The sequence below is a fragment of the Triturus cristatus genome, chromosome 6 (genome assembly GCF_964204655.1).
Source record: "Triturus cristatus chromosome 6, aTriCri1.1, whole genome shotgun sequence".
Lineage (NCBI taxonomy): Eukaryota > Metazoa > Chordata > Amphibia > Caudata > Salamandridae > Triturus > Triturus cristatus.
In genome coordinates, this window is record NC_140589.1 from 1582713913 (window position 1) to 1583002270 (window position 288358).

The following is a 288358-nucleotide window of genomic DNA, read 5'->3' on the forward strand; positions in this document are numbered from 1 at the left end:
CTATTGTACGACACTCCACTTAACAACACTTGACTCAATGACACTGGCATGTATGATTTAAACACATTTTTAATAAAAAAAATATATAACTATTACAATTCAATGAAAAACCTAAAGGTTAGACCTTTTTTTTTAGTTAAGAAAACGTTATTTATTCTTTCAACAGAAACAAAACTTAAACTAAACAGGCATTAGCAATTCTTATACCTTAAATTTATTATCTATGCACCAGCTTTGCATTACTACATTTATTTGTATTATTTCTGTACAAACCCAACTCAAACTACACACACACATTACAAATTGTAAATGTATTTGTATACCATAAATATGTAATTTATGCACCACCTTCAAAATTATTTTAACTCACACTACCATACACAGGGCCTGATTCACAAAAGTAAACTTACACTTTTGTGTAAGTTTGTCATATTTTGCAATTCACAAAGGAATTTTATGAGAATTTTCTTCATGGCTGTGGAGTCTTCGCACTTGTGGTGCAGAGACTGCGTACATAAATAGATAAACAGTTTTAAAGATACTACTCAATTGGGCCCATAGTGTATTAAACTCTGTAGCCACAATACATTACCTATAGCATGAGCCTTCTAGATGCACTGCTTATACCCTTTCATATTGCATCACCTACACCATCTGAAATCATAGCATTCATAACAACATTTATGACATTGGAAATCACTTTATTTGTGAGATCACAGTTTATGGTAAAGTGGTGGGTTATAGTTAATGTAGAGTGGCAACAAAGTTCATTACAGTGTGTATGGAGGTGTATGAATTATAATATTTGATGGTGTTGTGTAAATAAGTACATTTAATGCAAAAGTATAAATCTATATTCTGTAATGTGTGTGTAGTTTAAGTTTGGTTTGTATAGAAAAAATGAATAATGTTTTAGTAATTTAAAGGGGGTGCGTAAATAATACATTTAAGGTATAACTATAACTTAGAATTTCTAATGTTTGTGTAGTTTAAATTGGTTTCTGTAAAAAGAATTAATAAAGTGTGAGAACGATTTTTAAAATGCAATCAATCGGGGCTTGTAAAACGCACTACTCAAACGTTAGGGTCTCAAGGCGCTAGGGTTTGTGTGTGTGTGCGTGTGCAGATCCATTGGCGTCATCTAAAGATCCAGGTCTTGAGGTCTTTCCTGAATTTGAGCAGTGTAGGGCTTTGCCGAAGGTGGAGGGGAAGGTCATTTCAGGTCTTGGCTAGGAGGTAGGAGAAGGATTTTCCACACCCTCTGTTCCTGTAGAAGTGTTGGATGGTTGCCAGGGAGAGGTTGGCTGAACGGAGGTTTCTCTTGGGGGCCTGGAAGGAGACAGAGTTGTTGAGTTACTGTGGGCCGATGTTGTGGAGGGCTTTGTACACATGCGTGAGCAGCTTGAAAGTTATCCTTCTTTTGATGGAGAGCCAGTGGAGATAGCAGAGTTGTTGGCTGATGTAGTTGTGCCTGGGGATGTTGAGGATTAGTCTGGCTGTGACATTCTGTATGGTCTGTAGCTTGCAGAGGACATTTTGTCTGATTCCAGCATAGAGGGCGTTGCTGTAGTCAAGTCTGCTGGTGATGAGGGCTTGTGTGACCATTTATATGGATTCGGAAGGGATCCATTTGAATGTTTTACAGAGTTTGCGGAAGGTGTTTAAGCAGGCTGAGGAACCGGCATTGATCTGCTGGTCCACAGTGAGCGATGAGTCCAGTATGATGCAGAGGTTACGTGAATGGTCTCTCCGGGTGGGTGGGTGTCCGAAGGCGGGAGGCCACCAGGTGTTGTCCCAAGCTGAGGGGGTGGAGCCAAGGATGAGAACTTATGTTTTCCCTGAGTTGAGTTTCAGGCAGCTTTTTTTTATCCAGGTTGCAAGGGCTTTCATCCCCTCTTGGAAGTTGTGCTTGGTGATGTTGAGTTCTTGGTGAGGGAGAGGATGAGCTGGGTGTCATCAGCATAGGAGATGATGTTGAGCCAGTGCTTTATGATGGTTTTAGCAAGGGGGGCCATGTAGTTGTTGAAGAGGGTGGGGCAGAGGGAGGATCCTTGGGGTACCCCGCATCTGGTCTCTGTCAGTTCTGTGAGGTAGGGCAGGAGTCTGACTCTCTGTGTTCTGCCTGTGAGGAATGAGCGTATTCAGTCTAGGGTCTTTACTCGGATGCAGGCATCGTGGAGACTGGTGGCTAGTGTTCAGTGGGAGATGGTGTTGAAGGCTGCTGATAGGTCCAGGAGGATGAGGGCTGCCATTTGGCACTGGTTGAGGAGGGAACGGATGTCGTCAGTGGTGGCGAAGAGGGTGGTCTCATACTGTGGTTGCCTTGGAATCCAGATTGAGAGATGTCTAGGACATTGAGGGCTTCAATGAAGTATGCTAGCTGGGTGCTGACAGCCTTTTCAATTACCTTGACTGCAAAAGGAAGCAGTGAGATGGGCCTGAAATTCTCGAGGTCCATTGGGTCTGCAGAGGATTTCTTCAGGGTGGGGTTGACTTCTGCATGCCTCAAGTTGTCGGGAAATGTGGCAGTCTCAAGGGAACAGTTATCGCTCGCCGTAACCTGGGTGCGATAGATGTGGAGGCCCTGTGGAAGATGTGGGGAGGACAGGGGTCTCAGGGTGCTCCAGAGTAGATGCTCTTCATGGTCTTTAGGGTGTCTTCTGTTGTGAGTGGGGTCCAGGTGAAAAGGGCCTCTTGGGTGGCATTGCTGGGGGAGGGAGTTGAAGTGGTGCAGAGGTCTTTGTCATCAAAGTTGTCATACAGGGTCCTGATCTTGTGGTGAAAGAAGGAGCTGAGTCTGTTGCAGAGGTCTAGAGAGGGTGGGACGTCTATTGTTTCGCTGTTGGATTTGGCAAATTCCTGTATGATGGCTAAGAGTTCCTTGGAGTTGTGGGTATTTGAGAGGATTTTGTTTTGGAGGAAGTTCTCCTTTGTGGCTTTGATGAGTTGGTAGTGTGGTGTGGTAGCTCTTCTCTAGGCGTTGTGTATTTCATGGTTTTTGCTAATTCTCCAAGTCTTTTCAACTCGTTGGTGGGAGCGCTTGAATTCTTGCAGTGCCATTGGGAACCAGCTTGCTTTCTTGTGTCGCCCTGTAGCCTTCTGATGGGGGGCGAGTGTGTCGGCACAGTTGGTGATCTATTGGTGGAGGTTGCTTGACACACTGTTGATGTCTGGTATGGTTCGGGGTGGGGTGCTGGTCAGGGCAGATGTGAGGAGTTCTTCAGTGATTTTATTCCTGCTTCTGTGTGGGAGATGGCACATGTGCTTGTGTGTGGTAGGTTTTCTAAAGGAGAAGTGGATGCAGTGGTCATTAGTCCAGAGCAGTTCTGTAGTGTGGATGAAGGAGATGCTGTTTCCTCCTGTGAAGATGGGGTCGAGTGTGTGTCCTGCTGTGTGAGGGGGCAGAGAAAATTTGCTTCAGTCCTCTATTGGTGAGGTTCTCTAGGAGGACCGTGGTGTTGGGGTCATCGTGGTTGTCCAGGTGGAAGTTTAGGTCTCCGAGTAGTATGTAGTCTGTGGAGGCAAGGGCGTGGGGTGCGATGAAGTCGGCGATGATGTTGGTGAATGGAGCATGGGGGCCAGGTGGTCTGTAGATGAGGGTTCTGTGGAGTGTTGTTTTGGGGTTGGTCTGGATCTGGAAGTGGAGATGTTCCATGGTGGGCGAGGCATTGTCCGGGTCGGTGGTTGTCATGCGGAGGGAGTTTTTGTGGATGATGGCGATGCCTCCGCCTGGGTCGGTGGGGCTGTCTTTTTTTAGGATCTTGTATCTGTCAGAGATGGTGGTTGCAATGTCTGGTGCGGAGCTGGTATTGGTCCACTTCACTGTGAGGAAGGCGATGTTGAGCGTATGAGTGTTGAGGAGGTCCCAGATTTCTATGACATGTCTATGCAGAGAGCACACGTTGAGGAGGATGCAATTCAGTGGTTAGTGTCTGCTGGCGTCCAGTGGGCTGGGGCTACTGCTGGGGTCCGGAGGTGGGTGAAGGTGCAGCAGCAGTGTAGGCAGGAGATTGGGCCTAGGGTGTTGCTTGGCGTCAAGAGCTGGGAGTTGTTGTGGCGTCCAGGATTAAGAGCATGGAGGGTGCTGGGGTCATACCGGCGGTGAGTCAGGCACCAGGGTCCCTGGTGCTGGTCACGGCCGTGTTGCTGACAGACACAGATGAGGTTGCCTTTGGTGGGACTTCGGTGCGCCAGCGGCACGGCCCACAGCGGTTGCTATTAAGTAGTGGTTGGGGGAGGGCAGTCAGCTGGGAGGAGGGAGTGACATGCTGGGGAGAGGGGCCACAGGGGCAAAACAGACAGAGCAAAAAGAAGAAGGGCAAAACAGAAGGAGCAAAAAGAGAAAAAATGGGCACAGAAGACAGAGACCAGAGCGGAGAGCAGAGTAGCAGAAGAGCAGAGTGCTCTTCCACTAGACCACCAGGTGGAGGAGGGCCTTAGACACTTACCTGGCATGGAGCTCGGGCTCAGAGGGCAGTTCTTCAATGGAGGAGCTGTGCGGGGGGAGAGCAGTGACACTGAACAGGAAGGTCAGTGGTCTTGCTCATCTTGCTGCCCACTGATCGCCATTAAGTAGGGACCGGTTGAAAGCAGTAAGCTGGGAGGCTGGAGCGACACGCTGGGGGGCAAGGGCCACTGGGGCAACAGTGGCAGGGAGCACAGGCAAAGGATCACAATAGAAAGAGCTAAACGAGAGAGGGCAAAACAGAAAGAGCAAAAAGAACAAGCATTTGCAATGCAATAAGTCTTGCCTTTGGGACCTTATATGTATTTAGCTATGCAGCACATTAGCCTGGCTGCTGAAACATCTACTGTTCTTTAACATGGAGGGAATGTAAGCACCAAACTGCGTGACACACCAGGTATGGGAACACATGGAGAGATATATTGCCTTTCAGCAGAAAATGGTATAGTCCAAAGCACTGTTTTTAATATAAAATCAGGGCATTCGGTGGCCATATCACTGAAAATACCAGATTTGAAAAAATTCTTATTGTCTACGGGTGCTCATGTAAGACAAATGCTATGGACTGAAATCTAGAGAATCCTAAAGTCATTCTTGTATTATACTGACCTCTGCTGGTCGTTTTCTATCAAGAAAGTTAAATAGAGGCAGTTGCCAGAAAAAAAAGAAAGTCCCTAAGCAGAAACCAATTCTGGTATTTTACTGACCTCTACTGGTCGTTTTCTATGAAGACAGTCAAATAGAGGCAGCTTAACAGAAAAATAGTCCCTAAGCGGAAGCAGACAAGTCCTAGGGATGATCTCCAGAGCCCACAACGTACGTACACATATAAATATATACTAAAGTATATACAAGAGGTCTCGAATGCTCAACCTAAAAAGGGCAAAACAAACAGAGCAAAAAGAGAAAGAGGCAAAACAGAGAGAACAAATAAGGAAAAACAGGCACAGAGTACACAACACAGAGCAGACTAGAAAAAGAGTAGAGTGCTATTCCACTAGACCACAAGGGATGAAGCACAGGCAGGAGCCTGCAGGAGGAGGAGGGCCCTGAACACCTACCTGGCACGAGGCTCGTGCTCAGAGGGCAGTCCCTCAACAGTGGAGCTGTTCAGGGGGAGAACCTTGGCACTGCCCAGGAAGGTCAACAGGAAATAACACTGGTTATAATAAAATGTGCAGCATTAATGTGCAAGCTTTGATGAAAATAATGTGTTTTGATGAAAATAATGTGTTTGGAATTCATACAAATGTACGCTGTCCTATTATACAAGCTTAAATAGAAAATGCTAAATACGAATAAAAAGCTTGATTCTAGACTTTTCCATGAACACGTTTTTCATAATAATTAAAAAGTTACTTATATAGTTTCAAGAATTTCTGCCGAATGTTCCTATTTACACAAAGACCACCGTTTACACATGACAAAATGTTGTTGTTTAATGGGGTAATTAAGAGTTCACACATTGAAATGCAGAGTTTAAAACATGGGCGTGACTTTTTAACCTACTTGTTTTTCCCCCATTAATGGTGATTCTGCTATATGTTTTCTTTTTCATTAATACAAATGTTTCGACTTCTACATAGAGTATTGTGTAGAAAACTAATATTAGAACGTTAAAGATGTAGTGTATATGTGGGAAAGTAAGCCTGTATCAGGCAAACTCTACATGAGCACATAGTTGTTATAACTTAGGACCTGATTTAGATCTTCGCAATAATGGTCACTTCGTCACATTTTGAACGGATTTACTGCCTGCCTACTTGGTGGTGTGCTCGCTCTTTCTAGATGTTTGTTGGTCCATGGATGAAAGATCGCCAGACTCCAGCTGATTACACCAGGAGTTTTCACCCACGTCAGTAACGTCATAAGAAGAAGCAGCTGTTGGCAGGAGGCCAGCAAAGATGACCACCGAGCAAATCACGACTTGTCTTTCTGTCGAGGCAACTGTGGGGGGAATACCTCTTTGAGTTTGCGAAATTGAAGGAAATGCGGTAAAAACTTACCTTTTTTACAGTTTTCCCCTTCCGTTTCCACCTTGAACCCCATTGTCCAGGTTGCTTCTTTGCAGCTCCACCACAACACCAAATGACTCCGTTGTCAACAAGATCCAAGGTAAGCAACTTTTATAATTGTCTTACTATGAATCAGGTATTGACCATTGTAGGCATGGGTGACAAACTCCCATCCACTGGTGGAGTTGTCTGGGTTTGCTCACTCCGTGCTTCTGTTCAGAGCGTGGAGTTCTGCAAAATATCTGCCTCTGCCCCATTGCGGAGTTTACCGGTGCCTATCGCTGCTGCAATGTGTATGCTTGTTGTGTTGCCAGGATTTATGGTGCACTATTCATTATCTGTCGGGTTCTCCCTAGTCCACAGGGGTCTTTCCACTGCGTGCCACTTGACTGAGGTTTCTGTCTCTTTGGCATGAAGAAACTTCTGTATACCTACCTCAAATATAAAACATTAACAATCGGTCTTCCTGGTGCCTAATGTGGTACGCTGAAAACAAAAGCAGACCTTGTCAATTAGTAAGATTCAGACAATTCTTGGTAACCAAACAGGCAAATGGTATTATTTGGTGCAAGGTTTAGTAATCCTCTAGTGACTGCAGCTGAAAGTTTGCTGTGCCAGGCCCCCTAGGAAGGAGACTGTGGCACAGGTCTCCCCCTACTTGCCTCACCCAGTCCTCTTGTGACTCCCATATTCTTGCAGTTGTGTCACTGTGCTTAGGCAGAGAGAGAACAGCACTCTGCCTTCTCCCTCTGAGTCACTGCGGTGAGGTTACATCCTTTGGCTGCCTCTCCTTGCCCTCCTCTACCCACCCGAGCTGAGATCTGTTGCCTCCTGGATCGGCAGGCACACTGGCTGCTCATCGCTTTGCACATGATGTGCCTTATTGCCTTCAGCCCTAGTACTGCAATGAGCCTGCTGTGTGGGAACATGGGGCTCTCCTTGAAGCCCACAACTCATGAATGGGACTGGAGGTGCCAACGAGCACAGTAGCACTGAACGAGGAGGGATGGTTTCTAGTTCACAGCACATGGTCAGATATTTGGAGACTCTGGTCCACATCAATGGACTGCAGGAGGGCTGTGGGGGAGGCAGGGGTTATACAGGTCAAGAACAGAGGTCAAAGTTTGTGCAGTTCTGGAAATAGTGTGTGAGTTTACTGAGGACACACTACGCTTGACTCTGATGGTGTGTGTTGGCATCAATTAACTGCATGGTGGAGCTGGACACCTTTGAATTATAATCCCCCTGCTCACTGAACTCTACAGAATCTCACAGAGTTTTTAGGTATCTCTGTGAAATTTTGCATAGTAAGACTTCACTGGCTCCACCCACCCCTAGAAAATTGTTGTAGCCTCATGTATTTTTAAATTGCTCTTAGATACAATTTTTTCTTATGTGTAATGCAGTTGTGTTCATTTTCAAACTTATCAGGGTAAAGTGAACAAACATATGTTCTAACACTTAAAAGAAAATATTGTTTTTGCGGTGCTTAGGGGTGTTGTACTGGTGGAGACTGTGGGTGTGTATTCAATAGTGTTGGTATGTTGTTTTTGTGACATGCAATCTGTAACATAAAGGAAAATAACTCATTACCTACATATATTTTTGAGGCAAACACAACGGGCCCGATTCACAGAACTAACTTAAGACAACATCCTAAACTTACTACCATTTTGGTGTTCACAGAATGCACTTACTGATTTTGGTATTCACAGAATGCACTTACTACTTTTGGTATTCACAGAATGGATTTACGACTACTAACTTTACGTCCGCACTCGGGCTGGAAATTCCGGCATGGAGGCGGAGCTTCCGGCCCAGAGGCGGAGCTTCCAGCCCGGAGGCGGGGCTTCCGGGCCGGAGGCGGAGCTTCCGGCCCAGAGGTGGAGATTTTGGCCATGGCTAAATCTCCGCCACTGGCCGGAATCCCCACCTCCGGGTGGAAGCTCCGCCTCCGGGCCAGAAGCCCCGCCTGCGGGCCGGAAGCCCCGCCTCGGGCCGGAAGCCCCGCCTCCGGGCCGGAATATGTATGGGCTGGATGTGCTGAATATTTGCGGAGACCTCAAATAAGATAATATCTCACTCCCAAAAGGGAAGGACTCTACTTTGGGCTCCTTCCGTTTAAAAACTGTAAAAAAAATAGTTTGTTGACGAGAAGGCAGAGGTCCAGCAGATAACTGCCAAATTTAAATCAAACTATTCAAACTATTTTTTTGTAAATGCCTTCCAATTTTTGATAAGATAAATTAGCCGCATATTAAAATATTGTTTATTTTCTTTATAAACAATCACAGACATGGTAGCCATCCATGTAAATGAATATGGGCAATCAGAATGAGTTGTAATTTGCAAACCCTGTAATTTATACTTATTAGGTGTTGGATTGCAACTCATTCTGATTCTGGTTTTTATGAACCGAGCTAATGGCACACAGGTCAGTTTGTAAAAACATTTGCTGGTCACAGGAATACTGGTGGGAAAGTGCTACAAGTGTTTTGTGATCAGTAATTAGTACATATGGACCCTTGTTCCTTTCACATCTCTTAAAATCGATAACATAAGTTTTTAATTGTGATGTGTTTTTATAAGAAAGTCTTCCATCAAAGAACCAACACAAGAAGACTCCATAATGGCGTGGTTGTCTGCCCTCCCAACATTTGCAACCAAGACGTGGAGGGTTTGTTGAAAAATCCGTCAATGCTGTGTATGTGATTGCATGTTTAATGTTTTTTGTAACAGTTACTTTGTTTTTAGAGCTGTTGTCATCGTAGTATTCATATTTTGTTTACTTTCACTATTTACAAAGTTTGACCAATCGTTCTGTCACTCACCCTCCACAGGTCTGCCAATCCACACCTCACCGACATGCTTGTCATGTTGAGTATGCCATTGCTGACGCATCACTTATTCCCAGACTCCTCAATGGGATCGAAATCTACAAGGTGGGTGAGTATGGGAGTGAACAGTCAATAATTCATAGGGGACCAAAAACGCTACCCTTGCTCCAAAATACACCTCTCTTCTTGTGCTGGAAAGAAACTCTGTATAGTGTTATGCTTGTCCTTAAATATTCCTTTTTTATCAAACTAGCAGCCAAACATGTGCCAAAACGTTAACACAGCTATATGTTGACTTTAATTGATGTTTCCATTGCTCAAAAAAACTGTACTCTGATTTACACCCCGTGTTTTTATATAATGTTTGACTTTGAATTCAACACTAAGGGCCTTAATATGAATTTGGTGGTCTGTGGACTGCCGTACTGGTGGTGGCAGTCTGCCCACCATAAGCTCGGTATATTACGAGTTGTGCAAATTGGCTTTCTGAAGACCGTTGCTGAACCACTGACTCCACCGTGCGGCGGACGCGGAGTGTGCCTATGAGTTTGTGGCAGGGGGGAGTGGCTAAGGTGCAGATGGGGGAAGACGTGTGAGCACAGAGCTCCACGCTGCCCCGATCAAAAATCCTGATGCGGGAGGCTGAATTGAGCCCCTGAAAAGTTGTACGGGTGTCGCTTAGGGCCGGGACCTGAAATGGCGACAGCAGCAAAACACCCAGATGTTGGAGACCTGGGAAACTCCGAGTTGCGCTGCCCGCAGGACGAAGGGGCATGATGGCGGCCACGGCGTTTCCCGCTAGCGCGTAGCCGCTGTGACGCTCCTCCCCCTATGGTGATGGCGATGGTGATTTCGACTCTGCAGTTAGTTGCTCTGATGCGCTAAGGCTGGCCGCTGCAGCTAGTTCTTTGCTTCGTTCCAACCTTCCTTTTTTCGGCATTTCATGAGCCTTCTGAATGCCGTTTCATTGCTGCGTCTCCCATTGGAATATACTTTGTGGTGAAACCCAGCTGAAAAAAAAACGGAGGCACCTGTTTTACCGGAGGCACCAGAATCCCGCTGGAATGACGGCTCGGAGTCCTGCTGAGTGTTAATCCGCTGACTTGCCCACGTTAATCGGCGGGTCTGTTGTTCCAAGTGCGGAATGAATTGCCCGAACGGTATACACATAGTGCCACGAAAAAAATTAGACTGGTAAATGAAGGCGGAATTGTACTGGCTAAACCGGCAGCTTTTCAACTCAATCAGGAGGTGAGCACTGGGAGTGTTGCGAATGTATAGCTGTTTTGACCGGAATAATCTTTGGGAGAGACTGATTAGATCTGGCCTGCGACTTGCGCTGAAGGTGCTAAACTGTGAAAAATTGTGGAAATTGTGGACATCTTTTTTTGGGAAACATACTTGTGGAGCTGGGAGGCTGGAAAAGGAGCTAATTTAAAACTGTGTTGAGTAGCAGTAGGAGGAGGAGGGCGGGAAAGTGGGATCAGTATCCTCGGTGATAAGAATTTAGAATTTGGACTGCAGAGCTAATCTAATAAATTATACAATGAGGAAACAGCTCAAGCTGGCGGCTGCAGCAGCGAAAGTGGATGTCGCGATTGCTGCAAAAAATAAAGCGCGTTCAGCAAAAGCCAAACTGAACCAGTCCAAGGGAGGAAACAAATTACATCATGCTGAGTTCTCCGTTAGCTCTCAAAGTTCAGAGATTGATGATCCCCCTTTACAAGAGATAAGACCGATGGAGGCTGCAGAAGTTCCTCCCACGGACTAAAACCTGACTATTTTAACTGGGATTACTAATGCTCGGGTAAATCAGGAGCAGAAAAATGCTAGAGACTTCCATCTCTTTGTTAAGAAGGTGCTACTTCCCATTACTTTTACTGATAAACCGAGAAGTGATTCTTTCGAACAGGGTACTTTGGGGGCGACAGGGGATTCTACAACCGGAGCCACACCTATGGAATCAGTACCTTCTTCGGGGTCACTCTCCTTTCCATCTCCAGGGTTGCCTCTTTTAGGAGGACATTCCTTACAGGCACAGGTACCATCTACGGGTCCATCGACTCCGTTTTTACTTAATGCTTCCATCGAGGTGACTCCACTTCCTCAGTCTCCGCCCGCTCTTCTCCATGCCAGTTTAAATGACCTTCAACCGCAATCAAACAGCATCATCCTGCCCAAGCTCAGGGCCAGCCAGATAAGCAAGTTCAGTATGCTCCGTCAGAACAACAAGTGGTCTTAGCTCTTCCAGGTATTAACATCTCGCTGGAAAGTAGCTCTATTTTATTAGATCCTGGGTTTGATTTAGATCAGTGTTTCCCAAACTGTGGTCCGCGGAACCCCAGGGATCCGTGACACATTCCCAGGGAGTCCGCAGGAGGCAGTTTTAAAAGCACTGCAAAGTTCCTTCTACAATTTGCATTTTTCGAGCAACAATAAAAGTGTCAAGATAACACCAGTGATTAATATACCTGCTGGAGAGAGATGAGAGTTTTGTCCAGTGGCAGCTTTGAGTTATCTAATGTAGCACAGAGGGTTAATATGCCTACTGCAAAGAAAATGTACCATTCATTTAAAAAAACTGTATTTTATGTGCATAGGTGAGTGTGTTACTGCTTTTGTCACAGAGTTCTTTTGTTACTCTGCAGCTCATAAGTGACAACCGAAATCTAGCACAGTGACCTATAAACGGTCATCAAAGTGCTGCTTACATACTGCATGGTACAAGTTAGTAACTTATGTTTTTTCCCAGTCTTTCATTATCCTGATGCTGCTAAAAAGGTTTATCTGGGCGGAAATACATTTTTATTGTTAGTCAATGCTAACCACCGGTTGATGTTCTGAATCCCAAGTTTGTGCTTCTCCAGACCAAGCACTCTTTAAAAATGCCTACCAGTATGAAAGACATGTGAACCCTACACCTTGTAGTCCCGTTTGCCTTGTGTAACATTTTCTCTACACTGATTTACAAGTATGATTCATTGTCTCTATATGAGTGTGATGTAAAGTGCTCTGACATCCTACACTGGTATGAGAGGCACTATAAAACAAATTAAATACATGTGACAGATGTGCTGTGGAGAGATAAGAGGCGCTGTTGAAGGGTGACAATAAGGGAATCATTGAAGAACCCCAACAAAGACGGTCGTATCCTGGTGCATAGGAAGGTCTTCATTTACTATTCTTTAAAAGCTGCTACAATTCAATATATAATGATAAATGTGTTTTGGAATGCACCACTGTTTCCTGAATTTCTTGGGTGAAAAGCTTCCCAAAACACCATTTGTAGTGGTCAGGCTCACTCACTGCACTTGGTGTGCACCGTATGGCGACTGATTTGAAAACATTTGCCAGGGCTGCTTTGGGCTGCCAGTCTGGCCCTGGCAGGAGCAGGAGCCTCGTACTGCAAAATAAAACCAACCAATTAAAAGTTAGTCACGGAGTTACAGCAACAACCTTCCCATTAAATTGTTTTGGTTTTTGCAAATTCTTTGAATATAAAATACTAAGGGGGATATTTACAACAGAAGTGGTGGAGTGTGTCGTTAGCCTCCTTGGCTTAACGACACGCTCCACCACTTCAGAAACGCAGCGCTGCACCATATTTAAAAGAATATGGTGCAGCCCTGCTTTTCCCCCAGTGTTGGCGCTACACTTAGCAGTGTAGCGCCAATGCAGGCACCCTTGCACCATAGTGCAAGGGTGAGTGCATGCAGGGGAAGATTCTTTATGTACAGGAAGGTCCCCCTTCCTGCACATAAACCATCTAGAATTGCCGTTTTGACACTTCTATGTGTGCTACTTAATGCAGCACACATGGAAGTTACAAAATGGCATTTTTTTAAAAGATTGTTTATGTGCAGGCAGGCTCACCTTCCTGAACGTAAACAATCCAAGGCATTTTGCTTTTTCCATGTGTGCTGTATAAGGCAAGTCACATGGAAAAAGCAAAAACGAGGAGAAATAAAGGATTTCTCCTTGTTTTGCCAAGTTAAGACCTGGTTTTCCCTGGTCTTAATTTTGGCGCTGCCTCCTGTTTATGCTGCACTTGTAAATAGGGGGCAGTGTCAAAATCACTGGGTGTTGCGGTGAAACGCCCACTGCAACACCCACTGCCACCCCTTTCAAGCTAAGCATTGCATGACAGGTGGGCTTATTTCAAAAGGCAGCATTAAGCCATTTTATGTGGCTTAACGCTGCCTTGTAAATAGGGCGAAGCCTTGATCGCCACGGTAACGTCGCAAAAAGTGTGCACATGTTTGTTTATTTTTTGGGAATTACTGTTTTAATGTTTGAAATTTTAAATCATACACATTTTTTTGGGGTCCCCGGCTTCCAGTGGTGACTCATTGGGGGTCCGCAGGAGTCAAAAGTTTGGGAAACACTGATTTAGATATTAGTGGGTCTCAGCAAGGAACCAAAAAAACATACTTGGTATTCCAGGATGAGAAGGCTGCCTCATGTCAGATGGATATTAAAAAGATGTTAAATATGATTCTCGAGGAAATTCGAGACATGAAGAAAACACAGCAGTTAGAAATTTTATCGATTCAGCAGCGACTGGGAAAAATAGAGGAAGCAGTTGCTAGTCTTCTGGGTCGTGTCCATGAGGCTGAATCTAGGATTTCTTCTTTAGAAGACCAAATGAATAGTGTTCTTCAACAAGCGGATTTAGTTTCCCGTGAAAAAGTAATTATGGAGAACAAGATTGAGGAACTTGAGAATTTTTCACGTCGCTCTAATCTTCGGTTAGTTGGTGTACCGGAACGACTTGAAGGGGGTGACACTCTCAAGTGGGTTGAGACATTTATAAAGAAGGCTGTGATACCTGAATTTTCGGGGGACTTAACTTTAACAAGGGCTCATCGGGTCCCTGCTCATCTTGCTCCTAACGAGAAGTTCCCCCGCACGATACTGGTCAACTTTGCGGATTACCACGTTAAGGAAAAAGTACTGACAAAGGCAATCCAGATGAGACAGTTCGAAACTGAAAATGGAGTGAAATGCAGAATATTCTCTAACATGTCAGCAGCGGCGGCTAGAAGACGCAAAGAATTTGTCAAGTTACTTTATTTGTTTAAAGCTCAAGGGGCACAAGCTTCGATTGCACAACGAAGGGGCAAATTGGTGGCTGGGACTGTGCAGTAGCAGAGTGGGGAGCAGGGAGACAACTGTGTGGCCGACGTGGGGACACCGGAGGACGTCGGGTCCCACATGGTGACGATCGCACTGATACAGATCCCGCTGAGCTGTTGATTGACCGCACGAGGATCGGGGCTGCACACCGTTGGTGTGGAGCTGGGGAACCTCCTGCCGCTGCGTGACTCTGCGACTCCGGAGGTGAGGAGGAGCAGGATGGGGGACCCCCGGAGCAGAAGGCAAAGTGGATAGAAGGTGAGCGGGGGGCACTCTCGGTCACGGAAGCCGCTGGGAGGCTTGCGGTGCTACTTAGCCTCAGCCCGAGAGGCTAGACGAAGGGGAGAGCCGCCATTTTAAGCGCTGGGAGAGACGGAGGCGCAGAAAAGATGGCGGACGGCATCGTTGATGCAGCTGAGGCGGGGTGGCAACCGGAGGCTGCAGTGCAGGCTGGCGGCGAAGTACTGGTGCAGCACTGAGGGGCAGTGGGGCATGCCGAGACGAGACGAGCGGAGCCCAGCCTCTGAGGCACATACCATTGTGAAATGAGACAAGTGGTGGCAGGACAGCCCGGTGAGCAGTGGCTTCACTGTGCTGAGCTCCATTGAGGCTCGAAGCACTAATCTGGCGCAGGGGACAGGGCAGCAGGGTTGGACCTGACTGAGCTGATTAGGACAGGCTGCCAGTGTGCTTCCCAATAACAGCAAAACAGAGGTGAGCTTCAGGGGCGCAAAGAGAGATATTGCGGCTTGGGAGGTGATGCCTGAGAGTGAAACCTTACCAATAAGCACCCAGCTGACTGGAGGTGGAGGTATAGAGCAGGTATAGTATGCCAGGAGATGCAGTGCGGGGGCACTGGATCGCACGAAAGACAGCTGAACTGGGGAAGCGCCGAAGGCGAGGACCAACTAGAAGGAGCGGTGCACTCCCGGTAGTCTAGAGGAAAAGGGATAGCGGCGGGCGCACTCTGTGTGAATCCCTGGAGCAGACTGCCATAGCCGCATGGACATTTGGATAGTTTCCTCAGTCCTGGGGTGCGCGTTCCTGGTGCCCACAGGAGGTGAGGACTCCGGGGGCGGTGCTGCTGATTGGTTGGCCGATGTTGGAGGCTGGAAGGTGCTGTTTGTGGAACATGGCACGGGCCCTGGCTTAGGGTGACTAGGACAGTGGCCCAGCGAGGTACCCACCTGTGAGGTGTGAGGAGTAAATTGAAACAGGGGTACAGTCATTAGGTGGATAGAAGCCCGAAGCTATTGCTGGTGGACCGTGCATATCACCAGGCACTGGAGGGAGGCCGGACTTGGTGATCGAACTTGCACTGCAGGTAATAATGGGGAAGCCAAGAGGAAAACAGGTGGGAGCGCCCCCTGAGCAAGAAGAGGAAATGGGAGGGCCGGACAAGCAGGAAGAACATCAGAATCTGAAGGGATGCTGCAACAACAGGTGGATCAAATCCTCCAAGCCATCACTGACACCAGGGAGGCACTGCAATTGGACATTGCACATGTGGCGCAAGGGTTGGGGTTGCTCTGAGCTGACCACGCTAAATTGGTTGACAGGGTGAAGCAGACAGAGGCAACTTTGGAGACCTTGGAGCCTGCCCGAACGGCAATGAAAGCCCGAATGACGGATGCCCAGCGCAGACTGCAGGTGCTGGAACGGAGCGGAGGATGCTGATGGGAGGAATAGAAGAAAAAAAATTCACATGGTTGGATTGCCGGAAGGAGTGGAGGGAACCAGTATAGTGGAGTATTTGGAAGCTTGGCTGAGAGCGGAGGTGGCGCCTGAAGGCCTCTCATCGTTCTACACTCTGGAACGAGTACATAGAGTCCCGGCACGCCCACTGGCCTCTGGGAGACTGCCTAGGCCAGTGGTGGCAAGACTGCTTCACTATAAGGACAGGGATCTATTGCTCGTACTGCAGGTCTATACAAGGTGGGGAATGGGAAAGTAATGCTGTTTCCGGACTACACACTCGAAGTACAGCGCAAACGAACATCGTTTCTGGAAGTCAAAAAGGCACTTCGAGACGAAGGCCTACAATATTCCCTAATGTTCCCAGCACGGCTAAAAATAATACTGGATGGCAAGACGTACTTCCACGACATCCCCGAGGAGGCCTGGGACTGGCTGGAACTGTACAGGTCAGGAGCCGGAAAAGCTGGGCGTGTCAAGGTACGCCAGAGGAGGGACCACGACCGTGATGATCGCGACGAACCCGATGACACCGCACAGAGACATCGAAACCCACTGGAACACAGACAGAGAAAGAACGCTCGGCTGCATTACAGGCTATTTTGCAAGAGACAGGAACGGTGGCAGAGGAGGCGTCAAACTCTGAAAAGGCCTCGGCGGGGTCGGGTACCGAGGAATCGGACGCAGGAAGTGTCCCTCTGCCGCATGTGACAGCTGGAACGGCAGATGAGATGGTGGATGCATAGTGACAGGACTTGGCTTTGGGGGCTGTTGAGTTGGGGAGGGCTCTGGTTCCAGACTGGGGGCATCTACTGGAGGTTTGAACGACGCCTGAGTGATGGTGGTAAGAGGAGTCAGTATGGCCCGGTGAGTCAATAATGTGGTACTCCCGCCAAAATGTCACCCTGGAAGGGGCTGACTAGTTTTCTCGGGGACACAGCGCAAGCTGCTGAAGGTATAGGAAGTCGACCTTCTGAGGCTTTGCGCCCACCCCCCTAAATTTGTGTCAGTGGGTTCCTTAGGTTTTTAATACAGGAACGGTTTGAGTGATAGTTTGGATGGGTACTAATGTTGTAGCGCCTGTCCTGGGGGAGGGTAGTTGGGGAGAGTTCTGGGGGTTGGTTGGGGTGAGTAAATCCACCGGTGTGTTTCAATGTGTGGGGTGCTGTTTTATGAGGAATCGGTTTCTGCATGGGTTCGCAACATGATTTGAAATGTATTACCTGGAATGTACGGGGGCTCCATTCGATGCTTAGACACCACAAAGTACATGCTTATTTGGTACGACGGGGGACCCACATAGCCTTCCTACAAGAGACGCATATTACTAAATCTGAAGGGCTAGTACTGAAACGTAGATGGAGGGGTCAATTATTTTACATGACTTATTCGGCATTTGCTAGGGGGGTGTTAATATGGGTTAGGGCGGGAGTTCCGTTCCAGCCGACGAACAATTGATAGACCCAGAGGGGAGGTTTGTGGTAGTGACCGGCCGCCTCAATTGTACCGAAGTGACACTGGGTAGTATATATGCCCCTAACGTGGATCAGGCTTATTTTTCTGGACATTTGTCAAGTAAGCTAGCGCCATATTTGACTGGTTCGACACTGATGGGAGGAGAATTTAATTCCATTGTGGATGTGGAGATTGAAAGGTCCCACCCCCCGCTTCCGGATGCCCCGATCCACAGACTCTCTAAGGCTAGACGAGGGTGGCAGAATGATTGGGGATTAGTGGACACCTGGCGGGAGCATCATTTGGAGGAGCGAGATTGTTCTTACTACTCCGGCAACCATGATTTGCACGTGCGGCTGGACTCGGTATTATGCACGCCGGATGTGCATGCCAAAGTCGGTAATAGTACATACCTAGATAGGACAATATCTGACCATAATCCGTTGCTAGTGCAGATTCGATGGGTCCAGGAGAGGGCTGTGATACCGACCTGCCGATTGAGACCAGAGGCCTTAGATGACCCGGCCTTTTGAGCAGATCTTGGAACGGGTATAACCCAATATTTTGCTAAGAATGAGGGCACGGCGATGTCGGTGATGGTTGAGTGGGATGCCTTTAAGACGGTAGTCAGGGGATTATGTATTGCCAAGACGGTGGGAGTGCGGAAAATGCTATTGAACGATATAGAGGCGGCAGAGCATAGGTTGCGCAAATCTGAGAGGGCTCGTCCTGAAGATAAGAGCATACACAGGGAGGTTATGGAAACTAGAGAAGCAGTGGCGGCTCAGGTGGAAAGGCTACACTCCTTTGACTATAAGTTGTATCAGGCAAAGGTGCATGCAGAAGGAGATAAATCAGGCACGCTGTTAGCGTGGCTAGCTAAGCTGCAAGTCCGGGGCACACCTATATTGGGATTAACGGCACCAACAGGGAATTTGGTGTATACGCAGCAAGGGATAAATGGCCTGTTTTTAGATTATTATGCTGCACTTTACCGTAGCCGACTACGACAGGATGGGTACGCCATAGGGGAGTTCCTCTCTGAATTAATATTGCCTAGGTTGGAGCAAGAACAAGAAGATATGTTAGGGCAGGCAATCACGCTCGGTGAAATCAGGAATGCGATTAAGAACATGGCGCGTAACAAAACACCAGGAGTAGATGGTCTGCCCATAGAATTTTATTCTACTTACGCCGATTGCTTAGCGCCACGGTTATAAGCGATGTATCAGGCAGCATGGAAGGAAGGGAGGCTACCGGCGACCACTCGTGAAGCTATTATCATCCTATTACTGAAGCCCAGGAGAGACTCGACTGACTTGTCAGCTTACCGTCCATGTCAATGTTGACCACAGATTACAAAATACTGAGCACAATTCTTGCAACCAGGCTCCTCCCGTACATGACGCAGCTTGTCCACTCAGACCAAGTGGGCTTCATTCCTACGCGAAACACGGCAGTAAATGTGAGGCGACTGCTCCGTATCTTGGAGGGGAATCGCAGCTCGACTACTGTGGCAGCGGTCCTCTCAGTAGATATTGAAAAGGCTTTTGATAGCTTAGAGTGGCCGTTTTTATTTCAGATCATGCGAACGATGGGCCTAGGAGAGGGTATCGTGAAGTGGACTCGGATCCTTTATCCCACGGCGACAGCCCGGGTGTGGACGGGGGCGATGTTATCACTGCCATGTTCTGTGGAGCGGGGAACGAGGCAGGGGTTTTCTTTGTCTATGCTGCTGTTTGGACTAGCAATTGAGCCACTAGCGGTGCGCGCCAGAATGGGGAACTATTATATTGGCCTGGATCTGAGAGGAGACATGCAGTACATCTCGCTCTATGCAGATGATTTACTCATGTATCTGGCTAACACCGCAGAATCCTTGATAGGGGCGACGACGCTGCGGCGCGGGATTGGCGAGGCATCAGGGCTAGAGGTGAATGGGGCAAAAACCTGCCTGTTCCCTGTGAGACAGATGGCGGAGAACCCTCAGCAAGTAGGAGGTATACGATGGGAATCACGCTGTTTACCTTATCTGGGGACACACATTTACCATAAGCAAGAGGATTTGCAGGAGGGTAATGTAAATAGAGCACTTAGAGGTATTAAAGGGAGTATAGCATTTTGGAGCACGTTACCACTCTTAGTGGCGGGCCGAGTGGCATTGTTGAAGATGGTGGCATTGCCTCAGTTGTTATACTACTTCAGGACGCTACCGATATGGATACCAAGCTCGTTATTCAAAAGGCTTAGTGGGGGAGTTTATATGGGGGAATGGCAGGCGTCGAGTGGCCTTGACCACGATGAAGTGACCCAGAGCAGAGGGAGGATGGGCGGTCCCGGATTTTGAGCAATACTACTTGGCAGCTCAGCTGCAGTGGTTTACCCAGGCAGTGGCAAAGGAATTCAGGGGCCCGGATGGACTGGAAGGTCGATGGATACCACGTCATGTCTTATCATTTGCTAGAATTGGTCAGCGATTGCGGATTGACACGTTAACGCATGAAGAGCGGATGTGGAGATTATGCTGGAACCATAGTCAAAAGAGGAGTGGGGTTCTACGGCCGTACGCGCCGGAGATCCCTCTGGGCATGTGCACAACACTTTCGCATGGGGGAGATTGGTCTACATTAGCTGCATGGGAAGACCAGGGAGTGCAAATGGTAGGGGATCTGTATGAAGAGGGCGTTCTTTTGCCTTTCCAGACATTGCAAGACCGATTCGGCCTACCCAGGGGTGCTTTCCTGCTGCATTCCGCCCTCACAGCGGCAATCCAATGTAGGTGGGGTAGGGCTAACCGAGCCACAGACATCTCTAACGTGCCAGTATATAGTGATGGTGGCAGGGACCTTCAAGGCCATAACATGCTTATACAGGAGGATGGGGGAGGAAGAGGGGCAGCCACTGAGTCAATTGCAAGGGAAGTGGGAAGCAGATCTGGGTAAAGAAATCCCTGACATGACGTGGTTGAGAATAGTAGAGTGGGCATGGAAGAGTACGCGCAATGCCAGGTTTCAGCTCATTCATTTCTATATATTGCACAGGGCGTACTTAACCCCGGCGAGAATTAATAAATATTTTAATGTAGAAACAGCCAGATGTCCACGGTGCAACTCGGAGGAAGCAGAATTTATTCACATGGTATGGAGTTGCCCGCAATTAGGAACATATTGGGAGGAAGTGGTTGAGATCTTATGTGGAGTGACGTACAGGCAGATAGATCCAAACATGGGAGCATGCATGCTACAATGGTTTCCTCATACGAACAAGACAAAAGTCACAAATAAGTTCCTGGACCTAGGGCTGATACTAGCTAAAAGGGAATTAACGAACAATTGGAAATCCAGGCAAGGACCTAGCGTTGAGCACTGGAAGGCAGAGTTAACAAGGTGGGCAGCACGAGAGAGCATGGTACGGTTCTAGCTAGCTAGGAGATCTAACTGCGAGAAGGTATTGGAGGCTGCCCAAGCATGGGAAGCTCTGGTGGCACTGTTGCAGATACCTGAGCCAGAATTGGATGGGGAATCATTAGATACGCCGGTGGGGATGCCTTGAATAGGGAGACAGTATTGTGGTACCTCATCATTCCAGGAGACATCGTAGTGGAATTAGGAAAGACATCGACTCGTTGGCCAACCCAGCGAGAGAGGGAGCTATATGCCCGTGACCAACTTACATACTACATGACTTTAGCAGGATGGTAATGTTGAACACACCGGTGGAGAGGGTTGGGAGGGTCAAAGGGGTGGGAATGTTTCGCGATTAGATGGTAACCTTGATCGAACGAGCTGGCGGAATATGGATTCGCAGAGGGAGCATACCTGACTATAGTTGTAAATTGGACTATGCGTATCATAAGGGGATATGTATGTGGGGAAGATGGGGGACAATGGAATTGAGTTTTATCTGTATGCCAAGCCAAAGAAATGCGACATTAAGAAATCAGGAAGTGTACCAATGTACTGTTATGAGACCAATGTAAGTTGTTTGTTGGGTGAAAATCAATAAAACATATTTAAAAAATATATAAAAATGAGTTTGTTCCAGTAAAATGTGCCCAATTGTGACTTGCTTTACAGCTGGCGTGACAGTGGCAGTCCAACCACCACATCTGAGATGGCGGAAAAGGAGGGATATAAGGCAGAAACTCACCTCTACTGACCTCTGCTCCTCATCCAGTATCATGGAGCCCATTACACACATCCTGCCATTGTTCTACTTCCTGGATCACATTTAAAATCCAGTCCACGTGGATGAACTTGGCGGTAAGTCACACAACTATCTGCTGCCATAAACTACCCTGCAAAAAGATGCCACACCTTGGTCCAGGCAAGGGAGTCATGGTCCCTAAGTAATTTACACATATACAGGAACCCTGTGTGGGATTGTTTCTTATCAATCATCAAAAATACCTGTGCGGGATTGTTTCTTATCAATCATCAAAAATACATCTATAGGATGCACTCCTAGACCAAAACATTTGCACTGCACAGGCACACAGAACACATATAGCCATGTCTTTGCAAATTATATACAGTGATAGTGATGTGGGCATTATTTTGTGTTCCATAACAGCATCTCTTCAACGATATCACACCTATTAATCTATGTCACACATCTTATGTCCTTTCCCACTTGTTTCCCATGTTACTACTGATATTCACAAGTCCTCCAGCTTATCATTTCTCAAGAGTTGCTAAAGTGAATTTGAAGTGACTACAACTACCACTAGGCCTTGTCACTCCAACTATAACCAAGATGCTTTACTCCTTTTGCCCCTTCTCACTTGTCTCCCATATCACTAATAAAATTCACTGGTCATGCAGCTTACCATTTTTCAGGGTTTTGTAAAATGACATTGAAGTGACTACAAGTACCAAGAGGCCTTGTCACTCCAACTCTAACCAAGATGCCACACTCCTTTTGCCCGTTCTCACTTGTCTCCCATGTCATTACTGAAGTTCACTTGTCATGCAGCTTACCATTTTTCAAGTGTTGCTAAAGTGACATTGAAGTGAATACACCTACCATGTGGCCTTTTCACTCCAAATATAACCAAGATGCTGTAGTGAGTGTAACACAATCCCATTTTAATACACATCACAGGTCCTGTTGTGATGTCTAAGAAACATGTGTATGGATGTGTAATTAAAAGTCAAACAGACCTTCTTTGCTACTACTCCGTTTTGCACTCTCACAAATCACCCACATGAAAAGGCAATGTCAATCAATGGGATAATATACAATCTGTCTGGGGATCAGTCTAATGGCACCATGGAAACACTCTCTGCAGGATAGCAATGCCTCTACCAGAGAGAACCCTGAAAGACCAGGCCCTGAGGCACGGTATATTTTGCACATGTCTGACAATTCCATGAGCACTGGACCTGGGAACTGAAATATATCAGGCACAACCAATAGCATAACCAAGTGCCATGCATGTGTAGGCACTGGGTCAGTAAATCTTATGAAATCAAACACAGCACTAACAGCATGTGGCACACAACTAGATGAAGTAGCTGTTAAGCCCACACTGCAAAATGGACACGTGTCCATGCAGAACTACACAAAAGCATGGCAAGTTGGCACTCTCCATGTGTTAACATACAAATATCTAATTTCAACACATCAAACCCTTACCCAACATACATCATAGGGAGAAGTATAACCTAAATGATGTGGACAGTGGCCAGGCCAAGCTGAAATACTTATCACATAGAATGTCACCCAATGCAATATCTGCCCCATTTGGATGTCATCTCACATAGACATCCATCCTACATTTCCCCCTGTCCTGTGTAACTCCAGCACTGGCTCCAAAAGCACATCATACTAACCACAACAACTGAATCACCAATGAGGGGTCAATCAAACCCAACATGGGGCAGGATGTGGACTATCGGCTAGAGGAGTCAACCTCAAGGCTGGGGAACTGGGTTTAAGTCCATACAGGGGCACTTAACTTCCTTTCATTCTGGGCAAATCCATTCATTACCCCGTGCCTAATAAAATTATTGTGTCTGTCTGTAACACAACTAGTGCTCATGTAAAGCACACTAATACCTTCGGGTCGAGTTTGAGCTATATAGGACTCAAAAGAAAGAACAAGGAAAAGTTTTAATGATAGCAGAAAAAGTGATAAAGGGAAACAATGGCCAATGGGCAGTCCAGTGTCATATCGCGTGCCACAGCACAAGGTTGTGCCACCAAACCTGCCCTTACTGACACTGCCAGTAAACCTCCTTACAAAGGAGCATCTATTGGGCATAGCAGGCACCTCGAAGATGATACTTAGCAAAGGGAGCGGAGGTTTAGGGAGGGGTGGGTTTGTTTTTGGGAGGGGGCTTTTTGGGTTTGAGTGGTTTTGGGGTGTGCTTAGTTTTAGGATATGTTTTGGTCTTTTTCTTTTTATGAAGGGTTCAGATGAGTGGGGACGCTGTTTTTCAAGGGTAGAGTGGGAAGTGGAAGGAATGAGCTTGGGTGTGGGAGGGATTTTTGGGACTTTGTGGGGGTTTGGTTTCACAGGCGCAAGGGCAAACATGCCAGATTACATGAAAAACGGGTAGGGTGTTTTATATGGCGTTTGGTCTGGGTGGAAGAGTGAGTGGAAGTTTGAGATAGGTCTGCTGTCTGCACTGTTTGTGTTGTGGATGTGGTCATTGTATGTTGCTTTGATGGTATGGGTATGGTTGTGTCTATGGAAGGGGCAGTGTGTGTTGGTGTAGTGTCTGTGGGTGTGGTTGTGTCTGTGAAGGACTTTGTGTGTGTTGCTGTGGTGCCTAGTGGTATGCTGCAGGGTGGGGTTGGTGAGGGAGGTGAGTGTCTGCTGTGTGCATGTATGTTTGAGTCTGTGTGGTGCTTCTGTCTGTTCAAGTGTGTGCATGCTTAGGTGTGTGTTTGGGATAGGATTGGGAAGAGGGAATATAAATGGGGAAGGGATGGGGGTTGAAGGTTGTGATGTGTGGAGGGCTGCCATGAAGGAGAAAGGTACATCATGAAAAGTTCTCTGTAGGCCAGATATGGCAGTGTGAATGCCTTCCAGGTTGGAAACAAACCTGCGACAGCTTGTTGTCTTACTCATGGATGGCATTCAACATTGCGGTCTGACCCAGAGAGATCCTCGTCAGAAGGACAATAGCCTCCTCACTCAGGGCAGCGGGGCAAACAGGGGCAGGGGCTGTGGTGCCTAGAGAGAAGGAGACCACTTCCTTCTTAGGAGGTGGGAATGGCCAACTTGTGGGGGGACAACAGGGAGGGTAGCGGTGGAACTGGGGGTGGTAAACAAGGATAAAGGTCGAACTGATCCTGTTGGGTCCGTCACCACTTGGGAGTGTCTACTGGGGAATTGCTCAGATGATGCGCTTTGGATGTTGTCTTCCGGGGCACTCCCTATACCCTCCTGGTCACTGGGTCCTTTCCGTGTCTGATGTATCATGTCCGGAACTGTCATGACCAGCTGTATCCCCATTGATGTTGACCCCTTCTCCTCCACTTGTCCTGGATATATCTGAAATGTCATAGAACGGGTTTATTGCAACTGAAGTTTCCACACCTGACCATTACAAATCCACAGAAAATACTGAAGAAGTCCATTTATCATACCACCTTCATGGTTCACTCCATAGACTTCTACTTCAGCATGAACACAAGCATACATGCTACATGTGATGAAAACAGTTGTGTCTACTTATGTCATAACCCCAGACAGGCCCAAATGCATTGAAGGAATACTATACACTCCATCCTCATGTCCATACTAGGATTGTTGATCACTTTGCATACTTTGGCACTTTTTCCATTCCATTGTAAAATTAAATAACCACATAGTATGAATCAAAATTTGAGATTTACACAATGCTCATACAAGGCCCAGAATAAAACACATCTAACCATTTCTCATGACATAACAGGATGTTATGAAGTTCAAGTTATACACCAATGTACCATCATCTACTGTTGTGGCAGACATCATGTTCCATGTAAATCCTAATTGCACACAGATGACACGTTGCACTACAATTAAACCATATGTCCACTACCTGAAAAGTCAAATTACAGCTGTACACAGGTACTTTATTTATGTAACACATTTACCAGATAAAGTTCAGTGAAAACATTTAGGTTCAAATATTTGGGCGATAGATACCCTGAATTCACACAGCACATGATACCATATAACCATATGAACATCCCCAATCTTTCTTCGCACAGGGATGGCGCTAGTCATAGATTGCATAGATTGCATATCAACAAGCCAATGCTTGTGGATAGGTTTTGAATGTCCCTAGGACATGAAGATGTGGGATCACAAGAGTCCCAATGGACAGGCACGGATTGTAAGGATCAGTGTAAACACTCACAATGGATCCTCACAGTTCTACATCTCACTCCCTCATGTATGTCACCAGTCAGCAAATGAGTGTTATGAAACACTATTACAGATGAATCATCAACTGCCAAATGCACACTGGCCAACATGCAGGCACTACTGCTGATGGCACCAGCAATGTTTGCACTCATATTTCACTATGTGAACCGCACTTACGAGTGAGAACTGTTGTACAGTCACTGCATGTACTGTGAACTCTATGTCATGTCCCATGCAATAGGGTGTTGTGAGGTACCATGACATACAACACACCATTTTGACCTTCTGAAGGGTAAACTTCCTTTGCATAACTGTCCAGACTAATTTCCTGCCAGGCCCTTTGCAATGATGCATATGGTCCATAAAGGTCCCTAGAGGTCCATAGAAGCTAGTATCATAATATACGGGCCATCCTAAGACTAAGGTCACAAGGTATGTGGTATGTGTGACACAAGGAGTTACCTCTCTGGGGCTTGTGTAGTCATGTTTACTGCTTATTTAAGTATCCAAATAAGTCAACATAAGTTTGTGTTGTTTAAACAGCCATCAAAGGGCACCACTTTTGCCATATGAGGCACTGTAACAGGGATGACAATCAACATACCATTGTATGCATTGTGTATACATTGTGTGATAAGGAATATTGTAGTCAATCAGATGATTCACATTTCTGAACTCTTCAAAAGTAATCCACTATCTACACTGTTCATGTCTCAGATATGCATTAGGCCTGTACAGTGAAAGCAACAACTAAGAAGGGGGACCCCTGAAAAATGATGAAGGCAGGTATGGCAGGGGAAGTAAAGACAACCAATAATCAGAAATACCAGCCAAAATGATTGGAGAAAGGCCCTATAAAGGGTCCTACTATAAATAACAACACACCGTGGCAGATCAAGACAGTAATCAACAAGAATTCAACGAAATTCAAAAAAATATAAATAAATATATAATTCAGCAACAGAGTAATTTAATCACAATAATCAGTCAAATGTATTGTATTTTTAACACCATTTTGTTATATATACATACATTTGTTGCAAAGCAGCATTCCATAATATACATAGATTTAATAATTCTGTCCCACACACCTCATTCAAAAACCACAATCATACTATCACACATTCCCTAATCAAATCATCCTATATACAACAACAAACAAATTCTATTCATAAAAGTCAAAGAGCATTGAGATAATACATCTGCCACATAATGGTTGAGTGGCAAGATGACAATAGACATCCACAGTGTATGGGTAGTGGGATTCCGACTACCCAATAGCCTTAAAAATGCCAACGCGCGTTTCTGTGTCAAGCCCCCGCCGGGGCTACACCTTTATCAGGGCGAGGATGGACAAGTGGTGTGGGACAGGCACACCTGAAGGTCAGACTCTTTAGGAGAAATGGAAAAACAAATTTTCCCCCCAGAGAAGTAGGATAAACTCTAGGAGGGATGAATACCCTTAGATAAATATCTAAGGTAGCAGGAAATCTATCAAGGTCCAAGATAGTCCTGGTCCGAGGTTAGGGATCTGGGGGGTCCAAAATACAGGACAAATAGTAAGTAGGATATCGTGCATGGTAAAAGCGTTCAGCGATATGATCTTGGTATCAATATCCAGAAACGGGCGCAATTAGATACCTAGATTTTTTAGCAAACTTGCGTGCCACGATGCATTTATTCTGCAGTTAGTTACGGGAACGCATCCTCAAAATGCGAGCATTTTGAGGATGGCGTTCCCGTAACTAACTGTTTTGTTGAATTCTTGTTGATTACTGTCTTGATCTGCCACGGTGTGTGGTTATTTATAGTAGGACCCTTTATAGGGCCTTTCTCCAATCATTTTGGCAGGTATTTCTCCTTATTGGTTGTCTGTACAGTGGAAGCAACACTGTTAGAAAAATTTCAACATACCTGTGTAAGAGGACAGTCATTACTGACAGACACACATTGACACTGTGGGTCAATGAAAAGAAGTATCATATCAGGGGGTCACCCAGTCACTGTGCCTCATATAATCCATTTAACAGCTATCAAGCTACTAGTGTAACAGATAACTCTTTATGGGAAAATCCATGGATCAGCAGGTCTACAGGGACATTACTCTGTGCATCAATTCTCCTGCCACAGTAACTCTGGCACATGCTGACCCATGGCCCAGACTGCCCACATATCAATGTCAGGCCTTGTTCTCTGCAGGCTGAGGCTAATTGTGCCACATAAACCTCACATTTCCACCCCTTCAATACTGAAAGGTAAAACGTTTGGCCATTCCATATGCGGACAAACAGTTTTTGCATACTCTGAAAGGGTCTGTGAGGTAAAGCTACCTCCAGACAACTGTTTTACTGAGTCCGATGTGGGCATCATCCTAAAATGCTTCCAACAGTATACAGACATGGCTCATGGTGTGAATCCTATACATAACAAAGCACATATACCATGATGTGATTTGAAAACTAATTCTAGCTTCTATAAACGTGATCCCTGAGTAGAGATATGTATGTACCACAAGTAGAAAATCACCCCCCCACACACATTCCAATGGTGACCTTCTCTCCACAAAGTCCAGAACCCATAATCCATTACATGAGGGCCCTGAGTTGGGGCCACACAATGTATGCAAGCAACATAATATTTATACTCTGACACTCCAGGTGCATTGTAGCCTATAGGAATGGAAAAGAGCCAGTTTAATAGAGTCAAATATGTATTTAAGAAACGTACCTGTTCCTCTGGTGAGCCATAGAGCTAAGAATACAGGGGATGGACCTCATCTACGAGGTTGTGCAGCTCCGCTACAGTGAAGGGACAGGCCCTCTCCCCTGTAGTCCGTGCCATGATTTCTCCCGGATGTGGCAATCATCCTAGCAATTAGTGGAGTGACAAGGCCTCATGGTAGTTGTTGTCACTTCAATCTCACTTTACCAACATTTGAGAAATGGTAGCCTGTGTGACTAGAGTAGATCAGTAGTAACATGGCAAACAATTGAGAAGGAGAAAAGAGAGTCTAGCATCTTGGTTAGAGCTTGAGTGACAAAGTCTCATGATAGTTGTAGTCATATCAATGTCACTTTACCAACATTTGACAAATGCCAAACTGCATATTAAGTTAAAAGCTCAACCTCTCCCTGGCGAAGAACCCCGAAGACACCAGACTCAGTTTCCAGGAAGGAATGAAACACGTCACAGCATGGATGAACAACAGCTACCTTAAGCTCAAATCAGAGAAGACAGAGGTCCTCGTCCTTGGACCCTCCTCCACTGCCTGGGACACACCTGGTGGCCTTCCGCCCTCGGAAACCCACCCACTCCATCAGACCACGCCCAAAACCTCCTTGACTCCTTCCTCACCATGACTCGCCAGATCAACGCCGTCACCTCCACCTGTTTCAACTCCCTCAGCATCCTCTGCAAGACCTTCAAGTGGATCCCCTCCAAATGCAGAAAGACTGTCACCCACGCACTCATAACCAGCAGACTGGAATACGGAAATGCCCTCTAAGCCGGAATCAACAAAAACCTGCTACACAAGCTCCAAACCATTCAGAACACCACAGCAAGACTCTTCCTCGGAACCCCACGACACGAGCACATGACCCAGCACCTACGAGAACTCCACTGGTTTCCCATCGAGAAGAGAGTAACCTTCAAGCTACTCACCCACTCCTAAAAATCCCTCCACAACATCAGACACCTCAACGAAAGAGTCTCCTTCCACATTCCTAAAAGGAACCTCCGCTCCGCCGACCTCGCCCTGGCAGAGACCCAACTCATCTGCAAAACCAAAGCAGGAGGAAGAGCCTTCTCCTACGTCGCAGCAAAGACCTGGAACGAGCTTCCAGACAACATCAGATGCTCCCCCACTCTGCACACCTTCAGGAAGAGCCTCAAGACCTGGCTCTACGACTGATCCGGACCCGCACCCTCCCCCCCAGTGTCTTGAGACCCTCACGCGTGACTAGCGTGCTTTATAAACCCCTGATTGATTGATTGAACATCAGTAGTGACATGGCAGATTAGTGAGAAAGGGCAAAAGGAGTGTAGCATCTTGGTTATAGTTGGAATAACAAGGCATCATGGTAGTTGTAGTCACTTCAATCTCACTTTAGCAACACTTAACAAATGGTAACCTGCATAATAAGTTAACCTAAGTAGTAACATTGCAGACATGTGAGAAGGCGCAAAAGGAGTGCAGCATCTTGGTAAAGTTTGAGTCACAAGGCCACATGTATTTATAGTCACTTAAATGTCACTTTACCAACACTTGAGAAATTGTAACCTACATAATATTTTAACATCAGTAGTAACATGGCAGACAAGTGAGAAGGGGCAAAAGAAGTGTTGCATCTTGGCTAGAGTTAGAATGGCAAGGCCTAAGGGTTGTTGTAGTCACTTCCATCTCACTTTACCAACACTTGAGAAATGGTAACCTGTGTGACTAGTGTATATCAGTAAAACATGGTAGACAAGTTAGAACGGGCAAAGGGGGTCTAGCATCTTGGTTAGAGTTTGAGTGACAAAGTCTCATGATAGTTGTAGTCACATCAATGTCACTTTACCATAACTTGACAAATGGTAACCTGCAGATAATACCTTAACCTAAGTAGTAACATGGCAGACAAGTGAGAAGGTGCAAAAGGAGTGTAGCATCTTGGTTATAGTTCGAGTCACAAGGCCACATGGTAGTTGTAGTCACTTTACCAACACTTGTCAAATTGTAACCTGCATAATACACTAACATCAGTAGTTACATGGCAGAAAAGTAAGAAGGGGCAAAAGGAGTGTAGCATCTTGGGTAGAGTTGGAGTGGCAAGGCCTCATGGTAACTGTAGTCACTTCAATCTTACTTTACCAAGACTTTAGAAATGGTAACCTGCAAGTTTGGTGTCGAACAATTGTAATATGGCAGACAAGTGAGAAGGGGCAAAAGTCGTCTTTCATCTTGGTTAGAGATGGAGTGACAAAGCCTCATGATAGTTGTAGTCAATTCAATGTTACTTTAGCAACACTTAACAAACACTCAGTATACCATAGCTGTTGGTAACATGCATTTGGGATGGACCAAACATTTACACTTTCACACACATCATTGGATTGATATTTTGATGGCAATTCACTTTCAGACAGCATTGGAACATGTGGTGTGTCATGGAGTTGGACACATGTGGTCTTATATGCAACAATACACATTGCCACATACAAACCAACATCTCAGATACTTTGAATATTTTATGTTGGGAAAATAGAGAACACAATAACAAAAGCAGAGTTGAGAGCAAACAGGACATTGTGATATTGTGGCAGTTGCTGAAGTGTAACTTATGAGAGTCCACTCCCTCTTCTATTCCTGACAAGCCCTCAGTATGCAGGATGTCTAAGACCTTCTCCTCCAAAGGTAAGAGTGGTAATTGTGCACTAAGAGGCCCACAGGAAGTCCTCTGAGTATCCAAGTGGCGGCTGCTGTACTTGGTACGTATTCTCAACCTGAGGTCATTCCACCTATTCCTAATGTCGCTCTGTGTGTGCAGGGTGATACCAACAGCACTGTTTCATGTTTCTTACTGAGAGGAGCCAGTTAGATTTGAGACCCAAAAATGTGTGGTTCTACTCTAATGATTTCATCCACCACGACTGTCCACTCTTGCTCAGTGAAGCTAGTTTCTTTTCCCAGGCATGGTGAAAAAGAAATGTGAGCGAGGATATGAATAAAAAAAGTGATAGTGGTAAAAAGGTACAAAAAAAATATTACAGGTTATGGAGAATGCAAAATGAGGAGATGAAAAAAGGGGTACCTTACCTAAAAATGCAGAAAATTGTGGTGCCTGTCTTGCTGTGCTGCAGTTTGGAAGCAAAGGATGCTAGTCAGGGATGGGATGTGTTTTTAGTGTGATTTGCAGGTGAGTCTACTCGCCAAAGCACATCAGGTGATTAGCTTTTAAATCCATCCAAAAGTCACTGTTGTGTTTTTTTTTGGGGCACGTACTGCGACTGTCAACCACTGTTGAGTTGTTTGAGTTGTTGACTACTGCTGTGAGACCGCGTGTGCGACTGTGTAGTCGTAATGCGCTCAGCGGGTGAACCACTGACCTGGCAACATCATTAGATGCACCGCCGACATTGTAGACTGCGGCGGTCCCACCAAGTAGACTGCCGTGGTCGGTGTTTCAGACAGCACAACTTGTAAAACGGCAGGTCGTAGGTCGCCGGCGCAACGGTGGCATTGACGAAGTGGATGCAGTTCTCGGGCATTTGGACCACCAAACTCGTAATCAGGCCTTAAGCATTTATAGAGTTAATCATCAGCGCGCATCTTTGTTCACTCCCGTCAATTGTCACATTCACTGCACCATTTAATGGAGCCCATAGATGTTATACCTATCTAGTGTCTAATTGCACCAGTTTTTAAATAACCTGCACTCTGCCCCCAAGTCTATACAGTTTATTTTGCCTATGAAAGAGAGGATCAAAAGCATCCTCCATGGGAACCAGTGCTTGTTTTGTGAATATTATGTACCCAGGTGCCCAGGAATACTGGGTTGTTCCAAATTGTGTTTGACTTCTGAGCTCTAGGCTAATTCAAGAATACTAGTAAAGCAAGAAATTAAAACCTATTACAACTTTCAAAGATGGTATTCAACTTCGTACCTGTTTGGGCAATCAAGTTCTTGTGCAAGGAAATAGTGAGGTCAGCTATTCTCGTCTCATGAGGCTGGCTGCATTGATAACTCAGCGCATGATAACTAATCCTGGGCGGCCAACTATGCTACGCTCGCGTAGTTTGCGTAGTTTGTGCTACTTCACGCTACTCAAATTGCACGTAGCACAGTGCAAAAACACGCAGCGTAGCGTAGTTTGCATTTTTTGCTCACTCGTGGTCCTCAACATCAAGTTGGCGACCGCGAGCGAGCAAAATGATATCCTGGCGAGACTTTTTCCTCATTCGTGATCAGCAACATCAAGCTGGCGATCGCGAGCGTGGAAAATAAACCTCCTGGTGAGATTCTCAACGTGGGGAGGTCAGCTTTATCATTGCAAGTGGTCGCATATGCTCGCAACCGCTCGCGATGAGAAGCTACTAGTCCGCGTTGAGGAAGCTGCCGCTCGAGTAAAAATCTACTCGAGCGGCAGAAAACGACAGCTCGCACTGTGCAAGATGCCGTTTTCAATGATTGCACAGTACGGACAAGCATCCGGCACTGTGCAATCATCCCAAACAGCGCACTACGCAGTTCGCGTAGCGCTACGCGTATCTCACGTAGTGCGAAGTGCACTTCGCGTAGCTACGCGTAGCGCTGCTACGCAGACTACACCCAGGGTTAATGCTATCTCAGTGCACGAAGCCTAAGTGCCTCACGTTCCAGTAGCTTTCATTAGGACCCAGAGTCGTGACCTATGGCCTGTCCCTATGTCGCCTGATATGAAGACTCCTCTCTGCCCTTTACTGTTTGTGATCAAGTTTTATAACATAATCTCATTGATTTTAAAAATAGTTGATGGAAATAACTAACCGAAATTGGACCAATGCCCTTTCAGTTACTTGTTTTATTTCCAGAGTCTGTGTTCTTTTAATGTCACTACCAGCGAGACCTCTAGTTATTAACCTTCTAGAAACGTGTAGAAATGATAAAAAAGTTAATGTAAAAACCAAGCAGTCAGCCTTTAGATAGAACATTGCAAATATAATAACGTAGACTTGATTAACACACTGCAAAACCAAATGTTTGTCCTATAAATCATGTTTGTTCAGCATTTTTATTTATTGTTTAGCGCATGTAGCTTAAGGAGAGGAATACCTTGCAGAGAAAAGACACAAAATTAATGGCAAAGATTCACAAACAAATACACAATACAGACGCTTCAAAACTATTTACCGAACAGGAAAACCAGTGATAGTGGGAGTGATGTTCTAAAATTCCCCCTAATTGGGAACCTGCAAATAACCAGTGAAAATCTAATCCTACAAACTTTGTCACATCAGTGATGAAGGCCTACTGCCATTGCCAATACATGAATGAATGAATAACTGAATGCTGATTAATTATGGACTCAGTTATCCAGGATCCGGGTGTGAGAATGGAAAGAGTGTGGGAGTTACTTTTAAAGTAAAAAAACAGTTTGCCGTCAGTTTGCAAAAACACAGGAGAGACTCAACTGTCCAATTAATTAAGGGGAGAGCATTCCGAGCTGAAGCAGTAAGGGGGATAAAGGGCCTACCTCTTCTCCTTGTATTTCTGATGGCAGGAATGTTTACAAAACTTGGAAAGGAAGAGTGCAAGATGTGGGCAGAAGCCTACCGGGGAAACAACTTTAGTACCTGGACATACTGAGGTCCTGTTAAGTGAAAGGAACAACAGCAAATATAAAATGTTTTAAAATGTATTGTTGTTTATGGGACGCTAATGAAGAGACTTATGGAGGGAAGAGATCCTAATTTGTTCACATGTGCAGTGGTTTATTGTATTATTTGCATTTGCGAGCCGCTACCAATCACAGGTGGCGGGGGGGGGGGTAGGGAGTAAATAAAAAAATAATTTTAAAAAAATTACAGAGACTTACCTGAATGTCGCCGGTTGCTGTCGCCTCTGCTCCTTCTCCTCAGCACACAACAGGAGGTTTCCAGCCTCCCAGAAGCCCCTGCCTCTGCTAATGTAGCTTTGTGATTGGTCTGAGCGGCATGGATTGACACTCAGACAGGGGCTTGGAGGCTCTGCATGTTCCTCACCAGGCTGTGTAATGCTGCCTGGTTGGGAAGATGCAAAGTGCGCAAGAGGGCAAATCAATCAGTCACGCGCACTTAGGGACTGCGCCTAACACTCCTTCCCCTGCCCCCTGCACTGCCCAGCCCCACCAGCCCCTCACCAAACCAAAGCAGGAAGGAAAACGAAACTGATAACTTTAGTTATTATCATTTTCACATTCCTTTTTACACTGCTCGCAGAGCAGGAGCTGCCACTGACTATTTGTAGCTTCTTTAGGAGTTATCTAGTGACACAAGGTAAAGGGAGTTGGAGTAGTACAAGCATAATTTAATAGGTGATTGGATAATGGTTCTGTGAAAAATGAAGAAGAAAAGGAAGAATTTGCCAAATTTGTGTATGAAATAGAAGAAACGTTTTGTTCATTAGAACAAGCTTTTGAATGTGCAAGTAATGGAACATTGTCAAAACAACAAACTTCTAGACACCATCCAGTTAGGTTTCCGGTCAGCGCACTGCATTGAAATCACTCTAAACAAGGCCACCGAGGAGATCAGAGCAACGCTCAACCAAGGGAACAGTGCTGCCCTGATTTTACTTGATCTCTTGGCAGCCTTTGATACAGTCCATCATTGATTTTTGCTGGACCGCCTGAACACATGCGTTGTATTTGGAACTGCCTGGAAGCTGCTCAAATCTTTTCTTACAGATCGAGAGGGGAAACATCCATTACAAGGCAGTCATTACAATGACCTACCTTTACAAAGCAACTGCCTTTACATCGCATGCCAATACAATGCATGCCATTGCAATGCATGCCATTACAATGCATACCATTACAACGCAAGCCATTACAATGCATTATAAGGTAAGTAATGGAGATTTTTTTAGTATTAGGGTGGGTATGGGTTTTGGGGTACATGGGAATAGTAATTTGTACCCCTAAACTAGCCAACACTATCCCTACTGTTGCACTCACTGGAGTGGGAATAGTAATTTTTACCCCTACACTATCCAACACTTACCCTACTTTCGCCCTAAAAGTATTATGCGTTGTGATGGTATGCACTGTAATGGTATAAGTTGTAATGGAATGTGTTGTAATGGTAGTTTTAAAAAATGCGTTGTAATTTCATGAGTTGTAAAATCATGCAATGTAATGGTAGTTGCGATGTAAACACTGTGTTGTAAAAGCATGTGTTGTAATTGCATGCGTTGTAACGTCACATATTCATCGAGAGCAATCAGTATGTCTCAGAGACTTTACATCTCCCTCTTTTTCTCTTTCATGCTGGGTCCCACAAAGGATCTTCGCTCAGCCCTATGCTATTTAATGTTTATGTCACTCCACTAGCAGATCTGATCCATTCCTTTGGTTTCACCTTAACATCATACACAGATGATGCACAAATTGTCGTCTCACTCTCCCAGGAGCAACAGATGTAGCCTCCAACTTCTGGGATTGCATGCGATCAGTCAGCCTGTGAATGTCATTCAATTGCCTTAAATTGAATTCCACCAAAACTAAGGTGCTACTATTTGGAACTCAACCCTCCTTCTGGCCCCAAGACTGGTGGCCACTTGAGCCAGCTCCTCTTCCATCACCAGTCAAATCAGTTAGAAACCGCTCAGGTAGGATTAATACTGGGGTCTATAGACTACCTCTAAGTATTATTTGAACCTATGCGGTAGTGAACCTAACTGGTGAAAAGAAAATGGATACAATATGTATAAGGGCAGATCCCTTTAAGGACGAAATCCCTCACTCACCAATGGTGACATGCTTCATCATAGGGACTCTCCTCCCACGGGAAAAACCTAGTTCCCTTGGGGGCTACAACCCCCTCGCTGAGAGGGAGGAGCTCAGGGATGTTTTATCTCAAGTATTTAGTATGATGAGCAAGAAGGTGTGAGCAAGGGTGCAGCGCAAAAAATAAAATTAGTGAATATGTGAAAAACGGTGATGAGTTAAAACTGGCTAGGAGGCACCAAAGCCAACTTTAATCAAAAGGTGCCTACTGTCGGAATTTAAAAAGCAGTACACCTGCAGTATGGATTTAAAACTGCTATGGTGTGGGTTTTAGATGGTCAACATGTTTCAGCCCACGAAGACTATGGTGCCGATCACGATCCGGTAAAAAAATTGCCCGTCCGACTCGGATCCGGTCTTTTTACCGTACGAATCGTACAAGTGCCGTACAAACTAGCAATCACGATTCGCATGGTAAAAAGCCCATACGAGTCGCATTGGGAATAATTCCCCACACGTCCTCGGGTCGGAAAATGTGTCCGACACCTCCCCGGACGATTTACCGTACAAACGTGAAAAGTGAAGTCCGACCGCGCAAGTACGATCCATCCCGTGCGTCCGATGTCACAACCGTATGGAAAAAACACCGTCCGCACCGAACTCCCATTGCAACCATGGAGACATGTGCCCGCATACGCGCCGTACCCCCCCCAGCCCCGTGAGTACGCGCCGTACCCCCCCAGCCCCCGTGAGTACGCACCGTACCCCCCATGTATGTACACCCCTGTACGTTCGAGTCGTACCCCCACCCGTGTATGGATGGAGCGTACCCCCCGTGTATGTACGGTGCGTACCCCCCGTGTATGTACGGTGCGTTCCCCCCCGTGTATGGATGGAGCGTACCCCCGTGTACGTACGAGTCGTACATACACGGGGGGTACGCACCGTACATACACGGGGGGTACGCACCGTACATACACGGGGGGTACGCACCGTACATACACGGGGGGTACGCACCGTACATACACCGTACATACACGGGGGGTATGCACCGTACATACACGGGGGGATCGGCGCATACTCACGGGGGCTGGGGGGGTCGGCGAGTACTCACGGGCGCTGGGGGGGGCGGCTCGTACTCACGGGGGCTGGGGGGGGGTACGGCGTGTACCGGGCCCCCAATTCCACTCGCATCGCGGCGTACTTCGCTTTTCCGGCACTTTTTGGGTGCCGTAAAAATATTGCCGTCCGGACCGCTCTCGGTTCGAATCGTACTTCCTGGTTCGTGAAACGCTGTCTGAGAGCGTCCCGACGTCACGTCGGCGCTTTCCCCGGATCACATTTGTATGTATCTTTTCGTCGGTCGGTATTTTGTACGACTCGTACGGAAATGGTGTTTCCGTGCGAATCGTACTTGCATGTTTGTAAAGTTTTACAACCGGGTACGAGTCGGGCGGAAAAAAGCCTCCGTCCGACGGTTCGTACCCGGTTTTTACAGGATCGTAATTGGCACCCAAAGGTGGATCGGGCTTTCGTCAGGACCTGTTAGGAAAACGCTACTGCACATAAATGAAGTGAATAAACTATACAAAAAAGGATATCGGGCCAATGCAATGTCAGCTACCTATATATGAACCTGCATGCACCTAGAATGAAAAGAAGATGCCACATGTCAGGAAAAAGTAATATGTGTCATGGCAGTATGAAAAGTTTATTGAGAAACAGGATCTGCATATACATAAACAAAAAACAGAGATACCTTACCCGCAAAAGCTGGGTACAGGATCTCACCTCTCGCCTGGCAACCGCTCAGGAAGGCAGCACCGCTCTACAGAAAAAAACGGGGTTTCATAAGATTGTGGGGTGCGATAAGAGTCATCAAAATCTCACAGAATGATCGTGTAGTGGTCAGACACTTAATATATTGATCATAAAAGATTACTGTTAGTATGAGGAGCTATAAATCATGAAAAAAGAAGCGGGGTGAGCAATTATGCTGCCTTTTGAGATTTGGATGCTGAGTGTTAGACGCTTCAATTTGTCTTGCACACAGCCTGTGGTGAACTCCACTTCTGTTTAGTAAGATTGTTGGGTAGTAGGCTCAGTGTTTGGTATCCTTTGAGCTCCTACTTATATCCCATAAACATGTGTAGATGGTGTTATTATATGGGCTCACCCCGCTTCTTTTTTCATGATTTATAGCTCCTCATACTAACAGTAATCTTTTCAAGTACTAGTGAGTAGAGAAATGCACGCGGAGACTGGGCTTCTATGGAATTCACAAGCGATAATTTTAACATCGTTTCTTGATAATATGCCCCAGAGTAACTTTCTTACATTAGTGTTTTAACCACCTTTTCACTTCCCCCATAAGAGGGAGAGAGAAGTGTCGTCTCGTCTTCCCCAGATGACTAGTAAACTAAAAAAAAAGAATTGCGACCCCCTAGTATGCCACGTCTTTGGTTCTTCACTCACATCACGAAGCTTGTTGGGTGGATATGCTTTTTTTAAAAGTACTCCCACCCACATGAAATTTGTGTGGTGTGCTTCATCGTTGAATCCTCATCCGGTCTTCTAATATCCCCTCATGGTATTAAGTATTATCCTTTGTGGTGGGTGGAGACGTTTTTAAGAAAAGTGGGGGCATATTATCAAGCACGGCGTTAAAAAGTGGCGATAATAGGTTTGATAATATGCCGCAGAGAATTCCAATAGAAGCCCATGTTGACACCAGAACATGGGCTTCTATGGGAATTCTCCAGGGCATATTATCAAGCAATAATTGTAACGCCGTTTCTTGATAATATGCCCCGAGGTCTATTCAAATTTTGTGTGAAAAGCATGGTTTTCAGAAAGAGCATTTTTTTCTAAATGATTTAAGTGAAAAGACAACTCAAAATTAAACCCAGATCCTAGGTACTACATCGCAGAGCACTCTGGGAGATGTGTTTTCAGCCTTTACTCCCCTGCCAACTTCAGTCATAAACTGATGATAGGTGAGTGGCTTACTGGTCTTGGTTAATGTTCTAATTTACAAGGAGACTGCACATGCCGAAAATGTGTGACTTGTATACAAAGCTTTCTGCATTCCGACTCTGCCCCTGCACAAAACGTGCACTTATGGCACAGTGCACTCTGACATATGCTCATTCATCCTTTGCTTAGCAATGTGCTCAAATGTGCATCTGGTGAAATGCCTGATCCTCTAGAAGAGTCCTGAATAGTGCAACACTGCTGATGGGGAAGTTACAATGCAGAAGAATACAGAAGTATCCTTTAGCTGCACTGCCAGTCATGCACTCCATTGCTCATGTAATTCAAGAGTGGGAGCGTACACAATGGCATCTCTACCTCTAATTTAGGAGTCCAAGTGTCTTTCAATTCATGAAGAGGCACTTAAATGCGCACATGTCCATGCGTTGTCGTAGATGATGTGAGTCCAGAATAGGACCCTGCAGGTACCAGCTTACTAGCATCGCTGAACCCATTTGTCTCATGAAGCCAATACATAACAGTGCAATGAGGGTATGTAAGTGCTCGGTTATGTAAAAAGAGCCGGCTTTAAATGGTCAGTGCAGCACCTGCATCCAAGGCGTTGCCTCCCCCCCCCCGTTGCTGTTTCCGATGGAAATTTAGAACTGCAACCAAAAATAAATGTGCCTGCCCCTTTGCAGGAGTTTTTTTGTGCCTCGTAAATGCTCTGTGATGCAGCATTTCCATAGTGCTATGCGACAAATATCCTCAAACATGTTTCTGAAAAGTAACTGTAAAGAAGCTACACAAACAGAATGAGGAAACTACATAGGAAAACTTTCTATGCTAAACCAAGTAGTTAATAAGCTTACAACGGCAAGGGGTCCATGCACCAGGGAATTCTAATGTCTTCAAATGTAGCCTCTCAGATTGTAATGAGAAACTATATTTTGCATTTTAAATGGTTTATTCCAAGATCAAGGGTACTTAATATTCCAAGCACTCAACAGTGCAGTTGCATGTACTGTATTTGGTTCTGTTAGCATCAACATAGTTAGCTTCTCGCAATATGGTTAGACATACCATAATGCTGAATGACATTCTGGAGCTGACATAGAGGTAATAAAAACAGAGCAAGAATGCCAGGTTACTGATGACGCATAGTTGTGTACAGGTAATATTGCTTCTATAATGGAACTGGAGCTGACATGAGAATATGTATTCAATTCAATATTTCTACATAAATCCAACAAAAACTTGAACTGTCTCTCAAATAAGCAACTGGAAATAAAGTTCAGGTCTTGGAAAATATTTCGCCAAATGTGTGTCTTTGATTGTATGTGTGTGCGTGTGTGCAGCTATGGGACTGTGAGTGTGTGTGTGTGTGTGTGCGTTTGCATGCATGCACAGTTACAACTAAAATGGAGTTAATTCATTTGGGAACCTAGTAACGGCCTGAGTCATTGAACAACTTGAGTTTACAAGATAATAGGGGAAAATCAGACAGCACAAATAGAAGCACTAACAGGGAGTTGCAGCTTCATGTTTCCAATCTACGTTTCTGCAGATCATGCTCTAACTCTTATTGCATGTCATGATGTTGTTTTACACCAATGTACCGAAGGGAGAATGAGCCACTTTTCAATTAAATGAAATGGGTGTGTAGTACATGCTCATTATCAAGTTGCCCAGGTATACTTTGGAATGACCTCTATTAACCATTATTAGCTGTGTTCCCACTCATGCTCCATGCATTTACAGGTTGTATAGATTTTTGGGACTAACATGAAGGATCCAAAGTAAGAGAGCCCATTCCTCCATGCATTGTCTGAATTCTGGTTCTAGTTCCAAACAGAAATTCCTACTACCTTTAGCAGTAGCTCCATGGATATAACATTCAGTTGGAATCAGGATCTGCTTACTAACTTGGGTGCACTACAAGTTGAAAGAAAATGAAATGTGTGGCCCACTGCTACATCCGTACACAGACTCGTACCAGGATTGTGGTACAGCCCACCTATTTAGTTTGCAGTGCTACTTCCACCATTTGCACCCCCCAATATATAGTCACATTTATTGTAGGAAAGTGGATTCTTAGTAGGTGGGGTAAATTCACCATTAGCTTGTAATAATATCACAATCACTTATAAGGTCTAGTCAAGTCTTAATAAATTAATACTTGCCCAACCCTTGGCAGCTTGGGAAATGAGCAGTCAGGATTAACTTAGTAGATAGGTATGTGAAAAGCATTTAATATCACGAAAACAGTAAATAAGTAAAAAGGCAGCACATCATAAAAATCCAACACCAATTTTTAAACATAGAGAAGATTTGTAGCTTTAAAAGGACATCAAAATGATAAACATCCAATGTAGGGAACTAGAGATATGAATGTTTGAAGATTAAATCAGAAATTATACATTCTAATACCAAAAAGCATAAAGTGCCAGGTGCGGCTATTTGGATGCAGTGGACCGGACTAAGGGCCTGTTTACGATATTGACAGACAGGTTACTCTGTTACAACGATGACAGATATGCCATCTGCTGGAATATAAATCCCACTATATGCAATGGGATTTATATTTTGGCGGACAGGATATCTGTCACCACTGTGAATGAGTAACCTGTCTGCCAAGATCGAAATCGGGCCCAAAGTCTAAGTTTTAGGCCAACCACAATGGAGCATGGGTTGGATAGGTCCCGGTCACAAGTTTACCTTCAGACTTAGGGCCTCATGTAGGTAGCTAAATACCGGTCGGTAACGGCCGAAATTCGGTAAATATCCCGTTACCAACCGGTATTTAGCTATTTGAGATGTAGGAGGCATAATTTCAGGATTCGGTAAATTACCGAATCGGTAAAATTCCGTTTCGGTAAATACCGAATCCTGAAATCATATGTAGGGAGCACTCTAAAGAGTGAAAATTAGTATTAAGAATTCGTTATTTACCACCAAATACAGGTTGGTGATAAATAACGAATACCTTGCAAAAAGTAATATTTTGCAGATTTAAGAGTGCCATGTGGCAGACATACATGCCCTTAGGGCATGTATGTGCGCCACATGTGCACACATGCAAGATTCAGGGGTGCAACAGGGTGTCAATGTGACACCCTGCCACCCTTGAATATGCTCCCCCCATTACCGAATCGGTATTTACCGAATCGGTAATGGTAAATGGCTTCCCATTGATACCTATGGGCCTCCAGGCCTATAGGAATCAATGGGAAGATATGCCTCATTACCGAATCGGTAAATACCGATTCATAATTACCGAATTTTTCCGATTCGGTAATATTTACCGAATTATTACCTACCTCACATTTACCGATTCATAAATACCGACTCGGTAAAATTCGGTATTTATGAGTCGGTAAATGTGATGCTACCTACATATGGCCCTTAGAGTCTTATTTAGACCGTGACGGATGGAATACTCCATCACAAATGTGACTGATATCCCTTCTGCTGTATTATGATCACCATAGGACATAATGCAATCATAATACAGCAGCTGGGATAGCCGTCATTTTTGTGATGGAGTATTCCCTCTGTTAAGATGTAAATCAGGCCCTTAGTCTTTTTCCTGGAGCTTTTTTTTCGTCAACAGGCTTGTCGGCGGGTCGGCGGGCTTCTCGGATCTAAAGGTTGAGTCAATGACAGTGGCCTGCTGCAGCTCGGTGAGTCTCTGGAAGTCTTTCTCCTTGACGTTGACGGCAAAGAGCTCCAGGGCTTAAGCTGCACAAACCAGTGTGGTCAGGCTGATTTGTGATGACGGTGGCTTAACTCTCGATGTTGAGCCGGTCTTTTCTTGGAGCTTTTCTTCAAATCTTTGAGTTAACTTTCTTTCTTTGCAGCTCGTGTTACTTGTTGGTTCTTTGGTGAGAGAAGGGTCCAGCATCACCAGCAAAGGGTACTGAGACTCTGGATTGCCTCTTGGGGGCTGGGGCTCAATCTCTACAATGCATCTGTACAGTCCAGGAAACATTCAGTTGCAACTGGTCACATGGAGTGATCTTCTCTTTGGGCTTGCAGGTGACTTCTTCCAGCTCTGTTGTACCTGTTTATGATCAGGAAGTCTACTTCTTTTCATTTAAGACAGACACACTCCTTTCTTTGTGGAGCCTTGATAGTGCAGCAGGTGCTGTCCTTTTGAGTGCAAGCCTTCTGTTGTGCAGTCCAAGGGTCCAGCAAGGCAGTCCTTCTTCTTCTTTTGTTCCAGGTAGTTCTCTGAGGAGCTCTGCAGCTCTCCAATATTTATCCTCCATTCTAGACTGGCAAGAGAGGGTACATCCCAATCAATAGGCATAAAGGAACCTCACTTTGCTATGACCACTCCCTACAAAGTGAGGCATATTTTTGACCCAGAATGCACTGCTCTCCGATGTTAACTTATGGGGCAATCAGCACTACAATAGGGAAAAACGACTTTGGCTGTTTTTCCTTTACCAGGTCATACAAACCATATTTTATATTGACCTTGCTTTTTGTAACTATGCGCCCTACGTTTGGGTACCTAGAGAAGACCTTAGGTGTGACTCATTAAATTAAATTATACAAAGCTATGTAGTTTGGAAGTACTTTAAACTCCAAAGTCAGATTTGGACACAGTTTTAAAACCATCCTGCAAGCATGGGCCGGCTTCAAAATGACACCTGGCACCACATCAGTGCACCCTTACTGCATTAAGTCCACTGGGGTCTCTAAACCTACATGCCCTACCATATACCAGGGACTTACAGGGAGGTTATCTTTGCCAATCAGAAGCATTCCACCAGCATCATTTAACATATGTGGTGATCAGGGCAAAAGTGATTACTTTCCTACAGACCCACCCCCTCAGATGAAAGGTGATGGGCAACTAATCTTCACCCTGGTAGTCCTCATCAGCTAAGTGGAAAAATATAGAAAGCCCATCTACATTAGCATGGACAGGCCCAGATCTGTGTTCCACTGTGAAATCTTTGGTCAGTTTGTACACAAAAGTGAGTTCCAAACAGGCATGGCATCATCGTCTTCAGGGACCAGATCACAGCAAAGGTTTCCCTCTCAATGACACTTCATCTTTGCTCTCTTAGGAATAGCAGCCTGCTAAGGAACGCAAATGGTTGATATTGGCCTGCTTCATTTACTTGTGCCAGTACTGCCTCAGTTAGTTGCTCTGAAACATCTGTCTGTACCACAAACTCCTTTTTGTAGTCAGGGGCCAGTAGGACTGGTGCTGATCAAATAGCCTCCTTCAGAGTGTCAAAAGCCTTCTGACACTCTGGGGTCTAAATTACCTTTGTGGTCTGCTTCTTGGAGGTAAGTTTTGTCAGATGACCCTCAATGGTCCTATAGTTCTCTGGGCACCACATCTCACACACCTTGCTTCTCCATTACCCTTTAGTTTGGAAAGTTTGAATGGAGACCAATATATACTACAATGCACATGGGGGCCTTAAAGCTGAATTAATCTTCTAAACTAAGAGGCCTACCAAATGGAGAGAGAACTTCCAACAACACCTTCACGTAATCAATAACACCAACGTCCCTCATGGAACTGAACTCTCTATCTCCCCATTTCAGAACGTATGGGGAGAATTGTCCATAACCATTTATAAATCGGGAATACACCAGTCCAAGCATCTAAGCCAAATCTTTCCATCTCTGATCGCCAATTTCCTATGCTGTGCAGCTCATTGCCATCTGGTTCCACCTCCTCCCTCTCCCAAAGACTCAATCCCCAACTAATTCATGCACCCTCACCTCTGCTTGTTGGTCCTTCTACTCCCAATCTTCTTTGCACTATCTCCACCTCTTACCCCCATACAGCCCCCTCTATTAGCAGGCACCCCAAAACAATAGTTTCACTATCAAAATCACTTTCCCCGTCCCATTGGCGCTCCTTCACTGCCCAGATAGAGCTACGTATCACACCCTCATTCTCTTAATCTGCCAACATAAGCAGGTTGAATTCTCCCAAAGCCGCCACCTCAGACTCTAAAGAGCTCCAGCATAATCCCCTCCTCTACCCACTGAACTGTCTCACAACTGTTCCCCACAATAGCAGACTCTGACAAGCTACAGCATACCCCCAACACTGACCCAACTGTCCCCCAACTGATCTCTATAATAACATGTTTATAACATAAAATCAACACTCTTTTGAAAGAAATTTCAATACTGCATATGGGTTTCAAAAATTGGCCACTTCCTGCCCCAACACTGCACATCTATGGTAAACACTGATCCTGTGCCTAACACATACTTAGACTCTCCCATCCTTCACTTCTGGACAAATTATCCCTTACAGTTATCTCAACCCTAGATGCACCATGACCGGTATGTCACAGAGACAACCCAAAGGGCAGAGCAACACTTCTGACAATGCCCCCAGCCAGTCCTTTTCCAAGATTTTTATACTTGGCACAAATAAGAGCCTGAACAACACTCGCCCTCTAAGGCCACCCGTCCAAGCAACTACCATCCAACCCAACCAGCCTAATCAACAATCATTAAATGTGCTTTGCTGCATGCTGCTAAACTGTCAATCAGCAGTCAAGCATGACACTGAAATAGCCGAACCCATATTGAAATAGGACATTGACATCTGCTTTCCTACAGAAACCTGGGTAAAAGACCACTCATCCTCTCTCCTTGACCTCCTCACCCTACTGGGCTTCTCAATCATTTGCTGTGACCACAAGGAGAAAAGGGGTGGTGGAGTAGCCATAATAAATAAAAGCAACCTTTGCCTAACTTCCTTCCGCACCAGGAAATCACTTATCTTGGAAATAATTAGGATTTCAGCTCTTCTCTAAGGGCCCCAACCCTAATAAACAACACATCATCTACCACCCACCGGGTAACAACCCACAATTCATTGAAAAATTAATGGACATGAAATTGCAAAGACACCTAAAAGGTAGCACAGATTTTACATTAGGAGACATAAACCTGCACTTGAATAATGCTGAAGATCCTACAGCGCGAGCCCTATCCACCCTTCTGGAAGCTAACAATCTCACCCAACAGTGCAAAAAACAAATGCATATCAAGGGTTCGACCCTTGACACAATCATCTATAAACATAACATCCTATCACTCCACTTTATCCTACCATCTGACTGCACTGATCATCATCTAATCCTCTTTGGTCTGAACACCACCCAACCAAAGGCACACCCTCAAGCCAACAGGCAAAAGCACTGGGTGAGGAACATTCACCACTTCCCCAGGCTGAGTTAGAAGCATTAATCAGTTCCCAAATCATACTTCTACCCAATATCTGCTTAGCCAATGACCTTACCAACCACTACAACACAAAAATAGGAGAACTTGTAGATTCACTCACCCCTTGGAAACTCAAAAAAATCAAGAATCATCCCATCCAGATCCTGCTTTAATAAATAACGTAACAATGAGAGGAGACAACTCCAACTGGCAGAAAGAAATTAGAGGCAGTAGTAATCTTTGACCAATCTCTCAATCCTCAGGGCTGAACGGCTAAAATACAAAAAACACATCCTCAGAGAAAAAGACTAGTTTTTCCAATACCAACTGAACTGGTCTAGGAACAGACCCAATGACCTCTTCAACATCATCAAGGTGTAAACCTCTTCTTTCCCCTAACAATCAGTCAATGACTCTACCAAGCGCTGCGAATAAGTTGCCTATTTTTCTCTGAACTAATAACTGACCTGGAACCCTCTCTTAAACCACCCACCTCCACACCTTGCAACAAGGAGGCCCCTTTGTGTGAAAAGGTTCCTCCCAAAGCCCTTCCCCATAATGATGACTGTCCCTCACTATCAGCAACACAGTACTCCATACTCAACCCTCTGCAAATAAAAAATGCTGCAACTGAAGCCCTCAAATTATTTGCTAGCATGGAGCTGACATCTAACATCTCCAACCCCCTCCCTGTAGTGCTGGAATGAAATCTCAGTCACATCATCTCTCTGGTATGGACCAAAATCATCAACTCCTCCCTATCAAGTGGTTCTATTCTGGCCCCCCTCAAACTCGAACAAGTCACCTCCCTCATCAAAAAGCAGATGCAGACCACAATGACCTTAACAACTTCCGACCAATTACTATCCTTCCTCTCCAGGCAAAAACAATCAGAAAATTTGTGCTTGCACAACTCAATAACCATATTGAACGATACAATTTACACAATACCTTCAAATATGGGTTCAGGAAAGGCTGCAGTACAGAGACTGCATTCCTGAGCATTTTAGACAACTGACACAGATGTCTGGATGATGGCCAGGTCTGCCTCTTAGTCCTCCTGGACCTCTCTGCTGCCTTTGATACTGTCAGCCACAACATCCTCCTAAACACCCTCTCGCAGTATGCAGGCATCTACAGAACTGTCTTTTATTGGTTTGTGTCCTTCCTGAAACAACGCTCACACCTAATCAATCTGAACTACTTGACCTCAAAAGCAACGCCGATCTCACGAGGAGTCTCCTGCCCTTTTCAACCTCTATATAGAACCCCTTGTAATGCTCCTGAAGCAAGCCGGAATTACCTAACACCTCAATGCAGATGACATCCAACTTTATTTGAAAATCTCATCAGTCACAGACATCCAGCACTTAAACAGCACTTACTCCACAGTTCTTTGCTGGCTGTCCAGCAACCATCTTAAGCTCAACCCAAACAAAACTGAACTTCTTTGTATCCAAGCTAAAGGAAACTCCTTCCCTTTAGACATCTGGCTCGACAACCTCATTGCTTTAAACTGCAATCTATCTATCTCCAACTCTGTTATACTTCTGAGGATTACACTCAACATCACCTACACATGAAAGAGCCTCTGCTAAAAGTGCCTTCTACAAGCTGAAACAGCTTAAAGAAGTCAAGCCCTTCATCTCCATCAAGGAACTAAAGGTGGTGGTGCAACCCTCAGTCCTCCCCAAGTGTGACTACGGTAACACAATGAATATGGGTGTCACAAATACACATCTAGCTCCTTTGAAAGTCATACTTCAGACAGTGGCAAGACTACTTTTCAGAAGAGACCCACTTCAAACACATACTCTCAGGAAACTCAACTGGTTACTAATTGAGGCAAGAGCTATATTCGAAACCATTTGCATAACTCACAAAGTTCTCAACACAAGAAAAACATTCTACCTCACAAATAAATTATCAAAAGTCGGTCAAAAGAGACCTCTCTGAAGTTTGTAGCCTTCTCTTGATTCCACCAAAATGTAATAAAGAGACATTTCGCACCAGCTCCTTCTCTGGTAATGCGAGTATAATCTGGAACTCACTGCCTCAGGATCTATGTGACAACCATTCATTCCCTCACTTCAAGAAGAAACTGAAACTTCTCTTCAACAAAATGTAAACTCCCAACCATGCTCCTGAAAACTGTGCCTCCACTCTCCGCACCAGCACAACTTTCTATTTTAGCTACCTCGGAAGGTATTTCATCCATCGATTTCACTGTCTGTTGTGATTTCCTTTATACATTGTTTTATGTTTTTTGTAGAAATACGTAGCTCATTCACCTACTGATGTTCTAACTCTGTAAATCTCTGTATATATTTTGACTGCAACTACCCCAAATGCTGTCTTCTTTATATAAAACCACTTCTACCTCAATTATTATTAGGGCTCCCGGTTTTATGGTATTTTTATTTTTGTAATTTCCGTACGTATTAATCCATATTTATTTTTTGCCAATTTTACCTGAATTTATCCAGATTTATTTTAGTGTTTGTGAAAAAGTGAAGCTGAAATGTGTATATTTCTGCATTTATTTAACTAGTTAATGTGTACTCATGCCTGAACGCCTGACGGGGTTCAATGATTTATACACACTGAGATGGTAAAATCTGCACTTGTAAGAAATAATGTACAATTTAGTATCAAGGTTGTGCAAATCTACTGCTGTTTAAGGCTCTTTACTAAAATCCCTATATTTTTTATATCTCCTTACCTGTCAAACTGCAAAGCGTTTGGCCTGGCAGTCATGACTGACAGCATTTAGAATCACTCAAAAACAACTCAATTCCTGTTTTTATCCACATGTAAAAATAAATACAGACAGGAAAATAAATGTTTTTCTGTCTGTATTTACCTGTAAAAATCAATACAAATTGAATACAGGGAGCCTTAATTATAATCTATATATACTGATGTTTCTTCACAACAATGTCTTTATGCATTGTCATTATATATTATTGTATTTACTCCTCAAGTAATTTGTGCACTTGCTGTTGTGATAACTTGGTCAAATTCTTTATATGTATATACTGTACATACCTCAAAACTGTATCATCAACATATCCAGATGTCTGACATATACTTTATTTACACACAATCACTTTGAATTTGTATTTACTATAATCATAACTCATGTATTTGCTGCTAAGCCAACTCTGTAAAGTGCTTTCGGGTCAAGTGTGGGCTCCACAAAACTTGAAAGACAAAACTCTCTGGGCTAACTTCCACCCCCCCACCTACATTATCAATCCCCAGGGACTGTTACCAAGTGGGGATCACCTTTGTGCGACTGATTCTTGCCTTTTGGGTCTTGACTGAAAGCAATTATATCACAATGCTGCCTATTTAGGGTGAAAGGGCCAGATGTAGGTGGCTAAATACCGGTCGGTAACGCCGAAATTCGGTAAATTTCAGCGTTACCAACCGGTATTTAGCCATTCCTAATGTAGGTAAGGATTCGGTAAATAAGGAATCGGTAAATACCGATTCCTTATTGCTCTTGCAGTTAAGGAATCGGTAATACCGATTCCTTAAATGCAATGTAGGAAGCACATTAGCGAATGCTTTTGAGCCTTAAGAAATCGGTAATTACCACCAACTTCAAGTTGGTGGTAATTACTGATTTCCTTTAAAAAAGAACTATTTTGTTTTTTGTTAAGTGCCATGTGGCACACATTCATGCCCTTAGGGCATGTATGTGCGCCACATGTGCACACATGCACATTTCAGGGGTGCAACAGGGTGTCCTTTTGACACCCTGGCACCCTTGAAATAGTTCCCGCTAGTAGCGATTCGGTAATACCGAATCGCTAATAGTGAATGTCTTCACATTCATCCCTATGGGCCTCCAAGCCCATAGAAATGAATGGGTATGTATTCCTTATTACCGAATCTCAATTACAGATTCGGTAATAAGGAATATTAAGCATTCAGTATTTTTTACGGAATCTTTACCTACATAGGAAATACTGATTTCTTAATAGCGAATCGGTAAAATTCGCTATTAAGAAATCGGTATTTCAGATTTACCTACATCTGGCCCAAAATTCCTTACCTGATACCCCTTCCCCTTGTAAGTAGAATGGCTCTGGATTACCCAGGGTTTTCCCCTGGGAGGGGACCTTTCCTCTTTTCTTCTGATCATCTCCCTGATTCTTCTCAGTCAACCTGGTACAAACCCACTCATCTGCTGTCTCACCCAGTTCCCTGGACTTTGACAATTTAGAGTCAACTAGATACTGGTGTAACTTCCCTGTGAGGAAAACAATCAATATGTGCTCCTGCATGAACTAAATATACTGCTCCTCATAGGCACTTACCTTGTTACCCCATACCCAACCCTCTAGTGCATTGAAAGGAAGGTCTACAAAGTCAGCCCAGGATTGGGTATCGAGTTTCTGGGTGTCCCTATCCTTCATCATGTACTGCTCAGGGGTGAGAACAAACTTTCTGTATAACCTCTGTTTTATGTGGGAATATGACTCAGCCTCTTCTACTTTTAAGCTCAAGAGCCTATTTCTCCACACTACTGGGATCAGTTACCACATGAGTGAACCCTAGAACTCACCCTCCTCATCTTATCATCTTAAGGGAAGTCTCAAATCTTCCAGCCATTTATCAATGTAATTCCCCGTCTGGTACTTTGGGACAATCCCCTTGCGTAGGATAGGGTCTAACCCACCATCCCTGGATACTTCTGTCTCGTCTTCTTTGCCACCATCTTCCTTTCTATCATCCCTTGTGGTTCTTCTCGCCTCACATGCCCACTTCTTCTTGTCTAGGGCTAACTTGTCTGCTTCTAGAGCTATATGTGCCAGATGTGCCTCAAACTTTCTTTCCCTAAGGGACAAACCTGGCACACCTCTGGTGCCACTAGCCCTAGATAAGGCCCTGGTCACAGTGTGTACTGGGAGTTGTTCATCTTCCTCATCACTGAGGTCTACGGGGTCTTTCTACCCCTGTCCTTCTGTGTCTGGAGCCTCCTCTGTGTCAGAGGTCTGGTCCTTTTGCTGGGCCACTGCCTAGGCTGTAAGTTCCTTTTATAGCACTTCCTTCCTGGAAGAGGAGGATGCAGGTAATCCTCTAGACATACACAGGTAATTTATCTTGGTGACTCGGAGTGTGGGTAGGCTAGTTAGATCAAGCTCCATGGTATCCCTTAGTTTTGAGTTAGTTCTAGTTCCCAGGAGTCATGCCCTGCTGCTGGGGACCTTTCGTGCAGTCAGACTACAGCTCTTGCCATTCTCGGCCCAGAGGAGGGGGGAGGGCGTAACATTTCTCCCAGGCGCTGGAGCAACTTAAAATCAACGAGAAGCATCCCGCAGTGCAGGACCCTCATTCTAGTTCCCGGGACTCATGCCCTGTTTCCGTGGACCTTTCCTGCAGGGAGACCAGAGCTCCTGTCATTCTCAACCCAAAGGAGGAGCAACATTTTGCCAAGGCACGGGAGTGCCTTAAAATCAAGGAGAGGCATCATGCAGCACGGGTCGTGTGTGGGTTGTGCCCTGGCATGGCCTGGGCAAAGACTGGGCCAAGAGTAGGCCTGTCTGTGCCCGTCAGAGCCCAAAGGAGGCTGGGCTAGCCACCCCCTTGGTGGCTCTTCCTGAGGTATGCCAAGTTAGACCTTGGTTCTCTGCAAATTTGCCTGGGTTTATTTCCAGTCATTGTCTATTACATTTGTGGTATAACATGGGAAAGAAGAAGGTTGTATGTTCAATGCATCTAGATACCCCCCTCCTACATCAATTGACAGAATGCTACAGAGGGTGGTGAGTGTCATTAGCAATGACATAGACCTCACTGAGAGAGTACTCACCCTCGGTTTATCAAACTTGGCCCTAGCCCTTGCCTGATTTGATGATATAAGGCCATGAGACCCCTCGGCCCAGTCCTCATCTTTGCCCAATAAAAAGCCAGTATGTAGTTCCATGCCAGACATCAAACGCTCAAAATGGCTGATCAAACCTACCCAAAGGGAAGCATCCACATAGACTGAAGATTTAGTTTTCGACTCTGCCCCAAACTGCAGCTCCTATCTGTGAACAGCCCAATTCATAGGCAGAGGAAGGTAGAGTCCCCACTAGAGTCCCTAAGTCATCAAAGGGGGTACAGTTATTGGAACAATGCTTTGTGAAATTCAAAGACATATTGCAGGCAGCAGTATCACCCAATTTTACACATATTGATGCCATGGAACATTTACTCCAGGCGATTACCCACCTGGTGGTCAGAGCATGGCCAAACCCAGTTTTTGCTAATCTATCAATGCTGTCTGCAGTTACGGTTCCACAGCAAGGTTGCAATTGGCATACTACCTCCCGTTGATTTAATCAATAATGGATAATTATCCTACTTTAAATCATATGAGGCACTGCCAGAGGGATCCACTGGAGACTGGCGCAAAACGAACAACAGAGCTATTCGGGGCTTATCTCAATTATTAAACAGCAGTGATTAACTTACTTCCAGCTTCCTGCTCTTATGATCTGGTTCTATCAGGAGTCCCTCTATTACAAAAGGACCAACGAGAGATGCATAATAAACTTTTGAATAAATCTCTGCACTGGTTAAACCGACACAGGAACTTACCCCTCAAGTTGATAAGCAATATTTTTCTGACAAGAAGAATGGGTTGGATTGGCCCTGGGTCTTTGGACCGACATGATGGCTGTGTAATAAATGATCTTAAGCCACCTTACCTGGTTAAGCAACTGGTTTTTGGGCAAGAAGAGAGTCAGCTGGTTGCTATAAATATTTTACCACTCCCCTTGGCTTACTTTTATAAACCAGGCTTGCTTAAACCCAAGCCCTCAAGCGGTTCAGCTGTTCCTTCAACCGTATTTGGCACCTTCATCCTTTGTCATTCTGGTTCATAACCCGATTTGAAGTTTTGGTAGGTGTTGATTGACTTGGTGACCGGGATGTAGAACATCGAGCCTCCCCAGCTGTCACAGCCACTAAAACTGCTGCTGTAGATGTTCGCCCAGCTACCTCCCTCAAATTGGGATTCTGGAACGTTGCAGGACTATTTTCTAAACTTGCAACACTGGAGTGGTATAACTTTATTGATTTGTATGATATATGTTTGTTCCAGGAGACATGGTCTACTACACCTCTTTACCGGCAGGAGTTTGCATCTTATAATGAGGTGGCAATCTCCTCAGGGAGAGGTAGGCTCTCTGAGGGAGAAACAATATGGGTTAAAACTGCATTGTGTGCTGCCAAGAAAGAAGTTAAACTGGCATACCAGATATTCTCAGTATTAGTCTTGCATTGCCAGATTTTATCCCTTGTCAATTCTATAATATAAACTGCAGGCCCAGGGGTGGAAAACCTGAATCAGATGTGATCACACTTCTAATTGCAAACTTAGCTTCACTTCCAAATGAGATAATAAAAATTGTAGCAGGTGACCTCAACTGCCAGTTTGAGCCTCTAGATGCTCATTTTAGACTCTATAGAGAAAGATCAGGCTTGGTCTATGCCTAAATTCTCAATTTTAGCAGCAGTCAAATGGTCTACCTTGGCAGTCCAACTAAATGTGTTTGGGCTACGCCAGGGCCTTAGGGCTTATAATGCCAGGTCTATTTCAGATAGGAAGGGAAATCATACATTTAATCGCCCACAGGGTTGGAGCCTTTTGGATTATATCCAATTGGACGTTAGGCTATGAGCTACTCTAATAGACATGACTGTGATGGCTTGCATTTATAGTGACTACAATCCCTTATCATAAGAGCTGAACATGATAATGCCAACAACATGTACTAATCCTAATGGCCCCCTTGATGGTATATTGGTTTTATCATCAAAGAGGCGTAGGGTGCGTTGGAGTACTATTTTAACATCAGAAGACGCCATTGGTAATATTTACCGATGTGTTGCTGGGGGTATTGATGATCTCTTGGTATTGGTAGACCAGTCCCAGCCAGAGCTGGGAAAATAGGCAAGTCTTACAGATTTATATTTGGAAATGTTTGGTAAATTACCTGAATTTTTCTATGTAGAATCTTACCATTCGTGCAGGAGGCTAAAACACCCAACCTGGTACAACCAGCAGTGCAAACTTGCAAGAATAATGCTGACAGTGGCCATAAAAAAGCAAGACCATTCTATGATAAGAGAGGCTCGATTAATCTATAAAGCCTGCATAAGATAGGCCAAGAGAGAATGGGAACAGATTAAGTGGACCAATCTGTTGTTTGAGGCAAAAAGGAAGGACTCACACTCATTCTAGATCATAATCGCTACTGGATCTCTTGATGATAATCCTTCAATTGAAAATCATATACTCATGGTAACCTGGGTTGCAGATGTTACAGGGCTGTATTCCCTTCAAGATTCTAGCTTACAATCTGCTGCTGATACCCTTCCTGCAATAATGTCTCCATAGCAACTAGCACTGATTTGGCCCCATGTGCTATTATAGGCAATTCCCCTGAATACATAGTTGTCACAGACAAAGAAATCATTGTGGGAATTAACCAAATTGTTCCCCAGAAAGCTCCGGGTTTGGACAGGGTTCCAGGAGATCTTTGTCTTGGTAAACTGGATGTCTGGGGGCCTAATGTTGTCTGGTCTTCAGCACCGTAATGTGAGGAGCTCCCATACCTTCAACATGGATTGGAACTGAGATAGTTCCCATTTTTAAGAAGAGAGCCCGCAATACTCCAGCTAATTATAATAGGCCTATTAGCTTAATTGATTGCACCCAAAAACACTTTGCAAGGGTTCTTTTGAATAGTCTTCTAGAGTGGATGTCTGAGTCCCAGATCCTTACACCCTTGCAGGCCGGGTTGAAAGAACGGATAAGCACGCTGGATCAGGAGCCTTGCTTCCAGTTCGTTTATTAGAAATGTGTTCTATTGGGGCGTGGACGGCTTTAAATAGCACTTGTAGATCTTAGATCTGCTTATGATTTAGATCCCCGCACCAAGATTTGGCAGGTCTTGGATGAACTGGGGATACCGCACTACCTGTTAAATATGATTAAGCGCCTACATGATAATAATTTTGCCCAAGTGAGATGTGATTCAATGGGTGGATTGACTGAGCCTTTCCTGTCCAAAGGGGGGTGAGGCAGGGCTGTGTCCTTGTCCCTACACTCTTTTCCCTGTATATAAATGATCTAGCAACTTTTGTGGACTGTGGAAATTCAGATACCCCGTCCCTTACAAACATCAGAACACCAGCCCTGATGTTTGCAGATCATACGTTGCTTATATCGAAGTCCCCCATGGGCCTACAGAAGATTTTGGACAAATACAATATTTTTTTATACCAATAGAGACTTAGACTTAAATATCACTGAAACTAAATTCATAGTAGTCAATCCCTGCAGCATTACATGGCCTAACACTGTCCTTAGAGGGTCCCATTTGGAGTGTGTTTGCATGTTCAAGTTCTTGGGAATACCTCTTATGAGCACTTTAATTGGCACCCACATATAACTATGAGAAGGCTCAGGCTTGAGCAAACCATGGGGGGTATCATAGAATTGCAAAAGTGTTCTCCCTTTCTACCCATTTCCCCGGCACTACAAGTTTTCAATCTTCAAGAACTCGGCTCAGCTCTTTATGGAGCAGAGCTTTGGGGGCACAGGGATGTGTCTTCCCTTGAGCTTGTTGAAAATTGTTTTTTGAGAGAGCTGATGGGGCTTCCCATTCGTGCCCCGTTACTTCCCTTACAGCTAGATACGGAGCAAAAAACCTGACTGATGTGGTAGGCTCAAGTCCCTAGTATAGTGGAACAGGTTCTGGTCTACCCTGGAGCTTGCTTCCTATGAGTCAGGTTTGCAGGAGATCTTATGTAGTACGGGTGCAAAAGATATTTCATGGCTTAAATATGTGAGGGCTATACTCACAAACATTGTGCTTGGGCAATTTTGGGATGCCCCTGAGGAGTGCAGTGAAATATTGAAGGCCCAAATTAAAAATGCCTATTGCCAATATAAGCTAAATCTGTTGCATGCTCAGTCACAAACAGGAACTTCAACTCAGGCTTTCCTCCAATTGAAAGATTGTTACGGGCTAGTGCGTTTCCTGGATGATATTGAGCCGGTAGGTGCGAGGTACGTGTCTCTATACCTCCTTTCCTTTACACCAGATGGGGGGCTGATTTGAGGCCTTCTCTCCACCTGTGTGCCCTCTGCCTCTCAGCAAGTGAAACAGTAGAGCATGTTTTTTCTTTTGTCCTGCATATCAAGGCCCTAGGAATTTGTATGTCTGACCATCGTGTTGTAGCCTTGGGTACAGGACATGTCGAGAAGCCGTGAGAATCCATAAGTGCGATACCATCCACTATGTAGTATTCTCATTTCCACTGTTTTTACTGGCTATATGGAGAAGGGAAAATGGTATGCAATGAATCATTGCCTAGTTTCTTTGTGGTGTAAACAATCAATCAATTGAAGTGATTATTGCAGTTTTTTTGTTTTATACTTCTAATGATGTATTAATGCTCAAATGTACTTATTAATTTTACCATGATTATAATTATTTTATCTGTATTGATTTGGCACTTTGATTGCATAAAGTAAGGTAAAGTATAATAGGGCAAGAAGTACTGGGAGAAATGAATCAGTATAATCTATTTAGGTTTTATTGTTTCAAAATTGTATTCTCTCAACCACTGTAGTGCACATTTTTATTTAATCTATTCCAACGAGTATGCTTGAGCTGCTTATAGTAGAAAATAATACAGATAATCCAGGTGACATAGCTTACCCTTAATGAGTCCACTCTTGTAGACTTTTCTGAGGTTTTGTTCCTTTGGCTTTTTGCCTTAGTATTGAGGTAGCATTTTGACAATTGATGTAATATGAATGCAATGGTTTTTATATATTTATCCTATTATGAGCTGTGATTTGTATTTATTATGTTTCTATGTATATATAATGCTTTTGCACTCTGCACTTTTATGGTTCATTGAACTGAAATAAAAGTTGATTGATTGATTGAGTCAGAAAAATGTCCACAATTTAGGAAAAATTAAAATTGAATAAATTATTATAAGTAGGGGTGGGCGGAATTTGCGAAATCCACTTTCGCAAATTATCACGAAAATGTTAAAAATTATCGCAAACACGCGGAAATATCGCGAAGATGCAGGAGTTTTTTTCCCGCATGTTCGCGAGATTTTCTGCATGGTTGCGGCTCGCCAACTTACCCATGTGGTTGCTCGCGGGCGCGGCCATCTTGTTTTCAGTTGTCTCGCGGTGCATGATCGCGAGAAGAAAGACGTGATCGCGCGACGCATGACGTCACTGCGGCCGCGAACTGTCGCGAGACAGCGCAAATGGCTAAAAACAATACAACATCTCATGGAGAACGCGACCGGATCAAGAAAACTTGTCGGCGAACGCAGGGATTCAGGTATGGCGATCGCGCGCGTGCGAGAATGTATTATTTTACAGCGCGAGCAAGAACCAAATTATCGCTAAGCTGCGGAATGCGGAAATTTTGACATTTTCGCGCTTTCCGCGGAACGCGAAAATTTCAAATTATCGCAATTTCCGCGAACGGAACAAAATTTTAGCCCAGGCCTAATTATAAGTCCAAATTAAGAATTGAAAAACAATTTTTTCACTAGGCCAATTTAGAGGATTTGTAATTGTCCAACTTAACAATTAAACCCCACCACTGTGCACCGAATGTAGGAAAGCGGATTATTAGTAGGTGAGGGTATTCATTTTTAGTTATTAATAATACCTCAATGACTAATAAGGTCCAGTCAAGTCTCAATAAACTAATCCTTGCTAAGACACCACCCAATAAAAATCCAGCACCGGTTTATAATATTACAGAACATTGTTATCTTTAACTTGACACATAACTGACAAAAATCCAATGTAGGGAACGTGAGATACGATTATTTAAAGATTAAAGAAAAAATTGTGCATTCTAGCACCAAAAAGCTTTAAGAGCCACTCTTGGCTTCTGTCTGCGTTGGACCAGGACAAATTCAAAGATTTAGGCTGACCGCAATGGCGCACGGGTCGGATAGGCTGAGTGCTAGATCCTGGTCAAAAGTTTACTTTCTGACTTATTTCTTTTTGGACCTTTTCTCCCATCTACGGACTCATCAATGGGTCATCATACTTCTCGGATCCGAAGTTCAAGTCAATGCCAGCCGTCTGCTGCAGCGTGATGCCTTGGTGAGTCTCTGGAAGTCTTTGTCCTTGACTTCAACAGCAAGGAGCTCCGGAGCTTTCAGCAGGACAAACCATCACAGTCAGGCTGATTCATGAGTCCACAACAGCAGCTTGACTCTCTATGTTTTGACTGTCTCCTCCTGGAGGTTTTCTGCAAAACCTTGCAGAAACTATCTTTATTTGTAGATCTTGTAGTTTCTTGGTTCCTTTGAGGAAAATAAGTGTCCAATAGCTCAGTCCAAGGCTTCAGAGACTCGGGATTGCCTCTTGGGGGCTAGGACACAGTCTCCTACAATGCACCTGCACAGTGCAGGAAAAATCCAGTTGCAACTGGTCTGCTGAAGTGATCTTCTCGCTTTCAGGTGAGTTCTTTCAGCTCTGTTGTACCTGTTGCTGATCCGGGAGGCCACTCCTCTTCCTTTAAGACAGGCACAGTCCTTTTCTTGTGGAGTCTTCAGAGTGCAGCACGGCCAATGCTTTTGAGTGCAAGTATTCTGTGATTCAGTCCAAGGGTCCAGCAGGGCAGTCCTTCTTCTTCTTTTGTTCCAGCCAGTGTTCTGAGGAACTCCTGCAGCCCTCCCATATTTATCATCCATTCTGGGCTGGCAAAAGCCAATATGGGTAAAGTTACTTCCCTCTGCTATGACCTCTTCCTGAGAAGTGTGGCATATATTTGACCAAGAATGCACTGCTCTACAAAAATCTAAAATTAAAATTCTGAAAATCTCTCCTTGGTATGTGTATCTGTTTAACTCAACGCAAAGGTGTGGCTAACAACCCACTACACTCCCCTTCCAGCCCCTCTCCTAATCTAATTAGGGGGCTGGCATCTGGCTGGGGATCAAGGAAGTGAGGGCTGGCCTGGGTTCTGTGATAACTGTTCTCCTGCTTTTAACGTCCATCTTATCTCCTCAGCCCCCTCCCTCTCCCTGACATCTTCAGAAAGCAAATGTCCTCCCAACAAATGGCTGTATTGTTTTAGCCCCAGGCCTCTTCACTTGTACTCAGGGAGCAGTTTTGCTCAGGGTGTCAAAGGCTGACCAATCAGAAAAGGCTGCTACAGTGCTGTTTTATGTAACTTCAGGATAGTACATTCCAAAACTATTGCCCTGTAACAGTTACATTAAACTGAACCTTGGAAACTTATTGGATTTATTGTAACCATTATTTTGATACTTGAATAATATTGCTAGATAGTTCCAGACGAAAGATAGACTTTGTTCAGTTTAAAAAACTTTCCAATGTTAACCTATAGGGCTAGCGGCACTACAATAGGAACAAACAACTTTGTCTGTTTTTTTCTGCCAGGGCATTTAAAACATGTTCATATTGCCCCTGCTTTTCTATAACAATGCACCCAACTCCTGGGACACCCATGGAAGACCTTAGGGGTGACATATAAGTTATTAAATTGTCATTTTGGACTTTGGATGTACTTTAAATTTCAAAATCGAATTTGAACACAGTTTTATTTTAAAACCAGCCTGTAAGGCAGGCCTGGTTTTAATATTACACCAGACACCAAAGCAGAGTGGCACACTGGTTTCTCTAAACCTACATGCACTACTATATACCAGGAACTTACAGGTAGGTTGTCTTTGTCAATTAGAATTCTACATAACATGTGTATTTGTAAAAACACACGTTCACCCAATGGTATATTGTCACTGAATAACACAAGTTTATTGTTACCCAACTCAATGATACTCATTTGACTGACCTCAGAAGGATGAAAGTCTGAGTGGACTCATCAGGATTTGAACCTGTGACCATGAAGCTTCCTGCAGTGGACACATTAGTCCACTAAGCCAACAGACCCATGACAATTACCAGATATAGAGGACAGAGTACTGGCTCTGGCCCTTATTAGCAGAGACCAGGGCACTTTCAGAGTCAGTAACCACCAGCATCAGTCAAAGAATGAGGGTGATCAGGGCAAATAGGATGACTTTCCTACACTTATGATCTATTTTTATGAGTCTGTAAGCTGCAAGGACTGTAAATGAATCTTTGTAATAGAAACTGACACTGCAGGAGATTTGACAATATGAAAGGAGAAAGTGAGCACAGTAAATCAGCCTCTTAACATTTATGTTCTCCACACCCTCATACCCCTCTCTATGTATTATAAATACTTGACATCAAATTACCTGGAATGCTATTTTCAAGTTTTGCTTTTACAGTTTGTTAAATAAGTTTTGGTCTATGTTGGTAAATAAACATTATCACTTACAAACGCTCTGATGTCCTCTCCATCTTGTTTACTATGATGATGTTGTTATGTGCTTTGGTATGAGGCGGACCCAAAAAAGTATTTCTGTTTCGGAGGGGGGGGCAGATTGGTGATTTTATTCCAATCAGCCTAGCCCATTGGGGCAAAAAATCCAGAATGCACCAGGGTCTAAACTTTGAAAGAAGAGAATGGTGTGGGTCTCGGCCCATTCTGATATTGGGAAGCACACCCCACTCCTAGTGCCCAAGCAGACTTACTGCCCTTTTTGGGGTCAGATTTGGGAATTTAGGCCCAATCTACCCTCCCCAGTGGCGGAGGAGGAAGAAAGCCCACTAGACACCTGGGAAACACTTTTTTTTTTAATGAGGTGAAGGCTGGCCTGTTCTTCCATTAATGCCAAAGCAACAAATGTTCACAAGGAACTCATTTAGCTATTTTTAAAAAATATGCAAAATTCAATTGTTTGCTCGGATTTAATCCTAGTAACACTGGTGATATCAAATGTGACCTCTAGATTGGGTCCAGGTACGTTTTACCTTAAGTGATGTCTAAAAAGAGCCCACGACACCAGTTAGTCAACTTTTACTTACTTCAGCCGAAGTAAGTGACATTTATTAAACTTTTTCAATTTGCACCACATAAGCATTTCATTATATATGAAGTATTAGACAATTATGCATTTAAATACATTGCGAGTGTTTAGTGAGTCCCAGTGGAGTGACCATAACCTAACTTAGTGAATCATAAGTGAAAAAAGTGAAAAATAAAGAATTGGTTATTGGAAAAACAACAGGAGGAGAGCACTATACAATAGAAGATAATTTATTTTATTTTAGGCTCTCTCTTCTATTTATTGTCGACGGCGTTTCGACCCTCTCTTGATACGGGGTCTCTTCACGACAGCGAGTCTGGGGACAGTACAACATAGGGCATCTATTTCATGTAGATTCCTTTTGGTGCAGACAATTTCTTGTAGATGGTAGGAATTAGCGCAATGGCTGAACTATTTCAGGGTTTCATAGAACGAAGAGGCATTTCTGAGTTAAATGATGAACCCTTCCGATGGAGTCTAATGATGCTCTGCTAACTTGTTGCAAAATCGGGACGAATTAAGCGTCGCCGCGTGAACCTCTGACTGAGGTGTTTCTTGGTGCTTGCATTGGGCTGCCGCTCCACTGATAAAACACTAATAGTCTTTCTGCCCCAGGTTGTGGGTGAATTGAGGGATTTACCACAATCTGCCCTTTGAGGGACAGAATGTGAACTAGACATGCAGACCTATATTACAGAAAGTGTCCCAAGGGTGCACCAAGTGTTTGCACCTGCTCCTTGAGCCATCGGGTCACTTTCCCTTTTCACCAATTCCGTATTGCAGGCACAGGCACGGAGACGTAAAAGCTATTGGGAGGAAAACTGACTGTGCACTACATAAAGATGGCTAAAAGTCAGAGCTTCGCTTGAGGGTGCACCTTAGTAAGAGGCCATAGGGGTCCCAGAGTCCTCCACCAGGCATACCACTCTTCAAAAGGTGGCCAGTCCACTTCTAGTAAAAAATAGAGGGGTCAACCCTTGGTCTTATCTTTCACTAATGCACTCTCCTCAGTGCAGGCATGAACTGTCAGAGTTCACGCCTGTACTGAGGAAAAATGTTTTTTTTTTGTTTTTAAATCAGGCACACTGGTCCAGTCAGCATAGGGCACACCTACTTAAGGGTATGCCACAGCACAAGTTGAGACACCATGTCCGATGTGTTTATCTGGCCCTAAAATGCGTTTACTTTTTAAAAAAAAATCAAAATTTGACCCATCCTGCAATTGGGCCACCCTTCTCCCATGTTAGGAACCCAAACAGTCTTCTGTCTCCACCAACCATGGCCCTAAAGCGGAAGTACGTTAACTGTCCTTATGGCAAGTAAGAGGAGCTTTGAATTACTTTGGGCATAGCTCTGACATATGGGCCAGCAGAAATGGAAGGACTTTTCCATTCTACCTCAGCTGGGTGGAGGAGTCACTGTCTTGGTTTAGTACCTGATGCCAAGATGGGCCAATGCCCCAAACCACTCCTATATTTGATACCAATCTCTGGTGTTTGGTTGGCTTTCTGCTCCCTGTAACAGGAAGGTAGGAGGTGAACCCTCTGGGGTCAAACATTTGTTTGGTGCCCATGGTTGGGCTCTTCAATCTAGTGCCAGAATGGACAGGCACTGTACCTCATTCAGCTTCTCACTCTGTTTCTCTTATGGCCTGGTGGGCTCTCTAACACAATAGGGTTGGCAGAAAGAGTGTAACTACCTCAATGTTACCACACAGGGGAGCTGAGAACCTACCAAACTACCAAGGGAAAAAGTGAGAAAAGGAACGGGATGGGATGCTGCCCCATCTTGGATGTGGTCTGCATACTGTGACATCAATTTCTATTTCTGCCCTCAGGGAATAAATTATGTTTTGGCAAGTGCTGATTCCAGGATGGTTTTGCCCAGAAATCCCTTTGAAGTATGGGCCAAAATTACTATTTTGTCATTTATATCTGAAACATATTTTGGCACTTCCAGTCAATGTTGAAAGTGTTATCATCATGTGTTTCCACACATCTCCAAATTGAAATAGTGCTACCATGTGTGGATGGGACTATAGCATGTCATTGAAAAGGACCAAACTGTAACTATGTGAAAACCTCATTAACACCACATTGAGTACACAGGATCCAAGTTTAACTGGTTCCTGTTGCAAGCACTAGGCCTCCCAACACAAGTAGGTAACATTTGTAATGGGAGAAGTGTGGCAATGATTGGTGGTGGGAATTTTGCTCATCCTTGCAGATTCTGGAACTTTCCATTACAGAAACCCAGTGAATTTAATCAAAGATTGAGGTTTATCAGATTTTCTGGACCTACACACGTCTCACCTCAGTGGACACCACTAGGTATCTGGTTTTCAGAAATGTCTGGGGTTGGAAGGTCTTTGGGGGATATTTGGGGCCAGTTGATCCTGGCCCCAAATACTGCAGTAACCTATATTCCTAGAAGGAGTCACTTTCAAAGCAATAATCTTCATGTTTCCACTATTTACATTTTGGATACTTTCCTATCAGAGGTGATAGGCCTGCCCAGATAAGTGGGGTGCCAATATAATCAGGAAAAGCGTGGCATTGCTGGATGGTAGGTCTTTTATTGACCTTGCTAGATTACAGAACTTCCCTTCTCATATTTGTGAGAAAGCTCTGATGTATAGTTTTTTTAAAATGTCTGAGTTTGCTAGGTTTCCCTGATTTTAGCCAATTCTTGGCCAAATACCGCAGCTAACCGCATCTCCAGAAAGACTGAAATTTCAAGGAAAAATCTAAATGTTTCCGCATTGCATCTCCTGGCAAATCCTGTCATGGATGATTGGCCCAGCCACAAAAATGTATTGGGAAAAATGTGGGACTCTGGGGTGGTATGAGATTTGTAGATCCAAGCAGATTCTGTCACATTCCCTCTAAGAAATGTGAGAAAAATCTGTAATTTTAGTCAAAGTTTTATCTTTGCATATTATTCTGGGCAAGAAAAAATGTGGGATCCCCATAAGGACAACCTCTTAGGACTCTCCTTTGGGTCTAGATATAAGAACTGTCTAGGATTTTTTAGGTTTCTCTCGGTGCCAGCCTGCCCAGGGAATAAATAATGCAGCTACTCACATTGCCAGGAAGACTGAAATTCTAAGGAAAAATTGTATTGTCTCCACATTGCATTTGGAGCCCACAGAAATGGGGTACTGTTTTAAATTAGGAAAATTCGGGAATAGTATATTATTCACTATTACATGTGTCTTTTCATCCATTTTTTGTCTTCCAAATATAATTAGTGTAGAAGAAAACATATTTTGCAAACCACCCTCCTTATCATATATCATGAGTAACCCCAAATTTAGAATTGTACAAATGACAACTATTAAAGATTCATTGGCACATTTGAATCATGCATAGTTTTCCTACAGGAGTTTTTTTCATTCATTAGATTTTACCATCTGAATTGATGCATAGTCGATACACAATGATAAAGCATTATTGGCTGGTGTTCAGTTGTTGCCACTGGGTAGCGTGTGTTTTCGGACAACCAACAAACACAGTATATTCCTGTGACCAGAAGGATCTTACCAACATAATGGCATGTAAACCTATGTAAATCGACCATTGGGGCAAAAAAGTTAAGATGAAAACATTTTCACCTACTTTTCATTTCCTACATTCTGTCATTGGTATTTTATTTCAATGATTATTTCTGTGGGAACCTCATGACAGACACTTCCTCCTGTAAGTAGTTATAAACTGCAAAAGTAAGACCTATTGATAAACACTTAAAAAAATCAAAAAACGGCTGAAAAAACTCTTCCTGTCACTGAAAGCTGAGAAGAGGGTGATCTTAGCACAACAGGCCATTTATGGTCCGCATATGTGCAAAGAAAACATAGACTTTCTTGTAGAATGTTTTCCTAATTAAAAAAAAATGTTTGTATGTTTTGGCTGATTGTTTGGTCCTTCAAACCCTGGGTACCTTTAGAATCCCATAATGTGGGACAAGTGGACGCAAATTTGGCCTGGATAACTTTTGTGGAAAAAGGTTATAAAGACTTAATTGTGAACCCCCCAAAATACCAGTAAAAGAGCTCAGAACTGGGAGGAGCGATGGCAACATTTTTGCAAAATAGATTTAGAAGACAATATTAAAATCTGACGATATTCTATCAATGATACTTTTGTACCATAAAACTGCAGCAATTTTGTTTGTGTTAGAACAATCGTGTTAGCACGTTTTTCGCGGCATAAAAATTTTGAGATACAGATTTGAAACAAAAATGTAATTAGATGCGAAGGCAGGGAAGTTAGATATCATCATGTTTCAGATGGGAGCAAGGGTCAGATTCTGGGTGTGTCAAAGAGATAGTTGAAGTTTATCATAGCCGATAAATTCTGACACACCAGGTTTCGCAACCTATCGGGTGTGATATGTTGCTCCTATTTTGACTTTCTGGGAAATAAAATGCATATTTTGATGCCTACCAGTCCAAAATCTTCATGTCCCAGTAAATACAGTTTTTTTCATCCTGTTATGTTCCAGGAGGTTTGAGCTGCTGAAGTTTAACTGCCCTGAGATTGCAGTTTCATAGGCCAGTTGTATGCAGGCCTTATAAGCAATAGCCTCTAAGCCGCATTTTAGAAATCATAAATTCATGTTGTCTTATAACTGTCACAATGCCCCACCATTCGCGCTGAATTGATTAAATCCCTCCAGCGCTATTTTGACGAGAATGTGGGGTCCGTGCCGTCGGCTGTCTCACTGTGGGAGGCATTCAAGACAGTACTACGAGGAGAGGCCCTGTCCCTCATTTCCCACACCCGGAGGCGCGAGCGGGAGGAGGTGACCCGGGTGGAAGCTGAGATAGCCGAGTTGGAGGGTAACCTAGAATGTGGGGTGACGGATGCCGTATTACATGTCCTCCAACTCAAGCAAGCGGCCTATAGGGCCCTCGTCACGGAGGCGGCCAGGGGCCTCAGTAGAGAGCAACAGGGGAGACTGTATGATGTGGGTGATAAGGCTGGTAAATTGATTGCGTGGCTGGACAAAAGGGAGAGAGCGAGTCGTGTAGTCCCGCTGATTGAGAAAACAGATGGTGTGTGTGTTACTGAACCGGAAGAAATTGTCTCCTGCTTCGCGGACTATTTCCGTGGGGTGTATTCCCCGGTGTCTTCCCGCTCTGAAGAGGATTCCCGTGCCCTGCTCAGGGATATCGCGCTGCCTTCCCTTTCGGAGGAGGACAGAGTGTCGTTGGACGCCGCTCCAACCTCCGACGAAGTCGCCCTCGCCATACGTTCGGTCGCTTCCGGCAAGGCCACGGGTCCTAATGGTCTCCCCATCGAGTTGTACAAGTTGCGACCGGATACGCTGGCCCCACATCTCCGTTCAATGTTCCTGGAGGCTCATTCGGTGGGCTCCCTCCCGCTGGACCAGCGTCTGGCTACAATCGTGGTTATCCACAAGGAGGGGAGACCTCGGGACCGGGTTACATCCTATCGGCCCATTTCGCTACTGAACGCGGAGCCCAAAATTCTCGCCAAGGTCCTGGCCAATCGGCTGGTCGGCGTGGTGGGCGAACTGGTTCACCAGGATCAGTCCGGCTTTATTCCCCATCGTAGCACGGCCCTTAACTTGCGGCGTTTGCATGGGGTGCTCGCATGTGTTCAGTACATCCGGGAGCCGGCCATTTTGGCGTCCTTGGACGCCACCATGGCGTTTGACACGCTTGAATGGCCATACATCTGGCCGATGCTTGCGAAGTTTGGCTTTGGCGCTGGGTTCATCAGTTGGGTCAAATTGCTGTATTCGGGCCCATTGGCGCAGGTGGTGGTGAACGGTAGAGTATCGGCTCCGTTCGAGCTGGGCCGGGGCACGCGGCAGGGTTGCCCCTTATCGCCGCTCCTTTTTGCGCTTGCCTTGGAGCCCCTGGCGGAGTGGCTGCGGTGGGAGCCTTCCATCCGTGGACTCCGTTGGACCCCCGAGTATGAGGACCGCGTATCCCTATACGCTGATGACATCCTTCTGTACCTAGCTTCCCCACGTAAATCACTGATAGTACTGGTTGATGTTTTGCATTCATTTGGTCGTAACTCCGGCCTTGTCATCAACTGGGCTAAATCGTGTGTGTATGTTCTCTCTGGGGAGGCTCCTATTCTCCCGCGGGGCTGTCCGATCCAGATCGCTCCGCAGGGATTTCGGTACCTGGGTGTCTTCATTACTCTGGACCCGGAGGCCCGGTATGATCGGAACTTGCTTCCCCCCCTCCTGCGCCTGAAGGAAGATGTCACGCGCTGGCGGCGCTTGCCGCTTTCGCCGCTCGGCCGGGCGGCATTGTTTAAGATGATGTCTCTGCCGCGTTTCCTGTACGCCTTGCAGAACACCATGGACCTCGTCCCAGCGCGCTACTTCCGTGAGGTGGAGAGTTTGCAGCGCCGCCTGTTCTGGGACGGGAGGCCGCGTATCGCGCTGGCGAAGCTGACGCTCCCATGGTATGACGGAGGGGTCGCCCTCCCGGATATCAAACGGTACTATTGGGCCTCCCAGCTGGCTGCGATTAATCACGGCCTGTACGGGCCCGCCTTAAACCCGGCATTCGCAATGGATAAGATGCTACTCCCGGGTGGGGACTATAATCGAGCGCTCTACTCCAGCGCGCCCGACGCTCGGCTGACCGGCCCCACGCGTGTCATGGTGCGAGTGTGGCACGCGGCCAATGTGGCGATGGGGTGGAAGGACCGTTTGACCCGGGCATCGCCACTATACGCGTCCGAGCAGTTGGGCTCCCTGTGGACCTCGAAGGGCTTTGAGAAGTGGGACATGATAGGCATCAGCAAAGTGGGGGATCTCTGGACGAGGGGAGGATTTAAAACGTTCGAGATGCTGCAGACGGAATTCCAGTTGCATGACAGGGAGTACTTTCGGTATTTGCAGATCCGTCATGCACTGGGCTCCGTCTTCCCGGACGTTGCATCCATCCCGGAGTATTCCCCCTGGAGGATAGAGTGCTGGATGGACACGTTCCGGACAGCACGATCTCACTGATCTACAACAAACTGATCAATGACCGCTCGGGATTGCTGACTGCCCTTCGTGAGGCTTGGGTTGCCGATGGACTGGAGCTGGACGACGAGGACTGGACCTCTGCGGTGGCCTCCCCGAAAGAGGTGGCCATACCGGCCCGCCTTTGCTTCGTCCAGCTCAAGATACTCCACAGAGTCTACATGACGGGGCCAAGGCTCCTGCGTATGGGTTATGCTGTGGACGGGTTGTGTAGGCGTGGGTGTGGCGCTTTGGGGACCTTTCGACATATACTGTGGGAATGCCCGGAGGTGGAGCGATTCTGGCGTGGTGTGCATGAGGTCCTGCGTGTGGTTACGCATGTGGTGCTGCTACCCGAAGCGAGGAGATGCCTGTTAAATGTGTGGGAACCTGCCGACTACTCGGCGCCACAGACGTGGTGGGTGACTCTGGGATATATGGTGGCCAAGCGTGATATTGCTCAACTGTGGGGATCCCAGAGGTCCCCGACTGTCTCGGCCTGGAAGGAACATATGGATTGGTGCATGTTTCGGGAAAAGGTGGTGTATGTGGCGAGAGGTAAGCCTGGGACATGGGTGAAAGTATGGGGCCCCTGGAACGCCTACCGAGGGGGAATTTGTGCTCCGCCGTTATTGCCCGATCCGTCGCCTGCCCCATCCCCTTAGCCGACCCATCTTCCTTGTTCCGGACATTGAGTTTACCCAGCCCTAGTCCTGATCTCTTCCCCTTCTTGATACTCCTATGGACTGGTAGGGTCCCCCTCTCAGGGGAGCACATGCTGCTATTTCGTATTGTGGATTGCCTTGTGGGTTTGTTTTTTCTGGTTGTTTTTTCAGTTTAAAATGAAACCGTACAGTGGGGTCCGGATGGGGTGGCTATCAACGCTGCTAACTCCTGTGCATCTTCCTCAGCCGCAATGCACGCTCTACAATGTGTATCATATGCTCCTTTTGTCTACTAGCGGCCGGCCGGAAGGTTGTAGGCCCATCTTTGTATATTTTTTGAGTTTTGTAATAAACGGTTTCAAAAAAAAAAAAAAAAAAAAAAAACATACAGAAAGAGCACCTAAAGTCTACCCACCCTGAGAAGAGAGCATAATATTATATCTTACGGAATACTGAAGAGCCCTGAAGAAGTCCTTTAATAGGACGAAACGCGTTGGCTACTTGTGAAGAAAAAGCATAAAGAATAAAGACGTGTGAATAATCTCATTCGGTGGAACTGATTTTTGTACTTTTAAATGTGTGCGGATCAAAACCAATCTTTGCAAAGCTTTGATGTGAATTTATTTTCACATTCTGAGAAACCATGGGGTCTTGTTTCTCTTGATCTTCGCACCATATGAAAATAATCTCCCGAGATAATAATAAGTGCGGTTATATATCCAAGACCTTGTTTGTAAATCATGTGTTACCAATCATGTCGACCTTTGGACTAAAGATAGAGCCTCTTTGTCTTGTTATGATTGTCCACCTGCTAAATTGTTTTGTTTAACAAAGTTTTATGTAACTATAAAAAAACAATAAAAACTGTCACAATGCATCGAAATTAAAAACAAGCATGAGTGTATCTTCTGCTCGGCTCTTGTCTACAGCAGCATGAATGATGCAATGGTGTGAGAAGTGAGAGAGAGAAGAATCAAGTGGTGGTGGGTCTTGGACTTGGATTAGCAGCATATTTGTGTGCCAATAACATATTCCCTATGTAGATGTAATCTCTTACTTTCAGTCCTCAGCTGCCAATGTCACAGTGAATTAACTACAGATTAAAGTCCCGGAAGCATGGCTGGCATCTTATCATGGAGAGGGTGTGACTGACTTTGGAAATGGGGAACCAAGGCCTGGATTTGTCAATCTTTCATACCATGCAATGCAGCAAAACACATTTCTGAGTTGTGTGAAAGGGAGAGGGCAGGAATACCCCATATTTAACAAATAGTGCATTCCTGTCCTCTCTTTGCACTGGCTCACAATATGCAAGGGTGCTTGCGTTGTAGGTAGAATTGATTTTGTGTATGAAGGGACAACTTACTGAACAAAAACAATCCTCTGCAGCTTTTCTTTCTTTCTACATGTGATGCTCAGAGAAAGGAAAACATGAGGAGAAATAGAGATATTCCTCCTCATTATGCCTCCTGAGACAGCCTTTTGACTCATGGTAAATCTAGGAACCCTCCAAAATCTCTGGGTGGATACTAGGTCTGGGCTAAAAATCCGTTCCACTCACGGAAATTGCGATAATTTGACATTTTCGCGTTCCTTTGGAGAGCGCGAAAATGTCAAAATTTCCGCAATCCGCATTTTACTGGAAATGTTTTGCTTGCTCGCGCTGTAAAATAATACATTCTTGTGTGCACGCGATCGCCTTACCTGAATCCCTACGTTCGCCGACAAGTTTTCCCGATCCGGTCGCGTTCTCCACGAGATGTTGGATTGTTGGTAGCCATTTGCGCTGTCTCGCGACAGTTCGCGCCCGCAGTAACATCATTAGTCGCACGATCACGTCTTTCTTCTCGCGATCATGCACCGCGAGACAAGCGAAAACAAGATGGCCGCGCCCGCGAGCAACCGCATGGGTAAGTTGGCGAGCCGCGACCACGCAGAACATACCGCGAATGGGCGGGAAAAAAACTTCTGCATCTTCGCGATATTTCCGCGTGTTTGCGGAGATTTTTAACATTTTCGTGATAATTTGCGAAAGTGAATTTTGCAAATTCCGCCCACCCCTAGTGGATACATGGGAACACCCCTGCTCCATCAATGGAATGCCTTTCCATGGTAGAGTAATGCAAGGTAGTGACTTGCGCTGCTTTGCTCTACTCCAGATTTTCAAAGCACTGCAGGGCTACACAAGGTGGTCTTGCATTGCTTCGTAAATCTGAATTTAGTGGTGTGTTGCCCTTGTGTTACCTCGCGTGACTCAAGGCCAATGCACTACTATGATAAATCTGCCCCCAAGTTCGAGTTTAGGCGTCGGTTCAACATTGATTTTAGGCAATTCACTTATTTTACTTTTTCCTGAAAATAAATAATGTAGCCTTGTATAATGTAGCTGGTGCTCATGTAAAGCTGTTCAATGCCTTTGGGTCGAGTTCACGATATAAAACTGCAAAAGATAAATAAATACATGAATAAAGAGCATCCATGTTGGAATCGGGCAAAAGTAATGGAAACAATTGCAAGACATCAAAAGAGAGCCTAGGAAAGCCCTGAAAATATGAGCAAAAAAAAAAAGGGATATTGAAAGGACCAGCTAACTGTACATAAATGGAACTTATTATACAATGACAGACCTTAAAGGCAACTCGCAAATTAACCAATAAAGCTAGCAGCAGGTATCCGAAATAGTCCCATGCTGCTTGATGAGAAATTAACAGTGGTTGGTAGATAGATTTTTATTTGATTTGATTTAGACCTCAACTGGGGTCAACAAATAAATAGTAAAAAATTATAAAACCAATTATAATATTTCAACATTAAAACAACTTTAAAAAGCTTTTAAAAAATGTATTCCGATTATACAGATGCATTAATCAGATGGCGATTTACAAAACTCGATTAAACTTTGTGCAGAGCAGATATTGTATCTAAAACAAATGGGCTTTATATACCAGCGCTGAGCCGCTACCAAGGTCGAATTTGGACAAACTAGCAACACATGTAACAAATCTTGCACTCCTCCATTACATAAGTCACAGATCCCTGTAGTACTTTCGCAATTATCCCATTTAGAAGTATAGGCCTTTAAGGGAGGAATCCCCAACCTCAATAACATTTTGGTGCGCCGGACCCTATGTTCTAAGGAAAAGCGTATATAAAGAGCAGAATTTTATATTCTATGCTGTCTACTAGATGTGCAAAGTATTTTAACTGAGAACAGTTTTCTACGTCCAGATCATGACTTATTCTTGGGCTCAAGCTCTTTAAGAAAAGCTACAAACGTGCTGGTGTCCAACATTTTGAAAAGTGAAATCGTGCAACAGGACAGGTTTAGTGCAATACTAAGATTAATATTATAAGTAGGTTACGAGGACTCATTTCTAAGAGTCTCCAATTTAAAATATACCTTAAAGATCCTAGATCAGCATGTCAACGATAATAGGCCCATCTGAGGATATTACAGATGGTCTAGCATAGGTGCTAACTAAGAAAAACTCTAAGCGTATTGCTTGGACAGGGACTGGTTGAATAATTCTGAACAGTTTGTGTATTAAGTGTCCTTCTCTTACTTTTAATGGATGCCAAGTCTTACTCGAGATATATTCTAGGGCATATGATAAAATAGGTGGTATTTTCATATGACAAAGCTCAAGCAAAGCGCAAAAATGCATAAAAAGAGTAAAATCTCTAAAGTGCGCCAACGTGGGCGTCTGCCTAAAGACCAATATGCTGAAAATGGGAGGAATTTTGTAAGGATTTAGTAAAAAATCACCTCTAGTAAGTGTATTCTTTAAGGACCTCAAAGGATTTTCGGTCTAATCACAAATGAAAGTGAAAATATTGCTTTCTCCCTCTAAACGGAACGACTTTTGTTTTAGAGATGTTTGGAACAAGAACATTTTCTTTCGCATAGCGATTTAGGGGCATTTGTATCAACATCTCCATTTGCGATTCTCAAATAGCGATTTTTTGAGAATCGCTATTTGAAAATTGCAAAACGGGATGTATTTAAAAAATCGCACAACTTTTGCGATTTCTTAAAATTCCTTAATTGCGATTAGCAAATTGCGAAATCGCAATTAAGGAATACCTTGCCATTCATTCCTATGGGCCAGGAGGCCCATAGCAATGAATGGGAAGTCCTTCTCAATTTGCGAATCGCTATTTGCTAATCGCAAATTGAGAATATTTTCAAAGGTGCAAGGGTGTCATGATGACACCCTGATGCGCCCCTGAAATCAGCATGTGTGCACATATGGCGCACATACATGCTCTAAGGGCATGTATGTGCACCACATGGCACATTGAAATATGCAAAAAAGTGCATATTTCAAAGAAATCGCAATTTGAAGTTGGTGGTAAATTGCGATTTCTTAAGGAGAAATCGCACAACTTGGGTGCGTGTTACATTGCATTTAAGAAATCGCAATTTGCGATTTCTTATATACTTACGCAAACTTAAGAAATCGCACATTTAGCGATTCCTTAAGATTGCGAGGCTGAAATGCCTCATACATCTCCTTTTGCGATTTTGTATTCGCAAACGCTGTTTTTTTGCGATTCGCAGCGTTTGCGAATACAAAATCGTTTGATACATATGCCCCATTGTGCGTTAAAGTTTCTTTGTAGGCCTATAGGTGTGAGATCTAAAATTATTACATAATCGGCATACATTAAAATATGTATATTACTGGAAGTTATTTTTGATGGAAATTATTAATTTTTAAGAAACATTCTGGGAGATCACTTACTTAGAGAGAAAATTAAATAGGGGCCAAAAGACAGCCTTGCTTTAATCCATTCCTCATAGGTATTAATTGAGTTAATTAGTGAAACATTGGTTAGTAAATATTCTGTTGTTGAAAAAAACTATGGGGCATATTGACAAGGAGGCGATAATAAATTATCGCCGCTTTAGCGGCCGTTTTCGGCCGAAAAGCGGCGATAATTTTATCGCCTAATTAGCAAAGTCACGCTAATGCGTGAAACCTTGCTTTAGCGTGGGGATTCCTAACGCCCAGCTTTGCATCTCTAATGAGATGCAAAGTGTGCGTTCCTGACCTGACAGGAGAAATGTCGCTATCATCAAGCCCCACGCTATGAAGCATAGCGTCAGGAAAAGTAGCGATAACCCCTATTATCGCTATTTTCCTTACGCCTGCTTCAGGACTGACTTAGCCATGATATCCTATGAAAGGTGGATATCATGGCTAAGTTCGTGAGTCCCTATCAACAAGCTAACGTGAGATTATCGCTGGGTTTCCAGCAATAATCTCATGTTAGGCAGTTAGCATGAAGATTTTTATCGCTGAGGAGATAAGTGTTGCTAATAGCACGCTATCTCAGCGATAAAAATCCACGTTACCCGGCGATAATTATCCTCACGCTAAGAGCACTGAGCAATAATTATTTCCAGGTGTTGCTGATATGCCCCATAGTTTTATACACCTATCTAAAAGTAGAAACGTGCTACCTATATACTTGTCTGAAATGCGATGTCAGGCCATATTTATCGCAGTCCATTTAACAGAGAAGACCATCTTCTCTTCTAAAAGTGACAGAATTCCAAAGGGAAAAGACTACCAGTAAAATACACAGAATTCTGAGTCAGACTTCCAAAGATCTGCAGCATTGCGGTGTAATAATCTTTTTTTCTCTGGAGAGGTATTTTCCAACCTCACCTGGCTGAGAGAAGCACCTGCTTTGGTACAGAAAAACATGCATCAGCATGACCTGGAAAACATGCCGAAATGGGAAACATGAAGCAGCGTAAACTGCTTCGCAATTAGTTCACAAAAAGGTAAAATATATTTTGCCCGCTCTGGGAAGAGAAATACGAGGGACAATACAAAGACCTCATATCTGCAGGCACACTTGAAATGAACGCATATTGTAGTGATCAAGTTAGCTTTTCATTGCTCACATTCAGTTTCATCTGTTAGAAGGTCACTTATGTAAATAGCCTTTATTGCCAGGCGTCAGGACCAACTTGTTAGCTTGTCTTAGGGGCATATTATCAACGGCCAACGATAATTATCGCTGGCCGTTCATAGCGATAGAAAAATTATCGCCAGCTATTGCTGAATATTATCGCCATGATAACGCTATATTTACAACGCATAGCGCTATGGCGATAATATTTCAGCGATAGCGGTGTTTTCAATGGAACATCGCTGGTTTTCCAGCGATGTTCCATTGAAAACAGCGATAACATTGCTGATAGGACCCTGTGGTCCTATCAGCATAATCCATATCCCATTAAAAGTATGCCTTAGTCAGGAATTTAACAGGTGTTAAATTCCTGAGTTAAGGCTGAGGTAGCGCGATTTTTTTTATCGCTGCACCTCCTTGTTAATATCTCGAAGCTGCCTTCACGATATTAACATGTGTTGTTTTCACAGCCTCGCCTCTTTTGCATCTCATTAGCGATGCGAGGCTGTGAAAAAACGGGCTCTACATCAAGGAAACACGCGCTAGCGTGTCCTTGATGATATTGCGATATAATTATCGCCGCTTTTCGCCCAAAAAATAAACGCTAAAGCGGCGATAATTATATCGCCAGCCCTTGCTAATATGCCCCTTAGTTCTCTTAGTTTTTTTTTTAGTGTCTCAACAGGAATCCTCGAACAATCAGCCGCCCAGGTTTAGCAAGTCCTCTTTGATGGAACGAACTTTCATTGACAAAGTCTTCCTGAAAGCTTCTACAAAAACATGAGTCAATATCTTCACAAGCATCAGTGTTTGCTATCTGCAGCAATGGTAAATCAGCAGCCTGAGGATGGGAATCCGAGGCAAAGAGACACCCGTGCAGCCATCAAATATATTGCCCATGGCTAGCTTAGTCCCTGCCTTGGCATCAGAGGTCTGAAACGCCCAGAAGCCTCTCCATTTGTGATGCACTGTGGCATCACCTGTAAAGGCAATGCAGTACACTTAATCCTACAGCTCTAAATCAGGGTGTCACCTTATCCTTTCCTATGTCGTCATAGCGTTGGGTATGTTCAGGAGCACCTGACTTTAGTTAGCTGCTGCTCAAGTCTTAATTTCAAAACCGACCCTGATTTGCACTGTGTTAAAATCTCTCATGAAGGTAAGCAGATGATGATATGCGACAAACAGGGCAATACTATCAGTCCTGGCAGGTATTCTGTGGGCTTGATGTCTGTTTTATAGTTTGCAGTCCTTGCAAATGACATCTCCAAAGTCCTAAGTGCAACATAGCTATTTGAGTGTTTTGCTCATCAAGTAATTCCAACGAAGCAGCCTCTTCTGTGACATACAGTATCCGCTTGAGAGATTTATTTTCCAGATACTGCTGTATGTGTACTGAATGATACTCCTCTTAGACTGAATTAAATGTATTTGAGAGGTGTATAGTCAAGCCTTACATTCAAGTCCCCAATTCTGTGTCAGGTGGAACAAAACTACTATTCAAATTTCGCTCCTCCTGATTCTGTGTTTGTAGTTTATTCAGCAAGTTGCATGAGGCTTTGGCTCAGCATCAGTCAATCGCATGCCCCATTGTTGTTTTATGAGTACAAAAAATATGAGAAAGCTAAAACAAATTAGAAATGTATATGGCATTATATTGTAATTAATAACAAAGAAGGCTTTAATCGTGCACAATACAAAAGATTGTGAATTTGTTGAAACTGTCTGTCCGGAAGTATCTTTCCATGACTAACAGATGAGACATTACAAGACAAGTCTGCAGTGTGTTTTTGCAGAAATGTGAATGTTCTTGTATTGTTATATTTTATACGGTGCTTCCTTTCCAGGATGAATTATGTGCAAGAAACTGTTGTGCATAGAAAGGAATTAATGGAATATATTTCAAAGTTGTTATTTTCCTTCTGGTACAATGTTACTTGAATATAATGAATGCCCAAACAAAACATCATAGTATAATATATGTGTATTATAGAAAGACACAGTGTCCAGATGGAATGTGTTAGACTTGGCCCTTTTGGAAGGTTCACCCCGAAACTTTTTGCATTCTCCTAGCCTTTTTCTGTAACCTGGTGTTGGTGATTTTAGACCTCTGAGCACTTTAGCAATGGGGTCCAGTGTAAAGTGTGTGTGCTCTCTGTGTATGTGTGGTAAGATGGGCCTGCCCTCCCATAGGAATGCATGGGGGATATGTGTGTCCCTGGTAGTTCCTGATGTGAGAGGAGTGCAGGTTCGAGTTTAGTATGTGCGGACTAGTGAGAATAAATGCTGCGCAATGGTGTGCGCAGATTTATGGTGACTGGTGGAGAAGTGCCACTTCTAGAAGTTGGCATGTTTGTGTACTGTGTGTCTGCCTGCCTGATGTGGAGTGCATGTCTGGCTTGTGATTGACAGGAGCTGAGAGGGCTGGGGAATTCCAGGAGCCAGGGTGAGTCTGCCCGTGGTGAATGGAGAGATCTGCATGTAGATGGGAGGAAGGAGTTGCACCTGGGACCGGAATAGGGCTGTGCCTTCCCTCCACAATGCTGGCTCCACCCCCTATGGTGCGTCTGATGTCCCTGGCCTGTCCTGTGAATAGAAGAGAGGAGCTGAGCAAAACAAAGTGCTCAAGCGCTCCTGAACCAGTTGTATCTGGTTCTCCCCTTGCCCTACAGTTGTAGACAAAGGGAAATGTGTGTATAAAAGAAGGGGCTGTGACCCCAGAAAAATTTTCTGCTTTGGATCCTTTACTTTACAAAAAATACTGAGAGTCTAATGTTCCGTATACACACAACACTAACAAACTAGGCAAATGAGACCTCAAAACCGACTACAATGAATAACATAACAAAAGTATAATTCCCATCACCCACCAAAGGTGGCTTATCATCATCTGGGAATTCAGGACTGAGCTGAGAGGACCAACCACTCTGATGGTAATGGTGGTCATTCAGTTGTCCCAGTAGTGAAAACAAACGGTGGGGTGATGGTTGCAGTGCAAGAAATAAACAAAAGAGTGCTATTAAAAATGGCTATCCAGATGCTATAAATTTTATTCTGGCGCTATCGTGATGCCATTAATAAAACCTGTGCGTAAACAGCTTAACAGATAACTGTTGGATCGATGGTCTACATGTTTCGGCTACTGGACCTTGAGTCCAAGCTCTCATCAGGACCCAAATACGCTACTGCAAAAAGTGATAAACAATACAAACAAGAAAAATAGAGATTTCCACCAAATAGGTATACCATACAACCTGGTCTGCTCTGTATGTTCCAATGGAACTGTTACAGGTTAGGAACCTAAATGTGAATCAAATGGAAGGAGGTTCAGCTAAGTGTTAGTGGCAATACAGAACATATGTGTAAAAACATTGTGTGTATTATCATTTGTCATAATCATAGTGTTTACATGACTTGAAGTAAAGTTAGTACTTAAACTGTGCACTTACCCAGATGATTATGGGCATGCACCTCACCTCGCCTGGCATCTGCTCAGGATATTGAGGCACCGCTCTACAAAAGGGAATTTCAGGTATACTTATTTAGTATTAATCCCAGTGGACATGATATGTTCAGAACACCAGAACTACCAGAAATAATCTTTTGAGCGTTAAGCTAGACAAGTGTAAAAACAAGGCAGAGTGTTGGTCTTAAAAACAGAGCAAGTGGAACACCTCTCTGTCAGATCTTCCGTGAAAAACAATAACCGCATCTTAATGCCAAGAGCAACAGTGTTTATCCGTGTGTATAGGGTGAAACACTGTTGTACATCTTAAAGAAACAGAACTGTCTTAAGTTATGCAAATCCGAAATAGATTTGCCGTTTGTCAAGGTCCATGAGGCATGGATTTAAAAGAGCCTCCTCCAATCTTATGGCAACTGGGTCGAGATACTAAAGTGAACATTTATCACAAAGAGTTACAGAAACATGCTGATATTGACGCGCAAACGCGCGACGTTCCGATGTTGTAATTTATCGGGTATTTGGAAGTAAAAGATAGCAGCACTCACCTGTCCGTCGGTACCCCGCTCTGTCTTCTGAGCTAAAAGGGGAGGTACTCGACGGACAACGCTCGCGCCGTAATAACGCATGAGGATGCGTCGAGACGTCACGACGTTAAAAGCACTTCCGAGTCAGTATCACAAAACGTATTGAAGGCAAGCCAGCATAATGCTGGAGGTGGCTGGGAAATGTAGTTTCATGTGGCCAAAGTGTAATTTACATAGTTGAACGTAACTCGAACATTGAAAAAACACCAATGGTGAGTTTTTAAAAACCTAAACTAACATTCAGGACGATATTAAAGCACCCAAACATGAAATAGGTGACAAAAAATGTAAAAGATGACCACGGAAGTTATGTGAATAGTAGAAAATAATGCTACTACACTTATGTACATATCAAAATTACGGATGGAATGTAATGCTGAGTGCCTGTTGTGATCTGACATAGATGGATGTGAGACATAGAGACAGATGGAGGGTCAGATGTCTCGTCTCACTAAAGTGACGACCACGGAATTTCGTCGTTCAGGCCAGAAATGTCACTTTTAAGTTTGAAAACCCACTTCTGTTCTTTTTGGAACAGGAATTTGGTGATATCTGTGACATGGGCTGGAATAAACGGTTGTTCTAAGACCAGCCATCTCAAGTCTTCTGGTTTATGTTTAAGTGACAGGAAATGATTGGTAAGTTTTGTGGCCTGTTTATTCCGTCTGATCGTGCTCTTGTGCTCATTTATGCGTGTCTTCACCTTGCGTGTGGTCATGCCCACGTAACGCAAGGAGCAAGGACAAGTAATTAGATATATAACCTTGTCTGTGTTGCAGTTGGTGTGTTTCTTGAGGACCCAGGGGATGCCAGTACCTATATCAATCATCTTAGTGGCCTGTGTCTGTGGACATGCTGCACATTGGCCACATGGGAAATGACCCTGGACCGGGGGCAAATCCCATAAGGTATTGATGTTGGTTGAGACTTTGGTTTTCGGTCTGGTGTGGACAAGACTATCTCTGAGATTGGTACCTCTTTTAAAAGAGAAAAGAGGATAAGGCAAATTCTCACTGCCTATATTTAAGACCCGCCAGTGTTTGCGCACCGTTTTCTGTACTTGGTTAGACCAAGTGCTAAAAGTGTTGACAAACGTCATTCTAGACAGAGGAGGCTTAGGCACGGGAGGTTCAATTAGAGCTCCTCGGTTATTGTTCGAGGCTCTTTTCCAAGCCCTTTTCACTAGGCGCTTCGGATATTGTCTATCTCTCAGTTGACTGGAGAGATCTTCTGCATGCTGATTGAAAGTGCTGGTATCGGAACAATTTCTGCGAATACGCAGAAACTGTCCAACTGGCAGGTTTTCCCGAAGGGATCTGGGATGATGGCTGTTGAAGCTCAAAAGTGAGTTTTTAGAGAGGGGTTTTCTGTAAAGTTCACTGCCAAGTGTGCCCTCATTCAGGAAGATCACTATGTCTAGGAAAGGCAAACGATTTTTATCAGAAGTCACTGTGAACCGCAGGTAGTTATTCCTCGAGTTCAGCCAAGCATGAAAATCAAGGAGTGATGACAGAGAACCTTGCCAGACCACCAGAATATCATCAATATACCTCTTCCAGACTTTGATCTGATCTCGAAATGGATTAGTCTGAATGAGGATATTGTTCTGCTCAAAGAGATGGACATACAGGTTAGCCAGGCTGGGAGCAAAAATGCTCCCCATAGATGTGCCCGAGACTTGAAGGTATATAGTCTCCTCGAATTTGAAAAAGTTTTCCATCATAGCCAGCCTGGCCAAGTCCATGGTGAAATGCACCGGTGTTATTGAGTCCAAATCTCTTGTGTCCAATAGGCTCTCAATTGCTTGTAAAGTTTCTATTTGTGGAATCGAGGTATACAAAGATTCCACATCAAAACTAACTAGGAGATCGGTTGCTACATCATAGCTGATGTCGGGAAGCAAACGTAGGACATCCTTGGTGTCTTGCAAATAAGTTGGCATTTCCTTGACAAGTGGGCGAAGGAAAAAGTCAACAAAAGTTGAGAGAGGTTCCAAAAGGGAACCTATCCCAGAAATGATAGGTCGTCCTGGGGTGGGTTTTTGGTTCTTATGTATTTTTGGTAATACATAGAAGTGTGGCATCACAGGGTGTGTTGGTGTCAAGAAGCGAGCTTCCTGCTCTGTGATCCAACCAGCTGTTTTCGCATCCTCAACCAGGGCGAGAATTTCTCTAGTGAGTCTAGGGGTGGGATCTTCAGTCAAACGTTTATATGACCTAGGGTCATCAAGTTGTTTTAGACATTCCCTACGGTAGTCCTCAATATCTAGAATGACAATAGCACCACCCTTATCGGCCGGTTTAATAATGATGGATTCATCATTGGCCAGCATAGTGAGGGCTTGTTTTTCACTCTTGCACAGATTGTGGTAGATTTTCTCTTTTCTAGACCCTAGACCAGTGATGTCATGAATAACCGCTTGTTCAAACACTTTAACTCGATCAGGTATTAAGTGAGTTGGAGGGTTAAACGTGGATGGTAATTTGAGACCTGTATTCTTATCAGAAGAGTCATCCGGGGATGTAGAGAGTTCCCTGTCTTTGAAGAAGAAGTGTAAACGGATTTTCCGAAAGAATTTGGCCATTTCAACTCTGAGTTGGAACAAATCTCCCTTATTGGTTGGGACATAGCCCAAACCTTTGTTTAGGACCTGTAATTCAAGAGATGTTAGAGTCCTAGTACTCAAATTCACGACTAGATCGTTGTGTCCGTGCTGGTCCCTGGTTGTGGTTGTGGTTGCCCTTTCCTGCTGCGGGTGTTGGGCAGTTGTTGGTCCATCTGCCAATGTACCTGCGGCTGCCCTCTCCTTTTGCCTCTGCTTAGTCCACGGCCTACCCCTAAAAAAGGCATTTGTCCGAGGAATGAAGGGGGTGGTGCTGCAAAAGGGGGAATGTGTTGGGTAAAGGGGGGAATTTGATACCCCCAAGGAACTGGTGGCCACCATGGTCCTCCTGATTGATAAGGATTTAGCATACCTCGTCTTTGGTAAGGACGAGACTGTTGTCCTCCTCCTCTCCTAGGTGGTTGCACATTATTTTCAGTCTCTGAATCAGTGGAGTAAACATCAGATCCTGACGAGGAGTAGTTAGAACCGTATCTTCTCCCTTTCTTGTTAAACTGTGGTGGAACATATTGCTCACTAGTGTAGGGATAGACTTTCTCCAGAGAGAAGCGTGCCAGGTCTTTCTTAAACTTCTCTATTTTCGTCAAAAGGATCGTGTCTTTGTGTTGCTTATTGGATTTATTTGTTTCTTCTTGTGTGGTGTTTGTGACTGAAGATAAAGAATCTAGAATACTAGGGTTAGTGCTAAGTATAATTCCCATCACCCACCAAAGGTGGCTTATCATCATCTGGGAATTCAGCTCAGTCCTGAATTCCCAGATGATGATAAGCCACCTTTGGTGGGTGATGGGAATTATACTTTTGTTATGTTATTCATTGTAGTCGGTTTTGAGGTCTCATTTGCCTAGTTTGTTAGTGTTGTGTGTATACGGAACATTAGACCCTCAGTATTTTTTGTAAAGTATATATGGATTAGGGGATTTATACTGTAGCAGGTCTTTAAACTGTCCCTTGGACCCTCCTCCACTTTCACACCTTGTGAGAATCCTCTGTATTCTGCTTTGGATCCTAACAGGAGGGGGCTTGCTGCTGGTGGGGCCCAGGAGGGACTGCCATGAGGGCTGCCTCCTTGCTGGAGGGCCCTGTGTGCTGGCCCTTGGGCCCTACATTGCCCCCCAGAGGTCTCCAGGACCTTTTGGTTGCTGTCCAAGCGCCTTGTGAGCGCTTTGCTCTTAATTGTCAAGGAGCGCTGGGCTTTGATTAGAGTGCTTCCCTTGTTTTGCTGAGCGCTACATTTTTATGCCTTTTGTTGCCTCTAGCGCCTTGGGAGCGCTAGATTTCAGGTTGCCAGCTGGAGTCTTTGCAGCGCTGTGCTGCAATGTGGGACTACCCCGCATTGATCGCTATCTCGCGGGTGCCACCCCCCATACTGGTGCACTTTTATTTAATGCACGGGTACCCACCCCGCGACTTGACTTTTTATCTTAAATTACGGGAGCCCACCCCGCGTTATGATTATTTTTAAATAGCGGGTGCCCACCCCGCGTTTGGAGCTTGATTGCGGGTGCCTACCCCGCGTTATGATTATTTTTGAATGGTGGGTGCCCACCCCACATTATGGTGCTTTGTAGAGAGGGCGGGTGCCCACCCCGCATTCACAGAAGGAATCACCGCCATGGCCCGGGAAGAGGAGCGCCGGAAGCAGAAGTCCGGCCATCCGCCTGGTTGTGGGCGGGGCCAGCAACGCAAGCCGGAGCCTCGCGGGCTCCACTTCCGCTTTCCCCGGCCGGGAAAAAAGCCGCGCAGAGCCTCGCGGGCTCTTGCCTGCAGAACCCGGTCCCTGGTGTTGCCGGTGTGTGGGGCTCTCATAGTGAGGAGAGAGCCCCGCGGATTCCCTGCGCCAGCCTGAGCGGAGTCCCGGGTCCCGACAGGGGACCTGGGTGAAGAGGAGACCGGGAGAGGCACCAGTGAGTGCCGGTAAGTGGGGGCTCGAGTTTTGTGGTTCTAATCGAGGGCCAGTGTACAGAGTCCCTCTCCTGAGTGGCCCCGCCTGACAGAGGGCCGCTCCAGTGATGCCAGGCATTCCGTGCGTAGAGCCCCCGGGGAAGGAGTACATCGGGGCACATTGTGGGTGCCCATGCCGTCACCCAGAGGTGTTTCACAGCTGCCCCACTCGCTAGAGGGCAGCTCCAATGATAAGGGGGCATAATTATCTTCAGAGCCCCGTGTGGCTCCAACAATGGGGCACGTTTATTTAAAAGCCCCGTGGGGGCCAGAGGGCACTGGGTGCCGGGTCCCTAGTGCAATTTACAGCTGCCCCACTGGTTAGAGGGCAGCTGCCACATTCCATGGGCATGGTTTGTTTCAGCGCCAGTGCGCTCCACAGTGCTTTGGGGCAAGTTGTTCTTCTTAATGGCGCATAGTTATTTCAGGAGCCCGTGCGCTCAATGGGGGCATGTTTGTTTTCACAGCCAGATGGCTCCAACGTTGGACACATTGATTTCAAGGGCCACTGAGAGCCCCAGCCTCATATGTAACTTTCCCAGCTGCCCAGCAAGTAGTGGGCAGCCGCACCATTTAGGCTCAATTCCTGAGAGGGACAGAAGTGGCACGGAGGTGCCAGGCCTTCCCCAGCTGTGCAGCAATTAGTGCCAGCTGCTACGTTTAGGCCAGCGTGAAGTGCACACCCTTGACTTTCGCTGCATAGGCAGCGCGCCCTGACTTTTGGGACACAGGGCATTTGAGCCCCTCTTTGGGATGGCCAGTTGGCCAGGGGGAGGTTTGTAGGGTGCCAGGCCCTAATGTGATTATGGTGCTAGGAAATGTAATTCATGTAGTATGTTTTACGCACCCTGTGTTATACCTCCAAATGTGGTCTTTTATGATTATTAGGTTGTTTTGCATATCATGGTTTATGCTAGTGAGATTATGTCCCTCTGTGTGATTTATGCCCCTAATGTGAGTTGCGCTTAGGAGGTTAAGGTCTAATGTGTTTAGACTTGTGAGAGGATTGCATAATGTGTTTATGCTGGTGATGTTGGCGCTGAATATAATTTGCGCCTGATGTGATGCTGTGCATAATTTAGTTTATGTTACAGGCTGATGCTAAGTACAGTGATTACTAGTGTTTACTGGTTGTACGTTATGATCTGTTTTACTTTTACTAAGTTCGCTGTGTGATGGTTCTGACAGTGGTACATGTGGCCCTGTCATGTGTACATAATCCCTTGTAAATTTTGCCCAGTGCCTGTTGGCACAGTGTATATTATGTGTGTTACTATTCTAATGTGTTATGAGAATTCAAAAGCTATTTTTGATATAACCTTGTGTGGAGTTCCTTTTGTGGTGTGCCTGGGATGTTGTTGCTGTGTGCGTGCGCAAATGCTTTACACATTGCCACCGGGATAAGCCTGACTGCTCGTGCCAAGCTACCAAGGGGGTGAGCAGGGGTTATCTTTGGCGTGTAACTCCCTTGCTCTGACTAGAGAGGTGGTTTCTGCCTGGCTGTGGCGGAAGCCTTAGCCAACCAAAAATCCCATTTCTAACAGAATGGAATAGAAAATGTTGCCATTTTCATGTTACGTTACTGAAGTTGTTTCCTGTTGAGGGGCGTGGCTTGGATGCAGAAGATGGCGGTCACGTGAGCGAGAAGCTCCACTCCAGCCCAACATTAATCCTGAATAATTAGCCTGTCAAAAAGTGAGTTTAGGGACCCCTTGCAGGGCCCCCTTCAAGCAGTGGCCTACAGTTGGTGGCCAAAGGGGCACCTATTTTGCCACCCTGTTGATGCCTGCAGCGTGTGGCAGGCACCCTGAGGTTCCAGCCACGTGGTGCAGGGATGAACACAACCTTCCATTTCCATATGTGAGCTTGTGCTATGGCCGGTTTAAGGCCGTAGCATATGCTCCCATATGAAATGGGCTTATGGCCGTAGCACATGCTCCCAGAGGGAAACATGAATATACAACTGCACCATGTGCAGTTGAATCATAATTAGGCGGATGGGACCACTGACCGGAGGATGGTCGAACCCATTTCCATGACAGTCTAGGGCAGGCACAAGTCCACCCAACATTGTAATAAGCCTGTTAGACACCCACTCACCCACTCACACACTCACTGACAGATCCAATCAAACACTGACTCAGATGCTCACACACCCACTCACAGATGCACTCAGATACCCATTCATACACTCATATACCCACTCACAGACACATACAGCCACTCACACAGCCACCCACAGACCCATTCAGACACTCATGCACACTTTCGCAGATCCACTCAGAGAGTAACACACCCACTCACAGACCACCTCATGCGCTCACTCACAGACTGACTCACACAGTCATGAAGGTACTTTCAAACACACTGAGACACTGTAACACTCAATCACAGACCCACTCAGACACTCATGCATTCACTCAGATACCCATTTACAGACCCACACATTTATGCTCAACGCACCCACTTACATACCCAGTGAGACACTTATGCCACAACTCCCAGACCCACACAGACACTTACACACCAATTCACATACCCATTGAGCCACTCACACACTAAATCGAGATAATCATCCTTTCACTCACACACTCACTGTCAAAGGCTACAGGTTACCGTTAGGAAATAAAATAAAAATAAACCTTAGAAATTCACTTAAAAAACCAAAGGTTACAATTACGTTATAGTTAGGAACCAACATTAAAAAAAAAATCTAAGAAATTAACTAAAAAGACAAAGGTTACTGGGACATTATAGTAAGTAAACAGAATTTAAAAACCCTTAGAAATTCACAGTACAAAAACAAATGTTACAAGGTCATTATAGTCAGGCTCAGATTTCACTTGTACAAATCATGTGAAATTCAGCAGGTATAGTTACCTGAACTGACTATACGTGCACACAATGCACTGCTTATGACCTCACATATTACAACACTCTTGACTTGATCAGTGACATCACTAATGACATCACTTCCGACATCATCCACACAAACACTTACACACATCCTCGATCCCCTATATAATATCTTTTACACCCACTGGCATACCCACACAACCACTCAAATACCTATTCATACACCCATACAACTACTCTCACACCCAGTCACTCATCCATAGAGCTACTCACACACCCACTCACTCACTCATACAGCCCCTCATATAACCACTCAGTCAACCATACAGCTACTCATACAACAAGTAACTCACACATGCATCCACTCACACAGTTACACACTTACCCATACAACTATTTACACACCCAATTATTCACCTACACAGTCATTTGCACACCCACTCACTCACCCTTTCAACCTCTCAACACAGCCATTCACTCACCCATATAACCACTCACACACTCACATACCCACAGAACCACCTACATACCCATTCACACATGCATTCAAGCACTCAGACATCCACTCACTCACCCATACAGACATTCACACATATACTCACTCTCTAATACAGCCACTAACACACCAACCCACTTAATCAAACATTCACTGAACATGCCACTCACTCAGAGAGCCATTTAGATACACAGTCACTCACGTATATAACCATTCAGACATCCACTTACTCATCCATACAGTCCCTCACAAACACGCTAACCCACCCATGCAGCCACTCACACAGCCACTCACTCAACAATTCATCCATTCACACAGGCACTCACTCACACACAGGTACTATTACACTCATACAACCACTCATATACCCACTCATACAGCTTTACACATACTCAGATATAGACAGTCCAAAAGCCACTCACAAAATATATGTTAGTTGCATAATCACTCATAGGCAGTGCACCTAATAGGTAAACTTTGTAGTAGCTTAGTATATATGTTTGACAATCATAACCTCTTACTTATAATCACTGGATGATGTCATCAGTGATGTCATTTGAGATGTCATCAGCGATGGCACTGACCATGCCATGAGTGATGTAATATGTGAGATCATAAGCAGTGCATTGCTGGGGTATTTGTTTAGTTAGCTCAGCTAACTATAACTGCTGAACTTCTCTGCTTTTGTATAAGGGAAATGTGAGCCTAACTATAACATCCCTGTAACCTTTTTTTTCAGTGAATTTCTATCTTTTTTAAATTTTATTTCCTAACTATAACATCCTTGTAACCTTTGTTTTTACAGTGAATTTCTAATGTTTCATTTTGATTTGATTTCCTAACTGTTGCCTGTAACCATTGAGAGTGAGTGAATGAGTGTCTCAGTGGGTGTATGAGTGAGTGTGCAGAGTATTACTCTGCCACCCATAATTATGTCCCCTTTGGTACTGAGAGTAGTTGGGGGCCAAGAACCCATCCTGTTACGACCAGTAAGTCTCTGACAGCGCGATTGCTGAGACCTTGTTGAAGCCCCTGCCACCTTTCAACCACTCTGCAAATGTGTCTCCTGGCACACTACTGGTTAGGGGATGAAGTCCCCTTGGCTGCTGAGGGTCCTTGGGGGTGAAGAACCCCTATCATTGCCACCAGTTAGTACTCACAGCGAGATTATCCCCACACCTTTTCTCAATCACTCTGCAACCCCCCTCATGGGGCACTACTGGTTGGCTGCTGAGTGTTCTGCCTCTTTCTGCTTGTTTCACACCTTTATTTGACCTCTTTCTGCTCAGTGCTGACCTTTATTCTGCTTCTTTTTGTTAATTTCTGACCTTTATAAGTACTCTTTCTGCTCATTTCTCAACTTTATTTTTCCTATTTCTGCTTGTTTCTGACCTTTATTCTGCCTTTGTTTGCTCATTTCTCACCATCATCTTGTCTCTTTCTGCTCATTGCTGACCTTTATCCTGCCTCTTTTTTGCTAATTTCTGACCTTCACTCTGAATCTTTTGCTTCATTTCTGACCTTTATTTTGTCTCTTTCTTCTCTTTCCGCCCTGGACCGTGGGGGAGTATCAAGGCCCCCGCTTTCCCAGCTGGCTCCCCACCTCCTGTGGGAGCCAGTATTGCTCTTGCACGCAGGGAACTGTTGGAAATGCAGCTCCCTGCATGCAGGAGCAATGTTTTCATCTGTGTCCCTGCACAAATATTTGTGTGCAGGGAAACTGATGAAAACTCTGCTTTCTGCAAGCAGAAAGCAGAGTGATGTTTGGTTTTGCTTGGTGGTAGTTGTAAGCAAACAGCTTCCTGCCAAGAGGGGCCCCTGGGAGGTAGCAGTATCTGGCCCTAGGGAATGGCAGTCCCCAGGGCCATATGTGGCATCACGGGGCGGGGCTGCCCAGCCCCCATCCATTGTAGTACATAGCACAGGGAAGGCTGTGCATGTAGGTCTCTAGCATTCCTTTTACATTAGCCCCAGGGAAGTGGCGGTCCCAGGGGCTGCAGGGGGGTGCCCGGGCCCCCTGTAGGAAGATGACTCTCTATATAGTGTACTAAAACAAAGTACACTGTGCAGAGAGTCCAGTGGATCCCTTACCTGTACACAGTGGTTAAAGTAGATAATACTAATGTTCTTTTTGTGATAGTGTGGCCAAAGATTCAGGCTCATCAGAGGGTAATGCTAAGCATTCTTTGTACTCACAGAGGCAAAAACTGAGACCCACACTCAAGAATAAATCGAAGACAAATTTATAAATATAATATCATCTTTTATGTATTTTTTTAGACCAAGAACTTTGATCTACAGTAAGTAATTTAGGAGTTAAAATTTTTAAGAGTTTTGAAAATATATCACTTTTTTGCGCAATTACGCACTATTTAAGTCAATAGAAAAAAGCTGAAAAATGCATATAACATCATGCAGTGCTTTTATGAAGTTCACCGTCTCATTTTAGGTTTATAGCAGGACCAGATCCAAGTTTCCAGTAGCAGAAGATCGTATGCATCCTGGATTTGACTGGGAGCAGGGTACTGAAGGTGTTAGTAGCTGGTGCAGTACGATGAAGGGGGGCCCTTGGAAAGACACTGCACAGGAAGTCTTAAAGGTAAGTCCAGGGGATCCCACTGAGGGAAGGTGGGTTGCAAGGGTCGCGGAACCATGGGAGCACAGTGGTTCATTGTTACCAGGCCGGTGGGGATGGGTGAAGAGCAGAAAGGTCAGCCGGGTGTCAAGAACTCTTCGCAGTCAGGAGCAGGCAACGTGGTAGGCGATTTTGGGACAGCAGGGCCACTTAGGACGTGGGTCTCAGGGATCTCAACTCCAATCAATCAATCAATCAATCAATCAATCAATCAATCAATCAATCAATAGCTTATAAAGAGTGGCTACTCACCCGTGAGGGTCTCAAGGCACTGGGGTTGGGGGGCTGCTGGTCAGACTGAGAGGAGGATCATTCAAAGAGCCAGGTCTTGAGGTCCTTTCTGAATAGGGTCAGTGATGCTGACTGACTGAGGTACAGGGGCAGGAGAAAGATCTTCCTCTGGTTCAGGTATTGTGGATCCTGGGTATGGCAGCGAGGGCAAATTGGGTGGATTGAAGTTGTCCGGTGGGTACGTGGGATGTGAGGCAGTGGTTCAGGTACGCTGGTCCTTCATTGTGTAGGGCTTTGTAAGCGTAAGTAACGAGCTTGACAGTGACTCTTTTGCTGACCGGAAGCAAGTGGAGTTTTGGAGGTGTTATGTGTCGTGACTGTGGCAAGGGATGTCGAGGACCAGTCTGGCTACAACATTTTGGATGTACTGTAGTTAATTGAGCTGTTTCTGGGTGGCCCTGGCGTAGAGTTAATTGCTGTAGTTGAGTCTGCTGGTAATTGTCCTTCTGAATTCTGTAGAGATCCATCTGAAAATCTTTCGAAGCATGTGGAAGCAGGCTGAGGAAACTATGTTGATTTGGCAGTCCATCTTGAGCGAAGAGTCCATTATGATGCCACGGTTGCGTGCATGGTCCGTTGGGGTGCGGGGAGCACTCAGAGCAGCTGGCCACAAGGAGTCATCCCAGGCTGACACATTGGGTCCCAGGATGAGGACTTCAATCTTGTCCAAATTGAGCTTGAGGCAGCTGTCTTTCATCCATGTTGCAATGGGCCTTCATACTGCTGTGGAAGTTGGTTCTGGCAGTTGAGGGTTCATTGGTGAAGGAGAGGATCAGCTGGGTGGCATAGGAGGCAATTTTAAATTTGTGGCTTCTGATGATGGTTGCGAGGGGCCATGTAGAAGTTGAAAGGATAGGGCTTAGGGAGGAGCCCTGGGGGACTCCACGGCTGATCTCTGTGGGGTCTGAGAGGATCGGTGGTAGTCTGATTCACTAGGTCTGGCTGGTGAGGAAGGAGTGGATCCAGTCCAGAGCCCTGTCACGGATGCCGGTGTCGTTGAGTCTGGTGATTAGGGTGTGGTGGGAAACGGTGTTGAAAGGGGGCTGAGAGGTCTAGTAGGATGAGGGCTGCTGTCTTGCCCCGGTTGAGGAGGGAGCAGATGTCATCTGTGGTGGAGAGGAGTGCAGTCTCTTTGCTATGGTTGCTTCTGCAACTAGTATGGGAGGTGTCCAGGATGTGGCTTGTTTCAATGGTCTTTTCTATGACCTTGGCTGGGAAGGGAAGGAGGGAGATCCGTAGATTGCTTCTTCAGCAGGGGGTTGATCTTGGTGTGTTTCCAGTTGTTGGGGGTGGATCAGTTGATGGTGCGGCGGTCATGGGTCCGTCGTGGCCCTGGAGTGGATGCTCTTCATGGTCTTGAGCGGTTTCCTCTGTCGTGACCGGGGTCCAGCAGAACATGGTCTGTTGAAGGGCAGCTTGTTTGTCTGCGATGGAGGCAGGCATGGCGACTGGGTCTAGGGTGTCAAACCTTTCTTAGATCTTCTTGACCTTGTGGTGGAAGAAGGTGCCGAGTTCGTTGCAGAAGTATTGACAGAGGGGAATGTCTGAGGTCTCACTATTGGGCCTGGTGAACATCTTGATTATGGTAAAGAGTTCTTTGTTGTTGTGTGTATTTGCATTGCTTCTGTCCTGGATGGTAATTTTCTTTGTGGTTTTGAGGAGGAGGTGGTGTGTGTTGACGGTGGACTTGAAGGTTGCATGAGTCTCCAGAGTTTTCTTGCTCCTCCATTTCTTCTCGAGATGTCAGCAGGTGCATCCGGATTCATGGGGGGCAGAGGTGAATCCTCAATAGGTTCTTTCTTCTGGAATTGTTTGAGTCCAGCTCAGACTCGTTGTCCTGCTATTGCTGTAGGGGGTCAGGTATCCTAGGTATTGGTACAGTGTGGCTTCAGTAGGTCCTAGTGTCACCAAACTTGATGTGGTGACCCTCTGGAGTTGTAATACATCTTTTGTATTGGGTGCTGTGTTGAAATCATTGGGGAGCGGCTCGTCTACAGTATAGATTCAACAGGATTGGTGCAGGTGAGTGATACCTTCACTACAAGGACGGTTCTTGGTGATGTCTCAAAGGCTGAAGGAGCACTGGGGTTCTTGGAGTCTTCACAGGTTCAGGTCCACATAGCACACTCCAATTGCTGAGTCCTAGCGGCAGTAGGCAGGGTTTGGCACCAATTTCTTCCGCAGCAATACATCAGTTCTCTGACAGCAAACCCTCTTCATCCTTTTCTTCTTCTTGTCCATCAAATCTGGTTTCAAGGCCCAGGCATGCCACTTAAATACAAAATGTCCACACATGGGATATAGTGCACCCTGCCTTAGGGCTGTAAGGCCTGCACTAAGGATGATTTAATTCTATCTCATGCAGTGTGTGAGGGCATGACACGCAGGGCTGTGTACCATGTTAACTCTTCAGTTTTCTCTGCACCAAGACACACAACTGCACTGGCAGTTTGCATGGTCTTGATGAGGGGTCTCTGGGGTGCCACAATTTGTGCTGCAGCCCCAGAGGACCCTCTTGGGTGCCTATGCCCTAGGTACCATGGGTACCATTTACTAGGTACTTTCAGGGGTAGCTGAAGTGAAGTCAATTGTGGTAAATGTTAAGGGAAAGAACACTGGTATTGTGAACCTGGTTAGATGGAAGCCAGTACACCTCAGTCGAAGTTGCATCAAAAACCAGGCAAAAAGTGGAGGGCTCCTGCAGCAGACACTGTTGTGACATTTTAATTATTACGATTTATAATTCCTGCTCTCTCCCTGCACTGCCACACTGGATGCAGCATGGCATGCCAATGCAAGCAGCCTTGCACCATGATGGTGCAAGGGTGCCATGTTACATGGCACAGCACACTGGATTATTTTGTGTAGAGAGGGACAGACAACACTAACCTTTGATAGAGTGCAGTAGTGGTGCTTGGTGCCTGCTAATGAGAATGATGTAGGAAGTTAGGACCTTAGGAGGAGAGTAAATGTCAAATGAATGATACTGCCAGTATTCTGTTCCAGTGTGAGCCCAGCAGATGTTTGCTTGGGTGGATTTAAGGCATAATTGTCAATTCATCATGTCCCTCACTCTTACAATTGTAGAATATCAGGGGTGTTGCATATTGTGTTTTCTTCTCTATCATTTTATGTAGCTCATAGTCCCAATCTCTTGGATGTGCAGTACGCAAAGGGGGACTGACCTGACTCATCAGAAGGGGGCAGAGAAGCAAAGATCATCCTTTGGAATGCATTAAGCATGAATAGTTCAAAATGTTATTGTTTGAGGTGTAGGATTATGAAACAAGGAATAGTGTATCTGATTTAAAACGTACAATGCTGGGCCCGTCAAAATGTTTTTTTGTACAGAGTACCATCAAACAATGTTTTTTATCTTCTTTTTAAGCAACCAAGGGCAAGAGAGCTTCTGGCTCAGCTGACACCAGTGCCCTGGTTGGTGTGACTGGTAAGACCACCTCCACTACCACCAGTGCCGCGGGCAATATTTCTGCTGTCCCTTTTAAGTCATTTTTTTACCCACTGCAAAAATTATGCCCTTCTATATACTTACTATTTTTTTCCATGTTGTTTGTTATCCCTGCATTGCCCTCTGTTTTTTCCATATTTCCTGTTTCCACGGCGGAGTTTCTCTTGTCTGTACCCATCTTCTGATTCATTTTTACGTAAGCTACCGCTTGCCCTCAATATGTCTTTTTGTGTAGTTCTGAGGGAGGAAAAGCTTTTTGCAACTTAAAGAGGATCGCACAGTCAGGCCATTGTAGTAGTCTAATCACAAAACATGATGGTGGTTTTCTTGATCAAACAGCTAAAACGTAGAGGGGCAGAGACAGAGTGGTATTATGGTCATGTACTCCCAATGTTGTCTTATACTAGCAGTTTCCACAGTGCAGCATGGCAGGAATTAGATCATACAACCCATACCGTATGTCTTTTGCATTCACCTTCCACCCTAAACCATCCATTCGTAACCTTAACTTTTGCTCTTCCCTATGACCTTCCCTTATTCCTGAATTCAATTTCTGATTACTTCCTATACCTTAATCAGAAGGAAAGGATTTTGGTTGACTCAATGGCTACCTGTTTTTTTTTTTAAATTTAATCAAGCAATAACACAAACCTCCCAAAGTGCTGCTTTCAATAGAAGAAGACATTGTTAGATCGCTAACCTAACTGCAGTGATGCATTGCATATTGTACATCATGCAAAATAAATACCTAGGTGGCAATCTGATATCTAAAATGGGTGCATTATGTTTTCACTCTGCGCACATTCCACCCGCAGTGCTGGCGCAGCAGCGATATTGCTGGAGGTGCAGGCAGTCCAGAGAGAACGAGACGTCCCCGCGGTGGCAGGGATAAGTAGTAAGCCACCTCGCTTACTTGTTAACAATACTGTATTGGTTCAGCAAGGCAGATATCCCGCCAATAACCTAGGGGCCGATTCCCAGAACTAATCTGAGATAAAATCCTAAACTTACTACTTTTGGTATTCACAGAAGGCATTTAGTAGTAGTTAAGACATCTAACTTTAATACTACTAAACTGAGACAAAATTCTAACTTTACGACTTTCAGTATTCACAAAAGGCATTTAGTAGTAGTAAAGTTAGGAGTCCTAACTTTACTACTCCTAAATGCCTTAGGTGAATACCAAAAGTAGTATGTTTAGGATTTTATCTCAGTTTAGTTCAATGAATCGGCCCCTTTGAGTCCAGTCTGTAGTGCACAAACCACAAACCCGAAGACAAAGTGTGTTTCCCAGTGCACACGCAATTGCCTACTAGTGCTTCAATTTAACATTCTGTCTTTCTGTCCCAGGCTACTGAAAAAAGTAATTTGTATCTCGGCATGTGATGTGTGTGCCACATTTCTCTGCACAAATGAAGTTATATTTCATGTCTACCATTATGGATTAACAGTTACAATATTTTCCTCCTATCAATAAATGTGACTAAGAAGCAAAAGAGTAGTACATGATCAGTGACTCACAACCATTCCATCAGTGACACCAACCATTCCATAGCTAAGCCTCTGCCTTGCCCAATCCCTATAACTTACCGCCATCTGGACTAACGTTTTCCACTGCCAAGTGTAGGTATTTCTTGAGAATAATCTGTATTAGAGGCCTGATTGTCATGTGGGATTAAGATCCTGATTTGCAGTTTGGCATATGGGATACTCTATAACAAATAAACTGTCCCATTTGCTGCACTAAAGTTCATCATTCTCTTCTATGCGCTGTCAATTGTAATACATTGGATGGGATAGCCGTTTTTCCACCAAGCCAGTCCCATCTGCCAGATTCTATCAGCCTAAGCCTATAAACTAAGTTTGGACGTAGGGTAGTAGAATAGATGAGGGAGATGGAGTTGGAGAAGAACAGGGCCATTAGAATTATAAGTTCATGAACATAACGTGCTACAGATGGGCTGTTCCAAAAACATACTGAAGATTAAGCAGATCCGCCAGCATGGCTTCATATGTGCTGCATAGTCAAGTGTTAATTGTGCATCATATGAGATATATATCTCTGCATATGCCATGCTCATTAATGACAGGTAATTCAGCACAAGATAGTCACCCAGCTGCGAATGAAGAAGTTGGAGGCAGTGACTGTGGAATATTGCCGGCTGGGGGACCTGGAAGAAGAAAAGCAAGAGGCAGAGATCTCAAGTTCCGTGGGCCGCCAGCCAGGCCCACCTCCAACTCAGCCATGCAGAAATGGATGCACCAAAGTCCCTTTTTTATTGATTTTTTGTGTTAGTGGAAGGGCATGTTCTGGGTGGAAAGGCTGGGAAGGACAGAAAGTTGGAGAAAGGGTTCTGGACATTGGACTTTGAACTTTTTGAGACATTGTTTGGTTTAGGAGCGGGTGTGCCTGTTGTGGGTAGAGAGGGTAGGTCTTAAAATAAACGGGCCTAACTTAATTTTTTTATTTTATGTTCTTGTCATCATTATTTGTCTATCCTTTCCTAGTTTGGCATAGTAGAGCATTGTTGAGTGTTACTGTTAACACAAGAGTATGACATGGTGTTGCCCTCTGAAATTGTCACACATTACACATTGACTTTTCATCCTAGTCTTTCTCTCACCTCTTCCTGCTGTCTAGTGATCAATTAGTCTCCGTCACCAGAGTGAAATTTTCTGGGAACAAAATAGTTATTAATTTAATTCAATTTTAATTGATGAGGTTTTGCAGCCCCCGATCAATTATATAGTATAGTAGTTAGTGTAATAACTGCCCTTATCCTACCCTCTGCAACTATTTAACCAGCAAGGTATCTGGCAATATACACAGAAATGTAGCACTTATTATCTCTCCTTCCAAAGGACAACTTCACTACTAAGGGCCCAATTTTAGCAGTTCCGACAGGCCCATTACATTGTGACCGAACACTGTTCGGTGACATGCTCCCTTTTCTCAATGGGAGCTCGTGTTACGGTCATAAGCTGGCTGTAGCACAGGCTCATATTGAGAAAATGGAGGTGCAGTTCATCCCTGCAGTGCCATCCCGTGCGGCGCCTGCCACTGGGTGCAGGGATCAGTGCCGCCTCGACTTCCAAACCAGAGGCTGTGCACCAAAGGGAACTCTGCTTGGGGCCCCCAAACACTCTTTCCGACATGGTTTCTTTGTCGGACAGGCCGGCATGGAAACTATGTCATAAACTGTGCATTTTATTCTCAAGGGCAGAAAGGCCCGCCCTTGAGATTACTGGCCTGCTTCCAACTGGCCTACGTGCACTCCGAGCCCTTCAGAAGCTAGTAGGGCAGTTTACTTTCCGACTGCCTCCATCATAATGAGGCGGTCGGAAAATAAACTGCGTGGCCTATTACGGTCGGAGCATTTAAGGGCTGAATCATAATCAGCCACTAAGTCATCAATTAGTTCTTCAGATTTACTTCTTACCTCAATTGATAAAACAATGGTCCCTATCGCAATATTATCAAGCCTTATTGCAGGGTTTCCCAAAAGGGCCTTCTTTTTAACGGTGGTGGTATTATTAGTGTTCTTGTGCTAATAAGGAAGAAATTACAAAGTGAGGTCCCATTTCCACCTATTCCAAATGAGGTGAACTTCAACTGTCGCATTATTCAGAAAGATTCATCACAGTCAACGAGACTAATCACAGACTGAGACCAGACCACAATGACAAAAAAAAAGTAGTAACTCTTAAGCAATACAGGGTTTAATGTATGAAAAAGAATAAAACTAAACTTAAAAAATGCTCAAGTCAGGAGTCAGGACTTAGGTGGAGACGCATGGTTACTCCATATTGCATAGATTTTTTAACTAACACAGGGAGGACTTGATTCACTAACTTTAAGGTACACTTTTGGTGTCACTTAATGGCTCTTGCCTTGTAAGTTTATGACTAGTAACCAATTAATCAGCAACTTTACGACTAGTAACTTTGTGAGGGCTAAGAAAATCCCTTCAAAAAACAAACAAGAGAGGTAGGACTATTTTGCACGTGCCGTCCTTGTCCCTATGTATTAATCGCAAAATCAACGGAGACGATCCACTTAAAAGAGTGACCACTTAATGAAGATGGTGTCAAAACATCACAGAGGTTTTTTAAAAGAACCCTTACACACCAACCTGGTTGGTGTCATGCTTCATCATCGGGTTCCCAGTTGGGTAGCTGAATGCTACCCAACTGTGCTGCGACACCTGATTACAGTGGAGCGGGTTTTGGTTTGTTTATGTGTGATGAAGTGGTGTAAGTGGTGAATATTAAAAATACCTATGGGAATCTCACTATATAATACTTTATTCCCAGTGGCCCATGGTATGCTTAAAAAATATATAGTGGATAATCTGAAAGAGCAATACATTTGCGTCGAGATTATCCCTAGGTCAGGTTGACATGTTTCAGCTCAGTAGAATGATTGTTGAAGCTTTCTTCAGGACCTATTAAATAAGTGAATGAAGTGCAAAGTGTGGAAGTGAGTGGTAAAAATAAACCACGTGTGTAGCGCAAATATACACACTCGCTAAGGTGTATTTACCATGCAAAAATCAACTGAGCCTCAAGTTTCAGTGATGGTAAAAATAAGAATCCTGTAGGGAGATAAATAGACAACACAGTACAACATGTAACATGAAGAACATAATGAGTAAATTACAGTTTATTCCCTTTAGTTATTCCCCATGTGGTGATATTCACAACCAATGTCACTCAAACGTGTAACAGCATTCATGATCAGACACAACTGTTGTTAAAATTATTGCATGCTCATACAGCCAGCCAGCATGCTGGTGATGTGCGCAGGTCATTGCAACATGCGACATGTATAAACCACAAATGTGGTGAGAAGAACATGTATGCGCTTAGTTATCCTACGCGTTTAAATAATAAACACAATGGGGTGAGGGATTTTGACAAAAACAATGCTAATATTCTAAGCGTGTTTAAATAATTACCCCAACGAGAAAGGCGTGAGACTGAACGCTGTGAGCTCTGGCGCTCGATCATCACAAAAATAGAAAAATACTGAATGTAATTACGTTGTTCACGAGATTTCCATGTCAGTCATATCCAGGGCGGGAAGAGCTCCTATTAGGTATTCTATGGGAAGGTGGTATTAAAGAAAAGGAAGGAGAAAATGAAGTGTGAATGCAATCAAGTCAGTAAAAAACCTCTGTGATGTCTTGACACCATCTTCATAAAGTGGTCCCTCTTTTAAGTGGATCGTCTCCGTTGATTTTGCGGCTAAGAAAACCCCACAGTGAGTTGGTGTCACCAGAAACACCCCACCAAGTGAGCGATCCACTTATGGTGTGATTGTAAGTCACACCTCAATGTATCACACAGCATGGGGGAAGAGGGTTAGGGGTTTGATGAATGGATGGGAACAGGGAGTTAGGAAAAGGTGTGACAAAAGACAAAGACTGCACAACAGCAATATTCATCCGGTAGATGAGCAGTACATCATCCAATCTGTTGTCAAAGGAATTGAAGGTATGACACAGTTCAGTTAATGAACTGCAACTTCAAACAGTCCTTCAGTCTGAGAAACCTATATTATTATCTAATTGTTCTGTCATTTAGGTTTGAAAAATACAAATTAGGGAGGAGTGAAACCACACAGTTCTAAAAATTATGATTGTTAAAAGAAAAATTATACTGTATATTATACAGAATTGGGTGGTGCATCTGCATTCTACTTGGAATGTCATTCTTGGGTGCATGTCTGATCTAGTCTGGCAAGCTAAGCAGGAGTGCTGGAGCCGTGTCCTGTGGATAGTAAAACAGTAAATGTTAATGTTGTAGAGTCAAGGAGAAGGTAAGCTACATGAGGAGTGGACCAAGAGTCAAAGCAAGAACAAAGGTGGTGGCAGTACAATTACATGATGACTCATGTGTGATTAACTTTTTGCAGAAGGAGATACAATATTAATGCAAGATTTTATGCAAGATTTTATTTTGACGTGGCACTCAGGCATGGATAGCAGTAACCCCTACAGATCCTCCACAGGTCATTTCCTGAAAGTGTTAAAACAAGCAATGCAAGACCTGGGCCTTATAGATGCGTGGAGGACACTACACCCAACCACTAAAGACTACACTTTCTATTCACACACACATCGTACCTACTCACGGCTCGACTACACTTTTCTAAGCAAGTCACTTATGGTTGCTCTTAAAGACCACCCATACACCCCATTGTGATTTCTGATCATGCACAGATCTCAATTACCTTGGTGTGGGGAACTCCGATACCAAAAACAACTAGATGTTTTTATCCTAAAGCCCTAGTGAGAGATAGATTGTTGATAGATGATCTTAGAAAGGCCATCAGAGAAAATTTCCAATTGAATTCCCCCACTTAGAGAAATCCTTCAAATAATTGGGATGAATACAGTACTGAGGGGCACATGTATTCAACTTAAGTCAACACTTAATAAACAGAGATTGAGAGAACGATTACAATTAACGCACTGAAAGGGACATTGAATGCAATATATACAAATAGAGCAGAATTAATATTACTGAAACTTAAACAAACTTCTTATGAGCATGGTATGGTAGGGGCACATCTAGAGAGGCAACTGTGGGTTAAACGAAAAAAGAATATATTAGGGGAATCAGTAAGGAATCAGGGGAATTAGTGACTTTGGAAGAACGACAGACAACTGAATCTATTGTCTCTTATGAAAAGCTATACACAGCAAACAACCAGAGATGTGCGCATAACTATGTTACCTTGACTCCATAAACCTCCCGCAGCTGACGGCTGCTCAAAATGGGTGTTTAAAGGAACAAATTACAGAAGAAGAGGTATGACAGGCAATAAAGAACCTGAAACCTGAAACTTCATTAATCATTAGGCCCAGATGGTTTAACTACCCAACTTGATAAGACTTGCATAGACTTAGACCCTTGTTTGATTCTCCTTTATAACCATATAGTGACAGAACAGGCAGTGACTGAGTGATGCCCTGGTGTCAGTTATACCTAAACCAGGGAAATATCTACAATTTTGTAGCTCATACAGGCCTATTGCTCTGTTAATGTGATGTCTGATTGAATCCACCCTGATCATTCAGGCTTTCTCAAGGGTAGACAAACTCAGGATAATATTAGGAGACTGATGCACTTGATTGAAAAGTCCACCAGGAAGCACATACCAGCGATACTACTGGGACTCGACAGCGAGAATGAGTTTGATTTAGTAAATTGGTCCTTCTTATTTCATGCATTAAAATGATTTGGCTTTTGCGTTACCTTCATAATGATGATTCAAGCAAACTATACAGTGCCACGTTCTAAAGTTGCAATCAGCGGAGTACATTTGGGGTACTTTCAACTGAGTAGAGGGACTAGGCAGGGATGTCCCCTCTCACCATTACTTTTCACCCTAAGTATAGAGCCATTGGCTGCGAAAATACGCCCACCCCGGAGATCAGAGACATAGTCTTTGGAGAGTTAGAGCATATAATCTCTGCATTCACCAATGATGTCCTGTTGACCCTCCCATGCCACAGAGCTCATCTGTGGCACTACAATGCAAGCTCTGATCATATGAGATGCTCGCAGGCTTCCGCATTAGTCTGACGAAAGCATACTTACTCAATCTAACCTTACGAGATGGAGAAATGGCAACAATAGTAGACAGGACCCCCTTTTAATGGGCTAATAAAGGTATCACTTACCTAGGAATAAAGATTACATCTCATCTGTTGGGCTTCAACTGTTGCGGGCATTCTGCACCTACACAGAACTATGCGCAGGAAACAGGACCTCGGTGTATAGGGGTGTACCAACCTATCAACTTAGTACCCAAAATCCCAAAACCGACTAGCTATAGTGCCTCATTCGTTCTCCTCCAAGAATCACGAAGCTACAAATGATTAGACAACCCAGAACACAACACTCCCGACTCTCTCAGGAATCGCGGTAGCAAAACATACCCTTTCGCTCGCTCGTGCTTGTCCACAACGAGAGTTGGCAGAGCCACTGTAATAGTTTGTGATGTTTATTTTAACTATCGTGCTCTACAATACAGTATACAAGCCACTACCAGCAGCAAAATGCATAAAATCAGAACAATTAGCATTGTTACAATTCCATTTACAAAGGGCGAAGTCATTTTATAAAGAGAGTGGAATAAGGACTATAAGGCCTAACCACCCTCCCCTTGACTGGAAGAAGTTTATTTATATAAAGGAAGATCTCTGGGCCTTGACAGCAGACCCCATACCTTAAAGCCTGGATGTAAGGTTTACATCATAGGAACAGCATAGTTCTTCTCCATGGAAAGGCTCTCTCCAAGTGTGTGTTACAACAACATGCATCTCCCTAATATCAAAGTACGAGTCTCCAGCATTGCAGCTGTGTTTAACATGTTAAGTCTAGGTACTAGGGACTGACCAGAACAGAATAACAAGGGGCATTGTCTATCGACCTTGTACAACGTGTTCAGACTAAACTCTAGGAAGTCAGCAGAGAACGTGAAAACCAGAGAGTTCTCATGTGAAAGGCATAATACTAGTCTTGCAAAAATAAAGTCATGTAGTAACGTACGCAAAAGCAGCATCATGGCAGCAAAGCTCACGCTAAATTAGCAATGTGTCCAATGTTCCCAAGGGCCATATAACACCTCCAGGTTAATTTCTAGTTCCTTCACCAGCAATTGAAAATTGATCTCAAATGCTAGTAGCTGTTGTACCTTTCATGGATAGGCTGGCTCCAGGCAATCAAAATGTTGATTTTACTGAAATTTGTGAACCTCTTTCAAGCCTTGCTGATTGACATAGGCTGAGATTTGTTCGCTTCCCTAAAAAACTCTGATTAGACCTTTTCTGTGGCAGAAGGGAAGACCGCATTTGCCCTTTAACTAGTTTGGAGATCAAAGAGGGAGGAGGGACTGGCTATGCCTGATTTTCAGCTTTTTTACCAAGCCACCCAATTGAGAGTTATTTCAGAATGGTCCTTGTCTTAATCAGACAAACACTGGTTGGGTAGGGCAATAGTGGGAAGGGTTTTATGGGATGTATTCTGGAAGCCCATAAAACAGTGTGTACGCTATGCATATATAAATACCCCCACATGGACCACCCTTACCATCTGGGATTGAGTTAAAAGGATGGCAGGTTGGACAACCTTTCCATCCCCATTAACCCCAATTCATTAATTGTTCGAGGCATGGAGGAAGGGTGCCTCACCATGGCTGACTTATATCACAATAGAGATATAGTAACATTTGAGAAGTTTCAACACAACTACGGCCTCGCTACAAGCCTTCTACAAAAATCAAGTATCGAACAACATTAGCAGCCTGTCCTGGCTGAGAGGTTGATGCTGCCAATGTTGGAGTCTAAGTGCTTCACCAACACCAAGGGTTGTTGCCTTATCGACCTGCAGACCACGGCTGCCAAAATTATCCAAGAATCCGCACCTGCCATACCAGACTCATCTGAACTCAGACTGTGGAAGCCGAAGATGATGTTACCAAAAGGAACCAAGTATAGCCCCAAATATCCCCAAAGCCTTTAAGTTCTAAGTGAGCTCAGAAGCCTCAGTCACAGGAGGAGGACCACTGCACATATCTGTCTCGCAAGCACTGGGACTGCAACTCAAAGATGCAGGAAGCGCTGGACTTGAGAACTGTATGGCAACAAGAGACTAAGTAATGGGCTTGGCCTGCTGCTTGAACTTCTTCAGTTTCTTATGAATATCTATCAAAGTGAAAAGTGAACGGAACTATTGGGTACATATACGCCTTGTGGCTGATTGAGTGAACTGCACCTTTGCCTAGTTAGTGATGTGTCCCAGATTCTAAGCCAGGTATTATAGACACTGGGACGCTACAATGGGAAGCTACATTAGAGGTGAGGCGGGTGGGATACTGTAGGGCATAACACCTCAAGACCATGAACATTCCCCTAATTGCACTGTGTAATGTCACGTAGCACTATGTGATTTAAACACTTCGATGTTTTCAATAGACAAGCACTGGGCTGAGCAGTATATTTTTATTTGTTAATATAATATTGTGACGATTGGCTGGTTGTTGAGCCCTTAGCTCTGGTCCCTCATTCTACCTCCCTAAAATCGTTTCACTGCTTGCCTTCGCTACCCTTACAGTTGGGTGCAGTAAGCGTATACTTGGCCCTTTCTGAAGAGCCATAATTGGGTGGATCCCACCACATGAGGAGGCAATAGCCCCTGTCTGCCGTGTGACCTCCAGATCACTATAAGAGACATTCCCACATGGAAGAACCTTTTTTCTGGGCAATTGAGAAGATTTCCCTTGATTATTGATGCTTTTCTCTCCTCAGACACCAATTCTTGTTTGATAAATCTTTATGTAATATATTTTCCATTGTGCATCATGTTCTTTAATGTACTGGGGGACCATAAACAAGGTGAAAGATTGAATTGCAAAGTATTTATTCTGTCATTTTTTGTACTATATTTTGTAAGAAATGGCAGGAGTATTGAGACATTATTGTGTCATGCTCATATGTAATGTTCTGAAGAATACAAAAAGGTGATGGGCGGAATGCTTGAATTGATTTCACACACTGGTAGTTACTCAAGGTTTTATCTCAGTCCATCTTTTTTTGCCCACTATACTACTAAGCATATATGCAGACTAAATTGTCAAGCACCAACCCCATTAACTGGAACCAAAGCAACCCAAGACCAGTTCCAACCTATTTGGGTCTCACTAGTAGGGTGCAGCTTGAGTTCTACCATACAGTCAGTATAAGACAAAAAGTCTGGGCATACCAGTTTAACTATGGGCATCACACTGAGGAATGAGGGATACACAAAAAGGATGGGTGGAATGTTTAAACTGACCTTTAAACTAATCTCAGCCACTAGTCATTACTTGAGGGCACTTCAGTTCATTTGTGCCGTTCAGGCGCCCTTCAGACAGGAACAAGCCATATGGAAATCAGCAGCCTTGTTTCTACTCCTGTCGGAACAGCAAACTCAGACTTGTTTCAGTTCATTTGGGTCTCGTCAGTAGAGAATAGCTTGAGTCCTATGGCACAGTGAGTGTAGGATTCACTTCTGGGCATACCTGTGCAATTAGGGCGTTCTACTAAGGATTACAACAAGTGATGGGCGGCATGCTCAACATAATATCAAGCAGAAGTGATTATTCTGCATCCCAGTCCATTGTTTTTGCCCAACAAGCCAACTCAGACAGGCACACACCAGATGCAAATCAGTCTTATTTCTGCTCCAAAAAGAACAGTCCAACCTGAATACTCAGGACAGATCGCCTCTAAATGAGAACATATGCAACGTCAGACCAGTTTCATCCTTCTGGGGCCTCGACAGTAGGGGCAACTTCAGTCCTAAGACATAGTGTGCAAGCCAGAAAAGTCATAAATAATAGGAATTTGCAGTTTAGCAAATTTCCAACTGCTTTTCTTGTTTCCGTCTTTGCTTTCAATAAAAATTTAAACATGATATACTTTTTGCCATATCTTTTAAATTAAGAATACAGCGAAAAATGCATTTTTCAAACTGTGATTTAATTTTCCTCTTCTTTTTAGTGAATTTGGCTAGAATATTATATTCTGCTTTCTGCTCTTACTTCTGCTAAGAGAGTATGCGTTTGCAACAGTTTTTCACAGGCCAAATAATATCTCCTAAAATGAATTACACACCACCAGTCACACATCACTGAAAGGTTAAAGATCATTGCGAAAATGTTATTAAACATTTGGTGCATGCAGCATTAATATAGAGACGGACAACCAGTATAAAGATAATTAATTACATTATAGCACACATTTCAGATGTGGGTTAATGCGTAAATCAGCCGTGAAATCTAATAAATCGATTTTAGAATGCTTTTCTATTGCATATTAAGACTATAATTATAATTACTATAAGTCATTGCTGAACAGCATAAATAAATTAACCCTCAGACTCTAAGATGACCTCCGTCTCATATTGCCCCATGGGTGTTAAAAAACGACTCAGCTCATGCTGTATTTTATCATCACCTAAGATGTAGGACAAGATGACTGCAAATGCTAAGAGCTTGCGTGCTGACATGGTGCAAAGAGGAGGACGAAAAGGGCATTCATTTTCCATGTTTGAATCATTTTTTTTCAGTAATGCAATAAGCCAAGACAATTATGGAGTATAGTGTTTTTCCCAGGGAATGCATACAAGATTCACAAAGTTGATATTGCATAGTAAATGACAACGACCCTCAAATTCACAGATTTTTTTTCACACTTACAAAATTAATCTATTGAAAGTGACAAAACATTTAGGGTATAACCATAAGGCTTTTTCCATCGAAGATGAAGTTGATCTATTCAAGCATATTGTGGGCACAAACCCTGCCTTTTATAAATGACAGGATTTGTGACAGCACACCGACTTTTTATTATTTATTGAGCCACTTTGAACTTGGAGAAGCCATTACGAATCGCAGAGGGAGTTTTGCGACTTGCTTCTAATCACAATAATAAGTGGACGTAAAAGGGGCATATTTCTTAATTGCAAAAGTCAGAGAGATGATGCAATCGTTTGCAACCACAAGTGCAGTTGCAAGGTATGGATCAGTTATCATCCCCTCAAAGGGCACTTCTTTTGGGGACACCTGCCCTGCATGCTCATGGGAAGCAGGCATTGGTCTGCTGCGCTACTACCGGCTACCGCCATTGTCTTACCAAAGGGAGAATTCCCCTTTTTAAAGTAACACCGGTCACTTTAAGCAACACTGGCTGCTTTACACAAAAAATAAGTTTCTCCTTTGGCAATGCAAATACACGATGCTTGATTTGATATCCCTTGAAAGCTAACACCCCTATGTATGTAGGTAATCACAGCGGGATACAAATAGCAACACGCCTAATTAATTCATTACGCAGGTCCCACTGAGTGCCCAGTGGCTGGATATTTTGCAATTCAACTAAATTGTACCTAGGGCGCATTGCAAAATTACAAACTGGTTGCAGATTTTCAGTGCAGAATTTGTGCCCTCTATTTGCCACCTCTCTGTTAGTACATCTGGCCCATTGTCTTAAATCAGTTATGAATACATAATTTATGATTGACTAAGAGGCTGATTCTTAAAAAAATGGTAATCTTCATTCAGAACGCTAATGATATTTAATGATCTAACATGTAGGGGTATGAAAAGCTGATAAAAGCTGCAAAGACTTCTACTGTGCCACTTTACGCATTTTTTGAACTGTGCAAGCCCCACAAATTGTGAAGATGGATTTTGTCATAAAGGGAAAGCTGCAGGAAACCTTAACAGCAACAGGAACTGTTACTGATGCCTTAAAAGGTTGGTTTGAGTCCCCTTCCCCCATCCAAGCAAAATCCTGCCTTAAGGTGATGGCGGCTGGCACATAGCGCTCCAATGCACTGCGCTGCTCTTTCACCCATCACACCGTCCCAGCTGTAAACCTCGCCCTCTCAGATCCCCCTACCAACTCCTTCCATCCTCCCCAGCACATTTACCTGTCGAGGAGGGCAAGAGGGACCATGGCTCAGGGCTATATGGCAGTAGGTTGCCACCACATCATACCATATCACAGCAGGTCATTATCATTATAACGAATTCTTGCTCCGGGATGACTGTATCTCACAAAGTTTCCATCCTTTGATGATTTTGAGGCATCATTAATAGTCACACGTTTCAAGGCATATGCACGAAAAACAAGTGTGACTTTGAAATTATGACTATATGGAGGCAATTCTACACAAGCAAAGAGACTTAGCGCACAATTGTGCATTTGTAAGTGCCTTAGCATTTGTGTTGACAGTAATCATTTAAAAAAAATAAGGAAAAACGCTTGACCCAAAGTAACAAATCATTTCCCCTAGACCCCCCATTAATTTTAAAGGTACTCCCTCCACTTCCCACCCTGGAGAGCGATTGCCACCAACATGATTCATACTCCTATATTTTCATGAGTAATAATGAGTGAATCGACGTTTGTCACTACCCACGGACGTTTACATTAGTTGATGCCAACAAACTTTCTCTGACTCTATAAGGGCCACACCTCACCGATTCCCCACCACTGGAAGTTGATTTACTCACATGAAATGAATTTGTATTTGGAATTTCATTTTCAAGTGTAAATTAAAACCAGTGCTCCTGAATTTCAAATGTATTTTTACAACCAAAACCATCTTTTTGTGTATTTGTTAGCTAAACCTACATTCATAAATAGCTTTGCGAATTCGACCCAAGGCGTGCATCAGTCATACATGCATGCCCTAAGTAGGCTTTTTGTGAGCGTGTATTCAATATATTTGTGCGTTCAGTTTTGTACCCAGCTGGTACTTAGGACGCATTGGCACAGAAGGGTCAGAAGTGAGATGAGGGACTCAGTTCAAAGGAGATGAAAACCCAAACAACTGCAACTTTGCAGGCGTTCCCACATAATTTGCTATGTGTTCCTTATATTTATCTGCACAACTCACTCCCATTGGAACGTTCCAGTTGCGAAGGAAGCCGGAAGTGTTGGGAAGGGCACCAATATTTAGAGTTTCCACAATGCCTGTTTATGAGAGGGAAAGCATTCTTGGAAAATAGTTGAATTAAACATGAAACAGATATTAAAACACATTAAACATAATTTTAATTAAAGTAGTTTGGAATGGTGTATAAGTGAGCAATGTTATTCGATAAAGTCAACAACCTTTACCACATGCCAATGTTGGAAATGGCTGTTAATTAGTCAAACTCTCAAAAATAATGACAACGCGTGGATCCAACTATTCATGTTTAATTTGAAAGTGTTTTATGAATCAAAGGTTAATTACAACTTTTGGCTAAAAAACTCTGCTAAAAAAAAGTTACAACAAAAATATAAAATTGATTTCCTCACACGATCCTTGGGGAAACAAAAGGAATTGATACTGGTTCATCCAGAATCCTCATGTATATTTTTGAGGAATAGTGATTAATCTCTTAGGGCCTGATTTAGAATTTGGTGGATGGAGTAGTGTGGGCTGAGATGGGAGAGGACATTAGCTCCACCATCTCTGGGGTCCTCTGTCCCCCAAATTTAGAGATGACTGCTGGTGCTGCAAGTGTCCATATTTGCTTGGAGATTAATTAAATTGAAACTCCTCCACTTACATGCTAAGTATTTTCATGTCATGTCTCCTTGGTGTTTATGTGCATTGATTTTATGTCTGGTTTTAGAGTTACCTAATGACTATCTCTCTGTGATCCCACAACCATGGTGATTAGAATGTGTGACAAGGTGCTACATGCAATCTCAGAGTCCAGTGCAGGTCATTCACCATCAGCCTGCTGGCACAAGAGTCTCTCTTCCACACCCACTTTTCCCCTTAGCTCTTGGATGATTTTTTCTGGAAGTTAGATACAGGCAGTGAGTTAACTGTTTAGGGGAGTTGGTGGGATTGGCTTTGCTCTTCAGTGTCCGGTTATCCAAGGGTTGTGACATCAACACTGCTTAGTTTACGGACGAGCTTTCACACTATCTGCTGGCTTAGGCAGCATATGTATGTATTTATGTAGTATTTCTATTGCACCCCTGGACAAATGCCAGCAGAATGTACTGGACCAAAGAGAAGTATACAATCAAAAAGCGATAGACAAGATAGGTGGTTTGTGGATTGTCACTGCATTGTGATGTAGGGCTCTTTTGTACATTGGAACAGCTTTAGGAAAGCCCTGATTGATATGGGGACCTTGTTCTTGATCCTGGATGGAAAAGGCATTTTACATTATCTTTCAACTATAAGAAATTATTACAGTAGTGCAGTGATGTAATTTTCTTTATTTTATTAAAGTTAGTGGTGATGCCAGAACTAGCAAGTGATAGGAAATTTAGACTTCGTTTCATACAGGGATTGCAAGCCTGCAAGCATTTTCAATGAAGGCCAATCCTATATTAGGATTTATTTAATCCCTCTATGTAACATAGTTCAGTTTCTTCCTAATCATATGCTGCACTGCTCTTTCACACATCAGGCCGTCCCACCAGTAAAGCTTGCCCAGGTTTCAACCTCTGGCCAGGCATACACCTCATAAATTCTATTAAACAAAATGCAATTTTGAGTGTGATGTGATCTGTAAGGATTACATAGGGTGCTTGCATTTTGGAATATACTAATTTACAAAATAAGTAACCTTTTAATGATCTGTAAAGAAAATGTAACATGTTTTAATTATTATTATAACTTTGCCTTTCTGCTCTTCCTTTATAACAATAACTATGTCCGATTCACACAGTCTTGACACCATTGATAGCTACGAGAGAGGCAGTCTGTAATTTAACACATGTAAGTGGTGTTACACCTGTCGAAACAGAACAGATTCTTAGAAAGAGAGTGCTTCATGCCTCCAAGTACAAATACACAGATGTGTAGTTAAGCTTCCAAACCCACTGTGCTGAAGCAACTGAAGCTCATAGACAATTCACTGGTGACTGCACTGCACAAATAGACCCCCACCACGTAAAATTAATTATTAAACTATCTTGATCAATTAACTATCTTTCCTAAAGCAACATAATGCTGTCAGCAATCCAGGTGGGGGTCCCTGGTTAGACACGTGCTCCTGTGTCTCAGATGTAACAACTGGGAACCTTTCCCACTGGTGTCCTGAGGCTCCTGTACAGCAGAACAGTAAACATGGAATACAGTATCCCTTTCTAGCACTTGATTGAGGAAGAACTGCCCTAGGCTTTCTCCTGGGAGGTGCTGTGTGCTAGAGGCTCAGCATGCAGAAACACAACAAACACCACTTAATAAATTGCTGGTGTGCCCTACGAACATGAAAGACATAATATCATGGCATGGAATTATCACGGGCAAAATATATATATCTAAATATCGAAGTATAGATTTTCTGTGCTTAATTTCACATTTATGGAGTTAGGATTAGTAACTCTATACTTCCTCCATACGTACTTGCCTTGCGACTTTTTAGTCATCAATATTGTTTCACTATATTCTGATATCACAATCTCTCTATAATCCATACTCAATTGCACAGTCTTAATCTCTGCCCAGTTGGTGCTTTTTCTTTGGAAAATGAAATGGACTTTACTGTGCACACTATCAAATACTCTGCACAAATTTACACATATGGACAAAATAGCAGATATAAATTCCAATGGAGACACCCTTCAAAGGTTCTCACAACCAACAGTGGGCACAGACCAATGACTGGACCCACAGCTTAGGTACCACCCTAAAGGTACCCTGTACTGGGGAAGCCTCTAATGGTCTGTGCATCAGTAAGCCCTGAACCCTAAAACCACAGTACACTCAGTATACTTAACACAATAGTGGGACAAGGCAAATAAATCCAGGCCTACTGACTTTGTCATAGTGTCACCCCCAACAACTAAAGTAGAATTATTGAACCAAACCACAATGTCATCAATATTAACATATTTCAGCTGGTACCACCTTCATAATATGCATAACATTTCATTATTACGGCTATTATTAATAAAGATTTCAATGTTCAGTACAATGCATTGTATACGTCTTTCTTCTACACTTGTTGCAAAATTGCTACAGAACCTATAAACAAAGGTCCATACACCATAGAATCATAAGTCCAAAATTCACAGCTCCAGGAGTGCTTGTTTTTAATGAAAATGTACTGTGTCATGTATTCAGGTACCATGAAAACTAAGAGTGATATTTTCAGATTTGAGACACAGCTTTAACCATCAGCACAGTTTTTGTTTTTTTTGGTGATTTTTAGAAGTTTGACTGAGGAAAGGACGCAGCATCAACGACTTGTCATTGACTATTGACTGTTGTTATTCTGAATTTTACATTAACTTTGGGCTGCTCTGTCTCAGGTTTGGTGGCTTACCTGTTGCTTTTAGAAGTAACCTCTTTTTTTATTAACTGTATTTATTGATACTATGCCACCATATGGTTGTATTTAAGCGGAGGTTATCCTTTCTTAGAAGAAAACTTTTATATTAATAATGTTATTGCCTCACTTTTATTGAGAATGTTGGGAGAAGACTAGTAAAATATATTTTCTAATGTTTTTAAGTTTTGATTCTTATATATGGATTGTAATGATTTAATTAATCAAACAATAAAATACTATCAGCACTGGGTGACCCTCCACTGCTTCTGGGTTGCTGTGTCGCGGTCGGCCTGGGACACCCGACCCTCAATATTCAAATGTAAAGTAAGATGCCACACATCTTTATGGCCAAGCCTTATGATCAGCCACATTGGCCTTGTCACTGCCTGAATGCGGCCATGAGCCTATAGTATGTTCGCCCAGCTTTAGAATGGATGCTCTTGGCATGTGTATATTCTTTTGACTGGTCCCTCTGCAGCTCGAGTGGGACATCAGTATCTGTAATACAGAAGCGGACCAAGTGGAAGCCCAAGCCCATGCGACTCAACCCCCACCTGGCCGACATAGATCTGTGTACCAGTATGGGAGTTGGTTTCCTAACCCTCCTCTATCACTCGCATTTGTTGGGGTAGGGCTTGAAGTGCAGTATGCTCCCTCAGACATAGGCATGGGGAACATGGGAGGCACATTGGCCTGGCAGCACTGCTATTTACCTCCCCTGGGAGACTCTATTAAAAACACAGGATGTGGCTAATTTCCTGTGGCTCAGCGTCTCAGGGACCTGACTTGCTGGCCAAAAATGAAGGGCCCAAACAAATGCAATTTATCCATCCCTGTTGGGCTAAATCACATGTTGATTTTTGTGTGTTGTCCCTGGTGGCATGCTCCATGAATCACCACAACTGTTGGACCCTAGTGTATACAGCAGTAGTCTGTGGTCCCCTTTTTGGGGTTATCTCCCTCAAAGGACCACTCAGCTGAAGTTTTCTCTATTTCAGGGCCCCAAGCAAGGGTACTCCTTATCTATCTCCCAAAGGGACTGGGGAGGCTAGTACCACTGGCCGTGGAGATAAATCATAGTCCCTGGGTGCCTGCTAGAATCAAAGGTCATTGAGTCTTCTTTCCCATCAAGGGCTGAAAGTACTTGAGCCCCACTCCTTAGCAGGAATCAGGAGTCCTTGAGTTATTTTTTTCAACAGAAGTCTTCTGTCTTTCAGGGGGGAAGAGTTCTTTAGTTGTGGTTCACCAGCCCCAGAATGTTCTCAAAGATCTCTCACTTATTCAATACATTCAAAGTGTGAATGGAAGTCCCAAAAACGTGCACCTCTGCCCAATCCAAGACTGGCACGTCATCAATGCACCCGCTTTCCCATTCCTCCGGCACAACATCTATGGACATTTCAAAATGGTGATTTCAAGTGGTCAGTGGTCACAACTCTGAGAGCCTTAAATGTCATCCTTAACTGTCAGAGAAACCTAGTTCCATTCCCTTCAAAGGAGAGCCCATTGTATGTGTGGTGTCAGGGGTCTGGCTTCCTCATTTTGTTTCTCTGGGGTTGGGTATGACCAGGAATGCCAGTCATTGTTAATTTAACTAAACTGTAAAGGTTTTACCCTACTCAGAAACATGATTCATGGATGAACCTCCTGTGTGGGGAAGGCTTTGATATACTTACTGGTCAGTAGAGTATTTAATTTGGCCCAGCACAATATTTCAAAGCCCAAATCATATTAAGGATTGACCCAGACAAATATCTTAAAAACTCAAAGTACATGAAGGAATACAAACATGGTCAAATTAATATTATATTTGCACATGGGTTCTTTGTTTACCTATGCAAAGACACTGTGAGCTATTTTCTAGGTATATTCAATGCAAAGTTATTATTCTGGTGCAGCTTTCACCTACAGTTTAAATGCAATAAATTCTGATGTTTCTTTTTGAATGCCCTATTAAAACGTAAGCCTAAAATACCTGTAATAATTTATTGAAGGTCCTATGTGGGACATGCTACCTAACGGCAGTCACTGGGATGAGTTAGACAATAGTCCCAGTCTCTCAACCCGTACAGTTGTGATCATGAACAAGCATGTGCACATGTGATCATGTGCTTAGAGACTCTTATATAGTGGTACAGTAGAGAACCTTATTTTGAAAAGGAACTCCCAGTTGGCACTCAAAGCCATTTTACCAAAGTTTACAGTGAGAGATACCTTTAATGATGTCTTAGATGCAGTACTGAAATTCTACTAAAAATGACTAGAATAAAAAGAGACAGATGGGGCGGCAGATCCTTCTTACATCTGGCACCCAAGCTGTGGAATTCACAACCACATGAACTTAGAATTCTGGAAACAGAATCAACCTTCAGGAAAAAACTGAAGATATGGATCTTCCCCCATCACTACTAAATTCCCATCTGGCCTTCTGGATCATATTTGACTCTTAGCGCTGGGAATCCTTTGGCAGTTATGTGCTTTATAAAACCATATCACATACCATAGCATAACATAAAGTGAGACTCACTCACAGCAGAGATCCCAAAACTGGGTGGTGCAATCGTAAAATATATAGAGGACTAATTAGTGAGGAGTAAAATGAAGATATGCTGATTTGGCATATGGCAGTATAATACACTGGATACAGTACAACGTTTGAGGGCAGATTTACTAAATTAAAGTGAAAAACAGCACAGTAGCCAATATTGCTCTGCTTCATTATTCTAAGAGTAGAGAGCAGAGAAAAGCAATATTTACTAAATATGGGCTACTGCTTTTTTCCCCTGACATGCACACACCTTTCCACCATTGTACATAGATGTGTGCATGACATCTAGCATAAATACTGGAAGTATACACTCCAGTACAAAATCATTTGACTATTGATATGGTAAACATTTCACAGATTGGAAGTATGCTGTATACCGCAGCATGAATGCAATGTGCGAAATGTTAGGAGAAATATATATATTGAAGGTTAGTAAGTTGAATTCATATATATATATATACTTCTCCTAACATTTCATACGTTGCAGGCATGCTGCGCTATACAGCACACTTCCAATTTGTGAAAAGTTTTATAGTTTGAATAGTTAAAGGAATTTGTTCTGGAGCGTATACTTCCAGTAAAAAGATCTATACTAGCTGTCATATAAATATATATATATAGCTACATGACATCTAGCTTGTATATATATGGAGCTGCTCCTACAAGCGGATCCCCGTCCTTGCCTATCATGAAAAAGCTGCTGGTAGAGTGCTACTCACCTGATGGACAATCTTTGGAGCAGAATGTAACACGTGGCCCTTCTGCCGCGAAGTGTGCACCACCCCATAATGCTATGGGGGCCACCCGCCATGGTATCTACCATGCCGGCAACGTGGGTCAGCAGCCAAAAATAGGATTAAAGAAGGGGCGAGCCCGCTTACAGGGTCCATACAGGACATGATTTGTGCGCATTCCGGATCACATTTCCCATAATGCACAGTCTCATACGAGCTTCCCATTGGTGGGTGTGTAATATAAAAATGGCGAAGTGGGCCCAGTGTTTGCACGCACCATCTCCGTTAAAGCCTCTGAAGAGAAGCATCAGGAGCTTTGAAACGCGTCAGGCAATTCCATTACGGAGCGGATCCTGCAAGCGGATCCCCGTCCTTGCCTATCATGAAAAAGCTGCTGGTAGAGTGCTACTCACCTGATGGACAATCTTTGGAGCAGAATGTAACACACGGCCATCCTGCCGCAGAGTGTGCACCACCCCGTAATGCTATGGGGGACACCTGGCATGGTATCTACCATGCCGGCAAAGTGGATCATCAGTTGAAAATAGGATTATAGAAGGGGCGAGCCCGCTTACAGGGTCCATACAGGATATGATTTGTGAGCATTCTGGACCACATTTCGCATAATGCACAGTCTCATACGAGCTTCCCATTGGTGGGTGTGTAATATAAAAATGGCGAAGTGGGCCCAGTGTTTGCACTCACCGTCTCCGTTAAAGCCTCTGAAGAGAAGCATCAGGAGCTTTGAAATTCGTCAGGCAATTCCATTAGTGAGCGGCTCCTACAAGAGGATCCCCGTCCTTCCCTATCATGAAAAAGCTGCTGGTAGAGTGCTACTCACCTGATGGACAATCTTTGGAGCAGAATGTAACACGCGGCCATCCTGCCGCAGAGTGTGCACCACTGCGTAATGCTATGGGGGCCACCCGGCATGATATCTACCATGCCGGCAACGTGGGTCAGCAGCCGAAAATAGGATTAAAGAAGGGGCGAGTCCGCTTACAGGGTCCATACAGGACATGATTTGTGTGCATTCAGGACCACATTTCCCATAATGCACAGTCTCATACGAGCTTCCCATTGGTGGGTGTGTAATATAAAAATGGTGAAGTGGGCCCAGTGTTTGCACGCACCGTCTCCGTTAAAGCCTCTGAAGTGAAGCATCAGGAGCTTCGAAATGCGTCAGGCAATTCCATTATGGAGCGGCTCCTACAAGCGGATCCCCGTCCTTGCCTATCATGAAAAAGCAGCTGGTAGAGTGCTACTCACCTGATGGACAATCTTTGGAGCAGAATATATTTATATATATATATACATATATATTACCAATTATTTACGTTTACAAACAACCCTTTGACCCGTGACCAAGGTGCGGCTGCACCGAAACGCGTCGGGCGTTTGGCTTGCCACATGCTGTAATAAATCACTTGCATGAATGAATTTGGGCTTAAGCATCCTTTTTCGACGATACGGAAAGAATTGGTAATATATTTGAGGACTCGCACCCTCGCTTAAGTCCTCCGCCATTTGTGGCAGAGAGACTTGCGAACTGAGTTGTTAAATATATATATATACATATATATATGATATATATACACACAAAAGCTCAATTTTACCGGGGGCCACTGACCCTGCAGGGCGGGCTCTATGTGCAGGAATGGAGATCCTGTTACTTGGTATTTCGCCACAAAGGATTGCAGAGCCACACCACCGACTTCTTTTCAAGCAGACTTTATTCGTCAAAATGGCATCATTGGTTCTCACTCTTTTATCTCCTTACGCGTTTCGGCAGATTTCCGCCTTGCTCACAGGTGAGTGAATTTAGTGTCCAACTGGTCACATGGCCTCTGAGGTAACTACTGGCCCCAGAATGCACCAACAGTAGTTCATCCACATCGTGCATGGTGCAAAAGTGTGATTAATATAGCTCAAATAGTGTTGCTTTTAGCCCAAATGTCACGAAAATCACGGGTGCATTTTAAAATCAAAAGCAAAGTGCATATGATGCCAAACTCTGATTTGTGCTTGAAATGCGGTGATACCAGAGAGAGGAGAAACACCTCCCTCATCTCCCTTTCTCATACCCATTGCCAAATATGCACGGAAGTCCACTGGCTGGTGCTTGGGCTCGAGCAGGTCATGCCCCCTCCATCTAAATTACACACAGAAGCTCCATTTTACCGGGGGCCGCCGACCCTGCAGGGCGGGCTCTACGTGCAGGAATGGAGATCCTGTTACTTGGAATTTCGCCACAAAGGATTGCAGAGCCACACCACTGACTTCTTTTCAAGCAGACTTTATTCGTCAAAATGGCATCATTGGTTCTCACTCTTTTATCTCCTTACGCGTTTCGGCGGATATCCGCCTTGCTCACAGGTGAGTGAATTTAGTGTCCAACTGGTCACATGGCCTCTGAGGTAACTACTGGCCCCAGAATGCACCAACAGTAGTTCATCCACATCGTGCATGGTGCAAAAGTGTGATTAATATAGCTCAAATAGCGTTGCTTTAGCCCAAATGTCACGAAAATCACGGGTGCATTTTAAAATCAAAAGCAAAGTGCATATGATGCCAAACTCTTATTTGTGCTTGAAATGCGGTGATACCAGAGAGAGGAGAAACGCCTCCCTCATCTCCCTTTCTCATACCCATTGCCAAATATCCACGGAAGTCCACTGGCTGGTGCTTGGGCTTGAGCAGGTCATGCCCCCTCCATCAAAATCACACACAAAAGCTCCATTTTACCGGGGGCCGCCGACCCTGCAGGGCGGGCTCTACGTGCAGGAATGGAGATCCTGTTACTTGGAATTTCGCCACAAAGGATTGCAGAGCCACACCACCGACTTCTTTTCAAGCAGACTTTATTCGTCAAAATGGCATCATTGGTTCTCACTCTTTTATCTCCTTACGCGTTTCGGCGGATTTCCGCCTTGCTCACAGGTGAGTGAATTTAGTGTCCAACTGGTCACATGGCCTCTCAGGTAGCTACTGGCCCCAGAATGCACCAACAGTAGTTCATCCACATCGTGCATGGTGCAAAAGTGTGATTAATATAGCTCAAATAGCGTTGCTTTAGCCCAAATGTCACAAAAATCACAGGTGCATTTTAAAATCAAAATCAAAGTGCATATGATGCCAAACTCTTATTTGTACTTCAAATGCGGTGATACCAGAGAGAGGAGAAATGCCTCCCTCATCTCCCTTTCTCATACCCATTGCCAAATATCCACGGAAGTCCACTGGCTGGTGCTTGGGCTCGAGCAGGTCATGCCCCCTCCATCAAAATCACACACAAAAGCTCCATTTTACCGGGGGCCGCCGACCCTGCAGGGCGGGCTCTATGTGCAGGAATGGAGATCCTGTTACTTGGAATTTTGCCACAAAGGATTGCAGAGCCACACCACCGACTTCTTTTCAAGCAGACTTTATTCGTCAAAATGGCATCATTGGTTCTCACTCTTTTATCTCCTTACGCGTTTCGGCGGATTTCCGCCTTGCTCACAGGTGAGTGAATTTAGTGTCCAACTGGTCACATGGCCTCTGAGGTAACTACTGGCCCCAGAATGCACCAACAGTAGTTCATCCACATCGTGCATGGTGCAAAAGTGTGATTAATATAACTCAAATAGCATTGCTTTAGCCCAAATGTCACGAAAATCACGGGTGCATTTTAAAATCAAAAGCAAAGTGCATATGATGCCAAACTCTTATTTGTGCTTGAAATGCGGTGATACCAGAGAGAGGAGAAACGCCTCCCTCATCTCCCTTTCTCATACCCATTGCCAAATATCCACGGAAGTCCACTGGCTGGTGCTTGGGCTCGAGCAGGTCATGCCCCCTCCATCAAAATCACACACAAAAGCTCCATTTTACCGGGGGCCGCCGACCCTGCAGGGCGGGCTCTACGTGCAGGAATGGAGATCCTGTTACTTGGAATTTCGCCACAAAGGATTGCAGAGCCACACCACCGACTTCTTTTCAAGCAGACTTTATTCGTCAAAATGGCATCATTGGTTCTTACTCTTTTATCTCCTTACGCGTTTCGTCGGATTTCCGCCTTGCTCACAGGTGAGGGAATTTAGAGTCCAACTGGTCACATGGCCTCTGAGGTAACTACTGGCCCCAGAATGCACCAACAGTAGTTCATCCACATCTTGCATGGTGCAAAAGTGTGATTAATATAGCTCAAATAGCGTTGCTTTAGCCCAAATGTCACGAAAATCACGGGTGCATTTTAAAATCAAAAGCAAAGTGCATATGATGCCAAACTCTTATTTGGGATACCTTGCTCCGATTGGTTGGGCATCCCTGGTGTGTAAGCACTGGGAAAGGCGCAAACCCTGGACTGGATTTTACTTGGAGCAGACACCATGCGTCAGTACTGGCCCCAGTGGGCGGTGTCTGCTCCCTTCTCCCCAATGCACATATATATATATTATGTATATGTATGTGTGTGTGTGTAAGCACGTCTTTTACTTCGTAAGCTTATGTGCACCCCTTAAAACAGATATGCCCTGCAATGTTCCTCATAATGTTTAGAAAGAAATACAATCTATCACTTAACGATGCAATACATTGTTACATCCTCCGTATAAGTTAGCCATTTGGCAGCAAGTCCACGCAAGAGTTTTCTGTTAATCTGAAATCCCTGGTAGCCCCACACTACAGGCACACCCAGCAGTGACAAGAACAAACATAGAACTGAGTGTAGTTTAGGAAGCCAGTAAGATTCTCCTGTCAGTTCTTTACCATACTGTCAGATCTGCGCCCAAGAAGGCCAAAGGCTGCAATATACTCATAAATGCTTCTTCCACAGAAGCAAAAATAATGAGACACATACTTAAGAAAAGAAAAAGCCTGCATTACTCAAACTTTGGGTACTACATACTATGTGCCCACCATCATCTGCGAAGATACTTTGCCAATTGAATGCCAAGGGCAATCCTTCCTAACCGTTTTGACTTACTTCATAACACTCCTTAGCAGCCAGGGCCTCAAAACCTTCTCTATAGTTGCTTTTCTCAGAAGCACTATCTTGCACAAAATCTGCAGAAGGAGAAGAACCTAAAAAGATGTCAGATTCTACTTTAGATGAGATAATCGCAATTTGAATAAAGATTGGACCTTTCAGAACCAAACTATCTGTGGTCTCGTCAGATATCAAATCAACTGGAAAATCACTCTCTTGCAGTATGCCAGCTCACCAGCACACCAACATGCCAGGAGGAGAAGGGGCCACGAGCCGAGGGGGCTGTTTGCTCCATCATTGCTCTGCATGCCACCGAACTCTCGTTCTGGCCTGGCCCTGCACTTGCTCTGCTGGTTGGCAACTGCTTCCCTTTCCTGACCAGACCTGCTATAAGCCTGGACTAGCTTCTCTAGCTGTTGAGAAGCTGATCATGAGGCTATCATTAACTTTGACTACTTTCCTTGTTTTCCGGGCTGCCGTACCGCCAATACACCATTGAGCCATTAAGATGCCACCAAGACTCTGCTAAGACGCCCCCTCCCACTCCTGCTCCTCAACGACACTTTCAGGGTGAGAGCGAGGAGTACGGGGCCAGAGCAGGACATCTGGATGTCTGAACTGGTACGGTTCAGGGGTGGGGAGCAGTGGTGCAGAGATGCCTGACCTCAAGGCGGTAAGGAGGGCTCTTTGCAGTGGTTGGCAGCAGAAGCCAGCAGTGTAACCAGAAATGTGAGGTTAGTGGGCAAAAGGCTAGTTGGCCTAAAATGTTAGTCGTGTTTTAGAGTACTGTGAAAAGACTGTTTAAGCCATGTCTATATTGCTCTGATTGTACCTATACACCCCAACCATTCAGATCACTAGAGACCATCCAGATCACCTAGTCCACCCAGATCAAGCAGGGATTTGGTTTTGGTATTGATGGCTTCTGAAAAATGGCAAAAAAATCAGAGGTTCTTTAGAGGAGCCCAAAACAAAGCAACATCTCCAAAATACGCATAGATCTACAGAGTCAGGCTCCATATTGGTGTGGTGGCAGTATTAGTTAATGTAACCAAAGTGTTGAGTGCTGGGGTAGGGAAGACGACCTCGTCAGGTCCAGGTGTCGTTTGCAGGCACCGCGTGAGCTCCCCCACCTTTTTGCACATTCATAGCCTCTCACAAGACAGTAAAGTCTGTAAGAGCCAAAGATTGCTTCAGTGTCTGCGATGCCACTGGAAATAATGAGGTCTGGGTGCTCCCGTGGGACCCCACAATATCGAAAAAAGCAGAAAAGAATGACGATGGAAAAAATTATGTTATCTTTCTACCTGGAAGTCTCCTCACAGGACTCAAATGCCTCCACAGCTACAAGGCAGGGACTTTCCTTGGTCAAAGGCATGCGGGCTTCACTCAAGTTTATTAGCAGTGCTGCTACTCAACCCCCTATAGTGGACTACTTTAGATTCCCTGAAAAATGACTCAAAATGGATGGAATGCTACCAAGTATCTCAAATATGTCAGCAATATTCACCACAAGACTACATCCAACTACTAGAAACTGTTTAACCTCCCAGGGAGTGGAACTGGGAAGCAGGTTAACAACCTAATATAATTCAGTTGGCAATATAAGCAAACAAGCCTTAAAGAGTGCTGCAATACCAGGTACTGCGTTAGGTTCTCACCCAATGTTTGGAAAGTCGCAAGTCCATATCAATTCAAGGAATTGCCCCTCAACCCCCTTTCAGCCAAGCATTGCATTGCCGTGGGAACTGAGACAGCAACATCTCCTGAATGTTACACTGATGAAAGTCAACATGCCCATTGTTATTATCATCCAGGACAAAGCAAGTCATAATCTAAGCATGGATAAATATGTCAGAGGTCTCAATTCAAGCCAACAGACTCTTATAACTCCAGTGCGGGCCCCGCCAATACCAACATTGAGCGATAAGAGTGCAACAAGTGTTATCTTTGTTCAGGATATAACAGGCACTGGTTGGTCCAACTGGAAGCCTGACATAAATCCTTTTAGTCCAGTTCCCATATTAGGAGGTAACAACTTGATTTAAAACTGTCTCTCACTCTGCAGATAATAAATTCTGCCAATTTTCACTGCCAGCTTCAGGCCCGACCAATGAGGATCACTTGGATTCTATAAACAATTCACTGAGGTCAGTTGATCTTTCCTTTCTGGCAAAATATGATGCAAGCAACCCTGTGGACATTAAATCCCCTAAAGAGCTCCCTCAGGTTCACACTCGAGTATGGGGAATATGCTTATTACTATGGATGCAATAACCACTGCATTACTTTTCATTCTGACAATTTGAACATACAAATAGATCTGCTCAATACATTGCAGAGATAGATTCTAAATTACTTAAACTGACCAACTTAGGACCTCATTACGATGTCGGGCGGAAAGCTTCCACCCGACAGTCAGAATGTACTCAACCGCGTCAGAACACTTCAGACCAACTCGGTCGGTTCACAATCTGCCCGACCGATTATGATGTTCGCGGTAGGAAAGTAAACCGTGTGGTTATTCCGAATCGGTAATGACTTGCTCTCGGAGTATTTGTGTCAATCAAAACCGCATTATGCACCTCTATGAACAACATTTCCAAACGACCAATTACGATGTCGATTTCCAACAGCTTTTCCGAGTCAGCCTGTCCGACACAAAAAGGCTGTAGGAAAGTGACTTTGGGGGCCCCCAGCAGGGACCCCTTCATACTGAGGCCTCCAGTTGGGGGCCGAGGGGGTACCTAAGGGACCCCCTGTAAAACCCTGCACTGTGTGGCAGGTTCCGTGGGGTTGCTGGCAGGGTGCATGGTTTTACACACACACCCCATTTTCCCATAGGAGCCTGTGTTGTCTGGCAGAACACATGCTCCCATAGGGAACAATTGGACTCCGACTGAACAGTGTTCGGTTGCATCGTAATCGGTCTGGCGGAACCACCGACCATGAGTCGGTCAGTTCCCGAATCCAAGACTGTGTTGGGCGGAAAGTTTCCGCCCGACATCGTAATGAGGCCCTTATTTGTAAAAGCCGAATCAGACACAAACAACCAATTAGTTAAATGCACTTGTGCTCGTATCTCAGATAAAGTTTCAGACCTTCTAAAAAGTAGGTGACCTGTGGTCAAAGTTAAAAGCATGCCCTCTCTTCAAAGAACTAAGGGCCTGATCACGAGTTTGGCAATCTTGAAACTGCCAGACTCGTGGTGGGTCAGAAGTGATGTTCCAACGTTTTTCCGATTATGACTCTGAAAATCGTTTTTGTGGTGGACCACCAGCTGTGCCAGAGAACAGTTGTTCGCTAGCAGTGGCACAGGAGTGCCACAATGCATTATGTTGAGAAGGTACTGCTGCAGTCCTGTTCAGCATATTTTGAGTTCCTGGACCGCCAGCCTTTTCATGGCAGAGCCCCGCCATGAAAAGGCTGGTGGTGCAGGAACACATGTCCCCTCCACCTTGAGGATACACTCAGGGGGCACAAAATGTGCCCCCCTGTCTGTATTTCCCCCAGTTCCCGCACAGCATGGACGTCACGTCCATGCAATGCTGGACCTTTTGACCATTCCCATTGCTGTGCCTATTTTCAAGGTACCGCCATGGGAAAGGCCAAAGGACCGCCAACCATATTATGAGTTGCACTTATACAACTTGTAATATGGCCCGTGGTCCAACACCCGGGTTTGGCACAACGGAAGCAGCGTTGAGCCCGCTCCGCTGCACCAAACTCGTAATCAGGTGGTAAGACTGCAGGAATACTTCTTTCAACTCTTGGTACAAATCAAAATGTATGTTAAACTCATGATGATTCAACTGCACAACCCAATCAACTGGTTCTGAGCAATAAAATCCCCAAAGAGGAAACAGGTTAATCATGCAATACTCAGATTGATTTTCTGATTGAAAAAGTTGAAGTGGTCAAAGTTGTGTCACTAGTGGATGAGTCAGAAAGCGAAGATATTCATGTATCAAACACTTCAATCTCACCAAACTACTCCAGCGTAAAAGGGCTAACAAAAAGGGCCGGGAAAAGAGTAAGAAAGGCTTTTCATAAAGAGACCAGCAATCTTCGTAATGTCGGATGAAAGGCCAAAGAAATGTTACCCAATTTTCAAATCTACGATCTATGATAACCAACAGACTCAACCTAATATGGTAGAGACAGAGAAACTTGATTAAGTATCCCCCAGGTCTCCAAACAGAGGACATTTTACTGTTTGGTGAGAAGGATATGGGCTTACCCCCTACTACAAATAAGGAGATCTGTCAAATAAAGGTTCCAAATATTGTGACTGAGAATGACTTAATAACAAACTGTATTCTCTCACATGCAAACAAAACTGAGCATCTTCCAAGTTCTTCAACTGATAATGGTAGAAATCCTGTTAACTCTCAATCATGTTCACTTCGCAAAATATCCCTGATGTGCCCAATGACACAAGAGCATTCAAGCTGGAAATATGCAGGTACAAGTTAGTTTAGTCACACTTCTAACACTGCTAAGAAATCTTATTAATCCTTTGCATGAATCTAGCAACCAGCACAATAGCCTTAATTGTAGAAATATATGAAATTGAATAGCTTCAAATTCCAGTGCTTTCCCACCTTACGTCTGATGATCTTGAATCCGTATGATTCAAACAAGGTTTTTCCAACCATTCACAGGAAACTATTTGCACCACATGGTCAAATACCGACATTGCAAACAAGGTATTTGATTGCAGAACACAATTTGCACAATGAGGAATTGAAGTTAGGAAATGTTCCATCCAAATTACCCAACTTTACTTATCCCCACAGTGTCAACAAAGAAAAAAGCACAGCTTACTACAAGTCAGGCCAAGAGTTCCAAATGAATTATCCCACTGCTTTGAGAAGCTTTTGCCCCCCTTATTATTCCTACAAAAACCTCAGGTCTCACAATCACAAATTCAACTTCTGGATCACGCACCTCTGAACTAATCCCTGAGAGGCAAGTTCTAATGGAAGATTGGGTATGGCTCGCGAAAATCTTAACAAAAATAAAATCTAAAGGAGAGGATCGATGGTAAAATATCCCCTGCAAATCTCAAATGCCCATAAATCTATGTTCCTGCAATGTGGATGGTCTTGCAAGGCTGCTGGATGATTAAGACACAATGCAGTCGATTACGATGAGTGTTGGAAAGCCTCCGACCTAAGGTCGGAGGCTTTCCGACACTCATTGTTGGTTTCAATTCCGACTGGCCTATTATGTGACAGCCGGTCAGAATTTAAACTAGATGGTCATTCCGACTGGCTTTCTACAGGTTCCTGGAGCCCGTCTGCCAGTTGGAGACCAGCCTGTAATTTAAGTGTAAGGCTTTTCTGCCTTCTGGATTACTATGCACGGATTCTGGCAGGGTTTCCATCCTGGTGTTTCTGACATGGAAACCCTGTCGGAAAGCGTGTTTGGAGGCCACTCTCAAGGTGCTTGTGTTATGGCCAGTTTACACCTGCAACACAACCTCCCATAGAGGAATGGGAGTATGTGACCGCACCATGTGAAGTCGCATCATGATGATGCGGTCGGTCCCGTTTCTGCGATGGCATCCGCCCCAACATAAAAATAAGCCCCTATATCTTTCTTGCCAAACTTTGAAATGTTGATGTTCCAGGAAACATGGAAGGAAGAAAATGGTCTAATTATTGGCTACCAGGAACTCACCACTACAGCCACTCATACATCTCTAAAGGGATATGTCACAGTAGTGCTCTCAAAATTTTCTTTAAGAACCATTTAAATTGAGCAACAAAGCTACATCCCATTATAGCAAATAATTATACTTTAGCAGTCGAGAAGCATGCCTGGACAGTAATAAACGCCTATAAAACACTTGAGGTCCAGCCTTACCTGTGGTCACACTTTCCACCACACATGAGGGATGCATTTCTCAAGTTAAGATTTGGCAGGTATTCAATTAAAGACAGTACTCCAAGATGGCTGCTACAATGGCCAACAACCCATTGCAGACATTGTGATTGTAAAAGAAGAATTCTTATAGAACATAGTTTGTGCTTGTTCACACCGCCTACAAGCTCGAAGAACTCTGTCAAAGCTACTGTTCTGAGAAACGGGAGTGAGAACTTGCCACAAAGCAGTGATTCATTGTTTCTCAGGCAGGTTAATTCTTTCAATCTGCCGACTTATAAAGTTTTTACCAAGACAACACTATGCTGATATCTATGTTATAAATAGGCAGCTTTTACTTATGCAAATCTTAGGCCCTGGAAAAATATGGATAGGAAGATAAGTGTTTTAGCATCACCATGTACTTGTTTTATTCCATTTTACAATCCATATGTAAAGGTTTATTGGTTTTGCCCCTATGAAAGTAATGTTTAATCAGACTCATTTAGCATTAGGTCGTAAGAATTAGTTAGAAAATCCAATCAAATGTGTTTAATGTCTTAAAGATCTATTTTATCATCTTATAATGCCTATTATGAATTGAAAAACCCCAAGCACTTTAGCATTACCTTGTACTGACTGTAGATCCTGATGGTTATGGTACCATTCGCTAAAACCTTTGTCTTTTTTTGGAGTTTAAAACACTCCTGTGGGTCAAACCTGAAAGAAGTATCCAATAAAGTATTTTCAAAGTCAGACATCTTTGCCACAAGATCTCATTGCAGCTCCAGAGATCTTGGATGTCTGGAAATTATCTAAGTCCCAACTTTTCAGATTTTTTAAACTAGCTCCTTTTGGACACTTCTATGGCTTCCAAGACTTCAGGGACAGTAATCAGAATCCAGGACTCCCTCCAGAACAGGCCATCATAAGAGTCCAGTCCTGGTCCAGTTGTTACTAGTCAATTGATTACCACAGGAAAAGGACTTTTACAGCGTGTAGTGACCCTGTAGAGACATGGGATGTCAGCCTACGTACTCTTGGAATCCACTTGTAACTCCTGGAAGCAAATGGTAAGATGCCTAACCCTTCAGGTCTCCACATGTAACAGGCAGCAGGTCCAGTCCTGCTCTCTTGATCCGGTGGCCTAGAAGTGTTCTGATAAGCTGTTCGAGAGATTCTACTTTCATAGCTGCTGGTGTGCCACCCTGGAATATGGTATGAGAAATTAGCAGTCCCCTCCTACTCAACTACACCAAACTGATTAAATTGCCCGTTCCATTGGGCTAGTGATAAGCTAGTTACAGACAGTCAAGGGAACACAGGCTTCTCTTCCCCAGGTGTCCCTTTACACTTAACTATGAATGGACAGACCCTGGCCCCTTTCAAGTTAACGATGTTCCTGGTCCCTCTTCAGCTGCCTCTCCTGAGTTGAGTGAAGACACATACCTCCCACCCAGGTCTTCTTGCCAAAAGGCTTAAGCCATTTTTTCTGCTCTTGAAGCAGTTTTTGCACATTATTAAGGGGAAGTACACTTGAGGGCAGCTGGCAAACATATGCTAATTAACCGGCTGACGGTTCAGGCAGACAAAGTCTAATTTTTCAAAGGCACTTTTCCTAAATATTTATTAAAAATCCAAATGTAACTATGAATTGGATATTTAGTAAACATTAACAATAGTGATTGAAACATTCCTGTAGATTATCCCAAACCAAAAATAGCAAAGCTGTGATTTTTTTTATTAAATTTTTCTTATAGGGCTGCTACAGGTCTTGTACAGTTAAAATCGCTTTTGGGGACTGTTGGAAAGTCATCCTGTGCCCTGGGCACCCCCCAACCTTTTGATGACTGGTACTGGTGTTAACTGCCTCTGACTGGCCTTGGGATATGCCTAACCAGGCCCAAGGCCAGTGCTATGCTGAAAGAGACACATTTAGAATACAGTGAAAACACCTATATACACTAGGGTACACTATGGGTTGGGGTACCTCTGTGATTGGCATGGCCTACCCTATAAGGCCCTAGTACATATTAGGGCAGGGGGATTGAAAATACCTCTCAGTCCCTAGTATATAATAGGGCATGGGTGCTTAGAGGCCATCAGCCCTTTCTGAACTTGCATGGGTGCACTGCTGAAGCCTGAGGTCAGTTTAAAAGTGGCTCTGTGTTGCAGGACTGGTTTTAAAAAGTAAATTGTGCCCAAACTCAATGTTGGTGTTTGGGGCACTTAAATATGGATAACTTACAATGTTTGGGCATATTAGGTACCCCCAGGGTCTTCCCTAGGTATCCCAGGGGTGGGTGGTCAGGTATCTATAAGGGGGGCCCTTATAAAACGAGTTTTATATGCCCTGGGTTAAGTGAAATTGCACATTTCACTCCCCACATTGTGATTAAGTGCTGCACAAAATCGACTTTGGTGCTAGGAGCTTGGTGGAGGGAAAATCTGCAATATTTCTACATAATCAGAACCCCTAAAGGCTCCCCTAGGTGTTCCAGGGGTGCGGGTCCTGTAGATTTGTGTAGAGTTCTTATAAAATCAGTTTTTATAAGCCCTGGTGCTGGGAAAATGGCCTAAGCCATTTTTCCCATTGCAAATCCCCTACCACATAGGTTAATATGACAAGATGTTATTAACAACTAACTCTTGATGGGAAAATGCTAAAAATACCATTCAAAGACTTCCTTGAATGATATTAATAATTCCAACAATATGATATTGTTTAATTTTTCCTAAAATGTACAAACAAGTATTTATAAGACTTTTTTGTTTGTAATCCCAAATTCAACCTTCCTGTGATCTGTCCTGATTGATCAGAGTTAATTGGATTAGCCAGGCTCCTTTGCAGAGGGGATAAAGAGCACCTTTGGTTAATCAGCTCCGCTGGTAGGGCAATGTTCTGTTTCAGAGGAATGCCTGAGCAGGGACAGGAGTCATAAAACAATGGACTTCAAGGGGAGCGGAAGACACCAGTGTCATTTACAACTCTTCTCTCTTGAAGAAAGGAATGAGCATATGCAAGGGGGAGAGACCATGGAGATTAGCCATCCTAGGGGTGTGTTTAGCCAGCTCTTCTCTCCCTGCTGGAAAATCAGTCATTATGAATTTGGAAACATTGATGCACTCTGGGGCAAAATAGTGCCACACTCTGCAGGAAGTGGTCAGACCTCTGGGTGGTACCCTGCAGCCCATTGGACAGGAGTGACCTCCTGCTTGACTCAGAAAAATTGGAATAAGTATCTGAGAAGGACAGAGCCTCTCAGATCTGCTGCTTGAAACTTAAGAAAGCAAGACATTTGATGTGCATTTCCTAATGCCTGCACTCTAAATATTGTTCTAAATTTTGCACCTTCTGCACCATCTGGAACTACAGGCCTGTGGACTACCTTGCTGTAAAAGGACTAACGAGTGGACTCCCTGCAAGCTACTGTTTAACAGAGCTCACCTGTAACATAACAACCAAGAATCCTCAACCTGGAGCATGACCAGTGGAGTTGTAAGGGTTTTGTCCAAGTGGATTGTGGGAACAGAAGTCGTCAACTTTAAAGGACCATCTTGGGGCTTCCAGACCCTTGGACTGAGTTTGAGACACTTTGGGACCCTTTGCAGAACTTCAGGATGAAGTTCCATGAGTTTGGAGAACTTTGGAGCAACTTTGGAAAAAAAGCATACATCTACATCTTTAAATACTAAGTACCCTATCTTGAGAGCTACAAGGCATACTTGGGAATGCCATATTTAATATTTGAGACTAAGGTTCATTCCTGTCAAAATAGTTTACATTGACTGGTACTCTTGACTGGTACGCTTGAAGGTTTAAAAGCTGCGACGGCCAGGCTATACAGGTACATCTGGAGCTATGTTTTCTTTGTCAGCCTAGTGCATGGCACAATATGTGGGGCAGTCCTCAGGTGGCATTTAGCTTTTCCATTCCAATGGTGTATTTTCCTACACAATATTTTATGGCATTCCTGGAAATTTAAATATGCAAATTAGGAGTTAGCTAATTCTGTCAGGTTTAAGAGGTCATAATACATGCACTGGGCCTTGGACAGCAGTACACTGTGTGTGGAGTTAAAAAACCATCAGTCCACAAAAAATGGAGGTGACCTTGCCAAAAGAGGTACTTTCTCGGGAAGCACAAATCATATATACATATATATATATATATATACATAGATTTTATAAATATTTTTATTGTCAATTTTAAACATACACACACCGCCATATAGTGCATGAATCATATAGAAGAGGAAACGGGGGGAGGCAAGAGCTAAATCAATGCATTCATTTTATTGGCAGAATCATAAAAGAGGGCGAGCGGCTAAGAATCACATAAAAACAACAGCGTAAATTAAACCATTGCAGTAAGGACAATTCAGGCAACACCTTTGGTGGAGCTATTTCCCACTGGACTATAGTCTCCAGATGTGGTATAAACCAATTTCAAGCTGTATTTTCATGAGATGTAGGTTACTCTAACGCTTGTTGGATTAGGTTGTATCATCATTGGCTGTTTTTTGATTGCTGTGAGTTAACCCACTTCCTTGTTTCATAAACCTGTGACACACTTTCTTCCATCAAAAACATGCACTGCCTCCCATTCAAACTAATCTGAATGTGCTATGCACATTCATGAAATGTGTTAATATTTTCATTTAGTTGCTTGACTATGGGATATCATTGTTATTCATGTGGACACAGTCCTACCAACCTTGGTAAAAACCATTCCAAAGAAGTTTAAATATTTCAAAGTGCACAAGATAAAGAAATGGGAAACTAATTTCCATTTTTTTATCTGTCATAGTTCTGATGTATTTGTGTCACAATTTCTAAACAACACTTTTCTTTATATGGGATTCTCTAACTCAAAGAGCATGGAGCTCGTGGCTAGCATTAAGAAACTGCAAACCAGTAGAGGGAATTCCTTTATCTGCATTTTCCTATAATGAAGCAAAACTACGCAAATTCTCAGACTTCTTCTGCATTACACAGTAAATAAAGTGATACTGGGGTGGTTCAGAGTAACTTGTGCGCAATAAATACAGCTATTCGTTAGTTACCAGTACAGAGTGGAATTAGTTAGTATACTCCTATCAAGGAACAAGCAAATACACAGTTGACTGCTGGCACTGTTGCTGCAAGTTCACCATTAAAAGTGAAAGTAGGCTTGGGCTTGAGGAATGGGAAGCCATTGGCTGCAATGTGGCTTGTCTTTAGTAACCTCCATAAACTAGCCATAAGAAAGGGTCCATGAAGAGGTCCTCACAGATTTATGCAAGCACACCTGCACTTAGGCGTGCAACGCCTAGTGGGCTCAAAAAGCTTCACTCCCCCCCCCTTTTGTGTGTGTCAGCCTGGACTGAGACAACTTCCTGGGCTGGCTGGTCTGGTGTCCCTCTTACTGCAGCCACACCTGAGTACTTCACAGGTCTTTAAAAGATAATTTACTTGTTAATGAGGCTTCGTTATTTTTTTCACCCCTTCTTAGAGCCCCCGCATCTCCACTCTACCTATTGCTTGAAGAATTAGCCCGCCCCGACAGTTTTAGTAGTCCCCTCTCCCCCGTCCCCGAAATTTGGTTCTAGTTGCGCCTCTGCCTGCACTCATCATTTGAGTACTGGTGCGTGGACCCACGAATGAGGATGTAATCAGAAATTCCATCATTACTCCAGGCTTCTTTACCTTAAGCAATGATGGGCAGATTTATGAACAATCTGTTCCACTGCAACGTCATGCACAGTGATGCAAAGCAGAACAAAACGTTGATAAAATATTTACTTTCTAACACAAAACTTTTTTGAAATGGGAAGCTGCCTTTAAAGTTGCACACACAGCACTATGTTAAGGCGGCATTCCATCATTCCATGGGGGGTATTTGGGAGTTTCCACACCACCGCTCATGGTTTTTGATGCCAAGCCAGAACTACAAAGAGTGTCAGATCCTTCTTTGCTTACAAAAGTAACACCTGGAAACATTCATTAAAGGGATTTAATCCAAATAAGTCAATTATTGGTTGTATGGCGCACTGTGTGAAATGTTAAAAAGTGGTCTAAGCATAGGATTTTTGCACTGGAATAACATCCTGCTAGTACAAATCATATGATAGACAGCACATACACAAACTTGCCCAATGGTATAATGGTGTAAGCATGGTGCTAAACAGCCTGTTTGTGGACCAGCAAATGGGGAGCAAGCAGGAGCAGGCCATATTTAGTAATTAAGACCTTGTACTGCTCTTTCTTCAAGTGCAATGCAGCAGAGCACAACAAAACAAAGCACAGCAACTTTGATTGCTGCACAGTCTTCACTCCCTATGGACAGAAACATGACAGTGCAGACAAAAGATTTATAGGCAGGTTCATCTTGTATCAGTGTACATCAGTGCACCCACCACACCACTCTGGTTTTTCTCCTACTGTAGCACGACACCTGTCTGCACACAGTTCTTGCACACAAATTGCTGTATTAGGGATTCAAAACCAACAACATTTCAATTTATGCCAAACAAATCCAGCTTAAACATGTTTACACAATTTATGCAATTGTCCTTGAGTGCTATTTGATCTCAGCACTTGACAATGAATCACATTTTTGCCTCCCTATGAGTCAAATATTGGGGGCCTGATTAGCAAAGGTACTTACGTGTAGTAAATTTACGAGTGTGGAGTCTTCGCACTCGGGTTGGAATCTTCACACTTGGGGTGGAATCTCCATGCTGCAGTTCTCAGTTCTCAGTCGTATCTTTATTCCCTGTATATACCTTTATGAATTGAGCTCTCAGTAGTTTTCTGATGAAGGTCTTCTAAAAAAAAAACATTGATAACATTTAGACTGCCTTAGTGTTCTTGAAATATATATACAGAGGGCTGGATTCATCAACACATTGCTCCAGTGCAGAGCCACCAAAAGTCACAAAACCAGAGGAAAGTGTTGAATCAGGATTTACTTTCCAGTGCAAAACAAATTTGCATTTGTTATCTCTACTTTGAGTCAAGCAGACATCCCATGGGAAGCACATGGGAATTCACCGGCATCTAACAATGGATTTGGACACAAAGCCCTGTGTACTATCATTTGTAGACAGGACTTTGCACCAAAAATGTGTGCCTCCTCGAGGCAGGTGTAGAGTTGAAGGAAAGCGTTTTTTCTCCAAACTTTGTAAACTTTGAAGGTGTGCTTCACCGTACAGCCCATGTACAAACATGAAGAAGTTTTAAAATATATATCTAAGCATAGTTTTATTGTGTTGGAATGTTACCCTGAAAGTTATGATAGACGTCAAGCAGACATCCTTGCACAGTGCGCGGTGGCGTAAGGTAGGCAAAAGTCTGCCAGCCCTGGGAGACAGAGAAACACAGCCATGTCTTAGTGAATATAGCAAATGTGGCACTGTAATGCTTTTTCCGTTCCACACAATGCAGTGCAGTAACCTTGCCCAGAGCTCATCGTTCACAAACCCTGACTCTTTGTTGTATTCATACATAGACGTAAGCAGTATATATGATGGTGGTTATTTTATTTCCTTTGTTTCTTTTTTAATGAAATAAAAAGTAATTCTCCAAAGGGAGGAACCATGTTGTGGGTAAGACCTCATGCTCACTAACCAGTGAATGGCTGTATGTGTTTACTGTCAGCTTTGAATCTTCCCCTTGGGAGATGGACAAGCTCACACAAGTTCAAAGTGTAATTATGAGTGTGAAGCTAAGGAAATGGCTGTGATATTATTGATTCCTGTGTTAATGTATTTGTCATGAACACTACAACCTCACCCAGAGGGAATACTATCGCTTTTGCATATATGATATGCAGCAGGTGCCCATATCGTAGTTTGACCTTTATATAATAGTTTGTGGGGATGGCTCTTTTTGCAGTGCTGTGAAAGTTTAAAATGCAACCATGCCTGTCACTTTCTTGATCCAGCCTGAAGGTCGCAGCCTTGTCCCCACATTGCTCAGTGCCGCCAATTCAAAAATGGAGTGTGGCTGTCATCAGCTCGCATGAAATCATCATTGCGCCAAATTGGTGATCTATGCGACTAGCTCACAAATACAAGTAAGAGTACGTAAAAGAGGTCTGCAGTACTCTTTTACGTGCCTAACTCTCTTTGTTTATTGTTCCATAGCATCGAAAATAGGACGAAAATAGGAATATTCATGTACAATTTTTACAAATAATAGTACTGTGCCCTATTTGCACTTACACTAATAGTGAGTTGGGCTATTCGGGACCACTTCACAAAAGAATATACGAGCTTGTGAAAGAGTACCCCTGTAGTAGTAATCCCTTACTTATAACATTATATTTTAAAGAAACTGATGGTTATTACTTTACTCTTATGAAAAAGGTGAATATTACCTCCAAATAGTGTTAAAAAACAGAAAAATATGTGGATATATGAGCAAGACGCTTAAAGCTCAAATAGGTGCTTAAATATTCGTATACATGTACTATATATTGTATTACACCTGTACCTACGTGTATATTTCTGACATCATGGTGCCAATTACGATCCGGTAAAAAAATTCCCCGTGTGACTCGTATCCGGTCTTTTTACCGTACGAATCGTACAAGTGCCGTACGAACTGGCAATCACGATTCGCATGGTAAAAAGTCCATACGAACCGCATTGGGAATATTTCCCCACACGTCCTCGGGTCGGAAAATGTGTCTGACACGTCCTCGTACGATTTACTGTACAAATGTGAAAGGTGAAGTCCGACCGAGGAATCACGATCCATCCCGTGCGTCCGAGGCTACAACCGTATGGAAAAAACACCGTCCGCACCGAACTCCCATAGCAACCATGGAGACATGTGCCCGCATATGCGCCCAACACTCCCCCCAGCCCCCGTACGTCCGACACGTACCCCCGTGTATGTACACCCCAGTACGTTCGAGTCGTACCCCCACCCCTGTACGAGTCGTACCACCATGTATGTACACCCCAGTACGTTCGAGTCGTACCCCCACCCCTGTACGTGTCGTACCACCGTCTATGTACACCCCAGTACGTTCGAGTCGTACCCCCACCCCTGTACGTGTCGTACCACCGTGTACCTACACCCCAGTACGTTCGAGTCGTACCCCCACCCCTGTACGTGTCGTACCACCGTGTACCTACACCCCAGTACGTTCAAGTCGTACCCCCACCCCTGTACGTGTCGTACCACCGTGTACCTACACCCCAGTACATTCGAGTCGTACCCCCACCCCTGTACGTGTCGTACCACCGTCTATGTACACCCCCCACCCCTGTACGTGTCGTACCACCGTCTATGTACACCCCCTCCACCCCTGTACGTGTCGTACCACCATGTATGTACACCCCAGTACGTTCGAGTCGTACCCCCACCCCGTACGTGTCGTACCACCGTCTATGTACACCCCAGTACGTTCGAGTCGTACCCCCACCCCTGTACGTGTCGTACCACCGTGTACCTACACCCCAGTACGTTCGAGTCGTACCCCCATCCCTGTACGTGTCGTACCACCGTCTATGTACACCCCCCACCCCTGTACGTGTCATACCACCGTGTACCTACACCCCAGTACGTTCGAGTCGTACCCCCACCCCTGTACGAGTCGTACCACCGTCTATGTACACCCCAGTGCGTTCGAGTCGAACCCCCACCCCTGTACGTGTCGTATCACCGTCTATGTACACCCCAGTACGTTCGAGTCGTACCCCCACCCCTGTACGTGTCGTACCACCGTGTACCTACACCCCAGTACGTTCGAGTCGTACCCCCACCCCTGTACGTGTCGTACCACCGTCTATGTACACCCCCCACCCCTGTACGTGTCGTACCACCGTCTATGTACACCCCCCCACCCCTGTACGTGTCGTACCACCGTCAATGTACACCCCAGTACGTTCGAGTCGAACCCCCACCCCTGTACGTGTCGTACCACCGTCTATGTACACCCCAGTACGTTCGAGTCGTACCCCCACCCCTGTACGTGTCGTACCACCGTGTACCTACACCCCAGTACGTTCAAGTCGAACCCCCACCCCTGTACGTGTCGTACCACCATCTATGTACACCCCAGTACGTTCGAGTCGTACCCCCACCCCTGTACATGTCGTACCACCGTGTACCTACACCCCAGTACGTTCGAGTCGTACCCCCACCCCTGTACGTGTCGTACCACCGTCTATGTACACCCCCCACCCCTGTACGTGTCGTACCACCGTCTATGTACACCCCAGTACGTTCGAGTCGTACCCCCACCCCTGTACGTGTCGTACCACCGTGTACCTACACCCCAGTACGTTCGAGTCGTACCCCCACCCCTGTACGTGTCTTACCACCGTCTATGTACACCCCAGTACGTTCGAGTCATACCCCCACCCCTGTACATGTCATACCACCGTGTACCTACACCCCAGTACGTTCGAGTCGTACCCCCACCCCTGTACGTGTCGTACCACCGTCTATGTACACCCCAGTACGTTCCCGTCGCACCCCCAACACAACCTCCTAAGTACGGAGCGCACCCCAGGCCCCAACATCACAACCGCATGTACGAGTCGTACCAAGCCACACACAAGGACAGCACCGTACAACCAAATGGCCCATGTACACACCGTACACACGCTCAAAACGCACGTACACAACCAGGACAAAACAAAACAACACAAGAATACACTATTCGAATGGCACAAAGCCACTAAACATGGCCAACAAACACTAAAAAACACACATTCACTGACCTGCAACTGCCAAAAACAAACAGAGGCCCTAAACACCACCACTCCTTATAACACACCCACCCAAACTTCAAACACAGCCACACCCACCAATGGACCAATAAAAAGGGCCCACACACACAAACCATGAGCCTTTGCAACAGACTCACTGCTGCCAGACACCACAGACAACCTACAGCACCATACTACAAGCTTCACCACACCTTACACTTGCACACCTTCACACAACCACCTTCACAAACACCCCCTCATCACATTCACACACACACACACCTGCACAACCACACCCATACACCCACAACCTTCCACACACCCCCACCACCATCCACACCCACACCCCTCACCATGCCCACTAACAAGAATCCAAAGTTCAGTAACCGAGAGTTGGAGGTTCTTGTTGATGAAATCCTCAGAGTCGAGCCACAGCTCTTTGGAACATTGGCCAGACAGACCAGCATGGCAGCAAAAACAGCCATGTGGCAGACCATCGTCGATGCTGTGAATGCTGTTGCGGACACCAGAAGGACCAGGCAGGAATGCCAATCCAGTTGGTACGATCTGCGGAGGAGGGTCCGAGCCAAGATGCAGGAGGAACACAACCAGGCCAACGCCACTGGAGGAGGGCCCTCCCGCAGACCCGTACACTACCAGCCCTGGGAGGAGAGGGTGATGGCCATACTGCCGGTGGAGGCAGTGGAGGGATTAGAAGGACTCCGAGACCCGGGTGAGTACACAAACAACGCACCTCACATGGGGGGAACGTCATCCACAACCAAAATCCCTAACAGGCACGCAACCACCCCAAGCTATCGCATGACTCAACCACACTCCATGAACACGCACATGCCACTGCCGCCACCATGCCCCATGCACCCAGCTGGACAATGTCAAGTCACAGGCCACAAAAGACAACAACACATGACACGGTAACCCGGATGGCGGGAGGGTGGGCCCCAAAAAATCACATAGTGCAACTCAGAAGCAGACAACAATGCCCTCTGCCCATATGGCCTAGGTCACAGCCAGACAAACACTGTGTCCCCACACAGGAAATACTCGCCAGCAAATGGCGGACGCCTTGCATCAACACATGGGGGTGAAGGCACTGTTTTGCACATGACAGCAGCTAATGAACAGCTAACATTGTGAAAGAGTGGCAGCACACACCACCACAGCAGCAGCGCACACACAGACACTACACACAATGGGTGCCTGGAGATCAGAAACAAACTCACATCAACAAGCCAAGGGCCATTCAAAGATCTGCTAACAGTGTGTGCACAGGAAGCTGGGCTGAGGTGACAGAGGGTGACACACAGAGGGAGGGAGAGGGGGATAGAGGGGGAGGGAGACACAGGGACACGGACAGAGGGAGGAGGCTGACACACGGAGGGAGGGAGAGGGGGACAGAGAGGGAGGGAGACACAGGGACACGGACAGAGGGAGGAGGCTGACACACGGAGGGAGGGAGAGGGGGACAGAGAGGGAGGGAGACACAGGGACACGGACAGAGGGAGGAGGCTGACACACGGAGGGAGGGAGAGGGGGACAGAGAGGGAGGGAGACACAGGGACACGGACAGAGGGAGGAGGCTTACACACGGAGGGAGGGAGAGGGGGACAGAGAGGGAGGGAGACACAGGGACACGGACAGAGGGAGGAGGCTGACACACGGAGGGAGGGAGAGGGGGACAGAGAGGGAGGGAGACACAGGGACACGGACAGAGGGAGGAGGCTGACACACGGAGGGAGGGAGAGGGGGACAGAGAGGGAGGGAGACACAGGGACACGGACAGAGGGAGGAGGCTGACACACGGAGAGAGGGAGAGGGGGACAGAGAGGGAGGGAGACACAGGGAGACGGACAGAGGGAGGAGGCTGACACACGGAGGGAGGGAGAGGGGGACAGAGAGGGAGGGAGACACAGGGACACGGACAGAGGGAGGAGGCTGACACACGGAGGGAGGGAGAGGGGGACAGAGAGGGAGGGAGAGGGGGACAGAGAGGGTGGGAGACACAGGGAGAGCAAATCAGCCGTGTGGTGTGTGGGAATGTCTGCTCGTCAGCAGGTAGACAGCGTGCATGTAGCCAAGGGTGGCCAGTGCCAGAACCCCCCCTCTTCTCCATATCCAAACACAGGGCCATGTCACAACCTGTTCACAAGCACAACGACAGCTACCTGCATTATATAAGTGTGTGGATCCACTCCATGTGCACATGTACAGTGCTACACGGAAGCCGCCAATGCATGGCTCGCCACACCTGCCCACTCCACTGCTGACTGCAGTCACACTTGACGCAGCAAGTAAGACTGTGCCACACATAGTGAAAGGGGCCAAAGTGGTGCCCAAGGGACACAGCCATGCACAAGTGCACTGTGAGTGGAATGCAAGACAGATCCTCATTCCAAGAGGAAAAGTGCCAACTTTGAAACTGATGAAACATGGATGTTGCATGGACCAAAATTAACATTGTCTCTCTCACACACAGGTCAACATCGTGGTTTACCCCCCAACACTGGGGGGGAAGACTCACAGGACCCGGATCTGCGGGAGCCCGATCCCACCGGCAGCGACGACTCTCACCACTCTGTGGACGACCCCGACCGACCTGGCACCTCTGGTGTCCAACCACCTGCAGCACCTGCGTCAGGTACAACTGTGCCAACCACCACCCCCACTCCTGCCACATCCCAGGAGACACCCAGGATCCCTGCCCCACCACCACAATGCAGCCAGGCTGGCCAGGAGGGACACGGTGTCCCGGGCACCCAGGAGGAGGCAGGCGACAACGCCAATGCCACCCCTCAGGGGTCCTGGAGACCCGATGTACCCACAAGGGCAGGCCAGGTGCAAGTGGGCAGGGGTGGTGGGAGTGGAGGACGGCGGAGGCCCGAGCCTGACCAGTTGGCTGGGGAACCGGTATTTTCCCATGTCCGTAACATCCTGGACACATACCGGCAGGACACCACGGGCCTGGCCCAGGTTGTGTCTGTCCTCGAGGGGATCAAGACCCAGCAGGCCCAGCAACATGCGGAGCTACATGCCTGTCTACTGCAACACCAACGGAGGATGGAGGACGGACAGGCTGAGCTCGTGACGGCGTACACGGGAATTCACGATACACTCCGTCGGATGGCCGACAACATGGCCGACCCTCCCTGTGCCAGAAGGCGGAGAACATCACCACCCACAGGGAGGGAGCAGGAGGAGGAAACATCCGATGGAGCATCCCAGACGTCGTCACGGCCTGCTTCTGAGGGTCCCCGCAGGAGGGCGGGTCGTCCACGGAAAAGACCGTGAGGGTCGGCGCAACATCACCATCTCCCAGGACACCTGGCCTGGCACCTGGCCCACTGGAGCAACAGCATCACAGCATCAAGAGACATTCTCTGCCACATGGCCCTGCTGGTCACTGTCTGACCAATGTTGACAAAGACTGTGGCATGGACTCTGAGGATTTCAAATGGCAAGGACACCAACTCCCCTACTGAACTTTGGATTCCAAACTCCCGGAAAGCCCCTCACTTCATCCCCCCCCCCCCCCAAATAAAAATTCACACCATGAAGAGAAGATGCCTGCTGGTTGAATTATTACCTTACATGTGTGTTGTAAAGTCTAAACATGCCTGAGCTCTCTTTTGACTCCAACCATCCACACCCTGGCGCCTGAGTCTGGCACAGGACACACGGGTCACAGTGTATTAGGCAAGACAGACATGGAGCACCAAACACACCCGTGATGGGCCAAACCAGCTGAGGGGGTGGCCGCACAACCGTGCTGACAGACACATTGAGTACAGCAACAGTCATGCGCAGAGGTCAGGGATCATGTCCAGGGTCCTGGGGGGCACCCAGGTATCTGTAGACAGGTGGCAGAACCATGTCCTGCAAGCTTGAGTCCGGTGGATGCAGAGAATGGGGGCCTGGCCAACGTTGGATGCATGGGGATGGCACATGTCACAATACCCACACAGTCATGGACATCATGCCCAATACACAGTCTCAGCCCACACACACAGCTTGCATCTTGCTACTCGACACATCGACACATAGCCACTATCATGGAAAACCATGCCAGACATGCTGGATGCACCGTGGCAACACACCAGCATTGACGGAGAAGAGGCACCTTGGAGGCATAGGGACACCTTTATTAGTCATGTTTTCGGGATTGCAGAGGCAACTTGAAGTACACATGAACACATCTTGTGGAGTAACATGTGGGTCCAACACTGGAACCCCCCTTCTGCAGCACAAATGCGTGTTAGCCATGGAACTGGCACACAATTGTCGGCTAACAGCTAAACACGGAGAGACTGCCATACACCATTGATCCGCTGATGTGGAAGTCCCACACCATGTCAAGCCAATGCTAACCGTATGTGTCTGAGGGCAGTGTCACACACATTGATGCCATCATCACAATCCACTATCCCATCACTGATGACTGTCAACCAGGCAGACCATCTATTCAGGTGTACACAGCTGCATGTCGTGTCCCATGGGGATGCTACATGGCTGCAGAGGAAACAAACATCGACAGGGGCAGTGTGCATACATCGTGAACAACTGCCACACCCAATACACCCCTGATGCATCCCTTACCCTATGGAGACTTCCAAACCTGTCCGTGCCTGTAACGCTGCGTCAGCCCACGATGACGTGTCCATGAGGAATAGCAGTGCCACAACAATGCAAGCAGCAGACGGCATGCGCAAGTACCTGGGGAAGAGAGACACACAAGAAGTCAGCCACAAAAAGCACAGCCACTTGCATGTGCATTTACTCGACACATGTATGGATGACAACATGCTAGGTCACAATTATGACTGGGGAAATACAACCATCACTGGCACCATCACTCCAGTGAGACACCCACACACACCTCTGACTCACGTGCCATACATGCAGGTGGAGACACACATCACAACACATGCCACATGGGGACCAATGCGTGCACACTCAGACACCGGTACTCACCACTAAGCAAAGAAGTCGCGTATGAGCCGAGTCCGGATTTCCTCTTGCGGCTCCACATCCTCCACATCACTAGCCCCATTGCCAAGCCCTTCGTCCTCCACGGGTGGATGGTCCTGGTCATCTTGATCCAGGATGAGTGGCACAGCTTTCTCAACTGCCATGTTGTGCAGCATGCAGCAGACCATGAAGATTTTGCAGACCTTCGCAGGGGCATATGGTAGCGCGCCGCCGGTCTTGTGGAGGCACCTAAATCGGCTCTTCAGCAGGCCAAACGTCCTCTCTATCACTCGCCTTGTCCGGCCATGGGCGGTGTTGTAGCGGAGCTGGGCCGGCGTGATGGGGTTGCGGAGAGGTGTGAGCAGCCATGGCATGTTGGGATAGCCAGCGTCCCCTACATGGGAAGCACATGGACATCGTTAGAACTGGTGAAGCGGTCGTGCTGGTAGGCTATGCAAATTACAGGACAGACAGACTGTACCCACCAACAACACATGCTCTTTCGTTGCGCAGCTGCATCATCATTTCAGGCATCCTGCTACGCCTCATGATGTAGGCATCGTGTGCTGATCCTGGAAAACGAGCACAGACATGTGAAATCACCATGTTGGACAGACACACCACAAGGGCATTGATGGAGTGGTAGTGCTTCCGATTGCGGTACGCCACCTCCCGTGCGTGTGGTGGTACCAAAGCTACATGTGTCCCATCTATGGACCCAATGACATGGGGCATCCCTCCCAGGGCATAGAATCCACGCTTGACCGCAGTCAACTGTTCAGGGGTTGGGAACTTGATGAAGTCATCCAGGTGAATCTAAGAAATCATGCAGCACACAGCAGAACATGCTCTGGGACATGCCACCAACATGAGCTATGGTATTTTGAAAGGTACCCGTGGCTAGAAAATGTAGGGCTGCCATTACCTTCAGCTTGGGTGTCAGTGCCGTAGAATACCTGTGCAGCAGTTGCAGGTGTGGTGCCAGTCTCGCTGTCAACTCCAGAATCAACCGTCGTGGGAAGCGGTAGCACCGGATCCGATCATTCTCCCGCATGGCAGCCAAGTCCGGCATTGCTCGGGGAAGAGGCGGCGCTCTGCAGTAATTTGGAAGTGACAAGGAAGAGTGAGTGCACCACAACAACAAATCATTTGTACTGAGCACATGTTATTCTGTCTATACACATATGCTACATACAGAGTGAGGTCTGTGCCACATGCCCTGGACACGTATGCCTGCCAGGTGACACTCCTACCAAGACCCAGCTACACACGGAGATTGAGAACCTCCCCATGCCATGCCATGGGATTAGCTGTGTCCCAGTGCAAGTGAACAGCCAGACGCAAGACAGGAGTGACATAGACCCACACATCAGCAGAAGTAGGAGGCCGATTGCAGAGACTGGTAGCGGAACACTAGAGCCACAGGTCACATGACATTACACTAGGACAGCCCACACACCTTGCCATGAAGGTGCACATGTCATGACTCACCACACATTCATTGTGAGGATGCAGACATGTCCTTGTCACGCTACTCCGTATCCCATGCATACATGTGCACCTCACATCCGATACCACATGTGGCATGGTGTGCGGAACAGTGTGCAATGTCAATCTACACACAGACACATGTTGGTTGCTGCAACAGCTGCAGCTTTTGAGGGTGCTCCAACATCAACCTAATGGGAAGCCCCCACACATACATGACATAGTCACATCGTGCACCGTGGGTAGTGACAAGTCAGGTGTGGTAACCCCTGTACCGGGCATCAGGGGACACTTCCGTGTGTTGGTGTCCGTGCCATGCCAGTGACGCTCACCCCAAGTGTGCAGTACGACATGCACACATGTCAAAGGAGTCAAGGGCATGCCTGGCACACATTGCACCATCACACAGTACATCTGTAGACATCTCATCATACATCTGGTGCCTTCTCGACTCAGGAGTAATGTTCCACATCACAGGCCGTCACACCTGTGCCCCACACATGTAGTAATGCACAGACGATGCCTTGATGTCAATTAATGGACAAGTATGTCCATCCATGGACAAGTATGTCCATCCATGGACAAGTATGTCCGCCCTATCCCTACCTGTGTGCCGCCTGTCACCACTGTGATGTGTGAAAACCGCTGTACTGCTGCGAAGAGGGCCTGTGTACGTTCCCATATCACTATGGGAGTGCTGCCGTATGTGTACCCATCGTGATGGCGAGCGTACAGGCATGTGTACGGCCCGTACCACTACGAGTAGGCATACGCAAGAACACCCATAGTGGTACGGGCCGTACACACGCCTGTACGCTCCCTATCACTATGGGTGGCCTCGCGTATGCGTACTCGTAGTGGTACGGGCCGTACACACGCCTGTACGCTCCCTATCACTATGGGTGTCCTCGCGTATGCGTACTCGTAGTGGTACGGGCCGTACACACGCCTGTACGCTCCCTATCACTATGGGTGTCCTCGCGTATGCGTACTCGTAGTGGTACGGGCCGTACACACGCCTGTACGCTCCCTATCACTATGGGTGTCCTCGCGTATGCGTACTCGTAGTGGTACGGGCCGTACACACGCCTGTACGCTCCCTATCACTATGGGTGTCCTCGCGTATGCGTACTCGTAGTGCTACGGGCCGTACACACGCCTGTACGCTCCCTATCACTATGGGTGTCCTCGCGTATGCGTACTCGTAGTGGTACGGGCCGTACACACGCCTGTGACAGGAGGGGTGGGTGCCTATCACTCCCAGCAGTGCCCTGAGACAGGAGGGGTGGGTGCAGAGTCCTCCCAGCAGTGCCCTGAGACAAGAGGGGTGGGTGCAGAGTCCTCCCAGCAGTGCCCTGAGACAGGAGGGGTGGGTGCAGAGTCCTCCCAGCAGTGCCCTGAGACAGGAGGGGTGTGTGCAGTGTCCTCCCAGCAGTGCCCTGAGACAGGAGGGGTGTGTGCAGAGTCCTCCCAGCAGTGGCCTGAGACAGGAGGGGTGGGTGCCTATCACTCCCAGCAGTGCTCTGAGGCAGACAGACTCGTAGTGACCAGGGCATGGGAGTCAGGTATGTCCAGGGCATGTGTGCTGTGTGACTTTGGTGGGGGGTTTGTGGCCTGCCCTGGTCCTGCCACCCCCCCACCCCACTTTCCCCCCTCCCTTAGTTGTTCTGACCTTCTGCGGCGTCTGCGTCCGAACCTGTGGAGGAGGTCGACTGCTATGAGGGCCGGGATGACTCGTAGGTTCGGGTCCATGTCTGTCCGTCGCGTACTGGTCCTCCTTGTTCGCGTCGTCCTGTCGCGTACTGGTCCTCCTTGTTCGCGTCGTCCTGTCTGTCCGTCGCGTACTGGTACTCCTTGTTCGCGTCGTCCTGTCGCGTACTGGTCCTCCTTGTTCGCGTCGTCCTGTCTGTCCGTCGCGTACTGGTAGTCCTTGTTCGCGTCGTCCTGATTTCCCGGCAGTTTTTGGCTGCCGGAAAATATTCACCGTGCGGGATGACGTCGGTGCGAATCGTAATTCCTGGTTCGTGAATGGCAGGCTGCGAGCGTCCCGACGTCAGGTCGGCGCTTTCCCGGATCGCATTTGTAGGTTTATTTTGTTCGGTCGGGGTTTTTTACGATTCGTACGGAAATGGTGTTCCCGTGCGAATCGTAATTCCATGTTTGTATATTTTGACGACCGGGTACGCGTCGGACGGAGAATATGCTCCGTCCGACGGTTCGTACCCGGTTTTTACAGGATCGTGATCGGCGCCCATGTCATTCACAACGAAAATGTGCTGAGATATTGGCATGAATCGATGGACAAAGTCACACCACTTATTTGGAATCAAGCATCGCATGCGGAAGCATTCACATCTGGATTTATAAATGTGTATTTATGCACATATATCATTACGTGCACACAGATGTGTTTGTGTAAGGTTATATGGCGGTAAATTCTGTTCCGCTCGCGGAATTTGGGCAATTTCGCGTTCCGCGGAGAACGTGAAATTGTCCCCAAAAAACTGCATTCCGCAACTTCGCGAAATTTTTTGCTTGTTCGCGTTCTCAAAATGCGTGTTCGCGAGATATTTCCCCCCGAGCACGCAAACAGCGATTGCGAAAAGGGAAAAAGCATCGCGAACAAGCAATCCCGCATGTTCGCGGATTTTCGCCGTGTTCGCGGAGATTTTTTACCGTTTCGCGCAGATTTGCGTACCGCGATTACGCAAATTCCGCCCACCCCTAGTGCAAATAGAAGAATAGGATTCATCAACATTCCAATCAAAACAGAACTTACACTGCAATAATTCCAAAGTAAAAAGGAAATAGCAAACAATATGTACGATTACAATACATTTACCTTGCACCACTTACTCTCCAAGCACATAATGATCAGGAGTGGTTAATCCATAAGGCTCTTACTCTCTTGGTTCAAAGTAGACCGGGCCTACCGGAGAGATGCAATGCAAATGGAAGAGGTAAACTGGAAGGCAGGAGTGTGCATTTAATTGACTCTTTTCAGCTACCTGTTCATATCACAGCTGTTTCGCAAACAGCCACTCCAGGAAGCAACATTGTTGCTAGTCTGATTTGGATGTGACATGGCAATCAATGCACTGCTGCAGAGGGGGGTTTGTTCAATGGAGCTCCCCAGCGTGTCAATAGTCTTCAGACGGCTGCCGCGCCAGAGTTCCGTCTATAGTGTAGCGTAATAAAAGAACACTGGAATTCTATTGGTTCCAACTGTATCCTGTAGGCCTGTGACATAAGGGCTGGAGGGATGAGTTGAAGGAAGGCTAAGAATGTTGAGGAATGCAGCGGAATAAAAACGTGTAAAAATTACTCTCTGTGTGTGGTGTACTTATTGGCGAGTGCCTGGGCTTGCCGGACCCTACACTGTCCAGCATTTCCTGATGTACTGGCCATTCGACTGATTTATCCCCTCTGTAGTGGACTGATGTACATCACAGTAGTTATGTTTGTCTTTTAGTCCAGCTCTTGAGTCTTCCATCACACCACCCAATTTGGGATGCTCCTATTCTACCACCTTCATTTCCCCTGCCGTAATGTTGGGAACCATTCAGAGTCCTCTTTAGGAACTTTTAAAACCAGATAGACAACATAGCAGCATGATCGAAATAAATGGGCTAGCAAACCTTGACTTAACCTGTGTTACATTTGGGCATGCACCATAACACAAGTATTTGTGTGTTCAAATTTGTGTGATTGTTTCAAGTCTGCTGAAAGTTTCAGCATGTTAATTTCTAATAGTATGTTTTTATGCTTCCTTTATTGGTAGACAACATTTCTCATTGTATTTGTGGCAACCGACAACTAATTTCATAATATTTTCCTAGGGGCACATTTATTAAACTTTCATGCAATGCAGAAAAGTTGTTATGTTGTGTTACGTGAAGGGCAGAGAACAGAAATGCTCCATATGTACAAAGATATGAGGGATTTCTGCTTTCTACTTGTGCTGGTGCACTGTGTGCAGCCTAGTGGCAATGCAGGCACCCTTGCACTATAGTGTTGCGTTCGAGGAAGGATTGTTTTTGTGCAGGCGACGGTAACCTTCCTGCACAAAAACAATCATTAGAGGCAGTTTCCTCTGTCTATTTGTGCTGTAGAATGTAGCACATTTGGAAAGGGACAGGGCAGTGCACAGGCTTCATAAATATGGGCCTTAGTCTTCAAATTCAGTCCCTGCTTTTGCACTGAAAACTATGGCCAAGCCTCATGATATAGTTTTTTGCAGTGTGGCAGGTATACAGTTAGGGGCATATTTACTAAGGACCTGTGTTGTACTTGTGTGATGCAAGCCATTACAAGACAACACAAATCCTTAAATGTGATTTACAAAGACTCGCAAATGGAGATTTACGCCGTCTTGTCTGTCTTTGTAAAGATTTCTAACGAAGTGGCTTGTGCTGTTTTTAGTTGCATTTCCTTGAAGTAGATATTCCATGGGTGGAGCGTTAGCATTCCCCTGCGTTCATCCATGGAATTTGATGCCATCCCACATTCACTAATGGCAGAAAACCTGGGTAAAAATGGTTTGCCTACCACAGAGAGGCATAATGAGAATTAATATCTTTACTTTTCATTGTTAATTCCTTTTCCACGTGTGTTGCAATATACAGCACACATAAAAGGTGGAATTAGACTATGAGGATAATTTTTGTGCAGGAAGATATTCCTTCCTGCACAAAATCCGCCCATATCATGGGCACCCTTGCACTATGGTGCAAAGGTGCCTGATTTGGCACCAGACAGCAAACAGTCAATCAATAAATCAATCAATCAAGCAGGGGTTGGTATAGCACAGCTACTCACCTGATAGGGTCTGGAGGCACAGGGAGGCTGCTGATCCGTCTGGGTGTGGAAGTTCAGTCGTGAGTGAGTTGGGCAACAACATGGATTGCCTGAGGTGGAGGGGCAGGGAACTCCAGGTCTTGTCGGTGAAGTAGGAGAAGGACCTTCCTCCGCTTCTGGTCTTGTGGATCGGTGGGTCGGAGGCCAGGGCGAGTTGGGTGGAGCAGATTTGTCTGGCGGCTCTTTGAAATTCGAGCCAATGGTTCAGATATTCTGGCCCTGTGTTGTGGAGAGCTTTGGAGGCATGTATGAGGAGCTTGAATGTGATTCTTTTGTTGATTGGGAGTCAGTGGAGTTGTCGGAGATGTTGTGTTTTGGGGCTGCTGTGTGGGATGTCAAGGACTAGTTTGGCTGCTGTGTTTTGGACATTCTGTAATTTCCTGAGCTGTTTCTGGGTGAAGCTGGCATAGAGTATGTTGCCGTAGTCGAGTCTGCTGGTGATGAGTGTGTGGGTGACCCTCTTTCTGGATTCTGTGGGGATCAATCTGATGTTGTCGGTGGCGGCGAGGAGTGCGGTCTCCATGTTGTGTTCGCTTCGAAAGTCGGATTGTGAGGTGTCCAGGTATGGTTCTCTTCAATGAACTCAGAGAGTTGGGCATTGATGGCCTTCTCAGTGACCTTAGCTGGGAAGGGGAGAAGAGAAGAAGGGTCAGTGTTCCATTGGTGGTAGGGAGCAGTACTGTGCCATATGTTAGTAGATGTGGTGCATTTCTGCTCTCTCAGCGCAAGTAAGTCCCTTTCTGTGTTGTGCTGCCTGAAACATTAGTAAATATGGCCCTAAACATTTGCAAACTTGAGCATAAAATAATTTTGCATCAGTTTTATTATGGCAGAATAAAGTAGAATGGCTAAGTATGTACGTACATGTTCATTTCTCAATCAAAAATAAAGAAAAATATTCATTTCATTTTTCGAGTTGTTTTTTATGAGGCTTCCTGGTAAAGTATGGAATTTTACTTAATGCTCCTCTTTTTATATTTTCATCAGTGATGGCTGATAAAACTTTCAGTGCCCTGGGATACCAGATTGAACAATGAAAGTGCAAACAATAAGGAGCTAGAGCAGGGGTCTCCAACCGGTCGATCGCGAGCTACCGGTAGCTCGTCAACAACCTACCAGTAGCTCGCATCCCGATGCCCGCTTTTGTACCCTATCATTGTCATTATGTTTATTTTTAGGCCTTATTGGCCTCTTATTCGTTCTAGAAAACTAGGTGATGTCAGCCCGACGTGAGCAGTGCGTGATTCAATCAAGCTGAGACTCTCTGCCCTGCTGCCGCCTCAGAGGTACCACGTGGCCTGACACAGCGTGCATCACGGCACTAACTAAACAAGATCCAATCCTGAGTGACCATCACCCGGCAGGGCCTACATGTGATTCAGAGGGGCGGTGCCTTTCCTCTTAATTCTGGCAAGGCATGCCTACCTATCATGACCACACAGGGTGCGCAGACACTGGTGGCGGCAGCTTAAATTTGTTATTCCGGGTGCCAGCAGCTGCTAGGATTAAGTTTCACCTTTTAGCCATGTGGGACAGAGTAAGTCGTGCTCTTTGGTGCCGCATAGATTAGGTATCATAAGATGATTTAGTCCTCCTGGGGTCACCCTGGCAGACAATGGTTGCAGCCTGGTGAAAATAGAAGGGAACACTGACCTTAGCCCTCATTAAAAGACTCCTCTGCAGCCACCGTAAACCAGCACTGCAGGCAGCATGCAATCTGCGCACTCACCCGAGCCCCAGGCCCAGTCAAGAAAAAAGTCTCGGCAGCTTCTGCCTAGCATGAAGCCATCGTCAAAGTACCAGTACTGACTACTGCCACAGAGGGATGACTGATGCCTGCAGTTAATAGTGTCCTTGAATGATTTCACTCGACTTGCACATGCCCCCTTCTGAGAGCGAGCCGCTGCCCCTGCCGTAAGCGAGAGCCAGCAGAGCAGCACAGCAAGCACCAGGAGTAAGACAAAGTTAAGGTAAGCCTACAAACCATTATCTGGGTGCACTTTGTGGGGAACCAAATAGGGATGTCAGATGTTTAGTTCAGGTAATAACAAGTCTTAAGATAGGTAGTTTGAAATACCTTAACCTTACGTGCAGCCTATATGGGTAATCCTTTCTGATTTACGCTTGGCCTGCGGACAAATATAGAATTGTCTACTGTTGCAGAGAGAGGCATATTTATCTATAAAACATTGTATACTTAGGAACAAATAGCACACAGATAAAACAAACCATCTGTCAAATGTGGCAATGAGAATATTTGTCCAATTTGAGCCTTCACTTGAAACGTCTTGGGCAAAATAGTTTTGTTTGATAACAGGATTAAAGAAAGTTTCTCCACCTTCACTTATCCTATATTTTTTAAAAGAAAATAGACAGTGTTGCCTTCTAATAATGTTTACAGGACAATGCATTTTGTGAGGTTGGTTTATGTCCGACTATCACTAAACTACTTTACTGTGATGCTAAATAAAAAATATACTTTCCTCTTTAAAGAGCGAGCAAATAATTGAAGTTATCTGACATGCAGGTTAGGTCATGTTTGTACGATTTTTCGAGACCTGCTCTGTTCTAAGGTCAGACACTGGTTCAGGACCTTCCATTTCAGGGGTTTTATATCAGTTTAAGGGTTTTGCCTGAACATTTCATGTCTCAGAACTGGGTAATTTGTGATAAATATTTATTTGCATGGATATTACTGCTTGGCTTTAACCATAATAGTGTTATTCACAGAGTCACTCATTGGAAATGAAATGTCACACATATACATACTAAACACATAGAAATGTCACACGTAAGCAACCTGAAAACTTGGCAGCTGTGGCCACAAACATCATTTTACATTTCTTTTCATTACATTTTAGTGAAATGATGAGAGAAATGCAAAATAACTTCCTGGCTTCATTTTGTGCCTAGGAACAACATGCAAGACATACCTTATTAAACAAAAAAATCATGTAAAACGCTGCTTTAATTTAATGAAATAATGAGAGAAATTTCAAATGAAGTGTTAATTTGATGGCATAATAAACATAAGGCTCTTAAGTCTTAACACATCACTTTAAATTCATCCCATTTGCAAAAAGTACCTACCCCCTGTAGTGCCTATATTTTCTGCAGCCAATGACCAGGGAAAGTTGAAACATGAGCCAAGCTTAGGCGTATGAACCCTTCCTTGCACATAATTGAACATTTTGTAAATAATTACACAAAAGTCCTACAGAAAAGGTATCTTTTAAAAATTACCTACTTGTATTTCTCCAACAAGGAGAAACATTTCATCAGACAATCAAATCATATCACTGCATTGAGAGGCCTTTTTAGGAGTGATAGTTTTTAAACATGAAACAGTCATGGACTCCTACCGTCCCTTATGACAATGCTATATTAATGAACTAAGAGGGAAGTGATGTGTACCATGCATGTGGGTAGCTCATTACTGCATGGAGCACCTTTATAGTCTGTCAGGGGAGATTTTTGTGCAGTGCACACCCTGAACTCAAGCATTTCAAGGTGCCGTCATGTGTAATAATAAAGAAAAAGAAGACATGATGCAATAATTGTGGGGCACTGAAGTACTTACCTACATGGTCAGAAAGCTACATCATGTAGGGTGTGTGGTTGGAATGGTGTTGTCATTCTTTTGTGAGAAGTGTTTCGTGTTATGGGTGATGACCACCGATGTGCATTTACCGTGTTATGGGATGGAACCGTGTGTTGGATGACAAGGCATGAGAGACAGAAATGCAATTTATTGTTTTCAGTATTCTGGTAGCTTTACACAGCTCTGCAGGATCCTATACTTTCTTATGATTGTAGTCTACTTAGCTGGTGACTGCAGAGGCCAGGATCTCACAGTTTGTTGAAGAGGAAAGCCTGGATTATTGCTAGATTTTCTGGTTTCATGTTGTGCGTTGCATACACACACTAAATGGGTAGCTCTTTCTCTGTAGAGGCCCTTTAGTCAATTAAGCTGGGCGTGGGGGAACTTTGGGAACAATTTGCGAGTTGCCCTGCCTTTAGTAGCTCTCAATGATTTTCACTGATCAGAAGTAGCTCTCACTACGGAAAAGGTTGGAGACCCCTGAGCTAGAGTTTCAATGCTCCTTGATTTGGTAAACTGTTGCACCTTTCTAGTAGAAGTTATGGCTGACGTAAATCATTTAAATATTTTTTTCTAATATATGAGGATTTGATCCAGATTTTGCGTGTTCTGAGTACCCTTTACATAGATCCTCTCTAGAAGCACATCTGGAGATGGGTTGCCTGGTTTTACTTACCATTGATCCAGGAATTCTGTCCCTCTTAAGCTAGAGGGAAAACTCTATTATTGAGAACCTTTTTATTTTTTATTTAGCAGTACTAGCTTTGGTACTATTGGTGTTTCATTTATTTACTAAAAGTGGCTGTGTTTTTTTCTGGCCTGCTACTTTCTCTACCTGTGACTGGACTAACCACTCATGTAATTGCATCATGTTATGTATTGTGGTACATTATTTGTGAAACGATACCAATAAACCAGGTTCTGTTCTGTTATTAAAGGATCCCTATTTTACATAACTGTAGATCTTTCAGGTAACAGTCATACATTCAATTGAATTCGCATTGTGAGACAGGAACAGGATCCTCTGCTAAGATTCAGATATGATACAAATCTTAAGTGACAGCCACATTAGAAAGCATCATCATTTTAAATGAATATTAGCTTGAGTATTAAAATAAATAAACATTGGTGAAATTCTTGGCATTCGATGATCAGGCAGGAAGTAGATTCTTTAAGTAATTGTGTTTTATCTGTATTAAGATTTTGGCTGTGTTTATGATCGTAGATTTATAAATCTATTCAAAATGCATTCAAGCCATAGGAAAACGACTTATACATTGCTATTAAAAAGTATACTGCGAGATTCAATGATCAGGACATGAGAATATAATGTTCCATAATTTAAAATGTAAGTCAAGAATAGACAGTCAAACTGCATAAGCCCATAACAAATATTCATTCTGAGGAGGTTTAGTTACTTGTGGTCAAGGCAGTGGCAGCCACAACCGTCAATGTAATGTTTATATTGACTTTGTGTTCTGGAATTAACACATTGAATTACAGAATTGTGCTTCAGATACTGTTCTCTTTGAAACAGAAAATTACAATTCTATTTACGATCAGGTTATCTGCAACTCATACTACGAGACTCAATGGTGTATCAATTCGTAAAATTACATCTAATCTTGAGGAATGAGCTACAGGAATTACGCCAAGTTTTTTTTTTTTTTTACTTTTCATCAATTCCAACATTATTTAAAAAGGAAAGGTTTGATTCTGAAATAGGGCAGTAGTATTGAAGCAAAAAAATGTTCCTCATTATTGTACTAAATGAAAAAGACAAGCTATTTGCTAAAACTTCAATTCTGAAAGCAAAGGCATTCACAGATCATAAACAGTGACTACACTTTCTCAAACATACTATTGAAAAAGAACATACTACCAAAGGTGATATTATGTATTTTTCACTGTTAGCAAAAAATGATTGTGCTTTCTAGACAAGTCTGCAGCTTCAAATAAGGTTTTTACCGTCCTCATCTTTGAAAAAAGTTATAAGCATCGCCAAACGAGAATTACCATTTTTGAACCTACTTAAACATTGTGTTCAGTTTAGGGTTGCATGCAACAAAATCAAGTGTCAAAATACAACAGCATTTTTAAAAAAAATATTTATTGGTAGCTCTAACTTCCAAAGAACAATAATGAGCTTGTGCTCGAAGTACCAGGCATGGTCTGTTTAATTTATGTCATTAACAGTTCCTACTAAAAGAATCTGGGATCTCAGTGGTCCTGAAATCCATGAAACCAGAGAAATAGTTTATCAGAAATTAATTGTCTAATAATCCAGATACTTTTACTAATCCAATCACATCAGTGTAATACTTGATTGTTGATCGTAATAAAATATTATGCAGGGTGGGGTAAAGACTGAAATAGTAGATTTCCAAACAAGAATTCAAGAGAAGGGGTTTTGCCAACCAATTAGAAACTTATTTAGGCGTTTGTGACATATATACCAGGGGCCATATTACAGAGAGTGCCCCTGAGGTGCAATAGGCATGTACACCCGCTTTGTGTGCCCCAGGGCACTTTAGCATTACAGAAGGGGCCAGAAGACACTTGTGTGATCCCTTCTGTGTTACTGAGAGTGCTGGTGTACATGTGGTGCCAGCGCTATCATAAGAGGTCATTCCCTCATTTGCATGGGGTGTGGCCCTATGCAAATGAGGGAATCACTTTACCTCTGTGCCTGTGTCATATTATGGACGCGGACAGGAATGCAAACATGCCTTTAGGAGGCGCACTGAAATTGCGCCACAAAAAAGTGCTGCACTTTCTGTGTGCTTCCTACAGCCTGTACTCTGATTGAGAGACAGGGTGTCCTATGGACTCCCCAGACATCCCCTTGCAGTCAGGTTCTGTCAGTCACTGCACCCGCCTACAAGGGAATCTTTCTTCCCTCTTTAAAGTGCAGGAGCATTGCCATCTCACAGTGAAAGGCAGAGTTGCTTTGATGCAGATGCTTCGTATTTCACTTCAGTGCACTGCGCTAGGGCAGCACAAGTGTTCGATTGCCCCAGGGGCAGTGCATTTACGGTAATGCGGCTCACTTTCCCTGTTTGCGCATGGGTCATTTATTTAAAGGTGCGCTGTTGCAAAAACAGGGAAACTGCGCTGCTTATTTAATACTGCCCCTGATCTGTAAATGTGAAAAGATACAATAGGGAGCTTTATCTTTGGTTGTTCCTATGAGATTTCTCTTATCCTTTTAAAGCGAGAAACATAGTCTCGTCAGTAGTCTGCCATAAAATACTCACCAATACTAGAAAGTTCAGCTTGAACCTGGTCTATACTGGTCCCTGAAGATGTGTCTGCAGGCTCCAGAGGAGACACAACTATTAGATGTTAATTATGTTTGATGACCATAAGGGTTGTTTTTGGGAGGTATACAGCAGGCCAATAACATGCCATTGTAGAACCTTCATCATAAAGTCCCAACTGACACAGTCAAAAGGTTTCTCGTTTTTGAGTGCTAATGTGCCAGTTGTCCCCTTTCAAGCATGGTTAAATTGTCTTACTCCTGATTTAAATATTTAACTTGATTATACGCCCCTAGAATAGGTTAGAAAATACATCCATGGCCTGGAAGTTAAATTACACCCATGGACTGCAGCACCTATTATATCACCCATAGGGTAGGCCTGTAAAACATGGCTTCAGGCCTACCTTGTGTAACCTGACTTCAGCAGCCTAAAAGCCTGCTGTCAAATAAATTAAAACAATTCTCTTTTTAGAGGTGGGAAAACCTGTGTTCAAATACTAAATCACCCCAAGTACGCCTTTATTCAACGAGATAAGGTGCCTAATATTTAAAAGTGAAACATACAAAATTAAAGCTGTCATGTTCTTCCTGTGACTAGTCAGAGTACAGATTATAATCTTTAATGTTCAACTTTTGAGATAAAAATGTTAAAATATTTTTTAAATACTATTTTTCGTATTTAGTAAAAGTCCATTTCAATAGCGGTTAGATTTTTAATAAATATTTATGAAAAGTAACTTTTAGAAACTTACCTTTTTTTGCCTAATGCGTCTGAGGGGATATTTGCATTAGCCTGCCAGCATCTGCCCAGTACGTTCTTGTCGTTATTGAGGTGTGAAAAGTGCTCAAGAGAAGAACAATAGCTTAGGCCTGGTGACAGGATCGTTGCAGGGTGAGGCATTTAATCCTTATCAGCCCAGAAATGACTGTAGGGTTGAACCTAGGAACTTCATTAACATGAAAAATACAGATGTGAGTTCTACCTATTTGGAGTTTAGCGTAAGAAGAGACCTGAAGGAGAGAGCCTTTGTCACAAGGCCCACACAATCTTGGCTGACTATGAATCCAATGGAAAGGAGGCTATACTCAGATACAGCTTCATAAAAAAGGTCTAAATCAGAAGGTAAAATCTTTTACAGGACAAACCTGCTTCTGCTTTCAGTTTGCAATCCATGCTCCATTGTGGTCACCCTGACATCATCTCTAGGTCCCGGTCTACTGCTTCCATAAACATTCATTGGCTCTTACTGCTTTTTTGCAACAATTATACTGATAACATTGAAAAGAATACTGTTCTGGTTGACTTTTTGGATTTTGTCATCATTTTGTTCATTAAAATCTATTCTATTTTTCTAATTTGATTTTTGATTTGTATTTTTGTGTGGTTTTTTTCATTACTATTTATGTACTGCATAACAGTTTTTTACATTGCGTAAAGTTAAGCTTGTTACCTCTGTGCAATAGCTACATGGGGGCTGAACTCAGGTAACCATTCCAAATAATAATCCACTTTCTCATACCTTGTATTACTTTTCATTACAGCACAAGCCAGTACATTTGATTTATTTTACTAAATTCTAATTTTTCTTGACTACGCCAGACTAAGGTATTCTAATAAATAGAAGAATGATTTGCATGTTCAAATTACATAATGAGTTACATTAGAGCTGAAGACTCTTTAAGAACTTTCTTTTTCTTTGTAGCAGCATAATTATTAATACATTCTCTCGCCCTAACTTTCAACAAGCCACACATTATATAGAAATTAGAGTTCTCAGTTATATTGATGTCAAGGAAATCAATGGCTAATCATCCTGATTGTTCAATAAAAAGCTTACCCTGTAACTATGACTTTTTTTAAATGTTGTTTAGAGCGTAAATTATCAGATATATTGTCCAAATCCACAATGGTTGGCAATAACTTTAGATTAAAATGACATCAATCACATAATTTGGATTAGATAAGATTCTTACTGAGAAAACACAGTCCATGCTAGACCTAGAATGATCAACAGGTGAATAAAAATGTGTTAAAGGCCTTTTGCATTGTATTAGATATATATTTCGAGCTAAAAATTCTATCAACAAATGGGTCCATCAATTGGTTGAAACTACCACCAACTATAGGAATTTCAATAGAATAAAACATTCACTTAGAATACATAAATTCCCTCAAAGTTTTAAATCAACTCCAACAAGATCACATATATTTAAAATAGAAAATGAGAAATCAAAAATCTTTAAGGCTAGAAACTGCCATCTAAACTCATTATTAACTTCGGAATAATATCCAAAGCCAGAGATGCAGGTAAAAGTACAGCAAACCCCTTCTTTTTATTTGTGATGGAAAAATAAAAATATTGTTAACCAAATGCCACCATGGATTAGTCTTCTTTTCTTGTAATGAATTTTTTATAACATTGCAATTTGACATTTCATCCGAGACCAATGAGCAAGAGATTTCTATTTTTTATTGGGTTAAACACTGCCTTGACATTCCATATATCTATCTAGGACACTGGTGGTAATGATTATATAGTTAAAGTGCAGCAAGGGAGAGCAAAGCAAAACAAAAAACAAAAAAGAAAGGCATTTATGTCAAAAGAGTGTAGAAGAAGATTTCAAGGACTTGCAATTTACACACTGGTGTTACCAGCATTTGACTAATGCATTTAAGCCGAATTGCGTTATGCAAGTTTTAATAAATGAAGTCCTGCCAATCCAGAGGGTGCTCTGGTTGTGTTCCTGAAGCTGAGCAATCCTGTTGTGAATACATTCATGCACCTATAAGCATGTTAGAACCCCCTTCCTTAAATAGTTCAGCAGCCACTGTGGCAAGCTTAGAGTGTATTTTTTTTCATTTGTTCATGATATAGATTTTAGGGGAGAATGTCCCCTAGTAATAATCGTGGGAGATTTAAATGCCAAATCTCTAACTCTGCCTCTTAGATCTACGCCAACCCTGATAAAGAGTAAACCTGGCTCATAACTGAGATTTTATTCCTTAAAAATATAAAAACAGATAAACAAGGGTTCTCCTTGCTTGAGACCCTTAGAAGTGTAGATCTGATTATTGTAAACGGGAGAGTGTCTGCAGATAAAACAGTTATATTTATGTTTCATTTTCCCCTTACTCAGAGTCTCTTAGACTATGTGGTTGTCTCTTATCAAAACTTGGGGCTGTCGAAAATTTCTTTGTTCTCTTGTCGGCTTTGAGTGACCTTAGTGTAGTGGGTATGACAGTGGCTTTTGATTTACCTGCATTGGATCCGGGGAACTCTGGCCTGGGTATGGCCGCTTTTAATAAAGTAAATGGACGATCCTTTTGGACATCTAAAAATATGGCTGAGGTCAGTTTGATAATTAAGAGGGCTTATGTAGAGCAGTCGGGGTGAGTTCCCTATAATACCATTGAGTGTTTTGAGGCTCAAATGGAAGAGATCCGTAATTCAAGCTCTAGCTCTGTTGGCCCTCGCTCATCTAAATAGGGCACATTATTGCTGAAAATATTAATTCAATAAATTAATAGATTAGTTTGAAAACAGCATTCACCATTCTCTATGGGTCGTCAACAGGAAAATAATTGCTTCAAACGAGTAACAAGTCGCCGTAAACTTAGTGAAAGGAGAAGGGATTACGATTTTAAGTGGATTTTCTTGAAAGAAGCTGCAAGGACCAAATACTCTATAAAGTACTGGTGCCTGATAGCGGAATATTGCAACTCAAGGCAGAAGGCTCTTCCTATTCCAATCCCAGAGAAGGATTTGGTGGATTACATCTCCCTATATAAGAACAACAGTCCAGTCGTTCCTGTGACGATTGGAGTGGATGAGTCCTCTTTTTCGGAATTTGGTCTTCCTTCAGGGTTGGAATTAGTGGGGTTTATAAAAAAAACCAGAACAGCTGGCCCGCAAGATCCGGATGGAATCACAATTGCATTAATTAAAAAGGAGGCAGTTTCCTGGGGAGCTTGTGTTGCCACAGTGTTTAATTATTGTCTTGCAAAGATGAGACGTACACAGTAGTCTGAAGAGTCTTCTTTATTACATCTCAACACCATCACAGGTTCCAGTCAGCTGTGGAATGTTCACACATTCTTGCCTGGCACATACCATTAGGGAGGAGGGCATGGGGAGGGGGGCATACCAAGTGGGGATTACAACATATTGCTTTTGAACTGGGAAGATTCCCCTGTCTTGGAAGTGGAGTGTTGTAGTCCCTTTGTACAAGAAGGGACCCAAAACTTTGCCAACCAGCTTTGATGGACATATCGGGCAAACTATATGCTAAAAGCCTCCTATGTCATCTGCAAAAATGGGCCCATGACCAGAAAATCATACCTCCAGAACAAGCCTGTTTCAGAAACAAACATAGTACTCTGGATAACATTGCGGTCCTCCAAACCAATCGTAGAGAAATATGTTTTTTTGCTGTGCATGCCAGTCTATACTGTATTCATTGATTTATCCACAGCGTTTGATAAATTGGACCGCCAAACAATGTGGAGAAAGCTCCTTTGACGGGGTATCCCACATCATCTTCTGGGTCTCATCATGGAATTACAATCAGATACCTGGTGCCAACTTTTGATGGGAGGATCGCTGGGATTATCCCTTAAAATGTGAACACGTAATGGGCTTAAGCAGGGTTGCCTGCTGGCGCCTCTCTTAATTTCTTTATATATATATCTGATCTTCCCGCCACCTTAAATTTAGTTTGAATTAACACCTATTGGCTTGCAATGTCACCTGAAAGCCTTGAACAAATATGCAGAAGCCCATTTCTTGAAAAATATCATTGCCAAAAGTGAGATTTTGGTCTTCTGTAAGAAAGGGCTAAGAATTGGGGACTGAAAAACTGGAATTGGTTGATTCCTATTTATATCTCGGAAACATCTTTTCTAAAACCGTATAAGATATAGAGCATATTAAACTCTATGTGAGCAGGGCTGTTTCCCAGGCTAGTGCACTGAACAGATTCTAGAGAACCTGCAGGAGATGCCACTTTGGTTATGTTTTGTCAGTGTTCAGGGTTAAAAGTCCTCCTTCCCTGTCTTATGCTGCTAAGGTGCTGGATATGAACTATTGGCTTACTTTTGATAAGACCAAAGGTTGAATCCTGTGCCAAATCTGTAACCTAAACTCTCTGGCCGCCCCTCATGCTTTACGTCTTGAATTTGGTTTACTCTCTTCATATATTTTATCCTTGGCACTGGTTTTGAGGTGGGGTAATTCCCCCCTTTGGGGGGAATAGGGTACACTTAGGGCTGCCCTGAGAGTGGAAGTTTTCATTAAACTGAAAGAACAATCAACATTTTTTAGACCCTTTGAGAGAGCAAATGAGTCATTTGTGCTTAGCTGGAGCACTGATTACTGCATGCCAAAGTCTGTATTGAAGCTGTTTATAAAGATGTCTGTGACCTTCATTAGTCTGGCCAGAGATATTGCTTTAAGTCAGCCCAAGTCATGCAATGAGGTGGTTTGTGGGAGCGTATTGGGGAACAAACCATTGCCCTATTTAACTTGGAACCTACCTCATGAGATTAGAAGACTGATACTCTTGTTGAGACTCAATTTGTTGCCCTTCAGAGTAATTATCGGCATTTGGGATAAAATACAGAGAGAATTTGAGAAAATTGTTGTCTACAAGTTCAAGGTTTTAATCATCTGCTATTTGTGTGCAGCAAAAGGCTAGGCATATTTCTTAAGACCTTCATACATCAAATTTAATATCCATTCTGCCCATGAGGCCCGTTTGTTTGTATTGTCCCCACCAAATGAAATGGTTTGTCATAGGATTTACTGATTCTTTCAAACTTTCTTGGCTGTTTATTAGGCAATTTGAATGTTATTTCTTATGTTGTAAAATTTTGATTTTTGTTTATTTCATTGTATATGCATCCTAATATGTTTTCTCTTGCTTTTTAGAAATGCTTTGTTCCATTTGGCTCCTTGTATGCTGTACTTTGCACTTTTCTGTTTTATATGACTGTTTTATTCACCCCGCATTCTGTATAGTATGTATGATAATAGATTTTAAGGTGGCAGCCTCGTACAAGGGATGAACTATTTACTGAATGAAACGTAATTCTTGATTTATCTGTAGTGTGTAATTTTGTGAACCTCTGTAGGTGTTCCATATCATAATAAACTTGACTTGAACAACCAGGCAGTGAATACACACAAATTGTTTTAGTGCTTGTTAAAGTGTACAGCTGCTTCAAAGGAAGAGTCCTGGTAATCTAGGAGACAGTATAGGCGGGCCAAAGTAATGGGAAATTAAATGGAGTCAAATAGGCCAGTTTTAATTTGCCTTTTGAAGGCTGACAGAGACTAAACTTGCCATAGCTCCAAAGGAACACTGTTCCAAAGTTTTGCTGTCTGTACAGTAAAAAAAGCTGGCGCCATGACAAGAAATCTTGGAATCCTCAGAAGATGATAATTGTTGGATCTAAGTGCCCTCATTTGAGTGTATGTAGTCAGTCTATTCAACGAATAACTTGGGGCCTCAACATAATAAACTCTGCAAGCCAACATAAGAGCATTAAAGTTGATACAGTGTTCCACTGGAAGCCAGTGCATAAATCAGCCCCTGCCTGGTCCATCGAGGCCGGGATCCCCTCATGAACGGTTGACAACAGCACTGTGGGCACCCCCGCTGCCATGCTCGCATGTCCCATGTCAGATTGTCACGGGTCTGTGAGGGTGCCCCGGGGAGTTTGCTCGACTTTCCGAGTCCCGTGCTGGACTAAAAAGGGACTTCGAGCGTGCTTCAGAGAGTGTGCTTGACTTTGTCTCCTGGCCTCCAAGATTTTATTCCTTGTCCTGTGAGCCCGATCACCTAAATGCTGTTGCCTTCATCTGACCGTCCAAGTGTTCGCCGCATGACTCCAGCATGAGAGTGTTCGAGCGACACCGATGCATAGGTGCGCTCTCCTCTCTCCTGGGGCCAGATAGTCCCCAATAGCTATTTTCAGTCTATGACTGCCCGTCCTGCCTGAAAGGCCATTTGTTGAGAGCAGAGCAGAGGACTCCTGGACATGTCCACCTTTCAACTGATTCTCACCCACTGGTTCCATGAAGTGGGGGGCGTTGATCTCTGAGACTGTCAACTACCAACCTCACTGTGGAATGATCATCAGAAAGCACAAAGCCCGAGAAGTCTGCATGCCGATTCATGAGCTATATAATTATTCTTTTTTTCTCTTTGCTTTAGCCTCGATCAGACTTTTGTACTGGCCTTGCAACACGCTGGCAGGATTTGTCATTTGCCTTCGTGTTGCATAAGACCTAGTCTGGGGGCATGCTATATCCTTTTTTAATTAATTTGTAGCAAATTCCATGACTGACTGGCCCAGATCAGTGGGTTTTCAGGGCCCTCAAAGCTTGTTCCTCCATTTTACCACTTGTTCTCAGCTCAGTCACAGAAGATGGCGCCCCCCTCTTCAGAAGTACACCGAAAATAAAAGGGGACTAGCACCCTCCTACCCAGAACCCTACTAATGAGACGGCCATCTTTGACTGCTTATAACCTCTTGGTATTAGGGATAGAAGGGGAGAAGAGATAAGATAAAGGAAAAGAAGGAAGAAATTTAGAAGTGTCTAGTTGAATAGGAGGTAATAAATTGGAAGAGAGATATATTTCTATATGTATATTTTAAAAAAACTTGTCAGCCTATCTCTCCCTCCTCACCTTTCCCCCATCTCCCCTCTCGCTCTCCTAGGCACTTACTCGCTCCCCACTGTCACCTTCTCCTTTTGCATGATGGACTCAAAACTAGTTCCCCAGGTATCCATGCCCGTGCCATTAACTATCCTCCTAATCAATCACAAAATGCTACAAAAAAGAAAAACATCAGCTACTAAAAACCTACCCTGAAACCCTTATCTCATATATTTACTTTGGTTTCAATAAGGGTAAACTAACCAATTACCTCATCTTCTACTCTAGAAAACGTGCTCATTGGAGGAATGTCTTTTACTCCATGCTTCGTATCACTGGCACCAAGAAAACTATCTGCATCGCCCTCCCTCTTCTACAATGCGAACGCCACAATATCCCTCTACATCAATGGTATTATCCTAATTCAAGCCTCGAATGACAATTTAACTATAATAGATAAGATCTTCCATATTCTCAAGAAAGCTGCAATAATAAGAGCTCTCCTCCCTCCTTAACTCACCCTAATCGCCATGATCTTACTCTCACACCTCAATTTTCATCCTGTGGGACTCCATCTCAACCTAGCCATCCCCAGACCTTATACGATTTCTTCTCCAACCAGTCCCCTACCATAGCATCACCCACAACAGGTCCTTTGAACCAAGTGGTTAGTTATCCTACACTAACACATACTGCACCGGCCCACATTCGGACACACTACGGATCCAACACCACTGTAGACTCTCCCGCCCATCTGTTCTTTCTCCCTCGCATGTTGCTACCCTGCAATTCTCATCCAAGCTTGCCATCAGCCCATACTGAGTCCAGGAATCCACCTTCCTTGGAACCTATACCAGACAATTTGTTCATCCTCTCATCGCCCTCATCCTATCCTCAGCCCTCATGCCCCCTACTTTCACCCCAACCCTCACTCCCTTCTCCACTCAGATTGCTTCCCCCTCAAGAACACCATTTCAGTCCCTTTAGGAACCTAAGAATTCCATATCTGATCAACCAGCTTGCCCTCAAGAACTCTCCCCACTAACAAAACTCCCACCACAACCTTAACCAACTGCCACAGCACTTATTTGGACACCCACCTTGATAAGATCTTGACCTGCCTGCGCCACCTCATGGTTGATCTCCAGTAATTGAGAGCCATCACTATCAAGCATCTACCCATGCACAGTTACACTAGTGCCCCAGGGACTAGGACTAACTCCAAATAGGTTCATCTCTTGCACCAGTCCCGTTGACCTCGTATCTGAACTAAAAAACGTTACCGCTCCCTAATGCCTCCTGTTGTCCCAGAAGACTAAAGTCTGATCTATCTACCTGTGACATCTGTGACCTACTCCTCTCATATTCCAGCCCAATACCCTATATCAAGACCTGGGGTCAAATCAAATCCATTCAAGCTAGTAAACATGCCCCTGATATCTACAATCTCATCCTAACAAATGAGCCTGATTTTTTGAAACCTGGCTAAACCTCTCCTCCATTCCTATTCTTGACCTACTAGTCCCCCCAGCCACAACAAAATTCGAATGGACAGATCTACGAAGCAGGGTGGGGAATGGCGTGCATTCACAGATATACACTCTCAGTGTCTCAGTCAGAACCTGTCACCCTTCCCAGTAGTGAATATCTCTGCATCAACATCTCAAGCAATATTAGCCCCATCTTCAAACTACACACTTTATACCATCCCCCGAGGACAATCTGTCATTGAACAATTCATGGAAAACATCACATCCAACGATGATCCACTAATGTCACAAATCTTCCTGGGAGACTTCAACCTTCCCCTGGTCTAACCCAAATGATCAAGCTCAACACTGCCAAAATGGAATTTTCTCCTCATCGCTCCTCCTATACACACTCCCAAGATCGACCTTTGGATGAAGCATCTAACAGTCTTCAACTGTACACCTAACATTATTAAGCCCGCTAAATCCCTTGGAGTCACTCTAGACAATCACCAAATATGCAGAGTCATATCAGCAATGCCACCAAATGAGTGCGGTAAGGAAACTCAAACCCTTCCTACCACACAATGACTTTGAACGTGCAGCCCAAGCTCTTGTATTGCCTAGACTAGACTTCGGACGCTCCACCCTTTGCGGTCTATCTAAATACAAGATGGACCCCCTAAGGGCCTCCCTTAATGCTACGGCCAGACTGATAACCGGCACAAAATTAAATGATCACATATCTCTAGCCGTAAAATCTCAAAAGTGGCATCCGTAAGGAGCAAGAATTCAGCTAAAGATTGCTTGCATGACTCATAAAGCCCTACATTACAAGACCCCCATATATTTGGCACAAGCATTTGAGCTATCAGACCCACACAAAGTCCAAAAGCTCCCAATACTGCAGAGGTACCTGTAGCAAGAAGAAGAAACAGAAGCACTTGGGCACAATAACATGTAGATCAGGAAGCAGCAGTTACAAAATATTACAATTCTAGTTATTGTAAAAAACAAATTACCACTATAAAAGAGGACACTACTAAAATTGCATCAGACATATAAAATGAGCAATCAAGAGTATTTGAAAAATCTGTCAAAGGTAAGCTTCTGCAGCCTTACTGCCCACTTCTTTAAAGGGTGATTCAAATGTCATATGAATACCCCAGCAGACCTGTCAAGGAGGTTTTGACACTCCAGCAGGACATGACACAAGCAGAGGCCCACAGTGATGAGGCAGGTTTGGCTAGCGGGGACAAAAGAAGGGAATAGGCCTCGGTGTTAGTTATAAACTCTTTACTACTGAAACCACAGATTTTCCCAAAGAAGAGAACAAGCAACAGAGCCTTTTCGGGCTTTGTCCCAAAAATATGGAACTCTCTGCCACCAGAAGTCCATCGAATCTCATCCACCTCATCATTCAAAAATGAAGTGAGATCCTCACTAATGAATATGTTTTTGCCGTAAGACACATTATGTTTTATTGTTTATCTATCTGTCTATTTTTCCAATGCTCTGATTGATCACTACGCTGATGAGCAACCATTGACTCCATCTTTAGCATGCTACACCCCTATACGTAATGAGAGTCTGTTCCTACTACTGTATCAGTTCCTACTACTGTATCTTACATACCCTATAATGTGAAGCACACTGAGACCCTCTTGGGCCTTGTTTGTGCTATACAAAACTTTTAAAATAAATAAATAAAAATAAATCTCAAATGTGGAGAGATATGATGTCTCCTCAGCACTCTCCTAATTAGTTGTGCCACTGCATTTTGAATTAGCGTAATCTGCATATCAAGTATGCAGGAAGACTAAAGAAGAGACTGTTAGAGTAGTCCAGAGAGAACATGATTAAAGAATTAACTACTGTTTTTTTAGTCTCTTCAGGAATCAGATCAAGAAACGTCTTTATTGTTTTCCCATTGAAAAACAGAAAGAAGAAATATGTTTAATTTGCACCACAAAAGAGAGGGTTGAGTCAAAGATAATGCCCAGATTTCTAGTGGACGCAGTAGGATTAGGAGTTCAGCAGGCCACCATTGGGGATGTGGCGGGGGACATATTGGTTAAAATCCAGAAGTTCTGTTTTGGCAGAATTTTGTTTTAAACAATTTACATCCATCCAAGTCACGACTCCTCTAAGATATTCTTTAAAATTGTGAAAAGCAGCCTATGTGTTGGAAGGAAAACAAGTATTTGAGTTTCATCAGCGTAAGACCCTACCATAACACCCCAAGCTTCAATAAGATTCAGCAAGGGGTAAAGATATAGATTGAAAAAAGCGGTCTCACCGCAGATCCCTGTGGAACACCACATACCAATGGTTTAAGAGATAAAATGTGCAGGTGTAAGTACACCCATTAGGATCTGCCTTCCCCATAAAAGGGCTTTGCTCTGAACGCCAAGACTGCTAAGTGTATGCCATAAAATAGCATGTGAAACAGTGTCAAATATTGCCAACAATTCAAGGAGCAACACCATGACAAGTGTGCTCTTGCTCAAATTCTCCTTGACAAACTCAGCCACCTCCAAAAGTGCTCTGTACTAAAACCTGTCTGAAAGCCATACTGTGAATCATGGAGAATAGAGTTAGCCTCTGGAAAATTGGAAAGTTGGTAATTGGGCACTTTCTCCATCATTTTTGCAGGAGCTAGGAGGAGAGTTATGGGACTATAATTTCTTATCACACTAATGTTGACATTAGGCATTTTAACCACTGGTAGAAAGGATGCCAGGTTACAACAAGAGGGTAAAATTCCAGACATAATAGAGTTATTTCATATTAGATTGGGCAGGAGGTTAAAGTGAAGTGCCATAAGTCTAAAGATATGTGGGGGCAGACATCCTCTGGGGACCCAGAGTTGCATTTTAATAGCTCATTCAAAAAGCGTTCTTCAGAAATAGGGACAAATACATAGAAAATTGCCCTAGGAAAAGGAAAACATCCTGAGAGCATTAAATATTCTCTGCATCCACTGAGCTAATGGCTAAGGCCTCTGACAGATATTTATGGAAGAAAGGTATACATTTTGGATCTTCCCATCAATAAAAGTCCACAAGCTTTTCACAAGGATCAGACAAGGGTGTGATGGCCATTCTCGTCCCATCAGGTGACACAAAGGAATTCACTAATTTAAACACTTACTTTGATGAAATTGCTGCCAAGAGGGTAAAATTCCAGACATAATAGAGTTATTTCATATTAGATTGGGCAGGAGGTTAAAGTGAAGAGCCATAAGTCTAAAGATATGTGGGGGCAGACATCCTCTGGGGACCCAGAGTTGCATTTTAATAGCTCATTCAAAAAGCGTTCTTCAGAAATAGGGACAAATACATATAAAATTGCCCAAGGAAAAGGAAAACATCCTGAGAGCATTACATATTCTCTGCATCCACTGAGCTAATGGCTAAGGCCTCTGACAGATATTTATGGAAGAAAGGTATACATTTTGGATCTTCCCATCAATAAAAGTCCACAAGCTTTTCACAAGGATCAGACAAGGGTGTGATGGCTATTCTAGTCCCATCAGGTGACACAAAGGAATTCACTAATTTAAACACTTACTTTGATGAAATTGCTGCCATCTTGATAAGGTGTGCACAATATTCTTTCATGTCAATATGCGTGTATTTACAGATGCTCCTAAGCACTGGTTTATAGAGAGACTTAGCTTTGATTTGATTTGATTTGATTTGAGATTGTATTTATAAAGCGCAACTATCACTCTGCGAGGAGTATCTTGGCGCTAACGTCGTACAGTGGTGAGAAAAAAAGAGGAGAATAATGAGCTTCTGAGAGTGATTAGATCAGAGCAAGACAACAGTCCTCCGAGATGCCATAGATCCAGGCTTTAAGTTCTTTCCTGAATAAAAGTTCAGTGTTGCAGAGTTTGATCTTAGCTGGGAGTTTGTTCCAGGCTCTGGCGCCCAGGAAAGCCAGGGTTCTTGCCCCTTTAGATTTGTATCTAAAGTAGGGCAATGTGAGAAGATTTGCCGAAGAAGATCTAAGCAACCTGGTGGTGGTATATGGGGTGAAGCGTGCAGACAAAAATTTGGGACCCACCTTCATTTTTGCCCTAAACGTCACAAGAAGAATCCTAAAAAGGATTCTTTTGGGGACCGGAAGCCAGTGAAGTTTATTCAGGGCTGCGGAGGCTGAGGACTTTCTAGGGAGCTTAAGCACCAGGCGGGCTGCAGCATGCTGCACCACCTGGAGCTTCTTTAAAACTGACCTATTGACTCTGGCCAAGAGGCCATTACAATAGTCAATATGAGAGAGTATCAGGGCCACTGCTACGGACTTTCTTGCAGACAAAGGGAGAAACGTAAACATTTTTTTTAAAGATTTAATTAGATTAAAACATGTGCCCGCAACTGTTTTAGTATGGGGAAGGAAAGAGAGAGAGTTGTCAAACTGAACTCCGAGGTTCGTAAAAGCCTTCACCACCTCGGGCGGTGGGGTTGCTCCGTCAGGCCACCATTTGGACGGCTGGAAGGAGACATCCGGCCCTATAGGGAGAATCTCCGTTTTGTCCGTGTTACACTTCAGATGATTGTGCAACATCCATTGAAGGACAGCAGTCAGACACAATTTGAAGTTCATTTCAGCCTGCGTGGAGTCATTCTCCAAGGAGATAATCATTTGGGTGTCATCTGCGTATGACATAACCTCGATCCCAAAGGAGTTGATCAAGGTGATGAGGGGCGCTATATACACGTTGAAGAGCAAAGGGCTGAGGGAAGAGCCCTGGGGTACTCCTGCCGTGATGGTGTGCTCTGAAGAGAGGAACGGGCCAAGGGTAACTGCCTGTCTCTGGGAGGTCAGGAAGGATTTGATCCACTTCAGCACCATACCAGAGATGCCGCTGCATTCGAGACGCCTCAGAAGAATGTCATGGGAGATCGTATCGAATGCAGCTGACAAATCCAAAAGAATCAGGACCGCTCTCCTACCTCTATCTGTGATCATTTGCAAAGAGTCAGAGACTTCAATGAGGGCTGACTCCGTGGAATGTTTGGGTCGAAATCCGGTTTGACACGGATGAAGAGTATGTTGCTCTTCAAGAATTTTTGTTAACTCCTTTAGGACAAAGGTTTCCGTGATTTTGCCCAAAATTGGGAGAAGAGAGATAGGGCGAAGGTTAGAGAGTACATTTGAGTCAATATGTTGTTTTTTTTTTAGTGGTTTAACCAGCGCCAGCTTCCACTCGGCTGGGACGACACCCGTCCTGAGAGATGAGTTAACAATCTGATTGATCATGGGGTTTACTACCTCTAGCAATTTATGTAGGACTGACAGAGAACAGGCATCCAATGGTGATCCATATTTGCATTTTTCAATGGCCAAGAGGGTCATATCCAGCGGGACAGGTTCAAATGTGGAGATAGAGGCCGAGCTATCCTTCAGGGGAGGATCAGGGATGGAATTACAGCCTGGGAAGTCACTCTGAATTTTGAGGATTTTTTCATCAAACCACAAGGAGATCTGATCACACAGTGACTGAGATGCTGGAAGCTCCCCTTGTTCTGCCAAGGGTTTAATGAAAGACTTCACAATTTGAGAGATCACTTTCTGATTGTCTTTGGCTGTATTAATTTTATTTGTGAAGAATTCCTTTTTAGCTAGTTGAACCTGAAGAAAGTATGCTTTCCTACCCTCCCTAAACAGTTTTTTATCCTCCTCCCCATATCCCTTTCTCCACTGCCGCTCCGGTAGCCTGCAATGCAGGCGGGCTTGGGCCAATTCGGGCGTGAACCAGGGAGTATTTAAGTTTTTTGATTTTAACGGTTTGCTCTTAGTGTTTGAGGGCATGAGAGCCTTACCGACACTGAACAGCCAGGACTGGAAGAGACGAGAATCTGTCTCTGTCTGGCCTGTCAAAGTTGGCGCAAGATCTTTGGCCGTCATCAGTAAATTGGGATGTTTCACGATCTGTGCCCAACCAAGCCCCTGCTGCGGTTTATTAAAAAATGTCACGATCCGTGTCTTCGGGGGCATTGTAATTCTAAGGGGAATAAGGGAGTGATTGGACCAAATTAAAGGGGAGGGAGGGTCTACAGCGAGCCAGGGTAAGTTAGAGCAAACCCCATCAAGGGTGTGACTTGCCTGATGGGTGGGACCCTTCACTATTTGTTGTAGTGAGAATAGGTCTAGGACTTGAAGAAAATTACACATGCCCGTATTAGAGTTATCCTCTAAATGGAGATTGAAATCACCAAGGAGTGTAAAATTCGCATATTTGAGTATAAGATGACTTAGGGAATCATTGAGTGAGTCGATGAATGTGGTATTTTGACCAGGAGGCCGATAAATAAGGGCACCTGACAAGCATGCAGTGGCAGTCAAAGAAAGACAAAAGCCTAGACATTCGGCATCTTTAATAGTGTCTACTTCAAAGAAGGTGCAGACAAAGGAGTCACGCAGGATAATGGCCAGTCCTCCACCCCTGCCCACCAGCCGGTCCTTTCTATGTATGAGGTAGCCTGGTGGGATGGAGTCCGCCACATCCGGGTTGCTCCAATCTTTAAGCCAGGTCTCGGTCACAAATAAAATGTCTAGTTGGGAGTCCAGTAAAAGGTCTCTGATGTCTTGACTCTGCTTGCCCATAGAACGTGCATTAACCCCTTCCCCGCTCATGACGGAACCGTTCCGTCATGAGCCACGGTTGCCGTGTGCTCATGACGGAACGGTTCCGTCATGACACTCCCGTTGGCGGCCGCTCCGCCTACGCGGCGCTGTTTCCCCGCCTGTGCGGGGGGACAACGCAAATGGGCGGAGTCATGACGGAACCGTTCCGTCATGAGCACAGCTCAACTGTGGCTCATGACAGAGCGGCTCCGTCATGAGCACAGGCCCACCGCGCTGCCCCCCTGCCCCCCCCAGCGCTGCAGCGGAATGTCCGCAGCAGCGAAGGGGTTAATTAGACCTCCTGTAAGTAGGCCCCCATTCCTAGCATTAACAGACCTGGAGCTAGTTACCTGATTAGAGGCACCCGTCACTGGTACAAACGGAAGGTCTGACATACAATTAGAGCAGGAGCAGACTCCATGAGTGAAGTCTGGGGGAATAATAAGATGACAAGGTGGTTTCGAGTTTAGGCTTTTTAGGACATCGGCTTGATAAGATATGGTGATAAATGGGGCAGCGCGTCCCGTCGTTGTCCCGTCCTTGGTGCGGACGGGCGCAGACGGGTTTGCCTTAGGCGTGCCTTCGGCGCGCCACCGGCGCGTCTGCCCCAGCCTGGATTTATGTAGCTGGCCGGCACGTGAAGCCCGCCTTCCCGCCCTTCCTGGACAATCGACCAACAGAGGCGCTGATTGGCTGGGCGTGAGAGGGTGCGTCCGCTTCCCTCCAATCAAACGGCTGCAAAGCCGGAGTCGGACCGGGGAAGCGGAGGCCAATGTACAAGCACAAGAATGATTATGACGGAATTGTTAGGTTCTTTAAAACAACATTAACACAGGTATTTAAATATTATTTAAAAATACCGAGGTATTAGAAATAGTGCAAATTACGTCCTGACATGTGCAAAATAGTGAGCTGACGAAATTGCCTCATGAGGTGTTCCCCTTAGCCAATAGCATACAGCAAAAGAACAATATTCAATTTTTTAAAAGCAGGATGAGGGATTTCCTCACCGTGTAAGACGCTGCGCGTCCGCCCCAGCCTGGATTTATGTAGCTGGCCGGCGCGTGAAGCCCGCCTCCCCGCCCTTCCTGGACAATCGACCAACAGAGGCGCTGATTGGCTGGGCGTGAGAGGGTGCATCCGCTTCCCTCCAATCAAACGGCTGCAAAGCCGGCGTCGGACCGGGGAAGCGGAGGCCAATGTACAAGCACAAGAATGATTATGACGGAATTGTTAGGTTCTTTAAAACAACATTAACACAGGTATCAAAATATTATTTAAAAATACCGAGGTATTAGAAATAGTGCAAATTACGTCCTGACATGTGCAAAATAGCGAGCTGACGAAATTGCCTCATGAGGTGTTCCCCTTAGCCAATAGCATACAGCAAAAGAACAATATTCAATTTTTTTTAAAGCAGAATGAGGGATTTCCTCACCGTGTAAGACGGAGTCATACGATTTCCTCCAATAGCACTCCGTATTGTCTCCATTCTAAGGAGTGGGTAAAAGCAAGGGGGGAATGGCCTCAATCGTTTTGCCTCATACTTTTTCAGGGGAGACAGATGGTCCATTGAGTTAGTAATCCAACTATCAAGCAACAATAGGTTGAATTCAAACTGCTCCATGTAAAATCAAAGGAGCTGAACTAACAGACTGACCAAGAGCTTCCTCAGATATATTCTGCCACTTTCTTTTCATCACCTGTGTAATGGAGCTCCTAGTCTGTACGGATGGATAAGAAAACTCAAACAAAATACTAAAACAATTGGTCCAAATCATTTGTTCAGGATCATTATCCTGCAGGCTATAGACACTGGTAAAAATCAAATCTAGCATATGGCCTGCCCGATGATTAGGTGCTTAAAACAGTTGAATTAGATTAAAGCCTGCAAGTGTTTGAACATGCGGGGTAGCTAATATGGATGTAGGATCATCAGCATGGGTCAAATTACAGTACTGGAGTGAATACTGTGCAATATTATCCAATTAAGCAGAGAAACATTTGCTAGGGCAGTCGGAAAGTTTGTACAACAACATGCCCGAAAGAGAAAAAGGGGGTAAGTTTAAAGGTAAAGACAAAACATTCAAAATTACCGAATTGGATAAGGGGAGTAGTAGATGCCTCAAAAGAGTCCTTGAAGATAGTAGCCACTTACCCACCAGCCTTATTCCCACTGCAGTTTGCCGCCAAGATGCGATATCCAGTTGGCATAGCAAAGGCAATGTTTGGATTAGAACTGTCTTTCAACCGTGTTTCTGTAAGGAAAACAAAGTCCCAATAGTTGTCAGCCAGGAGGAGAAAAATCGCTGATGAATGTTTAGGTAAACACTTACAGTTGATAAGGCAGGCCTTGTAACCCCAAGTGCTTAGCCCTGAGTTAGTTGCTATTTTAGGTAGCAGTGAAAACATACCTGCCTCGAGAGGCAACCGCCCACATTCAGAGATAGAGTTATTAGACAAGGCTCTCCTACACACCGCACAGGATTAGAAATTATTACCCATTCCTGTGGGACAATAGACCTTCTGAGGACATCACCGATTAGTATTCAAAGCCAAAAGAGTCTCCATGGAATATCGGACGCTTGTTGCAGACTTTGTTGTGTCTGCTGCGTGAGTCCATTACACGTGCGCAGCATCATCTCCCTAATATGGATGAGAATAGACCAGTAAAGCAAGCCGCTAGAGTGCTAAACTCAAAATGGCAGCTCTAAGCGACATAACAAGGAGGACAAAAAGTGGAGCTCCTCTTGCATCACTGAATTCACAAGTTGCAACAAACACTGCTTTTCCTCCAAACACTTCCCAAAAGCTCCCAAAAGTGCAGAGGTGCCTGTAGTGAGAGTGAGACACAGAAGCTCTCGGACACAATAAAATACAGATCAGGAATCAGCAGTATACAAAATATTAAAATTCCAGCTATTTTTTTAAATTACTACTGTAAAACAAGACACTATTAAATTGTATCAAATGAAAACATTTGTAATCAAAATTGTTTAAAAAAGATCAACTGCGTGTCTGCCGCATCGTCACCCTAATATGGGAGAGAGAAGATCAGTAAAGCAAGTTGCTAAAGCACTAACCTCAAAATAGTGTCTTGAAGCTACAAAACACGGAGGAGAATAAATGGCACTTCACTCATGCCCCTGAGTTCACAAGATGCAGCAAACACTGCTTTCCCCCAACCACTTCCCAAAAGCTCCCAATACTGCAGAGGTACCTGTAGCAAGAAGAAGAAACAGAAGCACTTGGGCACAATAAAATGTAGATCAGGAAGCAGCAGTTACAAAATATTACAATTCTAGTTATTGTAAAAAACAAATTACCACTATAAAAGAGGACACTACTAAAATTGCATCAGACATATAAAATGAGCAATCAAGAGTATTTGAAAAATCTGTCAAAGGTAAGCTTCTGCAGCCTTACTGCCCACTTCTTTAAAGGGTGATCCAAATGTCATATGAATACCCCAGCAGACCTGTCAAGGAGGTTTTGACACTCCAGCAGGACATGACACAAGCAGAGGCCCACAGTGATGAGGCAGGTTTGGCTAGCGGGGACAAAAGAAGGGAATAGGCCTCGGTGTTAGTTATATCTGCTTGTGAAAGGGGAAGCCTTTGTGAAGTTAATCAAGTCCTTGGGCCTAGAACACAGGCCATCTTGTCAAGGGCACAATAACACTGCCCCACACGCAAGGAGTTTTGTCCCTGTCCTAGGAGCATGTTCACACCTCATTCACGCCTATTTATTTGCTGAAATATAGATAACAGAAGTGAGAGAGCAAATTGCAGGTATAGCTTCCGGTGACTTGAGGCAAGGTGAAGGTGACTTTTAAAAAAGCACTTTTCCAAAATATCTATCACAAATCTGACTTCACCAGTGAATGGGGCTAGTAATTGATAATTATTAAAAGTCCAAAAATTAAATTTGTATTGGTTTCCTAGGCAAAGATAACATTTGTTAAACTTGTTATTTTTTCCTATGGAACATCTAACCCTGATAAATTGAAAATTGCTTTGAGGTCCACTGTAAGAACCTGTTTAAGATTAAACATTTACATGTCCTACTTTTATATAGCATGCACCCTGCCTTATGGGCAATGAGACTTACTTACAGGTGACCTATTAGAGTTTAGAAATGTCAAAAAGGGGCTATTTTGAAATGTCAAAATTGCAGTTTAAACACACCACAGCCAGGCTACAATGGTTTGCCTTGGGACATGCTTTAGCGTACCATTGCAGGAGATGACACAATGAGTGCTGCAGTCCACTGGTAGCATTTAATCTACAGGCTGAAGGTACACTTGGTACTATATACTAGGTAGTTAAAGATAAATTAAATAAAGGGGAGAGGAGTTGGCCTAACGGCTAGGGCGGTCAACCTCGAATCTGGAGAACTGGGTTTGAGTCTTGGCAATGAAGCAGAACATCCTGTGATTCTGGGCAAATCACTTAGGGCCATATGTAGGTAGGCCAGAAATACCGACTCCTAATTACCGAATTTTACCGAATCGGTATTTAGAAATCGGTATTTGCTATGTACCAAATAGTTCGGTAAAAATTACCGATTCGGTAAAATTCGGTAAATGAATACCGAATCCACAATAATGACCGGAGTTTCAAATCGGTATTTACCGATTCAGTAAATACCGATTTGGTATTTACCGATTCGGTAAATACCGAATCGGTATTTACCGAATCGGAAATTCAAATACACATCATTTGAGGAATCAGCCAATCCTGTGCAAACCCAACCCCACCCAAACCAGGAAGTGGCCACACCTAGGCAGGTGCACACAATCAGCAGACTCTAGAGAGGCTGGGAGTGCAGAGGAGAGGAACAGAGCCAGTGCCTGATTCAGCACAGGAAAATGACACAATGGACAGCCAGGACACAGATGGAAGGGAAAGGAAGAGAAAACAGAAATTCAGCCAAAAGGAACTGCAGGTACTTGTGGAGGAGGTGGTAAAGCAGCACCATAAGCTTTTTGGAAAACAGTCACTGCAAGTGGCTGAATCAGAGAAAAAGAAGATCTGGCTGGGAATCCAGGCGCAGGTGAATTCCATGGGAGTGACCCCCCGGGACATTGATGTCCTCAAGAAGCGATGGTACGACATCCGTATCATCACAAAGAGGAAGATGGCGGAACTGAAGAAAGAGGCTAGCCGGACAGGAGGAGGAAGGAACAGGGCACCTGCCCTGACAGACCTTGAGGAGCTCGTGGAGACTACAATTGAGCCTGAAAGTGTCGTGGGGATTGGGGATGCAGACAGCTCTGCCAGAGCCGCCACAAAACAAGGTAAGACGCATGCACAGCATTGTGCCCCCCCTACCCCTATCCCAAATCCCCAATTGGGCAATTAGAATCCCACTCCAGTACAGGTGTTAGTGCAAACCAGCAATGCATTATGGGAAATGTAGTCTGTGAAACCCCAAACATGACATAAATTGCGCAGAACAACTAGTCATGTTACACACATTAGCGATAAGCAGGCATAGGACAATGAGAGAGTGTTACAGAAATGTATTATGATGATAGCAATGCAGGGCTGCAGGTACACTGAGCTGATGTTGAATTTCGGTCCACAGGCGATACTTCGCGCAGGACTGCACAGGAGAAGGGAGAGAGGGCTCAGAGAAGACCACCACGAGTTCTGGCCAGACAACAGCAGCACAGCCAGCCGCACCACCACAGCCAGCCACGCCACCACAGCCAGCCTCGCCACCACATCCAGCATCGCCACTCCAGCTGGCCTCACCCGCATCTACACCACCTGCATTGTTCAGGTCTAGGAGGCGTGCTGTTGCCAGATTACATGTCTCAGAGTCCTCTTCAGACGAATCGAGGGCTGCGGAAACATCCACTGTGCCACTGGATGGTTGCCATGCCGGTGTGCACTCCGCCTCTGAGGGAGCACACACAGGTGCCAGACGTTGCCGCAGGTCTCGGGTGCGCAGTCCACCTCCACAGGGTGAAAGCCAGGGGGTGTTCTTAGGACTGGAGGCCACCATGGTCAAGGTCCAGCGCCTGCAAGGAAAGGCAATATTGTCAGTCCAGCGCCAAATGAAGGGCCTCAATGCAACAATGGGCAATATTGACAGGGGCATAAGCGCAATGGCTGAGGGCATGAGGGAGATGGCTGCGGGCATGCAGGACATGTCCCAGTCCGTCATGCTGCTGTGCACGAAGATGGATGAGGACAGATCTGCATGGCACAGGGAGAGGCAAAAGAAAGATCACCACAAAAGGGCAGTGAACCGCCTGGCAACTGCCACTTCGCTGCTCTGCAGGCGCTCCGTGGCAATGCAGGAGGGGCTTGCGCACTGCAGCAATGACGTGTCAAGGGGGATGGTGAGGGTGGCCAGTGCACTTGAGGTGCTGCTAACAAGCCAGTCGGCCACAACTGGTACTGGTGATGCTGGGGACAGCGAAGACACCACCAGTAGGAGCAGCATTGCCCCCCCTGTCACATACACACGGAGGAGCAACAGACGGCATGGGGCTGCCACTGGTCCCACAGCCAGTGAGGAGACTCAATCCCTGGCATCCAGCACTGTAGTGCGTGGGCGCAGACACTGATGCTGCACACAATTGCAGGACACAGTTGGGTGAAGTAACCCTTGACTTCAAACTCTTGTTTTCACATGATTCATAGGGCCATTTATGGCGTTGTGTTGTGGCATAGTGCCGCATGATTAAAACTACGTCATGGCATACAACTACTGCCTTAGAAATAGTTGCATGTGATCTCTGCCCGTCTCTCTCTCCCATCTGTTGCTGTTGCCACTCCTGCTGCGTTGGGCTCTGGCTGTGCAGACTCATCGTCATTGTCCTCAAAATCTGTTATTTCCACCTCTGTACCTGTCTTCGTGGCAAGGTTGTGCAGCATTGCACAAGTGGCAATTATCTTGCAGCAGATGATGGGTGTGTACTGGCATGCGCCTCCGCTTTTGTGGAGGCAGCGGAACCTGCTTTTCAATAGTCCAAACGTGCGCTCCACCACGTTGCGTGTTGATTTGTGTGCCACATTATATCGTCTTTCACTCAGGGTTGATGGGTGTAGGTAGGGAGTGAGGTTGAATGACCGCACGGCATATGCACTATCGCCTAGGTGAGTAAGAGAGTAGCATTAGTCACATGCCTCAATACACATTCATTTGCGATAAGTATTAGGGAGTGTCACAGTGATTTACCTCGCAGGTATCCTTCTCCAAATTCTCCTGCAACCAGTCGTGTGTAGATCCCATTGTTCTGGAAGATGAAGGAGTCGTGGGTGCTCCCAGGGAACTTAGCTACGATATCAGTGATTATGTTGCCTGCATCACAGATTACCTGCACATTAATGGAGTGGGTGGAATTTCTGTTCCTGTAGATGTGCTCAGTGGCTGCTGGTGGGCCGATTGGAATGTGTGTGCCATCAATACAGCCTATGACATGCGGGAAGTGTGCCATCTAGTAGAAGTCTGTCTTTGTTTTCTGCAGTTCAGCCTGTGTGTTTGGAAAGCTAATGTAGTGTTGCATTCTCTGCATCATGGCATCCAGGAACTTCCTGAAGAAAAGGGACAGGCAACTCTGGGATACCACAGCCTACCGCAGCTATCACCCCCTGGTAACTGCCAGATGCTAGTAGATGTAGGCTACAGAGCCCCTGCACATGTGGTGGTATGGCATGCGCCCTTGTTGTTGGCTGGTCCAGGAGTGGGTGCAAGTCCCTTATCAGGTCCATGATGGTTTGGGGGTGTAGACTGTACCTTTCATGTATCTCAGCCTCAGTCTGTTGGAAGAGTGCGATGCACTGTTTGTAAATGCGTTCCTCCCGTCTCCAAATCCTCAGACCCGCTGCCTGTAGACGTAGGCACCTTGCAATCACATACAGAGCGGCCATGGTGTCCACGCTGGTGCATTTTGGGATTGCTTATATGCACTGTGGCTGTTTACCACCTGATTTCACTCTGTGTTAATTACCGACTCTTAAATACCGAATTTCATGGAATTCGTAAATACCGAATTTACCTACATCTCTTGTGTCGTTTTACCATTTCATATTTACCCAATCGGTAAATATGAATTCGGTAATTATGAATCTGTATATTTGGATTCGGTAAAGATGAATTGGTATTTACCGATTCATATTTACCGAATCCTTCTTTTTGGACTCCTACATCTCAATTGCCTAAATACCGGTCGGTAACTGGATATTTACTGAATTTTGGCTGTTACCGACCGGTATTTAGCTACCTACATATGGCCCTTAGTCTCCCCATGACCAACCAAAAAATGAATGTGTTTCCTCATGTAACGTAACTGGTGCTTTGTAAAGTGCTCTGATACCCGATTCGGGTCAAGTTCGCGTTATATAAAACACAAAAAAAAAAAACAAAGTGCAGAGTTCTAAAGTCAGCAAAAACAGTCACGGCAAAATTCTGGGGGAATACCATGCAAAACATTGTCATTTCCAACATCTGCAAACTATCATTACTAGGGTGACAACTTGCTTTGTTAAGCACAATAGCAATAAAGCAACAAATTCAAACTATATCCAGTTAGTATATCATTAATCATTGTCACTGAGGGCTTAAGTGTTAACCCCCAGTCCCCTATGCTGAGAACCTGAGTTACCATAGCCATAGCATAATCTAGCATAGTCTTCAGGTATGAATTGATAAACTCCTCTTCAACTTAAGGTTGGGTAAATATGTGTGGATCCTGATATGCTATATTCTTAACCTGGCTGAATACCTCATTGGATATCTATTGGATTTTTTCACAATAGATTCTTGATTTCGAAAAAGGATTGCTTGGCCTCTTGAACCAATAAGGTAAAATCAGGATAGAATATCCTGAGGGAGCCCCAAACTGGAGGTACATATTTGTTCTGTTCAAGTGCCAGACAGTGTCTCTACCCCTTTAGGTGAGTGTCTAAATTGCAGATTCTGTCAGGCCAGGGCCCGGAGGCAAGGGATCTATGTGCCCCCTTGATGATAAAAACAAAGGGAAGGTACCCCCACTGAATAGGGATACCAACATGTACTTCACAAACTTCTCCATGTTGGGTACTGCATCAGTCTCAGCCTTTCCAGGTCCTTGATCTTTGAATTCACCATCTTGATTTCCCACTTTAATTTAGTCAGGGTACAGGTGACTCTCAAAAAGGCACTTTTCTTCATGATCCTTCGTAAGTGTTCTTCAATTCTGATATCCCTGCCTTTACTATGGACAAATGCTGGTCATGCTTATCTGTATGTTTGACCAATTTGTCAGTAAGCGTAGTGAGGTTATCTATCTTTCCTTCAATGAACTGTAGGCTCACTTTAATTTCTTTAGGTAGCTTAGCTACCTCAATGCCTTGAGCATCCTTCTGCATATATTGGTGATCATAGGACAGAGCTTACACTTCTTGTTTATCAAACTGCAATTTGCCTTTCTTCTGTTCAGTTTTCTCTATTATGTCAGCATTATCAATGGCTTGGTATGCAGTTGTTCCACAAGAAGATTGAAAAGAACAAACTGAAGCACTATGTGCCGACAATTCAATAAATATATCCTCCACATGTCCTCCGTAGGTAGCCTACAACCACAGTGACAGAGTGATTTCATGCCCAGTTAGGGTGCGCTAACCACTATCAAGTAGGGGGCCTCCATATGGCATACCAAAAAACTAGGGGTGGTTGAAATAATCAGTTCTGCCCAAGGAATTGTCAAAATGTTGGTTACTTCATGTTAAGATTTAATGCAGAGTTCTGGTCAAATTCCGCCAATCATTGTGTGGTTGAATGTTTCTCCCACGAAGCTCCTTTAAATGGAAGCTGCTGAGCATGAATGAGATATTGCTTCCCCTATCGTGATTTTCTAACATGGGTGGTCGCCGGCAATCATGAGCGGTTGTGGTCCGAGGGCTGCCGCTCAAGTAGATTTGCTGCAACTCGAGTAGATTTTCTACTTGAGCAGCAGCAGAATCAACTGGAATGGCTGTGCGATCTTGCACATAGCATGATTTTCAGTACTGCTTGTCCTACCGGTGGCAAATTACAGCATGAGCTGCATATTTTCACTCAGTCGTGGAAGAAAGCACTATAAGTGTGACAGAGCACTGCTCCACTATTTACTGCTAAGGTCAACTGCCCTAGAGTGGCGTCAGACACTGGCGAGCGATACCCCAACAACAAGGACATCCAGGCCCCTAGGTTTCCACACACACCAGCTGGTGCCAAGGCTGCTAAGGCATAGACCCAATGTTTCCTCATCAGCATCAATTGACTTCTGCTGCCTGTCTGGCTGAAGTAAGGAGCCTGACAGGCCACAGCACTCCACCCACCTTAGATTGCAGAAGCGTTTCAAGAAAGCAGCCTGCTGGGTGCACAAGGTAGTACCAATAGAGTACAGAATGATGTGTCAGGAGACAAACTCTGCCGCAAGGAAACCCAGCTGGTACTTCAGCATGGCTCCATGCCCAAGCTGCCTGCCAAATGTCAGCAAATACCTCGATAGGGCATGGTGCAGTCAATTCTCATGGTCTCAGCACTCCTTGATTAGCAGGACAGGCAGGGCCAGCCAACAGACTCACTGCCACAGGCTCTGCTTATTGTGTCATCTATGTGAACTGTGGCAGCATCTTTCTTGACTGTATGGACCACTTTGGAGACCAGTAAAGCCTCAGCAGGACACTGATGGAACAGTGGGTGAGGAAAAATAGGCACTACTGAAGCTGGAGCACTGGAGCTCACCTAGCGAGTGGCCATTAAGGCTCTTGGCCCAGACACTCCCAAGATTTTACCTTCTGACTTAGTCTTTTTTATGGACCTCAACATTCTCTAGCACGGGAATGCCAGAAGCTGTATCTAACCAAAGTTGCATACAAAGTGGACACTATTTCTGTGAGGTCCTGCTGATGACTCCAGAGTTCTTGGAAGGGCAAATATTTCCCAACCTTTCAGCTTTTCTGGAGAAGCTCCTTTGGGTCACTTCTAAGGATCTGAGGACCTTAAGGACTGCACTTATCAGCCAGGACTCAGTCCAGCAGAGACCACCTGCAAAGTCCATTCCAGGTCCAGATATACTGGTCAACTGGTCACTTCAGGAAAGAGGCATGTAGATTGTTGTGTCCTGTAAGGCACACAGGAGGTCAGCTCATTCATCCTTGGATTCCACCCTCTTTGTCCTGGGTACAAGAGGGCTCAGGTCCAGTCCTTTAGGCCTCCTCTCAGATCCCAGATCTTCTGCGGGTACAAACAAAAGGTTTTCTGAGAAGTGTGAATTGGGGTACTACAATTATTGTTGATACTAGCTAGTGGATGGGGTGACTCCTGGCTCCTCTCTAACCAATGGAGCAAAAGCTCACAGGGACAACCCTGCCCTTCTTTTTCAGCAGTTCACATTTTCCCTACTACAACCATTAACAGTGCACCTTACTCCTAAAGTTCAAGATGGGGAAACCCCTTTCACTTTTGTGCAGAGCCTGTGTGCCCATCCAGAGGTGTTTTCAAGGAAAGGAGCAGCCACTTCCTTTGTGATCAGATACAACCTGTGAAAGGCCAATCCCTATGCAAGTTAATGAAGTTCCTGCATCCAACCTCACTGCTATTATTGAAAAGTGTAGAAAAACACCTCCCCACACTCAGGCTATAGTTTGTGCTATGGGAACAGTTTTCACATCTTATTAAGTCTAGCACTTGCAGATCAGCTGTCAGTAGACTAATGCTTATTAAACTACTGGAGGTTCAGGCAGGTAAAGAGTAAAACCTAAAAGTCACTTTTCCTAAATATTAATTAAAAATCAAAAACGTGACCAATTTGGATGTTTAAGAAATATTTAACAAAGTCTGTGAATGATGTTTGGGCTGTTTTCTGTCAAACGTTACAGATTAAAGTTTATAATCTGAACTTTGACATGTTCTTGGCTTCAGCTACAGTCCTTCCCGTGAAAATAGCTTTTGGGGGCTCATCACTGGAGGAACACACCAACTGTAATTTTTAAAAAGTTCCACTTTTAAATATGAGGCACCCTACCTTCAGGGCAACAAGGTGTAGTTAGGCGTTACTCATAGTACTTAAAAGCATCCTTTCCCAATTGTCAAAAAGGATTATTTTTGACAGGTTTGATCACAGGATTTAGGCGGTGCATGGTTGGCCGAAGCCAGGTTTTACATGCCCATTCTGTGCCTGGCACAATAAGTGCTGCAGTCTACATGTGGCATTTAACCTCCAGGCTCTATGAACATGTTCTATGCCATATAGGCCTTCATTTTGAGTTAAGTGCTGAATTCTAATCCCTGTACAAACATGTTTGCACAGGGATTGGAATTATGAGTTCAGTGATAATTAGCACCACCTTTCACTTTTACCAGCAGGTCAAACATACTGAAATTTACTCAGGAAAGAGCCCAGAAAAAGGGCGAATCACATGGCATTTGCTTGTGCTACATACTAACTCGACATGTTATACATTATTTTCCTTGAAAAGAAATTCAGAATAGGAAGAATTTAGCACGGATGGTAAATACCCCATTGGGGTAATGGTTTTTAACATGTGTGGCAAATACCACTACTATTCTGGCAAACTCGTAAGCCACCAAAAATAGTGTCCAGAAAATGGTCAAAAATCTGGGGTGACCATGCATAAAAGGTAAGCAGTAAGCAAGTGAGTAATACCCCACTTCCACATTTGTAATATTGAATTCAAAGTCTGCAGCCACTTTGTTATTGTGCCATTGTGTATCACGCTTCTCTCCATCCAAGTACCTGCTTCTTTACCTCTGGCTACCTCCCTTGTCACCAAAACTGATTATCATTCACAACTTCATGGAATCTACAGAAAAGGAATATTTTGTTATGTTAGCCATACATAAAGAAGAATCAAATGGCTTTCTTGGCACTGTGGTAGGAAAAGCTGCTGATTAGTCTTTCACACATCTTCCAGGTATAAAATACAGGTCTTATGTGTGAAATTTCCTCAGCTTTAGATAAACTCTGTGGATAAAACAATCACCGGAACAAAACTTTAATCAGGAGGTAATAGAATGCCCAGACATATAAAAATGAACATCTTCATCACATTTTCTGAAAATAATAGGTATCTATTTAAAAAAAATAAGTTATCATTTAAAAAAGCAATTAGACTAGACTGCGAGTGACCTGCTTACAAAATAGTATTTTGAACTGCTATGATAGGACATGTGGCTTTTGAATGTATTGACCCAGTAATTCTACACTTCCATTTTCTAGCTGCAGACGCATTTCTTTTTTTAGAATAATGATTGGAATGTGTACCTAGTGTTCTAATTAGAACCCCCGGTCATTCATCTGTCTAATTGCTGCAATGCCCTCCAGGACACTTTAATCCCAAATGGGCCGTTTTGTAAGGATGGGATAACTGACTTTCTATCTATGTGAATCCTTGAAAACACCTGAAGTGAAAAATGAACTGATTTTGATATCCCATCAAAAGCAGCATTAGAGAATGAAAAATGTATGTAATCAAATGATATAGTTACTTCTTCCAGTAACTTCCTGATGAACGGATTCTGTTGCCAGAACGTTAGCAATATTCTTATTTAATTTCTGTCACAAATTAGCAGAGGTCAGAGGCTAGAAAAAGAAGATTTTCATATCTGTGGTTTAATATTAAGTATTAAAGACATGGAAAAGACATTGACAGCAATTTAGAGATCCTTTGAATTAATTATTTTTTGTTTTTATTTATTTAATTTCTTTTCACTAAAGCATAGACCACCTTTATTCAAAGAGACCAAGAAAATTAAACAATGCTGACTCGTGAAATCATCATTGCAGAGTCTGTACTGCCTCTACTAATAACTGTGGGGCATATTATCAAGAACCGGCGTTAAAATTATCGCTGCTTTAGCGGCAGGAAACTGCCGCTAAAGCGGCGATAATGGGCTTGATAACATGCCCTTGAGAATTCCAATAGAAGCCCAGGTTCACATCAGAACATGGGCTTCTATTGGAATTCACAAGGGCATATTACCAAGCCCATTATCGTCGCTTTAGCGATAATTTTAACGCCGGTTCTTGATAATATGCCCCACTGATAGTAGTGACTTGGGTGATGGGGTTAACAAATTATCTGTTCAGGGCATGGACAAAACGGTTACCCTTGCAGCCATCAACACAGGGAAAGTGGGAATTCAGCCACAGGGTATCGCCAGCAACTCAATATGTTCAAACATATTATTAGTACTACCATAATATGAACGTCAAGTATATTCTGGTACCACAGCATTGGATTTGTTACGAGGTAGCACTACCCTAGAGTCACTTATTTACTTGTCATTAATTTGTGGTTTATATAGCACACTTAGGACGCAACGGGAGACAGAATGCTCTAAAGATATATGTGTGCATGTGTTTGTGTGTTTGTGTGCATGTGTATACATATATAAATACATATAAAGCCTAGTGGCAGTAACCACTGGGTAGTTATACTCAGGATTGTGTTTCCATAGGAAATGCAATTTTTGTGTTGCTAATGACTTAATCCAGTTTGACGACTCTCCACAGAACTTTCCAAGCTTTTGACAAGTATGCACATTAAAAGTTAAAGGATGATCGGTCAAGCAATGGCGAGAAAAAAGAGGAGTCCCAAAACATGTTTTCCTAATTTATTTTTCCCTAGAAACTATAGACACAGTTACATCCTAAACCGCTTTACATCACATTTGGCAGAAAGGTAGATCTTGGCACAGAAAGAATCCTCTTTGTGTTTTTGGTTGGAAATCTGGGTAGTAGTTCTGAAGAAATTATGGTTAAAATAATTGTATATATCGGGATGGGAGAGACTCCCCAGATCCCTACAGGTCTCAAGCTGAGATCTGATTGGCTGCAACTCCTCTACTAGGAAATGGTGGTAGCCATCTTAGGACTCAAGACTCAATCCGAGTTCTAACGTTTTTTTCAACAACATAAGGAGGCAGGGTAGGGACACCCTGACCTTCTGAATCTGTGGCAAAAAAAAAGAATCCCCAGGATGGGCCAGGGAGTGAGGGAGTCATTTATTTTTGGGGAGAGGGAGCATGTGTGGCCCCCTCTTCAGGCTGATTTTGGCCCTGGAGACCCCAGGGTGCGCCAACCTTTTTAGGGGGAGTGGGCACATGGCACCCCTTCCCAGGCTGATTGCAGCCCCTTGGAGCCCATCCCCTAGTACCCAACTTATTTGTATGGAAAAAGGGGGCATGCAGCACTGCTGCGCAGGCCTCTTTTGGCCCAGTTGACACCATCCCCTCAGCATGAAGAATATTTTACTTTAATCAACAAGGGCCCAGTCCTGGGCTGAGAAAATTCAGATCAAATGTAATAGAAAGGGTCAGGGTAGAGGTACCCTGATCCCCATGAGTACAATATAGAGTTATGTGAGAGACTCCAGATGGGAAAACAAATGCCCTGAAACAAATTTCTTCCAGTCAAGGATTTGTGGATCCGCTGTAACGATCTGTATGACCCTCCCAAGTAAAGTGACAGTGGATCTGCAAATTCAGCTATAAAATAAAAAACATATATATGTACTCACAAACACACTCAGACACTCATTCAGAGATCTACTCAGACACTCCTACACTCACTCACAAACCACTCAGACACTCACACACCTGATAACAGACACACTCAGATACTCATAAACCTCTCCCAGACCCACTCAGACACTCACATACCCACTCCCAGACCCAATTAGACACTCTTGTACCCACTGATAGACCCTTTCAGACACTCATACACCTACTCACAGACCCACTCAGACACTCACACACCCATCCACAAATCCACTCACAGACTCACACACCCACTCACACACTCATTAGGATACTCCCACACCCACTCACACACCCATTGAGACACTCACATACCAACTTGTACACTCACAGAGCCATTCAGACACTGAAACACCCAATCACAAAAAATGTATATGTACTCAAAGACACACAGACACTCATGCACCTTCTCACCTTCTCACAGACCTACTCAGACACTCTTATACCCAATGAGAGACACACTCAGATACCTACTCAGAGAACCACTCAGATACTCACACCCACTCACTGACCCACTCATCACACACACACATCCACGGACACCCTGAGACAATCTCACATCCACTCACAGACCCACTCAGACAGTCATACACCCAGTCAGAGACCTACTCAGACACACACACCCACTCACAGACCCACTCAGACATGCTCACACCCACTGACAGACCCATTGAGATCCTCACAAACCTGCTTACACACTCACAGAGCCATTCAGACAGTCATACACCCACTCACAGATCTACTCAGACACTCAGACACCCACTCACAGACCTATTGAGATTCTCACAAACCTACTTACACACTCACAAACCCACTCACAGAGCCATTCAGACACTGATACACCCAATCACTGTCCCATTCTTACACTTACATACCCAATCACAGACCCACTCAGACCCTTTCATATCAGACACCCAAACACCCACTCATAGATTCACTCAGATGCACACACAACTACTCACAGACCCACTCAGACATGCATACATACAATTGCAGATCCACTCAGACACTTACACATGTACTCTGAGACTCTCACACCCACTCACAGACCCACTCAGATGCTCACATCCCCATTAACAGTCCCATTCAGATACTCTCACCTCCATTGACAGGCCCACCCAGACACTCACACACCTCCTCACAGACCCACTAAAGCACTAACACACCTACTCACTGATCCTTGCAGACACTCACACACCTATTCACATATCCACTCAGACACTCTCACACACTCTCAGAGATCCACTCAGACACTCACACACCATCTCACACACTCACAGTCATTCAGACACTGACACACTCAGTCACAGTCCCACTCAGACACTCACATACCCACATAAGGACCCACTCAGTCACTCACACACCCACTCACAAACCCACTCAGACAAGGATGCACCCTGTCACAGATCCAGTTAGACACTCATGCACCCACTCAAACACTCCTCACAGACCCATTCAAACTTCTACACTTACTCACAGATTCTCATACACACTTACACACCCACACACTCCCACACACTCCCACACCCAATTACAGACCCACACAGATAATCACACCCACTCACAGACCCCTACAGACACTCAGACACCCACTCAAAGACCCACACACTTACTCACAAATCTACTCACACACTCTCATAGCCACACAGACACACACCCACTCATAGATCAACTCACACACTCACTCACCCACTCACAGACTCACTCAGATGCTCACACACCCACTCAAAGACCCACTTGAGCCCACACACACACCCTCACATAACCACTCCAACATTTACAAATCTACTGACAGTCCCATCTCCCTGCAACAGGATACCTATTGTTCTGCTTTTCCCTGCTCAAGCTTGCCTCAACAACAGGAGGGCAGACTCGTGTCTCTGGTCGGCAGCAGCCATGTTGTGCTGTCCAGGACTGGTACTGGGAGCACTGAGAGCTTAATGGTGGGCTCTTCCAGTGCTTGAAATTATACCTCCCATACCATTTAAAGTGTGGGGGTATGATTCCAACATGTTTGATACCAAACATGAAAGGATTCATTGCAGCCAATGTTGAGATGGTCATGGTGTAATTACGTGGTGACCCTCTGTATGGTATATGGCTGCTTCACTTACAACCCTGGAGAATGGACCCCGTAGCCTGCCTTTACGATTGATAAGGCCTGCTATAGGGGTGACTTATAGGTTTTAAGTACAGTAACCCTAGACATAGGAAACCTTTATCTTTCATAAATGGTGCTAGCACCGGCTTATACAAGCTGCAATTGCAGGCCTCTAGTTCCATTTTGAATGGTCTGCCATGGGTAGCATAATGCATGCTTCAGCCCATGGGGGACCTCTGGGGTACCTATTCCCTGGATACCTTAGTACCATATACTAGGGACTGATAAGTGTACCCCAGTATCCAATCTGGGATGTACGTAAATACTGACCACAACAATTTAAGGGAGAAAGCAGAGAGACTGGGGTCCTGATTTGTAGGATCCCGGTCAGACTAGTCAAAAACAGCTTAGCACATGGCAAAAAGTGGGGGGATACATAAAAGCAGATCCTACTTTCCTACATAACTCCCCAAACGTAAGGAGATGAGACTAACCTTGCCCAGTTGAGTCTTTTCTAAGTATAAATATCTGGAGAGTCAATCTGCATAGGCATGGCTACTCCCAGGTCGATGTTCCACTGCATAGTCCATCCCCTGTAGGGAGATGGACACCTCAAAAGTTTGTTTAAGCCATAAGGGGCTTATGGTCTGTCTGAACAATGGAGTGAGTGCCAAACAAGTATGGCCTCAACTTCTTCAGGGCCCAGACCACAGCAAAGACCTCCCTCTCATTAGCTGACCAATGTTTCTCTCTGGGGTTCAACCTTCTGCTGGTAAAAGCAACTGGTTGATCCTGGCCCTCTAAATTCAGTTGTGATAATACAGCTCCTACCCCTAACTCAGATGCATTTGTCTGAACAATGAAAGTTTTAGAGTCATCAGGACTTTGCAGAATGGGAGCAATGCACATGGCCTGCTTGAGGTCATCAAGTGCCTTTTCGCAGTTTACTATGCAATACACTTTCTTGTGCATTTTCTTTGATGTCAGATCATTCAGGGGTGTCACTATGGACCCATATCTCTTCACAGATCTTCCGTAATACCAGTTAGGCCAAGAAAGCCCTGACCTGAGTCTGGTTAGTTGGAGCAACCCATTCTATTATGGTCTGGATTTTGCTCTGTAGTGGTTGAACCTGACCTCCACCTACCAGGTGGCCCAAGTACACAACCGTGCTATGCCCTATGTAGAACTTAGTGGCCTTGATAGTGAGGCCTGCTTTCTGAAGAGCCTCCAAAACATTCTTGAGGTGGCCCAGGTGATCCTCCCAGGTAGAGCTAAATACAGCTATATCATCTAGATAGGCTGCACTATAGGCTTCCAGACCTGTTAAAACTTTGTTTATCAACCTCTGGAATGTGGCAAGTGCATGCTTCAAACCAAAAGGCATTACAATAAACTGATAATGCCGACTAGGGGTTGAGAATGCTGTTTTTGGCTTGGCATCCTCAGCTAATCTGATTTGCCAGTAGCCATCAGTCAGGTCAAATGCACTGAGAAACTTGGCTGAGGCCAAAGGATGTGCAAGTTAATCTGGCCTGGGAATTGGATGAGCATCAGTCCCAGTGACTGCATTAAGACCTCTCTAGTCTACACAAAACCTAATCTCTCTTTTCCCACTCTTGGGGTGAGGTTTCGGTAACTACTTGGCTAGCCCAAGGGCTATCTGAGCGTTCAATTACTCCCAACTCAAGCATCTTTTGGACCTCTGTCCTGATGCAATCTCTGACATGGTCAGGCTGCCTGTAGATTTTATTCTTAACAGGTAGACTCTCACCTGTGTCCACTTCATGGGTACACCAGGTGGTTTTACTTGGAGTCAGAGAGAACATATGCCTGAACTGATTGAGGACTTTCCTGCAATTAATCTGCTGTTGATCAGTGAGGCTGCCTGCCAAGGCCACTCCATCTACTGGTCCATCATCAGGGTTCTGAGAGAGGAGATCAGGGAGATGGTCACTCTCTTCCTCATGTCCCTCATCAGTTGCCATGAGCAAGCTAATGTCAGCCCTGTCAACAAATGATTTCAGCCTGTTCACATGAGGTACCCTATAGGGACTTCTGGGAGTGCCTAGGTCCACTAAGTATGTGACCTAACCTTTCTTCTCAAGTATAGTGTGTGGTCCACTCCATTTGTCTTGGAGAGCTGCTGGGGCCACAGGCTCCAACGCCCAGACTTTCTGACCTGGCTGGTAAACAGTCAGGACAATATTTTGGTCATGCCAAGCTTTTTGAAGCTCTTGGCTGGCCTCCAGGTGTTTGCTGGCCTTTCTCATATAATCTGCCATGTGAGAACGCAGGCCAAGTACACAGACAACTATGTCCTGTTTGGGAGGTTTGAGAGGTAACTCCCATCCCTCCTTCACCAGACACAAGGGACCCCTATCTGGCTGTCCAAACAGAAGTTCAAAAGGGCTGTAGCCAACCCCCTTCTGAGGAACCTCTCTGTAGGCAAAGAGAAGGCAGGGTAGTAGGACATCCCATTTTTGCCTAAGCTTTTAGGGGAGGCCTATGCTCATTCCCTTTAGGGTCTTGTTGAACGTTTCAACAAGCCCATTGCATTGAAGATGATAGGGTGTGGTGAATTTGTAATTCTCTCAACACTCGTTCCACAATACAGTTGTGGAACTTGACATGAAGTTAATACCTCTGTTAGTCAAAACCTCCTTAGGGAATCCCACGCTGGAAAAAATTCCCAAGAGGGCCCTTGCCTCTACATGAGCTGTTGTGGTTTTAAGGGAAATAGCCTCTGGTTACCTAGTGGCCTGGTCCACCACCACTAGGATCTAATTGTGCCCACAGACTGTTGGAGGGTTTATGGGTCCAATAATGTCAGTCCCAACCCTCTCAAAGGGAACCCCAGACACTGGAAGTGGAATTAAAGGGGCCTTTGTGATGCCACCTGACTTGCCACTGACTTGGCAAGTGGCACAGTAGCGACAAAACTCCTAGTGTCCTCAGATATATGGGGCCAATGAAAGTGAGGGTACAAGCCTGTCCCAAGTCTTGCTTTGCCCTAAGTATCCTGCCACAGGAATATCACGTGCAAGGGTGAGCAGGAAACCTTGAAAATTCTGGGGAATAACCAACCTCCTGGTGACACCAGGCTTGGGATCTCTACCCTCTAAGTAAATAAGTTGGTCATCCCTGTAGATCCTATGGGACCTACTGATATTCCCTGTTGACTCAGCAGCAGTTTGCTATCTGAGGGGTTCAAGAGAGGGGCAGGTCTGCTGTTCCAAACTCAAATCTGCCGTGGAAGGGCCCACTGCCCCCTAAGAACTCAGCCTGTTCAGGCTTAAGTTCCTCTGAGGCAGTACCTTCACAGGGACTAAGATCATCTTCCTCGAGAGACTGATCTCACTCTGAGTCTGTGAGGAGGGCAACGCCTTACCCTTCCTGCTCCTTGTCTTGGAAGGCACCTGGTCCATTGTTCCAGGATCCAGGGCCTGTTCAGTGGTAAGCTGTTTGGCCTCAGCCCTTGTCACAGCAAACATGTGCAGAGATACCCAACATTTCTACATGAGTCCTGAACTCTTCCAAATCATTGCCCAACAATTTACAGATAGGTCTGAAGATACCACAACCTTCTTAAGTCCAGTTAACCTTCCCCAGCTGAGATTCACAAATCCCAAGGAATAGTCAGTCTTGACATTGCTAGCATTGGTCACTTGGTACGCTTGTCCAAGTATGATCTGGACAGAAGACACACGTTTTTCTCTCACTACTGTCACTATAGTGACACTGGTCCCCATGTCCCTGTAGGCCATGGCCTCTTTTCCATTTATTAAAGGCTGTTGCCTGTACTTCCCCAAGTTAGTGGGACTTACCAGTAAGGTGGCAAGATCCATGCCACCATCACAGACTAAAACACCTGAGCTGGAGTCCTGACTAAGTCAGAACCCACCTCAGAACCCAAGGTTAACTCTACTAATCCCTTTTGGGCTGTACTACCACTTGTACTCGAGCTAGGGGGTGCAGTTGCCTTAGGGGCAGTGGTAGTAGATGTTTCCTTTGCTTTTAGACAATCAGCATCCTTTGTCAAATGGGTCTTTACCTTAAAGATATAGCACCAAGATGCAGTTTTTTGGGGCCCTTGGGAAGCCTCTTTCTTATCTTTGCCCTTGTCCCCACACGTATTTTGAGTTTTAGAAGACTCTTGCTTCTTCTGGTCACCACCATTACCCTCGTTTTTCTGCTTCACCCTGGTGTAAACCCATTTGTCTGCCTTCTTACCCTCTTCTTGGGGAGAAGTCAGATCAGAATCCACCAGGTACTGGTGCAAAAGCGGGTTCTGACAATTATTAAGGATCTGCTCCCTCATAATCAAATTGTACAATCCTTGGTAGTCATGTACTTTGCTTCCATGTAGCCAGCCTTCCTGAGCCTTAATGACACTATCCACAATATGTACCCAGTCCTGGGTTTTATGCTTTGTGGGTGTCTCTGAACCTAATCCTATATTGTTCAGTGGTTAAGCCAAACCCATCTATGAGAGCACGCTTCGGTACTGAGTAATTTTCAGCATCCTCTTCTCTAACAGTGAGGTGCTTATCTCTAACTTTGTCAGCAAAAGAGAGCCACAAGATAGCTGCCCACTGCTCTTCTGGGACCCTTTGAACTCCACAGGCCCTTTCTAAAGCAGTTATCCATTTGTGGATGTCATCCACAACATAGTAGGGAGGGACTATCTTGTTCAGGTTCCCATGGTCAAAAGCAGTTTCTCTAACTCTAGGGATACTGTTGCTGCCACCATGGGACTCTAGTCCCAATTTCTTCCTTGCTCTCTGGACTTCTAGGTACTCTTTGTCAAGGGCCAACTGCCCTTGCCTGAGCCTAAACCTTGCTTTCTCAAGTTCAAGCATTTGGTATTCCCTATCCAAAGAGTTGTCCCTCTTACTAGATATTGACTGTCTTGAGGAGTTGGATTCTCTAGGGGGATCTAGACCTCCTTGGTCTACTCTGCACTCTTCCAGGAGGAACAAAGTGGCACCATTTGGGCCACCTGCAGCATCCGCTGGGAGATCTGAGTTTTCCAGCTGGGAGTCATTAGGCTCCTCCTGGTCAGGGTTAGATTCAAGGTCATAAAGCGGCTCCCTTCCTAGCCTATCTTCAGTGCCCTGCCCACCCACTCTTTCCTGTTCATCTGATCCCCTTGTTTTCTGAAGGTCATCTAATAGTAACACCTCTAGGAGACATTGAGTGTTGGCTCCTTTCCCTGTCTTCAGCTTTCTATAGGCACACAGTGCTTTCAGTTCTTGGAACGAAAGTTCACTGTATCTAGCAGTCAGAGAGCCACTGGCTTGTCCTTTTGAAGACATACTAAGTGTGGTGTTGAACCAACCTTATCTAGTGGGTACTAAACTCTCTGAGGTTGGAGAAAGGGAGTGCTAGATCCTTAGCTTACCCAACCCTATGTTCAGTTGAATTTACTATTCTAAGCTTGTTTTATATGTGCCTAGTACTAGTGATGGTTTTTCAATTAATCAACACAAAAATGTATCTGGTAAAACAATGTAGGCTTGAATGCCAACCGCTGCACACCAACGTGAGAGGCTGGCCTGGTAGATGATGTCCACTAATGTAAGGGTGCACCCTGCTCTAATCCAGACAACCCTTATGGTGATTTAAGAGGTCTTAGACAACCTTAGAAAGCTCTCTAAGTGGTAGCTGTGGAGAGCAGCCTTCGGGCTTAGTCCAGAAGGGGTGTAAAGCAGCTTGTTTTACCTGAATGCACACTTATATGTATAAATTTAGTGATAAAGAATCACACAAGGTATTTATAAAAAATATGTATTTATTTTATAATACTCCCTAACACATACAAATATCTTGATGAATACAGGCCCCAGCTAGGCCCGCAGGACACAAGGGTTATCTCTCCTGCAATGGAATCTATAAGGAAGTTGGCACGGAAACTGCAAAGTACAAAGACAGAGTTTATTAACCCTTAAGGGTGGTCCTACAATCCATACAATACCCTTCAGTATTGCATAGAGTAGCACACAGAACTTGCGTACACAGTCCCCTTTTATACACAACAGAGGGGCTCATAAGTGGGTGGATACAGCATGAGGCAAGGAATGTTACCTTTTATGGACATTTTCGATACAAGATCAATATGTGGGCGGAGCTGACATACTCCTTGAGCCCGCGAAAACATGGTCAAGCAAGGACTAACTGATAACAGATGTGGTCAAGCCTGGGCATGCGCCAGGCGGACAAAGGAACTATTTATAGACTGTTACTAGGCAGATTACAAGAGCAACTAACACGAAGATAGGACTCTTCTCGTGTTGAGCACGTGGAGACATAACAATACAAAATGGAGTCCAAACTTCAGTCAACATAACGAAAGAGACATGTGTAAGGCAAGAGAATTCATGTCTTCAGTAAATGCTTAATCACATCGTGGTTTCAATTTACAACAGACGACCCTTTCAGCATTTACTGAAGACATCCGGTTTGTTAGGATAATCATCGTATATGTCAATTGTCATCATTTCTTCTACTTCTTTGGCTAAACGTTTCTGATAAGTGACATTGGCAATAGCTTTCTTATCGGGAATACAGAATGATACACATGAGGAACAGAGCAAAGGACCACATTGGACACAGATGCAGCAAGAAAACAGAACTGCTATAATTATACAGAGACCAGTTAAAACCTTCCAACCCCAAGCAGTGATCAATGCCCAAAACCATCCAGAAAAGGACCAAGTGCCGTTTTCTGTATGGATTTCAGCTGCAATTTTATGCAACCTGTTGATTGCATTATAGACTGACGGTGTGTGGTCAGGGATAAACACACAGCAACTACTCCCAATAATTTTACAAGCTCCACCTCGATCAGCTAACATAACATCTAACACCATACGATTCTGCAATGCAACAATTCTGGTAATCTGCAATTCTTCCGTAAGATTCCCAAGAGCAGCAGCGGTTTGGTTTGTCACAGCCTCTACCACTCTTGTTAATCTTCGAACTTTCCTACTATTTAGGGCAGCTCCAACGAAGAAAAACAATCCTAAATTAAAATCAATGTACTGCTGCAGACTGGTGTCAGTCTGATCCACGTCATCAATTGATAGAGTACGTTTATACCTATTTACAGTCACATTATTTAACAACTTCAAATCCTTATGATAGGATGCAGGTGCCAAAAATACAGGAGGCAATAGAAATGCTACATAACATACTCCGGACCAACCGGCTGGCAAACGGTAATAACCTTTATTTCCGCATACGAAGTATGTATTATGGGATGCTAAGAAGGTACTGTTATTCAACCCGTCGATGTTTAATATGGTAATACAATCACTAACACCAACAGGAATATAACCCACACTCTGGACACACAGGTCCGCTTGAGCTTGCGCCACTTGAATCACAAATCTGTCTTTTCCCACAGTGTCTCTGGTGTTCGTGAAAACATAAGGAATCGATTCATTATCTGGTCGATACTCTTCCCATTCCCAAATTGTCCCATTCGCTTGCGGATATCCATCTTTATCCTGATGACATTCTTTATTGAGTCTGAAGAGTAATCGTCCCACTGTGGGTTTCCGAGTGGCAAAAAGCAAAGTGTACCATGCTCTACAAGAGCCATTATGAGAGAAAGGAAGAGGTATGAATGGCGTTCCTCCTTTCTTCTGATGAGCTGGCATCATACCACATATCCAACAGTTCGTAGCATTCGTGGCAACGTGGGTATGATGCAACATCTGGATGAAAGTGTTATTCAAATAAGACTGACGATGCTTCAATTCTTGATACGGAAGGGTATAGAAGTAGTGCTCCTCAGGCACTGGAGTGGTCAACACAGGTAACTCTCGAGCAGGAGTCACATCCTCCACAAACCATGTGGTTATCCCAACAATAGCTACTGTGAGCATAAAGCCTGTTGCACAAAGAATTTTCTTTTTCTCCATGTCAGAATAAAGAATCAATATCTTCCTGAAACTAAAGGCTTGTCAGAACTCTTCCCCTTGGGCAGCGGTCGATTTCTTCACCAACGGGCCAAGACGGGTGTCACTACACTAATGCAGGGCTGATCCCCCCCCCTTGCCTCATTGGCTCTCCGTTTCACTAACCCAAGGGCCGTTCTGACATGTCCCGATACTGAAGGATTCACTTTCTTGGCCTCAGATGATATCGCTTTCCTCCAGGAGTCGCGTGATCCGGAAAGAGCTCCTCAGCGTCGTTCGGTTCCACAGCACGGCCTTTCTCTGTGGTCAGAATCTCTCGTTGATCGGTCAATACAGCAGGCTCCACCAAACCGGGCGGTACTTTGCGGCAGTGCAGGGAATGGATCCAATTCTTTCTGTTGGAAACTCGCACAGCCGTCCTCGTTGCCAGTAAGACTTGCTCAGGACCAACCCATCTCGGCTCCAGGCTGTTCGTCCTGTCAAAGATTTTTATCATGACATGGTCGCCAGGCCGGAGACCATGTCCTTCACCGGTGGACCGATCAGGGAGCGCCTCCCGGACCTGTTGATGAATAGAAACCAAGTTATCCGTTAACTGTGCCAGATAATCATTCATCATTACACAAGGTACATCATACACAGTCTTAGGTTTTGGTGGACCCCAAATATTCATTGGACGTCCAAAGACAATCTCGTACGGTGTAAGACCGATTCGAGAGTGCGGCACCGACCTAATTGACAACAACGCAAGCGGTAAAGCATCTGGCCAAGTCAAAGACGTCGAAGCTTGGATTTTAGCGATCTTGAGCTTCAGTGTACCATTATACTTCTCGACTAGTCCTGCAGATTGAGGGTGAAATACTGCGTGGAACTTCTGGGTGATGCCCAGACCCTTCAAAACATACTTTATAACATCCGCTATAAAGTGGGGTCCGTTATCACTCCACAGAAGTCTACAAACGCCATATCGAGGGAAGAACTCCTTCAACAGCATCTTGGCGGTAGTCATTGCAGTATTGTCTTTCGTAGGGTATGCCTCAACCCATTTGCTAAAGGCACAAACCACTACTAGAACATACTTCAAATTGTTACAGCGCTCAAGCTGGATGTAATCCATCTGCAGAACCTCAAAGGGTGCAGTAGGTGTTACAAATCCTCCTGCTGGGGTTCGAGTACCCTTTCCTGGGTTGTACCTCAGGCAGATCATACAGGTCTGCACCACCCTCTTTGCCGTGCTAGCAATCTCTGGATGCTCCCAGACTTGGGTAAGCAATTTTACAATTGCGGAAGCTCCAACATGTGCTAGCCCATGTGCCATCTGAACCATAGGTTGTACAAAAGCCGTGGGTAATTTCCATCTATCCATCTGCTTATTTCTCCAGCAACCCTCATCATCCAATTCTCCCTCACTGGACCATTGCTCCCGTTCTTTATCAGAAGCGGTCCTCTGTATTTCTCGCACTTCTTCCTTCGCATCGTGCCATCTTTCTACTTGCGACTTCACTACATACATGGCATTAGCACCGGGCTGCATCGCAGTCTCCCGTGCCACCCGGTCTGCTAACGCATTCCCTTCTCCAACTTTATCGACTACCTTCCTATGGGCGCTACATTTAATGATGGCAATTTTCTTCGGATATGTCAATGCAGTTAAAAGATTATGAACTAACTCCCCATGCATTATTTGTACTCCATGTGACGTTAAAAACCCTCTCTCCTTCCAGAGCAGGCCGAAATCGTGCGCTACTCCGAAGGCATACCGGCTATCTGTATAAACATTCACACACAATCCTGTACTGAGCTCACATGCTCGTGTTAATGCTATCAGTTCCGCTGCTTGAGCTGATTTCTGTGGTATGCGTGCTGTCTCCACTATTGTTTGCAATGTGGTAATCGCATACGCTGCTGAAGTCGTACCATCTGGTAGCTTCAGGCATGACCCGTCCACCCACAGTTCTCCATCTACATCTGAAAAGGGCGTATCCTGGAGATCAATACGACCCTTTGTTTGTTCCTCAGTCACAAGGATACAATCATGTGCTTTCCGTGCCTCAGACTGTGTCTCGGGGTATGGCAACAATGTGGCCGGATTTAACGTTACGCACCTCTTTAACGTAATATGAGGAGCCAAAAGCGTCAGCTCATATCCCGTTAACGAGCACTGGTCAAATGCTGCGTCTTTGTCTGATTAAGCAGGGCATCAACAGCATGGGGGACTAATACCAACATCTTATGAGATAACACAATTCCCTCGCTTTGGCGTATTGACACAGCTGTCGCCGCAACCGAGCGAAAACAACCAGGCAATGCTCGGGCAACAGGATCAAGTACAGCCGAAAAATATGCACAAGGGCGCTGCTTGTCGCCGTGCATCTGCACTAAAACTGATAATGCACATCCATCTTTCTCATGCACATACAGCGAAAAAGGTTTGGTATAATCAGGAGTCCCTAACACTGGTGCTGAACAGAGAGCCTGTCGCAGTTTCTGAAAGGCAGTGTCACACTCATTCGTCCAAGGAAGCGGGATAGGTGTGTCTTTTGTCAAAAGGGCTAACAATGGCTTAGCTATGTGTGAAAACCCTAGTATCCATTGCCTACAAAACGACACAAGACCCAAAAATGCACGCACGTCCTTCTGTGTGGACGGCGTCGGCGTGTCCAGAATTACTTGGACACGATCTGGTGTGAGTGCACGCCCCTCCTTAGACAAAAGGTGACCCAGATAAGTCACCTTTGGTCTACAAAATTGCAACTTTTTCCGAGATACTTTGTGATTGTGGGATGCCAAAAAGGAAAGCAAAGACACCGTACTCGTTTCACACAACTCCGGAGTGTCGGCCGCCAGCAAGATGTCATCGACATATTGAATGAGGGCGACACCCTCGGGCAGAACAAAGGAATCCAATTGTCTTTTCAAAGCTTGACTGTAAATGCTAGGGCTTTCTGTGTAGCCCTGAGGGATTCTACAAAATCGATAAGACCTATTATTGAGAGTGAAACCAAAGAGGTATCGACTATCGGGATGAATAGGAATTGAAAAGAAGGCATTTTTCAAATCAATAACTGAAATCGTGGTCGCCGTAGGCGGGACCAAAGTAAGCAACGTCGTGATATCAGAAACCACTGGGTACTGAGGTATCACGATCTTGTTTACTTCTCTCAAATCAATGATAAACCGATAGACTTTGGCATCCGTATCCTTTTTCAAAATGGGTAGAATCGGGCTATTACAGACGTTATAGGGAACTTCTTCCACTACTCCCACCTTAATCAAATCCTGCACAATCTGTATAAGAGCCTCTTCCCCCTCCTGCGAAATACGATACTGTGGAAGGCGTGGTAACACCGCCCCCTCCTGGACACTAATGTGAACAGGTGGAATCACCATCTGTCCCACATCAGTATCCGAGGTGGCCCACAAAGCGCAAGGGAGGGTAGCTAACACAGCATCCTCTGCAACCACACACATCCGTTCAGACAGGGGGTAATTGTCGTTTAATATCACCCGCACTCCAGCAGGGGAGCAGCGGATCGTAGCTCTGAAGTGCTTCAACATATCAAGGCCCATAATATTGTCCGGCGTGTTCGGGGCAAGCAGAAACGGACAGGGTGCAGAAAAAGAATCAACCTGAAATGTGAGGGGCCGCGAAAGAGGGCTGCGGGAGAGTGTACCATCAAACCCTACCGATGTAACCATTAAGCCAGATGGGGGAGCCCTCGGAACCAATTGTTTAGACAGCGCACTACGAGTCGCTCCTGTATCCACTAGGAACTGATCAGTAGAACCCAAAACCTCAGCTGATACGTAAGGACCCTTCTGATCAACCGGCACCTCAACTGATTCTAACCCCCATCCAACGCATTCCTATGCATGCTGAGAATCATGGTACCCAGAACGGTCAATCCCCGACACTTGATACTGGTTTTGTCGATCGAAAACATTAGGCCTATCTCGTTGCTGCCCGGCAGGGTCCAAACGAGCGTGATCATTAGAATTCCCTCTGAAATTCGAGAAACCCCCTCTACCTCTCGGGCCACCCTGATTGAGTCCCTGACGCGAAGCATACAACGCCGGGCAATCTCTGGCCCAGTGTCCCGATTGCTTACAGTACGCACATTGATTCCTGTTCAAATCAGATCGGCCCGAGGGAGGACCATAAAATCCTCCCCTACCTCTATTTACACCCCGTCGGGGCGGACCATATACTTGTGCTAACATCACCTTTGTTTTTAAATCCTTCGATTTCTTTTCCTCCTGCCCCTTCGCTTCTTGCTCCTGGCGCTCATAGTACTGAGCTATAGTCAGGAGGGCTGTCGGGGTCGCAGTAGACCAAGAACTTTCACTCGCTTTTAGGCGGGCTGCGATCGCCGGTAATAAATTCGCCACATATTTATCCGCAAAGAGGTGTCGACCCGTATCATCCGTAAGTGACTGACCACTAAAATCATGAAACGTCTCCTCAAAGCGCGTAAAGAAATCTGCAACTGATTCATCGACTTTCTGCTTGCACGAGGCTAGCATATTCCAGTCAATCTTTTTAGGGGGAATGATTGTCTTCAACTTAGCCAGAATAGCAGCAGGGAGATCTAAGATAATCTGAGGTGGTTTCTGCGCGGGCTTTCTCTCCCTATCCTCATCCTCAAGCTCAGACCACCGAGCCTTAAAAGCGGCAACATCGTCCACCTTCCGCACAGATCGCCACATATCTGGTGGTAGAATAAGCCCAAAGAACAAATCTATATCTGCTAAGGTCATAGTACTAGAATTCAAGGCCCCCTCGACTTCTTCGTAAAAGGCCGCTGGATTCTTGCGGGGGATCAGGCAACGCATTCTTTAACGCCATGACGTCAGCCCTGTGCCAGGGAGTATAAACCCAATTAAACACAAAATATCCCTTAGCATCGGCGGAGGTAATATCCGAGCTAGTCCCCGTTCCTTTAGGAGGAACATACAAAGGCGCCGCCTCTCGCATTGGTTTAGCATGCACTAGATCGCTCTTATCTGATTGAGAGGTGGATGAATGGCCATCTCCGGTACGCGAAGCCGACCGCTTCTCCTCCTCGACTTGTTGGCGTGCTTTCTCTTTAAGGTCTTTCGCCGCATCCCGCAACGCAAACAGTCGCCGAACCGCATCAGGCGCCTTAGAGGGAGAGAAAACACCATTACGCAATGCTTTAGCATCTAATACCACATCGTCAGGTTCAAAGACACTGGAATATTTCCGAAAAGCAGCAATCACTTCCTCAGAAAAGTGGCCCAAAAAATACAACCTTTCTCTATCCTGCCACAACTCCCAAGAATCCAACAACTCAGCAAGGGATAACTTGCCCTTAAGTGCACGATAGGAAACTTGCCGAAGCTCACCCATTCGCTCAGCCGATAACATGGACCGCGTGTCTACCTTACCCGAGCCCGATCCAGAATCTTGTGGCCTCGGGGCAGACGCGCCGACATAAGGAGGTGGAGAACGATCTAATAAATAAAAATCATCGTCATGATTATCAAGGACAGGATAAAGTGACTGACGAACAGCATATTGACCCGAGACTTGCAACCTACGCTCTTTCTCTTGCCTCTCCGTCTGTTCTTTTTCCTCCCGACGCTTTGCTTCCTGTGCTCTCGCATGATCATTCTTCCGTTGCTCTTTATCAAACAGCGCTTTCTCACGTTTCTCTCGCTCACGCACTTCCTTCACCCATAATCGCACACATTCAAACATGTCTTGACGAGCACGCCGTTTACACATACACTGTTCCACATACTCAATCTTACGCATATCAAACGACCCATACAACGGCCACCGTAACTCAGGATCTTTTCTGGTATATTTCCTCCATACTGTGCTGTACATTATGGAAAAAAGACCATGCTTCACATACATATCCCTATTAGGAGTCCCCTCTGGGGGAGCTGGAGCAGATTCCTCGAGGTTTAACCGGTTTCCAAAGCAGCAGCACCACTTACGGAGTGCGCTAAAAGCAGGCATGCTCAAAAATAATGCAGAATATGCAGTATTATCAAAAAATGGCACTTAAACGTTGTGCCGTTCAAAGTTACACAGTTCCGGAGAAATATCTCCACATTACCTGCCTATATGTGTTGCAACGCATATATTCTCACAATAATCAATACAAGATATGACCGGTCATCACAAATCAAACTCAAATAGCCAAACCAGGCTTCAAAAACTCGGAGCAAGTACCGTACAACGGTTCTTACCAATCAAGAGTCCAGATTCCAACTGCCAAGCTCCAAAATTCGCCCAAACGGCTGTCACGGCAGGACCGACAGAAGAGGTCTCAGTCGAGGACCGGCGCCACCCAGATGGTCAGCTCGGAAGGGAAGGAAGAAAAACCTCGGGATGCCAGGACTAAAGTGCCTCTGGCAGTGATCACATCCCCGGCCAGATTCCTCACCTTCGCCGCGACCAATCCTTCGAGCATCCGAGTCGCCGATGAGCCCCACGTTGGGCGCCAATTGATGAATACAGGCCCCAGCTAGGCCCGCAGGACACAAGGGTTCGCTCTCCTGCAATGGAATCTATAAGGAAGTTGGCACGGAAACTGCAAAGTACAAAGACAGAGTTTATTAACCCTTAAGGGTGGTCCTACAATCCATACAATACCCTTCAGTATTGCATAGAGTAGCACACAGAACTTGCGTACACAGTCCCCTTTTATACACAACAGAGGGGCTCATAAGTGGGTGGATACAGCATGAGGCAAGGAATGTTACCTTTTATGGACATTTTCGATACAAGATCAATATGTGGGCGGAGCTGACATACTCCTTGAGCCCGCGAAAACATGGTCAAGCAAGGACTAACTGATAACAGATGTGGTCAAGCCTGGGCATGCGCCAGGCGGACAAAGGAACTATTTATAGACTGTTACTAGGCAGATTACAAGAGCAACTAACACGAAGATAGGACTCTTCTCGTGTTGAGCACGTGGAGACATAACAATACAAAATGGAGTCCAAACTTCAGTCAACATAACGAAAGAGACATGTGTAAGGCAAGAGAATTCATGTCTTCAGTAAATGCTTAATCACATCGTGGTTTCAATTTACAACAATCTCCTACCCGTAGATATGCACAATACACACAATACTTTGCATTGAAATCACATAAATAGCACAAAATATACTGTGGACCCCATTGGGGGACCAAACCATATACTAACAAGGTAGTATAAGAACCACTATTCATGTCAAGACAGTTTCCAGTGGACGTAGAAGTGCTGAGGATCAAAGGAACCACTAAAGGTGAGGGACAAGGAGACCTACGGAGATCATGTGCAGTGTGGGAACACAACTCCGTTCTCCGTACAAATCAATGTGTAAGTCACAGTTGCAAATTTAAAGATTAAGGACCCGTCCCAGTGGACCCCGAAGAAACTCCATGGAAGACAGGAGGTTGGAGAGCCACCCCACCCATAGATAATCTAGTACCCACGTTGCCTTCACCAGGGAAGCCGAGTGCACAGGTGTGTAGTAGTGTCAGAAACCCAATGGAGGTCTTCAGGAAAGGGTTGGTGCTTTAGAAGGAGAAAGTGTCCTGTGGAATAGGAAGGTGGATTTAGGATGAGAAGTACCTGCAAGCAGAGGGGACAGAGTCTAAGTCTATGTCACTCAGGAGTGACCCAAACACCTGGAAGACGAATGCCCACCGATGTCAGGAGTTGCAGGCCACCTGTGTTGTTTAACCTTTCAGAGTCCGTAGGAGCTCAGGATCTGTAGACCGGTCAGTTTAGTTGCAGTGCCTGCAGGTGCAGTGAAGTGACTGCTTCACTTCAAGGGAGATTCCTTCAGGTGTCTTGGATGCTCAAAGGCCTTGGAAGGTTCCTGTATGGTGCACAGACAAGGATGATGCAACACACTTAAAGGGAGGATGAAGTTTAGCCCAAACGAAGTCCAGAGTGCCCAGATGGTAGAAGTTAAAGTGGCATCTGAATTGAGTCGTGTCCCATGACAAATCTAGGGACCTAGACCCAGGTAAGTCCTTAAATACCATAAAGAAAGGGTTGGGACAATTCAGGGGTCCTCCCAGGGGAGGGTTTGGGCAGTGGGGAGGTTACTGCCATGTCCTTTGTCCAGTTTCACGCCGGTGAGGGAGCCAACAGCTCGCAGAGCTGGTTTGAACTGGACTACGCAAGGGGACGCCAAATGCTCCCCTCATGCAGACTGATTGGCACTGATAAGCACACCCACCCGGCCCCAATACACTAAATTCTGTGTGGGAGGTGGTCACACATCCCTGTGACAGGATACCTATTGTTCTGCCTCCCCTGCTCGATCTTGGCACAGCAGCAGGAGGGCAGAATCGTGTCACTGGTTGGCAGCAGCCATGTCGTACTATCTGGGCCTAGTAGACTGGTACTGGGAGCACTGAGATCTTAACGGAGGACTCTTCCAGTGCTTTGAATCATACCTCCCACACCGTTTACAGTATGGAAGGTATGATTCCAACAGGTTTGATACAAAACATGATAGGATTAGTTGCAACCAATTTCGAGATGTCATCTCGTAATTACGCAGTGCTTCTCTGTATGGTACATGGATGCTTCACTTACAACCCTGGAGAATAGCCTTTGTAGGCTGTAGGGGTGTCCTTCTCATGTACGGACACCCTTACACTTAGAACCAAGCACCCTGCCTTCAGGATTGATAAGGCCTGCGATAGGGGTGACTTATAGGTTTTAAGTCCAGTGACCTTAGATATAGGAAACCTATATCTTTCATACGTGGTGCTAGCACCAGCTTACACAGGCTGCAGTGGCAGTCATGTAGTTGCATTTTGAATGGTCTCCCATGGGTGGCATAATGAATGCTTCAGCCCACGGGTGACCTCTGGGCTACCTATGTCCTGGGTACCGTAGTGACATTTCTTGGGACTGATAAGGGTACCCCAGTATCCAGCGAAGCAGCCCTCAACCTCACAAAGTGGATCACCAACTGCGCTAACGCCCTTGCACCACTGAAGAACCCTCCCAGCAATTTTGACAGCAAGAAAGCCTCATGGTTCACCAATGATCTGAAAGACTCCAAAAAATCCTGCCGTACTCTCGAGCAAACTTGGCGCAACGACCAGTCATCAGGAAACATGACAGCCCTCAAGACCGCCATCCGCAAACACCACCAGCTGATGTGCACCACCAAAATGGATAGCATTCAGAGACCGACTGGACAACAACTCCCACAACAGCAAGGAACTCTTCAGCATCGTCAAAGAGCTCTCCAACCCCAGCGCCAGCAACAACGACATCACGCCATCACAAGACCTCTGCGACTCACTCGCCACGTTCTTCCACTGCAAGATCACCGATATCCACGACAGCTTCAGCACTCACACCACGGACCCTTCCTCCGAGTCTACGCCCCCCACCACCACCCTCTGCACCTGGAACCCCGTCAGCACGGAAGACACCACCCACACGATGAACACCATCCACTCCGGCTCCCCAGCGGACCCCTGCCCACACCACATCTTCAACAAAGCCGACTCCATCATCGCACCCCAACTCCGGGACATCATTAACAACTCCTTCACATCCTCCACCTTCCCGGAGAGCTGGAAGCATGCGGAGATCAGCGCCCTCCTGAAGAAACGCACTGCGGATCCCACAGACCTCAAGAACTTCCGCCCCATCTCGCTCCTCCCCTTCCCAGCTAAAGTCATCGAGATAACCGTCAACAAACAGCTGACCACCTTCCTCGAGACGAACAACTCCCTCGACCCATCACAGTCCGGATTTCGAGCAAACCACAGCACCGAGACCGCCCTCATCGCTGCCACCGACAACATCAGGACCCTGCTGGACAAAGGGGAAACGGCCGCCCTCATCCTCCTCGACCTGTCGGCCGCATTCGACACCGTCTGCCACCGCACCCTGACAACCCGTCTCCACCGCGCCGGGGTCCAAGGAAAGGCCCTGGAAGGGCTCACCTCCTTCCTCTCCGACAGAACTCAGAGAGTCCGTCTCCCGCCCTTCCGCGCAGCACCCACCAAGATCATCTGCGGCGTACCCCAAGGATCCTCACTCAGCCCTACCCTCTTCAATGTCTACATGAGCCCCCTCGCAGCCATCGCATGCAAACACAACTTCAACATCATCTCCTACGCCGACGACACCCAACTGATCCTCTCCCTCACCAACGACCCCGCCACCGCCAGAGCCAGCTTCCAGGAAGGAATGAACGACATCGCAGAATGGATGAAGCTCAGCTGTCTGAAGCTGAACTCAGACAAGACGGAAGTCCTCATCCTCGGTCCATCCCCCTCCACCTGGGACGACTCCTGGTGGCCCCCTGCCCTGGGAACCACCCCCGAGCCCACGGACCACGCACGCAACCTGGGGTTCATCCTTGACTCCTCCCTCCCTATGACCAAACAAGTCAACGCCGTTACATCTTCCTGCTTCAACACCCTCCGCATGCTACGAAAGATCTTCCGATGGATCCCCACTGGAACCAGGAAGACGGTCACCCAGGCCCTCGTCACCTACGCGAATCTACAGAAAAAACTCCAGCGCATACAGAACGCATCTGCTCTACTCATCCTGGACATTCCCCGACACAGCCACATCTCGGCCCACCTGAGAGACCTGCACTGGCTCCCCGTCAGCAAGAGGATCACCTTCAGACTCCTCACCCACGCACACAAGGCTCTCCACGACATGGGCCCCGAATACCTCAGAATCCACCTCACGTTCTACACACTTACCCGCCAGCTCCGCTCCGCCAGCCCCGCCCTTGCCACGGTCCCACGGATTCGCAGAACCACCACCGGAGGAAGATCCTTCTCCTAACTGGCGGCCAAGGCGTGGAACTCCCTCCCCACCCACCTACGACTGACCCAGGACCATCTCTCCTTCAGGAGACACCTCAAGACCTGGCTTTTCGAACAGTAGCGGCACCCCCCCAGCGCCTTGAGACCCTTGCGGGTGAGTAGCGCGCTCTATAAATGTTCCTGATTGATTGATTGAATCTGGGATGTACTGAAGTACTGACCACAACAATTTAAGGGAGAAAGCAGAGAGACTGGGATCCTTATTTAAAGGATCCCAGTCAGACTAATCAAAAACATCTTAGCACCAGGCAAAAAGTCGAGGTAACGTAAAATAGATCCTACTTTCTTACAATGGTGATCTATGTTCTATAAGGTTGTTGAAAATGTCATGTATATGGTCAGGGTGGTGCATTTCTTTAAACAGGTTCTGTTTAAAATTGAGGGGGTTAATAGTACAGAATATTTCTTGAGAGTTCTTGTGCTATCTTCACTTGGTGTGCAGTGTAAGTTTTCTTTTAGAAATGCTTAATATATGTATTAAATGCACAAAAAATATTTGAGAAATAATGTAGGTATGCCATTAGGAAAAGATTTTGTGCTTTGAAAAAGTGACAATTGTTGTTTTCAGTTGTAGAAACTAACAGATGCATCTGCACACTGAGTACCAGAGCAATGTGTGCTCCAAGAGAGCCATGTATCCAAATATATATCAAGTGTGATATCAACACTTTACTCACATATAGCTCAGTAGAAACAGATAGATACACTAAAAGAGGAAGTTCCATACTGACAGGAGGACTTATACAATGAGTCATAGATGTAGTCACAGCTGTTATGATCTAACAACAATGGGGGTACTTTCACAGTAAGCTACACACTAATCAGGCACTCATCCAACCACTCAGTCACTACTAAGGCATTCAATGAATCACTCATCCACTGTCTACACACGTATGCAATTACCCAGGCACTACATATGCGCTCTTGCAATCACGCAGGCACTACATATATAGTCATTGACCTATGCTGGCACTGCCCATGCATTCATCCAATCTCTCAGGCACTAACCATTCACTTATACAATCACCAAGGCTACACCTATGCATTCATTCAAACACCCAAGCCCAAACCATGTACTCATCCAAATATCCACTGACAACCCATGCACTAATCGAAATACTGAGGAACAACCCAGGAACTCATCAAATTATACAGGCAGTACAATTGCAGTAAACCTACCATCCCTCCAGTAACTATGCGCTCATTTAATTACTGAGGCAAAACTGTTGCACTAATGCAACCACCCCCGTAGTACACTTGCTTTCATGCAATCACTCAAACTTTAACAATGGACTCATGCAATCATTCAGAGAGTAGCCATGCGCTCATCTAATCAACCAGGCTGTACTAATGCACCCATTCAATTATCCAGGCTCTACCCATGTACTTATCAAATCACCAGGTACTACCTGTTCACTCAACCAGAAATACATCGGCAGCAGCCATGCACTCATCCAATCTGCCAGGTGCCATGTATGCACTTTAACAATCATGTATGCACTATCCATTCATTCTATAAATCACCTATATACTATGCATGCACTCCTGCAATCATCCGGGCACTAGAGTTGCACTCATTTCATCATCCAACCACTATCTCTTTATTTATTGAAATATTGAGGCATTAGTCATGCACTTTTCTAATCATTCATGCACTACTCATGCATTCATCCAAACACCCAGATAGTAGTGATATACTCATTCAAACATGCAGGCAGTAACTATGCAGTTATGGAACAACCCAGGGAGTTCCCACATGCTCAGCAAATCATCCAGGCACTACCTGCATCCTCAGGGCATCGCCTAGGCACTAACTATGCACTCATTTAAATGAGAAATATGTAGTCTTTAAGAACCATCTGGTGAATTATATATGCAACCTTTCACACACTCTTGCATGTGCTCTGAAGAATTAGTGAGCTGTATGCTCTAATTGAGATTAGTGTGCAGTTTTTATATGCACTGTTTCCCAAAATTTAAATGTGATATATTTATGTAGAAACGTACTAAATACACCAGTGGCAGAGTGGTCGAGAGGCATACAATTAGCTCTTATGTTGTGTTTTCGGATTTACAGTGTTCAGACGCTGTATGTACTTCTACACTTTGGTTGATGTTCATTTTAAAATTTACCACACAAGGGATATACTCGTCTTTCACCATGTATAAGAGAGAACTGAGATAAGGTGCAGTTATGTTGTAGTAGATGGTGCTATAATGTTCAAAAGTAACTAATAAAGTTGTGTGTTTTGCTTTGGGTTTGGTACATTGAAGTATGTGCATAGGTTCATCTGTAGATCTAAAACTGCAAAAAACATAAAAGCTGTTTTTGTATTATGTGTAAGTCAGTAGTAAAGTAGTTGGTACATTGGCTAGAGTAAAAATTAAAATATACATTTTATTTTACAGAACAATATATGCATAACTACAGACAGTTAGAGTGCCTACAAAAGATCGGAGGAAAACCAACAGAAGTAACTAAAATATCTCTAATGAACTGATACACAACAGGGGAAAAATGCAGAAAAAGTGGTGAAAGAAAATAGAACTACTGGTAAGAGGACAAAGGCATTTCTTAAAAATATATCTGGACACTTGCAAAGATTTCAAAATGATGTAAATAAAACCCAATCTATGGGAAAAAATAAGAGTAGACAAAATGTATATTACAAGAACAAGAAATTAGTCAATTCTTATCCAAAGTATTCATCCATTTCAGGCTATGATCTGTATGGAGCCAAAACAGGCAAGTTACACCAACAGAGATGCAGAAAGGTCTAAAAGGTAGAGTAGTATACTGGATTACTAATGTCTTCTCAAAATGTTCAGCAGGATGCTCAATAATTTTTAATGGTAATTCTAGGAATATCAGATGAAAAGGAAGTGAATATCAATTAATTCTTTGGTTTAAGTTATAAATAAAACCATAATTGTGAACATTTCAAATTCACCTGTAGCACCAAAATTATTTCTGAATAATTCCTCTACTTAGATTATTAGATTGTAAAGCTGTGGCCTTTGAACATGTAATAAAAAAATCCCATCAAGATATGACCTGTCCAAACTGCAGATTAGAATTTAGGCGTACGTTGTCACTACAAACGTATGGGAAATATGCCAGAGTCATGTCACAATGATGCAGAGTGGATGGTACTAAATTAGAAACTGAAATTACAGACTTTTTAGTTGGACACATTTTCATTTCAAAAAGAAGTTTCACAACTATATCAAACGTATTTCATGAAGGGGTAATATAACTTCTACACAATATATTAAAAATGTCAGAGGATGGACAGAGTGCAATGACAGAAATGTCATTCAAATCAAGACTATGTACAAAGTCAACAAACTTACATCTGCTATTTCTAGAACTGAAGTTATAAGGACAATTTAGGATAACAAAATGTGGTATTGTGTTGGCATGTATATGAATTATGAGTTTCTAGGACATTATTCGGACTATTAGGGGTATTGTCTACAGCAAGTTGTTAGAAATGAAAAACTCTTTTTAACTGGAGGAAAGGCATTTAGAAAACATTACAGGCTTACATTATTTTACTACAGATAGAAACTAAACAGAGGTATTATAATACCAGCAGCCTTAAGTTGCATCAAAGTAGTCTTGTCTCCACTTCACCGTTATACTTTGTTTTGGTTGCCTAATGTTCAAAATGAAATCCTAATACATTTGATTAAATCTTTTCACAATGCTTGAACTGCTGCAATAAAAGAAGAATAACAATTAACAACCATGGTTTTTCACATTCTGGAAAATTAGATCCACAGACTGCTTCCCAGCTGTTACAATACTGTTATAGTGCATGAAGAAGGTAGCAAAACACTTTAGTTCTGGTGAGATTTCACTGCATATTCTTTGTATTTCAGCTGGAACTTAAAGTTAAAAAGCAGCACAATTTTCAAAATCAGTTTGGGGCAGCTCATACAAGAAACAAACCAGTACCTCGAAAGTTCAAGAAGGGAGAAATGGATCTGTACTTCCTTTCATAAAGGAAACTGTGAAAATAATGACATTTCTTTGTTTGGTAGTTATTTTGTATTCATGCGTTCCAATGTTGAAAGCTATTTTTTGAAAGTGTTGTTTTTGTTAAATGCATTGGTAAAATAAAGTTAAACCAATATGTTACTGAAGGGCTAGGCTCAAATGTCGAGTAAAATATGTCTATATATCTGTTTTACACTTTCTCCAAAACATCTGGTATTGGCTGTGTGTCCTCGGCAATCGCTTTGTCGTCGTGAAAATCAAAAATATCTAGAATTAAGATGTTTACTGTACTTTTTAAATACATAAATGACAAATACAACAATGAGTGGTGCACCATGCAGATGTAATGTTCAATATCTAATTATAGAAAAAGATCCAGGGACTTCATAGTTATGAAATAAAATTTAAAAACTTAGAAATTCACTGAAAAAAACAAAGGTTATAGAGACATTGTAGTTAGGAATTAGCATTTAAAAAACCTTGAAAATTCACTGAAAAAACCCCCAAAGATTACAGGGATATTATAGTTAGGAAATAGAATTTTAAAAAACCTTAGAAATTTAGAGAAAAAAACAAAGGTTACAGGGATAGATTTCAGACGCACAAATCCAGAGTAATTAATCAGTTAAAGTTAGCTAAGCCAACTATATCTTGTGCCCCTGCAATGCACTGACATGACCTCACATATAACATCACTCATGACATGGTTAGTGACATCACTGATGGCATCACTGATGACATAATCCGATGACTCTGAGTGTTTCTAAAATGTTTATGAGTGTTAAATATATATTCACCAATGTGTATTGATGAATAAGTGCATGTATGAGTGCATGTATGGATGATTTAGTAGGTATGTGACTGACTGTATAAGTGAGTGATTATACACGTCTCAATGAATGTATGGGTGAGTGACTAATCTGTTTGAATGTCTGTATCAGTTTCTCAGTTAGTGTGTAAGTGGCTGGATGGGTTGGTGAGTAGGTACATGAGTACCTATATGGGTTATTGATTGGTTGTCTAAGTACTTGCATGGGTGAATGAGTTTCTGTGTGGGAGGGTGAGGGGGTTTGTGACTCCCTGCATGGATGAGTGAGTGGGTGAATCACTGGATGTATGGGTTCATGAGTGTGTCTGAGAGGGGCTGTATGCGTGAGTTAGTGTGCGTATGGCTGTGTCAATGAGGGAATGGGTGTTTCAGTGGAATGGGTGAGTAACTGCATATGCGGAAGGCAGTATATGTGAGTGTTAGAGTATATAGGTGACTGTATGTGTGAGTGAGTGATTGTGAGAATGGCTGTATGGGTGAGTTTGTGCATGTGTCAGTAACTGTATAGGTGAGTAAGTATGTGTTAGTATTTGTACAAATAAGTAAGTTGGTGTGTGTATAAATGCATAGGTGAGAAGGTGGCAGTGTGATTGACTATGGGTGAGTGAGTAGGTGTGTGAGTAGCTATATGAGTGCCTGACAGTGTGTGAGTGGCTGTTTGGGTGTATGAGTGGATACGTCAGTGGCTGTATTAGTGAGTGAGTCAGTGTATGAGTGGCTGTATGGGTGGGTGAGTGAGTAGATGTGTGGGTAGACCTATGTATCAGTGAGTAGGTATGTAAGTACTGGCATGGGTGTGTCAATGGTTTCAAGAATGGTAGTGTGAAAGTTAGAGGGGGTGTATGAATGGTTACATGGGGTGTGAGTGGCTGCGTCAGAGATTCTGTAGATGATGGTCAGTGATGTCATCAGTGATGTCACTGACCATGTCATAAGTGATGTAGTTAACTATAACCGCTGGATTGTTCTGGTTTTGTGCATGTGAAATCTGAGCCTAACTATAACGTCCCTATAACCTTTGTTTTTTTCAGTTTATAACCACTGTAGACATAGTGGTACAGCTTTGGATTTGTAAAATACTATTGAAACCAACCTGGAATGAATTAAAAACCATCACTGACGTGTTTCACTAACATTATAGCTCTTCAGAGATGTTTAGCATTGTCTAGACACAAGGGCCCACCCAGTATCAGTCAAAACAAAACCTTTTCAGGCTTTTTAGCGTTGGTGACATTGTGCTAATCCTACGCTAATCCTAGTCGCCACTGGGTAGTTATAATTTGGTCTGTGTTTCAACATGAAAAACCTTTTGTTTTGCTAACTTTGGCCCCATTTGTCAAATCTCTTCACAACATTCTAAAAACTGCTACACTTTAACTTGTTTGTGCATGAAAAACTTTGGGGTGATCTGTTGAGTGGGGACCAAGAAAAAAGGAGTTCCCAAAATGCAAAATCCCCATGCATTTGCCATAGATCTTTTGAATGAGGAAACAGCAAAAACTGCTGAACCAATTACACCAAATTTGTCAGGAAGCTAGATCTTGGTATGGTGGTTGTTCTTTTTGTAATTTGTTGTAAACCCGTTCTGTAGTTTATGAGAAATTAAGGTTAAAAAAAACCTAAAATGCTGGACAGTGTGGGTCCAGATATTCTCTGATTGGCCAATTTATAGGGGACTAGTCAATCCTGATTGATTGATTTTAACCTGAACAATATGTTTTCCCAGCAATTCAGGGATTTGCTCCTTGTGTCCTGTAAATGGATTGAAATTAACCCCTTCGCTGCTGCGGACATTCCACTGCAGCGCTGGGGGGGGCAGGGGGGCAGCGCGGTGGGCCTGTGCTCATGACGGAGCCGCTCCGTCATGAGCCACCGTTGAGCTGTGCTCATGACGGAACGGTTCCGTCATGACTCCGCCCATTTGCGTTGTCCCCCGCACAGGCGGGGAAACAGCGCCGCGTAGGCGGAGCGGCCGCCAACGGGCGTGTCATGACGGAACCGTTCCGTCATGAGCACACGGCAACCGTGGCTCATGACGGAACGGTTCCGTCATGAGCGGGGAAGGGGTTAATATGAACGGGGGCAGAATGAGCACACCTAGACCTCAAAGGGCATGTGGGGGGAGGGGACCCAGTGGAACCTTCTTTTATTGGCTGTCCATAACATGGGCAACATGCTGTGGCAGTCGTTTAAGGACTCTGGGATATGAACCCCATTAAAATGCATTGTAGCGAATGGCACGTTTTGAGGGTCACAAAAAGGTGCTCAATATAAATCATTGAGTGGTGGACCATACTAATTTTAGAAATTGTGGTGTGTTCTAACTTGATTTTACCCTTTGAAAAATGCTGATCTTCTGCTGGGATTTCATGGGTCATGTTTGAGAGAAAAATCTCTTCTCATGATTTTGTCGTAGAGGTTATGGAAGGTGGTCCAGAGGCTTCAATGAGAGCTTAATCTCTGTAAATGCACACATATTTTTCTCTCTCCATGTGAACATAAAGTCTGACATTCTCAGTAAAACGTACTTCCATCAGAAGCTGCCTGTCAGTTGATTCCCCTTTGCTCTACTGTAGCCAAACAGATTGTAAAGAACAGCTAGAGCACTAACAGTGTTGCTTATGACAAAAGTGGGACACACCTGAAGCAATCTTGATTGAATTAAACTGGTAAAACATAAAACATTTCATTTAGAAAGGAATACAATTAAGGGTTTCAATTTGTTGTAGAAATTGTGGGTAGTGCTAAAGAAAGCAAAATTAGGACACATTTTGGATGAGTTCTCAAATATCTTCCTCTTCTTTCACATAGCTGCATTGTTTTTAGTTGGCCTATGTGTGACATTTCCAGGTGTGCAGTGTATTTATGTGTGGCATTTCAAGGCTTATGACTGACACTTTATTGCAAGTGAATTAAACCCTTTTCTTGCAGGTGATGGTTTAAAGGGGACTAGCAAGAACTGCAACAGCCTGAAACCATCAAACAGGTGATGTGGAGTGTGGACGGTGGCCTAACAGACCAGATCATGTGAACCGCAGAGTATTCATAGTTGAACCTGGCAGTCTCCCCTAAAGCTGGCTCTGCTCCCTCTTGTCTAACTCTTCCTTGTTGTTTATCTCCTTCCCACTTACTTTCCACCTTCTCCTTATCTTTTGCTCAGCTCTCCCACAATCCTTTGTCTCTCATCCCTGTCTCCTTCCTCATGTCTTGCCCTCTCCTCATCCCCTCCTTCTTCCACTTACACAAATGTTCTCGTTTCTCTCTCTCCACCATTCTCCTAAATCATGGTGACTCCTGTGTATATTTAATGTGTCAGTTAATTAAAGTTTTGTTTTCAAACAGCCCTTTATCAAGTGTGACATCTTTTTCTACTTCTGGCTTTTTAACCTACATCATGTTGTATTATGGGACTCATAGTTTCACTTTTGAAATTTCAGTTTAAATTCCCATCTACAAAATAATTTTTTATTTTACAGAGTTTTATATAGCGCGAACTTGACCCGAATCGGTTATCAGAGCGCTTTACATAGCAGCAGTTGCATTATATGAGGACACATTCATTTTTGTTAGGCAGGGGGAGATGAGGTGATTTGCCAAGAATCACAGGATGTTCAGCATCATTGCCGAGATTTGAACCCAGTTCCCCAGATTCGAGGTCGACTGCCCTAGCCGTTAGGCCATCTCCTCTCCCCAGATGTCAAACATGACATGGTTGCTTCGTACCTGTGACAGGTGAAAATACATAACCTGATGTTGTGAGAGAGGCAATCTGAGTTGCTTACGCCTGGAATTCTGCAGGCCTCCTGGGGTATCCTTTGCATAAGTTGGGCTTCCTGTTTGGATATGATCACTAGACCAGCTGTCTGCATTCTAGCTGCACAGACTGTTACGTGGGGGTTTGAATGGGCCATGCTGAGTTGAAGAGAGGCATTCAACTGGACTGTACATGACCAGGTGCACCTGCTATTAAGCATTGCTAACAGAAATATAGAAAGAGCAATGCTTGAGAGGGGGAATAACTGATATAAATCATGACCTCTGACCCACATAAAATTGAACTCACTGCAGCCCGTCAAAGGCGTGCAGACTGAAATAAAGTTTGTCAGTGGGGAGGCTTTTATTCCTGTGACCGCTGAGAGCTTAAAAAAAAAATATATGGAACAGTTAAGCTTACAATAAAGGGAGCTTTGTGTCTATTCGGAAAGCTTAGATATGTGTGCTTTGGTGAACTGGAAAGACATAATGTGTGATCTGAGATTTGTAGAGAGACCAATGTGATTATAGGAGTGTGTGAACCATGGGCTTCTTCATTCATTGGAAGTATAAAAACAACCCCGGTATGATTGCTTAATTGTACACAATAATTTTTACATAGCAGCATTTGAGTACAGATGTGAGCTTGAGGTAGAAGAAGATCATGACCATTTCTATGTGTAAATAATGAGCCTCCACAACTTGATATTTTTTATTTTATACTAAAACTTTTTGTAGATGCATACATGTACATACAGCCAGTAGACAAAGAAAACACACATATACAGGTTGCTGTAAGCAGGAGAAGCCTACCTTAGCTTGGGAATGCAGGCACAGGCTCAGTGAGGAGTCTTGATAGTAAATGCTTAGCTCTTCCGCTGGCTGCGGATTTGATCGCCAGCATAAAGAAATCTCCAGATGGTCCGAATTCTAGTTTAAAATCTTTTCAAGTCTAGTAGCCAGTCCAGTATTGCTCATGAAATGGTGCCTTTGCCAGAAAACAAACAGGCAAGGAACTTGCAGTATGGGATCGTGCATGCACTGCAGCACAAGAAGGATAATGAGTCCAGGGAGTGTCAGTGACTGTGGGCCACAGCCATGACTAGTCTCTGGCAGCCGGTCTCAGTCACTGTCAGGTGAGATGAGTGCTGCCCTTTGCAGCCTGAGGAGAGCAGTGAGCTACAGGCTCAAGGTCAGGCTTGCGCTGTAAAATGAAATATATTGAGAGTGAAGGTGAGCCATGGCAGTGATGCCGAGTTTCCAGCAGCCAGTCTGGTCACCGGGCATTATTATGAGAGGGAAGGAAGTGACAGCACAGGCAACGGTGGGCTGCCAAACTAAACTTACAAACATAACGGCTCCCAGATCTGGCACTGGCAGACGGCCAACTCGTGAATTAAGTCCATTCCCAGCAAATGAGCACAATGTTGCAGTCATGTGATGGCCACCCCGGTGCTGCAGCCAGCGCAGCCAGCGAGGGCAGCTGAGCCCAGGCCTCTCTGTCCTGCGAGACTGTCCCCATTCCCACCTGGCAGATTTCATCATTTAAACTTTTAATTATTCTCAACACAAATATAACACCTGGCAAGCGATGTAATGCACAGTGTGCAGTGTATCACACACTGCAGCTCCCAGAGCAGCGCATGGTATGCCCTGCTTTCCTCAGGGTGGTAATAGCGGTGATCCTGTATCTCACTTGTCAACAACTTCAGGAGGTGCTATAAATGTGTGACTTTGAATTTTAGTGTGGTGATGTCGACGACCACTCTAAAATGCATTAGTCTAATGCCTGATACATGGTACTTGGCAGGCCTGATTTCATTCAAATATTTTGACATGCAGACTGAAACATCACTTCCAACACCAGCAGCAGATTGCCAGTTAACTCCCTGGTGATCAGCAGCTCTACCGCAGTGTTCTTTCTAATCAGCAACTACAGTGCTAACATTCTGAATTAATACCAAAAGTGTGGCACATCTGAATGCCATCTTGATGGAATTGAAGTGGAAAACTGAAAGCATTTTCTACTGAGGATACAGCAGTAAATGTAGTCATTAGGGAGCTTCATAATAAAGACGTCTCCCAAGATGGCCACCAGAAGAAAAGAGAGCAAATGTAGCACAGACACCACCTAAATGTAGCCCAAGTATAGCCCAATGACAGAAGTGTGTGAAATGCTTACTTATTTTTTTGCAGTTTTATAACGAACGGACTTAACCCAAAGGTATTGCAGTTCTTTACATGAGCAGTAGTTACATTACATAGGGACACATACATTTTGGTTTTGGGCAAGGGGGAGATGAAGTAATTTGCTCCGAATCACAGGCTGTTGAGCTCATGCTGAAACTCAAACCTGGCTTCCAAGTTGCAAGGTTTGCACTACTGGCCGTAACGCACATCATCTCTCCTACGTGCAACAAATAACCAAGTAATCAACTAAATAAAAAATATTATATATCTAATAATTTAAAAGCGCTTTGTCATTATTTGAGAACTCAGAAAATGTCATAATTTAAGTTTTTTTGAACACGTGGAAAAAGACCCCCTCATTTTTATAATTTCAAAAGGAAATGCTTTAGGCACTTTTGAAATAAATATAGAATGTTAGAAATCTAGTTGTTCATTAGCACACTGTGTGGAAGCAGAGGTCAGGGGCACAGACTCGGACAACTGGGGCAGAGGCAGCAATTTGTTCAGGCTGGGCAGGCGCAGAGTCACACAATGGAGCATGGAGGACAGGGGAAAGTGGGCAAAAAATCAACCATGCAGGACAGACAAGAGAGGCTGTGGCAATACAACACCATTGAGGGTATAAGCAAGAGGCAGTGGCAGTACAACCATACAGACCTGATACAGTAAGGAAACTCCCTATATCTTTGAGGCCACAGGGCTATCTTTAAGCCAGCTCCACCTGCAATCTATCTTCTGTAATGTAAATAAATGGGGGAAATCAATTCCCTTTATTTTTTTTACAAAATCTCCCTGCTACCAATTTCAAAATGTTGGCATGTATGATACCTTGGAGAAATGAGGGCAGGAGGAATGGGGTAACAACTAGGGGTGGGCGGTAAACCCCACTCAGCAATCGGTTTGGAATGCAGACTTTCAGCAATACTTTGCAAACCACCATGTGGTGGCTAATAAATGTTAAGTTGGGGTGTGTAGCAAGAATTTGTATCCCCTAGTGTAATTTTCAGGCCCTAGAATGTCATTTGGAGAAATTTCTCAACGTGGGCGGTTGTAGCCGGTTGCGACCATTTACGTTGAGAAAGTTGCCACTTGAGTAGAAAATCAACTGAAGTGGCTGAAAGAAGCAGCGCACTCTGGCACGCTGAGTGGTGTCGTTAGTGCTGATTTTACAGCACAGAACAAGGTCACAGCATTAAAAATCAGCAGAAGCAGCATGATGTACTGAATTACGCCAGTTCGTGATACTACTTTATGTAACTCTGTGGAATTACATGGAATTACTTGGAGTGAAACTCTGTGAGTTCTGCCCCTCCCTAATAGAGACACAGGAGGAACGTGTGCAGGGGCACCAGGGACATGCCCCAGGGGTTGCAGCAGCACAATGCACCACACAAGGCAAGCGGGAGGGCAGTGCATCCCATCGGACCAAGGGATGCAATCGAGAGGGTACACGGCCTTTTACGTAGACGTAGACATCAGGAGAAAGAAGCAAGGCTAGCACGCTGACCATACCAGACAGAGAGGAAGGGTAGTTGCAGCACAACAGACCATGAACGCCAGAAGGGAGGGGGCAGGGTCACGGCAACTGACCATGGAAGGAAGTACGGAAGGGATAGGGGCCCGCACAGGGAAAATGGAGGGCAGGGTGCAAAGGGGCAGGGAAAGAGCAGCAAGCTGACCATGCAGGGCAGGCGGGATGGGCACAAGACTCTCAACACACCATGGATGGCAACAGGAAGACTATAATGGCATACACATAGACAACATAGGAAAGGTGGGAGGGGGTCAGGGGCAGGAAGCTGACCACACAGGGCAGGTTGGAGGGGCAGTGGCAGCACAAAAGAAAATGCATGGCAAGCAGGAGGGTTAGTGGCACCACAATGGCCATGGTGGGTAGGAGGGAAGTGGCAGGGTCATGCACAAAGGATGATGTAGGGTAGAAGGGAGAGGCAGGGGCTCAACATGAAGAAGAGAAGGCAGGGGAAGGGGGCATGGGATTCATAACAGACCACAGAGGGCAGTTAGGAGGAGCATTTGCAACACAACAGAGACTGAAGGGAAGAAAGAAGTGGGAGCAAAACAGACCTTGGAGGACGGGGAGGGAGGGGATATCGGCATGGAGCTCGGACAATGCAAGGCATAGTGGAGGGGCAGCCATCTGACAATGCTGAGTAGGTGGAGGGGCAGTAGCAGCTATACAGAATACTCAGAGTATATAGGAGGGGCAGTGGCTGATCCATGGAACATGGTGGGCAAAAGGAAGGGAGCAGTGGCATGCACAAAGACATCGGAGGTCAGGGGGAAGGAAGGTAGGCGAAACAAGCTAAGCATGGAGGCTATGAAATAGGGCAAATATAGAGGCATAGACTGAGGCACCAGAAGGCAGGAAGAGTGGACAAGGACATCAAGTTCACTGAAGGGCACTCTCAAACTTCTTCCTATTTAACAATCAGAAAACCTGTGCACCAAGAGGGTAAATTTACACCCAGCAGTAAGTAATGTCAAACCACAAATTGGTGTCAGTTGTCCACCAGACAGGGCATTTCCATTACCCTTCTTGACATGGGTTTCAGTCCCAGGTACTCTCCAGGTGTTGACTGGAAGCACCCATTTTAATACATGGAAATTAAGTCAACTGCCCAAAGCAGCCTACCAAGGGACACTACTATTCATTTTAGTATATGATCAATGTTCCAAAACTGCTTTAGAAACACAGGAATTTTTGTTTATTAAATCTACTAATTGGTTCTACACAGTTAGAAATTGCAGATCAATCATCATTGAGAAGATCTTGGATGCTTCTTACTTTCCTGATAAACCTTTACCCCAAGACTATATTGGCGTACGGCTTGCGAATTACAAGCTTGTTGATGGTCTAATTGCCTTGGAACACAGATGTAGGCCCTATATCAGATCAAGAATAAGATTGAAGCTAAATTCTCGACAGCTCACACTAGACACTAACATCATGATCAGCAAAATGTCTATTCCCTGTCCCCATCCAACCTTAGAAATCACTGTGTATGCCACAAATGTATCCAAAGTAACTCTAGGCGGTGAACTCTTCTGCGCTCATGGAGCTTGCATAGTTTTCCACACTCCACGTTATGGGGAGCTCGCGGAGTACTGAAAAACTTTGCTCCGCATTGTGGAGCAGAGTTTTTTTCCTCGTTCCCGCTCATCAAGTTGGCGAGCGCGAGTGAGGAATATCCACTTCCCGGTTGTATTTCTGATTGCAAGTGGTCGCATATGCTCGCGACCACTCGCGTTGAGAAACCACCCGTTTGTGTTGAGAAAGCTGCCTTTTGAGAATAAAATCTACTCGAGCGGCAGAAAGGAAGCAGCACCTGCTTGTGCTGTGCATGGTGCTGTTTGCGATGATTGCACAGTACGGACAAACACCCGGCACTGAAAGTCACTGTGAACAGCATTTATCTAACGCATTCTGCCGCTTGCGGAGCTCCGCATAGTGTGGCAGAGGTTTTTTTTGCACTTTGCGTAGCTTTGAGTAGCGGTACTCCGCAAACTCCACCCAGGCTTAACCCAAAAAAGACTGACTACACAAGAAACATAGTAAGGATGCTGTATTATCCTCCCAGGTACAGCACATCCCAACTGCCACAGCTTCCTTGATTATCCCCACAACTGCATGTTCGGTTTATAGGGGCAAGTCACACCTCTCCTCAGTTGATCTTTCATCTGCAGAGGCAAAGCTGAGGCACTGCGATGACATGCATGAATATACGCTACAGAAGAGCACCCATGCAATCATTACCACAAGAGTATTATCCTGGAATGTAGCAGGGCAAAAGCCAAACTAACTGACCCTGAATGGGGATCATTTATAGTCCAACATCACATCATCCTTCTTCAGGAGAAGTAGATGATAGAACCACTTTATAGGGCAGGGTACATTTTTTATTTCAACCAATGCAGTACCATCAAAAGCAGGTAGAGCTTCTGGCGGCATGTTGATTTGGTTAAAAATTGACATATTAGACAACACCAAGAAAATTTTAACTGACTACAATGACATTCTAGGTATTGTCTCCTCCACAGGCAGTTCAAGTGAGTTTAGGCATACTGCCATTGTTAACATCTACATACTTTATCTTTACGATAACTTACAGTCTAATACTATTGACTTGTTGACTGATATGATGCACCTACTGCATTTTAGCTGGCGCAAAATAATCGCAGGAGACTGCAACACATCATTGCTCACTTTGCTCAATGAGGAGAATGAACCTAGGGAAACACCACCATCTCAGGCCATAGGCCAACATAAGTTGCCTGTCAAATTACTGGCATGTTAGTCACACGTGGGTTGAGAATACTGAATGGTTGTACTGCCTCTAAGTTTCCTGCGCATTCCACCTTCAAAAGAGGCATATATGCAGGCAACATAGATTATATCTTCTTTGACACCAGATTGTGGCCATAAATGGTGGATATGGAGGTGTTGCTCAGAATGGGCAGCAACCATGAAGTGCTTTGTGCACAAATTCAATCTGGACCTTTCATCAGCACAAGCTTAATGCGTAATATTCCTCTAAATTTTATTGTCACCACAAACAAAAGAAGGAATGTTAAATGGACTTTGATCGCCAAAAGTGCCACAACCTTTTCCAAAATACACCAATTCTTTGTGGAAATTCTGGACCCAGATGAGCAAATTGATAAAAATTTGATTAACTTTGTTAGCCTCCATTGTGAAATATTAGATTAACTAAATCAATACTTCACTTAGGTGGGGCAGAGGCAGCAATTAACTACACTAAACCAAATCATGAAAATTTTGCGCGTATCACTAATTTAAACATAAACGCCTTCATGATATAACGGTATTTGACATTATGTGCTGTCAATATTACTGAAGGTAGATTTCTTCTAACTCAGTATAATAGCATAACAAGCATTTGCAATGCAAATAGGTCTCGCATTTGTGAGTTAGAGCCATTGACATTGTAAATGGCAATGTTTTTTACATACACGTTTTATATTTGAGTGAATGTATGTAGTGTGCAAAATCCATTTGAAAGGTCCTGTACTTCGTAATAAATATATCGAAAAAGAAGCAACGTGTGGATTGTGTCAACAATTGCTTGGCACGTACCTCATGGTGAAGTGTCGCCACACATGCACACCGTGGTGCTTTACTAATGCAAAACTCATTAATAAAAGTAGTGCTTACAGACTAACCAACACGATTGGAGCATGTGAATTCGAATCCCGGCTTCTCTTTCATTTTCTAGACTATTTGACTCTCTCTCCTGTGTCTTGGTTATCCCCCAAACACTGGTAGACAATGAAGTATGCCAAGGGGGCGGGGGGCAGGGGGACTTCGGGGGTACATGAAAATGTATGCATTGCCTAGTTGTCAAAGGTCGCCCAGTGCTATTAGTTAAAAGTGTGCAGATTTCATTAAGATATTAAGAGTACTTTACTCGAATCTATGAGAAAATCGACATTAACTAAACAAAATGCCAGAATGTCAGTTTTCACAGTGTTTTAGACAGTACTGGTTGCTTAGTTTCATTGTATTCATTTTTGTATTTACTCTTTTACACAGCATCCAAAGTAGATTACATAACCCCAAAGCCCCGAGTTGTTAAATGGCCCATAGAAGGGAGTGTTTTACAGTTGAGCAAATGTGTCCAAATGTAATTTTGGTAGAGCCTTGGAATGATGAGCCAATGAAGTACTCGATGAGCAGGTATTTAACTACACGTTCAAAATGTACGGTATTGTGGCTGTTGTTTGTTTGTAAACAACCACCTCTCCAAATGTGCTTATTAACACAGAGCTTCATCTACCAGACAGTGCTCACAGAGGGGTGACTAAAGCACAGAACAAAATGTATTCATTTATCCTGAGTGTGAAGGCACCCGGAAGGCTTAGGTGCCCGCCCGGAGATGCTAAGGATCCAAGAGCTTCTACAGACTCTGCCGTGCTCCTCTGCACCAGCAGGACACAGTTCAGAATCTGTCACTTCTGCTAAGAGTAGGTGAGGGGATGAGGTTGGGGCATGCGGGAGTTGCCGGCAGATTTCCAGGTTATTGAAAGTGATGATTCTGACGTGAGGCAATGGAGACTTTGTCTGTTTGCACCAGTCTATTTCTCTACCATCTACCGGGCTCACTGTCATGTATCCATTCATCTCTCTTTGTTAGAGTTGCACGAGCCAATATATTAATTAACAGGTAGAGACGAGCAAAGCGTATACGAGCCAGTGGGGGAGCCGTCAAAATGATCAGCATGTTAATCATACAGTAAACATGATGTAAATATGCGATAATGTCTCTTCAGAATTCCAAAAATTTCTTTACCACGTCGCCTCAGTACACAAGATTATAGCACTGAATTGAGAGGAAGTTAAAAAAAGTGCTTGTTTTAAGCATGAGTTAAAACACTGCCGCTCCTCCCGCCCGACAAAAATGCCATTTGTGAACTAAGAGGCATAAGTTGCCATGCATACCCCGAATGTTGCCTAGAGTCTTATTTAGAGTAACATTAAAATCTATATCATTAAACACGAGAAGTTTTTGTACAGCACGCATCTTGAACTCGCATATTTCATGGTGGCAATAATAAAGATGAAAATGGAAGTGCCGGCAGGCAAGAAAACACAAACTGGAGTGGGGGGGGCAAGGGAAAGTGAGAAGTCACAGACTGAGGGAGGGGCAGTGGGGTGGGGAGACAGGAAAGAAAATAGTGTTAGGAGTAAAGGGGCCAATAGCCATTGAAGGATACAAATGATGAATGAGGAGGGACCAACAAGCCTCAAACCAATAAGAAGTCAGCAATTAAGACAAAAGCCAATGGGCAGAGAGTGGGCAGAGCTTCCACGAAGCTTCCACACTACAGTATATACTGCATGTCTCGCAAAGCAATGCAGTGCATTCACACTGCAATGCTAGGTGAGACCTGAAAGAAAATAGTGTCAGGAGTAAAGGGGCCAAAAGCCGTGGAAGGATACAAATGATGAATGAGGAGGGACTAACAGGCCTCAAACCAATCGAAAGGCAGCATTTAAGACAAAAGCCAATGGGCAGAGAGTGGGGGAGCTTCCACGAAGCTTTCACACTACAGTATATACTGCATGCCTCGCAAAGCGATTGCAGCGGATTCGCGCTGCAATGCTAGGCGAGACCTAAAAACAGACATAACAAAATGAATGGACATATGGGGTGGGGGACGTGGAGGCAAAGTGATCGAAGGAGGTTTGAACGAAACCAGAAGGAAGTAATCAGGAAACAGAATATGACTTAGGGAAAAAAGAAAATGACAAAAATAATTAACAATTGAAGATAAATGTATTGTGCGCGCGACAACAAGTTCCAAGGTTGTTTTGAAGTTTGAAAATTCTGAGGTGCTCCTGGGGTGACCTATCAGTCAGTGTACGTCGCAATATATAACAGAGAATAGCACAATCAAGCTTGAGTGTGTCCCCCTGGGCACACTTGAGAGGAAAACATTTCAATTGTTCATATATTTGGCAATTTTATTCATTGCTTGTTTCAACATATAAAGTTTTCAACAATGTCGATTCATTTTTGTCTTTAAAGCATGTACGACATCTTGTTACTCAGATGTTTGCTTAGAGTCCAATGCATTTCTGGTTACTTCGAACCCTTCATCAGGGACAAACCTGCGAACGCAATCAAAATGAGGAGGCTAGTAAATGACTAAGGGGTAGTGTATAATTATCAAAACATTAACAATTGTTTAATTCATGTGAGTACATCCTGTTTTTGGTTCTATGTGGGGGAGGAGTTGGATTATCTCGACTTGTTGAGTGTTGGTGGCCATGTGTGTCTGTTCCATGAGATGGTTAGTAACAGGTCTGTGTGATTTATGTGAAGCTACGTGGCAATATCAAACAGACTGTTTTGAATGGTTATAAATGATAGTGGTCTGATCGCACTGTTGTTTTTGAGGCTTCTCGGAATGTTGTTAGTGGGTTAGCGTATTCAATTTGGATGCTTAGGCAGCCGGTGAATGTGGTGTTGTGCTACGATGAAAAGATAAATGCGTGAACGCTTCTATGTTATCTCGGTGAGGTTAGTTGGGGAAGTTGTACACAAATAATACGGAAATTACTTACATTGAATGCACGAAGCGTGGGTGAATCTTTCTTTTAGCAGCTGTGTTTGGATATGGCGTGTTGGATGTTGGTTATAAATTACGGACTGGTTTCGGGAAACGTGTTTACATGGAAACTAAAAGAGGACCATTACTGAGATATTTGTCCCGTTCGTGTTGAAGAGGATAAAAAAAGTTGGCGGCCATTTTGGACTGGTGTACAAAACGTTAAATGAATTGTGTGTGTGTTACTGTTATCATCATTGAAAAGTAATGTGAATATGTGACCTAATAATATAGGTGTCGTTGTTCAGATGTGAGGGTTGAAATGAAAAATACATGATGGTTCAAGAAATACAAACTTTACAATATGTTATACGCTTTTGTGAATACAAAAACAGTGATGAGTGATGAATTTGGTGTCCAAGTATTTTCTATGCATCTACAGGTAGCATTGATATTCCATACGATCGTTAAGACCATGTGGTTTAAGAGAGTCCATTTTCTTGATCCAGAAATTTTCACGTTGTAGTAAAAATGTGTTGTTGTCTCTTCCTTCCATTCTCGTTATGGTTTCCAACATTTGAAATTTCAGTTGGCTGATGTTATGGAAGTATTCTGAAAAATGTACTGCAATGCTGGATTTGACGTTGTGTGTGCAAATGTTAGATTTCTGCTCATTCAGCCGTGTCTTGATTTTTCGTTCGGTTTTGCCTATGTAGACTAAGCCACACGGGCATTTAAGTAGGTATATCACATTCATTGTGTCACAAGGGGCTGTGATTTGTAGTTTGATTGTCTGTCCTTTCCGTGGGTGTGTGGTGAATGATCCGCAAACCACAAAAAATGGCATATGAGGAGATTTCTAACATCACTGACATTAGAGCAGATACCTTCACCTTTGCTGAAGATGAGGCAAGTAGAATTTACGCTCTCTTACACGAGGAGACAACACACTCTAGTACAAACCGGAACAAGGAACAACACATTAAACAATTGTTGTATCTGTCAAGACGTGAAATCAATCAACGTCTCCACGCAAGCACCCTTATAAAATACCATCGAGCACAGAGAATACCCAGGGGACTGCGAATCCCACTCAAACCTTCGTTATGTAAAAATGCTCAAAAATGTAAAGACCGATGGTATGCTATACTTAACAAATGCTCTCTGGATCTCATCCTGTTAATCATTGAAGAACTGTCCAGTATCCTTGATGAACTATCAAAAGAAATATTCGTAGTCACCAACAAACTAACTAACTCCATGTCATCAGATGAATGGACCAAAGTCTTAGAAGAAATCAATGCATTCACAAGAAATAAATGAACGGAAGATTCGCAAGTTTCGACGCGACACAGTTGACTACAAATTAGGAGAGGTATACAGTTGGGCCGAAATATATGCTCGCAGAAGACAGAATAAACCCTACCACCAAGACACAGACACATCATCCTCTGGCAGTGAGATGTCCAATAAACCAAGATACCAAAGACAGACAACCGTACACGGATCAGGACAATCTCCTGCACAAGGAAACAACACTATGTGTCAAGAAGAACCGTGAACATCAACTACAAGTGCATCCAAACTTCCAACAGCGGAGCCTTTTTTAGATACAGGACACTCAGAAAAAGTCGACCCCGGAGGAGTAAAAGATAAAGGAACACCAATCACCAGAAGCACCACAGCTACTACCAAGAAGGACAAAGGCAAGAGAGGGACACATCAAACCTCGTGATTAACATATCTCAGCACAGTAATAATAATGACCAAATAACACTACTCCAAAAGGGCACATCTTTTGTACCAACATCATCGACCAACCAACTGGAACTAGAAATCAGCCTCTTCAAATTTATGAGGAAACTCAGATTACGACACTTTTTTGACAACGAATTATCAAATCAAAGCTCTGAAGAACCAGACCAATTACTAGGATTGAGACCTCACAGCACATACATGGCACCTGTAAGCCATAAAACCTTTGACACCTTTGAAAACATCGTGCAATCTGAATTGACGAAAACCAACTATGAGAAAAAAAGAAAAAGTAACCTCACACAAAAAGAATTCGGAATTCTCAAGAACCTTGCAAACAACCCTCATATAACTTGCACCAAGCCGACAAAGGGGGAGCCATTGTGATTCTCGACATGTCACATTACGAAGAGGAAGTAATGAAACATGTCAACGACCAAATCACCTACATTAAACTCAACAACAATCCCACTGAATCATTCTTGAACCTGCTGACTACAATTGTTGATAAAGCATACAACAATGGTACCATTAATGACAAAACCATGAAGTTCCTCATACAGAATAATCCGAGAAGTCCAACATTACACATGGTACCAAAAATCCACTAAGACTTGCACAAACCTCCATTCAGACCTATCGTGTCCACAAGGGGTAGCTTACACGAACCAATTGGACAATTCCTTGACAAATATCTACAACCCAGTGTGGCAAAAATGAAAACATACATCAAGGACACCACGGAATTTCTTTTACTAATCAACCAAATACAGATCGAACCTCATGAGCCAATATTATTGTGCACCATTGATGTCAAAACGTTATACACGTCAATCCCACACAACCTAGGGATAGAAGCCATCGAACATGCTGTAACACATTCAAACATCAACCATGACATGCAGCTCTTCCTAATGGAACTATTCCACTTTACCCTATTTCAAAGCTATTTCAAATGGAAAGAAGACTGGTTTCTACAAATGACTGGCACTTCTATGGGTAATTGTGCCGCACCAGTATATGCCAATCTGTTTATGGCTAAATTTGAGGAAGAGCACATTATATTAAAAGCTCCTTGGAACACATACAACAAAATGTTCATTCGTTATATTGACGATATTTTCATCCTTTGGAAGGCACCTAAGAACACACTGATACAAGCTCTCAATGACCTTAATGCCATCAATGAAAGAATACAATTTTCCTATGAAATACAAGAAAAAAGCATTTCATACCTTGATGTAACAATCACCAAGATCGACAATACATTACACACAGATTTACATCGGAAACCAACCGACCGCAACAACATGTTACACTACAGCAGCTTCCACCAGGAACCTCTCAAAAACCACCTACCTTACTCACAAATCCTCAGAGTTAAACGCATTGTTTCATCACCAAAACTAGCCAATGAAAGGATACAAGAAATGTCTGTACGCTTTGAACAAAGAGGATATCCCAACAACATCATTGAACAAGCTATCACTCGTTCCCAACAAAAGACACGTAACCAGTTGCTACTAAAGTCTACTCAGAGTACCAAAAACTGGAATGTTCTTATATCTAAATACTCTACGGTCAGCAACAACTTCAAAAAAATAATCAAACATTGGCCAATCTTAAAACAAGAACAAGACTTCAACAACATATTCAATGAACTTCCAATTTTCGCATTTACAAGAAACAAGAATTTGGGGGAACTCCTAAAAACCAAAGATGAAAGAACAAAAACAATACACAAAGGTACTTTACCATGTCATAACTGCAACAATTGTAACAGCATAATTCGAGGATCATTCACCACACACCCACGGAAAGGACAGACAATCAAACTACAAGTCACAGCCACTTGTGACACAATGAACGTGATATACCTACTTAAATGCCCGTGTGGCTTAGTCTACATAGGCAAAACCGAACGAAAAATCAAGACACGGCTGAATGAGCACAAATCTAACATTCGCACACACAACGTCAAATCCAGCATTGTAGTACATTTTTCAGAATACTTCCATAACATCAGCCAACTGAAATTTCAAATCTTGGAAACCATAACGAGAATAGAAGGAAGAGACAACAACAAATTTTTACTACAACGTGAAAATTTCTGGATCAATAAAATGGACTCTCTTAAACCACATGGTCTTAACGATCGTATGGAATATCAATGCTACCTCTAGAGGCATAGAAAATACTTGGACACCAAATTCATCACTCATCACTGTTTTTGTATTCACAAAAGCGTATAACATATTGTAAAGTTTGTATTTCTTGAACCATCATGTATTTTTCATTTCAACCCTCACATCTGAACAACGACACCTATATTATTAGTTCACATATTCACATTAATTTTCAATGATGATAACAGTAACACACACACGATTCATTTAACGTTTTGTACACCAGTCCAAAATGGGCGGCAACTTTTTTTATCCTCTTCAACACGAACGGGACAAATATCTCAGTAATGGTCATCTTTTAGTTTCCATGTAAACACGTTTCCCGAAACCAGTCCGTCATTTATAACCAACATCCAACACGCCATATCCAAACACAGCTGCTAGAAGAAAGATTCACCCACGCTTCGTGCATTCAATGTAAGTAATTTCCGTATTATTTTTGTACAACTTCCCCAACTAACCTCACCGAGATAACATAGAAGCGCTCACGCATTTATCTTTTCATCGTAGCACAACACCACATTCACCGGCTGCCTAAGTGTCCAAATTGAATACGCTAACCCACTAACAACATTCCAAGAAGCCTCAAAAACAACAGTGCAATCAGACCACTATCATTTATAACCATTAAAAACAGTCTGTTTGATATTGCCACGTAGCTTCACATAAATCACACAGACCTGTTACTAACCATCTCATGGAACAGACACACATGGCCACCAACACTCAACAAGTCGAGATAATCCAACTACTCCCCCACATAGAACCAAAAACAGGATGTACTCACATGAATTAAACGATTGTTAATGTTTTGATAATTATACACTACCCCTTAGTAGTTTACTAGCCTCCTCATTTTGATTGCGTTCGCAGGTTTGTCCCTGATGAAGGGTTCGAAGTAACCTGAAATGCATTGGACTCTATGCAAACATCTGAGTAACAAGATATGGTACATGCTTTGAAGACAAAAATGAATCGACATTGTTGAAAACTTTATATGTTGAAACAAGCAATGAATAAAATTGCCAAATATATGAACAATTGAAACGTTTTCCTCTCAAGTGTGCCCAGGGGGACACACTCAAGCTTGATTGTGCTATTCTCTGTTAACAATAATAATCAGACATTGAGATATTAAATTGTTGGTGAAAGAAATCTGGAATAAATATACCAGGGGCAGGCAGACGTTACTGGGCACCAATTATGACAGCCAAGGTCTTTCACTAGTGGTGCTCTGCAGACTGTGCACCGCAGACCCCCAAACTTGGAACCAAGTACATATTTCACCACTTAAAGGATGTGATCATGGCTAGACAATCAGAGCTGAGCAATGCAATCACAATGTGTCCACTTAGATGATATACAAGTGGGGAATATAATGGATTAACAGGAGATTAAGCATGGGTCTAATATTTAAAGGATCGGAAAAATTCTGACGAATTTCACAGAGTGGGCAGAGCAATATCTGTAAGCTAAAGCATTTTTAAAGAACTCATGAATTGTGGAGCTGCAGTGCATAAATGGCTAGTCTAGTCTAATAACAAAATCAGCTACAGTGATATTTAACAGACTAACGCCCTCCCTTATCTCTCTGTTACTGCTTTTGGCAGTGTTTCTGAGGCGAGCCTTACACTGATTAAACCTTCTCCTGTGTTCTGGACTGCACTTCGGTATGCAGTGCTCACATGTGCCCGCAGGGTCTTCTACTTCGTGCTGCACTTGTCGGTCTGTCCCCTAAGCTCCTGCTCCAGGATTGTGTTCATGTGCCTCAAGGCCTCGGTCTGTGATCTGAGTGTTCGCAGGCATTAATTAGTGGGTGTCCGGCTGCAGCAAGGTCCTGTTGCCCCAGCACCAAGCCGCACTGGACGGTCTTTAATTAAAGCACTCTTGCTAATGCTGGTCACGTCATTCCTGTTCAGCAAGCAGGAAATGAGATCAACTGGAATGTTTCCTTGACGGGGCGGGGTGGCGGGATAGACAGCAAGAGGGGGCAAGGAGATTTTCTGAAAGATAAGAAGGGCCTGTTTGCAAACAGTGACAGGGCCAGAGAAGCTAAGATAGTGAGATAAGGGAGGACGGAGAGGCAGCCATATTTGAAAAGAAGAGAAAACACGGGTTTCTCAGTTGGCTGGATTTATAAAGCATATGTTGGTTCTCCCTCTGGACGGCCTGCTCTTGCGTCCCTTAAAAACTTAGACGTCAGGTGTTGTTTTCCATTCCAGCAATCTCAAAACTGAATATTTTGGAGGTGACGAAGTTTGTAAAAAAAAAAATCATGCTGAACATTACCCTTCATGCCAGGAGACATTGAACGCCACCCCTCCCTCCTCCTCACACATCAGCATGCTTATGGGATAGTTAAAACTGAGATTTTCCTGCCGCCGAGCACAGTGCAAAACACATTTAAATTGTTTTTAATTGAAGTCCCAATTATGTTTATAAATTAATTTATGTGGCTGGCGCTAACTGAACGAGTATCCCCGGGGCTCCACATGGTTTAAGATTAAGAATGCATGCTCTCCATCTTTAGCACTTCATGCAAGAAGATAGGAGAGCATTTATGTTGCATTTAAATAGTTCTGGGTGACAAAACTGCCTCTAAGTGCTAGAAAGCAGTAATGCTCTTCAGAGCTGCTGAATTGAGAGTGCTGGGCTGGCCTCTGATGTCAATGTTAATATCCACTTTCTATTTGTGCGTGTTGCATGTCTAGCAATGTTTAATCTTTGCTGGTAAAGGTTTGCTGGTAGGAAACAGCATGTCGCAGACTTCCTGTGTGGTCTGAGGCAAGAGAACTCCAGTGGAGGTGAGCATGAGCGGCAGCTAGCCAAGGAAGAGTGAGTGACTCACAAATGACTATGCTTCCTTTTTTTCGCCAAACTTGGCTGCTCCCACCTCCAGTTATCCCTTTCAGAGGAGGTGAAGCAGGTACCAGCGAGCTGAAACCCAGGACCATGACCTGGGAAATCTGAAGCTGCTGGGTGCTGATGTGCGGAGCAGACACCACAAACATGGCGGGTAAAGAAAAAAGAGTCCGGGGGCTGGGATTAGGTCCCTCTTCCTGCAGTACCCGCCCTGGGATTATCAGGGAAGTGTCTGGAGGAGATGCATGTGAATGCTATAGCATAAGTGTTAGAAGAATACATACCATAACTAAGTACACTTCAACATCATGTGCACTCAGTGGCTCACTATCAATATATTTGCAGCATTTTTTCCAATTAGTAATGTGATTACACCGTGGTGCACGTGAGGTTACAAACAAAAGTATGGCCGGAGTCACTTGGGTGTGGATGAACTCCACTCCAGCCCAAACTCCACGAATTTCACTGGTGGAGCGGGGTTTGCCGCCTACCCCTATTTAATATATGGGTCTTAAGAAACATAACAACAACTAATATTGCATGTCCAAGTTGTGAATGAAAGCTAAATTGGTGATACACTGGTGAATGTAGAATTACCAAAAAGTTATATTAAAAGCTGCTAAGAAAGGAGGCTGAAGAGAGATAACAGACCCAAGAAGAGAGTTTGGTCCAATTCAGAATATCCTGGGAGGTAGAACTATGGGAGTGTTGGAAAGTGGATTGTTGGTAGGGGCAAATGTAGATCTGCCACTGGCAATAAGGCCACCAAAACAGTATAGGGCTCAGAATAGGTCTTAGAAAATTATTCCTATGCTCAATCCTTGGTAGCTTGGCTGCGACCAGGCAGGCTCCACTTCAAAGACAGGTATGTAAAGCATTTAAAAACACCAATTCAGTAAATAATTAGGACAAAATGCACAATAAATATACAACACCGATTTATAAAAATAGGAAATATTTGTATCTTTAAAATGACACCAAAACAACACACATCCAATGTAGGGGACCGGCGATATGAATTTTAAAAGAATTAGCAATTTCAAGTACAGAGAAACCTATATGGGCCTATTTATGAGCCCTTGCATCACTTTTGAGCCCCCTGTGCGTCACTTTTTGTGACGCACCAGCGGTGTAAAACGTGAGCCTTGTTGCACCATATTTACAAAGTGACGCATCTTCATAGATGCGTCACTTTGTAAACCCCTACGTCACATTATACCTGCGCCAGGTATAATGTATGCAGGGGGGGCGTTCTGACGCAAGAAAGGGTCGTAGAAGTGATGGAGTGAAATCTATCAGATTTCCCTGCGCCACTTTTAGGACGCAAATGAGTCAATATCTTACACCTGCCTCATGGCAGGCGTAAGACTGACGCAGGCACACTTCACATGGGGCTTGCTCATATGTAATGACCCATTGCTGGAGTTGTGTCACTTTTGTGACACACTCCAGCAATGCATCATTTTTGTGCCTACAGATACGTCAAAAATACTGACGTATCTGTAACTCCTTGCAACATGATTCATCATTGGTGTCGCAAGGAGAGCGCAATGAAAAGTGACGCATCGCTGTTTTCTCACAGCGATGCATCACTTTTCATACATGAGGCCCCTAGCGCCTTATCGGAACATCTAGTCGCGATATACCGGGTCAAAGTCAAAGTTTAAGGCTGACCACGATGGAGACCTGCTCGGCTACCCCTCGTGGTAGGGCTCGGTCACAGTTTTTATCTTTGAACTTAGAAACTTTTCTGGAACTTTTTCTCGCGGGGTCCCTCGATGCTCTTCACCAGGACAGATTCGCTGAGGGTTCGCCGGCCACGGATTTTGCCTACTCCCGGTCAAACTCTTGAAGTAGGACCATCAGAGCTTTTCAGCGGGACGAACCTGGACGGCAGGCCGGCTCGTGGTTGAAGGCAGGCGGCTTGGCTGGCCATGTTGAGTTGGTCACCTTATGGAGCTTTTTACCAAAGTTTTTCCAAAGTTCTCCAAACTCCTTCTTCCTGAAGTTCCCCAAAGGGTCCCAGTGTGTCTCAAACTCACTCCAATGGTCTGGAATCTCCCAGATGGTCCTTGAAAGCTGAGGACTTCAGTTCCCACAATCCACTTGGACTAAACCCTTAACAAATCCACTGGTAGTTCTCCAGGTTGAGGATCCTTAGTGGTGATGTTCGGTTAACCTGTAGCTTGTAGGGAGTCCACTCTTTAGTCCTTTTACAGCAAGGTAATCGACAGGCTGTAGTTTCAGATGGCGCAGAAGGTGCAATCTTCAGAATGCAGGCCTTAGGAAGTGCACATCAAACTTCTCAGCTTGGCCCATCTTGCTTTCTTAGGTTTTCAAGCAGCAGATCTGAGAGGCTTTGCCCCTCTCAGATACTTATTCCAAGTTCTCTGGGTCAAGCAGGAGGTCACTGCTGTCCAGTGGGGTGCAGGGTACCACCCGAAGGTATGACTACTTCCTGCAGAGTGTGGCACTATTTTGTCCCAGAGTGCACCAATTCTTCCAAATTCATAATGGCTGATTTTCCAGCAGAGAGAGAAGAGCTGGCTAAACATACACATAGGATGGCTAATCTCCATAGTCTCTCCCCCTTTCATCTGCTCATTCCTTCCTTAAGCCTAGCATCTGGCTAGGTTCAAAAAAGGAGAGTTGTAAATGACACTGGTGTCTTCCCCTTTCCTTGAAGTCCATTGTTTACGACTGTTCCCCCCTGACCTAACATTCCTGTGTAACAGAACACTGCCCTCACAACAGAGCTGGTCAACCCCAGGGGCTCTTTATCACCTCTTCAAAGAAGCCTGGCTAATCCACTTAACTCTGTCCAATCAGGACAGACCATTGGAAGTCTGAATCTGGGCTTGCAAACAAGAAAGTCTTTTAACTTCTTGTCTGTACATTTTAGGATATATTCAGCCATATCATATTGTTGAGTTTATTAATACCATTCTGGGAAGTCTTTGAATTATATTTTTAGCCTTCTTCTATCAGTAGTTAGTAGTTAATAACCTCTTGCCATGTTAACCTATGTGGCATGGGATTTGCATTGGGAAAATGACTTGGGCCATTTTTCCAGCACCAAGGCTTATAAAAACATGTTTTATAAGTACTCTGCCTATATCTACAGGACCTCCACCCCTGGAACATATAGGGGAGACTTTAGGGGTTCTGAATATGTAAACATATTGCAGATCCTCCCTCCACAGTGCTCCTAGCACCAAAGTCGATTTTGGGCAGCACTTTATCACAATGTGGGGATTGAAATGTGCAATTTCACTTAACCCAGGGCATATAAACCTCATTTCATCAGGGCCCGCATTATAAATACCTGACCACCCACCCCTGGGCCTCCTAGGGGAGACCCTGGGGGTACCTAATATGCCCAAACATTGTAGGCTATCCATTTTTAAGTGCCCCACACACCAAAGTCGAGTTTGGGCACAATTTACTTTTTAAAAGCAGTTCTGCAGCACAGAGCCACTTAAACTGACCTCAGGCTTTAACAGTGCACACATGCAAGTGGAGAAAGGGTTGCTGGCCTCTAAACTGCCATTCCAATACATTATCTTCAAGCGGGACCACCTATACTTGGCCTTCATGGATTTGAGGGCTGCTTTCGATCTTGTCACTGGAGAAAACCCATAGAGGGTGCTCAAGAGCTCTGGTATTCCAAGCAACCTTTTAAGGATTCTGAAAGCCCTGCACTCTGAGACTTTCACACAAGTCAGGTGGCATGTGTGTGGTGATCTGACACCTAGAATACTAATTAAGCATGGCATAAGACAGGGTTGTTTACTGGCCCCCACACTGTTAAGCTTACATATCAATGGTGTAATGGAGTGGCTGACATTGCAAACATGATGTGCCAAAATCTGCAGGCATTAGCTCTCCTGTTCTCATATTTGCTGATGATATGTTGTTGCTCTCTAGAACCCAACTAAGTCTTCAGGTCATCCTGGTTCTTTTCACCTCACTGTGTATGTCTAGGGGTCTTGAGATCAATGCGTGCAAAATCCAAATTCATGCCAGTAAACCCTCATTGTTCCTTCAGTTGCAAAATGTGGGTGGAGGGAGCCCCTTTGGAGCAAGTCAAGAGTTTTGACTATCTGGGGGTCAGGTCAGCCAAGAATCTATCCTGGGTGCCTCGGATAGATAAAGCAGCGCCGTACTGCATCAAAGAGCAGCAGTCATAGTCAAGAAACACATGGCCATGTCTAGTGCAGCTGTTTCACCTATCCTTGAAGTCTACAGGGCCACTGCTTTGACTGATGCTACCTATGGAGCAGAGGTATGAGGCTCCGCTGATGCCTCTCCTCTGGTACCACCATAGAACAAATTAATCAGGTCATGACATAGGTTGCCCTCGAGCACACCCTTTACACCTGTAGGTATACTTGACCTAGCATTGAGTAAAACAGATTCAGTTGTCCTTTTGAAATGTTTACTGTATTGGAATCTACTCTGAACAACTGTGGAATTGGCCCCCTACCATGATGCTGTAAGCAAACTTATCAAGAAAGACATAAGTGCATGTACCTTTGGCTTAACAAGATACAACAACTCTGTGTAGCCATTAAAATTGAAGAAGTATGGCAGTCCCCAGCGGCAATGCATAAATACATTGATAATAAGGTAAAGAAAGCATTTAGGGGAAACATGTAATCCAGGGTATGGAATGATCAAAAAGAGGGGAGTCTTACTGAAAAATGCAGTTTGCATAAATGCACCCATAGTTTTGAGTCCTACCTGTAGAGGATCATGCTCATCAACCAAAACTGTGTACATCAAATTCCGAACTTTCAACTTAGGGGCCGATTCCGATCTCGGTCGGAAAGCATTCCCATGGTGGCTGCCACACTGTGCATGGTGGGGGAGAGTGGACTCATGGATACCCCTACTGGCCAGATTTGGAGAGCCCGTCATGGAGGGGGGCCTGCTATGGGCACCCAAAGACTGATTCCGGCAGCCGATTAGTTCAGGAGAAACCAAATCAGAACGGCTGTCCGAATCAGTCATCGTACCTGCCCGCTCGGAAACCGAATCCGTAGAGCTGTACGATTCGGCTCAGAAAGGACATGACCTGTCCGAATACCTTTTGGAACTGATTCAGACAGCCCTAATGATTTCCATAATATTAGGTAAGGGTCAAACCCAATATACCCTTGAGGGCTTGGGCAAATAAATGCGAGAAGGTAAATGTGCCAAAAAGGGATTTTGTTTTAGAGTGATCTATTATTTATAAATTTCAAAGATTTGAATCAATAAACATGTTAAGATGAAATAACACCACTGTGAAATCAATCCAATGATCTGAACATCATAAACATATAATGACAACAACGCACACGGGGGTTCTTTTTTGTGATTTAAACAGACAAAATTTTTTATAGTTTTATCCAAAGTAAAAAGAGTACAAAAGAGACATAAATTAGAGCAATATATCATGAAAACAGGGGACGGCATTAAGTCCTCATTTCATCTGAATAAACACATCTATTCCTGATTAGTTTGAGCAGAGATAAAACTCTTTTTGAGCATATAATCTACTGTACATAACAGATAAACTGGAATTAGATGGTAAAGTCGACGTTTCGGTCTTGGGTGGTGTCAATCCGTCAGACCATCTTCAGGACAATAATTGCATAAAAGAAGACTCTTAGAGGTCTCAATAGCGTTCTCACGTAACTTTGATTAAAATCGTGAAGGTATTTACACATGAAGAACTTGGCGTCAGCAACTGCCAATTCGTACTAATGCGGGAGTCAATCCTGCCGTAGTTTTATTGTTTTCTGACGTTAGTCTTCAGAATACAGATGTGGTCCGCCTGAATCGAGACAGCCTAATTTTGCACTACGCTGTCATGTGCTTTTAAAGAGTGGCTGTGGTTGCAATTCAACACAGCTGAGAGTATTCTGACGTTAGTCTTCAGAAAACAGATGGGGGTCCGCCTAAATCGAAACAGATGAAATGAGGACTTAATCCCGTCCCCTGTTTTCATGATATATTGCTCTAATTTATGTCTCTTTTGTACTCTTTTTACTTTGGATAAAACTATAAAAATTATTGTGTTTAAATCACAAAAAAGAACCCCCGTGTGCGTTGTTGTCATTATATGTTTATGATGTTCAGATCATTGGATTGATTTCACAGTGGTGTTATTTCATCTTAACATGTTTATTGATTCAAATCTTTGAAATTTATAAATAATAGATCACTCTAAAACAAAATCCCTTGTTAGCACATTTACCTTCTCTAATGATTTCCAGGCATCGGAATCGGTTGTTGGGAAGTGTGTATGATTCAGTTGAAAACAAGGGTTCCGTATTGAATTCGGCAAACCTGAATCCGATTCGGAGCCCTTCCGAACGACATCGGAATCAGACCAATAATGCACAAATCATTTACACCCAAGTGGGCAAAGCCTACCATACCACCTACTAATTGAATGAATGAATAAAGCATTTCTAGAGCACATGGATACTCTAAAGATTGTCCTGCCGCTTTTCAGTATGCCAAAGGAGATCGTAGCCCATACTCCCCGCTAAAGTCTGAATAAACATGTATTTAGCTGCTTTTCAAACTTAGCTTCTTCAGGGATCCGTCTAAGGTAACCAGGCAGTTTATTCCACCAATTAGGTGGTTTGATAGTGAGGAGTCACAATAAGACCTACAGAGCTCAAATGCAACAGCCTACCTGGGCAATAAGCCTCGACATGTTCATCAAGGTATCTAGGTCCCCTATTGTGGAGAGTTTGATGCATTAGGGTCAGATCCTTAAAACTAATATGCTGATCAACAGGCAGCCAGTGAAGTTTGCCTCAAAAAGATGACACCAAAGTATATTTTGGAATTTTGTATAATAAGTGGACTGCCAAATTCTGCATGACCTGCAAACAATGAATCAGATATTCCGGGAGATCAAGGTAAAAGACATTAGCGTAGTCCAACCTAGATACAATCAGTGATCTGACCACTGCAATTTGGGCCTCATGCGGTAGCAAGTGAAGAAACACTAAACATGTGGAAAATCCAGAAACAGGATTTCACCACTGCTGACACCTGTGCTCCAAATGAGATCTGGGTATCAAACAACACACCTAGCTGTCTGCCCACCGCAGTTGGAGGGGGTGGCGAAGGAACACTGTTGGGCTAGACCCCAGCCCACTTGAGAAGAGGATCCCAGCCCAAATTATAAGACTTCCGTCTTATCAGGTTTGCAGTGCAATTCATTGGTCTTCAGCCAATCTAGCAGTGCCACCAGACAGATGGTGAAGGTTGCCCTTGCCGTCTCAGGCTCCCCATCATATGTGATCAGGAGTAGGGTATCATCAGCATAAGAGATAATCTTGAAATTATACGATTCCACCAAATAAGCCATGGGAGTCAGTGTGGATAAAGGAAAGAACCTTGCAGCACACGCCAAGCATATTGCTTCATCCATACCACCTGCTCGTGACCTTCAAGGAAAGAGCCCAACCAGCTCAGCGCAGAGACAGATACTCCCATGTGTTTTAACCTGTGCAGCAAGGTGTTGTGGTCCACAGTGTCAAATGCTGCTGACAGTTCCAATTACCCATTCTGTTTGATGTCTTATGAGATAGAATAACATTTTCTATTTTGCTGCCCAGCTTATGAGACTCCTAGAAGGAGGAAGATTGTTTCCACATGCAAACTACTAGGCATCATTCATTACAGGGGAACCCACAGGCTCCTTAGATGCGACACAATGGAACCCATATTTTTTTCCACCTGCAGGTATTTACTTTGGGTTTGGAGAATTAGAGCTGGGAAGCTTGACAAAGAGGCTTGATGATTCAGATAGAGGAATTTTCACTTTAGGACAAGCATTTCCATCTCTATGCCTGACCATGCACTTTAAGATCTAACTTGTTTGTAATCTCAAATCATGCACTTTTATCACAGCTTTTTCTTGCTTAATGTCTTTGGATGTGATATAATGTATGAAATTGTCTTTGACATCTTCATGCCCTTATTGTGGGCTCGGAGAGTTGAAACTCGGTAAGCTTGACAAAGAGGCTTGACAGCACTAATTGGGGAATATTGACTTCATCATATGTATTTTATACTCCAAAACGTGCAACTGTAGGGAAAGTGATGGGCTTAAAATGTGCTATTCCCACTCCAGTCTATGCAATTGTATGGAAAGTTCTGGATTTCAGAGGGGGGAAATGTACGATTCCCACCTCAAACAGCAGAACAGAACAGTTCCCACTCCAGTCTGTGAAACAGTAGGGAAAGTGTTGGATTGTGGAGGAGTGAGATTTTCTATTCCCACTCCAAATAGTGATCCAATAGGGAAAGTGTTGAATTGCAAAGAGTATACATTTAATGTGGTCTGAACAAGTGTAGGGAAAGTGGTTCAGTTAAAACACATTACATACACAAGAAACACCATGAATGCAGGAAAAATATTAAAATATAAAAATTATCAATTTACATAAAAATATACATTGCTATGAGAAAATTAGAAACCATTAATCAATTTACATATCTACCTTTAAAAAAATAATTAGCAATAAAAAATAATTATGATTCAATTATTATTGAAATAATCATCCTATACATCTACAAACATAGCATCCGCACCTAAAATATAACATAGAAAATGAGCATTCCATAAGTTACATATTTAAAATGAATTAAATAATGAATTAGCAATTATTCATTAATTACCTAATTAATTCCCAGCATAGACCACTACAAACCTAGTAGCTCGCAGCTAAAATATAAGTAAAATGAATAAGTATTGCATTAATTACATAATGAAAATCGAATAAATAATGACTTAACAATTAATAGTATACTTAGCAATTAATTATTCATTATTTATCTTTCTACCCTATATCCATACAAACCTAACCGCCCACAAATAACATGTAATGAAAATAAATCAATATTACATAATTTAAATAATAAATATCAATCATATAATAAATGTATTAAATATTTCATAATTATTATTATCTAAGTAACTTCCCACACTATCCCCTTAAAAACCCAGAAACCCACTACAAGAGTATACGTTACTATAAAAAATTTAATAAAAAATTCTAATCAATTAAAATTACAACCTATATTTAAAAAAGCTAACCTTTATTTAAATTATAACACATAAAATTATTATATCAACTAAAACATATTCAATTAGTTACAAAATAATATTTGTAACCACTATATTATTCAAAATAATATCAACAACATAGATAGTATTTACTACGATATTACTTACCCTAAAAATCAATATTATTGTCAATGATATTTATGAATCACAATCTATATTTTCCAATATTTCTGCCTCACAATATTTTTAAATTACTATTTTGACCAAACGTCCTAAAACCAACATAGGAAAACTAGAGATAGCAGAAGAGCAAGATTTCCACTAAAAAGGTACAGCATGCCAAGAAGGGAGCAGTAGAAGTCTAGTTGAAAAACAAGTGCAGCATGGTAAAAAGATACAAAGGCCTAAATAACTTAAACCAAATAATGAATGGGAGAAAGAATTGCAAGCCTGGATCACAAAATGGTATAGAAAGAGGCTTCATAAGCCTGCCCCAGACTAAACATGAGAACCTGGGAGTCAGAAGTGCAAACCTTCCTCATATGCAACAGGTGCAATGAAGGCAGCAGCAGAGCAAGCTTACTTGACCTGGGTAGCTACTAAGCAGAAAGTAAGTGAATTTTTACTTGTGCATAGCTTCCAAGGTGTCCTGTGCCGTAATTGACACATTCTGACAGTCATGTTTTCTCCCTAAATATGCTGCAGGTGGTAAATTCTAAGCTCAGACTCCAAATAATAAAACATAACAATGAGTCTGAGAATGCAAAGTGATGTTTGTGTTAAACTTGGATTTAGGTGACAATGTTGCAAATGTCATGGGACAGATTGACTGCGTGTGTGTTCAATAACTCAATTAAACCTGCCAGTCAACCATTGTTAAATATGCTAAAGGGTAACATTAAGTGTCACACACATTTCCTATTGGAGTGAAATCAAGCTCAGATTGGTTTTAATCTTGAAGTCCATGCGTTGAGCACTTCAACTCGGAGATTGAACATGCAAAGTTCTCTGTGATTAGGAATATGTGCAGTTAAAATCAATTATTTGTTTATTTCTTTTCAGTCTTTGCAATGACACATCATGCTGGAAGCTGGAGCTGTGAAACAGGAAAGTTCTCATCTATGTAGGGTTTCTGGTCATGGCCTCGGAAATTGTGTGACTCCTGTTTGCGTTGGACTTCCCTTCTTCTCTCAAGCATTTGCAGTTTGTGGGAATCCAGCAACTTGAGAAATTGAAATACTGCCTCTGGTGACAGACAGCTCCTGACAGCACCTTCTGGACTTATGAGCTGCAGGGCAGCACAGAGAGATGTGGGTCCAAGAAAGATTTTACGAAGGGTTGACCTTTTTGTGACTCAGATTTAATATTGAGATTCAGTATTGACTCAGATTTCTTACTGAAGACAATTTGAAATTCAATGAAACCATTATATAGCAGAAAGAGTTACTCCAACCAATATCCCATATCATTAAGATTTTTGTAATTCCATTCGCCCTAGAGGTACTCAAAACAACAGCACTTAATGAATGTGAAATACAAATAGTACTAGATGAACAATAAGGTGTTTATTAACAAAAGTCCAATTATTTATGGAGGGGAGAATAAAAATAAAATTCTCTAGATTCTAGGTTACAGATTCATCATGTATATTTTGTGGTTTGAGTAACTAAAGCAGAATGTATAGTTTTATTGGTTAATCTGGAAGACATTTAAACAGTGGTCCGAGGGGAGGCTCTCTCTCTGATAGCGGGATCCACAAAAGATAAGCTTAAAGACATCTCCGATGTAGAGCAAGAGATTTATCATCTCAAGCAGAAAGTTGCTTCTGATCCATCACCGGACGCGCTACATAACCTACGTCTCCGACAGGACGAATACAAGGTGCTGGTCACTGACCGTGCTAAGCTACTGGGGCAAGACAGGTTGGGTTGACTTTACGACCTGGGAGATAAGGCGGGGAAATTAATCGCCTGGTTGGACAAAAAGGAACATGCCAGTAGACTTGTCCCGGAACTAAATGGAGCTGAGGGATCCCTCATTACAGATCCCCAAGATATAGCTGACCACTTTGCAGTGCACTTTCACACAGTCTACAGCTCCGCGACACCGAGACAGACTCTTCAGAACTCCTAAGAGATATCGCCCTCCCAGTGCTATCAGACGGTGACCGGGCATTTATGGACAGTGCCCTCACAGCGGCCAAAATAGCGACCGCAATCCGAGCACTTCACTCTGGCAAGACTCTTGGCCCAAACGGTATCCCGATCAAACTTTACAAGCTCCGTCCGGACAAGTTAGCCCCATACCTGAAATCCATGTTCGAAAACAGCCTAGAATTCGGGTCACTCCCCCTGGATCAAAAAATTGCAACTATTGCCACAATCCATAAGATAGAGAAACCCAAAACTGACTGCGCCTCATACCGCCCTATTTCATTGCTTAGTGCAGAAACCAAAATATTGGCCAAAGTGCTTGCAAACAGGCTGCTCAAGGTAATAAGCAGTCTGGTGCTTCCGGATCAATCGGGATTTATGCCCAGGAGAAACACTGCTTTGAACCTGCATAGAGTCCATGGGATCTTGGGTAGGGCACCGACCATCCGTGAAGATGCTGTCATTATCTCCCTTGATACCACCATGGCTTTCGACACAATTGAATGGCCTTACCTCCTCGCTGTACTCACAAAGCTGGGATTTGGACCGGGCTTTAGCCACTGGGTGCGCTTGCTGTACAGCTTCCCTATGGCACAGGTAGTCGTTAATAACAACAAATCGGAAACCTTTTTACTTAGTCGAGGAACCCATCAGGGATGTCCCCTCTCTCCCTTATTATTCACCTTGGCCCTCGAGCCCCTCGCGGATTGGATCCGTCGGGACGTAATGATTTGAGGTCTGCGGTCGTCGGCAGATTGGGAAGATCGTATCTCCCTCTATGCAGATGACATCCTTCTATATCTCACATCCCCCAAACGCTCCCTTATCGCTGTATTTGAATCTTAGCCATCTTTGGCAGATACTCCAGGTTTTGTATTAATTGGCAGAAATCTCTGCTATATGTCCTCTTAGGAGACCCTCCCCCGATACCTCGAAACTGCCCCATTTCAATAGTTTCCGACGGATTCAAATACCTGGGTATATTCATCTCGCTTGATAGCTCACTCCGCTTTGCCCGTAACCTTGTCCACCCGCTGAAAAGGCTCAAACGTGATATTACAAACTGGGAATCACTCCCACTCTCTTTGTTGGGAAAGGCTGCCCTTTTTAAAATGATGTCCCTGCCCCTTCTCCTTTATGTCCTTCAGAACACAGCCGACCCTGTCCCAAATTCATACTTTAAAGAAATAGAGGGCGACAGTGGGACCTTCTGTGAGATGGGAGACCACGTATCGCTTTACCAAAACTTACGGTCAGCTGGTATGATGGGGGCATCGGATTGCCCGACATCAAGAAATATTATTGGGCATCACATCTTATAGCAATAAACCATGGCACCTATGGGCGCTCCGATGATCCGGGGTTCAGTATGGACAAATGGATCCTCCCAAATGGAACCTACACCAGAGCCCTGTACTCCAAACTGAACAGTTACCCACTTGCTGGTCCCACTAACCACACAGTCAAGATCTGACACTCGGCGACTACTTCATTAGGCTGGAGCAATAGACTGACTCTTGCTACGCCCTTGTGGGACTCCCAGAGGCTGGGTGACTTGGGCAACTCCAAAGGCTTCGACAGTTTAGCCCCGTGACTCCTCTCCACCTGAATATTCCCCATTAGAGTACAAACTACTTGACAGCCACCTACCCGAAAAGGCTATTTCTCTGACTTATCGAAAACTCATTAACAATGTAGACGACCCCCTTCAGTCCCTACGAGAGAAATGGGTTGGATAGACTTAGATGAAGAAAACTGGCAGACGGCAGTCTCTTCCCCCCAAATTTTCGCCATTCCTGCGCGTCTCCATAGAGTTTACATCACAGGCCCCCAATTGACACACATGGGTGGTCCATCAGACGGGTCCTGCAGGAGGGGGTGCACTCACACGGGCACGTTCATACACATCATATGGCACTGCGACCCAATCCAGGATTATTGGTGCAAAATTCACGAAATGATGAGCGAAACACTGGGAATTGAAATTAAGCCAGAGGCCCACAGATGCCTTCTCAACATCTGGGAACCCACTGACCTCAACACACAAGCCATACAATGGGTCACACTGGGCTGCATGATTGCTAAGAGAAACATCGCTCAACTCTGGGGGGGCGCCACATGCTCCTAAAGTTGCGGATTGGAAAAAAGATCTTGATTGGTGCATTCTGAGGGAAAAGACAGTGTACGCAGCCCAGGGATGTCCCCGAAAATGGTCTAAGATTTGGGCTCCATGGAATGAATATCAAGGCAATATATGTGCTTCCCCCTGTAGCCCGGATTGTGATGATCCCCCCTCCCTGTAATTTCCAAACGTTAACCTACTGTATATGAATTTATTTTGATTTCGCTGTGCTCCCTATTATTGACTTATGTGGACTGTACCTCTATGTCGAGTATGTTTAATAAAAAGATTTATAAAAAAATAAGAATTCAGGAAGACATTTGTATTTGGAATTCCAATCAAGAAAGGCATCATAAATGTAGCTGCAGACTCCTTCTATAATAACTTTAATATTGCTGCGATCATGTATTTTTGGATAGTTAAGAGAGCAGAAAGAAGGATTGGATAGGAATGGCTCATAAATAATTAATGTATGTATGACCAGTTTATTAATTGCAATGTCTACTCATTGCCAGTGACAACAATTAGCATGCTACTCTGTTTTTACTTTGATATTTATAGATTTTTGTTAAGGGATAAGAACACCTACTTTATGAGATACATCAGAGGTGAAGTACACAATACCAACCCATTGTGCTTTTAAGTTTGAGGGAGTCATCAAAGTTATAATGTGTTTCTTGTAAAAGGGCAATTGATGCATTTAAGTTACCAAAATGTAAGAAAACATTTTGGGCCTAATTACGATGTTGGTTGGAAAGTCTCTGACCGTTGGTCAGAGGCTTTATGACCACCATGGTAGGTTTAAACTGCGACCACCGGATTTGGATGACGGGAGTCGTAGTTTAAACCAGTGTGGAACTCCGGCTAGGTTCGGATGGGCTTATGATGTCGGTTTCTGTCAGCCAATTCATGTCAGCCTTTCTGACATGGATTGACTGGTGAAAACTGACTTTTGGGGCCTTTGGGGACCCCTTCCACCCTGGCCCTATGCTTTTGGGCCTCCCCTTAAACATCCCTGCACCATGTGGCAGGAACCTCAAGGGGCCTGCCACACGGTGCAGGGATGTTTACAAACTTCAATTTTCCAATGGGAGCTTGTACTGCAGGCGTTTTCAGCCAGCCGCACAAGCTCCCATTGAAAAATGTATATTTGCGACTGCACATAGTGCGGTCGCATCCTAATGGGGTTGTTGGAACTGCCAACCTATGGTCGGGCGGTTCCTTCCACAAAACGGTGTTGGTCGGAGGCAACTCTGACCAACTCCGCAATTAGACCCTTTGTTTTTTAATAAAGTTATCAAATGATTTCCTATTTCAAGAAATTATAATAAACCTTAGGAAGGACGTGAAAAATATACAAATTAAGTGTTATTATAAAAGGAACTACTAATGGAAAATTGAAAAAAAGAGTAACACTATTAGAAGGAGAAATTCCATAATTAGCAAGATGGAATAGAAAAGATGCAAACAATAAAAAAAACTTAAAGACAGTAGGAACTCCTTCTAAAGAAGTAAGAATTGTAACATAGAGCACATAATCTAGAGTTAAGAGGTAAATGCAAAGACAAACAAATGATGTGCAAAAGTCATATAACAGCAAATGGTGGCAAAATACTTTAAAGGGATTTTAAAGTAGGCACTATTAAAGTAATACTAAGTATTTGTTTGCTGAGTGTCCATGCTTTTGTCGGAAACATTTCTTAAGTATCCCATCAATTTTGCTGGTTCTTCAAAGGATAAATAATTTCAATTATGAGCGATCTTGATGGTACATGGATGAATCAGACCATCATGGAGGTTCAAATGTTTCAGAAGGTCTTATTGCTTTACTCACAAAAAAGATATTTGGCTGTTTGTGGTTTTAGATATGTCCTGAGTTAAATATATGTTATGACTGGACAATGTTCATTCTATTTAGGGGGGGTGTATGTTTGTGTAATTGTTTCTTGCAAAACTTCATGGAATTTCATGAATTCCATGAAAGTATCATTCAATTATACTTTTATAGTTTAAAGTGGTTTAGTGGTCTTTATGAAACTTAGGTAAAATCGTTTTGGTGAGATGTTTTCTGTCCTAACCAGTTTCATGGTGGTATCTTGATAAACATTTCTGATACATCTTGGATAAAGAATATTTACACAAAATCAAGTAATGTGGAATTAAAACCAATTCATATCAAACAAAAATTAGGCTGACATTTCACTCGTACAAAACCTGAGAAATTCAGCCGTTATAGTTGACTCGCGCACCCGCAATGCACTGCTGATGACATCACATATTACATAACTCATGACATGGTCAGCAACATCACTGATGACATCATTGATCACATCTCAAATGACATCACTGATGAAATCACTGATGACATCATCCAGTGAGTATGAGTGTTTCTAAAAAGTTTAAGAATTATATATATATAGATATAGATATATATATAGGGCAGCTTTTACTGCTTGCCCGAGTCCAGCTATGTCCCTTTTAAATGAGTCACTGTCCCAGGGCTATGTACCTGACACCTTAAAGAAGGCTTCTGTCATCCCACTCCTAAAGAAGCCAGGAGCGGACCCTAAAATCCTAACCAACTACCGCCCTATCTCTTTGCTACCTTACCTGGCCAAACTACTGGAAGCCCATGTGGCCAAAAGTCTATCTGCTTTCCTGGAGCAGTCCGATTATCTGGACGCACATCAAGCAGGATTCCGCCCAGCTCACTCCACAGAGTCAGTTATACTGACAGTATTGGACACCCTCCGGGAAAAGGCAGATGGGGGCTCTCCGATAGCCTTGGTGTTGCTGGACTTTTCGGCTGCATTTGACATGGTCGACTATAATATCCTGGTCAACCGTGTCAAGGCTGCAGGAATTCATGGCTCAGCCCTCGAATGGATTAGCTTCTTTTTAACAAACCGATTTCAGGCGGTCCGCATAGGCCAATTCACGACCCCCAAGATAAAAACTACATGCAGCGTTCCCCAGGGATCCTCACTTTTTCCTCATCTGTTCAACTTGTACCTTCTCCCTCTGATCAATGCCCTGAAAGAAAGGAAAGTTCACACCTTTAACTACGCGGACGACTTCCAACTAGTGTTCTCTATCAATAACTCTCCTACATCCGCCCATGAATTCCAGACTATACCACCTCGCTGGCTGTCTGTGTCTCACTGAGAGCGCACATTCTACTTACTTTCTTATCTGGATATATATATATATATATATATATATATATACATATATATATATATATATATATATATACATATATATATATTATCTACTGGGGGTCGCCAGTAGATAGTTATAGTTAGGACCTATTTTCCATAGGAAATCTGCAATGAATCCTCGCGAAATTTTCTAAACTTTTGGCCAGCTCCGCTCCGCTCCTACCCTGAAAGTTTCGTGGTGATTCGTCAAGCGGGGGCCGAGAAAAAAGGGGGTCCCAAAACACGTTTTCCCCATGCAATTTCCCATAGGATCTGTTGTCGCAGCTACAGCCCGAACCGCTGAACGGAATGACACCAAATTTGGCAAAGAGGTAGTCCTCAGTTCAGACTCGTGCCTCTTGCTTAAATGGTGTGAATCTGTTCAGTAGTTCCTGAGAAAATTAGAGTTAAAAGTACATAAATATCTGTGGCCGGGGAGGATCCGCGGACCCTACCCGCACCATAAGCGCACACTCCCTGAACCGAGCGCGCACCCTCCCGAATGCTAATTGGCTGTCGAGTGTCTGTCTACATTCGAAACCAGGAACTGTTGGCGGCCATTTTCTGCCTCGGTAGAAGCGGGGCTAAAGAAGCAAGGGGAATAAGTGTGTAAAACATATAAAGGGGGCAGAGTGGAAATACTCTGACCTTCTAGAGGTGCTTAGGGGTCCCAGAAGGACCCCCTGGAGCCTCCTTTTAAAAAAAAAAAACGGCGAAATGCACGCACGGTGCGCGCATCCTATCGCATTGGATGCACGGATACTCCCGCGTTGGGTTCACGGATCAAAGGGAAAAAAATGAAATTGTTGGGAGATAATGATCAAGGTTAAGTGTTTTCGTCTTGAGTGGCTCTAAAAAGAGCTGTTGTGTTCATTCAGAGTTTTTGGTACTTATAAGTAAGTACCTATACAATGTCTAAAGTTGTTGAGGAAGACTCTGTTTCCTTCATCAGTAAAGTGTACTCCATCTCTCCTATACATCTCTTGCATATGAAAGCGCAGATTGTTATTGTAAATGGGCCCCATTCTGTAGCCCCGGAGAAAAGCAGAAACAGATTCATTCACATGTTTCCTAGCTTTCTCAATCTGTGGACAAAAATGCTCGGACCAGAATACACAAAGGCAGTTTTAGGGAAAAGTGAAATCAGTTCTGCAAATGTGTCCTTTATAAGCATTTCCAGACCTACCCCAGTCAAAGTGCCTAGGTCATTGCCACCACAGTGCACTATTATGAGGTCAGGGTGTTGGATTTGCATGAAGGATTTCACCAATGGCATCAATTGGTGCCACGTTAACCCTCTCTGTCCAATCCATTTAATGTCTACATTTGGCAAACCTAGGTCTTTGTGAATGCCTTTGTTTTCTGCATACCTTTGGCTCCAGAAACTGTAGCTGTGTCCCACAATCCACACTCTAAGCATCTTGTAAGGAGGTCTGGATGCACTCAGATGGTCTCTGTAAATGAAATGGCAGTTTGGAAAGTAAGATGTTTCTAAAATGGTGGCTAAGATGCAATTTTGAAAAAAGACAAGAAATCATTGGTTGTTTGACAACCTTCTACACTGAAAGGTAGGGTGCATGTTTCTGTTTTTCAAACGCATGATTCTTATTGGTTAACAAAAACTGATTGTAAGGAACATTATATATGATAAGCTGATATGTTGAAAAGTCAAGCACACTTGCTGTCTTGATTAGCAACATTGTGTGCTGAACTTGTGACCTGTGTGCTCAGTAGAGTGTTCCATGACCTGTTTCTATGGTAACGTGCTGAAGGCAGATTGGGGGAAGGGTTCAAATTTATGTCATTTGGAAAGGGTTGAAATGTTTAACCAATAGAAATGTGTGTTTGCTTTTGAATTTATGTGGGAAGGAATGTGATTTGATGTTTACATGTATATGTGTGGAAAATGAGAGGGAAACTTTGCCATTCTTTGGTTCTGCTGACAGGTGCACAGTGCAGAGATTCTGTATAAGAAAATCTGGTGTGTGACTGATATCTGGTGTGTGACTGTTATACTTCTTAATCTACAAAACAACTTAAAAGGTGAGTTATTTAATTGTGAGGGGATGTATGTAGACTATTTTGATTTTAATCAGACTAATGTATTTCTCCTGCTAAAGTGTAGGGAGTACTTTTTTCTGTACAATCTTATTGACCGTGTGTGTGCATGTAGAAACCATTCTGTGATAAGCATTTGTGTTTCTCATGTGTTTGCAGACAGATAACTGTGCAGTTTTTATATTTTGGTAGAATTAGAAACCAGTCATTGTTTATGGATTTGTGAAATGAGTTATGTTTCTGCACTAAAATGTAGTACTCCTTCTAGATGAAGAAATGTGTTTTGGTATAGTGCAAGGGATAGTGTTGTTTGTCTAGAATCACACAGTGAGTCTGTGTGCATTTGGGAACCACTGTGAGAGAAGCATTTGGTAACATCGTGTATTTGCTGACAGATAACTCTTTTAAAACCTGTCATGTTGTCAAGTTTTAGTAGCATTAGAAGCCAGTGTTTGCTTATGCTTTGATTAAATGAGTCAGGCTTTGACACAAAAGTGCAGTCCTGAAATGTGTAGATTGTGTGCAGTTCCCTTACCACTTCTACTGTAGTGAATGAGTTTTGGTAAACTCCTAGGGATAGTGGTGCTTGTCTAGAATGACACTGTGAGTATGTGTGCATTTGGGAACCATTGTGAGAGAAGCATTTGGTAACATTGTGTATTTTCTGACAGATAACTCTTTTAAAACCTGTCACGTTGTCAAGTTTTAGTAGCATTAGAAGCCAGTCTTTGCTTATGCGTTGATTAAATGAGTCAGACTTTGATACAAAAGTGTAGTCTTGAAATATGTACATTGTGTGCAGTTCCCTTACCACTTTCATAGTAGTGAATGAGTTTTGGTAAACTCCTAGGGATAGTGGTGCTTGTCTAGAATCACACTGTGAGTCTGTGTGCATTTGGGAACCACTGTGAGAGAAGCATCTGGTAACATCATGTATTTGGTGACAGATAACTGTTTTAAAACCTGTCATGTTGTTAAGTTTTAGTAGCATTAGAAGCCAGTGTTTGCTTACGCATTGATAAAATGAGTCATGCTTTGACACTAAAGTGCAGTACTTAAATATGTAGATTGTGTGTAGTCTCCTTATCCCTTGCACAGTAGTGAATGAGTTTTGGCAAGCTGCTAGGGATAGTGTTGTTTGTCTAGAATCACACTGTGAGTCTTTGTGCATTTGGAAACCACTGTGAGAGAAGTGTTTGGTAACATCGTGTATTTGCTGACAGATAACTGTTTTAAAACATGTCATGTTGTCAAGTTTTAGTAGCATTAGAAGACAGTTATGGCTTATGCTTTGATTCAATGAGTCAGGCATTGACACTAAAGTGCAGTCCTGAAATATGTAGATTGTGTGCAGTTCCCTTACCACTTCCACTGTAGTGAATGAGTTTTGGTAAACTCCTCGGGATGGTGGTGCTTATCTAGAATCACACTGTGAGTGTGTGTGCATTTGGGAACGACTGTGAGAGAAGGATTGGGTAACATTGTGTATTTTGTGACAGATAACTCTTTTAAAACTGGTCATGTTGTCAAGTTTTGGTAGCATTAGAAGCCAGTCTTTGCTTATGCTTTGATTAAATGAGTCAGGCTTTGACACAAAAGTGCAGTCCTGAACTATGTAGATTGTGTGCAGTTCCCTTACCACTTCCACAGTAGTGAATGAGTTTTGGTCAACTTCTAGGGATAGTGGTTGCTGTCTAGAATCACACAGTGAGTCTGTGTGCATTTGGGAACCACTGTGAGAGAAGCATTTGGTAACATCATGTATTTGGTGAAAGATAACTGTTTTAAAACCAGTCATGTTGTCACGTTTTAGTAGCATTAGAAGCCAGTGTTTGCTTATGCATTGATAAAATGAGTCATGCTTTGACACTAAAGTGCAGTACTTAAATATGTAGATTGTGTGTAGTCTCCTTATCCCTTGCACAGTAGTGAAAGAGTTTTGGTAAGCTGCTAGGGATTGTGTTGTTTGTCTAGAATCACACTGTGAGTCTGTGTGCATTTGGGAACCACTGTGAGAAAAGCGTTTGGTAACATCGTGTATTTGCAGACAGATAAGTGTTTTAAAACATGTCATGTTGTCAAGTTTTAGTAGCATTAGAAGACAGTTATTGCTTATGCTTTGATTAAATGAGTCAGGCATTGACACTAAAGTGCAGTCCAGAAATATGTAGATTGTGTGCAGTTCCCCCACCATTTCCACTGTAGTGAATGAGTTTTGTTAAACTCCTAGGGATAGTGGTGCTTGTCTAGAATCACACTGTGAGTGTGTGTGCATTTGGGAACCACTGTGAAAGAAGGATTGGGTAACATCGTGTATTTTCTGACAGATAACTCTTTTAAAACCGGTCATGTTGTCAAGTTTTAGTAGCATTAGAAGCTAGACTTTGCTTATGCATTGATAAAATGAGTCAGGGTTTGACAGTAAGGTGCAGTACCATGTACTATTCTCTTCACTGTGCGAGAACTGAAAATTTAAAAGTTTTACCCAGGCACTGTCCTAGAAGTAGTCTGATGATTTAGTCAGTTTCTAAGTACTTATGAACCATTCATTACCAAATAGACTGCTTCAAATGTCTATGCAGTATGCATATAGTCTTCTAACATACCATACACTTGTCTTTTACACCTTCAATTCCCTACTCAGTATCCATACACTTCCAGGAAACACCCTGTCACTCCCTTTGCAGTCCTCTAGTGACCCATTCAGCACCATGTACTAACCCATTCACTGTGCCAAAAGCCAAACACTTATAAATTCACCAAGACACTCTCTTTGCAGTAGTCTAATTATTCAGTCACTGTCTAAGTATTCATGCACTGAGCTAGGCCTTAGCGCATGGACTTCTTCAAAACCTTATCCACTATGCATGCAGTCTTCTAACCACCTAGACACTTGTCTTTCACACTTTCAATTCCCTAGTCAGTATCCATGCAGTCCAGCAAACATCCTGTCACTCCCTTTGCACTCTTCTAGTGATCCATTAAGTACCAAGTACTACTCCATTCCCTGCGCCAAAAGCCTACCACTTATAAATTCACCCAGGCACTCTTCTTGCTGTACTTAAATCATTCAGTCAGTACCCAAGTACTCATGCAGTGAGCCAGGCCTTATGACACAGACTGTTTCAAACGCCTATTCACTATGCATGTAGTCCTCTAACCACCTACACAGTTGTTTTTCACACCTTCAATTCCCTAGTCAGTATCCATACACTTCCAGGAAACACCCTGTCACTCCCTTTGCAGTCCTCTAGTGACCCATTCAGTACCAAGTACTAATCCATTCCCTGTGCCAAAAGCCTACCACTTATAAATTCACCCAGGCACTCTCCTTGCTGTACTCTAATCATTCAGTCAGTACCCAAGTACTCATGCAGTGAGCCAGGCCTTAGCACATGGACTGCTTTAAATGCCTATCCAGTATGCATGTAGTCCTCTAATCACCTACACAGTTGTCTTTCACACCTTCAATTCCCCAGTTAGTATTCATACACTTCTAGCAAACACCATGTTACTCACCCAGTATGTCTCCTTATAGTACTGTAATCATTTAGTCAGTTAGCATGTAGTGTTTTAGTGAGGTAGGGTTTAGGGCATGAACTGCTTCAAAGTAGTATGCACTATGCATGTAGTGTTTCAACCATCGTCACACTTGTGGTTCAGGGCTATAGTTTCTTAGTCAGTTTTGATATAAAATGTGTTTGTACAGTAATGGAATAGTATAAATTTGAAAGTTATTAATATATTTTTATTTGTGATTCTTTTTTACAGATACTGTTTTTCAATGCTAAAATAGAGAAATCATGCCAGAAAAAGAAAAGAACAGAGACAGGAGGATTATATGGAGAAATATCAACCACAAGTATTGAATGTACAAGATAATGTGGCTAAAAGGAAAAAATCTTCTGGTAAGATCACGAAGCAATTTATTAAAAATGTTTGTAGGAGCAAACAGAATGTAGATAATGCTGGAACTCCTGAGAATTCTTCAAGTAAGAAAAAAATTCAAAATAAGAGGAAAAGTAAAAAAGGAAATGGTCAGTCAAAGGAGATAAAGTATGGTAAAAGAAGGCAAAATTAGTATAAGGAATTACGCAAAAAAACATTTTACAAGAGAGTAGTGCATAATTTGCTGAAAGATGTGAAGAAATATAAAAAGAGAGCTTTATTTTATAAAAAGAAGAAGCATATTGAAAACATTGTGGAAAAGGCTTTTGAAGTAAAAAGGAAACTGTTTATTTTAGTGTTAAACAGAATTTGATCACTAGATAAACCAATACATGTAATGAAGGCCAAAAGTAGGAGGAAAAGAGTTATTAATAAAAAAAAATTGAGATTTTTTTTGGGAGAATAGAAACACAGTTCCAGTTCAGAGCCTTTTATTAATGAAGAGAGTTGACACCAGTGGTAGAGGTTATGACAGTTGTCTAATGGAGAAAGAGAAAGTGGTTGAAAGAAATGCAGGAGAAGTGATAGCTGATGAAGTTGTGGGGAGACGTGCTAAAAACCCTGTGTACACTTGGGATTGCAGTAGTGTTTGCAGTGTACAACAGGAATCTATTGAAAAATGATGTAGTTTTTTACGAGCCTATACTAAAAAAAAGTGTAAAACAAAAGATTAAGCTGTTGCAAGGACTAGACCCTTGCAGAGTGAGAAAACATACTAGTTTTCAAGGTCATTCTCTGGCTTGTCTTTCGAGGAAAGTTTGTCAAAGTGTTTTTCACCATTTCAGAATGCTGGCAGTACATCATACTCAAATGCGGAAGTTAGTGAGAAGGTTGTATTATGCAAAAAGTCCAGCACTAAAGTTAAGTGAGTTGAACAGTGCTCTTTTGCGTGGGTCAGTATCAGATGTGAAGCAGGTCTGTGATGATATTGAGTTTTGTTACTTTGGTCCTCAGCAAGAGAGTGAAGAAACTGACACATTAGTAGAACAAAATGTGGAAGACAATGTACAACCCATAATTATAGAAAAATTTGAGGATGAAATCACAAAGTTTAAGGTAATTTCAGGTGAAAGACCAAATGTTTCTTGTATTTGTTGTCGGTGAAGTCACTATAAAAATCAGACTAGGGGTGTCAATCTGTATTTAAAAAGTGAAATAGAAGATAATGATAAGTGGATGGAATATGCAACTTATTGGCTGGTAGAGGATTGTTTTGATTTGGGATGTGAGCAGCGTATTTGCAAATATTGTTATAACAAATTAGATGAGAATAAAATGCCTGCTAGAGCTGTTCATAATAATCTAGAGTTGGTTGCTATTCCTCCAGAGCTGATAGATTTAAATACGTATGAGTCTATTCTCATACAATGTGTTCACCCATTTCAGGCTATTGTTCGTATGGAGCCCAAAACAAGTAAATTACCTCCATCAGAGATGCAAAGAGGATTGAAAGGAAGAGTTGTGTATTTACCATTAGATTTAAGGAAAAATATTGAAACTATTGGTGTAGACCATGCAGAAAATGAGCCACTAGTCATTCTAGTTAATGGTGTTCCTACTAAGAATAAGAAAATCTGGCAAGAGTTAGTGGATGTTAGAAAAGTGCAAAAGGCGTCATTGTATCTGTTAAAAAAATGAGTTCTATGGAAATGTGTTTGTTGGAGAAAAAGAAATAGATTCAGCAGAAGATACTGAAACATTAAGTGGACAAATTGAAAAAGTGGACATGTCCAGATGTGAAGAGATCTATGAACATTACAGTGTACATCCACTTCATTCAAAAGAGGTGATGGGGAATACGATTGAGTTGTTTCAAATGGAAAAAAGCAACAGGAAGTCCCATGAGTGTATGGGAAGAGACCTTGGAAGCTCGTTGTTTCCCGCAGTTGTTTCCAACAGGAAAAGGTGGACGATATGATGAACGTCCTGTGCAGATTCCTGCATCTGAATATCGGACAACAAGATTATATGCAGAAGACCCAAGATTTTGTCAATGTATCCCTTTTATGTTTCATCCTCTGTTTGAAAGTGACTTGTCTGGACTTTCACATGCAGTAAATCACATTTTAAAAACTGGAATGCATCTTCAAAATGTAACTGCAAAGGATTTTATGGATAAAGTGCACCAGAGAGATGATCATTTAGAATCTCAGTTGATTAATCTGATGGCATGTCAGCGTGGGACTAATGAATATTGGTACCGTCGACATGGAGAACTCAAATGTATGCTATGGAACTTGGGAACTCCTACATGGTTTGTTACACTAAGCTGTGCTGAGTATGCTAGGGATGATTTACTTGAATTTCTTCGAGAGGCAAATTCCAATATAAAACATATTGAATACAAGACACCTGGAGAATTGTGCTCTTTGGATCCTGTCAATGTATGCAGATATTTCAATCATAGATTTGAAGCTATGATGTCTTGGAGAAGTTGTGGATTTCTTTTGGAGAAAGGAGTATCAAGCAAGAGGTGCTCCTCACATACATATGTTGTTATGGGTCGAGGACGCCCCCAAATTTGGAACAGATTCAGATGAAACTATTTTGTCTTTCATTGAAGATTATGCTACATGTGCTCTTCCCAATAGCAGAGAAGACAAAAACTTAAAACAACAAGTCTTACGATTTCAAAGCCACAGGTGTGGAAAATACTGTCGATGAAAGTACAAGTCAAAGGATAAGTTCTATACCACATGTCGTTTTGGATTTCCACGTCCTGTATTATCCAAAGGAAGAGTGAATAGTTTTATGTCAGCTATACGACATACCAACACAAGAAAGTTTCCGAAAAACACCTACAACTTAAGAAAAAGCGAAGAATCAAAATACATAAATGACTACAATCCAGTTATTTTGTCCATGTGGAACGCTAACATGGATATTCAGGATGTTGCGGACAATTCCATTGCTGTTGCTCGATATGTAACGTCCTACATTACTAAATCAGAAAAGACGGAATTGAAAGAAATGTGGCAGGAGATTTCTCACGAGAAGACTCTAAGTAAGAAATTATACAGTTTCAGTTTGAAGATGTTATTGCATTGTGAAATTGGAGCATATGAATGTTCAGATCGGTTATCATCTGCAAGTCTATATTCCAAAAGTAGAAGAATAATTTGGGTGAGTCTAGGCCTTGCAGGAATGCGAAATCGGGTACTGAGATCTGTTCAAGGAATTGAATATTTAGCAGAAAATGACCCTGAAAGTACAGATATTTTGAAAACCAATATGTTGGACACATACTATCCAAATAGAAGTCATCATCTTGACAACATGTGTCTCTATGAAGTGCTGCAAAACTACACTTTTAAACGGAATACTACAGAGAACATCAACGATGGAAAATATGGAGTGATTGGTTCCGAAGGATGTCTGGTGAAACAAAGGAAAGGAAATTTAATTAATCACAGAAAACTGAGTTGTGACACTGCTGACAAAAGGGAATTTTACTATTTAGCCCTTTTGCAAATGTTCAAAGTATGGCGTTCAGAACTGGAATTACTTGGAGATTTTCCCAGCTATGAAGATTCATTTAATGCTTGTAAAGATACCATACAATGCAGTGCTTTCGCAGATTATGTCAAAATGTTGAATGATGAAATTGATCAAGAAGCTATAATTGCAGCTGAGATTGCTAGAGACAGTTCTCAAGACAGTCAAAGTTCTGCTGCACTGAGTCAAGATCCACTAGGACAACCAACTGTTGAAAATGAAGCAGCGATTGCAATGAATGAGGTGGAAATAGAAATGTATCAAGCACAAGAAGATGCAATACAGTTAGGAAACTTGGAAGAGCAACTAAATGTTGAACAGAAACAAATATATCAGCAAGAGAAAGAGCAGATTGACCATGGATTACTTCATGAAAAGAGAGGGTGCTCATGTACATCATTTCAACCTATCCGAATGTATGTGAGTGGTCAAGCTGGAACAGGAAAACGTTTTTTAATTAAAGTAATTACAAGTTATCTGCAGAAAACAACTGATTCACATTTGTCTTGTGTTGTCTCTGCTCCAACTGGGTTGGCAGCTCATAACATTAAAGGAATTACTTTACATCATTTACTAATGCTGCCAGTAGAGCATGAGAACAAATTGGAATACCACAAGCTATCTGGAGAAGCTTGTTGTGAAGTTTAAAGAGTCCTCAAGGAAATGAAACTTCTCATTATTGATGAGGTGAGCATGGTCTCAAACTTGATGCTTGCCTTTGTGCATTTAAGAATGCAGCAAATTCTTAAAACAGAGTACGACGTGTTATTTGGAGGAAAACACGTCATAGTTTTTGGAGATCTACTGCAACTGACTCCGGTAAAAGGACAACCGGTATTTAAAACACTTGCCCATGAAGATACCAGAAAGTCTCTTGGGAGTGTTGGTCATGTGAACATTTGGAGTAATTTTGAATACAAAGAACTGCCAACAAATATGCGACAGGCAAATGATGCTTAATATGGAAGTATTCTTCAAGTTATTAGAATTGGAATCCTTTCAAAACAAGGGAAAGAAGCTTTGGAGAGTCGATTACATGCAATGTGTTTCCAAATGAAAATGCAGTTCCTGCAAAAGTGTACGTGGAAATTGCTAAAAATAAGTCAGTGATTTGTTTAATGCCAACACTGCGTGAGTGTTCAATATTCAAGGAAGAATTATTAAAACTGGAAAATGAAGAAATTGTAAAAATGGAAGACATTGATAAAATACTGCGTGAAGGAATCACTATTATTTTGACGGGAAAGTTGAGATCCAAACTGGATTGTTTAGAAAAAAAATATCTAAAACTGCTGGTTTAGAAAAGACACTATATGCGTGTGTAAACTGTCGGGTAATTTTAAGGCGTAATTTGGATGTAGAGAAACGTTTAGTTAATGGTGTAATGGGTAAAGTGGTGGATTTTGTGAATTATCAGAAAAAAGAAGGAATTGAATTTTTAAAAATTAAATTTGATCTGATTGATGAAGTTAAATAAATTGGTTGTTGTTCAGTTCGTTTTTTGCTTGTTAAAGAATTATGGAGCATATCAACAACAACCGGCGATAATTATCGCTCAGCGCTCTTAGCGTGAGGATAATTATCGCCGGCTAGCGTGAATTTTTATCGCTGAGATAGCGTGCTATTAGCAACGCTTATCTCAATAGCGATAAAAATCTACACGCTAACAGGCTAACGTGAGATTATCGCTGGAAACCCAGCGATAATCACACGTTACCTTGTTGATAGGGACAGGCAAATTTAGCCATGATATCCTCCTTCCATAGGATATCATGGCTAAGTCTGAAAATTAGCAGACGTAAAAAAGCAGCGTTAACCGCGGTTAGCGCTGCTTTTTTTGTCTCTAACAGGGTTAGCGACATTCTTGATAATAGGAGAAATGTCGCTTAGCGACATTTCTCCTATTATTTTACTCTGGAACGCCCCCTTTGCATCTCATTAGAGATGCAAGGGGAAGCGTAGAGTAAAAGGGTGCTAACATGCAAATTTGCGTGTTAGCACCCTGTTGTTGATAGGGTGCTAGTTTTATCTCTGCTTTTTTGGCTTTTAAAGCCAAAAAAGCAGAGATAAAGCCCTTGTTGATATGCCCCTTAATGTCCGTAGGAAACAATTTCCATTTTCTCTGGCATATGCAGTGACTATTCATAAATTTCAAGGATTAAGTGTAGACAGTGCATTGGTGAACATTGGATCTACCGTATTTAAACAGGGTATGGCATATGTTGCTTTGTCGCGAGTCAGAACATTATCTGGTTTGTTTTTGATTGATTTTGATGAGACAAAGGTTACTGCAAATGCAAACTGTGTAAAAGAGTATAATAGGTTAAGAAGGGTGTATGCTCCAAATTTCGGTCAATATCCTGTATTTGAAAAGCGTGTGATTGGTTGAAAAAGTAGGTTTGAGAATATCTGTTCTGAAGGTGTCAAGAAAAGAAAATAACAATATAATGTTGTGATTGCAGGTAAAAAGAAATTGGACACTGTTGGAGAGACTGTTGGTTATCAGTATGAAAATAGTTCTGGTGTCAACTGCTATGCGAATGTAGTGGTCAATGTTGTTTTTTATCTTGAAGGTTTGCAACAGCAAATTATGGAGAATCGGCAAAAAAGATTTTGTTCTCTGTTGCATTCGGTTTATGAAAAATTGACAACAGATAGAACTAAAATACAATCTGTTTCAGATGTTCGTATTCTTTTGGATGTGTGTTCTGGTTCTACACAATTTACACAAAATATCCAACAAGATGCTCAGGAATTTTTAATGTACATGCTTACCATTTTTGAAAATGAAGGTGTAGAAATAGAAAATATTTTTGGCCTTTCTTACAAATGGGAACATTATTGTGAAAATTGCATGTATACATGTAGCACCAATGTAGACACTGAGAGATTTCTGTATTTAACATTACCAGACTGTAAATCAGTGTCTTTCAATAAATTAGTTAAAGGTGCAATGCAAAACATGCAGTGTAGCCAATGTAAATCAGAAATGTTATCCACATTATTCTTAACAAAGTATGGAAAATACATAATTTTAATGATGCAACGTTGTACAGCTGACGGAAGAAAATTGGATACTTTAATAAAGCAATTTGTAGCAGCACAACTATCAATATCAGGAAGGACTTTTGTAGCAATTGCAATAATTTTCCATGATGGTCCTTCCACCACATCTGGACATTACACTGCCTATCTAAAATGTGAGAAAGGCTGGACACTTTGTAATGATGCCCAGTTGGTTTTCAAACAACATTTGCCTAGTGAATTACCAAATTCCTACCTAATATTTTTAAAGCCAAAGTTTTAGGAAGACAATTCTCTCTCTGAGGAATTTATTATTATAATTTAATAGGACTACCATTGGACAATTTACATAAAGAAGGAGTGCAAAAATACCATTTGGCCTCAAGGAAAGGTATATTTTTGAATTATGGACTTTTTGGTGGTCATTCATTCGGTGATTATTTTAATGCGGCAATATTTACAGTTTTTATAAGTTAAAGTTATAACATTTTGTAATCTGTAAGCATTTCATATATGTGTGATTTGTATTTTCAGATATTTTACTGAGAATAGTATGTTGGTTTTTAAAAAAAAATCTTTCTGATTGTTTTTTCTTGGCCCGCTGTTAAGTGATGAGTACGATTGAAATCACTATTTCTAGTGAAATTCAATATATTCTGAGAACAGCAAAAAAGGCAAACAAATTACTTTGTGGAAATTATGCTGTGTTGTAAAAAATGTATTATTACATGTCATAATTTTTTTTTCTTTTCTTTCACAGATCCAAATTTTAAAACAAGTAATTTATATGAATTTAGATTGCAATGAAAATATTTAAAAAATGTATACCATTTTATATTCCTATTATTGTGAAGGTAAGTTTAACTAAGTCTCAATATGCAGAATGACGAGGTATGCAAGAAGCTACAAAGTTGAAACATGTTTCTAAAAAACACTTTGTTTATACCTATGTAGTTTTGAAATCTGACCATAATCAGATATCATGTGACCTGCAAAAAAAGAGATTTGAGGGGTTCATAATATTTCCCATTGTACCTATTGAAGGACCGCAATCATTTCAATCATTCTTCTTTGAGCATCTTTGCAGACAAAACTCTGTGCTTACCTTCTATCATTCGCAAGGAATTAAATCCGGAAATATGTCACTTTTTGTAACATAGTTATTGCGCAAGACTGTCTTTTATTTACAAAGAGAGGAAAAGGCACTCTGTGTACTTTTTCTACTCCATGTAAATACAACCTCATTATGCACAACACTTTGCATTGAAAGGGTGCTCTATAAGTGTTGTGGTGCATGATTGCACTAAATACTCATAGAGCAAGACACATGTCTAGATTTATCATAAATCATAAATGTCGATATGTGTGTGAATGCTGCACCATTCTAAAGTTGGTGTAGGAAAGCACAACAAGGAGAATTGTTTTAATTTCTCCACATTTTTATATCTTTAGTGTATGCTTAAATGTTCAGCATACATTGAAGGAGAAAAATGCATTCTCTTATTGTTTTTGTGCAGGAAGGTGTGTCTTCCTGTAGAAAAACAAACAGCACATGACACAGATATCCTTGCACTATGGTGCAAGGGTGCCTGTGTCACCACATCGCTGCAGTTTAAGCAGCAGTGCAGAGAGAAGAATAGATTTGCAACATATTTATGTACATATGTTGCATCCCTGTGCTTCGGAAGTACTACAGCACACAGCAGTTAAAGAGGTTACTGTGTGATGCTGCAGCACTTCCTCATAGTGCTGCACTTATACATTTACCATACGCTACTAATGCATTCATTCACTCAATTACGTACTACACATACATTCATCTAAACTTTCACACAATACAAAGAAATTTAGCTCTTTTTTTAAACCAGGAAAGTTAGTTCTTACAAGAACTTTTTTTTCTTCTTTCTTCTTTTATATTTTTTTGGGGGGGGGTTCTAACAATGTTGTGATTTTTTAGTTTTTTCTGGAAAAAAACCCAAAACAAAACAAAACAGGAGGAACCAAACAATGAACTTCAGGGAACAAAAAAAAAACAAAAAAACTAGCAAATGTGACTTTCTTGCCGGCGGCAGATAAGTTTCATCGACTGCTCACCATAGCACAAAGTCGCATTGCACTTAGTGCAGAGCACTTTTAAATATTGAAATTGAGGACGGATGTCCAAGTTTTGGGCTGATGGATGCACTCTTGAAGTGCTCGGCTGCGATGAGGTGGAAGGCACAGGAGCAGGAGTGTTTCTCATCCGTCGGCACTCTTCTCGTGCAAGATTGTTCGGATGAAGGGTCCTTAGGTGCTTCATCATACTTGCCGTGCCGCACAAGTATTTCTTGTTAGGATATCCACGCGACAGCACTCTTTTGCAAATCTTGCATGTGACCAAGGTGGCATTGGTCTTATTCTGCCCCTCGGGAAAAGTAAAACATTTCCACACCACTGAACAAAAACGTTCTTTGGGTGGTGCCTCCTCCAAAAATTCATCCTCAGATGTATGAGGAGATGCAGGTGATGCCTGCTGCCCTGAAGACATTTTTGGTTGAAAAAAGTTAGAGCTAAGTGAAATCTTATACCCAAAAATCTTCTTCTCTGCAAAGAGATGCTCCTCCAAAGAAGGTGAAAGAACAATGATTGAATTGGGTGGGGTCTTTCAATAGTTAGAACAGGAAGTGTAATGAACCAATCAAATCTCTTTTTTTGCAGGTCACATGGGATCCGCGCACCCTGCGCTTACGCAGCACGCACCCAGAGCGCATCCGAGATGTATATATTAATTTTAAGACTAGTTTAGAGTTTGTCTTCCATTAATATTCACATGAAATACATATATATGTTTTTTCAAATGTTAAATATGTCGCGGGATCCGCGTACCTACCGCATCATAGACGCATATAACGCATCGCGGAAGCACGGAAACGTCGCGTTACGTACAACGAACGTATCGCGTATAGGCTGGGAGTCGCTTACCAGTCGCATTGGAATCACGCACTAAACACGTACCCGACGCATACCATGCGCGGATGCTATCGCGTAGGGATCGAGAACGGTGCGCATAGGGTGCGCGGATCCAAAAACATGGAAAAAATATATAAAATAAAGTTTTGAACATATAGTTAAGAAATATTTTGAAAAATATAAAAAAATATGTTTGAAAACCCATTAAATTCAAATAATATTTTTTTATTTTTTAAAAGAATTAATTGAAAAAATAAGTTTAAAAAATGGTGATTAAAAAGTATTTAAAAAAAATATAATTAATGAAATTGACACACTGAATTTGAATATACAAATCCAATCAAAAACATTTAACATGATATCTTCAGAGATAAGTTAAAGATAGGAATTAGCATTTAAAAAGCCTTTGAAATGCACTGAAAAAACCATAGGTTTCATGCACGTATATTTAGGAATTGGCATTTAAAAAACCTTTGAAATTCACTGAAAAAAACAAAGGTTTCAGGGGCGTTATAGTTAGGAATTGGCATTTAAAAAACCTTAGAAATTCACTGAAAAAAACATAGGTTTCAGGGGTGTTATAGTTAGCTGGACATTTCCCTCGTACAAAACCCTAGAAATTCCCCTGTTATAGTTAGTTCAGCTAACTATAACTTGCGCCCCCGCAATGCACTGCTGATGACGTCACATATTACATCACTCATGACATGGTCAGTGACATCACTGATGTCTAATCTGTGTGAATGTCTTTATCAGTCTGTCAGTTGGTGTGTAACTGGCTGCATGGGTTGGTGAGTAGCTACATGAGTCTCTATATGGGTTATTGATTGGTTGTCTGAGTACCTGTATGGGTGCCTGAATGGCTCGGTGGGTGGGGGGTGTGTGACTCTCTGCAGAGATGTGTGAGTGGGTGATTCACTAGCTATATGAGGTCATGAGTGCATCTGCGAGGGGCTGTATGGCCTAGTGTGTGTACCTATGGCTCTGTCATTGAGTAAATCAATATCTCAGTGCTATATGGGTGAACAACTGCATATCTGTAAGGCAGTATATGTGAGTTTTGGGGCATGTAAGTGACTGTATGTGAAAGTGAGTGATTGTGAGAGTGCCTGTATGGCTGAGCGTGTGGTTGTGTCAGTGATTGTAAAAGAGAGTAAGTATGTGTTAGTATCTGTATGAATAAGCAAAGTGGTGTGTGTATAACTGTATATGTGAGTAAATGGCAGTGTGATTGACTCTTTGGGTGAATGACTAGGTGTGTGAGTAACTCTATGTGTGAGTGGCAGTGTGTGATTGTCTTTATGAGTGTATGAGTGCATATATCTGTGGCTGTATTATATGAGTGGATATATGGGTAAGTGAGTGGATGTGTGTGTAGACCTTTGAATCAGTGCTTGGGTATGTACTAACTGGTATTGGTGTGTCCATGGTATCGAGAATCGTAATCTGAATTTTGGAGTGGGTGTATGAAAGGTTATAATAGGGTGTGAGTAGGTGAGATTATGTGGATGTCATCAGTGATGTAATCTGAGATGTCATCAGTGATGTCATTAGTGATGGCACTTACCATGTCACGAGTGATGTAATATGTGACATCATCAGCAGTTCAGTGCGGGGGTGCAAGATATAGTTAGCTCATAACAGCTGAATTTCTCAGGTTTTGTAAGAGTGAAATGTCAGCCTAACTATAACATCTCTGTAAACTGTGTTTTTTTCAGTGAATTTCTAAGGTTTTTTAAATGATAATTTGTAACTATAATGTCCCTGAAACCTATCTTTTTTTCTGTGAATTTCTAAGGTTTTTTTAATGCTAATTTCTTACTATAACTTCCCTGAAACCTGTGTGTCGTGACTGCTGCGCGATGCCGGCACAACCCTGACGTGACTTCTAAAATGTATGGTAGCGAGGTGCGTGCAGCCATCGTGTAGGGTGCGCATATGGTGCGCGACTCCTGTGAATTAATGCGAAAAAAAACTGTGAATGTAGTTTTCCAAACTTAAAATTATTCTCAAATTGTGTTTAATATATAAATATATATGTGGTAAATAAAACAACATAGGATTGAGGCACAACATAATTGGAATCTCTCATTTAAAAAATCTTTGAAATTCACTGAAAAAAACCATCGGTTTCAAGCCTGTTATAGCTAGAAATTAGCATTTTAAAAACCTTTGAATTCACTTAAAAAACTATAGGTTTCAGGCCCGTTATCATTAGGAATTAGCATTTAAAAAACCTTTGAAATTCACTGAAAAAACCATAGGTTTTAGCGGCGTTATACTTAGAAATTAGCATTTAAAAAACCTTAGAAATTTACTGAAAAAAACATTGGTTAAGGGGACGTTATAGTTAGTTGGACATTTCACTTGTACAAAACCAGAGAAATTCGGCCGTTATAGTTAGTTCAGCTAACTATAACTCGCTCCCTCGCAATGCACTGTAGATGGCGTCACATATTACATCATTCAAAGGGTGATTGCTGTACTGCATGGGTACTACCTTGGCAATTGAAGGAGCGAATGAGTAGTGTTGGTAGTGGGGGTCCTTATCGCTTACCGCCGCCACCAAATGCTGGAGGAGGTGTCCCTGACCCCTTGCTTCAATGTTAGGCGAAGTAAGGACACCGTCTGGGATAGCTCTGCTCACCCCCTTAGTAGCTTGGCATGAGCAGCCAGGCTTATCTCCAAGGCACAAGTGTTCAGTATGTGCAACCATGCTCACAGTAACCCCATGATGTCACCACAAATAGACACCACACAAGTTTTGATAAAATTAGTATAATCTTTATATAAGCAATTATACGATACGACCACATGATACAAAATCAACAAGTAAGAATGGGTAGTATTCTTTCCGGTGGGTTAGTAGGTTTTAATCACAACCACCGCTTCTAACCAACAGTTAAGCTCACTTCTAACTGTGTCCAAAAGGTTAGACCATGTATAGCTAGAATCACACACGTTGCAAAAGGAAACAAATACTGCAATGTGTAACAATATTGTCTTATACTGTGCAACAGAGAAACAATGCCATAAGTAGCGCAACAGTCATGCACTTTGCAATTGAAGGAATTATGCAATGCGTATCACCACCAGCATGCCCTGTACCAGGAAGAAACAAGGCAATGCGTCACGTTAAAATCCTGCATGGTGCAGTGAAGAAATAATACACTGCGCCACGTTATACCCAGATACTGTGCACTGAAAAAATAATGCAATGCACCACATTACAATCAGGTAATATGCAAGGTAAAGATAATGCAGTGCGTAGCGCACCCAGCATGTAGTTTTTCAGGCACAAATGAGGTCAGGCGTCATGCACAGTTCGATAGTTCGTTAGCAGCAATAATGAAAAGTGTAATGCAACAGTTTTACGTGCTCCGTTAACAGTGCCCTCGTTATGGATCAAATGATGACACAAAAGGACTGCTTCCCACTCTGCCCCAGCACTGCCCCTCCTTGGGTCAGCATGGGCTGGGATCTGAGCTGAAGCAATGGCTTGCGCCGCTGACTGAAATGGGAGACCTAGAGTGTGTCCCTCCGGGCCTGCACTCCAAGCCAGGTGTTGATAAACGTTGCCTGGGGGGTGTGACCCCACTCTCCTCTCCGACATCAGCGACTTGGGTCTTGATCCAGAACTCCGTTACTGGTTGCGGTGGACTTGGGCCGGTGGCTCAGCTCTTTTGTGGCTGCCGGGCCACTGCGGTTGACTCAGAGGGCCCAATGACTTGGCCCTCCTTCCGGCAGTCTTAGTCCACACAGAGATCGGCCCTCAGCACTGCAGAGACTTTACTACCAACTTGGTGCAGCCCCCACTCAGGCACTCCTCACCAGCGCCTCAGGTTGTACTTTGACACAAACACCATGCATCCGAGACACGCCTCTTCTCTGGTGCTCATGACGATCCGGCACTCTTCACCAACCCTACGCTTGCACCTCAACACGCACCCTGCACGTTTGAGTCTCTCCTCTTCTCCCGGTGCGCACGATGTCCAGGCGCTCTTCACCAACGCCCTGGCTGCACCACACCACGACACGCACTCCGCGCATCTGAGTCTCACCTCTTCTTTTGGTGCACACGATATCCAGGCACTCCTCACCAATGCCCTGGCTGCACCACAACACGCACCCTGTGCGTCCAAGACTCAGTTCTTCTTTTGCTGCCTACAAGGCCCAGGTGCTCTTCACCAACATCCGGGCTGCACCATGACACACACACTGCACGTCCGAGACTCACTTCTTTCACAGGTGCAAACGATGTCCAGGCGCTCCCCACCATTGCCCTGGCTGCACCATGACAAGCACTCAGCGTGTCCGAGTCTCGCTTCTTCCTCTGGTGCACACACGGCCCAGGCGTTCTTCACCAACACCTGGGCTGCACCACGACACGCACACTGCCCGTCCAAGACTCACTTTTTTCGTTGGTGCACACGATGTCCAGGTGCTCCCCACCAAAGCCCTGGCAGCACCACGACATGCACCCAGTTTGTCAGAGTCTCGCTTCTTCTTTTGGTGCACACACTGCCAGGCATTCTTCACCAACACCCGGGCTGCACCACAACACACACACTGGGCCACCGAGCCTCACCTCGTCTCTCCGGGCACACCACGACCAGGCACCCCTCACCAACGCCTTGGCCTGCACTTCAACACACACCCAGTGTGTTTGAGACTTAGCTTACTCCTGCATGCCCACGATCACACAGCACAACTTCTGAGGGTCTCAAGCTGCAAAAGCACGCGCACACTGCATTGCTTGGGACTTCTCCAGAAACTTTTATGATCCTGTATTTCCAAACAGGGAGCCAGCTCACCGCGGGCCCTTGGGGGTACAAGACACAGCACAAATCACAGTCTTCTTGAAGCACGGTGACCCAGCGCCTCCAAGCACAGTCCCAACAGCCTCTCCCTTAGTTAGAACAGCAAACTGCAGACCAGTCCCAGATCACGAAGCAAGGATTGGTCTATCCACAGCAGTCTCTTCAGTTGCTCTTTCTTTATCAGAGGTTCCTCTTGACCACAGAATGGGTCTAAGCCTTCGTAGTCTCAATCCATATCTGTTTCATTCCCACTTTCAGGGGTTACAACTCTCCTAGTCCCTTAATGTCTTTGAAGTTCATATGTGATCAGGGGTCCCTGACCCCTCCCTAAATCAGTTCTGGGTGTCTCCCTTCCAGTGTCACCTCTCTCCCTTTGGTACTGGGGGTCTGGATCCTTAATCACTCAGCAGGAGATGGGTAAATTAGTTTATAGCACCAGCCCAGGCCTTTTCACCTCCTGGGCTTCTCCTCCCCTACTCTCTAGATGCAGGGCAGCCCGATGCCATTTCATCCCCTCCCTGGGTCAAGACCTCTCCCATCTCCTCTCACCTTTCAGTTCCAGACAGACAATCCACATTTCAGAGACACACAGAAATGCTCAGAGCACAAAACATAGCCACTTTCTAAAAGAGTGGTTTATGAACACACAGTGATAAAACCACCTTCACAGAATATAGTTATAACACTGTGAGTTCATACATACTAAACTTCACCTCTCCATTATAAACTGACAGGAAACTAGGCTAACAAACACAACACCCAGCCTCCCCCATTCTGTCCTATGGGCAGGATGGCCTTTCAACTGTGAAAAACGAAATGGAGAGTTTTTCACTGTCAGAACATAGCACACACCTCAGTATATGTTTTGCCTTTTACCTACACTGCACCCTGCCCAGGGCTTACCTGGGACCTACCACAGGGGTGCCCAATGTGTATGTAAAAGGGAAAGTCAGGCCTGATACGTGGTTGCACTTGTCAGGACAACATGCTAACTTAGAATTTTGCGCGCAGGCCCTACACTGAAGGCCTGAGATCTCTTCTCTTTGTGCCCTTGCATTACTAGCCTTAGCACACACAGTGCACATCACTAGGAACTTTTACTACTAAGGCAAACATACCAATCATGGCCAACCAATTACCATTCCATTTTATGGTTCAAATCGTTTTATTGGATATGATGCAGTCAGTTACAACACACCCACCTACAATCACTGGCCGGCGGGTAACATCTTATTCCAAATTGAACTTTATTGAAGAAAAAGAAGAGAAACCAAAGATGAAAGGAAAGAGGGCAAGGATGAGAGTCAGAGAAACTGAGAAGAAAGAGGACAGATATCCACCCACGGCATACATTGAGACATGGTAGGGATCTAAGGCTGGTGGTCCCTCGGTAGAGGCGGCAGGTTCGTTAGTGGCGTCGTGGGGAATCGTAGGACTCGTAGGTAGCGATGGCAGGTAAGCTCAACGAACTCTGAGGATAGGTATGCCACCGTGGTACCCCAGGTCTTATCAAATTTTGGCAATGTATGGTGGATCCCCGCTGTAATCCTTTCCATTCCAATAACCTCCCACAATTTGTGTAACCAATCCAACTTTGTCTGGACTTTGAGTGTGTCCCACTTCACTAGGATAACCTGCTTGGCAGCCCCTAGTGCTAGAGTGATCGCCATACCCCTACATGACCGGAGAGGGTACGTAAGAGGATTGGGTAATCCCAGCAGGATATAGCTAGGGAATCTGGGGTGTTCTGGCTGATAAATTTTGTCAATTATGGGACAGATAGTCTCCCAAAAAACCTGTATCTTAGGACAATGCCACAGAATATGGGACAATGTACCCTCCTGCCCGCACTGGCACCAGCAGAGATCGCTGCAGCGGGGCTTCCATTTAGCTACCCTCGCCGGGGTGTAATAACAATAATGAGCAATTTTCAGGTGCATTTCTTTCCCTGAGGTGCTACATGATGATGCCTGGGCTCTGTGTATATTATCAGCCCATTCCTTGGGGGAGAACTCCCGACTGAGCTCCGCCTCACACCTACACTGCGCTGGGGATTTGGCGTTCGCGCCTTGTTAAGAAAGCCATAAATATCGGACAAAAGACGTTTGTTGGCGGTGCGGGTGATGTACCAAACCACAAATTTCATGAGGAGCCAACCCGCGTGCGGATGGATCTGCGGCTGAGTGACCCAGTGGCGCAGTGCCAAGCTGCCTTGGGGATCACATAATAAGCCACAAATCTAGGAAAATCCAGGATTACCCGCTCATCAAAGAGATCGCCAATACGTTTGTAGTTTGCCTCTTGCCATTTCAAGTAGGTGCTTCCCTAGTGAGCCGGGGGAAAGTCCAGATTCCCAATCAAGGGGGTCAGGGGTGACATAGCAGTGGACAGCTGACAGATGCCTTTAGTCGGCCTCGGCAAGCGGAGCCCCAAGGAAAAGGTGCTACTCCGCCGCCATCTTGGCCACGCCCCTCCACCATTACATTTTAAACAGGGAACTCTGATACTTTGTCACTGATTAGCAGTGGCAAAGTACCCACAGCATCCAAATTGGCTATTCTATGTCAGGAAAGCAGTCTAGGGCTAAAGCAAAAAGTTTAGGGAACTTTAGCCAAAAAGGCCAAGTCCTACAAATAGTGTGTTGGTGGTTAGAGGACTGCAGGGGTAGTGCACAGGGGATTGAAGCAGTGTATGTGTTAGTGCCTGGTCATTGCATGAGTACGTGAGTACTGACTGAATGATTAGAGTACTGCAAGGAGAGTACGTGGTGAATTTGCATGTGCTTGGGTATTGGCGGAGTGATTGGATAAGTACATAGTACTGGCTGGGTGATTGGAGTAATGCTTGGGGAATGAGAGGGTGATTGCTGGACTGCATGGGTACTAGCTGGGTAATTGAAGGAGCGAATGAGTAGTGTGTAGGTGGTTAGTGGACTGCAACGGTAGTGCACAGGGGATTGTAGCAGTGCATGTGTTAGTGCCTGGGTCATTGCATGTGTACATGGGTACTGACTGAATGATTAGAGTACTGCAAGCAAAGTGCATGGTGAATTTGCAAGTGCTTGGGTATTGGCGGAGTGATTGGATAAGTACATGGTGCTGGCTGAGTGATAGGAGGAGTGCATGGGGAGTGACAGTGTGATTGCTGGACTGCATGGGTCATATCTGGGTAATTGAAGGTGTGAATGAGTAGTGTCTAAACAGCTAGAAGATTGTATGGGTACTGCACAGGTGATTGTAGCAGTGCATGGTAACTGCATGGGTCATTGCATTTGTACATGGGTACTGACTGGATGACTAGAGTACTGCAAGGAGAGTGCATAGTGAATTTATAAGTGCTTGGGTATTGGCGGAGTAATTGAATTACTACATGAAACTGGCTGGGTGATTGGAGGAGTACATGGAAAGTGACAGGGTGATTGCTGGAATACATGGGTACTACCGGGGCAAATAAAGGTGTGAATGAGCAGTGTCTAGGCGGTTAGAGGATTGTATGGTTAGTGCACAGGTGATTGTAGCAGTGCATGGGTACTGCTTGGGTGAACTGATTGAAACATTTTTTTCAGTTATTTTATTATAAGTTAAATTTAAATTATTTTCAAGCTTTAGAATTAGATTCTGTAAAAGAAAAGAAAAAATAATGTTATTACAGATAATGTTATAGTTTTAAGAACACAATATAATTTTACAATTACATAACATATTCAGTTTGCCTTTTTTGCTGTTTTCAGATTCTACTGAATTTCACCATACACACTGACTTCAATATTAACCATTTTGTGACAGCGGGCAAAAAAATACAATCAATTAGATTCTTTAAAAAAAAAAAAATCATTCTTCAAACATTTTACAACAAATTCAACTATCTGTTTACATTCTCTAAAATAAACACTCTCATTTACATTGCATATACTACAAAGATCAAATATATGAACTGCTTCTTTCAAAAACAATTTTCTAAATACAATATCAAAGAATAAAAATGATAATTGAAACAGTAAATCTTCACATCTTCCCTATAGGCCGAATGATGTTTGCAAAATCATTTGCAATGGGAATATCCAAAATAAACTTCTTAATTCATATCAAAATCTTTCTACTAGGCCGAATGATATTTCTGAAATAGTTTGTATTGAAATTTCCAAAATAAACTCATTAATTCATGTTGACTCCTTCCCAATAGGCGATATGATGTTTTCATAAATTTGGCATAAAAAATGTTAGATATGAATTTGGTAATTCATTAGACAACCGACATTTGAATTCCAAATGGGCATCATTACAATGTGTCCATCCTTTAGTGCACTTTAACCCCTTCGGTGCTCATGACGGAATGGTTCCGTCATGACCCACGGTTGAGCTGTGCTCATGACGGAACCATTCCGTCATGACCCCGCCCGCGCAAGATTCCGCCAGCACAGCGGCGGAATCTGCGCAGCATCGAAGGGGTTAAATACACAGTATAGTGTCCAGGTGTTGTAGAAGGTCCATCGTGGGAAATAATTGCCACTGCTTTGAAAGTTCTTCCTGATATTGACAGTTGACTTGGACAACATTTTTAATTTTAGTTTCCAATTGTCTTCTATCTGCTCTCCAACGTTGTATTATTAAAATTATATATTGTCCAAATCTTTCTATAAATAATGTTGAAAACATTTCAGATTTACAGTGACTACATTCCATATTTTGATTAGCTGATTTTATTAATTTGTTAAAAGACACTGTTTTGCAATCTGGTATTGTCAAATATATGAATCTTTCAGTATCAATTTCAGTGGCAAAAGAAAATGTACAGCTATCACATTTATGGTCCCATCGGTAACGTAGTCCAAATAGATTTTCAATTTGTATTTCTTCATCTTCTAATACTGCAAGCCTAAACATTAGAAATTTCTGAGCATCTTGCTGTACATTCAATGTAAATTGTGAACAACCAGAACATATATCTAGAAGATGCTGAATGCCAGAAGCACTTTGGATTTTAGTTTTATCAGTTGTCAACTTTTCATAAATAGAATGTAATAAATTACAAAATCTTTTTTTTCAATTCTCCATAATTTGTTGTTTAAGATTTTCTAGAAAAAATATGACGTTCAGAACTACATTAGCATAGCAGTTGATACCTGAACTATTTTCTAACTGATATCCTACAATATCTTCAACAGTGTCCTTTTTCTTTTTGTTTGGAACCTCAACATTCTCTTGATTGTGTTTCTTCTTTTCAACCTCACTACACAGTTTCTCATATGTTCGTTTTCAACATTGTACACGCTTTTCATATACAGGATATTCACCTAAATTGGGAGCATACCGTCTTCTTAACCCCTTCCATGCTCATGATGAGCCCAGCTTGTCATGAGTCACAGTGGAGCTGTGCTCATGACGAGCTGGGCTCGTCTTAACGGTCGCGGCCCACCCACGCGTGATTGATTCCCCGCCTGTGTGGGAGAATTAATCAGTGGGTGGGGTCGTGACGAGCCCAGCTCATCATGAGCACAGCTCCACTGTGACTCATGACGAGTTGGGCTCGTCACAAGCACTGCGGCACTGCGGCCCCCCCGCGCCGTGGGGGAATTACTCCCTCAGCGAAGGGGTTAACCGAATATACTGTCTTACACAATTTGCATCGGATTCAGCACTATTCTTTCTCTCATCAAAATCAATCAAATACAATCCAGATAAATTTGTGACTCGGGACAATGCAACATATGCCATACCCTCTTTAAACACGGTACTTCCAATGTTTACCAAAGCACTATCAACCTTAAACCTTGAGATTTATTGAATAGTCACCGCATTTGCCAAAGAAAGAGGAAACTGTTTTCTATGAACATACAAGTCTTTAACAAGTAAAAATTGAACAGCACATCGTCCAATTTGTTTTACTTCTTCAATCGGATCAAATTTAATCTTTAAAAATTCAATTCCATCTCTAGTTTGATAATTAACAAAATCAACAACTTTTCCCATTGCTCCATTTACTAAACCTTTTTCCACATCCAAATTACGCCATAAAATTACCCGACAGTTTTCACATACATATGAATTCTTTTCTAAACCACCAGTTTGAGATATAGATTTTTCCAAAGAATCCAATTTCGTTTTTAATGTTTCTGTCAAAATAATAGTAATTCTTTTGTGTTCTATTTGATCAATAGCTTCCATTTTTCCAGCTTTATAAGTTCTTCATTGAATGTAGAACACTCTCTCAGTGTTGGCATTAGGCAGATTATAGATTTCTTTTCTCCAATTTTTTTGTATATTTTTTCCGGAGCAACATTTTCATTTGGAAACACGTTTTTAAGTAGCCAACTTTGCAAAGCTTCTTTTCCATGTTCTGTCAAAACACCAATTCTTATATCTTGAAGAATGCTGCCATAATCTGCATCACTTACCTGTCGCATATTTTTAATAGGTTCTTTGTATTGAAAATACGACCAAATGTTGACATTTCCAATACTTCCCAAAGATTTCTTGGTGTCTTCATGCAGAAGTGTTTTAAAAATGGGTTCCCCTTTTACAGGAGTAAGTTGTAGTAGATCGCCGAAAACAATCACATGTTTTTCTCCAAATAACACATCATAATCTGTTTTTAAAATGTGCTGCATTCGTAAATGTACAAAGGCAAGCATTACGTTTGAGACCATGCTCACCTCATCAATTATTAGAAGTTTCATTTTCTTTAGTACTCTTGAAACTTTAAAACAAGCTTCTCCAGAAAGCTTGTGATAGTCCAACTTCTTTTCATGTTCACCAGGTTGCATTGGTAAACGATGTAATGTAATCCCTTTACTGTTGTGTGCTGCTAACCCAGTTGGAGCAGTTACAATACAAGATAAATGTGGTTCAGTGGTTTTCTGTAAATAACTGGTTAAAACTTTAATTAAGAAACTTTTTCCTGTACCAGCTTGACCACTGATATACATTCGGATAGGTTGAAATGATGTGCCGTTGCATTCTTTATTTTCATGAAGTAAACCATGATCGATCTGTTGTATAACTTGCTGATATATTTCTTTCTGTTCAATATTTAGTTGCTCTTCCAAGTTTCCCAACTCCATAATATCCTGTTGAGCTTGATGCATTGGGGTTTCTACTTCACTCATAGCAATTGTTGCTTCATTTTCAAGAATTGGTTCTCCTAGTGGAACTTGACTCAGTGGAGCAGAACTTTGACGGTCTTGAAAACTGTCTCTAGCAATCTCAGCTGCAATAGTAGCTTTTTGTTGAATCTCTTTGTCAGGGGGTCCCTACCTGCCACGAGCCGAGGGAGGACTTTAATCCGTATTCATTATCGATTGCGCTCCGGGTGGCGCCGTCACTATAACAGAGACACACCAATTAGTTACTTCTTTGTCCACCCCAGGACAGAACCACGCCCAGAGCAAGGGGGTCATTGTTCACACCCCTGAACCCATTGCCTATCATAGGTAAATCTTTTGATAGGATAGGAATGGACCTTATAGGTCCCTTGCCTAAGTCGGCTAGGGGCCACCTGTATGCATTAGTCTTAGTAGACTATGCAACTCGATACCCCGAGGCCTTTCCCCTCCGGGCGGCTACATCGACAGCAATCGCCCAAAAACTCGTCGAGGTATTCGCTAGGATGGGCTTTCCTCGTGAAATCATTACCGACCAAGGAACACCTTTTGTCTCACGCTTAATGACCCAAGTCTGTAAACAACTCCAAATCACTCACATCAAAACGTCTGTCTACCATCCCCAGATGGATGGTTTGGTCGAGCGGTATAATGGTAGCTTAAAGCTCACCCTGAAGAAACTTCTATCTGGGGATGGTAAAAACTGGGACCAGTTACTACCACTGGCTCTTTTTGTCCTCCGGAGCCAAAAACAAGCCAGCCTAGGCACCTCTCCTTTTGAATTATTGTTTGGTAGAACCCCAAGAACCCTGTTGGAAATTACCAAAGATAGCTGGGAAAGGGAAGGAGCACACGAAGCAGAAACCTTACTAGATTACACCCGACAACTCCAAACCAGGTTGCACAAACTGAGAACTATGGCACATGATCACCTGGCTATAGCCCAGACCAAACAAAAAACGTTTTATGACAGGGGCAAGAAGTGGAGGGAGATGGATGTTGGTGATTGGGCCTTGGTTTTGTTGCCCTCATCAGCGCATAAAACTGAGAAAAGAATGGAAGGGCCCTTTTAAGATTATCAGGAAAATCGGTAGAACCACATACATCCTACAAGTCCAAGGTAACAAGACACAAATGTGCCACATAAACTTGTTAAAAAAATGGCTGGGAACACCTCCCCAAGCGGTCAATTCCCTTTTACTTGCCAATCATACCGTTTATGACACCCCCATCAACTCTGACATAACAACCGGACAACGTGAGGAAGTTCTATCACTTCTTCTCAAGTATGCAGACGTCTTTTCAGATCAACCGGGGAAAACCAACATAGCAATACATTCCATTCCTACATCTCCCGGGACGGTGGTCAAACAAAAGCCCTACCGTATCCCCAAAGCTAGGAGACAGGCCTTCCAAGAAGAGGTCAACCAAATGTTGCGCTCTGGAGTGATAGTACCCTCCCGCAGCAACTGGTGTTCTCCGGTTGTCCTCGTCCCCAAACCGGACAGCAGTATTCGATTTTGTATCGACTTCAAAGCAGTGAATAGGGTATCTAAACAAGACGCTTACCCCCTTCCTCGGGTAGACGAGTTACTAGAACGCCTTGGGGAGGCTCGTTATATCACCACTATCGACCTCACCAAGGGGTATTGGCAGATTCCACTCAACCCTGCAGATCAAGAGAAAACCGCTTTCTCTACCCCCTCTGGCCATTATCATTTCTCAGTCCTCCCATTTGGACTGCACGGTGCTCTGGCAACGTTTCAAAGAGCAATGGATAAGGTATTGTCTTCTCATACTCACTATTCTTCCGCTTACTTGGACGATATTGTCGTCTACAGTAAGACGTGGGAGGAACATTTGATTCATTTGGAAAAGATACTCTGTAGTTTGAGGACAATTGGCTTTCACATAAATGCCATAAAAACTAGAATAGCCTTCAGGAAGGTGAAGTATCTAGGATATGTCTTAGGAGACGGGAGGATAGAACCACCGACCGAAAAAATTAAGGCTATCCTTGAAGTCCCCTATCCCAAGACCAGGGCTTTCCTGGGCCTAGTGGGTTATTATAGGAGGTTTATTGCTCAGTTTGCCGATTTGGCTGGCCCTCTCACTGACCTCTTAAAGAAAACTCAGTCATCACCTAGACTACTAGCCCCTACTCCCAGGGAAACCAGTGCATTTCAGGCACTAAAGAATGTCCTTACCACTGCACCCGTGTTGATTTCCCCAGATTTCTCGAAACCCTTCATCCTCCAGACAGATGCCTCAGGAGTGGGTATTGGGGCGGTCCTTTCACAGGAAGATCCAGAGGGATTGGAAAGACCGATCCTCTTCATCAGTCGTAAACTGTTCCCCAGGGAAGCGGCTTACTCCACTATCGAGAAAGAGTGCTTGGCAGTCCGTTGGGGAGTGGACAAACTCAGATACTATCTGGAGGGAAGACCATTTGTTTTGTATACGGACCATGCCCCGCTGACGTGGCTGCAAAGGAACCGTGGTCACAATGATCGCATTCTCAGATGGTTCTTGGCTCTACAACCCTTTCAGATTGAAGTTCGGCATGGCAAAGGTCTGGATCAGGGGAATGCTGATTTCTTGTCCCGATTTCCCTTTTCCCCCGATCGGGAAATCCTGGGGGAGGGATGTGTCAGTGGGTCCCTACCTGCCACGAGCCGGGGGAGGACTTTAATCCGTATTCGTTTCCGCCCCGACTGCAGGATGGACATGGTCCCTTTAAGACGGAGCGGACATTCCCGGAGGAGGGGACCCCGCCTCTGACATCACCGGCCGTCCACCAATCAGAAGCCTAAGTGCCATTCATAGGACGGCGTCCGGAAGAACACGGCGCGACACAGACAGGAGAGGAGAAGTCGTCCCGAACAGTTACGGAGGTCCTTAGGAGCCAGGAGTCGGAGGAATTCGGAGCAGTGCCGCCGCAGGAGGAGAAGAGAGACGATCCAGAGGCTTCGGCGTCCCAGGAGCAGAGAAAGCCGGGAGGCCAACGAGATCACGCTCCACCCTGCCACACTTCTGGAGAAGTGTGGCACCACAAGGTACGGGCCAGATTAAGGGGGCTCGTGTTCTCACGGGGAGGGAACAGGTAGGGGTGGGTGACGGTGGTCACAGGACGGTTGGGTAGGTTTTTTTCAAGAGAAAGCGCACCTCCCCTACACGAGTACGTTTTCGCGCGGTAAAGGTTCCCTGGTGATCCCGTCACTTCCCCTCCCCCTCCTTTCATATACGGCACTCCCGATATTGGAAGTAACCCCCAGTTTCTGTTTCCTTTATACCCGAGAGACTCCTCTGGACCCCTGTCCCATTCAAACCGGAAGCGTCCCTGGCTGACAAGGAGAACGACCAGACCGGACTACTCAGAGCTCCCCGAGAACTCTGACTTCTTCAGAGACTGTTCCTTGGGTGGTCTGCTTATTTCTTTGAGCTGGAACTATGTAAATAAAAGCTCACATCCTTTGAATCTACTGCTGTATCCTGGTCCTTATGTTACAGGGGATTGAGACCCCTCCATCCCTTCTAACACTCTTCATTGAACATTTGTAGATAATTTTGAAAAACTGTGCATTCAATGCTATCTTTACATGCATTAATAGAATCTTCATACGACTGAAAATCTCCAAGTAATTCCATTTCAGTACGCCTAGGCTTGAAGAGTTGCAGAAGTGCTAAATTGTAAAATTCCCTTTTATCAGGTGTACCACAACTCAGTTTCCTGTGATTAATGATATTTCCTTTAATATGTCTCACCAACCATCCATCACAACCAATCACTGAGTATTTCTCTTCATTTATGTTCTCTGTAATATTTCTTTTAAAACTGTAGTATTGAAGAACTTCATAGAGACATATGTAGGGGCTTCTTGTAGGATAGTACGTATCCAACATTTTTGTGTTAACAATATATGTACTTTCCGGTTCATTTAATGCTAAATATTCAATTTCTTGTGCAGATTTAAGTACTAAATTTAGTTTTGCAGCAAGACTTAGAATAACCAAAATTATTCCTCTTGACTTTGAATATAAACTTGCAGAGGTCAACCGATCCGAACATTCGTAGGATCCAATCTCTCGATGGGACAGCATCTTCAAACTAAAGCTGTACAATTTGTTACTAAGAGTCTTCTCTTGGGAAATATCTTCCCACATTTCTTTCAACTCCGTCTTTTCAGATTTTGTTATGTATGACGTTACATACAGAGCAACAGCAATGGAATTATCTGCAACATACTGGATATCCATATTTGCATTCCACATCGACAAAATCACTGGACTATAATCATTAATATACTTTGACTGTTCACTTCTTTTTAAATTGTAAGTATTTTTGGGAGATTTTCTAGTGATAGTATGTGTTGGACTTGGCCCTTCTGGCAGGTTCACCCCTGAACTTTTTGCTTTTATTGGTGACTTGGTGATAGTGATTTTTGGTTTCTGCGCACTTTCCCTGTGTCCCAGAGTAAAGTGTGTGTGCACTCTGAGTGCATGTGGTGAGATAGGCCTGCCCTCCCATAGGAATGCATGGGGAATGTATGTGTCCCTGGTAGTTCCTGATGCGTGGGGTGTGCAGGCTCGAGTTTGGTATGTGCGGACTCGTGTGATTGAATGCTGCGCGATGATGTGTGCGGCGTGCATGTACCTAGTATGGAAGTGCCACTTCTAGAAGTGGGCACTTCTGTGTGCAGTGTTAAATGTGTGCCTTGTCGGGCGATTGGCTGGCTGAGGTCATGTGACGGGCTAGGGATTCCCCAGAGTCAGGAGGAGTCACCCAGTGGTGAATAGGGAGATCAGCAGCTAGATGGGTGGGAGGAGTACACCTGGGTCCTGAATAGGGCTGGGCTTTCCCCACACAATGCTGGCTCCGCCCCCTGTGGTGCGACTGATGACCCTGGCCTGCATTCTGACTAGGGAGAGGAGCTGAGCAAAACAAAGTGCTCAGGAACCAGTTGTAACTGGTTCGCCCCTTCCCTGCACCTTGAGACAAAGGAAAGCTATGTATAAAAATGGGGCTGTGTCCCCACAGAATTTGTTCTCTTCCAGGATCCTACCTGAGGGGGGCTGCTGCTGCTGCTGGACCAGAGGACCGCCACTTGGACTACCTCCCTGCCTGAAGGCCCAGTGCCCTGGCTCTGGGTCCAGCCTTGCCCCCCCCCACCCCTGCCTTGCTTTATGCAGGGAAGAACTTTGCTGGACTTTGTTATTATCCTTCTTAAAGCGCTGGGAGCGCTTTATTTGCATCCCGAAGCGCCTGGAAGCGCTTTTATTTGTCCTAGCGCTCGGAGCGCTTTATTTCTGAAAGCCGGTGCCCACCCGGCGTTTGCCCCATCATTGCCGATTCTGAAGTCCCCTGGCAGGTGCCCACCCTGCCAGGGACATTGCCGCCCATATCGAGTGCCCACTTCGATTTATTGCATTTTTTATTGGCTGGCGGGTGCCCACCCCGCTTATCTCCTTCTCTTTAAACGTTAGTACGAAGGCGGGAGCCCACCCCGCGCTTCGGTGTAAGGAGAAGATCACCGCCGCGGCCGGGCTCGAAGAAGGTCAGGCGGGCTGGGGGCGGGCCGCCGGGACAACCGGAACAGGAAGAAGGAGGGCGGGAGCCTACCCCGCCTCCCTCTGAAGACTCGCGACGGTTTGGTTGGGCCCCGGAGCAGTCAGGAGCCTACCCTGCGCCCCGGTGCCCTCGCCGGAGAAGAGGAGAGCCCCGCCGCCTTCGGAGACATCAGCACCGCCTCTACAGAGTCCCGGTGAGTGGGGGCCGCATGGGGATCGAGCGCCTGCGCTCCAACGAGGCCCGCATTATTTTCTTTGAGCGCTGGTGCGCTTCAACGGGGCCACAGTGCTCATAGAGCCTGCGAGGTTCCAACGTTCTTTGGGGCATAATAGTGACAATCAGAGCGGCACCGGAAGGCAGTGGGCCGCTCCAACGGTAACGGGGGCAATCTCGATTTAGAGCCCCGAGGCTCTAACAAAAGGGGGCATTTATTTGAGTGAGTAGAGCGGCCCCGGAAGGCAGCGGGCCGCTCCAACTTCGCCCCACATCTGGTCTAGAGCGCTAGACGCTCCAACGTTGGGGACAACATTTTGTAGAGTCCAGAGGGACTCCGGGGCCATGATTGTTGAAAGAGCCTGTGAGGCTCAACACCCGGCCCCCTCACTTCTTGTTGTTTAGAGCCCAGAGGGGCTCAGGGGACAGTCAGTTGGACAGAGCCTGCAAGGCTCCAGCGTTGGCCCCAACATTGTCCTACAGCTGCCCAGCACTTCGTGGGCAGCTGCTCCGTTTAGGCCCCTGACTCTGCTGGACGCAGGGCGTCCAAGCCCCTACGAGGCTAGTTGGCCTAGGGACTGCCACAGGTGGTGGCGAATGTGAGTTTTGCGCTACTGTGCCTTGGGTTTACACCTCTGAATGTGCTTTTATGCGTCATGTGTATTATGCTTTTACCCCTACAGGTATTGTGATACATAGGTGGTTGTTTTCTCCTAGTACAGGTGGTACTAGTGAGGTCCTGATTCCCTGCGCAATATTTTCCTAAGGTGGTTAGGGTTGCGTAGGTGGTACTTACCTGTTACCAGTAGTTACTGGTTGTGTGCTACATTTTCTATTTAGTGCTACAGTGATTGTATGTGCTATGTTCTAAAGTATTATTCCTATTTTCTAAGTGCTAATTTCTACAAAGTGCTAATTCCTGACAGTGGTCCATGTGGCCCTGTCCCCTGTATATATAATCCCTTGTAAATTCTGCCCGTGCCTGTTGGCACATTGTAAAGTGTGTCTTTTTATCTAATGTGTTTTGGTATAATACAAAGGCTATTTTTATATAATACCTTGTGTGGAGTTTCCTTTGTGGTGGGCCTTGGGTGTTGTTGCTGGATGCGCGCGCAAACGCTTTACACATTGCCTCAGAGATAAGCCTGACTGCTCGTGCCAAGCTACCAAGGGGGTGAGCAGGGGTTATCTTTGGCGTGTAACTTCCTTGCCCTGACTAGAGTGGTGGTTTCTGCCTGACTTTGGCGCAAGCCTTAGCCAACCAGAAATCGCCGTTTCCAACATTGGTGATCAGCGGTGGGATTTGGACTTGCGTTTGCGCTGTACCGCAGCGGCAACTGGCCGCACTACAAAACTCTGCATTTAGATAATCACATGTTATAGGGATTATTGTTCTAAGTTTGCTTTTAAAATGTCATTTTTTTGGAAATGTGTTTCATGTGCACTGTGAGTTAGGTGTCCCTAGCTCGGGAGGGTAGATCATCCCCCTAAGTGCAGTTTGTTTTCTGGATTCACCGGTAAGGGTGGGATCCAGTGGTGGCAGCATAATAGTGTCCCATACATTTGTTCCCCGCCCTGCGCCCAGAGTTGGTACCTGTGTCACTTGTGGTCAGGTTGAGGAATCAGGGGTGGTAGAAACTGCCTTACCAGTCCGAGGGGAGGGTTGTGTGTGGATGAATGGTGTGTGGCACTAGACAAGTGAGTTTGAGTTCTCAGGGATAGAGAGCTTGCTGAACCCTTTTTTTTGTGAATTGTGTACTCCTGTTAAGCTCAGACCCCTAGGTTCCCTGTGTAATCTCTTCACCAGAACGTCCGCCAGAATGGAGCCTGCTTTTGATCTCAGTGATCTAGTTTATTACAGTATGCAGGAGTTGGAAAGGTTCTGTAGAGAGAGACACATAGGGGTGAGAGAGTCAGACACTGTGTATGAACTGAGGAACCACATGATCGGATGGCAAAAAGATGAATGGGAACGTGAGCGCAGTGAGGAGGAAAGGGCCCGGGCCTCACACCTGGAAGGTGGTGGGTCTGGGGGGAGCCCTGAAGATTCAGAAGAAAATGACAGTACCTGGACGCCAGTAGAGAGTGAGGACCCCGTAGGTAGGGAGTCCCTTGCAGGGTCCAGCGTAGGAGATAGCGCCTCATCCCTTTCCCTGTCCCCTGAGCGTAGTGGTAGTTTTCTGGATTCCCCAGTGAGGGTGGAGTCCAGTGGTGGCAGCGATATAGAGTGCAGTACAGAGTCTCCCATTCCCAGTTCCCCGAGTGTGGTACCTTGTTCCCGAGAGGAGGAGTATAGGTTGCAGTTCAGGGGCAGTAGGAAGCTGTCTCACCATTCTTGGGAGGAGTTTTTGGAGGGATGTAATGAGGCACTGTCCGATTGGGTGGTTCAGAACTCGGAACGTACTTATGACGACCTGTATGATCTGGTTCTCAAAGAACACCTGCTCAGTTGTTGTGTGCCGGGGTTGCGCCAACACCTGTTGGGGTGTGTATTGTCTGAGCCATTTGAGCTTGCGGATGAAGGAGAGCGCTGGGAAAGTGCTAGAGGTTCTCTAGAGTCATTAGTGAGTGATTCCAACAATAGTGGGTCAGAGATCCTCCAGCCCAGCGTGGTGGAGGAGGCTCAGTGTAGCCCGGCTAGGTTCCAGGATAGCGAGGAGGGTGTAGGGGCTTACTGCCTGGCTCAGTGGAGCGGGAGTAAGAGGGTGACCGAGGGTCCCCAGACGCACGAAACCCTGCCTCAGGACTTGGATGGTTTCTTGAGGGAACACCAGGTTGGGGACCTAGGCTGTCCTGTTAGTCCACTTGAGGAAGATCTCTTAGTGAGTAGAGGACCTGGAGCGCCTGTAAACAGGGCTCCTGTGGTTCTAGAGTCTGGCAGTACCGCTCCGGTAGGGAGGGTACAGGAGTCCAGCGTGAGGAGTGATTGGGGGATGAGTTCCCCAGTGGAAGAGCCGGTGGGTCAGGGACTACCCAGTTGGGCTAGGATCCCGTGTAGTGACCAGGGTGACACCACTTCTGTTCTGGGGGATCTCTGCGCACTGTCAGGTGGACAGGGGACGGGAGATCAGCGCCAGACAGACAGTCACTCGACATATTTGTCGTTTGTGAGCCTCAGGGGGATGAATTGTAAATCCTCAGAAGTCCTGGAGTGCCAGGCAATTATTCCACCAAAGGTTCTAGGCCGGAGGTTGGAATGCCAGGTTCGGGATCAGCCTGACCTGAAGGGTGGGACGTCTGTAACCAGCATCCCGACCGGTTCTTCTTCCAAAGGTACCGCCCCAGTTGGTAGGGAGCAGGGCACTGGAAGGGGGTGCAGAGGGTGGGAGAGCCCACCTCTGACCCCGGTGCAACCTGAGGGGTTAAACCCTGGGTTGGAATGGCGTTCTAGGTGTACCCCTCGCCAAGGAGGAGGAGGAACCCTAGGAGAAGAGGTAGGGGGAGGAGAGCCTTCCCTGAGACTTCTGGTCCGCCTGAGGGTGTAGACCCTAGGCTGGAGAACCAGTGGCAGTCTAGTCCTGTCTTGCAGAGAGGAAGAGTGGAGAATGGCCGCTATGTGCCAGGGGTTACTACCCCCCACTCTGTGATTAGGCAAGGACCGGTGGCACCTGGGTGGCCTAGGGCCTGGTCTTGGCTGCGGACAGCTTGGGAGTACCAGTGGGGTAGCCCAGTTGGTCCAGACAGTGGTTTTAGAAGGAATTCCATGAGTTCACCGTGGTGTAGAACCGGAGGGTGTCCCTGCAGTTGCGGGCCCGCGTCCATGTTCTATCGCCCCAAGCAGGGAAGTCCATCACGGTGGTGATTGGTCTGCCCTGCGTTTTGGCTGGAAGGGGGTTGTGTTGGACTTGGCCCTTCTGGCAGGTTCACCCCTGAACTTTTTGCTTTTATTGGTGACTTGGTGATAGTGATTTTTGGTTTCTGCGCACTTTCCCTGTGTCCCAGAGTAAAGTGCGTGCACACTCTGAGTGCATGTGGTGAGATAGGCCTGCCCTCCCATAGGAATGCAGGGGGAATGTATGTGTCCCTGGTAGTTCCTGATGCGTGGGGTGTGCAGGCTCGAGTTTGGTATGTGCGGACACGTGTGATTGAATGCTGCGCGATGATGTGTGCGGCGTGCATGTACCTAGTATGGAAGTGCCACTTCTAGAAGTGGGCACTTCTGTGTGCAGTGTGAAATGTGTGCCTTGTCGGGCGATTGGCTGGCTGAGGTCATGTGACGGGCTAGGGATTTCCCAGAGTCAGGAGGAGTCACCCAGTGGTGAATAGGGAGATCAGCAGCTAGATGGGTGGGAGGAGTACACCTGGGTCCTGAATAGGGCTGGGCTTTCCCCACACAATGCTGGCTCCGCCCCCTGTGGTGCGACTGATGACCCTGGCCTGCATTCTGAATAGGGAGAGGAGCTGAGCAAAACAAAGTGCTCAGGAACCAGTTGTAACTGGTTCGCCCCTTCCCTGCACCTTGAGACAAAGGAAAGCTATGTATAAAAATGGGGCTGTGTCCTCACAGAATTTGTTCTCTTCCAGGATCCTACCTGAGGGGGGCTGCTGCTGCTGCTGGACCAGAGGACCGCCACTTGGACTACCTCCCTGCCTGGAGGCCCAGTGCGCTGGCTCTGGGTCCAGCCTTGCCCCCCCCACCCCTGCCTTGCTTTATGCAGGGAAGAACTTTGCTGGACTTTGTTATTATCCTTCTTAAAGCGCTGGGAGCGCTTTATTTGCATCCCGAAGCGCCTGGAAGCGCTTTTATTTGTCCTAGCGCTCGGAGCGCTTTATTTCTGAAAGCCGGTGCCCACCCGGCGTTTGCCCCATCATTGCCGATTCTGAAGTCCCCTGGCAGGTGCCCACCCTGCCAGGGACATTGCCGCCCATATTGAGTGCCCACCTCGATCTATTGCATTTTTTATTGGCTGGCGGGTGACCACCCCGCTTATCTCCTTCTCTTTAAACGTGAGTACGAAGGCGGGAGCCCACCCCGTGCTTCGGTGTAAGGAGAAGATCACCGCCGCGGCTGGGCTCGAAGGGAGTCAGGCGGGCTGGGGGCGGGCCGCCGGGACAACCGAAACAGGAAGAAGGAGGGCGGGAGCCTACCCCGCCTCCCTCCGAAGACTCGCGACTGTTTGGTTGGGCCCCGGAGCAGGCAGGAGCCTACCCTGCGCCCCGGTGCCCTCGCCGGAGAAGAGGAGAGCCCCGCCGCCTTCGGAGACGTCAGCGCCACCTCTCCAGAGTCCCGGTGAGTGGGGGCCGCATGTGGATCGAGTGCCTGCGCTCCAACGAGGCCCGCATTATTTTCTTTGAGCGCTGGTGCGCTCCAACGGGGCCACAGTGCTCATAGAGCCTGCGAGGTTCCAACGTTCTTTGGGGCATAATAGTGACAATCAGAGCGGCCCCGGAAGACAGTGGGCCGCTCCAACGGTAACGGGGGCAATCTCGATTTAGAGCCCCGAGGCTCTAACAATAAGGGGGCATTTATTTGAGTGAGTAGAGCGGCCCCGGAATGCAGCGGGCCGCTCCAACTTCGCCCCACATCTGGTCTAGAGCGCTAGACGCTCCAACGTTGGGGACGACATTTTGTAGAGTCCAGAGGGACTCCGGGGCCACGATTGTTGAAAGAGCCTGTGAGGCTCAACGCCCGGCCCCCTCACTTCTTGTTGTTTAGAGCCCAGAGGGGCTCAGGGGACAGTCAGTTGGACAGAGCCTGCAAGGCTCCAGCGTTGGCCCCAACATTGTCCTACAGCTGCCCAGCACTTCGTGAGCAGCTGCTCCGTTTAGGCCCCTGACTCTGCTGGACGCAGGGCGTCCAAGCCCCTACGAGGCTAGTTGGCCTAGGGACTGCCACAGGTGGTGGCGAATGTGAGTTTTGCGCTAATGTTCCTTGGGTTTACACCTCTGAATGTGCTTTTATGCGTCATGTGTATTATGCTTTTACCCCTACAGGTATTGTGATACTTAGGTGGTTGTTTTCCCCTAGTACAGGTGGTACTAGTGAGGTCCTGATTCCCTGCACAATATTTTCCTAAGATAGTTAGGGTTGCGTAGGTGGTACTTACCTGTTACCAGTAGTTACTGGTTGTGTGCTACATTTTCTATTTAGTGCTACAGTGATTGTATGTGCTATGTTCTAAAGTATTATTCCTATGTTCTAAGTGCTAATTTCTACAAAGTGCTAATTCCTGACAGTGGTCCATGTGGCCCTGTCCCCTGTATATATAATCCCTTGTAAATTCTGCCCGTGCCTGTTGGCACATTGTAAAGTGTGTGTTTTTATCTAATGTGTTTTGGTATAATACAAAGGCTATTTTTATATAATACCTTGTGTGGAGTTTCCTTTGTGGTGGGCCTTGGGTGTTGTTGCTGGG

General features: G+C 44.2%; 1 long non-coding RNA gene across 1 annotated transcript; it reads left to right on the forward strand.

Annotated features, from left to right (window-relative positions):
- Positions 1 to 9905: 9905 nt before the first annotated feature.
- On the forward strand, positions 9906 to 214651 carry LOC146821686 (uncharacterized). Its single transcript, XR_014962755.1, has 5 exons — positions 9906 to 10568; positions 21680 to 21865; positions 89601 to 89750; positions 209014 to 209158; positions 214368 to 214651. It is a non-coding gene; the product is annotated as an uncharacterized LOC146821686 (long non-coding RNA).
- Positions 214652 to 288358: the final 73707 nt, after the last annotated feature.